At 39.4% G+C, this 206,691-nt stretch overlaps 2 protein-coding genes and 1 pseudogene across 5 annotated transcripts; 2 read left to right on the top strand and 1 right to left on the bottom strand.

Moving 5' to 3' along the window:
* Positions 1–29,560: 29,560 nt before the first annotated feature.
* On the top strand, positions 29,561–123,352 carry WDR19 (WD repeat domain 19). Of its 3 annotated transcripts, none has more exons than XM_032853204.1 (37): positions 29,561–29,635; positions 32,873–32,964; positions 33,269–33,334; positions 35,307–35,432; positions 43,517–43,632; positions 47,402–47,517; positions 52,004–52,084; positions 54,626–54,738; positions 54,995–55,168; positions 63,014–63,084; positions 63,518–63,690; positions 63,783–63,897; positions 65,029–65,135; positions 65,791–65,913; positions 71,572–71,721; positions 75,357–75,504; positions 75,634–75,838; positions 77,430–77,589; positions 77,793–77,903; positions 80,698–80,807; positions 84,204–84,261; positions 87,253–87,393; positions 87,474–87,556; positions 88,021–88,104; positions 89,305–89,451; positions 89,821–89,945; positions 92,010–92,122; positions 93,654–93,722; positions 102,654–102,731; positions 104,001–104,097; positions 105,909–106,033; positions 108,862–108,943; positions 110,600–110,750; positions 111,652–111,775; positions 112,563–112,639; positions 113,154–113,278; positions 123,087–123,352. In XM_032853204.1, the coding sequence occupies exons 1-36, from the start codon at positions 29,630–29,632 to the stop codon at positions 113,263–113,265; spliced, it is 4,029 nt and encodes a 1,342-aa protein (XP_032709095.1). In that variant the 5' UTR covers positions 29,561–29,629; the 3' UTR covers positions 113,266–113,278; positions 123,087–123,352. The 3 variants fall into 3 exon arrangements, with proteins under 3 accessions (XP_032709095.1, XP_032709085.1, XP_032709104.1); XM_032853194.1 differs by having other exon boundaries at positions 123,051–123,352; XM_032853213.1 differs by lacking the exons at positions 29,561–29,635; positions 32,873–32,964; positions 33,269–33,334; positions 43,517–43,632 and having other exon boundaries at positions 35,347–35,432; positions 123,051–123,352.
* Positions 59,771–60,386, top strand: LOC116865116 (annotated as a pseudogene).
* Positions 123,353–125,504: 2,152 nt separating the features above from the next.
* On the bottom strand, positions 125,505–201,204 carry RFC1 (replication factor C subunit 1). Of its 2 annotated transcripts, none has more exons than XM_032853226.1 (25): positions 201,059–201,204; positions 185,172–185,300; positions 177,794–177,869; positions 175,867–175,989; positions 157,935–158,167; positions 156,829–156,906; positions 153,589–153,666; positions 152,260–152,347; positions 150,601–150,884; positions 148,088–148,195; positions 145,452–145,631; positions 144,189–144,293; positions 141,606–142,008; positions 139,837–139,949; positions 138,184–138,298; positions 136,824–136,933; positions 136,461–136,598; positions 136,208–136,303; positions 135,985–136,083; positions 134,081–134,235; positions 133,839–133,956; positions 131,837–131,982; positions 128,502–128,715; positions 126,952–127,143; positions 125,505–125,988 (listed from the first exon to the last, which is right to left on the bottom strand). In XM_032853226.1, exons 1-25 carry the CDS (start codon positions 201,059–201,061, stop codon positions 125,905–125,907), a joined length of 3,468 nt encoding a protein of 1,155 aa, XP_032709117.1. In that variant the 5' UTR covers positions 201,062–201,204; the 3' UTR covers positions 125,505–125,904. The 2 variants fall into 2 exon arrangements, with proteins under 2 accessions (XP_032709117.1, XP_032709127.1); XM_032853236.1 differs by having other exon boundaries at positions 139,837–139,946.
* Positions 201,205–206,691: the final 5,487 nt, after the last annotated feature.

Raw genomic sequence — 206,691 nt, 5'->3', positions numbered from 1 at the left:
ATTTTAACCTCAATTAGTGATGCCTTGCAAAAATATTTGTTAATAATTATTGAATGCTTATTATGAATTAAGAATCAGTTTTTCTGCATGCATTAATGCATTTAATCCTCACAATAACCTCATGAGGTAGGTTCCGTTATTCTCATTTTTCCAGTGAGGAGACGGGGGCACAGAGAAGTTAAACCCAAGATCATCTATAGCAAGTAAGTGGTAGGACAAGAAATTTGAATGCATACTTTGCACTTGAGAGTCCATACTCTTATTTCTTTCTCTAGGTAGAAAAAGAGAGGTTTCATTTTAATAAATGAGGAATCATTTATTTTAATAAAAAGAAAACGAAGAAGGTTTATGATTTTTAGAATCACAATTTATACCAGTCATACCCCTCACTAGGGAAATTTTGTTTAAATCTCTTATGGAATTTTACATATAAATTTGCTTTATTTAGAAAAGTACATGTAAGAAAACATGATATATACTCCACATTTTATAAATAATAGATAAATTACATGGTATTTTGGATGACTGAACCATAAACAGATTTATTGGTCAAAAGGCTTTATTGCCAAAAAAAATTAGATGATATAGATGAAATGGACAAATTCCTAGAAACACACAAATTACCAAAATGAACTCAAGAAGACATAAAAAATCTGAACAGACCTATATCAAGTAAAGAGATTGAATCAGTGATGAAGAACTCCCAACAAAGAAAGTATAGCAGCAAATGGGTTTACCAGTGAATTCTACCAATCATTTAAAGAGACATTAACACCAGTTCTTCTTAACATAGCACCAGAAGTTCTAGCAAGAACAATTAGGCATGAGAAAGATAAAAAAGGAATCCCAATTACAAAGGAAGAAGTAAGACGACAATATTTGCAGCTGATGTGGTCCTGTATCTTAAAAATTCTAATACACACACACACACACATATACACCCCAAAACTTGAGAGCAAATAAATTCAGAAGTGTTGCAGGATACAAGATCAATACACAAATTGGAAAAAAAAAAAAATCCAAGAAGGAAATTTTAAAAACAATTCTATTTATAGTAGTATCACAGAGAATTAAATACTTGGCAATAAACTTAACCAAGGAAGTGCATGGCTTGCACACTGAAAAATACTAAACACTGATGAAATAACACTCTAAATAAATGGAAAGACATCCCACATTCATGGATTAAAAGACTTACTGTTAAGATGGCAATAGTCTCCAAATTAGTCTGCAGATTCAATGTAATCCCTATCAAACCCCCAATGGCCCTTTATTGCAGAAATAGAAAAGCTGATCCTAAAATTCATATGGGATTATAAGTCAAAACAATCTTTAAAAAGAACAAAGCTATGGGCGCCTGGGTGGCTCAGTGGGTTGGGCCGCTGCCTTCGGCTCAGGTCATGATCTCAGGGTCCTGGGATCGAGTCCCGCATCGGGCTCTCTGCTCGGCGGGGAGCCTGCTTCCCTCTCTCTCTCTCTGCCTGCCTCTCTGTCTACTTGTGATCTCTGTCTGTCAGATAAATAAATAAAATCTTTAAAAAAAAAAAAAAGAACAAAGCTAAAGGACTCACATTTCCTGATTTCAAAATCTAGCATGAAGTAGAAAGTCCAGAAATAAACTATGGTCAACTGATTTTCAACAAATGTGCCAAGACCGTTCAATAGAGAAAGAATAGTCTCTTCACCAAATGGTGCTGAAACAATATTCATGTGGAAAAGAATGAAATAGGATACAATAAGTATTAACATAAGTTGAAGACCTTAAATATAAGGCTAAAACCATAAAACTCTAAGAAGAAAACATAGGCATAAATCTTCATGACCTTGGATTTGGCTATGGTTTCATATATATGACATCAAAAGCACAAGGCAACAAAAGATAAATTGGATTTCATCAAAATTAAAAGTTTCTGTGCATCACAGGACACTATCAAGAAAGTGAAAAGACAGCCCACAGAATGTGAGAAAATGTTAGCAAATCATATAAGGTTCTATCCAAGATATATAAGGAACTCCTACAGTCAACAACAAAAAGATAGACAACCTATTTTAAAATGGGCAAAGGACTTGAATAGACATTTCTCCAATGTAGGTCTGAATCACATGAAGAGATGCTCAACATCATTAGTCTTTAGGGAAGGATAATGAAAACCATAATTAGATACCATTTCAAATCCACTAGGTTGTCTATAATTTTAAAAACAGAAAATAAGTATTGGAGAAGATGTGGGGAAATTGGAACCTTCATACATTGCTGGTGGGATGGTTAAATGGTATAGATATAGTGGAAAAGAGTTTGGTGGTTCCTCAATGAATTAAACAGAATTACCATGTGACCAAGCAATTCTGCCCCTGGGTATATATCCACCCCCCAACCAAAATAAGAAACCCTGAGAACAGGTGTTTAAACAAAAATTTGCACATAAATATTCATAGCAACATTCATAGTAGCCAAAAGGTAAAAACAACTCAAATGTCCATCAGCCGATGAACCAATAAACAAATTTTGGTACATAATAGAATACTTTTCAGTATTAAAAAGAAATGAAGTACAGATACATACTGCAACATGGATGAACCTTGAAAACATTATGTTAAGTAAGATAAGCCAGACACAAAGACCACATATTGTATGATTCCATTTATATGAAATATACAAGATAGGCAAAATTGTGGAGGGTACCAGAGTCTGAAAGGAAGAGGGAGTGGGGAATGACTGCTTAATGAGTAAGGAGTTTCCTTTCAGGGTGATAAAAATGTTCTGGAACTAATTAGTGGTGGTTACACAACAGGGTGAAGGTACTAAATCACTCATGACAAATTTTATGTGTATTTTACAACAATAAAAAGCTTAGTAGGTACATTACAAATTGTTATTTAAATGTCATGACAACAAACATTCTCTCTATATTGCTAGGATTAAAACTCTGCATTTATATTCATCCCAAAGAGATTATTTCTAAATGTAATCTGCAAGTAAACAGATTTTTAAGAGTCTGACAATCTCTCTTTAGAATGTAATTCTAATCTAAGAGTGAGAAACAATGACAGAGGAAATTTTGATTGGAAGCTCTTTTCCAATGCCTACTACCCAAAAGCATCCCATAAATGTTAAAAATCAAAGTATCTTTTCATAAAATAATGCTTAAAATTGTTGTAATTTCTTAACTGTTATTGAATAAATATTCAGTAAAATGATATTTTACTGTGACTGGATTATAAATTCCCATGTAATATTTTCATTCTATTTCATTTTTTAGTTGGAGTAAAAAAATCAAATGCCATGAAAAATTAAAACCTACTTTTGGCATTTTCATCCTTCTCAATCTCAGATACCTTCCATGATTTATAAAAATGGACCAACTCCCCCAACAGAGACCCTGTCCTTACTCCCAAGAAAATACCATGTTGGGGTGCCTGGGTGGCTCAGTGGGTTGATCCTCTGCCTTCGGCTCAGGTCATGATCTGAGGGTTCTGGGATCGAGCCCTGCATCAGGCTCTCTGCTTGGCAGGGAGCCTGCTTCCCTCTCTCTCTCTGCCTGCTGCTCTGCCTACTTGTGATCTCTCTCTCTCTCTCTCTCTCTCTCTCTCTCTCGTCAAATAAATAAATAAATAATCTTAAAAAAAAAGGAAAAGAAAAGACCATATTTACTTTGTATCTTCTCCTGGGCGTGAGCAACTCTGGCATCTTGTGAATCTCTTGAAAAAATACAATATTGATTGATGTAGGTGTTAACATCATATCTGGCGTTTACTCCCACCCTATTTCCCCCCTCCCTGGGTAATTATTTCATTTAGCTAATGAGATGCCTCCAAAGAGTGAAGCCAAGGAAGCTTGGAAACCATGTTCAGTGTCCTCCATCTTTGCCCAAGCCAATGTTGGTTCCATTTGGTGACATTTCTTTGTGGATAATAAACATATTTAATCGAGATATCTGTAAATACATCAGCATACAGATATATTATTGAATGAACACTACTTGTATAATATGTGCTTAGAGGATAACTAATAGAAGTTGGGAAGGCAATGACTCGGTGACCCTTTTGTCATACCGGGAGTTGTGGCATGCTCAAGGTATTAAAATTATCATAGCTACACTAGTTTCAAAACTAGTCACATTGCTTATTTATATTTTTCTGAGTGAATTCTACCCAGAAAGTCTGTTGTCACTTTTTAAGAGAGCACAGACACGCTATTTGAAATTGAGAAGGAGAATGCACACTACATTTTTTAAATTGCTTTCTTTGAAGTTCGCATCTTTGCAAATCTAAAATACATGATAAGCTGAGCAGTTCCAAAGAGACCCAGATGGAGAAAAATTTTGTGGAAGGAAAGAGGTCTTAGCATCATGGTGGCCGGAGCAATGAGGTTAGAGAGAAGTCATTGAAAGAGCTGCCTGTCAGTGACAAGATTAGCTGGACTGTGTGAGGACTTCAGAGAAAGAAAATGCCAGGTACTAAGTCTGGCAAAAGCTGACCTACTTACCTGACTGATTCTGTATCACAAACTCAATAGTGGAGCCGCAGAGAAGGACTGAGAGTCGGGGCGGGGGAAGTTAATCCAATTGAGAATTCATTTATCTCAGAAACTTTCTGATCAATAAGGCACTGAGCAAAGCCGTAAGGAGACTAAAATCTTACACAATCGCTGATCATGACACAAAGAAGGGGAAAGAAAGCTAATTCCTTAAGGGCACGTACTGGGGTATCTTTTTGTACCCACGACAGCACTTAGCATTTTCCCCACTGTTACACCTTCACCCAATAGGCTCTTGCTAATTACCGGTTGATGTAAATATGGGGTCTACTTGGTCTTTGAGGTCAGTCCCTGCAGATGTATTGAAATGCGGGTCGATAGTAACACAGATTCTGAAAGAACAAAAAGAATTTAGGAGATTTCCTTGTTTACATTTTGGAAGAGGGTTATGACATGAGGAGAGGGGGTAGAAAGCATGAGCACTGGAGTGAGAAAACTAGAATATGTTCAGGAAAGAAGGGACAGCCCAGGCTGACTGCCCAGACATCGGATACATGCAGGGCGATGGAAGGAAACGTTGGCTCAATTACTGTTTTACTCAAGAAGGACAGTCATCGTTTTTATCTGCACATGACTCCAAAATACTAAGCAGAAGCTCTAGAAGGATATAAATAACACCAGGGATGCAGTCTACGGGTAGGTCCCCATTATGCTCTGTCTACCTGCTCTTCCCCTCTGACCTCATTTAAGTAGCCATATGGACCATGTGCAGCTACAATATATCAACTAAATGGTCTGTTTTCTCTTCTCCCAGCAATATTACAACAATAACGATTTTCAAGTGTCATGACCATTGAACTCAATATTTGGATGGTTGGGAAAATCTGTATTGTCCATTACTTAAACCTTTCACGGTAAGAACTAGTCTTTGCAAAGATTGTCCTAGATGACTACTCAGGTCCCTTCCAGCTCCAGTACTCAGTAAAGTAGGTTGACTATCATCTGAGTATCTGTGGGCATTGATATTCACCAGCCATGACAGTTGGGGCTACCATCCCCACCAGAACCCAGAATGCTATGGAGTTATCACTGCATTGCAGGCATCGCCAGGGATTCCCAGCCATGGCATCCCGTCAGGATTACTTGACAGACTTTAAAAAGACCCCTGGCGCCTGGGGTCTACCCCTTATATGCCATCTCAGGATGTCAGTCTCAGCCAGAACCCAGGTGGTTCAAATGTGCAGCCACAGCAGAGAACCATTAACCCAGGCCAGTGTCACACAGTGTGGCTTCTGCTCCCCTCAGACTACGTCACCGCTTGCCAACTTCTTCAAATCAAGGCCCTCTATGCTTGGTGTAGTCTGAGTGTTTGTGTCCCCCCAAAAGTCCTGCGTTAAGATCCTCTTCCCCACAAGTTATGGTATTTGTAGGCAAAGACTTTGGAAAGTGCTTCTAAGTCATGAGGGAAGAAACCCTCTTGGATGGGATTCGTGTCTTCATAAAAGAGGCTCCACAGAGATCCTTAGATCCTTCTGCCTTGAGAGAATATCCGGGAAGCCTGCAACAGAAAAGGGCCCTCACTCAATCACGTGGCACCCTGATTTTGGACTTCTAGCCTCCAGACCTGTAAGCAATAAATTTCTACTGTTGATAAACCATCTGGTCAGTGACTTTTTTTTTTTTTTTTATAGCAGCTGGACAGACTACCACAGTGTTACACCAAGAGGGAACTTTCTAACCGTTTTAGGAGAGCCATTTAGTCACATAATTATGAGCTTGCAAATCAGTCTTATCTGCTCAAGTTCCCCCAAGGACCACTATGAGATGGTATCTTGCTAGCTTTATTTAGCATGTGCAAAGTATACAATTTATTTTAAAATTACATACCATTGAGAGGTTTTCGCAATTTAGATGAGCTTTTCCCAAATTATACCAAATCAGGGAGCCTGTATAGTATTTTTGTAGAAGAAATGGAGTATTTTTAACAAACTCATTTAACAAAGATATTGTGATGGTCTAAAATGAAAAGCAGCTTTGAAAAACATGAACAACTCAGAGCAGACTTCCTTCGTTTCTGGGAATGTGGTTGTGTAGAGCATTTAGATGAATCATCCTGCTTAAAACAACCAAAAATTCTGAATAAAATGCATTTTCTTCAAAACACTGAAAAACAAATGAAATATTAATGATTATGAAGACAAAAAGCTAAGTGAAAGGAAAGACCCAGAAAGATGAGCTGAGAGCACGAAACCTCTTTTGCCCCGAGGGCATTCCCCAAACTGAGGAGCTTTTCCTCAGGTTTTTGTTGGCCTCCTACTGTGTGGGCTAGAAAAGTTAAATCCCAAGATGTGCCCGAGGGGGAAAGATTACCTCTATAAAGCTGAGATCTCAAAGTGCTACAGCCGAAGGGAAATGGCAAACCAAAATAATACCTACTTCATTCTCCATTATCAGGAGACTGAAAAAGAAAGAAAAAGGAAAAAAAGAGAAAGGGGAGGGAGGGAGGGAGAGAAGAAGGAAGGAAAAGAGGAAAGAAAATGCCTTAGGATCTCTTCAGAACAGGTGATCACAAGCCACCCACCCACACACACACACACCCCTGCCATAAAGTTGCCCCAGATTTACATCACAGGAGACATAGGGAATCTGAATAGTCCTATAATCATTTAAAGAAAATCTTCTCACAGAGAAAACTCCAGGCCCAGATATTTTCAGACAATTTCTACCAGTCAAGGAAGACTATCTTTCTAAAAAGTATTTAAACAAAATAATATGTGCTCAGGTAATTAATTTCAGAAAAATGACGTCAAAGAAATGCCCTATCTACACAATTTCAATAAAATATTTCATTCATATGACCTTCAACAATGCTAAAAATTTTTTTTTTAAGATTTTATTTATTTATTTTGACAGACAGAGATCACAAGTAGGCAGAGAAGCAGAGAGAGAGAGAGGAGGAAGCAGGCTCCCTGCCGAGCAGAAAGCCGGATGCGGGGCTCGATCCCAGGACCCTGGAATCACGACCCGAGCCGAAGGCAGAGGCTTTAACCCACTGAGCCACCCAGGCGCCCCAATAATGCTAAAATTTGTTCATTAAACTAATTATATAATTATTCAAAATATGGTGAAATGTTACTTCTCTAATTCAATCTAGTCTTCTGTGTTGTTCACTGCAACAATTGCCATTAGTATAAGCATGTTATATAATGTTTGAGCATTCAGAAAGAGTTGCAAAAACCTACAAAATATCAACTGACAGTTTAGTTAAGAGAACCAAAATCACAGTACATCCATGACTGCATAATAGTAAATTCTTTGACCATAATAAAACAATGACTTAATTAATATTAAACATTTTTTTAAGATTTTATTTATTTATTTGATAGAGAGGGTGAGTATGAAAGAGGTAATACAAGCAGTAGGAGTGGGAGAGGGAAAAGCAGGCTTCCTGCCAAGCAGGGAGCCCAGTGGGGGGCTCAATCCCAAAACCCTGGGATCATGACCTGAGCCGAAGGCAGACACTTAACGACTGAGCCACCCAGGTGCCCCAATATTAAACATTTTAACAGTCATTATTTTGAAATTACTCTCTTGTTGATAATAAAAATTATTCAGTGCCATTTTTCTTTGTCTTTCGCAGTCAACATTTTAGACTATGGGCTTTCTAATATTACATCAAAGTGTAAAAATTATGCTGATTGATTAATCTGGGTTGTTCATTGATACTGTATAGTTAATGCTATTCAGCACATTGCCATTTTTTTTCAGTAATTACATAGTGCTTTAAGATTAGAGCTAAAGGTATTTTTGTATCTAATCATCTACATACATATAATAAATAGCCTATGACTATAGAATCTCAGGAAGCCAGATAGAACCATTCAATGAAGGCCCATGATAAAATATAATAAGTACTACTGGAATAGAGAATATGTTTAAAATGAAGATTTTACCTGTGGCGAGGCAAAGTTCCACAAATGAGTTCCTCTTTTGAAGACCAAACACAGAGGAAAATGGCCAACTCAAAATTATACTTCAGTTCTCTAGGTCCAAAGACTAAATAGAAGCAGAGAAACTAGAGGTCAGAGGTCAACAAACCATAGCCCACAGGGCAAATCTGTCTGCCATTTGTTTGTGTCCGTAAAGTTTTATTGGAACACAGATGTGCCTATTTGTTTACATACGGCCTTTGGCTACTTTGGTGTGTGACCACAAAGTTGAGTTGTGACAGAAACCGTATCTTTTTCTTGACATTTACAGCAAAAGTTTGCCAATCTGTACAGGGAGGATCATTCTTCATCACCTAGGAGATGAGGCCTCTGACAGGGTGGAAATAAGGAAAATACAGAGCAAAAAAAATGGTAAACCAAGAGGGAGCTTTCAATAGCAAGAAAGTGATTGGAAGAAGAGAGAGAAGGAAAGTTTGAGGAATGAGATTGTGAACTCAGTTTGCCTCCCCACTGAGTCTCGGAGAAGTCTTCTCCAGGCCAGAAGACACATAGAGATTCTCTTAGCTGTTGAGGTAGCCAAATGAAATTGGGTTAAAAGCTCATGTTTATATTAAATTGCCTCAGACTTGGCTGTTCGTTTACTGAAATGCAGAGTTTGAGTCAACTTGATTATGTGGCCTATACTGTGCTAAGCATGTTAATTTTTTTTTTAAGATTTTTATTTATTTATTTGACAGAGATCACAAGTAGGCAGAGAGGCAGGCAGAGAGAGAGGAAGGAAAGGAGGCTCCCTGCTGAACAGAGAGCCCCATGTGGGGCTCGATCCCAGGACCCTGGGATCATGGCATGTTAATTTTTAAGATCTTTACAAGAGCCCTATGAAGTAGATACGATCATTCCCACTTCATGGTGTGGAAACCAGCTAGTAAATGGCAGAGCCAAATTTAAAAACCAACCAGATCTGTAGGACCTCAGAGCCTTCTTCAAAAACCTAGGCAAGATTGCCACATGGAGGTGAGCTTTAGCTCAAAGGATGATACATATTTGATGCCAAGGTCAGTTGTTATGATAGTGTCCTCATCACATCTGTGCTACATTGTAAATGTTCACTTTTAATGAGTAGGAACAGGCTACGTAATTCTACCTATTACGCGCATGAGTGCACATGCGTGCGTCACAAACAGGCCCTTAATAAGAGCCGCTGTGTTGGGAGAGGACAAAAGAAGGGCATTTTAGTGAGGGTGGCATATTTAATGTCCTGGGTACAGAGCGCTGTTGCTGTCAATAGAGCAAAGGGGGGGTTGCTGAGTGGAGCAGTAACAAATGGAAATGAGACGATGAGCTGTTACTAGCAAGTCGTCAATCCATTGTTCAACATTTAATTATAATTTCAAAGAGACAAGGGCTTCCAAATTCTGAGGATGTGAGGAGGAGGATTCTGTAGCTGTATTGGATCGATCAGGGTCCAAGCAGGAGCCGGCACCCACAGCATCCCTGGAACAGAGAAGGTTTGGTATAAGGAATTACGCGCTATTACAGAACGTGAGACTCGCACAGGGCTGGCTGGCTGTCATGGTGTGGGATTGGATTGCCCTACTTGCAGGCTAATAAATTTGCCTGTTGTTGTTTCATGGGTGCTGGCAGAGAACACTAAACTGGGGCAGAGACAAAGAACTTTATTACCCGGGGCGCCTTGGTGGCTCAGTGGGTTGGGCTGCTGCCTTCGGCTCAGGTCATGATCTCGGAGTCCTGGGATCGAGCCCCGCATCGGGCTCTCTGCTCAGCAGGGAGCCTGCTTCCTCCTCTCTCTCTGCCTGCCTCTCTGCCTGCTTGTGATCTCTCTCTGTCAAATAAATAAATTTAAAAAATCTTAAAAAAAAAAAAAAAAAGAACTTTATTACCCAAAGTACAAAAAATGAGTATGGCTATCACAGTTCAGGTTAACTCCCCTGGCCCCCAAGTCCCACAGGAGCAGGTGGGGAATCCACGGAGCTTAGGGAATTCACTGATTTTCTGGTAAATGGTAACCAAGCCAGCTCTTTGTCCTCAAGGTTTCTACATACACACACCACCCTGAGATATGGCCCAGGGTTAAGAGTAATAAAGAGGGACACCGAGGGACTGCCGTAGATGGCCTTCCCCTTCCTCTTGCCATGTCTCCAGCATTTAGCATTTGCCAGCTGGAAAAGGAGGAAAAGGGCCATTTCTGTTTTCACAGGGCACGTAATGAAGACTGGAGATGAGAAGGCATAAATTAAAGACTAGCGTGTATGACTATACATAGTACAAGACACAGAGCATCAAGATATAGTGTGAAAACATAGAATAGAAGGAAGAGGGTAATTCAATCCATTTTAACAAATGTGTGTGTGTGTGTGTGTGTGTGTGTGTGTGTGTGTGATCTCCACTGAGTGCTAAGAGCTGCAGAAACCGTAAGACATAGTCCCTAACCCTTCAGCAATCTTAAGGAGCTCACAAGCTGGGGGGCACAGACAGCTGAATTAAATAAATGTGTAGTGTCTACTTCTCTTCTTCCATAATCTGATACCCTTGCCCATCCCCAGTGAAACTTCAGATTTAGAAATTCAACATGGGCATGGAGGTAAATCTCATGTTCCAACCAGAGGTCAACTGGAAAGGGAAGAGAGATGTTCTCTTCCTTTTCTGCATGAACTAACAATCGACAAAACCTAATCTGGCAGTCTCAGACTGTGTGGTACCAACCTATGGACCCTTCTTTGGAAAGATGGGGGAAAAAATGAGCTCACTAAATAATGGAAGAAAAGAAAAAGAAATTAAAGAAGATGGCAGAGGAAAAAAGTTTACAGGGGACAACACGGAGCTGAACAGAAAAGGGGAAAATAAAGAGTAGAGAACAAAATACCAAGCTCTAGGGGTTCCTGAGTGGCTCAGTGGGTTAAAGCCTCTGTCTTCAGCTCAGGTCATGATCCCAGGGTCCTGGGATGGAGCCCCGCATCGGGCTCTCTGCTCAGCGGGGAGCCTGCTTCCTCCTCTCTCTCTCTCTGCCTGCCTCTCTGCCTACTTGTAGATCTCTGTCAAATAAATAAATAAAATCTTAAAAAAAAAAAAAACAAGCTCTATACAGCTTCTAAAAGTAAAAACAACAGCCCTTGAAAAATGTCCATTGCTTACCAGTAATGCCAGCCCAAAGTACCATCTGATTTTCGTGCTGAGTGGATTTAAAACTAGGTAAGAGAAACAGAATGACTGGAGAAATGGGCCTATTCAAATGAAAACATAGATCGTATTTAAGTAGTTTAAAGGGTTTTTTTTAGGTTTTTTTTTTTTTTTTTTTTTTTTTTTGACAGAGAGAGGCCACGAGTAGGCAGAGAGGCAGGCAGAGAGAGAGAAGGAGAAGCAGGCTCCCCGCTGAGCAGAGAGCCCAACTCGGGGCTGGATTCCAGGACCCTGAGATCATGACCTGAGCCGAAGGCTGAGGCTTAACCCACTGAACCACCCAGGTGCCCCTAAAATTTATTTTTAAGAAAGCATTTTCCTTCCCTAAAAATGCAGTCTAAAGCCATTAGGAGGAACATGGCAAGGACAACATGGGCAGTGGTATTGAGGGAAGACCTGGTGGCCCAGTGTGGGGGGCTGGAGTCCAAGCAGGGTAGGGAGGGTAACCACACCGTGGGGCAGCTCCCATTGGCAAATCGGAGACTGAGCAGAGTGAATAAGGTGTCCAAGGGGGACAACCTGGAAGGGGAGTCAGAGCCCAGGGGGGAGCGGTGGGTATCTGGATATGAAGAGAGTGGGGACAGGGACTGGGAAGTGTTTGCATACAAAGGTGCGATATTGTAATTTACACGAAATACATATTTTATGTCTCCCACAGAGCTCCTAAGACACTTGTAACTTCCCAGGTGGGGAGAGCAATGAAGGTGTCTTTGGTTATGTTGATGAGGTGACTTTTGGAAAGCCCCTGAGGCTGGGGGCTGGTTGCTAGGGGAACCAACCAGGTGAATTATTGGTTGGAACTCTCAGTCCCACCCCTGACCTAGATTGAGTTCAATCACCAGTGGCCAATGATTTAATCAATCATGCCTAAGAAATGAACCCTCCCTAACAAAACTAGAAGGGGTGGCCCCTGGAGAGTTTCTGGGTTGACGCATCTGTGGAGAACTGAGGAAACTGGCAGATGGGAGGGGGCAGAGAAGCTCCACATCTTTAAGGTAAGCTACCCTACCCTATGCATCTTCTCCACTGGGCTCTCCTTGAGTTGTATCTTTTAATAACAGATTGTTAAGTAAAATGTTTCTGCGAGCCTTTCTGCCATATTAATCAAACCCAAGGAGGTTTGTTGGAAACTCTAATCCACAGTCAGTTGGTGAGATGCACAGGTGGCAAACTGGACTTGTGATTAGTGTCTGAGCTGAGGGAATGGGGGTTGCAGTCTTGTGGGATGGAGCCCTTAACCTATGGGATCTGACACGATCTCCAGGTAGTGTCAGCATGGAGTGGAGGGACGCCTGGGTGGCTCAGTCAGTTAAGCATCTGCCTTCAGCTCAGGTTATGATCCCAGCATCCTGGGATCAAGTCCCCCAGTGGGCTTTTGCGAAGTGGGAAGCCTGCTCCCTCTGCCTGCTGCTCCCCCTGCTCGTGCTCTCTCTCTTGCTCTTTCTCTTTCTCTTTCTCAAACAAATAAATAAGTAAAACCTTAAAAAAAAAGAATTGAGTTGAATTTTAAGACACGGGTTACTTGATGGTGTGGAAAAAACCCACAGACATTGGGTTTGGTCCCAGAACGGTTAAAGGGGATTCATCGGATTAGTAATTATTAAGGATAATGAAACACAAGATTCTCACCGTTGGAGAAGGGAGTTATAAATACAGAATAGTAAAAACTAGAATAAATCCTGGTATTGAATTAGGATTGGATGCATCTGTGTGAACTCACAGTTCAGGATAGTTTAGACAGACAAATGGACAAATATTCCTTAGCGCTCTCTCTCCACAGAGACAATCTCGGAATAGCAGTGATCATACCTTGTGCTCAGATCTTGACTTCTGAATACCATTTTCTAACAGGAAGCAGAGATTTTTGGAGAAATGCCTGGTTCCAGATTTGGGGCAGGAAAAATACAAGGACAGCCTAAAACATCTTACTGTGACAGCAAACAACATTGTGCTCAAAAATGTGGAGGACATGGCAAAAGGACATGGAAGCCAGCATGGAGGGGCTTCCCCTAAACAAACTGGAGCCTATTTAAGCTTAAAAATAAAGGACAGGGGCGCCTGGGTGGCTCAGTGGGTTAAAGCCTCTGCCTTCAGCTCAGGTCATGATCCCAGGGTCCTGGGATTGAGCCCCGCATCGCATCGGGCTCTCTGCTCAGTGGGGAGCCTGCTTCCCCCTCTTCTCTCTGCCTGCCTCTCTGCTTACTTGTGATCTCTCTCTCTGTCAAATAAATAAGATCTTTAAAAAAAAAAAAAAAAAAAGGACAGCGATGAACTATAAGTTTTTGAATAAAACATGAACCCATCAGATATCAAAACACATACAATGAGAGTTTGATGAAGAACAAGACATTTACATAGTTTTAAAGTATCTCCCTCCAAAATATTCGTTTATTACAAAGGACAAAGAGTCCTTTTAAATTGAGAAGCCTGGCAGTCTCCACTTTAATCAAGTAATCAAAGTGATCAGGGGCGCCTGGGTGGCTCAGTTGGTTAATCTGAGGTCAGGTCATGATCGGCTCTTGATCCCTGAGTCCCCCATCGGGCTCCCTTTGCCCGTTCTCTCTGCCTCTCATGAAAAAATAATTTTAAAAAATCTTAAAAAAAAAAAAAGTAATCAAAGTGATCATCATCAGTAATGGGACAAAGCAAAATCTTATGCCACATGAGAGGATGGGATGAGAACACAGCATCACTTCTGTGATTTCATATTCCTGCGAACGATGCAAAACCTAAATCTAATCATGGGAAATTATCAGACAAACTGAAATGGAGGGTCATTCTACAAAATCACTAGTCTGGAATTTTCAAACATGTTGAGGCTTGAAAGTTAAGGAAAGATCGAGCAGCTGTACCAGACTGAAGACCAAAGAAACAGGACAATCCAATTGTTGGGTACCCCCAAAATTGGGTCCCCCCAATAATGGGTCCGTGATTAAAGGAGCGAGACTGATACAAAGCGAAGGTGAAGCAAAGCTTTATTTCGCGCCAAGCATCAGGAATCAAACTGGCCGGCAAGGGCCACACCTCTTACAGAGAGGGCGACCCCTCCCTTTTTTCCAGACTAACTTTTATAGAGCAAAGGCCATGAGGTCAGGCCTGCCCACACACAGGTGGCCAATGAGATTGTAACACACACAGGAAACTCCACAGTGATGCTAGGCGACCAGCTGAATTACAATTTACCCTAGTAGACATTTGAACCAGCCTATCACACCTTGGTTAGGATTGGCGCCAAAAGACACCCAAAGGGTGGGGCCCATACTCCTCGGTAGCTGGGAGACAGTGTGCGCCCCCACTGATTGAATACCTCCACCTGGCCTGACCCACCCTTGTATTTGGACTTTGTTACGTGGGACTGGTTTCCCGGACTTGCTTTTAAATAAGTTCCCCTGGGGGGGGCAAGGTCAATTTAAGCTTTACAGCAAAATGGCGGTTCAACCGGGGTAGGGCCGCTCTGGCTGAATAGGTCCTTACACAATGTAATGCATGATCCTGGGTTGAATTGTTTCACTATCAAAGACATTATAGAGACAACCTGGTGATAGTAATGTATCGTGTGAACTTGCTAATTTTTTTATGGTTGTGTTGTGGTTTTGTACAGAAGTGTGTTTGTAGGAAATACAGAATATTCTGGGATGATGGACCGTTAAACTCGCAATGTTCTCACGAACGCTTCAGAAAAAATTTATGTTTCTGTAACTCTCCAGTTGTTTCAAAATTTGGTGAAATATTAAAAAAAAAACCTCAGTTTTCAGCTTGACACATGTTCTCCACGTTCTAGGCCTCCTCCTTCCAGTTTTCCACAAAGTAAATTTCTTGCTTTCCTCTTGCTTTCCTCAGATGCATAGGAAACATTAGTGCAATTGCAAATCATTTGCAAATAATTGATTTTTGAAAACTGCACATCTGATCTCAGAACTGACAATGGCAGCTTCTCTGTGCATAACTCCATCCATATGAGATAGAGTTTATGAAAATGACCATATTTGTGATGGAGCAAATGAGGCACACAAAATTCAGTTTTCTTTTCCTTTCAAGAAATTTTTAGGAGAAAAATGATCCCCTTTCCTGTGGGAGAGATAAGAGAAAGTGAATGAAGGCACGGAAAGAAATGCTGAAACCTCTGAAATTAACATTTTTATGAGTTTAAGGTGATACTTAGGTTACAATATCTTGCTAGTGATGAGCCAAGGGAAAAGCTTATTTAGAGGGGAAAAGCTTCTTTTTCAGATAGTTATGATTTCCAGGACAGAGAAAAAGTAAAAAGGAGACAGGAACAAAGAAGGTGAAAAGAGACATAGAAAATTTTTACATTTAAATTTAAAGAAAAATCACAAGATCCAGGAACAGGTTAATTGGTGCTGAAGGCCCTATGTCTCTAGCCCCATTCTAAATATGCCAATATCCCTGGCCTAATATGCCAGCCACTAACTGCTCCATCTCCTTCATTCTCTCCCTCATCATTTAAGAAGGCTAGCAGCTGCCATCGTTCGATTATATGACGTTTTCTAATAATGAACCATGAGAGAGTCCTCCTTTCTTTATAAGTCGGTGGGCCAATAGAAACTGTTATTTTCTTTCATAAATCTTTCTTTGAAAATACTGTTTTTGTGATTCTTTTAACCAAAGTACAAAAAATTACTTTTATTCCTGAGTTTCTGATAACTGTCTCTGCTGTTGTGTTAGAATCATATTCTTCTCCTTTTTTTTTTTTTTTTTTTAAGATTTTATTTATTTATTTGACAGAGACACGGTGAGAGAGGGAACCCAAGCTGGGGTTTGGGGAGGTGGGAGAGGGAGAAGCAGGTTTCCCACCGAACAGGGAGCCCAATGCAGGGCTCAATCTCAGGACCCTGGGGTCATGACCTGAGCCGAAGGCAGACGCTTAATTACTAAGCCACCCAGGCACCCCTATATTCATTTTCTGTAAGACCACAACTCACAGAGAATGAACTGCTGTCAGCAACATCTGAATCATTACAGGTGAAGTAGAAAAAGAAAATCTCTGAGTCACAAAACTTAAAATATAATTAATCCAAACACCCTATTTTTTTAAAGATTTCTTTCTTTGAGAGAGGGAGAGAACCTTCAAGCAGACTCCCTGCTGAGCACAAAGCCAGATTGTAGGGCTTTGAACTCATGACCAATGAGTTCAACGAGCCTAAGCCAAAACTCAGACTCTTAACTGACTGGGCCACCCAGGCACCCCTCTATGTTAAGAAACAATTTCCTTTCTCTTCTCCCTTAAAAATTCCACTTATTTAGGGAAATATGGGAGACTTCATTGGTGAAATTCATTCTTTCTGAAAGTGAACATTTTCCCGTCTTACAAGCCTATGCATATACTGGAAAATATTTGGCAGTCGCTTTCAAAGCTAAAAATAGGCTTACCCTACATGCAGCAGTGGCATTCTTGGGTATTTGTCCCAGAGAAATGGAGGGTGATTTTCAGACATGAACTTGCATATGAATGTTCATAGAAGCTTTATTCTTAATAGCCCCAAACCGGAAACCACACAGCTGTCCCGCACTTGGTGGTTGGCTCAACCAACGTGGTACGTCCATGCCGCGGAATACCACTCAGCAAGAAGAAGAGACACGGATACATGCCACAGTATGGATGAACTTCCTGAAGGAAATGGTGCTGAGTGAAGAAAGCTAGTTCCGGAAGGTTACCCATGGCATGGTTCCGTTTGCTTACGACTCAAGAAATAACATAATTATGAAGGGGAAGAACAGGTTAGCAGTTACCAGAGGTTCAAGATGGTGGAGGAGGGGATGAACGTGGCTATACGGCAATACTACATGAGTCTTGGGATGGTACGGTTGCATAGCTTGATTGCAGTGGTGGTTATTTGAGGCGAAGTCTGATAAAATTGCTTACAGCTCTACACACACACACACACACACACACACACACACACACACACACGTGACTATATAACTAGGGAAATCTGAAGCGGTATGGATTGTCCTAATACTGATTTCTTGGCATTGGTATTGCACCATAGTTGCGTAAGGTGGTAACGTTTTGGGAGACTGGGGTAAGAGTCTATGGGATTCCTTGCAAATGCCTCTGCACGCTCCTGTAAATCTGTGATTCTTTCAAAGTAAAAAGTAAAGGAAGCTGATGTACAAAAATCAAATCTTTACATTTAGCGTGATTTTTCTTGCAAATACAAAGACGAGCAGGGGAGGGCACTGCTGGTTATTAGGTATGCGTGGCAATTCACTTTTCATGAGTCATGATGGCAATATGGCAGCATTTCCTACAAATAGCATATTTTTTACACGTGAACCGGGAAGGTCAAAACATGTTCTATCTTCAGGGCTAGACTTAGGGTTTAAAAGACCTGATGTGGGGCGCCTGGGTGGCCTGGTGGGTTAAAGCCTCTGCCTTCAGCTCAGGTCATGATCCTAGTGTCCTGGGATCGAGCCCCGCATCAGGCTCTCTCTGCTCAACAGGGAGCCTGCTTCCCTTCCTCTCTCTCTGCCTGCCTCTCTGCCTGCTTGTGATCTCTGTCAGATAAATAAAATCTTAAAAAAAAAAAAAAAAAAAGGCCTGATGTAACCAGAGTGTGTTAGGGCCTCAGTTCCATATTATATCTACCATGCTCCTGAGGACATGGGCATTAGCCAGAAAGAATGTAAGGGCAGGGTCAGGACTCTGACCCCTTCTCTCCTACGTGTGTGGTCCTGTGTGTTTATCATGGAATCTTGTGGTAGACCCGTTGCATTACTTCCCACAATTTTTGCCCTTTCAGAAGATTGTTTCTCAAACAGCAACTTTTTCCTCAGTTCCAAATATATCCCATTGCCTGGCATTTTGAAATATCGTAAGAGCATCTTTATATCTCTTTTTTAAGAAAAACTCACATTTCTGGTGTGTTTCCAAAAAAAAAAACCAGAACGAAAAACCTTTAAGTCTGTAGTTCCTTAAGATAATATTCCCAGCTCTCAGCCCTACTGCTTCGATTTTTCTTATTCTCTCCTCATTTTCCTTAATTTCCTCTTCTCTCTTTGGTATACTTCTTCCCTGCCTTTTAGAGAAGACAGTATCTTTAATCCTTTACTCTTTGAGGACAGGCCCAGAAGTTTTTGAAATCACTAACACTAATTAGAACAAGGAATATGCTTCGGTCCCTGTCTGCTCCTGGTTGAAGGCCTAATCACCCAGGTGTGAAGAAATTCAAATCTCCAGATACAGGTACAGCATATTCTTAGGTATATTAAGAATATATTCTGGAAAATAGGTAAGTCACAGCTTCTACCTGAGGTTATCGATGAGACAAACAGAACACCTGGATCACATGCTTAATTAGGTTAGTTTTTTTTATCTTTTAAAGATTTTTATTTATTTGAGAGGGAGAGAGAGAGCATGGTGGGGGAGGGTCAGACAGAGAGAGAGGCAGACTCTCTGCTGAGCAGGGAGCCTGATGTGGGACTTGATCTCGGGACTCCAGAATCATGACCTGAGCGGAAGGCAGTTGCTTAACCAACTGAGCCACCCAGGGGACGCCCATTAGTTGTTTTTCATGACAAGCTTTAATCCAATTTTGAGAAAAGCTGGTTATTAGCTGGAAAATCACTTTTTTTTTTTTTAACTGGCTGCTTAGAGTTTATTTTCCTCTTGGTGCAAGGCATATCACTGCAGGGTCTCTCAACTTACTTTTTGGTGTTTTGCTGTTTTGATGTAAAAGAACCCAACTGCTTCTGCTTCTTGCAGCCTGCCTAATCTACAGGGCGGAGGGGAGGGAAACCAAGTGATCGCGCCACTGGAGGCCTGGGGAGATTCTGAGCATTCTGGGGCCTCCAAGACTATAGCCATTAAGGGAGAGCAGATTTTCCGGGGAAAAAAAGCTTCCCCACCAGTGTCCGGGCTGGGGGTGAGGGGTGTTGGGGATACCGGGGTGGTGAGGGATGGCTTCCCTAGGATACTCCGTGTCTCTGCAGGAGCTGTTACTGGAAGTGGTGCCCGGGCTGGGCTGGTGATAGTCGTGGGTGGCCACAAGCAAGCCTCTGGAAGGGATGGCTGCCATGCTGTCGCTGGTGGGCTGGTGGAAACCTCGGGGATGACCCTTCGCGGGCCTCGGTGCACTCTTGCGTGTGGCGGGGACAGGGATGCTAGGCCACGGAGCCCGTGTGCAGAAGAGAACACCAAGGGCTACCCCACAACCGAGGTGTGCGCAGGGTTGAAAATCACCTTAAATGTAAAGATCGGATGTTTGTACATAGCATTTTTTTTTAATTTAGGCGAAATTCATATACCATGACATTAATCATTTTAAAGCGAACAATTAACTTAGTAGCAGTTAGTACATTCATAATGATGTGCAACCACCACTTCTGTCTGGATCTAAAACATTCTGGTAAGCGCAAAAGAAAACCCCCTATCAAGTAGTTCTCCTCATTCCCTCTTCTCCCATCTCCTGGTAACACCCAATTTGCAATCTGTCTGTATAGATTTACCTATTCTGGATATTTCATATAGAATCATATGACATGTGACGATGTCAGGCTTCTTTCACTTAACATATTTTTAGGATTTATCCATGCTGTAGCATGAAAGGTACCAACACACCATTCCTTTTAATGGCTGAGTAATATTCCACTGTATGGGTGTGTATGGGTGTATTATAATTGGTTTATCCATTTGGGACATTTGGGTTGTTTCCACCTTTTGGCTAACCTGCTAGTGCTGTACATATGTGTACAAGTATTTGCTGGAGTCACTGTTTTCAGTTCTTTGGAATATATACCTAGGAGTGAAATTGCCGGGTCTTATGGTGATACCATGTTTAACTTTTTGAGGAACCATCAAATGAGTTTCCAAAGTGACAGAGTCCCTTCACATTTCTGAGCATAGGTTTGTTAAGGGAAGAGGCTGTTTGCCTTCAGAAACAAAACAGAATTTCCATCTGCTTTCTTGGATTTAGCATACTGTAGAATAAATCGCTTGGTCTCAATTCTGGCTGTATACCATAGAGTTTAAAAAACAAAACAAAACAAAAAAGGAAATCAAGCAAGAAAGTTCCATCCAGGCTCCATCTCTAGTAATTCTGTTTTAATAAATCTGGATTGAGCCTGAGCCACCCCAAGTGACCCCCCCAAGAAATTCTAACGGCAGCCAACATTGAGAAGTACTACTCTGTATGAATTCTGGGAAAGTAATTGCAAAAATTTCCCCCAGAGAATAGGAATCATAAAATTGTCATGGACCCAGAACTAACTTTGATTTCTTAATTTCCTTGGCTATTTGATTCATAGCCATGTCTCTGTACCTAGAGTCATGCCTCAGACAGAATTGGACAAAAATAACTGGCCTAATGTGGACCATCCAATTTTATTTTAAGCTTAAAATTAATCATATAGCTGTTAGTAGCTGTTAGTAATTTTAAATGACATTAATATTTTTAGCTGCTGATATTAGTTAGGAAACCAAAGGGAAATGTTCAATTTAGGATCCCTACCCAGAGTACACTATCTTTCCCTAGTTAGTATGCTTATTAGACTTCCTTTCTATATAATATGGGTAAAAAAAATTATTTCTTCAGGGTCGCCTGGGTGGCTCAGTGGGTTAAGCCTCTGCCTTCGGCTCAGGTCATGATCTCAGAGTCCTGGGACTGAGCCCCGCATGGGGCTCTCTGCTCAGCAGGGAGCCTGCTTCTGCCGCCCCCCAGCCCCGCCCCTGCCTGTCTCTCTGCCTACTTGTGATCTCTCTCTGTCAAAAAAAAAAAAAAAAAATATATATATATATATATATATTTCTTCAAATAGCCATTTTAAAGACCAGAAGTGTAAAAGATAAATTGGAGGCAAAAACACAAGATGGTCAACAATACTGGCATTTGCTGGAAATGTAATATGCAATAAAGAATTCTCTATATAGTTTATCTTTTTTAAACCTGAATTCCACCTAACTTTCCCATTCCTTTATCTGTATTTAGTATAAACGTCATTGTTTTCCATCCCCAATCACATGCTATCTCTCTTTCTTTTCATCTTGGAAACTCTCCCTTCTCTTTGTCTCTCTTTCTCCATTTGGAAAAACATTTTTCTGATACTGTAGCAAATTATGTTCATTTTTTTTCAGTATCCTTTTGACAAGCTTCCTGCAATCTTTACCAGTTTTTATAGCAGATTCTGAAAATACTTTTTCATAATGCCATGCTTTTCCAAATAAATTAGAGGTTTCTGAAGATTGCTATAATAACAACTATTTATTTATACTTAAATAAGCAATCAATTTTAAATTGTATAGCTTCAACAAAAATAGCTCTGTGCATTGTAGAATTACCCCTCCCACAGGTTGTAATGGCTTAACTAATTTTTTTTAAAAGATTTTATTTACTTATTTGACAGAGAGATCATAAGTAGGCAGGGGCAGGCAGAGAGAGAGGGGGAAGCAGGTCCCTGTTGAGCAGAGAGCCCAATACGGGGCTTGATCCCAGGACCCTGAAATCATGACCTGGGCCAAAGGCAGAGGCTTAACCCACTGAGCCACCCAGGCACTCTGGCTTAACTAGTTCTCCAATGAGTCTCCCAAACAAGTGGACATCAGGGCCTTTCCCAGGAGAGCAGGCTTAATCATGTGCCCGACTCTTAAATTTTAGGGTGGGGAGCTGGATTTCCCTTCTTTCCTAAAAATCATATTACAAAGGATTTTGCATTCAGGAAAGGATTGAGGCATTTGCAGAGGGTACAAATATTTCCAGAAGAATACAACAAAAATATTTTTATTAATTTTCGCACTCCACTATAGATAAGAAAAGTGAAGCTGAAAATCATTGCTGCAATGGCAATCATACTACATAAATAAATGTATCAAATTAACATGTATACCTTAAATTTACCCAATGTTGTATGACAAATATATTTCAATTTAAAAAAAGTGAGGCCGAGGAAGTTAAGTACGTTATCTAAGTTACTAAGTGGTTGTTACTAAGTTCAAATCACTTTGCCTGCATCTTCCACTGTACCTCATTATCTCTCAATATCCTTTCTTTTTTTTTTTAAGATTTTATTTATTTATTTGACAGACAGAGATCACAAGTAGGCAGAGAAGCAGGCAGAGAGAGAGGAGGAAGAGGGCTCCCTGCTGAGCAGAGAGCCCTATGCGGGGCTCAATCCCAGATCTGTGGGATCATGACCTGAGCTGAAGGCAGAGGCTTTAACCCACTGAGCCACCCAGGCGCCCCTCTCAATATCCTTTCTTATCTCCCCACTGAAATCCTTCTGATTCCAGCCTAAAGAGAAAAACAAGAATAACAAAAAAATAGAAAACCAAGCATTAATTAGGATCCCTGATTTATACAAAATAGTACCATATGCTTCTTGCAGCTTAAAAATAATAAATTGAGGGGTTCAAGGTGGCTCAGTCAGTTAAGTGTCTGCCTTTGGCTCAGGTCATGATCCCAGGGTCCTGGGACGGAGCCTCATGTCGGGCTCCCTGTCCAGTGGAGGTTTGCCTCTCCCTCTCCCTCTGCCCTGCCCCCCATCATTCTCTCTCTCTCTCTCTCCCCCGCAAATAAATAAATCTTAAAAAAAAAAAAGCTTACTATTAAAGAAAAAAAGAAGAAAGAAAAAAAGAAATGGAAATTCTCCAGCTCCACTGTGGACCTAGTAAATCAGAGACAGGGGGTGGAGCCAAGCAATCTGTTTCACCAGCCACCCCCCAACCAGGTGATTCTAATACACACTTAATGTATCAGATACACACTAAAGTTAGAGAACCAATGATCTAAATGATTCAGCTTCTAATTCAGCAAAAGGGAGTTGAAGAATTGACTTAAGCTGGTACGGGAAAACTCAAAATCCATTTTATTAGGAATGTATGCTTTTCTATTTTCAGTACTGAGCAGCCTAATAAATATGTTATATTTATTACTTGACCTAAATAAATGTGTTAAATACATGCACCTACCATAATTATAAATGCATAGTAAAACAGGTACGCATAGAAGCAAAACCCAGAAGGAAATAAACAAAAAAACCTAATATATATTGATAGTGGAATTTTATGTTTTCTTTTTTCTTTTTTCCGAGTTCGAGGAGATAATTTGCCCAAGGTCAAAAAACTAGAGGCACCTGGCTGGCTCAGGCAGTGGAGCGTGTGACTCATGATCTTAGGGTTGTGAATTCCAGCCCCATATTGGGTGTAGAGACTACTGAAGAATAAAGTCTTTAAAAAACAAAAACAAAAAACTAGTAAGTGCCCTGAACTGGGTTTAAACTGGGAGTTTATGACCAAGTTCAATTCACTATTACACTATGCAGTCCTTAAAAGAGTCCTATCAGGGGCGCCTGGGTGGCTCAGAGGGTTAAGGCCTCTGCCTTCGGCTCAGGTCATGATCTCAGGGTCCTGGGATCAAGCCCTGCATCAGGCTCTCTCCTCAGCGGAGAGCCTGCTTCCTCCTCTCTCTGCCTGTCTCTCTGCCTACTTGTGATCTCTGTCAAATAAATAAATAAAATCTTAAAAAAAATAATAGAATAAGTAAAGTCAGTGAAAGTAGGGGAATTATGCAAGTTACCAAGATCTTATGGGGGAAGAAAAAGACACCCCCTCCCCTGCCAAAAAAAAAAAGACAAAATAAGGAGACTAATGCAGACTTTGAGTTCTTGCTGACATCAGTGTGGTGAGCCAAGAGTATATAGCAGCAGTTTGATCAAGATGCAATGATTTTTTTCTGAAACTAAATGGAGTAACTTAAGTTGCTCTGGCCTGCAGACTCCTTTCTTGAGTATAATAAAAATACATGTGGTAGACCAAGCTCTACCCTGAGTGAATGTCTAGGGAAGAGTTTGGGCCACATTTAATGTAAAAGAAGACCCCCCCATTTGATTCCATTTACGAAAATAAATACTATATATTAAAGATTTCAATGTAGGGGCACCTGGGTGGCTCAGTGGGTTGAGCCTCTGCCTTCGGCTCAGGTCATGGTCTCAGGGTCCTGGGATCGAGCCCCACGTCGGGCTCTCTGCTCGGCGGGGAGCCTGCTTCCCTTCCTTTCTCTCTCTGCCTGCCTCTCTGCCTACTTGTGATCTCTATCTGTCAAATAAATAAATAAAATCTTTAAAAAAAAAGATTTCAATGTAAAAAAATTAGAATTAAAAAAATCAAGAAAGTCGATAAGCAGGGGAAAATTTCAAAACCAAGGCTAGAACCAAGTGGCTGTTTTTAAAATACTTAAACACACAAGATTATGCAAGATCTCTTACAAATTGGCACATTAAAAAAAAGACAACCCAATAAAATTAGTGAATACTGTTAAATAATGTGCAGAAGAGCATAAATGACCAAGAAAAAAGTGTTTGAACTCATTAGCACGCAAAGAAATACAAATTAAACTGACAATGAATATCATGTAAAGGGATATTTCATTGTAGTTTTCATTTACATTTCCCTGATGACTAAGGATGTTGAGCAACTTTGTATGGGTTTATTAGCCATTCATGTATCTTCTTTAGAGAAATGTCTGTTCAAATTATTTAGCCATATTTTTTTAAACAATTTTATTCATTTATTTGACAGAGATCACAAGTAGGCAGAGAGGCAGGCAGAGAGAGGAGGAAGCAGGCTCCCTGCTGAGCAGAGAGCCCAATGCAGGGCTTGATCCCAGGACCCTGGGATCATGACCTGGGCAGAAGGCAGAGGCTTTAACCCACTGAGCCACCCAGGTGCTCCTATTTCCCCAATTTTAATGGAGTTGTCTTTTTATTATTGAGTTACAAGGTTTCTTTACATATTTTAAATACAAGTCTCTTATCAAATATATGATCTGCAAATATTTTCTCCCAGTCTGTAGGTTGTCTTTTCACTTTCATGGTGGTATCCTTTGAGGGACAACAATTTTGATTTCTGTGAAGTCCACAGTTTTTGTTTTGTTTTGTTTTTTTGTCATATGTGGTTTTGGTGTCATATCCAAGAAACAATCATTTAAACTAAAGTAATAAATTCCTATGTTTTCTTCTAAGAATATTTAGTTTTAACTACTGCATTTCTTTCTTTAATTGAGTTAATATTTGCATATTCTGTGAGTTAGGGATCCAACATTGAATTGTCTTGACAACCTTTTTGAAAATCAATTGCAAACCAATGTACGGTTTTTTTTTGTTTTTTTTTTTTAAACATTTTATTTATTTATTTGACAGAGAGAGAGATCACAAGTAGGCAGAGGCAACAGAGAGAGAGGAGGAAGCAGGATCCCTGGCGAGCAGAGAGCCCGATGCGGGGCTCGATCCCAGGACCCTGAGATCATGACCTGAGCCGAAGGCAGAGGCTTTAACCCACTGAGCCACCCAGGCGCCCCCCAATGTACGGTTTTATTTCTGGACTCTTAATTCTATTCCATTGATTTATATAGCTATCCTTATGATAATAACACACTGTTTTGGTTACTGTAGCTTTGCAGTTTAAGTTTTAAAATCGAAAAATGGGGGACTTCCAATTTTGTTCTTCTTTTTCTAGATTGTTTTACATATTCTGAGTCCCTTGAAATTCCTTACGAATTTTAGTATCATCTTCTCAATCTCCTCAAAAAGGATAGCTGGGATTTTAATAGAGATTTATTGAATCTATACATTAGGGGAGTATTGCCATCTTAAGAATATTAAGTCTTGGGGCACCTGGGTGGTTCAGTGGGTTAAAGCCTCTGCCTTCAGCTCAGGTCATGATCTCAGGGTCCTGGGATCGAGCCCCACATCGGGTTCTCTGCTTAGCGGGGAGCCTGCTTCCTCCTCTCTCTCTCTCTGCCTGCCGCTCTGCCTACTTGTGATCTCTGTCAAATAAATAAATAAAATCTTTAAAAAAAATAATATTGCCTCAGATGCATGAATGTGGCATGTATTCACATTTATTTTTCAAATTTCTTTAAACAAATTTTATCGTTTTTACTGTATACATCTTGTATTTTTATTAAATTTATGTACTTTATTTTATTTTAATGCTACTATAGATTTTAAAATATTTTTCTTTTGGATTATTCATTTCTAGAATAGAAAAATGCAATCCATTTTTTGTGTATTGATCTTAAATCCTGCAAACTTGCTCAACTCATTTATTAGTTTATTATAATGGTTTTTAATGGATTCCTTGGAATTTTCTCTGTACAAATTTATGATATCTGCATAGTTTTACTTCTTCCTCTCCAATCTAGATGGCCTTTATTTTCTTCTCTTCAGTAATTCCTCTGGCTAGAACCTTTAATACAATGGTAAGTAGAAGTGGCAAGAGTGGTTATCCCTTTTACCCCCCAAGCTTAGGGAGAAGGCATTCAGTCTTTCACCATAAAGTATAGAGTTATTTATATGGTTTTTTGCAGATGACCTTTCTCAGTTTGAGGAAAATACGTTTCATTCTGAGTTTATTGAGTATTGAATTTTAAGGGTTGGGGATTTTGTCAAGTGGTTTTCTCTTGTCTATTAATATGATCATACATTTTTTGTCCCTTATTATATTAATATTGCATATTGTATTAACCGATTTTCAGATACTGACTATGCTTGCATTTCTTGGATAAATTTTACCTGGTCATGGTGTACATTCTTTTTTTTTATATATAAATATTGCTGGACTCAGTTTTTTGGCCACTTTCACTTTTGAAAGATCTTTTTTCTGAGTATAGAATTCTGTATGGACAACTTTTTTCTTTCAGCACTTTAGTATGTTGTTCCATAGTCTTCTGGCTTGCAGGGTTTCCAACAAGGAGTCTACTCATTTTCTTATCGTTGTTCCTCTATGCATTTATCTTCTTAACCTGGCTTCTTTTAAGATTTTCTCTCATCACAGGTTTTAAATAATTTTTTTTCATGTTTCTTTTGCTTAGTGTTCATTGAGTTTTTGGATCTGTGGGGTTAGGATTTTCATCAGATTTGGAAAATTTTTTCAACCTTTACTTTTTCAAATATTCTATTCCTCCATTCCCTCCCCTTTCTGGGACTCCAGTTACACATAAATTGGGCTCCTGAAGTTGTTTCACAACTCTGTGATGCTCTATACATCTTTCAGTGGCTGGCTGTTGGTTTTTTTGGGAGGGGATTGTTTAAGTTGCCATATCTTGAAGTTCACTAATCTTTGTTTTTGCTGAGATGGCTGACTGGACTCCTAAGTCACATGCCTAATCTCTTTACTAAATGGTTTTGTATCCATACCCTTGACCCTGTTTCCAGAATATGCTATCTGGATAGGCTGGAGAATTTTCCAAATAATCAAGTGCTGTTTCTTTTGTGCATAACAGTTCATTCTCATCTTATCTCCATCCTCTCACATTTCACTAAGCAGCAAGGAGAAACTAGGCTGTACCTTCAAACACCTTAATTGAAAATCTCCTTAGTTAAATATGTAAGTTTATCACTTACAAATTTTGCTTTCCACCCAACACAATTCAGCCAAATTCTCTACCACTTTATAGCAAGCATCCAATAACGTGTCCCTTATTTCCATCTGAGGCCTCCCCAGAAGCACTGTAAACATTGATATTTTCAGCAACATTGTAACGACCTATATAACATATAGGATATATCTATATCTATATCTAACCACCTCTAAAAAACCCCCAGAAACTTCCTCTATAGCTCTCCTGTATGAGCTCTCAAAACACCTTTAATGTTCACATTTCAACCAACCATGTCTTCAAAGCAATTTACACTTACTACCAAGTACCTCAAAATCCTACCAGCCTCTCTCCATAAGCCATTACTACATTTTAGGTATTTGTTTTAGCAACACACCACTTCCTGGTACCAAAATCTGTATTAGTTTCCTAGAGCTACTGTAACAAAATACCTCAAACCATGTAACTTAAAACAACAGAAATTTCTTATCTCACAGTTCTGGAAGCTCGAAGTCCAACTTCAAGGTGTTTGAGGACCTTGTACCCCCCTGAAACGGGGGTAGGGGGTGGGGGTGGGGAGGAGGGATTATTACTTGCCTCTTCCTAGCTCTGAAGTGAGCATCAATCCTTGGCATTCTTTGGATATAGCTACATCACTCTCTGCCTCTGTTGTCACACAGCATTCTCCCTGTACATCTGTGTTCAAATTTCCCTCTTCTTGTAAGTACATAAATCATATTACATTAGGGCCATGCCAATGTCATCTTAATTATATCTGCAAATACCTTATTTCCAAATAAAGTTATATTCACAAGTACCAGGGGTTAGGACTTCAACCTACTTTTTGGAAGGGACACAATTAAGCTTATCACATCAACAAAACCCAAATCCATTTTTTTAAAAGGCCAACAAAATTGACATATTTAGCTAGACTAGACAGGAAAAGCAAGAAAGCATTCAAATTACTAAAATCAGGATTATATAAGCACAAATCTATGGCAGGGTATAACATTTAGGGAAAAGCCGCCAGGTCCAAAGTGTAAAGAGAGAAGCACTCAGTGCTCATTTTTCTTGCCCAATTTAGTTGGCCTATTAACGCCTGGGGGGTGGGGGGTGGGGAAGAACTATTTCTCAACTTCCTATTTCTTCTAGCCCAGAAGCTTGAAGAGATGAGACATGGGCCCGTCCAAGTCCTCTTTGCGCGTACTGTGTAAGAGTATTTGCTCCAAGGGCAAATTTCCGTTCTCGGTTCATCCAACAGTCAGCGCCTCTTCGTTTCCTTGATTCTGGGCGCCCCCACCCGCCACCCTTGGCAGCTTAGTAACCAGAAAGCGAAATTTACGCAGGCGCCTTTCCGGGTTCATAGAGCCCACCTCTCTCGGGCGAGTCCCTCGCTCTCATCCAATCAGAGCCCAACCAGGAAGCAAGGGCGCAGCAGGGGCTCCAGACGCGCAATCTTTCGGGGCCTAACGCCGACAGCGTCACGTGATTCCAGTCCCCTGCCTCCCGCCCTCCCCTGCGGAGGCTCCTTCGAAGCACCGCCCTTCAGCTGCTGTTCGCTGATTGGTCACTGCTCGCGCGGTCTCCTGGGTGACGGGAACGCGTTAGCCCTTTTGGTGCAGACCAGGTGCGCCTGCGCATTTGCTACATCGCGCGGCCGCTCGAGCATTGAGATGAAGGTAAATAACTTACAAACTCGGGGATGGGGAGGCGGGAAAACGCGACCCCTGGCTCGTAGCCCGCTGAGCATCAGTTTGAGGATAGGGGCCTGTGCCTCCACCCCACCCCTCCAGAGTGCGTTAGGAATGGGGAAGACAGCTGGGTGGCCGGGGAGGGGGAAAAGCCGGGGCGAAGTTGAAGGAAGGAGGGGAAAAGGAAGAAAATTGGAGAGGAGGAGAAGGCGGAGAGAGAGGCCTCATTTCTGGGACCGCGAACGGAGTTGAAGGCACTGCTTGAAATGAGCGGACTGGGTCAGAAAGGCCCCCGAACTTCGCACCGCGGAGAGAGCGGTATGCTTGGAGGGTCGCAGCGAAATTGACTGCATCAGAGCTGCTGCTTTCCCTGCCTCTGAGCCCCTGGCAAGCCGCGCGGCTGCTCAGCCGTAAACAGAGTGAAAACCTTCCGAAAGGATAATGTCAAATTGTATGGCCTGTGACTCCTTGAATGTACAAATCACTCAGTGGCTAATGTACATAATTCGCGGAGAAATCTGCACTTGAACACGCAGGTCCGCTCGAGAGCAGCATCTTGGGCACGCACCGTTCCTACACTTGGGATTCTGGTGAACCCCATTCCGGGTCACTGGCTGCTTTACCCACTGCTTTACGACAGCAATAGCTGTCTGCCCTGATCTGGCAAAGAAACGGCAGTTAAATTTAAAAATTAAGTCCTAATGATTCTTCCTGGCTCTTAGCGTGGAAATTGGAATAGACAGACCGGTAATCATAACATTTCAAAAACACTTCACAATTTATGAAATATCAGAATGAAGGAGATAATTATTCTTGGTTTACAATTGAGAATTTTGTGCTTGAGGCCATTTAAGCGACTTGTTTTAAGCCCTACAGCTGAGAAGTAAAAAGCAAAATTCAAACCTTGGTTTTCTGGTTGTGAAGCTACACTCTTTTATTGTAGTGTGTACGGAGCATGTAAATGTAACTCCACGGAAGAAAGATACGTAAGATCACAGCCAGGAGAGGTCTACCATGAAGCTAATGAAATTTAAGTTTAAGGATCCCTCACCTGCATGAAGGGGGTTCCAGCGTCATTGTGGTCACAAAACTGAAAAAGATGCCTTTGTGCTTTTTTATCCCCATGCCTTCAAAGTGTTTTCAAGCTCCACAAAGTGCATTGGTGATTATAGAACACTCCTTCCCATAGAGGTGGATTTCATCTACTTAACATACCGAATTCTTATTGATTGGTGTTTAATTAAAAAAATGATTGATTGATGATTTTTAGAAAGAGAACATGGGTGAGCAGGGAGAGGGGCAAGGAAGGAGGGGGAGAGAGAATCTCAGGCACTCTCCCTGCTGAGTGCAGGGCTCAATTTCAGAACCCTGAGAGCATGGCCTGAGCAGAAATCAAGAGCCTGACACTTAGCCAGGTGCCCCTTGGTGTTTAATTTCAAGCATTGGATCAGTTTTGTGTGGCCACTCAGATTGTCAAGCCTCCTGTAGTACTGTGTAAACGTCATATGCCTAGATATGTTTATAATTTAGCCTAATATTAAAATCTAAATTTTTTCATTCAAGCTGTACTTAATTGTTCTAGATCAATATTGTTTGATGTAAATCTCCTGTGAGCCAATGTAATTTAAAATTTTTAGTAGCCACATTAAAATGTTCGAAAAGAAACAGGTAAGATTAATTTAAGTACTATTTTGTTTTATCCAGTATTTCCAAAATATTATCTCAATATGTAATCAATATAAAATATTATCAATGGAATAGTTTACATTTTTTTATATTCCTTGAAAGGCATGTGTAGTCTACATTTACAACACATATGAATTCAGACTACCTACATTTCAAGCCCTCAATAAAATTTCAAGTCCAGCTTTGTTTTGCGGCTTCCGAATTGGATACCCCAGTTCTGGACTGAGTGAAAAGAAAGGCTTTTCAGTTGATAGACTGTCCACTCAATAGCTAAATTAAACACTTAATGATTAAGTAAATATAACTAATGGGTAAAGGGAGAAAATTTTGAATGAAGTATTTATATTTTTATCATGGTTAAGATGTTTTAAATGGTAGTTTTGTTAAGTTTAATCTAAAAATGCATGCTATTGGGGTGCCTGGGTGGCTCAGTGGGTTAAAGCCTCTGCCTTCGGTCCTGGGATCGAGCCCCGCATCAGGCTCTCTGCTCAGCAGGGAGCCTGCTTCCTCCTCTCTCGCTGCCTGCTTCTCTGCCTACTTGTGATCTCTGTCAAATAAATAAATATAATCTTTAAAAAAAATACAAATAAAAAATCCATGCTATTCCCGCATGTTTATAGCAGCAATGTCCACAATAGCCAAACACAGAAAGAGTTCAGATGTCCATCAATAGATGAATGGATAAAGAAATATATATGTATGTATGTACACATACACACAATGGAATATTATTCAGCCATCAAAAAAATGAAATCTTGCCATTTGCAACAACATGGGTGGAGCTAGTGTGTACTATGCTATGCAAAATAAGAGAAAGACAGTTATACGATTTCACTCACTTGTGGGATTTAAGAAACAAAACAGGATCATAGGAGAAGAGTGGGGAAAAAAAGAAAAACACGACAAAACCAGAGAGGGAGACAAACCATAAGAGACTCTCAATCATAGGGAACATAGGGCGATGGACATTAAAGAGGGCACATGCTGTAATGAGCACTAGGTATTATATAAGACTGATGAATCACTGACCTCTGTCTCTGAAACTAATAATACACTTTATGTTAATTAACTGAATTTAAATAAAAAATTGTTATAAGTCCATGCTACTGATTATTAGCTGAATTCAAGTTTAAATTATTTTACTTTAGCACATAAAATAATAAAACTGTAATTTTTCTAAAATATTAAAAAACATTTTAAACCAAAGTTTATAATATTTATATAATATTATAAATTTATATATATTATATTAATATATTTATAATATATTTATAATAAATGCTTACCTTTGTATTGAGGTCCATAATTCATACAAAGTTTTTTGTTTGTCCATACAAACAACTAGATTGTAGAAGTTTGTTGATTGGTTGATCCAATTAGTCATTTTGTCTGTTACGTTATTGACTTTTTCCAGATAAGCTCTAATAATAAGCTTTTACCATCTTGAACCCTACTGTTTTCAAGATCACGTTTTGATATCTTTGATCAACCCTTAAATTGTATGTTTGGAAAATATAAAAATTACTTTTATCTTTTTAGCGTGTTTTCTCACTGCTTGAAAAGACTTGGCTTGGCACACCAATACAGTTCACCTGGCAAAAAACATCAGGAAACTACCTTGCAGTAACAGGGTAAGAAATCAGTGAATATTTTAAGTCAATCATCCTGACTTCAGGCGGTTGTATGCCTGCATAACCATGCCATTTATTTAGTAGAAGTTCTTGTGTGATGGTTGTATAGTGGGAAAAATGATACATTCACTTCCACTAATATCACAGTTCATAAAATCTTTTCCAGGGTAATAACTTTGTAGATACAAATTATGAAACTGTCATGAGAGAACACTGAAATTACTTGGATGTCAGCTTAATTTTTTAATATACATTTATAAGAAGAAACACTCAAATTATATTTTTATGTTCTAATTACTTTTAGAGCCGATCATATTGTGAAAATCTTTGATCGCCATGGTCAAAAAAGAAGTGAAATCAACTTACCTGGGTAAGGACAGAGGTAGATCGAAAGCTTTTTCAAGCTTTCTTTCCTAAAAGATAAAAAAAAGTATTATTGCCTTAAAGCTGTAATCAAATAGAATTTTACAACTCATATGTAATCTATCTCTTCTTTTGCTTTCTTCCTTTGCAAAGGGATTTGTTTTGTTTGTTTTTTTAATATTCATTTACTTATTTTTAGAGATAGAACATAAGCAGGAGGGGCAGAGGGAAAAGGAGAGGGAATCCCAAGCCAACTCTATGCTCAGCACAGAGCCTGAGGTGGGACTCCTCCGTCTCCCAACCCTGAGATCTCGACCTGAGCCAAAACCAACTGACTACACCACCCAGGCACCCCAGGGATTTGTTGTTTTATACATAAGTTGTTAGTGAAATATGTAGACATATAGCATATGCGTTAGAGTTGATATTTATAATCTCTGTACTCTTGCAGGGAAGCTTTAAGGTAGAATTAGAAATCTATATGAAAGATTCTTATTTAATTATAAACAAGCCTTATTTTGGCATAGGCAGAAAAGATAAGCCCACATCACTGTACTGTTTCCTCTCATAAATTGTTGGAAAATAGTTGCTTTCACCATACATTTTAACTTTTTTTTTAGATTTTATTTGTTTATTTGTCAGAGAAAGAGTGAGCACAAGCAGGGGGAGCAGGAGGCAGGAGAAGCAGGCTTCCTGCTGAGCAGGGAGCCCAATGCAGGGCTTGATCCCAGGACCCTGGGATCATGACCTGAGCCAAATGCAGATGCTTAACCAACTGAGCCACCCAGGTGCCCCTATGTCATTGTTAAACCTTTTTTTTTTTTTTTTTTTTTTTTTAAAGAGAGTGTGTGTGCTTTGGGTAGCCAGCAGTGGGGCGTGGAGGAAGATGGGGAGAAAGATTTCTAAGTAGGGTCTGAAAATACTAGAGAAAATGAAGATCCCCAAACATATTTTAACATTTCGAAAAAAAAAAAAAATGACCAAAGTAACTCCCAGTTGTCTTAGTTTATTGTCTTATTAATCTGAGTTTGGCTTAGCCAATATCCCAGAGCAGAGTCTCAAAGTGAAAAATAACATCAGAGAAGAAAAAGTTAATCCTCAAGGAAGTTCTTGATTTATAATAAGCTCTTTGAAATAATTTTAAACAATATCATATTTAAAAAGCATTTTCTATTTATAACTCTTAAGTCATTTTAGTTGAATCACTCTTAATCTATTATGGCATGAATTGAAATCAAGATGCTATAAAATGAAATAACATGTGTAATCCAGGTTTTCTATTATTTACAATCCCATATCTACACAGCCATGATCTGTTTTATACACAAATTAACTAGATGAAACTCATTTTTTATCAGTACCTTCTTTTTCTCTCTGTAAATCTGAAATAACCTTTCAGCACTTGGTCAAACAAATTACCTCTTGATTCCAAATGTGATTCCTTTGTAGAGGTACTCTATCGGTTTGTTTTACCAAAAGACCAAGTTCTTTATAGGATCTAAGAAAATCTGCTAACTTACTAGGTGTAATTATATTTAGTGTAGTATATATAAATGATATTTAAAATAGAATTAAAATGTTTTCCCATTCCCTCAACAACAATAAAATATTTAACTTGGTGGGGGCACCTGGATGGCTCAGTTGGTTAAGCATTTGACTCTTGGTTTCAGCTCAGGTCATGATCTCAGGGTCATGGGATGGAGCCCCACGTCGGGCTCCATGCTCAGTGTGGAATCTGCTTAAGATTCTCTCTCCCTGTGTCCCTCCCTTCCCTGTTTGCACACTCTCTTTCTCAAAAAAAAAAAAAAATAGTGTTATCTAAGCAGTGAATAGTGAGTTGTAGTTCTCACTTTAGGAAGTTTATGACCTACTCAAAATTGGATGATCTTATTGTAGATAAAAATTGTAAATGGGCATTTAAATTTCTTTCCCTTACTTTAAGAAAATGTATAGTGATATTTTGCTTTCTTTTTTAAAAGTAACTGTGTTGCTATGGATTGGGACAAAGATGGAGATATCCTAGCAGTGATTGCTGAGAAATCTGGTTGCATTTATCTATGGGATGCCAACACAAATAAAACCAGCCAGTTAGACAGTGGTATGAGGTAAGAATAACTTTTATTTTAAATCTTCACTTATAAATATTATTTGTAGGTCTGATGCTAACAATACTCACTGCTATTATTATAAAGATGCGTTTGTGAGTTGCTTTCCCATGAAAGAAAGTTTATTTCTTTTTTTATTGTTACATATAATCCTATTGATTTTGCCCAATTAATTAGAATAAATTGTTAAGATTGTAAAATATAAGTAGCTTCTTAAAATTTGCTTTCGCTGGAACAGACTAAAATGTCCAAAGATGAGACAAAACATATGGAAAATTCTGGAAATGGGAGTGGCCTCAGGCATTGCTGGATCTAGGGGTTCTAGGGATGCAGTCAAGACTCTCTCTCCATCTCTGAGCTCTTCCTTTCTCCGTATTGACTTTATTCTAAGTCAGACTCTATGCTGCTGCAAGCTATTGGCTTATCTTCACAGCAAGTTACACCGAAGAGAACATATCCCCATCACCTTACCAGTGTCCACTCGGTTACTCAAAAGGTCTCTGAGTAGGGTAGACAGAGCCATGGGATTAAAAATCCCAGCAGGTGAAGAGTGGGGTAAAGGTGGGACAGTTCCCAAATGGAAAATATAGTGGGCAAACAGAAGAAATTACAGGTCTCTGCTAAAATAGAAACCACTTTAACATATGGAATAGAAACATTTATTTACAACTAAAACTTGGCCGTTCAACCTTGAACGAGTAGCTTTACCTCTCTCTAGACCTCAGTTTCTTCATCTCTATTGAATGTGTGTAAAAATATCTGTCTCATGGTGTCACGTGACGTGCAGATAGGCCACACACATGTTGAAAGATAAGACTGTAAATTTCCAGTTTGCCAAGGAGTAACAACCCAGAGAAAGCCAGGTGGCCCTGCAGAACAGGACCAAAGGTGACCTTAGCGTTGTTTCCCTTAACCCTCCAGATTGATGCATGAGGCGTGCACTCACGAGTAATACTGCCCACCCACCGTGAAGTCTTGCCAGGCTTGAGAACCTTCATTTCTTGCTCTGTCCTTTTACACTTTGGGTATGTGTCACTTTTTAGAAAGGTTTTACATACTCTGCTCTTCAGTTCAAAAAGAATATTTATAAACATCCAATACTGGTTCTTGAACCAAATTCATCATCAGTGAGAACACATGCTCACCCAGGGAGAAATGCACAATTAATCCAAGGTGTCTCAGACTGGTGTATGTCTGCCTCTGCTGTCTAGCTTCCCACAGATCCATTTCCTCACATCATCTCAGAGTTGTTGGGACGTTTAATTGTGCGTCATGGCCAGGCATGAAATTAAGAACTGAATGAATGGTAGATATTATAATTATTGAGGTGGAACCAATTAATTATTAGTTTATATTAATATTTAATACCTAAAAGACTTTTGTATATACAAAGTCACACCCCTATATTTGGTTTTTTTCATATTTGTTTTTTAATTTAAAGGTCAATATTATACTAAGATACTTAAATACAATTTTGAATATCAGTTTTTCTTTAATCTATTCCTTTGGCAAACAAATTTCCTTGAAAAACTTAAATTCCATTTAGAAATTTAATTGGAATTTATTCTTTGGAGCCCTTTGAACATTTAAATAATACACAAAGTGTATTCAAATATAATCATTGCAAACCTTACTACGATGTCACTTAACTATCTTAAATTATTATGGTAACACAATGGATTGAGTGGATTAATTTTTACTGCATGTATTTTTATAATTTCTTAGAATTATAGTGGTACTTCCCTTGATCCTCCTTAGACTTGTAAGAGTTATGTCCCTGGAGTACAGCAGTCTTTCCAGAGAAAACACTAAATACAGCATCGCATTCATCAGCCAGTTAATTTGTGGTTGACTTACGGGCATGGTTCCTTCTCCCATGGCCATTCAGACCCGAGTATTGGTCAGCCTACCCAGCTTCTTTCCTAACTGATCTGCATTTGTCTTATCAGCAAGACTTTCTTAAGCCTGTGCGTTTCATACAGGTTGCGTTTTTTTTTTTTCGTAGCCATGTGCATTTCCCTTGAATAATATATGCTTTAAGTTTAACTTGGCCAAAAGTACATGTAATTCCTATATATTGTCTTGATCTGCGAGCATTACTGGGAACTTAAATGTGCCATAGCATCTTACAGTAATTTGTAGGGCCTTTTAGAGGCCTTTTCTCTGAAGAAAAGGAAGATGGAGTCTGTTCAGCTGGTTCTTCTTTTGAGGATATTGGTTGCTTGATCTTCTCGGAACACACTGTTTAACTCCTTTTCTAGTTGGTTGTCATGTGACGGTTAGTAACGATAGACTATGGAATGGACTGTTGTCACTCTGCTCTTACTCAGTGTGACCGCTGGTGCCGCTCATGACTTGTGCTTCTCACGCAGTTCCTCCTCTCTCTGGCGCTATTTATCTTGCTCACGATTCTTTCTATTCATGTTTTCTCAATCCCAAATAGGATTGAGCATGTGAGATTTATTATAGGAAATGCCTCTGAGGAAACATAGAGGGCGCGGGTTAGATTAGAAAAGCCATCAGAGCACAGTGCATGTCTGATCCTTGTAAAGGGGAGAAGGAAGGAAGAAACATTGGGTAGAAGCATCTTATACTGTAGCCCAATTCTAAGTTCAACTAGGCGTCTGAGGAGACTTTAAGCCAGAGGTACCCATCAGTGGAACCCTGTGTTTCCCAGAAATGGGCCTCAATAGTATCCCTGCCCACTCAGTTACTGTCTGGGGAAGAGTCCACGGGAAGGCATGGCCCTAGCACGTCAAAGTGGTGGATTCCAGTGGGGGCCTTCATCAGTTACACTTTCCATAGCTAGAGACCTAAGAGGCGTATTCTCATGGCTGTCACACCTGCGCAAACAGATAGAGAAACAAGCATATTGGTCTTTTAAAAACATACACTTTATAGATTAAACCCAGCAGCCTGGGATATTAGTACTTATTAGAAGTAATTTTCTAACTGAATATGTTATTACATTCATCTGTTGTTGCAACCAAACTTCTCTTATACTTTAAGTGACTTCTTGGTCTTCCATATTATCAGCTTTCTTGAGGGCAGCGTTGCTTTCTGTAAACAGTAAATGATTTATCAGTGGTTCTCAAACTTTAGCTGTATCAAAGTGCCTATTGAAACACGGATGGGTGGGCGCCACCCTCAGAGTTTCTCATTCCGAAGCGCTGGGGTGGGATCAGAGAACTGGCATTTCTAAAGTTCCCAAGTGATGCTATTGGTCGTGGGATTGGATTTTCGCAACCACTTTTCTATACCCATTGTGATTTTTTCCCTCCATTTAGAGAATGAGCTAGGAGTCCGACTTCCCAGGAGTCCTGATTCCATTTAATAGAGAACTATATAAAAGTTCAACCAGTAGGGGCGCCTGGATGGCTCAGTGGGTTAAAGCCTCTGCCTTCAGCTCAGGTCATGATCTCAGGGTCCTGGGATCGAGCCCCGCATCGGACTCTCTGCTCAACAGGGAGCCTGCTTCCTCCTCTCTCTCTGCCTGTTTCTCTGCCTACTTGTGATCTCTGTCTCTCAAATTAAAAAAAAAAAAATCTTTAGAGAAAGTTCAACCAGTAGGTCTTAGAATGTACTTAAGAACTGGTGGTAGACAAATGTGCTTTCTACCTCTTTCTGAGTGAGCTAATCTTAATAGTGACAGAGGTGGGAGAGATGGGAAGATGGCAGTGGAGTAGGAGAGCCCTAGGCTCACCACCTCCTACAAATACAGCTCAATAACTATCAAATCATCCCAAATACCCCAGAAGTCAACCAGAAGACTGACAGGACAAACTCTACAACTAAAGGGAGGTAAGGTACTAAAGAAGGTAAGAAGTGTGGAGGCATGGTGAAGAAACAGATCCTGGCTGCTATGGAGGGGAAGGAGCCATGGTTGCAGAGAAGGGAGCCATGGTTGCAGAGAGCGGAGCACACAGGGGAACACAGATGTAGAACATTTCCCCAAAGCCTTTGGCCTGGAAAGTAAGAGGGTCTGAATTTCATGAATTCTTGCAACCAGTGGGGCATAAAGCCTGGAGTGTTCAATGTCACTGGGCTTGGCTAGGATAGATAGGCACTGCCACACTCCTGGTGAGATGACAGGGATGTACAGCATGGAAACAACATCTCAAGAGACCCTGGGGTACAAAATGGGGATATTATTTGCTCTTCTCAGAACATGTCCCTGAGTGATATTATTCATGGAGACACCTCCCCAGGAACAAAGGAGCAGGTCAGCACATTTCCCTCTCCTGCTGCTCAGCATAAACACAGAGCCACCTGCAGAAGCAGTGCAGTGTGGAAACTGGCTGCCTAACTTGCTTACACTAAGCACTCCCTGTGCTTTGGTGGAACTGCTTTTCTCAGTGATGCTTACCTCAGTCCCAGTGTACCAGACCCCTGCCCGGAAGATCAGCACAAACCCCGGCCTACACCATGTTTCCCAGCCAGAGAGTGTTGCAGGGTCTTAGTTCTGGTGGAGGTGGTGACGGGTCTCATTTCATAATCAGACTAAAAGCACACCTAGTTAAAACTCACCACATTCAGATCAGGAACCAAACATTACATACAGCAAGCAAGGAGAGCTTCTGCAGATGACTGGAGGATAGAACAGCTAAAACACAATAGCAGAGTGCATGTAAAAAAAAAAAAAAAAAGTAAGACCCATCTATATGCTGCCTACAAGAGATTCATTTTAGACCTGAAGACACCTGCAGATTGAAAGTGAGGGGGATAGAGAAACATCATGCAAATGGATGTCAAGAGAAAGCAGAGGAGCAGTACTTGTATTGGACAAACTTTAACACGAAGACTATACAAAAGACAAAGAAGAACACTATAGAATAATAAAAGGGACAAGGAGATACAATAATTATAAATATTTAAGCACCTGGCACAGGAGCACCCACGTATATAAAACAATAACAAACATAAGGAAACTAATCAATAATACAGTAATTGTAGGGGACTTCAACACCCCACTTACATCAATGGACAGAACATCTAAACAGAAAATCAACAAGGAATTTATGGCCTTGATGACATACTGGACCAGATGGACTTAACATATATTTGGAACGTTCATCCTAAAACAGCAGAATACACATTCTTTCATTCTTTTTTTTTTTTTTTTTTTTAAGAGAGAGAGGGAATCTTAAACAGACCCCACGCTCAGTTGATGATCCCAACACAGGGCTCAATCTCACAAACCTGAGATCATGACCTAAGCCAAAATCAAGAGTCACTTGCTTAACTGATTGAGCCACCAAGGTGCCCCAGAATACACACTTTTTCAAGTGCATATGGAACATTCTCCAGAATGGAGATCACATATTAGGTCACAAAATAGGCCTCAACAAATAGAAGATTGAAGTCATACCATGCAACTTTTCTGACCACAACACTGTGAAACTCGAAGTCAACCACAAGAAAAAACCTGGAAAGACCACAAATACATGGAAGTTAAATAACATGCTACCAAACAATGGTTCATCTAAGAAATAAAAGAAGAAATTAAAAAGTACATGGAAACAAATGAAAATGAAAACACAATGGTCCAAAACCTTTGAGATGCAGCATAAGCAGTCCTAACAGGGAAACATATAGCAAAGAGGCTTACCCCAAGAAGCAAGAAAAATCTGAAATAAACAACCTAACCTTACAGCTAAAGGAGCTAGAAAAAGAACAAAAAGTGAAGCCTGAAGCTAGCAGAAGGAAGGAAATAATAAAGATTAGAGCAGAAATAAAGGATTTGGAAACTTAAACAATAGAACAGATCAATGAAACCAGGAGCCAGTTCTGTGGGAAAAAAAACAATAATATTGATAAACCTCTAGCCAGAGTTATCAAAAAGAAAAGAGAAAGGACCCAAATAAACAAAATCACAAATGAGAGAGGAGAAATAACAACCAACATAACAGAAATACAAACAATTATAAGAGAATATTATGAAAAATTATATGCCAACAAATTGGACAACCTGGAAAAAATGATTAAATTCCTAGAAACAAATGAATTACCCAGACTGAGACAGGTGAAATAGAACCCTTGAACATACCAATAACCAGCAAAGAAATTGAGTCAGTAATCAAGAAATTCACAACATACAAAAGTCCACGATCAATGACTTCACTGGTGAATTCTACAAAACAGTTAAAGAAGAGTTAATGCCTCTTCTCAAACTATTCAAAAAAATAGGGGTGCTTGGGTGGCTCAGTTATTAAGTGACTGCCTTCAGCTCAGGTCATGATCCCAGGGTCCTGGGATCGAGCCCCAGGCTCTCTGCTCAATGAGAAGCCTGCTTCTCCCTCTCCCACTCCCCTGCTTGTGTTCCCTCTCATTGTATCTCTCTGTGTCAAATAAATAACTAAATTTTATGTGTATATATATATATATTCAAAAAAAATAGAAAAGGAAAAGGAAAGAAAACTTCCAAATTCATTCTGAGTCCAACACTACCCTGATACCAAAACCAGATAAAGATGCCACTAAAAAAAAAAAAAGAGAACTATTGGCCAATATCCTTGAAGAACATGGATGCAAAAATTCTCAGTAAAATACTAGCAAACCCAATCCAACAATACATTTTAAAAAAATCATTCACCATAGGGGTGCTTGGCTGGATCTGTCACTCACACCTGTCAGAATGGCTAAAATCAAAAACAAAGAGCAATAGGTGTTGGCGAGGATGTGGAGAGAGAGCAACCATCTTGCACTGTCGGTGGGAATGCAGACTGGTGCAGCCACTCTAGAGAACAGTATGGAGTTCCCTCGAAAAAGTTAAAAAAGAACTACCCTTCAGTCCTTCAATCATACTACTCTAGATACTCACCCAAATAATATAAAAATATGATTTGAAGGGATACATGCACCCTGATGTTTATAGCAGCATTATCAACAATAGCCAAATTATGGAAAGAGCCCAAGTGTCCATTGACTGATGACTGGATGAAGATGCAGTATGTATGTACGCATGTGTGTGTACATATGCGTATATCTATAGGTATATGCACAGATATATACACACATAGATGATGGAATATTACTCAGCTATAAAAAAGAAATCTTTCCATTTGCAGCATCAGTGGAACTAGAGTATAATGCTAAGTGAAATAAGTCAGCAAGTGAAAGACAAACACTATATGATTTTACTCTTATGTGGGATTTAAGAAACAAAGCAAGCAAAGGAAGAAAAAAAAAAAGAGGCAAAACAAGAAACACTGTTATCTATTGAGAACAAACTGGTGGTTACCAGAAGGGAGATGATGGCAGGTGGTGGTGAGAGAGGTGACGGGGATTGGGGAGTGTGGTTGTCGTGATGAGCACCGGGTGATGTATGGAAGTGCTGAATCACTGTATTGCACACCTGAGACTAATATTATACTCTTAACTACTTGGAATTGACATAAAAACTTTAAAAAGTGACAGAGCTGGAAAAGATATGTCCTGTTCAAGGTGATGAATTCTCAGTGATTTTTCCAATGTAATATGTTAGAGGACTCTTACTTAACACATTTTTTTTTTTTTTTAGTTTTTTTAGTTTTTTTAAGCAGGGGTTGGGGGAAAGCTGAGGGAGAGAGAGAGAGAGACTCTTAAGCAGATTCCATGCCCAGTGTGAAGCCCAATGCGGGGCTCAATCTCACAACCCTGAGATCACGACCGAAGCCGAAATCAGGAGTTGGATGCTTAACCGACTGAGCCATCCAGGCGCCCTGGAACCTACTTTGTTGTTGTTGTTGATGTTGTTGTTAAAGCATGTGGCATCATCTTCCATTAAGATTTTTCCACATGTACAACTATCAGTCTGACCAAACTGTCAAATCATGACTCGTTTTATGACCTTTGAGGTTCCAGCATGACTGACGTAGAGTTTGTATTTATTACATATGTATGTTAGATCTAACTGACCATAACATCATCTTATAGCTTCTCCAAAATGCCTTTAGCCCTTAGTCTTTGTCCTAAAGCAGTAAGTTCTAATTTTGTACTTCAGTTTCTAAGTAGATATTAAAATTATTCATGAAATACTTTTTAAAAGAACTACCTGGAGATTATGATTGTGAGTTTTTTTAGTGATTTATATCTTAACGTTACAGGGATCAAATGTCTTTCCTTCTTTGGTCAAAAATTGGAAGTTTCCTGGCCGTTGGAACCGTTAAAGGAAATTTGCTTATTTATAATCGTCAGACATCTCGAAAGATTCCTGTACTGGGTAGGTTATAGCTGGAAACACCGCTCTGTATTTGAGATGCTTTACATAAATGTAATGTTTTATGGCTTAGTTTTTTCTGATATTGCCAGGGGAATTGTGTAGTAGTAAAACTCCCCCGGGTAAGCCTCACAGCTAGCTAAACTACAAGATCCCTCTTCACTGTTTATGAAGAATTACCAGGCCACACAGAATAGTTGCTCTAAGGTCAACCTGTGCCTTTGGACACCAGGACGTTAACAGCAGATTGTACCTGTGGACATGGGATAGACAGCACGTTAGTAGATGGACTGAAATATTTGGTGACTGTTTTGGTCAGAATATATCTAGATTCTTAATTCTGACCTCTTATTCTCTCCAAACACCAGTTGAGTATGCACTGTGAGTTATATTGAACCTCAGGGTATATGACTAGAGGGTGTTTGTTCCTTGTTTGACCTTGGTTCAGACTCTTTGATTCCCCCAGTCTCTGGTCACTTACCATCTGCCTTCTGAACACCTAAGAAGAAACACATCGATTCTTTTCAATTATCATAACATCCTGCTGGTGAATGGTGAAACTAGCAGGCTTAATTATACCCAGGTGGCCAAATAATTATAATTTATTGCTAAGGAAGGAATTAAACTCTGGAGATAAGAGTGCTCTAGAATACTTGAGAAAGTGCCTTTCAATTAAGGACACATAATTTATTTCAATTTTTTTCACATACGTATATATCTTTAATATTTTTTTTTAAAGATTTTATTTATTTATTTGACAGAGAGAGATCACAGTAGACAGAGGCAGGCAGAGAGAGAGAGAGAGAGGGAAGCAGGCTCCCTGCTGAGCAGAGAGCCCGATGCGGGACTCGATCCCAGGACCCTGAGATCATGACCTGAGCCGAAGGCAGCAGTTTAACCCACTGAGCCACCCAGGCGTCCCTATATCTTTAATATTTATATTTTTGGTGTTCCAGCCAAAAGGTAATGCCATTGATCCATTTGAAAACCTAAACAAAATATTTTGAGTTACAAAAATCAACTTTCACCATAAATTGACTATTTGACCTCAGTTAGGCATTTTGTCGTATCCCCCTTCATCTGTAGGAACACCCTACCAGTTAACTTACAGGCCCCAGAAAGTCTGACACTTGACATATAAGAAAATTATCTGTCAAAGCATAATTATTTTATGTCAAGTATTTTTCACATATACATAATTTTATAGGTGATCTTTGTATTTAATATGAATATTGGGTCTCTTCTCAGTCATTTATTATAAAATGGGCCTGAGGAGATTATTCAGGTCAATTATATGTCTTAGGTCCTTTAGCTAAATACATAGCTGCCTTTCTCAGAGTTGGTTATGATTTGTGGCTCTGCTTTTTTTCCTTTTAAATAACTCACTTTCCTAAATTCAAGGCTTTCCACTCTAGAGAGCCCCTACATGGTACCATGAGCTGCCAGCATCTCACAGTAACTAAAATCTGTTAACCTTGTTGCATCTTGTACTGATTTACTCCCTTCAGCTAAACCACATACAGGCAGTTCTCATGTTGTGTGACTCTTATATTATTATATTATATTATATATTGTTATATTATTATTATTATATTCGTTTACTATGGTTTAATTAAATACTGCCAGTCTCCCAATAACATGGTTCAAACTTCAGTTACCATAGTAGATTAACTGTGAGTTAATATTATTTAAATAAGTCAGTGTGTGTAAAGTGCCCAGAATACTATAAGTAGGCACACAAAACAAGTTAACTGATCTTGATGTTAAGGCTAACCTGAGTTCTGAGCTCTGGAAGAAACAAAGAGGCCATGAGGTATACAGAAAGGGGGAAGAAGAGATTTTCTTCTCCCTTTCTGGGGTATAGAAGGAAGTTTGTCTTTGGCTTCTTTCCCCACCTTTCTTTGTGCATTCTTCTTCCCTTCCTAATGCGCATCTCTGTGGGCCCAGTGCAAAGTACGACACGAGTCCCTTCATCTATGATCACCAAACTCTCCTCCATTTCAGTGTCTTCTCTGAATGGTCCCTTCACGTTTGTGCCCTAGTCTCCTGATTTGAAATGCCAGCCAAATCCTGACCGGTCCCATACTGATCTCTTCCTATCTCTAGACTCCTGTATCCACTGCTTATTCAACATTTCTGACAAGATGTCCAGTAAACACTTCAAATTTCATATCTCTAAAACCGTTCTTAACCACAGCTACTCCTCTCACCGTTGATGACATCCCATCCTTTCAGATCTTGAGGCTAACACTTTAGAATCCTCCTTGACTCTCTTTCTCATACCTTCCACTTCTAATTTGCCAGAAAATCTTGTAGTCTCTTGCTTCAGATATTTCCAGAATCTAGCCTGTTCTCACCATCTCTCCTGTTACCACTGTGTGTGAGCCTCGGACATCTTCCACGTGCATTTCTGTGCTCTCGGAACTGGTTTCCCTGCTCCAGCTCTTTCCCCATTATAAAATATTCTCAAGCTAAGGACCAGAGCGAGCTTTCTGCTCAGTCCTTTCCAGTGGGTCAAAGCCAGGGTCCTTACAGTGGCCAGCCAACACCCGCATGACCTGGCCTTACAAACTCTGATTTCATCTCCGACTCCTCTCCTCTTCGTTCCTCTGCTCCAGCCACACTGTCCTCCTCCTGAGCCTCTGACACACCAGGACTCTGGCCTCAGGGTCTACTCACTTAACAACTACTTCTTTAGAACCTACTTCCAGCATAGGTTCTAAAGAATTCAATTCTGTAAGGGCGAGAAGGAATAAATTTAATGTGGTCTGTGCTCTCAAAAAGCAGCAAACTTCTCTAGCACTTTCTGTATATATATTAAAAAAAAGCTATATAAAAAATAGCTAAACTTCTCTAGCACTTTCTTTATGCCTGGCACTCTTCCAAATGCCTGAACTCATTTGATCCTCAATTCTATGAGACAGACCCTACTATTATCCCCAATTTATGGATATGTGACTAAGGAATAGAAATGTTAGGTAGCTTACCCAGTGTTTATAGTCAGTGGAAGAGCTGAGATTCAAATGCAGGCAGGCTAGCTCCAGAATATGTAGACTTAACCAATCTACTCCTCATTGTAGAATGGATCTTGAGACTCAAGGATTTATCTGTCCTACGACCGTCAACAAATGCACCCAGTGTCAAGTATATGATTTTCCCCCCCAAAATACAGTTTTTGTACTGGCTAGATTCCTCAGCGGGAAAGTCTCCTGATACTTATCGCTTCCGTCCAGTATCACTTCCTAGTTAAGTGACTCAGTTCTCCACGCCAGTCTCAATAAGGTACATTCAGATTTGCACCTCAGTATGACCAGAAATCAAATGTGTTCTAGTTTTACATGAGTAACCCAAACTGAATGTTGAATCTGTTTATACCAAGGTATCTACCACGCTGTGAAACTGAGTGCAGTAAAGTAACTTGAGTGCAGTAAAGTAACTTGAGTGCCTTGGGATTTAGTGCTCGTGGTAAGACATTTTGTTACATGGTTTGATTATATGGTAAGCCAACAAACTTGTCCAGGAGCCGAGTATCTCTTCATGTTAGAGCCTGTGCTCATAACCACCTAACTAGTTGAAAACCATTATATTGCTTTAGAACTTGGTAATGACTTTTAAATAAGGTTGCTTAGACACTAACTACTTTGATGAGATTTTGCATTCCTTGTCTGTTTAATATCGACGGCCTATTACCTAGACTTTTAGATTGGCAGCACAGATCTTTTAATTTTTTTGAGAAACCCACGTGTCTGTAAAAAAATCATCTCTTTTTCAGGAAAACATACTAAGAGAATCACATGCGGATGTTGGAATGCAGAAAATCTGCTTGCTTTAGGTGGTGAAGATAAAATGATTACCGTTAGCAATCAGGAAGGTGACACGATAAGACAGGTAATTCCGTATCATCTTTGGTGTGGTGTATTTAAAATTTTCCCTGATACAAACTTTGTCTACCAAACTAATCTGTGAAATTTTAAAATCTCTGTGTGGGGTCTGTATGCAATAACTTCCTTTCCAAAGTAACAAAAACTGTTCTTCTTAGGTATTAGAACACTTTTCTTTCCTAGGAATCCTTTATCTAAATGTCTTCCTTTGTACATTTGCCATTACCTAGTATTGGCGTGAATTATTGGCTCTGTGGTTATAGCTAGGCTGTATATTTGTGAGATAACTCTGATTTTATATGTGTATGGTCATAGTATAAATGTTAATAACTGGGCTCAGAGTCTGGTCTGCCTGATTCTAAAGCCCATGCCTTTAACTGGTATGTTAAATTGCTTCCAAGCTAATCCTTATTAAATTTAGTTTTAGGAATAAAGTTTACTACTGTTCAAATTTCCCAATTGAATAGATCTTCAGCAGCTCCTTGAGGGAATTTGTATTGCCAGTATCTACTACATAATCTCACCAGTGGATAAATTTTACTTTGGACCACTTGGCATATGACTTAGTATTGCCAGGACAATACTGACTAGCAAATTCTTTGAATACCCTCTAGGTATATGGCACTGTGCTATGTACTTAAGAAGAAATGTGAAATATGGTCCTGTATTAGTTCTCTATTGCTACATCACAAATTACCCCCCAAACCTAGCATTTTCAAAACAATATACATTTATTGTTTTATAGTTTTTATGGATGAGGAACGCAGATGTAGCCTAGCTGCTTTAAGGTCTCATAAGCCTGCATTTTCCTGGTCAAGGTTGGAGTCTCATCTGAAGGCTTGACTGGGAAAAATGTCTATTTCCAAGCTCAATCGCATGGTTCTTGACAAGAGTTCAATTCCTTATAGGTTGTTAGGCTTAGGATCTCAGTTCCTTTCTGGCCATTGATTAGAACCCCACCTAATTTCATTGCCACATGATTTCTCCATAGAGTGCTTCACCACATAGCAGGTGGTAAGACAGGGAAGCAGCCACTTAAAACTTAAGCCACAGTCTCTTAATAAATAACCTGATCTCAAAATCATTTTTGCCATATTCTGTTATGTAGACGTGAGTCCCGTCCAGCCCACATTCAGCTAGGAATGGGGATTACACAGAAGGTGAGGATTACTGTGGCTCATCTTAGAAGCTGCAACCATAGGCTCCTACTCTCAAGAAGACAGAACTAATCATGATAAAACACACACAACCTTATACCATGATGCCATATATTTTGGTATAGCTTACAAGTCCCATAGTATCTGAGATGGAGGAGATCAATGCAAGTTGGATTATGAACCTTTAAAAGACAGACAATCTGAATCAGTCAAGGTGTAGGATAAATTGCTGTAACAGAGTCTTCTAAAATTACAAGGGCTCTAAAAATATGCTAGTTTGGGTGGTTTTTCCTCTTTCTCTTCCTCATGGAACAGAGACAGGTGGGCAGATCATCTGTGCATCTCTGCTTCACAAGGTGCTACACAGTCCCAGGTTCCTTCCATCACATTGCTCTGCCTTTTGCAAGGATATTTCGTCCTCTTCTGCATAGTTACCCGCACCACATCTGCATTTCCCCTCCAGGGAAGGGAGAAAGAAAGTGGAGTGCAAGAGGCATTTAAAGGGCCTCGTCTAGAAGATGCATTTATTTTTTCTATCCATATCACTAGAATCTAGTCACATAGTCACACTTTACTCCTGCCAGTGAAGCTGCAAATATCATCTCTGTAATTGTGTACCCTACTGAAATTTGTTTAAGTGGATACTGTAAGACATTTAACAGTCTGTTGTTCAACCCTAGCAAAACGACATGGACAGAGGTAGGAGGAAGAACTTATAGCTTGTTCAAGATTGGCCTACTGAAGATAGGAGTTTTGAGAATTTATAGAAAATAAGATTGAAGAAGAACATTGGTTTCTGTATCTGGACAGCTCTGAAAGTTAGGCAGAAGTTACTCAGCCATGTTGAGTAGAACCATGGCTTGATTAAACTTGTTCTTTTTTTTTTTTTTTAATTTATTTGACAGAAATCACAAGTAGGCAGAGAGGCACACAGAGAGAGAGGGGGAAGCAGGCTCCTCGCTGAGCAGAGAGCCCGATGTGGGGCTCGATCCCAGGATCCCGGGATCATGACCCGAGCCGAAGGCAGAGGCTTTAACCCACTGAGCCACCCAGGCGCCCCATGATTAAACTTGTTCTTAAGATTAATTAGTATAACAAAATATTTTCTAGAAACCTAAAATTTTGACATTCTATTTTGGTGCGATTTTGAGTTAGAATGGTAGATATGCAAGTTGAAATGCTTTAGCTCTGCACTCACTTCCTTGTATCCATATCAGACATCATCAGTAGATATTGGCATTTTTTTCCTCCGCTGAATCAGGACACGACCTTACAATATTTTGCTACATCACATCCTAGGAAATAACTACATTCAGTTGTTATTTACATACAAGATAGCTATTTCCCATCGCTGATCTCTAAGAAGTATTCTTCTAGAATTAGGTATACCCTCTAAGTTGTCTTGTGGTAAGCAAAGCATACATTAAAAGTATTGCTTTATTTTGTGTTGTCTCTGAATTGCTTTGAATTTACTACTCTGCAGATCACTCCAGTGTTTCTTGTGTAGATTTATTTTTATTTATCCTACTAAGGACTTGCCTTGTTCTTTAAATCTGAAGTTTGCTGTCTTTCATCAATTCTGGAAAATTCTGTCATTATCTCTTTCAGTATTACCTCTTGCCCTTTCTATTCTATCCTTCTGGAGTGTCTGTTAGACATACATTGGACCTTCTACCTCTTTATCTCTCTGTTTAAGAATTTATTTATTGATTTTAGAGAGAGCTGGGGGAGGAGCAGAGGGAGGGGGACAAGCAGACTCTGTGCTGAATGGGGAGCCCAACGTGGAGCTCAGTTTCATGACTCTGAGACTATGACCCTGAGATCATAACTTGAGGTGAAACCAAGAGTCAGATGCTCAACCAACTGAACCACCCACGTGCCCCTCTTTATCTCTCTTTCATATCTTTTTGTCATTCTGTGCAACCGCCTGGGTTATTTACTTAATCAATTTACTTATTCTTTCTTCAAATTTATCTGGCCATCTATCTTACTAAGTTTTTTTTTTAATCTTAATGATTCTGCTTTTTATTATTAGAAAGTACTTTAGATAAATAGGCAAATGGGGTTAAGAGATACAAACTTCCAGTTATAAAATACGTAAGTCATGAGGGTATAATATATAGGATAGGGAATATAGTCATTAATATTGTAATAATTTTTTATGGTGAGATAGTAATTAGACTTACCGTGGGGGAGGTCATTTTGTAATGTATATAAATATTGAATTACTGTGTTGTACACCTGAAGCTAATAGCATATTGTATGTCAAGTAAAGAGTTGATCCCTCAACAACATGGTTTGAACTGTGGAGATCTACTTATATGCATATATTTTTTGATAAATATAATACAGGACCATAAATATATTTTCTCTTATGATTTGCTTAATAACATTTTCTTTTCTCTAGCTCACTTTATTGTAAGAATACAGTATGAGATATACAGAACATATAAAATGTCTATGAATTGTTTATATTATTGGTAAGGCTTCCAGTGAAAGTAGGCTATTAATAGTTAAATTTGGGGGGACTCAACATTATATGTGAATATTCAACTGTTCAGGGGCTCAGCTCCCCTAACCCCCATAGTGTTCAAGGGTCAGCTGTACTTTAATAAATAAAGAAAAGTACTTTGTAGTTCTCTAAAAAAATCTGTTTGGACTTTTTTTTTTTTTTTAAGTCTTTTGTCATACTTAGGAGTCCTTTACATCTTTGGTCATTTTTAAAGTGTCTAGTGGAGTATCTCTCCACTAGTTCTATGTTTCTTAGATCTGATGACTTTTGTTCTTGATGTGTTATGTCTTGTGACTTTTCTCATTTTGAATTGTGAGCTCATCTTCAGCAGGGCTTGTCTGTAGAAATTTTTTATTGCTTTGGAAGAGGTCTTGGATTTGTTTTTGACAAACACTCCAAGGAGTTTCTAGCCCACTCAAAGTATAAATTTGAACTTCAGATCATGATGAAGATAGGAAGGTCTTTGAAATGAAAAGAACTTTTTCAGTATTTTTTCTGACCCAAAGCTCAGCCCAAGTCAAATAGGCTTCTTTATTGTCTCCTTACCAGCTGCTCTGGATAGCTACAGCATCGGTTTCTACACATACTTTGGTTTGAGGTTTGCTCTTTGCTTATTTTCCCCGGAAATTTTCCTTGCCTTCTTTCAAGCTTTTCTCTCTATTTAATAAGACATGTGTTGTGTTTCATCCACAATTTCCAGATGTTTGTAGCTGTGGGGTTTTCAGGTATAACAGAAGTGAAGGCAAGTTACTGGTTTTATTATAAATTCAGAACGAATTTAAGTGTTGCACTTATTCCTCATGATAATATTTCTGTCCCTGCAGACACCAGTGAGGTCAGAGCCTAGCGACATGCAGTTTTCCATGATGAAGACAGATGACCGAACGTCTGCTGCTGAAAGCACGGTGAGAATTTAAAGTCACATCCATGTCCAAGTTATTTTGATAATTTCATAGACTATGCTCTCTCCTTTTCCAGGATGGTTCAGAATGTATATGGATAAATAAATTACGGTGTGTCATTTATTAAATTAGTAAAGACTCCAGTGTCTCAGGCATACGTTGCTTTTGCTGCTGCTGACAGTAGCACAGGAAATGAGGACATCTTCTTATTATACTTGGTGTTGCTTTTCTCGTTCTTGTGGTAGCAGAAACAGCGAGGGTACCTTTGTAAACAGAAGTACTGATTCCTATGTGATTTTTTAATTTTCTCTCTCTTGGAGGTGGTGACCAGAACTCTGGAATTTGTAGTTATTGTTAATATCTTAGATGCATTTTCCTTGCCACATATTATTCTGAAATCCAGAGGACCTTCGCAATTACCCAGAAAGCCAGACAGAGGGAAAACAAAACAAAAACCAAGAGGACAACCACCACAGAGTCCCCATAAAACTGTAAAACCCCAATATCAAGGGAAAAGAAGATATTAAGCTCCTGGTATTGCCCTAAAACCTGTATACTACATAGATACTACTTTTATTTTTAATTCGTTCCCATTATTCTCATTCTTTTTAATTTTTTTTAAAAATTTTAACCTAATTACCATCACAAGAGGTTCAATACAACAAATTCCATAATAACCTTTTAACTTGAACTTTTTTGATACATATACCTGTGTTTTTCTTGCTTTTCTATTTTTTTTAATATTCATATATAGATGAGCTTCAAGGTAATCCTCTTTCCCCAATCAATACTACCCCTATATATAAACCAGTTTTAATCCCCCTTTATCCCGAGAAAGTGGAGTCCTTTATCAAAGATCTCAAGATACACACAGGAAGAATTAAAATAACCTTCCTTGTCCACACTGAGGATTTATAACCACCCTCCCATCTTTTTCTTCTGTCAGTGTTTCTGTGTATTTATTTTTGTTCTGGTAGTATACTTGGGGTTCATTTGGCTGGGTTCTTTTTTTCTTGTCATTTACTTTTGTCAGTCTTTTTGTCTGTTTTTGTTTGTATACTTTATAAATCTTACCTTTGGGGCCCATTCTGGCTAGGTCTTCTCTTTTTTTTTTTTTTCTTTTCTTTCTCTTTCTCTCTCTCTTTTTTTTTTCCTTTCTTTTTGGTGGGGACTCCTGATTGCACAGAAGTGTTTCAGGATGCACCTTGCCTGGATCGTGGTTGATATATTCAGGTACACATCCCCTCAGCTACCTCTCATCAAAATGACTAGGAGGAGAAATGCCCAACAGAGGAAAAATTCAGAGACTGTGCCCTCTCAGTCAGAGCTATTGGATATGGACATAAACAGTATGTCGGAAAGGGAATTTAGGGTAACAGTTATCCAGGCAATGGCTAGTTTGGAGAAAACCATTAATACAAATATATTTAAATGCAATAGTCTTTTTTTTCTTAAAAAGCTATTATTGACTCGATAATGACTTATAATTGATAGACTAAAGGAACTATGTCAAAGTGTTTCTCTTCTTATATGAATCCATCACCCTTAATGAGCCCAAGTAAGTAATACAGTCTTTTCTCTCCTTCACACAATTACACCTTCCACTGAGAATTACAGTTAAGTATTGACTTGTGTGAGTGACAGAGGGACACTAGTCTAGCTGCATTGACCAATGACCTGCAGGGGATGGAAAGAATAATACAAAAAGCCAAGCTCATTTATCTACACCGTGTGGACTATAATCCCCAATGGCTCAAAATCAGAATGACCTCGTAGGCAGGGAGACTGTGTGCTCCAAACATGTGCTCAGTTTCAGTAGAACCGTGTTGGACTTCTGGCCCTGTACCGCACAGTACTCTAATGAGAGGTATAGAGAATTTTTAAGTTAATTGACCCAGCTATTTTACTATAATTCTCAAAGGTGCAAAGCCAAGGACCCTTCCCAGACTGTATATTAGTACAATGTATTTTTTTTTTAAGATTTTATTTATTTGACAGAGAGAGATCACAAGTAGACACAGAGGCAGGCAGAGAGAGAGAGAGAGAGGGAAGCAGGCTCCCTGCTGAGCAGAGAGCCCGATGCGGGACTCGATCCCAGGACCCTGAGATCATGACCTGAGCCGAAGGCAGCGGCTTAACCCACTGAGCCACCCAGGCGCCCAGTACAATGTATTTTTTAAAGTCACATTGTTATCATGTTAGTTAAAACATTTATTTTATTTTTTTTTAAAGATTTTATTTATTTATTTGACAGACCGAGATCACAAGTAGGCAGAGTGGCAGGCAGAGAGAGAGCAGGGGAAGCAGGCTCCCTGCTGAGCAGAGAGCCTGATGTGGGGCTTGATCCCAGGACTCTGGGATCATGACCTGAGCCAAAGGCAGAAGCTTTAACCCACTGAGCTAGCCAGGCACCCCTGGTTAAAACATTTAATGTAAACTTGGCTCATGTTTTTCATCAGTTAGCTTCATCTATTTGAATTTGCTTATTGGTCTTCATGAAGTCCTGAGTAATTTATTTCATAATCTCTTAATCTTTCCTGGCAGATCAGCGTGGTGGTTGGCAAGAAAACGTTGTTTCTTTATAACCTGAATGACCCAGATAGTCCAATTGATCTGGAATTTCAGCAGCGCTATGGGAACATTGTCTGCTACAGCTGGTATGTACAAGCAGCTCATTACCAAAAGATGTCCCTGTGTTCTTCCTTACTCATTATATTTAATTTTTGCCCATAAGATTTGCACTTCTATATGTCACATTTTCTGGATTGTAGACTATGACTTCACATGGGAAACAACCCAGCATATTATCTGGCCCTGGACAAATTATGTTCTGTAGTTCCTTACTTCTAATGTACTTGCTGATTTACTGTGTTGCCAATGACTTTTACTGTACTGTTGCCTTTGTTGCTATAGGTATGGTGACGGCTACATCATGATTGGTTTTTCACGTGGAATTTTTGTGGTCATCTCCACTCATATTCGAGAGATTGGTCAAGAGATATTTCAGGCTCGTGACCACAAAGATAGTCTAACCAGTATTGCAGTCTCACAGACCCTTAATAAAGCTGCGACGTGTGGCGATAATTGGTAAGTTACACTTAAAAATTCCCTGGAAAGCTTATGTAAGGAATGTTTAAGAGATACAACAAGAGGGGTGCCTGGGTGGCTCAGTGGGTTAAAGCCTCTGCCTTCGGCTCAGGTCATGATCCCAGGGTCCTGGGATCGAGCCCCATGTCGGGCTCTCTGCTCCAAGGGGAGCCTGCTTCCTCCTCTCTCTCTCTCTCTGCCTGCCTCTCTGCCTACTTGTGATCTCTGTCTGTCAAATAAATAAATAAAATCTTAAAAAAAAAAAGATACTCAACAAGACTTTGATAGCTAGTGGGAATCTGTCAGCAGAACTCTCCTGCACTCTTAAAACATGTTTGCAATTGAAAATTTCTAAGACTCCTGCTAGAACACGCAGGCTAAAACCTAAAATGCTAAATTTTTACCAACAACAAAACCTAAAACGGAGAATGCTTGAAAATCAATCTTAAAATAGGTAGTTCCAGGTAGTGTGGAGTCAGCACACTCCACCTTGTACCTCTCACTGATTAATCACAACCATAAAGCCAGGGCAGAATGCATGGAACAGCTCTTTAAGGATTCTAGAAAGTAAATAATAGATCGAAGAAGAGCAGAACTTGAAGTGCGACCGAACCAGTGAGGAGTCTCCCAGTTTGTCTTCCAGTCTCTCGAGACTCAAGGCAGCCAAAGTCCGGAAGTAGACATTAGAGTATAGATGAGAGGGCTCTGAAGGAAGCCCTCTGGTTCCGGCTCAAGTTGCAGGAAAGAGAACTCCACTAACAGAGTTGGGGGAAATTTCCCAGCTTCCTTTCTTTTTCTTTGTTTTTTCGTGCCCCAGCCACCATGCCACTTTGTCGTGGCAGTAGCAGCAACAGCAGTGTCAGGAAGGACCCACAGACACCTGCAACTCTGACAGAGGGTAACCTTCCTCCAAGCAGAGGAGCTATGGTCCCAGGAAGGTGGGCAGCCCCTGTTGCTTGTTCTCTGCGCCCTCACACTGCTTGGCCACAAGTATGGGTCCATTTGTGGAAGGGCAAGGCACTTCAGGGTAACTAGAGCCCCAGCTTTCCTGCTGGGAGACTAAAAAAGGGAAGCCCCAGAGAATCAGAACATACCAGGGAGATCCTGGAGAGGAAAGAGCTCTGGAAAGTAACCGTCTAAAGACATTTAGGAACTCCCAGGTTCACTCCTGAGCTATATATGTGTATCTCATCCTGAATATACCAAAGACTTCGAGAACTGAACTAAGGAATAGACCCTAATGCAAGTCCTGTGGACCACAAAGTGGGCAGAGCAGGGACATATCTGAGTACGACTGCAAAGCCTTTGAAAATGGAACTGACGTTGAAACCACAACCCACAGAAGGCTGGTTGATAGTCATAGCCTGAACCCAACTGGGTTGATTATTAAAAAAACAAACTTTAACCTTCTCCATGGGATTTAAACAAGATGCAGGAGTCTCAGATGTAATGTTCAGAAGGTCCAAAATAGAACCCAAAGTTACCTGACATAGGAAGAATCAGGAAAATTTCAACTCACCTGGGAAAAGGCAATCAAAAGATGCCAGTGCCAAGATGACGCAGGTAGCAGCTATTATAAACACACACACACACACACACACACACACACACACACACACACACCAGATGGAAATATAGTCTTAGAAAAGAAAGAGAATCTAGAAAGAAAAACTAAATGGAAGCTTTTAGACCTGAAAAATATAATTAATGCAGTACTTACTAGCAGAATGGAGATCATAAAATGTCTAGACCAAAAGCTACACCAAAAGACTAGACCAAAAGAAATATCCCAGTGAGCACAGAGAAAGAAAAGATTGGAAAAAAAAATAAACAGAGCCTCAGGGGCCTGTAAAACAATACTGAAACGTCTAACATTTATGTCACAAGAGTCTCAGAAATAATGGCTGGAAACTTCTCACCTTCAGCAACAGACATAGACCTGTCTATTGTAGAAGCTCAGCAAATCCCTAAAAGGATAAGTCCAAAAAAACCTAGCTCAGACGTATCATAATCAAACTGCTAAAAACTAACTATGAAGAAAAAATCTTGAAAGCAGTTAATGAACAACATTTTAAGTGTGGGTTTCTCACCATAAGCCCTCAAGGCCAGGAGGAAGCATCACGACTTTCTAAAGTGCTGAAGGAAAAGGACTGTCAGCTGAAATTCATCACCCAGTGAAAGTATCTATCAGGAATGAAGTGAAATGGAAACATTCGCAGATGAAGAAAAATGAGAATATACTGCTAGCAGACCTGCTCTAAAATTGCTAAAGGAATTGCTTCAGATGGAAGAAAACAGATGACAGAAGGAAATTTGGGACATCAAGAATGGAGGAAGAGCAGGTGTCTGGATGGCTCAGTTCATTAAGCATCTGCCTTCAGCTCAGGTCATGATCCCTGAGTCCTGGGATCGATCAGCTTCCTGCTCAGTAGAGAGTCTGCTTCTCCCTCTACCCTTCTACCCCATCTTGCGCTCCCTCCCCCTCTCTCTCAAAAATAAATAAATAAAATCTTAAAAAAAAAAAAAAAAGAATGAAGAGAGGCAGAAATGGTAAATAGATCTTTTTTTTTTTTTCCTTTGGCGATCTTTAACATATGGGGCTGTTGAAAGTAAAAATGATATTATTTGATAGTGTGTTCAGTGTTTAAGATGCAGTACATATGACGAGCACAATAGAAAGGGGGAAGGGTCAGTTAAGTGTCTGCCTTTGGCTCAGGTCATGATCTCAGGGTCCTGGGATTGAGCTGCTGTGTCATCTAGTAAAATATTGATTGTAAAGAGCTTCTGAGATGTTAACTATGTATGCTATAATCTAGAGTAACCACTAAAAATATGCAGAGATATAGACAAAAACACAATAATAAGTAAATTAAAATGGAATACTGAAAAATGTTCAAGTCTAAAAGGCAGCAGGACACATACCTGTACCCCTGGGGCCAATAATACATTGTATGTTAATAAAAAAATAAAAAATTAGATTTTAAAAAAATTGAGCCAAGTTAAAAATAAATAAATAAAAGGCAGCAGGAAAGGAGAAATGAGAGTAAAAGTAACAACAGAAAACAATAAAACAGTGGATTTAAGTTCAAACAAATCAATTAATTATGATAAATGTGTAAACAGCAATGCTATTGGACATAGACAATTAGAATAGAATTTTTAAGTGACCCTGTTTCCTGTTGAAACTCACTTCAATGTAATGATGTAACGAAACAACTAGGTAAAAAATAAAAGGATGGGAAAAGTTCATCTAAATGCTAACCAAAAGAGAGCTGGGTGGTTAGGCGGGTATCAGACAGAGAGCAAAGAGAATTACCAGGGATGAAGAGGTGTATTGCATATTGACTAGATAAAATGATGCTAAGTGAGTATGCACCTAACAACAGAGCCCCAAAATAGAGGAAGGAAAAGCTGGCAGAACTAAAGGGAAAAATAGACAACAGTAATAGTTGAAGTCTTCAAGGCTCTGCCTTCAATAAGATGTGGAACAACTAGACAGAAGATCAACAAGGAAATAAACATGTCAAATTGACACTTACTAAGCAGAGTGCAGGGTGCCAGGTCCTGAGCTGTGGTTCAACAACACGCAAGAAGAAGAATCGAAATAGAAAAGTTCATTATTCACAGGTTCTAGAGGAAGTAATCGGCTTGTTTTGACCTCAGAGAGAGGTCAAGGCCCAGTGCAGACAAAAAGACACAGAACCCCGGGCACGGGCTTTCCATAGGGTTTATGAAAAAAACAGCAGGGCCCTGAATAGACTGCTTTCGGGGTTCCCAGGGTGAGGCCAGATTGGCCAATTCTAACCAGAAGTGTGGGGTTTTGGTAAGTCCCAGAGATTTTATCCTAGGGGCACGTAAGGTAAATAAATGCTGGGAGGCAGGAGAGGCTGTTGATCACGGGGCTCTTGGGGAAGTCACATCAGGATCTTACATCTGCTTGGGTCTCTGTGAGCTGCTCTCTAGGGCACGCATTTGCAGGAGGGACTAGTGTTAGGTCACTGCAGGCCACTTGGCCAAACAGGGTGGATGCTGAGGCAGCAGCAGCACGGAGGAGCTTAGCTAAATTCTCAACACACTTGGACAGCACTATAAACCCACTAGACCTAACAGACATTTATAGAACATTCCACCCAACAATAGAATCCATGTTTTTTCTATGCACCCATGGAACATGCACTAGGGTAGTTCGTATCGTGAACCATGAAACCTCAACAAATTTAAATTGAAGTCATGCAAAATGGGTTCCTTGGCCATAACGTAATCACACTTAAATAACAGGAAAACATCAGGAAAATTCAGTGAACACTTGGAAATTAACCTATTTCCAAATAATTCACGAGTGTATCTCAAAGCAGATTGAAAAATACATGCAACTGAGCCATGACCCTCCAACGCCGACTCGAACACCTCTCTCTAGTGTCAGACCCAGCCTTCGCTCTCTCCCTTCTTGCTCCCGGTGGCCCTGAGGGTGTGTGGGCCAGGGGTGGCCCCAAAGAGTAGGAGGCAGAGGGGGAGCAGGTATACAGGTCTAAGTGTCTGCGTCTGTGCACTTGGAGCAAGAATTGAGAGGAGCAGGAGACTGCAAGGATGGGGCCAGGAGCAATGGCGTCCAAAGAGGAGCAAGCAGTAAAAAGTCTCAACATGGACAATTGCCAACCAGGAAAATGATAAAAAGGATCAAAAGTATCAAGTTGCTAATAAAGGAGAGCCTTTGGCCCTCACTTTAGAAGCTGACTTTTGTGTGCCTAGAGTAAATCATAGATGGTTCCATGCTAGGCATCCCATCCCACAGTATAGGTGGGACATGATTCAGGTCTAGGAGAACCACAGGCAAGGATGAGAGAAGAGAATATGGAAAGGATTAGGGAGGTGGGGGGAGGTGAGCCAGCTGAAGGAGAAGCAATTCAGTCATGGTCTGGGGGCGGTTAGCATTGACCTTCCTCAACATGACAATCACGAGGACTTTTGCCTTACCCCTTGAATCCTGATGTTTTCTTTCCTGAAGTTAATAGGAAGACACACTTGTTTCCTAAACTTACGTGTTCTCAGTGTACCTTTGTTGTAAACCTTTTGGTGTTATGTGTCTCTTGTGGGTCTCCTACGACCAGCTTCTACTCTAATGTTGTCTTTTGGCTCAATCTGTAAGATTCTGTCAGCGGGGGAATTTTACTCTATTGCATGGAAAGATGTTCATTATATATTGTGAAGTTAATAAAGTAGTTTAAAAGACCAAAAAAAAAAAAAAACCACCCATACAACTGAATAAAAGTGAAAATGTAACATATCAAAATATGCTATACAGCTAAAACAATGCTGAGAAGAAAATTTGTAGTATTAAATGCTTATATACAAAAGAAAAAAAATCTAAAATCAGTAATCTAAGTTCCTACCTCAAGAAACTAGGAAAAAAAAAGCAAAATAAGGGTAAAGCAGAAGGAATAAAATCATAAAGAGCAGAAGCTGATCTATTTCCCATAGAATAGGGAAAAAAATCTGCAACAGCTGAAATTGATAAACCTCTAGCAAGATTGACAAATTAAAAAAACAAATCAATATCAGAAATGAAATAGGATTATTACTACAGGTGTGGAAGCTACAAACAATTCAGGAATTTGACAATTTAGAAGATTGGAAAAATTCTTTTAAAAACCACTGACTATCAAAACTCAACCCACATGAAACAGATAATCTGAATCAGCCTGTAATTCTTAAAGAAATCGAAGAATAATTTTATACCCCTTAAAAATCTCCAGGCTCAGGTGGTTTCACTGGAGAATTCTATCAAATATTTTTAAAAAGGATTCATACCAATTTTGCAAAATCTTTTCAGAAAATAAAAGTGGAGGGAACATGTCTCAACTTATTTTGTAAGGCTAGCATTATCCCAATACTAGAATCAAAGAAAGTATTAAATAAAAATTAGAGACCAATCTCTCTCATGAAACTGGACACAAAATCCTTGGCAAAACTTAGCAAACTGAATTCAGCAATATATGAAAAGAATTCCACCTCATGACCAAGTGGGATTTATTCCAAGTATACAAGGCTTATTTACATTAAAAAATCAACAAAGTAACTATACCAACAGCTTAAGAACAATATGATCATATCATTTGACACAAAATTATTTAGTAAAATCCAACACCCATTCATGATAAAAGTTCTCAGTAAGTTAGGGATAAAGGGGAATTGCCTCAACTCGATAAAGAACATCTACAAAAAACTTATAGCTAACATGATACTTCATGGTGAAAGTCTGAGTGCTTGCCCCTAAGATTGGGAACAAAATGAGGACCCCTACTCTCACTACTCTAATGCAACCTAATATTAGAAGTTCTAGCCACTACAATAAGACAAGAGAAAGAAATAAGATGCATCCAGTTTGGAAAGAAAAAAGTAAAACGATTTCTATTTGTAGATGACATGATTGCTCATGTAGAAAATCTCAAGGAATCTACAAACAAACGCCTAGAAGTAAAACTAATTAATGAGTGCAGCAAGGTTTCAGAATCAAAGATCAACACATACAAATCGATCACGTTTCTATATACTAGCAACAAACATGTGGAAATCAAATTTAAAATATGCCTTTTTAATCACTCCTAAGAAAATGAAATACTTAGATATCACCTCAACAGAACATGTAGGGGTCTGTGTGCTGAAAATTCCAAAATGCTGTTGAAAGAAGACCCAAATAAAACAGAGAAACACACAGTATTAGTATATTAAAAATAGTGATACCATCAAATGCTGTGAAGGATGACGAAAACCTAGAGGAGGAAGAAGTTTAAGTGTGTTTATAAAAGGACAACATAAGGGGTCCTTGTGGTGATGGAACTATTTATTCTATATCCTGACTTGTGGTGATTTGTGATGATGGAACTATTCTGTATTCTAACTGTGGTTGTGGATATATTCTATATCCTGACTGTGGTTGTATCTCTCAAGAATCTTACATGTGATAAAATTGCTTAGAACTAAATACACACACACACACACACACACACACACACACTGAATATAAGTAAAACTTGGGACATTTGAAAAAGGTTCATGGATTATGTCAATGTCAATATTTTGATTATAATATTATCCTATAGTTTTTCAAGATGTCATCATTTGGGGGAGAGGTGGAGGGAATATACAATCTCTGTAATATTTCTTACAACTGCATGTAGATTTACAATTCTACCAAAAAAAAAAAAATGAGAAAACAATGAGGGGAAATATATAAAGGGAAAACCCTGGGAGGGCAGAAGTGAGGAGAGAGGAAAGGAGCCAAGGAAGAAAGATAATCTTTCAGCCATTAGGGGTAACATTGTGCCACACAGCTTTCATTGGCTTGAACCCACCTATCCTCCCTGTAACCCTATGGAGTAATATGTCCCCAGTTTTGCAGAGCTTTCAACCTATGTCTTGTGATTCCAAATTGAATGCTCTTTCTATATTACCTCATTACTTTTTGTATGAAAGAAGTCAGGGTGATGGGGGGAGCACATTGCAAAGAGAAACCTTATTCCTCTTACAAAAATTAGTGCTGCTGAAAAGAATGTTTTCCTACTCAAACTTTTCTTGAGGGCAACTTAAACTTCCTTGTTCCTGAAACTATAGATCCGAGAATTAAGCAGGACCCAGACTCAACCACCACGCCCCAAAGGGATATTTTTTAAGATAAAATAAAATTATAGAAATTCTATTATTTTCTTACCTCGACCCAATAGATTATCCTTCACATCCCTTTCTGGAAAACGCTGACCTGTTCTATAGCTTACAATTTTTTTGTGAACGAAACCAATTTTATTTAACACTTATATTTACAATATACAATTTTTTTTCATTTTTCAGCATTAAAATTCATGACTTGGCAGAATTAAAGGACATGTATGCTATAATCAACCTGGATGATGAGAATAAAGGTACTAATTTTTCTGAAGCAGAGTGACATTTTATCACTGCAGTATCACAGTAATGTGTTTATTATTATTTGATTTGCATTCATTATAGGAGAAATAAAATTATCACCCTTCATACGAGTTCCCTAGAATAACTTACTTATTTTAGTAATTATAGAAGCCCATAAGTCCACTTTGATCTAAAGATTTATAGTGAATTTAATCTCAATTTCAGTTATAAAACCTAAATTCTTACATCCTTTCCCTTTGAGCCACTATGGAATGAATCGATGGTCATGTTCACATGCCTGTCTGTGGTGAAGTTTTGCTCTGTACAGACTTAACTATGAAAGACAACACTTGAAGATTTTTGTGTCTCTGCAGCTTACGTGAAAATGCTTGTTTGCCTGCAACGACATTACTTGTTTTTGATCCTTTATTCTGTCAATCATTTCAGGGTTGGGCACCTTGTCCTGGACAGATGATGGCCAGTTGCTGGCACTGTCTACCCAGAAGGGCTCGCTGCATGTTTTCTTGACCAAGCTTCCCATACTTGGGGCTGCCTGCAGCACGAGGATTGCGTACCTCACCTCCCTGCTTGAAGTCACAGTAGCCAACCCCGTGGAAGGGGTATGAAAATGGTGTTATTTTGACTTTATTCATTAGTAAAATCACAGCAGTTGCAGCAGTTGATCTGCTACTTTTCCTTTCCTGCATTATAGGAGCTGCCGATCACAGTTTCTGTTGATGTAGAGCCCAGCTTCATAGCGGTTGGGCTTTATCATCTGGCCGTGGGAATGAATAATCGAGCTTGGTTTTATGTCCTTGGAGAGAATGGCAAGTCTCAAACCAGTTGTCATCTTCTTATCTAGTGTATAACTTCTGTTATTAATTGGGGAGCACTGAAAGGTTCTTTTGAAGACCAGGCCTTTCACGCTTTTCCTTCAGCTTTTTTTTTTTCTTTTTAAGATGTTATTTATTTATTTGACACAGAGAGAGAGAGAGATTACAAGTAGGCAGGAGGCAGGCAGAGGGGTGGGGGGAAGCAGGCTCCCCGCCGAACAGAGAGCCCGATGCGGGGCTTGATCCTAGGACGCTGAGATCATGACCTGAGCTGAAGGCAGAGGCTTAACCCACTGAGCCATCCAGGCGCCCTGCTTCAGCTCTTTCTTAAGAAGCTTAAACAGTTTTGTGAATCCTCTAAAAATTGTGCGTAATTTTTGGAAAGATTTTATTCTTAACCTTTGTAGTGAGCATAGCGTGGTATAGTGGGCAGAGTATGACCTTTAGAATGAGGCCCTGAGTGTAAATTCCCCAGCTGCCTCTTGGAGGGGACTGTAGACAAATTCTCTAGCCCTCTGAGCCTTGGTGTAGAGCACTGGATGTGGTACATAAATAATGAATCTTGGAACACTGAAAAAAATGAATTTAAAAAAAAAAGAAGCCTTCATCCAGAAAAATGAGGATTCTTCTACACGTAGGGGTCAAGGATTCATGAGGAAAACTAAAGGAAATAAAATGTGATGCACCTTTGCACAATGACTTTCTTAGGCATTCCTTGGGCTGGTAGTTGGGTCCCTCCCTCTTCCTTTTATTCTTTACCTTGTGATCATTAGCATCTGAAGGGAGCCTGGCTTTTTCTTCTCCTCATTGGAGGTCAGATAACCCTCAGCCAGCCGGAGACACAGCCTCAGCTAGAGTATACCGTTAAGCTTAGGGTTGCTCAAGTGAAATTTTTGGTCGTTTCACGTGTAATTTTATTTTCTGTTCCTTTGTTTCATGTGAATCACTAGGGAATTCCTGAAGGCAAATTTATGTGACAACTACGATTTTCTTTAGAATGGCTAAAATAAAAATTTTAGATTCAGAGGACCCTTAAAAAGGCACCCATTTAAAAATTAGTTGCAAACTTAATGTAATCTTAATGTAATATATTTTAATGTGTATGTGTTTTTTTTATTGCTACAGCTGTTAAAAAATTGAAAGATGTGGAATATCTGGGGACGGTCACCAGTGTTTGCCTTCATTCTGACTATGCTGCTGCACTTTTTGAAGGCAAAGTCCAGTTGCATTTAGTAAGTATAATTTTGACGTCCTGGAGCCCTGGGGATTCTCGATGCTCCAATTAGTGATGATGAGGAACAGCCTAATGTCAGATTACCAAGAACTTTGTTCAGGAAGCAACCACGTACAGACTCGCTAGAAAGTCAAGTGTAGATAAAGGACTAACAAAACTCTTCACCCATCTGCATGAGATGCTCACTTAACTTTCTTGCTCTGGTGGTAAAGTGCATCTAGTGGAAAACTAAAAACTGATGGGAACCTTCTATGTCTGGGCTCCCTGCCATGAATTGACTTACACAGTTGGGCAGGTCACTTGTGGGGATCCTTGAAATGATACTTATAAAATTGTTCAAAAGATATTGGCTCCTGAAATAATGGGTCTTCTGAGCAAGGGGGCATCTCCTACATCTATTTCTTGGCTCTTTGCTTCTGGGAAGCCAGACCCCTGGAGAGCCAGCTGCAAAGATTATTTCCACTCAAGAGGGATGTTTAATGCTGCCCTGCTGGCGAGCTGGGTTCCTGTCTGATGTCTTTCTCAATAGACGGGTAGTCTGATGAGTCTGAATGTTTAATCGAACTTAAGAAGACAACTTTCTTCTGTCTCCCTAGATGGTGCAGACCAACTTTATTTCAATCTATGAGCTACTGTTATTCTTTATGTTTTAGATAGAAAGTGAAATCTTGGATGCTCAGGAAGAACGGGAGACCCGGCTTTTCCCAGCAGTGGATGATAAGTGCCGTATTTTATGCCATGCCTTAACTGCTGATTTCCTCATCTATGGTACAGATGTATGTATTGGCTTCTTTGATCTAGAACATAAGGGAATTTCTAATTTTTAATTTGTAAGATATGTGTGTGTGTATATATATAATATATACATAATATATACATACATATAGGTGTATGTATGTGACATATATACCTTACCTTCTATATACACTTACGTACAGCACATAGGTCCCCTGATTTGCTAGTAGCAAGTGCTTTTGTGATTATATAAACAATTTTGATGGCAGAGTGAAAAGAGCAGACTTTGGAGTCTGGAAAATCTGGGCTCAGATTCTCTTACTTGCAATTTTCTTACTTGCTAGGTGCTACTTAACCCATTCCAAGCCTCGTTTTCCTTATCTAGTTGCTTTAGGGATCTAATTTGGTGATGAACATAAGACATATCTTTGAACTTTAGATCTCCAATGCCTACTAACAAATGGCAAAATTATTTGAATATTGAGAATCCCACTTTACTCTTTTGGTTGTTGTTTGCTTGTTTGTTTTATTTTTTAGAGAGCGAGAGTATGAGCTGGGGAGGGAGAGGCACAGAAAGAGAGGAAGAGAGAGAATCTTAACCAGGCTCCATGCCTGGTTAAGTGTGGAGCCTGATGCGGGGCTCGATTTCATGACCCTAAGATCATGACTTGAGCTGAAATCAAGTCAGATGCTTAACCAGCTGAGCCACCCAGGTGCCTTGATCTTTGGTCCTTTGAGCCACCAGTACCCTAGACCTCTAAATATTGCACTAGCCAGATGGACATAAAATATATAGTAATAGCATCTTACATTTGTAAAAGGCTTTCAAAGATTTTTTCAAAGCGTATCATACCTGTTGTCTTGTTGAATCTCTAGAAGAATTTAGTAAAGGTAGGAAGGTCACTGTTTTCCACATTAGGAAACCAATTATTGACTGTTTCAAACACTTCATTTTCTCCCTTTAAACTGCTGTCTGAAGAAAACATGTCTTTACCACATGCTTATGGCCATAAGAGAGACTTTAAATCCAACCTAAATACTAATACTAATATACATCAGTATGGTAGGTCTCACATGTCCGATAAAGTAGTAAGAGATATGGTAAATAATAGCAAACGTAATACATTTATGCGAGATGTAACAGTTTATAAAGCCCTGATCTCACTTGTTTTATCTCATTAGTTTTATAAAATAAGCAGGGAAGTTTTAGAGACTGAAGAACATTGAAGATTAAGAGGTTAGTAGGTTTGTAACAGATGCAGATCTTGGCCAGTATCTCCTGATGTAAAATCCACTTTGCACTCTTCCACTTGGCATTTTGAATTGAGAACTCAAGGTATGGTGGTCTGTCCGGAAGTCAGCATTTATCTCAATCTCTTTCTTGAGTGATTCTGAAAATACGTGTTTTTAAAGTTTTAGCGGTATATATCTTAGCATATAAAGTATGACTGATTCACAACAAACTGGTATTTAAAGTCCACAATTTGGTAAGTTTTGACTTGTCCGTACCTGTGAAGCAGCATCAGTTCAATCAAAATAGTAAACATGGCGGCACCTGCGTGGCTCAGCTGGTTAAGCCTCTTCCTTGGGCTCTGGTCATGATCCCAGGGTCCTGGAATCAAGCCTCACATCAGGCTCTCTGCTCAACAGGGAGCCTGCTTCCTCCTCTCTCTCTGCCTGCCTCACTGCCTACTTACAATCACTGTCTGTCAAATTAATAAATAAAATCTTTAAAAAAACAAATAGTAAACATGGTCATCACCACCAAACGTTTTCTCATGCCCCTTTATGATTCCTCCTTCCCGTCCTGGAATCCCCCATGTCACTATAAATGCGTTTCTGTTTTCTAGAATTTTATGTAAATGGAATCACATGGTATATACTTCTTTCTTTCTGCCTTCTTTTATTCAGTATCATTATTTTGAGATTCATTCCTCTTGTGTGTATCAATTGTTGATTCCTTTTTCCTGCTGGTGTGGCATTCTGTAGTATACCTTTATCATAATCGGCTTAACCATGAACCTAAGGATGGACTTTGTGGGTGTTTCCAGTTCGGAGTTGTTTCCAGCCTGGATTATTTCCAGGATGGGGTATTTACAAATAAAGCTGCTGTAAACATTCGTGTTCAAGCCTTTGCATGGACATATGCTTTCTTTTCTCTTGGATAAATACCAACAAGTAGAATGGCTGCATCATATGGCATGTGTATGTTTATTTTTTTAAGATACTGATAAACTGTCTCTATATTGGTTGTACCATTTTACATTCCCATCAACAGTGCGAGCATTCCAATTCCTTCACATCCTCACTGACATTTGATGTCGTCAATCTGCTTAATTTTACCCACTCTTAAGTGTGTAGTGAAATCTCGTGATTTTAATTTCCTTTTCCTTAATGGATTCCTGTGGAACATCTTTCCTTTACCTTTATCCCCCTCTCTCCTCCCCCCTCCACTAGCATCTTTTCATGGGCTTTTTTGGCCTCAGTATATCTTTGCTGAAGTGTCTGTTCAAATTTCTTTGGCCATTTCTTAATTGGGTTGTTTTCTTATTATTGATTTTTGAGAGTTCTTTATATATTCTGGATTCAAGTCCATAATTTATCAGATATATGCTTTGTAAGTATTTTCTCCCATTGCATCAGTTGCCTTTTCATTCTCTTAACAGTGTTTCTGACAGAGAAGAAATTTTTTTTATTTTGATGAAGTCCAACTTACCAATTTATTTTTTTACAGATTGTGTTTTGGTGTCATATCTAAGTAATCTTTGCCTAACCCAAGGTCCCAGAGTTTTTCTCTGGTGTTTTCTTCTATAAGTTTTGCAGTTTTATGTTTTGTACTTGGGTCTATGATCCATTTTGAGTTAATTTTTGTTTATGCTGTGAGGTATGGATCAAAGTTCATTTTTTTGTTTAAAGATACTCCAATTGTCCCAGCACTATCTGTTGAAAAGATTGTCCTTTCTCCACTAAATCGTCTTTGTACTTTTGTCAGAAATCAAATTGTCCATAAATGTGTGGGTCTTTTTCTGGAATTGCTCATTCCATTGATCCGTGTGTCTGTACTTATAACAGTATCACACTGTTTTAGTTACTCTAGCTTTATAATAAGTCTTGAAATCAGGTCACATTAGCCCTCCAACTTTGAGTTTCTTTTTCCAAGTTGTCTTGGCTGTTCTCACTACTTTGCATTCCCATTTGAATTTATGATAAGCTTGTCAATTTTTACAGAAGTCCTCCTGGGAATTTTAATGGGATCATGTTGAATTTACAGATCAGTTGCCACCTTAGCAAAATCTGCTCACCAATGAATGAGGTATCTATCTCCATTCATTTAGATTTTAATTTCTCTTAGTGTTTTTGTATTTCCACAGCTCTGCCTACATCCTCCTCCCTTCGCCATGCCTTGAAAAATCTCAAAGCAAAAGCTGGAGGACTCGTGGGGCTCACCTGGTTTATTTCCAAAATCTCGGGCAGAACTCATTGTTCTTTGTTGCCACATTCCAGGATCTTGCAAACTGCTTTTTCATGATTTTTGCATACTGTTTTTGGTTGTTTGGGGTAGGAATGTTAAATCCAGGCTGTTACCCTATCTTGGTCTGAATAAGAAGTCCAAGATGTTACGTGTTTTTATTTTAATTAAACTTTTTTTTTTTAGATAATTGTAGATTCTTCACAGGTGGTTGTAAGAAACAATACAAAGTGATCCCACGTAAGAAACAAAACAGATCCAATATGCTCTTTTCCTAGTTTCCTCCAATGGTAACATTATATTACATATCATAGTGAGGATATTAACATTGATAGTCAAGATACAGAATGGTTCTTTAATCACAAGGATGCCTTCATGTTGCTATTTTATAGACACACTCACTTGCCTCCTGCCCTCACCCCAACCTTAATCCTTGCTAACAAAGTTATAGTTACAACAAGGGTTACAACAGGGATTGAACTGTAGGAGTCTACTAGTATGTGCTTTTTTCCAATAAATACAGGACCTATTTATATAGCTTTTTTCTTAATAAATACTGTACTGTAAGTACAAATAACTACTGTAAATGTATTTTTCTTATGGTTCTTATAATATTTTCTCTAACTTTATTGGAAGAATACAGTATATAATATATTTAACACACAAAGTATGTGTTAATCAACTATGTTGTTGGTAAATCTTCCAGTCAATAGTAGGCTATTAGTAATTTAGTTTGGGGGAGTCAAAGTTATACGTGCATTTTCAGCTATCGGGATGGGAGTGGTCAGTAACCTTAATCTCAGTGTTGTTCAAGGATCAACTGCAATCTGGTCTCCCTTTCTATAATTTGGCATTTCAGTAGTGTTACATAAGTAGAATCATACACCAGGTAACCTTTGGGGATTGCTTCTTTTCACTCACATACTTCTCTGGAGATGTATTTGAGTCATTGTGTGCAACCAATAATTTGTTCATTTTTATTGCTGAGTGGTATTCTACGGTATGGATATACCAGTTTGTTTAAGCGCTCACCAATTGAAGGGCATCTGGATAGGTTCCTGTTTTTTACTATTGCCCGTGAAGCTTCTATAAACATTCATATACAGGTTTTTGTGTGAACAAGTTTTTACTTCTCTGTAATAAGTACCCAGAAGTAAATGTGAAGTTATGACTTCATCACATCCACTATGAGGCTGTAATAAAAAAAAAAGTCAGATAATAACAAGTGTTGAGGGGGTTGGAGAGGAATCAGAGCTCTTATACGCTGCTGGTGGGAATGTAAAATGGTGCAGCTGCTCGGCAGAACGCTCTGCTAATTATGTAAGAGATTAGACATAGGGGTCCCTGGGGGGCTCAGTTGATTGAGTATCTGACTCGATTTTGGCTCAGGTCATGATCTCAGGGTTATGTTTTCCAGCCCTACTTTGGGCTCTGCGCTCAGTGAGGAGTCTGCTTGAGATTCTCTCTCTTCCTTTCTCTCTGTCCCTCCCCCTTCTCTAAAATAATAAATAAATAAATCTATACAAAAATAGATAAATAAATAGACATAGCTACCATATGACCCAGGAATTTCATTCTTGGTTATACCCAAGATAAGGGTTTATATTAAAACTGTATATTCATTGGGAAGAATTAATATGATTATTATGGTGAGTCTTCTAGTCCATGAACACTGTATACCCTCCATTTATTTAGATCTTCTTTGATTCTTTCATCAGGGTTGTATAGTTTTCAGCATCTAAATCCTGTGCAAGTTTTCTTAAATTTATACATAAATATTTCATCTTTTTTGAGTGATTATAAATGGTAATATATTTCTAAATTTTGGTATGTATAGTTCATTGCTAATATATAGAAATACAGTTGATTCCATGAGGTGGTTTTGTTTATTTCAGTTTTCTAGTTGGTCTTAATTAACAGCAAAAATATTTTAAAACATGATTTGAAAGTTATTCTTAAACAGTAAGGATATTTCCTATAAGTGAAAACTCTGAAAATCAATTATACTTCAATATCACTAAGAATATTAGAACTAACTGTTGAATCACATGTATATTCTCACTTACTCTCTTGGATCTGTACGTTTACATATAGTAAATATTAGTTTTAGACTCTTCCTGCATGAAGAATATGGTACATTTTCTCTTAAAATTGGAAGTGTGTTTAAGTGCCTAAAGTATTTTCTTGCAACCTTTTTATTCCTATTACTGGATTTTTTTTTTTCCTTTAGACTGGTGTTATTCAGTATTTCTACATCGAAGATTGGCAATTTGTTAATGATTATCGACATCCTGTTGGTGTGAAAAAGATTTTTCCTGACCCAAATGGGACCAGATTAATTTTCATTGATGAAAAAAGTGATGGATTTGTCTACTGTCCAGTAAGTCTGGAAGATTTTTTAAGCATTCATTTTTTTTTAAGGTAATATATAAAGAAAAGTATTTTTAATATGTATTATATATAAAACCATTGTTCCATAACTAGTTCAAGGATTAGAGTACTTTGTTAAATCACATTTGTGATCCATTTTTATAACTATTTGCATCAAGAAAACTTTTTCCATTATTTTGCAGTTTTTCATTGTATCAGTCCCAGGAAGATTCTTTAAATGGAAAAATAGTTACATTCTGTACCACTTTAACCTTATTTACTGCACAATATTACAGTATATCTTGATGTACATGACTTTTCTTTCCAGATATGCAATGAGCTTCAGAGGTCAGGGACTCCTTTCTGCCCATCTCACTTGATTTTCCTCTTGCCTTGTTTATCCTGAACAGAAAGAAAAGTTATTTTTGTATATGATAGAGTAAAAACAGGAGCCCCCTTTTTAGAATCAGTTACTCTTATTTTTATACACCCCTTACTTTTTTTTTTTTTAATAAATTAGAAAAAGGAGATAGGTTTTTAACATCATTTACCGTACTTGGATTTTTCATTTACTTACTTTTTTTTTTTTTTAAAGATTTTATTTATTTATTTGATAGAGAGATCACAAGCAGGCAGAGAGGCAGGCAGAGAGAGAGGAGGAAGCAGGCTCCCTGCCGAGCAGAGAGCCCGATGCGGGGCTCGATCCCAGGACTCCGAGATCATGACCCGAGCCAAAGGCAGCGGCTTAACCCACTGAGCCACCCAGGCGCCCCCATTTACTTACTTTTGATATCCAGTTAATGATTTAGTATGTTCTTGGTCACAGTTCACATAGCCTACAGCTGCTCTTGGAGGCATCTTTTTTTTTTTTTAAGGTTTTATTTAATTATTATAGAGACAGAGCATGAGCAGGGTGGGCAAAGGCAGAGGGAGAGGCAACTTCCCTGCTGAGCAGGGAGCCCAACACGGGCTTGATCCCAGGACCCTGATATCATGACCTGAGACAGGTCATGATCCTTCCTTCCTTCCTTCTTTCCTTCCTTCCTTCCTTCCTTCTTTCCTTTTCTCTCTTCCCTTCCTTCCTTCCTTTTCTCTCTTCCCTTCCTTCCTGTCTCTTTCTCTTCCTTTAACTTTTTTCTTTTTTTCCTCATTTTATCTTTGATAAATCTTTGTTACATTTGATAAATGGAACAGGTTTCTCCACAGGAGCTCCTGGATTATTGAAGCAAAATTCCCAATGGACCAGTTCTTAATTCAACCCATTCCTCTCCCAGTCACAGAACAAATGAGGCCAAATGCCATAAATAGCAAGATAACCCCTGAGTTCTCTCTGCTTGATCAGGAAATTCCTCTTGGACAAATCCCCTTTCTGTAACAGGGTCCTTGTCCGAGTTACCCAAGCTCCGCGCCTGGGCTCACTTGGACTTGCCATTTTCTGACTGTGTGACCTTGGTCTGTGTGTCCAAGGTCACACAGTCAGAAAATGGCATCTGTGGTCTGAGCCCAGGGTGACTTCCTCCAGAGCCCTCGCTTTGATTGGAATCCCAGTTTCACCGTTGATAAAATGGGTGCAGTTCTTCTTCGTTTTTTTTTTTTAATATTTTATTTATTTATTTGACAGAGAGAGATAACAAGTAGGCAGAGAGGCAGGCAGAGAGAGAGAGGGAAGCAGGCTCCCCGCTGAGCAGAGAGCCCGATGTGGGGCTCGATCCCAGGACCCTGAGATCATGACCTGAGCTAAAGGCAGAGGCTTAACCTACTGAGCCACCCAGGTACCCCAAAAATGGGTGCAGTTCTACCTACTCTGTAGCTTGTTATGTAAAAATGAAATGGGACGATGTGCATAAAGCGTTTAGTATGTGCCTGCCATGTAATAAGCACCAAAGAATGGTTACCTTGGGGTGCCTGGGTGGCTCAGTCGTTAAGCGTCTGCCTTCGTCTCAGGTCATGATCCCAGTGTCTTGGGATGGAGCCCTGAGTCAGGCTCCCTGCTCTGTGGGAAGCCTACTTCTCCCTTTACCCCCTGCTCATGCTCTCTCTTGCTATCTCTCTCTCTCTCTGTCAAATAAATAAAATAAAATAAAAGGTTACCTTTAAAAAAAAATTCTACCACCAGTCTGGTGGCACTGTGTGCTCATCTGCATAAACCTACAGTCAGTGTCAAACAGTGGTTGGAAGCATAAGCATAAGTCTAAGCATAGACTGGGGGGCAGTCTGCATACTGGGTCCAAGTCCTGCTTTTCAGCTTACTAGCTGTGTGACTCTGGGCAAATTTCCTTGTGCCTGAGCTGCTTTCTCTGCAAAATGGGCATAAGGATGCCTATCCTGGGGGCACCTGGTTGGCTCAGTCAGTTAAGCGTTTGACTTCATCTCAGGTCATGATCTCGGGGTCCTGGGATCGAGCCCCACATCGGGCTCACTGCTCAGCGGGGAGCCTGCTTCTTCCTCTCCCTGTTCCCCTCCCCCTGCTTGTGCCCTCTTCCTCTCTTGTGCTCTGCTATCTCTCTTCAAATAAATAAATAAAATCTTTAAGAAAAGAATGCCTATCTTGTATAGTATGAGGTTAGAATTCAATCAGGTTGCATATAAATAAGTAGTTGGCACAATGCCTGATAAGTAGCACTATTTATTTATTAGAAACATAATTAAAACTACATATAATTTTAAATTTTCTGCTAACCACATTTTTTTTTTTTTTACAAGAAGATAAAAAGAAACAGGTGAAATTGATGTTAATGTGTTCAACCCAATATTAATACTTCGGTATGTAATCGATATAAAATATGACTGAAATGTTTTACCCCCTTTTTCGTACTAGCTCCCTGAGATCAGTGGGTCGTCTAAACTTCCGTCTCAGTTGGCCTAGACACGTTTCAGCTTCCAGAGAGCCATGGGACTGTGAGCTAGTGGCTACTCTGTTGCACAGCTGAGCTCTAGAGTATTAGCTAGTCTGTGCTCTTATATTTCCTTCTTATTTTGCAAGCAAGATGCAAGATGAGGGAGGGAGGAGGGGGGATGGCTCAGCTGCATGTTCAGGCCTGTCTGCGGAGGTCGGTGGAATATGTGCATTGATTTTTTTTTTAATAGCTTATATCACTAACAGTACATTTTATTTTTATTGGTGTGTGTTCTAGAGAAGGTTTTGAAATAAAACAGACCCCGTGGAGTTTATTTGATTTCCAGATATGTATGAATTAATTAGTTTCTTCTCTAGCTGATCCATTTCTATACCAGGTATTGAAAATTTTCTCAACACAAGTGTGTTCGTAGTTTAAATTTCTGTTGTGTTCAGCAGCTTTGATCTTTGTCTGTTTTTTAAGCTGAAGCTTTTGTGTCCAGACTTGCCGTTTTTCCTGAAAATGCACCGTTTTTAAATTTTATTTTATTTTATTTTATTTTATTTTATTTTTTGTACCAAGTTTTAGAAAGTCTTGATTTGCCATACAAACCCCGGGGTTTTTTTCAAGCCAGATCTAGTATAGGAATAGGAAAAGGAACTTTCCTTCCCGCTGTGGCTGGAATGTTGTTGGGGTGAACAAGGTGGGAAAGCTGCAGGCCGCCAAGGCAGCAAACAGGCTCCTACCCAGGCCAGCGATGACAGTTACAGTACAGACTTGGGGCAGATCTGTAAATCCTGTTTCATAGGTTAATGATGCTACCTATGAGATTCCAGACTTTTCACCAACCATTAAAGGTGTTCTTTGGGAAAACTGGCCGATGGATAAAGGCGTATTTATTGCCTACGATGACGATAAGGTGTACACTTACGTCTTCCACAAGGACACGATACAAGGTACGTAATCATTTTTCTTGTGCAGTTGTTGGTAAATAAATTTCCGTGACAGTGAAATTAAAGCATTCCTTTCTGATTTATGGGCTGAAGATCCGCTTTTAACATTAAGGTGTCTGTTTTCAAATCTAGGGTCCAAGGTCATCTTGGCTGGAGGCACCAAAGTGCCCTTCTCTCACAGACCTTTGCTGTTGTTTAACGGGGAGCTGACCTGCCAGACGCAGAGCGGGAAAATAAACAACATCTACCTAAGCACCCACAAGTTCCTCGACAGTTTAAAAGACGTGGGGCCGAGCGAGCTGCGGCGGATGCTGTCGCAGACTTTAATGCTCAAAAGGTGGGGGGACTCCAGAGGCTTCTCCCCTTCTCCCAAGCGTCGTTTGCTTTTGTGATTTTTAAAGGTCAAATCCTATTAAAGTAGCGGGAGATGATAGTATTTGCATCATTTACAGGATTATTGTGAGGCTTAGATAAGAAAACCAGGTGGGCGGGGTGGAGAATGTGTGTGAATTCTAAAGGAAGTGCAACTGTCCTAAGCCCTTCAGAACAAAGAGGTTCCTCATCACCCAAATAGCACACTTACAGTGAAATGAATAGTTAATAATTAATAAGCCTCATGATTTCAACAGTATCCTAATGTCGACATAAGAAGTTTGGGTTTTCCTTGCTGGGGACGTCCTTTTTCTGCTTCTTACCTGTTAACGGCCGCTGTGAGCTTTCCTTTGTGGTTCCAACCGTGTCTTACATGTTGCTGTTCCTTAGGGTCCCATGAGCACCTCTTCTCTTCTCTAATGATTCTTCCTGAGTGCATCTCCCCTACTGACACGGCTCCAATAGCATTCATAAGAGGTGGACTCTAGAACGTGTATCTTCCACTTAAACCTGTATGTACTGCTACCCACCAGCTGTGTGTTTGGGAGTCCATGAGCTCCTCACACTTGCTCTGTTTAAAACAGCTCATCTTCCCCAGCCTCCGCTTTCCCCCCAGTCCTGATCCCACATGCACATGTCCCAACATACACACCAACACCAACGCACACCCACACCTCAGACCTTTTCCTCCCTGCTGCCCCGTATTCCCCCACTAACGCGGGCCCTCACTCAGAAAAATCCATACTCTAACCACTTCCCGACCGCCCTCTCGGCTGATAGCCTCATGACAATCTCACCTAGTCACCACCTTTGAAAATACCAGTCAGGGGACACCTGGGGGACTCAGTCAGTTAAGCATCTGCCTTTAGCTCAGGTCATGATTCCAAGGTCCTGGATCGAGTCCTGCATCAGAGCCCGCTTCTCCCTCTCTCTCTGCCTGCCACTACCCCTGCTTGTGGGTGTTCTCTCTCTCTGCCTCTCTCTAGTAAATAAATAAATAAATAAATAAATAAAGTATTTAAATTTAAAATTTTTAAATGTTTAAAAAACATTTTAAATGTTTTTTTTAAAAAAGAACATTTTTAAAAAGATTTTATTTATTTGAGAGAGGGAGATAGTGAGAGAGAGCCTAAGCCGGGGGGAAGAAGGAGAAGAAGACATCCAAGAAAAAAGATTGATCTGTACAATAAAGGAAGAAAAGTTTATGTAGTTTTTCGTAACTTGGAAATGAGGATGACAGATGAAGCAGTGTTTTTTTTTAAAGATTTTATTTATTTATTTGACAGATCACAAGTAGGCAGAGAGGCAGGCAGAGAGAGAGAGGAGGAAGCAGGCTCCCTGCTGAGCAGAGAGCCCGATGCGGGGCTCGATCCCAAGTCCCTGGGATCATGACCTGAGCCGAAGGCAGAGGCTTTAACCCACTGAGCCACCCAGGCGTCCCCGAAGCAGTGTTTTTGCAAAATTTAAGACCCAACATGATAATACATATAACCTGAAAATTGCCAACCAGGGGCCAAATAGAGCTCCCTGATGAAACCGATATGTTGAAATGCTAGGTTTTCTGATGCTTGGGAAATGTGCAAGCTTCTGAATGATCACACTGCCTGGAATGAGCTGGCCAGAGCTTGTCTCCATCACATGGAAGTGGAGTTTGCCATCCGCGTTTATCGGACAATTGGAAATGTGGGCATGGTGATGTCCTTGGAACAGATAAAGGTAAACAGCATCTCATGAGACTTAACTGCATTCGGATTTAAATGGTATGTATTCATTCATGTTAAGTTTCCACAGTTAGTCTTCCCTAACTCATCAGCAAGTTAATTGGTAGAACCTTAACCACTTCCTACTAAGCAAAGTCTTAAAAAAAAAAAAAATGAAACACTTATATTTCTTCTCATTAAAACTGCTTTTATTTGTAGGGAATAGAAGACTACAATCTTCTGGCGGGACATCTTGCCATGTTTACTAGTGATTTCAACTTGGCTCAGGACCTGTACCTTGCGTCCAGCTGTCCTATTGCTGCGCTGGAGGTATGGCAGCGGATAAAGCTGGGAAGAACGTAATTAGAATTGTTCAGCACCGGAAGCCTCATGCCTTCCCCCTCCTGAAATTTAGACATTTCAGCTTTAAGACCCCTGAGTATTCATTAATTTCAAAAATACTTCCATTCTGTGTTCTGTGGAACTGTAAAAGGCATGTAATTGTAATGTTACCAAATAATTTCAAGTCTCAGTTGTGTCCAAAGGGAACAGATTATGTAATTTACAGAAATGCACACACGTGGCAACAGCCACTGTTCATCGAGAGCCCACATGTGACGGGCACTCTCCTAAGCACTTGATATATTTTTAACTCAGTTAACCCTCACAGCAATCCCAGTAGATAGTTATTGTCTCTATTGCCAAATGGGGACACTGAGGTGCATGTATCTTTTACTTGGCATATGAGATTTTGTTGTGCACTGAGAGGTTTACCAAGGACCTTACTTTCCCAGAGATGAGCATTGCAGGGGAAGGACTAGAACAGAGGGAAGGACCCAGATCAGTGCAAGGGCCAAGTGGCTATATAGAATAGCAGTTAAGAATAGGGACTTTAGGGGTAGACATGTCTGGGTTCAGATCCCAGCTCTGTATCACCCTGGACAAGTTATTTAATCTTCCTATCTCCTGGTCCATTTCTTTAAAGTAGGGGGAAAAATACCTGGTCTATAGGGTTGCTATAAAGATTTTAAAATGAGGCTAAATCCTTTGGGACACTGCCTGATCAATAGTAAAGACCCTGGGATGCCTGGGTGGCTCAGTCAGTTAAGTGTCTGCCTTCAGCTTGGGTCATGATCCCAGGGTCCTGGGATCTAGTCCCACATGAGGCTCCTTATTCAGTGGTGACCCTGCTTCTTCCTCTGCCCCCACCCCACTGGCTCATGCTGTCTCTCTCTCTCTCTGACAAATAAATAAATAAAATCTTTTAAAAAAACAGTTAAGACGCAAAGTGATAGCTATTGTCATTAACGTTATCCTACCTCAAATCAGCATTTGCTCAATTACAGAGAGGAGGTGTTTTAAAAAATACTTGCTATTGGTTTTACAACTTCATTTTTTTTCAAATTACTTGACAGCCAATTTCCATTTTTAAATTTTAAGTGAACTGGGGTTCCTGGGTGGCTCAGTGGGTTAAACTTCTGCCTTAGCTCAGGTCATGATCTCAGGGTCCTGGGGTGGAGCCCTGCATCAGGCTCTCTGCCTGCCTCTCTGCCTACTTGTGATCTCTCTCTCTATCAAATAAATTAAAAAAAAAAAAAAACCTTTAAATTTTAAGTGAACTGAATTAATTTTGTTCTAACAAAAAATTTAAATAATTTTATATTATTTGCAACAATTGAGGACACCCTGAGAAATTTTCAGAACTTGGACTGGTACACATTGAAGTAGGGATATGGTTGTGATATGAAGGAAAAAATGTCACCTTAATTCTTCTGCATTTAGCTGTGAGCACTTGCCATTTGCTACCAGATTTGTAAAGGATTTGAGGTGATGGGTGGAGAGGGGTAGAGAGGGGTGGCTTGTACCTGTCATTCCTTTAACCTCAGTGTGAAGGCTGAGGAGTTAGCCAGGTAAAGAGGTCAGAGGCATAGCCCTGCTGCTTAGCTCTGTATATCAAACTTTGTATATAAAACTGGCCTCTCTTTGCCTCCATTTCTGAATCTCTAAAATGGGTAAAAGAAAAGTAACTTGCTAAAGGCCCAATTAAGATAACTGAACAAGCTAATGTCCTCGAATAGGAGCTGGCAAAGAATAGCACTTGGAAAAATGTTAGCTATTATTAATTCCTTACAAAGTGTGACTAAAGTGAGGAATGAACTCCAAAAGATTCTTTAAGGATTAGTTTATGTTTGAAATTGTGTCCCAGATGCAGATAAAAGACCACAGGAGCCTGGAAGAAAGACATGTTCACATTTTATCTTTATGTTTGCTATTAGTCATGTAGTTTCAGATTTTCTCAGGAAATAACATCAATTCCTATAGTTAAGTATTTCTCATTTTTTTTTATTCTCTCCCCTCTAGTAAGAAAACTTAACCTTAATTGATGGAATTGATTTTAATTCATTTTAATTTTTTCATATGGGTAAAAATTAAATCCAAAAGAATAATATTTTGTTAGGGAGGGTTGAGTTTTGGAGGACCACAAACCGTTGTAATAGTAAGATGGTTTTGCTCTCCAAGAACCAGTTTTACCCCCATGGGAGCTCTGTCACCCCCACTGAGAATGTATGTTTGAGTACTATGTTAAGTTACAGGGTCAAGTTCCACTTTTTTTAAGATTTTATTTATTTACTTGAGAGAGAGAGACAGTGAGAGAGAGCATGAGCGAGAAGGTCAGAAGGAGAAGCTGACTCCCTGTGGAGCTGGGAGCCCGATGCAGGACTCGATCCCGGGACTCTGGGATCATGACCTGAGCTAAAGGCAGTTGCCCAACCAACTGAGCCACCCAGGCATCCCTCAAATTCCACTTTTGTTTTTTTTTTAAGATTTTATTTATTTATTTGACATACAGAGATCACAAGTAGGCAGAGAGACAGACAGAGAGAGAGGAGGAAGCAGGCTCCCTGCTGAGTGGAGAGCCCGATGTGGGTCTCGATCCCAGGACCCTGGGATCATGATCTGAGCCGAAGGCAGAGGCTTAAACCACTGAGCCACCCAGGCGCCCCTCAAATTCCACTTTTTAAACAAAAAGCTCTTCTAATCACTTCTGGTAAAATTAGCACTGTATGGTGACAATGCAAAGTAATTTGTTCATTTGAAATTAAGGTCTCTGTCTTCCCAATAGATGAGAAGGGATTTACAGCACTGGGACAGCGCGCTACAACTGGCAAAGCGCTTAGCTCCGGACCAGATACCGTTTATATCAAAAGAATATGCTATTCAGCTTGAATTCACGTAAGTCCTTCTCTTTATGTTTTTTGGTCAGTCGCTAACTGCTAATATCCCCAATTCCGAGCTGCCATTAATGAGAAGGCCCTCCATTGACTGAGTAATTGCTTGTTAGAGGTAAAAATCTATATTATCTGTAGTTCCAAAAAAATTGTCTTTTCTCACTAGCGAAGGCTTGTCCAGGCCTTTATCCACTGTCATTTTCAGCATTTCTTCGAACACTTCACGGCTTTGCAGTGTAATTTCAAGTCCTAGTGAAAAAAAGCACAGAATTTGGTCTACATCTTCTGTTTGCTTAAAATTATAGTTTTCCTCTCTCTAAGTTGAATTGCATCTGGATAAAGGTTGGGTTGAAAGTCAAGCCCGAAGCTTTTCACAGGTGGTCATTCAACGCTTGAGTAGTCATCCTTCGTGCTACGTGAGTCGGCTTCGCAGATCTCTCCTACCTTGGGAAACTGTCAGTTCCAAGAGCGTTAGAGTTTTCTGATGCTCTTTGTTGCTCGACCGCCTTAATTGTCGGTAGTCTTAATTACAGAATGTAGATTTTTATTTCATGGATAAAAATGTGATGCGTAAAAAGTGTGATGGTAGAAGCATTCAGAATCCAGTGTTAAGCTCACAGGCAGCCATGCTTAGTGCTACCAAGGCATTTAAATACCTGGAGAGGCAATTCAAGTGAATAATTTTCTTGCAAATTCACTTCACACAGGTGTGTACAATAACGACTGTATCACACCCCTGGACAGTTTCTTTTGACATTGATTATACATTGCCATTTCAAAAATAGTGAAATGTGGAAAAGTATTGGTCTTTGAACAAAGAAAAAATGGTTCTAACGGTTTTTAAAAAATATTTTTATGTAGTTCTACCTTATTTTCAGCTGACTTTGGATTCACTGAGAATATGGACACCCAAACTATATCTGGAGAACTCATGCTTTCAAAAAGTGGTCTTTCATGTCTAACTGTCCTCCCTTATTTGAAATTTTATATCTTCCAAATAAAAACTTTTTAGAGATTTCATTTCTTTTGTAGCCAACCTCAATTTAAGTTTGTCACATATTTGCCCCTTAAAAAGTAACTCTGGAAGGGCGCCTGGATGGCTCAGTTGGTAGCGCCTGTGACTCTTGATCTCAGGGTTGTGAGTTCACGTCCCATGTTAGGTGTAAAGCTTATTTTAAAATAAAATCTATTTTTTAAAAAAGTAACTTCATATATTAAAAAGGACAAATTGCAATCTTAGTGCATAACCTAAAGGTCACGGCCTCCCAGTGCCTTGGCATTCCATCTCCATCCTGAGAGTGACAGGGTCTTAGAGCACAAAACCTCTGTGCTAAAGGGAAAAGGGTCATTTCATTGGGAAATGACCCACCATATCCTCCCAGAACACAGACACCTTAGTAAACCCTTGGACCGTGGAGAAAACATTTATTTTCTCCTTTTGGGGGGAAATCAAAGCTTTTGTAGCAAACTCTAAAACTTTGTCTTATTACAGTCGGGTGAGCTGAGGTCCGTTGAAAGCCAGTGCTTTGTTGATATTTCTTAAAATTTCTAGCACTTTCTCACCACCAACTCCCAAAACTTTCACTGCTATTTGGACTCTGATCTAGACACACACCCAGTCCCCAGTGATCAAGCATTTCCTTTGTAATCATAGTAACTAAGTAGGTTAGTGGGTAAGGAAACCGAGTGAGGCTTAGGGAGGTTGGATAACTTGCCTCAGCTGATAAAAGATGGAGCTCTCGTGGAGCTTAGAGCCATTTTTAGAGGAAGATGGACTGCAGTTGGGCCTCAGCCACAAATCATAGGATTCATTCTGTCCAGATAATCAAAGCAAGGTAATAAATAGGTCTTGTGGATATGCATACCCATGTTAGCATCAGTTATGGGAGTATTATTGTTATTTATATTATATATAATGCTTTTTATCTCAGTAAGAACCAGGGCCTTTGATACTGTAATCCTAAGCGTGTTCCTTCGTGTCTGCCCTGATCCCTTCAATACATATTCTTCTTACAAATATTGGGCCTTCAGAAAATACATTCATTTTCATGGTCACGTGATTGTCATTTAGTGCCTCAAAAGTGGCCTATTCAGAAGACACGAACAAACATTTCTCCAAGGAAGACATACAGAGGGCCAAGAGATCCGTGGAAAAGCACTCAGCATCAGGGAAATGCAAATCAAAACCACAATCAGATATCATCTCACACCTGTCAGAATGTCTAAAATAAAAAACAGAAGAAACAGGTGTTGGTGAGGATGTGAGAAAAAGGAACCCTCATGCACTGTTGGTGGAAATGCAAACTGGAGCAGCCACTGTGGAAAACAGCATGGAGATTCCTCAGAAAATTAAAAACAGAATTATCATATGATCCAGTAATCACACTACTGGGTATTTACTCCAAAAAAAACCCCGAAAACACTCATTCAAAAAGATGTATTTTTGAATGCAATCCTACATTTACTGCAGTGTTATTTACAAGAGCCTAGATGGGGAAGCAACCCGAGTGTCCACCGACAGATGAGCGGGTCAGAGGGTGTGGTGTACACACAATGCAGTGTTTGCTTGGCCGTAAAAAAGAATGCAGTCTTGCCATTTGTAATAACACCCGTGGATCTCCAGGGTAAAACGCTAAGTGAAATTAAGTCAGAGAAAAACAAATACTGTGTGATTTTACTCATATGTGGAATTTAAGAAACAAAATAAATGAAGAAAAAAGACAAAAAACCTGTACTCTTAAAAATAGAGAACAAACTGGTGGTTGCCAGAGGGGAGATGGGGCAGGGGGTGAAGTAGGTGGAGGGGATTAACAGTGCACTTTCCATGATGAGCACTGAGGTGCATTCGTTGAATCATTGTACACCTGAAACTAACAACACTGTGTGTTAATTATACTTGAATTTAAAAAATAATTTTTTAAACACAAAGGATTCCCCCCCAGAAGTGGCCCATCACATTTAACATAGCCCCCCAAAATGCCTGACATACTACAAAGTAAGTACCCTACAGTCTCGCATAATCCAGCTTTATAATTATTATTTTTTGAGAGAGAGTGCATGCACAAACACACGTGAGTTAGTGGGGGTGGGGAGCCGAGGGAGTCGGGGGAGAGAATCTTGAACAGTTTCCCTGATCAGCATGGAGCTCAATCTCATGACCCAAAAGACCATGACCTGAGCCAAAATCAAGAGTCAGATGCTTAACTGACTGAGCCACCCCCAGGTGCCCCATAATCATTTTTAAAATGAACTGCACTTGAAAAAAAAAAAAGCTTGTATGTTGTGTATCACATCTTTTGTGAGCTCAAGCAACCCAGTGACAAAGATTATCTTTTAAATCTTGTCTATGTAAATATGATACATATTTATGTATTGAAATTCACTCTGATTTTTCTTTCAGGGGTGATTATGTAAATGCTTTGGCTCATTATGAGAAAGGAATAACTGGTGATCAGAAGGTAACCTTGAATCAAGATATGTGTAATTATCTTCAGGTTTGTTAGATTCATTTAAAAAGCCATTGTCTGAATTGCATCTTACTTATTCAGTATCTGGTAGGTGAGCTCTTTTTCAGTTTATTAACAACCTTGCAAAGGATATAGTTACATCATTTAAAAACACTTAAAAACTAAAGGTGAAAATATTTTTATCAGTCTGAAAAAGATATATTTTCCTTTGTATATTAACTGTGAGCTTCTTGTTAATGCTGGGAGTAAAATTTTTATCCCTTCCCACGTATAGGCTGACTATGATTTTCATGAAGCTTTTCCTTTCACTCTCTTAAAACGTTGCACTAACCACTGAGAAGTTAACTCCCAGGCCGTAAAGTCCATTTTGCCCCTTCATCTGTCACGCTGTATCTTTTATGATGATCCCGGAAAGCATGGACTTTACCCACTATTCCAGCCTATTGTCCCCCTAGAATTTTAGCTCAAGAAGCCAAATTTTGCAACAAAAGTTGATGTTTTTACATGATGTCTTGTAAAGAGTGAAAATCTTATTTGATGTTTTTACATGATGTCTTGTTAAGAGTGAAAATTTTATTTGATGTTTTTACGTGATGTCTTGTAAAGAGTGAAAATCTTATTTCCTGTCTTATATCTAGAATTTTTATTACAGAAGTCAGACAATTTCATTACGGTCAATTTAAAAACTGTGACAGTGTGACATGAAAAGTCACCTTTTCATTCTCTCCTCTATCACATGACTCAGTGGTAACCACTGGTCACAGTTTTATATATTTCCACACAAGAATCTCTTGTAAGCATGCAGATATGTATGAAATGTGGGTTTTTACTAAATACAAAAGCATTCATTTCCATTCATTTAGCAAAGATGAACTGAAATCCGTTCTATGAAAAGCAGCATTCGGCTTTCTTCATGGTCTTTCAAGTCAATACACACAAATCGACTGTAATCTTTTAAGAGTTTCTCATGTCCTGTTGTTTATTTTTTTTTTATTTTTTATTTTATTATTATTATTTTTAAAGATTTTATTTATTTATTTGACAGAGAGATCACAAGCAGGCAGAGAGGCAGGCAGAGAGAGAGGAGGAAGCAGGCTCCCTGCTAAGCAGAGAGCCCGATGCGGGGCTCGATCCCAGGACTCCGAGATCATGACCTGAGCCGAAGGCAGCAGCTTAACCCACTGAGCCACCCAGGCGCCCCCTGCTGTTTATTTTTTTTATTTATTTGTTTTTTTAAAGATTTTATTTATTTGTTTGACAGACAGAGATCACAAGTAGGCAGAGAGGCAGGCAGAGAGAGGAGGAAGCAGGCTCCCTGCTGAGTAGAGAGCCCGATGAGGGGCTCCATCCCAGGACCTGGGATCATGACCTGAGCAGAAAGCAGAGGCTTTAACACTGAGCCAGCTAGGCGCCCCCTCATGTCCTGTTGTTTAGATGTGGCACAGTTTTTTCATCTACTCCCTTATTGAATTATAATTGTTTTTGCTTTTTTTTTTTAACTATGAAAATACTGCCATGAATGTTCTACCTAGTATACTTGTATCTCTAATTACCTAAGATAGTATTTCTGAAGGATATATTCTTATAGATGGGATTTCTAGGTCATAGAATGTATGCTTTTAATTTCTTACAATGTCAGGTTGCTCTCCAAAAGAATTTATAGCGACTTATACAGCTCAAGGCCTGTATGGAGGTGTCGATCCCACCTCCCCATTTCCAACAACATCTAATGTTACCGTGTTATCTCCTCTACCAATTTCATAAGCCAAAAAAAGGTATTTTATGTGTATTTGGTTATTAGTGGAGCTGAGCATGTTTTATTTCTTGGTCAATTACATGTTTTTTTATGAATTGCCTGATCATATCCTTTGCCCATGTAACTCAGGTTTTTGATCTTTTCTTTGGCTACATATATTTTAGGTGTTGTTTTTTTTTTAAAATCCGTGTTATTGAATACAGTAACTGCTAGCCACACATGGCTATTTAAACTCGTGAAAATGAAATAAAATTTAAAATTCAGTTCCTCTGTCACACTGGCCATATTTCAGCTTCTCAAGAGCTGCTCGTGACTGTTAGCTACCATGTTGGACCAGGCAGGTACAGAACATTTCCATCACCACAGAGTGTTCTAGACCTGGTGCTTCACATAAAATGCAATCTGACAGTATAGTTCACTAGTACACATTAATTACTTGAAAATTTCTGTAGTTATCTTTAATGAATTAAACAACTTTACATAAAGTTTTTAATGTTTAATCATGTCTAATGGAGAAATCTTCCATTCCATAAATGTTTTTTTTCCTTAGATTTGCTCATAGCATTTATGCTGTGTAACAAATATATTACTTCTTACATAAAATTTTATACCAAGAAGACATACAAAGATATACAAGGCATGACATTGGGTAGTAAAAATTTGTTCTTAAGCATCAATGATCTAGGCTTCTTTTTTTTTTTTTTAGGTTTTATTTAAATTCAAGTTAGTTAACATACAGTGTATTATTAGTTTCAGGGGAAGAATTTAGTAAATCACCAGTTGCATTTAACACCTGGTATTCGTTCCATCAAGTGCCCTCCTTCATGCCCATGACCCAGTTACCCTGTCCTCCCACCCACCTCCCCCCTGCAACCCTCAGATTGTTCTTTGTAGCTAAGAGTCTCTTACAGCTCACCTCCCTCTCTGCTTTTATCATATTCTTCCTTCCCTTTATGTTCATCGGTTTTCTTTCTTAACTTCCACATATGAGTGAAATTGTTAGATATTTGTAAAGATCTAGACTTCTAAAGAAAAAAGTATGGCTTTGTAACGGGTGATTTAAAAAAAAAAAAGGACTCGGTGTTATTTCATAACCTTGAGATTTGCCTGGAAGGGTTAATGAAAGTAGTGTTTGGGCTCATTTTATATTTAAATTAATTGTTTGGCTGAAATAAATCAGTTTAACTTAGGGTCTGATTTGTAACTTATTTGCCTTATGATTTCAGGAACACGATGAAGTGTGTCTGGCTGGGGTGGCCCAGATGTCCATAAGAATGGGAGACATACGCCGAGGGGTTAACCAGGCGCTAAAGCATCCCAGCAGGGTCCTTAAAAGAGACTGTGGCACCATATTGGAGAATATGAAGGTGTGCTTGTCTCTGCATAAATATTCATGGGCACTTTCATGTAATAAATTCAGTGTTTTAATAATCTCCTATTAATTTAGCAATTTTCAGAAGCAGCCCAATTGTATGAAAAGGGTCTCTATTATGACAAAGCAGCCTCGGTTTACATCCGCTGTAAGAATTGGTAAGAATTGGCTAAAACTTGTTCCAAGCAGGTATGGAAATGAAGGGGTCCTGGTGGTCTCCCCTCTTGTTTCCTTGCGGTTCCTCCCTCCTGGACATCCTGTTCCCTCTTCTCTTTATCTCCTTCTTCTTCTTTTGTGAGCTTATGTTCATAGTTCACTTTCCAAAGAACAGTATGTCCTATCAGTCTGGTGTGGGGAGATCTCTGATCAGACAAGTTACTAGGGGAAAAAGCTCTGTTGGTCCCGAAGAGCTCAACCACTGTCTTGGTTTCCCACAGAGAGGGAGGGCAGGGGTGTGGGGTCAGAAGGAAAAGCAGTTACGTCCTCTTCTACCTATAGGAACCAAGATTTCTTCAAAGATTGTGATAACTATTTTGAATCCTAAAAACTAACATATGATTGTAGGACGCTACCTCGGGTTTGAACATAGTGCTGACATTATTCTCCAAAACCTGCCTTCTAGGGCCAAAGTTGGTGAGCTTCTGCCTCGTGTTTCTTCCCCAAAGATTCACTTGCAGTATGCCAAAGCGAAAGAAGCCGATGGAAGGTTTGTACAGGTTCTCAGATTCGTTCAGATTTAAAGCACTTTGTAAGTTTGATAAATTAACCATCGACCTTTGCAACCTCTGCGAAAGGCAGTGTGGAGGAAGGAAACATCTTTTGCCTTCATCTGGCCTGAATTCCAGAATGTTCAGTCTCTCCCATAACTTATATACCTCAATTGATCCCTTGTATATTCAAATATAGGCTACTGTCTCTTGTATTTGAGAGTTAAATATTAAAGTTGATATTTTTGATGTAATGTGGCATGAAAACAAAGTGATCATCATTTTATTACGAAGGATAACATGGATGCAGAGGATAAGAACAGTGAAGGAATACGAACTCCCCACCCATGATAGCTCAGTGAGAGCCACAAAACAGCATCAAGATACCAGCAATGGATAGTTAATATCCAAAACATGCAAAGATTCCCAGCAACATGCTATAAGAAACTCAAAGTCAAGGATTCCCAGAGGAGGAAACACAATTATGAAATTGTATTTCGAATTAACATGAAAAAGCTCTACCTCATTAAATGTCTTACTAGAATGGGAAGAGCTGGATGGAGAGCTCGTGGGGAATGAAGAGAAGTCTCGAGCTCCATCTAGAGGTTGACATGCAAAGATTTTATAGATCACTTTTTGCTGTACCTATAAATGTGAAATAGTCTGTATTTTCTGTTCCCTAAAATAAGCTTATATCACTATTTTAATCTTCCCACTCCAAAAAAAGGTAAAGTGTAAAAAATTACATGGTTCAGGTGAGAAAACACAATTCAATATGAATATTTTACTGTTAGTTTATTAAACCTGTAAAAAGAACACATTTTAGTGAGACGAGTCCTTATATTCTTTCTGATGAAGAAGTAGTTCAAGAAAAATAAGAAACCACCACCAGACAGGCGCCTGGGTGGCTCAGGAGGTTAAGCATCTGCCTTTGGCTCAGGTCATGATCCGAGAGTCCTGGGATCAAATCCCACATCGGGCTCCTCACTCAGTAGGGAGCCTGCTTCTTCCTCTTCCACTCCCCCTGCTTGTGTTCCCTCTCTCAATGGCTCTCTCTCTCTCTCTCTCTCAAATAAATAAATAAAAATTTAAAAAAAAAAAAAGAAATCACCATCATTTAAAAATTGTCCCATTTATTGACATTTCTCCCCAATGCAACAGTGTTAAGAAAGCTTTTTTGAACTAAGTATTTCTTATAGATACAAAGAAGCTGTTGTGGCTTATGAGAATGCAAAACAGTGGAACAGTGTCATCCGCATCTATCTGGATCACCTCAACAATCCTGAGAAGGCTGTCAGTATTGTCAGAGAGACCCAGTCTCTGGATGGCGCCAAAATGGTAGCCAGGTAATGCATGTTCTTTGGAGTTCCAAAAACTAGCCTTAGAAGAAAGCCCATACTTCCCCTCATCAAATAAATTTTGTACAAAATTTTTAAAAATTTAAAACAAAAAATTTTTAAAAGACTAAATATTCCCAACTCAAAGGGAATATTTAGTCTTTTAAAAATTTTTTGTTAGGTCTGAGTATTTAAGTTCAAAGTGTGTCTGTTGCGGTCAGTGCGTGAGAGTAATGCTTTTCTAACATAAGCCTATAGTGTAGAACTGCGGTTTGCCTGATTTTTTTCAGTGGCTTCTCATAGTTGCAGAAAGATTTTATTTTGTCAATGACAAACTTACTGAAATGAGTCGAGCTGATGAAAGTAACTTTGTTTTAGGTTTTTCCTGCAGTTGGGTGACTACGGGTCTGCCATCCAGTTTCTTGTTATGTCCAAATGTAATAATGAAGCTTTCACACTGGCTCAGCAGCACAACAAAATGGAAATCTATGCAGACATTATTGGTAAATACCACTGTTTGCCCTCATTTCTCTTAAAGACTTGTATCATAGGAATCCTCAACTCTTATGATCCAAGTTTCGGATCGGCATGCCCCAACACATACCCTCACACCACTTACACATAGACACACACATATCTGTATGGTACCTGTCGGATTTCAGGATTCCTACTGTCTCAAAGTGAGATGGAATTACAAGACCATTTTCAAAAATTCAGGTTTTGGGGGGACCTTTAAAAGAGGTCCGATTTCCCAAATTCTGCCGTTTGTCAACCAGTGTTAAAACAAGGTTCCAAAATGAAGGTAACTGAAAACACAAAAGAATTTTTTAAGAAATATTTTCAAAAATGTTTTAAATTGACTTATAAATTAAGATTATATGATTATACCTGGAGGAAGAGTGATATAAGCAAGATACGGTTTTCCAGAAGAAGGTCCAAAAGAGAATTTTTCTATTTTGAGAACACCTGCCTAATGGGTTTTCTTCCCTTGTTTGCAATTATTCTTAGAAACCACTGAAATAATTTTGAGATTCATATATAATGTTATTTGTGGTGGTATTTTATTTTGTTTTGATTTTATTGTGGAAAAGTACACATAACATAAATTTATCATTTTAACCATTTTTACATGTACAGTTCAGTCATATTAAGTACATTAGCATTGTACAACCATCACCACCACCCATTTCCAGAACTTTTCCATCATCTTGAACTAAAACCCTGTACTCAGTGAGCAGTATCTCCCCGTTTCCCTCTCCTCCAGCCCCTGACTTTCTGTGTCTATAAATTTAATGATTCATAGTGTGTCATATAAGTGATATATAAATGTTGGTCCTTCTGTGTTATTTTGGGTTTTTTAATTTATTTACTTATTTTTATTTATTTTTTTAAGTGGGCTCCATGCACAGTGTGGAGCCCAATGTGAGGCTTGAACTCACAACCCTGAGATCAAGACCTGAGCTGAAATCAAGACCCAACACTCAATGGACTGAGCCGCCCAGGCAACCTTCTATTATTTTGTTTTTTGTTTTTTTTAATTCACAAAAGAATTGTGAATCCCTAAGAATTGATGATAGGATTTATGAAAAAATCTTTCAGTCTTTAAGGGAACAAATAGGTAAAAGCATCTTCTAATATCTTACAAAGCCATTCAGATAATTGGAGAAAATAAACAGCTAAAGAAAAAAAGGAAATACAGACAAAAGCAACATTAGACTCATTAATGTTTAGCTTGACAGATGACATTTCTGTCTCAACACTGCCAATCACCACAGCACTAATGCACTTGAGATTTTTTTCATTTCATAAGCATTTTTGTGTGTGTGTGTATGCACGCGCCTGAGCGCGCGCGCACAAACACACACACACACACACACAGTTACTTTTCTCCACCTTTCTTTACCCCCTTCTCCCATAAACTTCCTCTGTACCTTGGGCTGGAGGCCCAGGGCTGTCGTTATATTTGGTACATTAATGGACCTCCGACTTCTCTGTGTAAATGTAAGCAATGATTTTAGGTCCTTCTCCCTCTTTGCTTAACATATAAAGAAAAACAGTAATTATCTTTAAATGGCATCTATGGGCTACTTGAATATTACCTCCTTATTTGTCTGACAGATACAGACAGTTGTCGAAACCAGGCATTGCTGAGACGGGGAGACGGATTACATTTGTATTAAAGTTGACCTGTGATTGTTCTGAAACTCTAAGCCCATCACGATGGCGATTATAGTCCTAGTTGTTCCTGTTGTTTCAGGAGAGGAGATAAGGCTCTGAAAGATGGATAAAAGTTACAAAGGGTAATGTCAAACCACAACCTAGATTCTCACAAAGCCTCCTCATTTCCTGTCCTGATTCCTGTTTGAGTGAAAAGAAGATGGAACAGAGTTGATATTTGGGGTAATGACGGTGAAGGGGTTTTGTGAGGAAAACAAACACTCATAGCAACACTGATATTCACAGTTAAATTTTTTTTAATCATCTGATTTTGGATCTTATTTTTAAGTTAACAATAAAAGGTAAACACCTTTTGCTCAGATGTTTTACTCAATGAACTTCTGTCGTAGGTTCTGAAGATACTTCTAATGAAGACTATCAAAGCATCGCCTTATATTTTGAAGGAGAAAAAAGACATTTTCAGGCTGGAAAATTCTTCCTGCTGTGTGGCCAGTATTCACGAGTTAGTATTTCCCAAGAAAATACACATTGAACTCCATGGGAATGCTAGGGGAATTTTTTTTTTTTTTTAAGTTATCTCTATGCCCAATGAGGGGTTCATACTCATGAGCCTGAGATCAAGAGTCACATGTTCCACCAACTGAGCCAGCCAGGTGCCCCAGAAATATTTTAAAATATATTATGCTCCCAGACACCCAGATCTGAAGTCTGAGTTAACTTTAAATCCTCTCTCTCCCACAGCCAGTCACATTCTTCCTTTGTAGTATCTCTGACATCTGTCCCTTTTCATTCTACTTACCATCGACTTAATTCAGACCTGGGTCACCCCACTTATTATTTGATTATTAAAATATTATTTCTATTTTCCCTGTTTTTAGTTTCTGTCTCTATAACTCACCCTACATTTTGTTCCCCAAATGGTACATACTTCATTGCTAAAGAGCCCCACAGCAGGGGTTCTAGCAAGGACAGAACTAAGCAATGCTGTGCATTCATTGTGTGACAGGTTGGGGACTACTGGGTGGCACCTGTTTGGTCTGACAGAAATAGCTTCTGCTACCAGAACATTGCTGCCTTTCAGGAAGTGGTCCTACTAGTGCCGATCAGAGGGTTTTTCATGAGAAACCGAAGTCTCAGTCTCCCAATTTTAAAATAGGGACCCAGATATTTGTATAATACCTCACTCACCAAAAAAAACACTGTCTGTGAACTCAGCTTTCTGGCCACCAATATAGAGTTTCTGGCCACTTAGATAATGTCCAGACTCCTTAACTGACACTCAAGAGAAGTCCGACAAATTGACCAATGAGCCGGAACTTCCCAACCAGCTGCTGGCATCCAGCTGTTTCCATTGGAAAAAACCTATATTCCTGCTAGCCTTTTCCCAGTCCTTTTCTCATCTAGATTCTCCTCTTCCCCACCTACCACGGACCTGTTCCTCTTCAAGTCCTTTTTCCTGGGTGGCACCTTTGGGACCATCCTCATATAGATCAACATTTCTTCCTCGGAGCACCTATGAAAACAACCAGTCATACTGCCCCTTTATCATTTAAACTTTTATAACCTTAATTTTCTTCATAGATGTGGGGGTGTAGTGTTGTGGAATTAGCCCATTACGACTTAAAATAATTGGTTCCTTATATCATGACATTACACAGATCTGTCCTTCCTGGGATTCTCCCCAGCAGCCAACAAAGTCTCATGTATGTAGTAGCACATGGGCAGTAGATACCTGTCAGACGAACAAATGAATGAAAATAATTATTTCTTCACAATGAAAAAGGGCTTATTTTTCATTCTCCTCTCACCACAAGTCTGAACTAAATTCTGTAGAAGGGTCACTGGATCCTTCCATTGCTGAGACTGCACTCAGCCTTTCAAGAATGTATTTTAAGACCCAGACAACACACGCCCCTGGCTGAAAGGAGGGTACTTTCAGGAACTATCATTACTTTGAGTGTGTGAAAGCTTTGTTTTTCCCCAGGGTGAAAGCGGGCTGCACATTTTCAATTGCTATGCAATTCTCATTTCAGGCACTTAAACATTTCCTGAAATGTCCGAGCTCAGAAGATAATGCGGCCATAGAAATGGCAATTGAAACTGTAAGTAAACTCTGTAATGTGAACCTTTGAGAATGCCAATGTGCAAAATTAGACATGCGGAAGTAGACCAAAGAGTGTAACCAGTTCCCAGGTACCCATCATCTGACTTCAGCAGCGATTGACATGTGACCATTCTTATGTTATTCAGACCCCCACCTCTTTTTCTGTATTATTTTAAACCAAGTCATTTATTTATGGGCACAAAATCTGTCTATAAAAGATAAGAACCTTTGCATTTTCTTGTAGGTGTAACTTGCACACAGTAAAGTGCACAGATCCTAAATATAGAGCTCATTTTTTCATATGAGTACACTGGTGTGACCCCTGTTGAGATCAAGATATGGAACATTTCCAGCTTCCAGAATGCTCTCTTATGTTGCCTCCCAATCAGTGCCCCCAGTCAGGGGGAACCACAATTCTGACCTCTGTCCTTATAGACTGGTTGTATCTGTCTAGGTATTTCATATAAATGGCCTCATACATATTTTGTACTATTTTGTGTCCAGTTTCTTCCAATCAGCCGTTAAGTCTGCTAATGCATTGTGTTACTGCATGCAGCAATAGTTCATTTTTTTTAAAAGATTTTTATTTATTTATTTTTGTGATAGAGAGCACAGAAGCATGAGCGGGGGAGGGCCGGGGTTGGGGGGGGAAGCAGGCTCCCTGCTGAGCAAGGAGCCTGTTGTAAGACTCGATCCCAGGACCCTGAAATCATGACCTGAGCCAAAGGCAGACGCTTAACAGACTGAGCCACCCACATGCCCAGTAATAGTTCATTCTTATTCTTGACTGAGTAATAGTCTACTGTACGACTATACCACAATTTATTTATCCATTATTCTGTTAATGGACATTTGGGTTGTCTCCAGTTTGGGCATATTATGAACAAAGTTGCCGTAAATCGGTTCATGTCCTTTGATGGACATAACACTCTGCCTTATTGGGTATATATCCAGGAGTAGAATTACTAGGTCATTAGCTACACATATTTTAGCAACAGTAGGTACTGCCAAACATTTTTTTCAAAGTAGTTGTACCAATTTACCCTCTATCAGCAGTGTGAAAGAATTTAGTTGCTCTCTTTACTGACACTTACCAATCTGTTTCATTGTAACTATTCTGATAGGTGTATAGTGGTATCTCATGGTTTTAATCCCCTTTTCTAAAAACTGATGATACTGAGCGATATGTATATTGGCTATTTGGATATCCTCTTTTCTGGAGAGCTTTTTAAATATTTTTTTTTTCTAATTTTTCGTTGTATCATCTCATTCTTACTGATGATAGGACTTTTTTTATAATTTCTAGATCCAAGTCTTTTCATCAGATATGTGTATTGTGAAAATTTCTCAAGCTGTGGCTTGCCTTTTCATTCTTCCGTGGTGTCTGGATGGAAATAAATCAACTTACAAATCTTTTCTCTAATGGTTAGTGGTTTTTAGTCCTATTTAAGAAATCATTGCCCATTCTATATGTTTTCTTCTAGAGATTTGATTGTTTTAGCTTTCTTATTTAGGCCTATGCCTATCCTGAATTAACTTTTGTGTATGGTGTGAGGTAGGACTCAGGAATCTTTTTTTCCCGTATGGATATCTGGTTGATCCAGCACCATTTATTAAAAGACTATTTTTTCCACACTGAATTATATACAGCATTGGTCATAGATGAAATTACCATTTTTGTATAAGTCTGGTGTTGGATTGTATATTCTTTTCCATTGATTTGTCTCCCCTATACCACTACCACACTGTCTAAATTGTTGTGTAGTATGTATTCTTTACTATAATCTACTTTCTACCTCTTTGGATTTGCCTACTCTAGACATTAATATAAAGGGAACCATATATGTGACCTTTGTGTCTGGCATCTTTTTTTTTTTTAGATTTTATTTATTTATTTGACAGAGAGAGAGATCACAAGTAGGCAGAGAGGCAGGCGGGGGGAGGTGGGGGAAGCAGGCTCCCTGCTGAGCAGAGAGCCCGATGTGGGGCTCGATCCCAGGACCCTGGGATCATGACCTGAGCCATTTCCAAGGTTCAGTTGTGTTGTAGCATGTACTAATAATTCATTCGTTTTTATGGCTGAATAACATTCTGTTGTAGGACTCTACCACATTGTGTTTGATAACATTTGGGTTGCTTCTACTTTTGAGCATTTATGAATAATGCTGCTGTTAGCATTTGTGTCAAGTTTTTGTGTGGACTTGTGTTTTCATTTCTCTTGGGTATATACCTAGGAATTGCTAGGCCGTATGTTAGCTCTATGTTTAACATTTTGAGGAACTGCCCAACTGTTTCCCAAAGCAGCTAAACCATTTTACATTCCCAACATTGCACTGCAGTTCTCTAACAGTCATTCCTTGATATTATTGAACATCTACTTAGAATACAAATTTCCCCATCTCCTGTATTTCCCACTAACTGGTAATTAAATCTAGATACTTGATTAGACATAGATTTGATATTTTTAGGAAAATGGCTTCATAAATGGTGCCATGTACTTCCTATTTCATCACGTCAGTAGGCTCTTTTTTTTTTTTTTTTTCCCTTGTTAGGATTCGGTTTGTGTCTACTTTGGATCTTTTTAGATTTTTTTAACTTAAATTCAGTTAGTCAACATGTAGTGCATTATTAGTTTCAGAGATAGAGTTCAGTGATTCATCAGTCTTGTGTAATACCCCACACTCATACATCACATGCCCTCCTTAATGTCCATCACCCAGTACCCCATCCCCCACCCCTCTGCCCTGTAGCAACCTGTTTCCTGTGACTGAGAATCTCATATGGTTTGCCTCCCTCTCTGATTTCATCTTGTTTTATTTTTTCCTCCCTTCCCCTATGATCCTCTGTTGTTTCTTAAATTCTATGTATGAGGCTTATATCCTAATCAGCTCAGGCTGCCGTAACAAAATACCACAGACTAGGTGACTTAAAAAACAAAAATTTATTTCTCACAGTTCTGGAGGCTGAGAAGGCTAAGATCAAGGGGCCAGCCAGTTTGGTTCCTGTTGAGAGCTCTCTTCGAGGCTTGTAAGTGGCCACCTTCTTGCTATGTCCACATGTGGCCTTTCCAGGAGATCGCTCTCCCTTCCTCTTTTCATGATACCACTGATCCCATCATAAGGGCCCTACCATCATCACTTCATCTAACTCTAATTATTCCCAGAGGCCCTGTCTTCACATACAATCACATTGTGGGGTAGGACGTCAACATATGAATTTGGGAGGTACATAAACACTCCGTCTGTAATAGCCCATAATTTGTCATCTCTCTTTTTATGGTGTTAAGATCGATTATTGGATGTTGAAATGGTCAGCCTGATCCCCTCCATTGTAAGGTTTCCCATTGGCCTTTCACCTAATGATCTCAGCAGCCATTAATATTTATTACCTAGATCCATTATTTTATTAGGGTTTGCAAAATGATGATACTTGATTGTCATTCCTCCTGAATTTCACATCAGCTATTTTGGTACACTAAGATAAAAGAAAAGGAGAATAAATACTTGATTGTTTCCCTTTGTTTACTAGTTTTGAGAATAAGGAGTTGGTTCCCTAGCATCCTCCAAAGGTGACCTCCAGAGGTGCTCTCATTTTTAATCATAATACAATATAGCCTGTGTGTGTGTGTATCCAAGATATGAATTATGAGTGAATTATAATTTGTTTGGGTTTTATTTTGTTTTAGATTCCACATATGAGTGAAATCATGTGGTATCTTTCTTTCTTGAACTTATTTCACTTAACATATATTCGTGTGTGTGTGTGTGTGTGTGTGTGTGTGTGTGTCTGTAGACCAAATCTTCATTCATCCTATTGCTGGACACTTGTTTTCATACCTTGGCTATTGTAAATGCTGCAATGAACATAAGGGCACATTTCTTTATTTTTTGGATTAGTGTTTTTGTATTCTTTGGATAAATACTGAGAAGTAGAATGGCTGAGGCATATGGTAGTTCTATACTTAATTTTTTGCGGAATCTGCATACTGTTTTCCATAGCGACTACACCAATTTAAAATCCCACCAACAGTGTACCAGGGTTCCCTTTTCTCCACATCTTCTCCAACACTTGTTATTTCTTGTCTTTTTGATAATAACCATTCTGACAGGTGTTAGGTGATATCTCATTGTGGTTTTGATTTGCATTTTCCTAATAATTAGTGATGTGCACTATTTTTCCTGTGCCTGTTGGCAATTTGTATGTCTTCTTTGGAGAAATATCTATTAAGATCCTCTGCCCATTTTTTTAATCAGGTTGGTTTGTTGTTGTTGAGTTGTATGGATTTTTATATATATTTTTTGGATATTAACCCCATGTTGGATATGGAGTTTGCAAATATCTTCTCCTGTTCAGCAGGTTTCCTTTTCCTTTTGGTGATGGTTTCCTCTGCTGTGCAACCTTTTAGTTTGATGCAATACCATTTGTTTACTTTTACTTTTGTTTGCCTTGCCTTTGGAGTCAGATCTATAAAGACCTCACTGAGACTGATGTCAAGGAGCTTACCCCTCTCTGTTTTCTTTTAGGAATTTTATGGTTTCAGGTCTTGCATTCAATTCTTTAGTACATTTTGAATTAGCTTTTGTGTATGGTGTATGAAAGTGATCTAGTTTCATTCTTTTCAATATGGCTTTCCGGTTTTCCCAACTTTGTGGCAGGAGGGGCAGGGGAGCAGGGGATGCACCTGTCTTGTTCACTTTTATTTTATGATTTATTATTTTTTATTTTTATTTTTATTTTTTTTTAAGATTTTATTTATTTGACAGAGAGAGATTACAAGTAGGCAGAGAGGCAGGCAGGGAGAGAGTAAGGGAAGCAGGCTCCTCACTGAGCAGAGAGCCCTACGCGGGACTCAATCTCAGGACCCTGAGATCATGACCTGAGCCAAAGGCAGCAGCTCAACCCACTGAGCCACCCAGGTGCCCTTTAATTTTTTTTTAATTTTTTTTTAAAGATTTTATTTATTTATTTGACAGACAGAAATCACAAGTAGGCAGAGAGGCAGATAGAGAGAGAGGGGAAAGTAGGCTCCCTACTGAGCAGAGAGCCCGATGCGGGCCTCGATCCCAGGACCCTGAGATCATGACCTGAGCCGAAGGCAGAGGCTTTAACCCACTGAGCCACCCAGGCGCCCTAATTTTTTTTTTTTAAAGAGAGAGCACAAGCACTCAGGGGGCAGTGGGAGAGGGAGAGATGGAATCCCAAGCAGGCTCCACGCTCAGCATGGAGTCTAACACAGGGCTGGATCTCTGACCCTGAGATCATGATCTGAGCCAAAATCAAGAGTCAGATGCTTAACCAACTGACCTACGCAGGTGCTCCTCCCAACATTTTTATTAAAAAGACTGTTCTTTCTTCATCGTATGTTTTTGGCTCCTTTGTCATAGGTTAATCATCCCTATATGTGTGGGTTTATTTCTGGGCTCTCTACTTTGTTCCTTTAATCTGTGTGTCTGTTTTTGTACTATACCATACTGTTTTGATTACTGTAGCTTTTCATATAATTTGAAATCAGGGAGCATGATTCCTGCATGCAGCTTTCTTCTTTCTCAACATTTGACTTTGGCTATTTGGTATCTTTTGTGGTTCCATACAGATTTTTAGAATTATTCTAGTTTTGTGAAGTATGCCATTGGAATTTTGATAGGTATCACACTGAGTATTAGATTGCTTTGGGTAATAGGGACATTTTTAACAATATTCTTCTAATCCATGAGCTTGGAATATCTTTCCATTTATCTGTGTCTTCTTCAGTTTCTCTCATCAGTGTCTTATGGTTTCAGTGTACAGGTCTTTCACCTGCTTGGTTAAATTTGTTGCTAGGTATTTTATTCTTTTTGATGTGGTTGTAAATGGAATTATTTTCTTAATTTCTCTTTCTTGTATTTAATTAATGTATAGAAATGCAAGAAATTTTTGTATATTGATTATGTATCCTGCAACATTTATTTATTAGTTCTAATGGTTTCTTGGCGGATTTTTTAGGGTTTTCTATTTATGGTATCATGTCATCTGCAAACAGTGACACTTTAACTTCTTCCTTTCCAACTTGGATGCCTTTTCTTTCTTTTTCTTGCCTAATTTCTGTGGCCAGGTTCCATTTCTTGCCCCTAACCTGGAATCAGCCATTTCTCTAGGGAGTTCTGATTCCTTTTAGTGAGAAATAGTTTTAGAGACCATAATTCGGGTGCTAGGAATATTCTGTTTCTAAGCCTTTTCAGTATAAATGCTGGCACTTTTTATTGTGACATAAAAATTAGTATCTTCTAAAAGTGTCTGGATTTGAAGCTGCAGTGAAATTATTAGAGAATGGAAATTATTCTCTAGCCATCTACATAGTGTCATTTTTTAATTATAAAAATAGTTACATTCTCTGGTTTTCTCTGCATATCGACAACATTTTCCAACACCTACTTCCTCCAGAAAGCTGGACTCAAGACTTCCAGCAGCTCTCCCACCCTTCCTACCAAAGATGGACTGGGATTCTGGCCCCGAATTCATAAATCCAGAAAGGCTGTGATTTGGTTAGTTCAGATGGCCATTCCAAGATTAAACAACTAGTGGCCACAGGGATGGAATATCTTGCTTTGGCAAACTGGGTTAAATTCCCACCCCTTGACATTCCCATTTATATGGTCATGGAGAATGGGGTCCTCTGAGGCACCAAAGTCCCACTAGAACCCATGGTTGAAATGGAAGTAGGAGCATTTCTCAGAAAAGTCAAAGGAATTAATATCAGACAAAAGTGGTTTGAACATCACCTACCATTACATTTCTCCTTCAGATTAATAGTCCTCAAGCGCAAGGACCCATTTCTTCATAGAGTGTTTAGCACATCATGGGCACTCAGTAAATATTTGCTGACTGAACACACGTTGGTTCCCAGCTCAGTGAATGCACTATATAGATGGTATAAATTCCCTTCCGATCCTCCATTCCTTTCCACCCTGAAACCCCCTCCCCTGACTTGAATTTTCTTATAATATGTGCACTCTTACCTGCTGACCCCATAATTGAGAATATCTTAAAAATATTCATACTTCACCCACCCCTATCCCCACCCCCATCCTCTACCCGTGAAGTTTCTGAAATACATTCTTGGTGTATGTGTGTTGATGTGTGTGTAGAAGAGCCCTAGTTGGGAATCATTACCTGAGTAAACCCATGAGATGGATGAGAAAGATGGGTCCAGTAGCTGGGTTGGGGGCCTTCCTGCCTCTTTGCAGTGAGCTTCTGGCTTCACCTGTCTGTAAACCTTCTCTACGAGGTCACCACTGATCTCTTACTTGCTAAATACATGAGTCTCTTCTCAGTCTTTATTCCATGTTATGGCAGCATTTTATGCTATTATACTACACCTTTCTTGAAATTGTTACTCCGTTGGAACACTGCTTCTCTCATTACTTCTCAGATAGTCCCTTCTCAACCTCCTTCACTGACTGCTCCTTAAATGTACGTGTTCCTCAGCATTCTGTCTCCATCCTCCTTTCAATTTTAATTCCAAGTGGCCACATCTGTTCCTTACTGCCTCCCCTTTCCATTTATCTTAAGATTTTGGGTGCGCTCAATGCTCTGAAATTCAAATTTAACCAGGTGCCCTGTACTTTCATTTGCTGTATCTGGCAACACCGTCTGCTTAGGACCAGTCCAAGCCCTTTAAGGGTATTAACTTCTTTAATCCTTAAAACAGTGCTGTGAGTTAGGTATTATTTTTATCCTCATGGAGATCCCAAGAGTTACTTGCTGAAGATCACACTGGTGATCTTTTGACCTCAGGCAGGCTGACTCCAGAGCCCTTGCTTTAACCATGTCTATGTACTGGCCCATTTACCATCCACCAAAGCCATCCGCCAAAGCCATCAAGATGAGTAACTGTACAGGATTTCTCTTCCTTACAGCATCCCTTCCTTACAGCAAGCGTGAAAGCAGAGGCAACAGATTTATAAAAGCTTAGCTTTCTCGCACTGATGACACACAAGTGTATAGAAATTCTGCAGCCACAAGAGCCTCTCCACTCCACAGGTTCGCTACGATCCCTTGTCTACAAGGAACTTTCTAACTTCTCTTAATCTTTTCCCCTGAGGTGTAGCAAGCTAGGCCATGGGTTGCTGTGTCCTAATGACCACCTCCTTCATTTTCCTGTTGCTTTTCTCACTGTGTCATTCATGTGACGAGGGCAGCACTGCACTCTTCTGTGTTCATTCCCTTTGGTGGAGCTCCAGTTGTGTTCTTGGCTCACCCCTTTTTTCTAGACACAAGACTCTGAAGCCTCCTACTCTTGTCAATAATTATTCCTCCTATCTAAACCTAATACATTTCCTGTGATCCGTAATTTTTCCTGATCAACACCACACAACTCATAAGGGATTGAACTGACTTTCATGGAGGTGACTCTCAGATCTAGATCTCTAGGCCAGCGTCCTCTCCCGAACTTCATCCACACTTCCAGCTGCCTGCCCTCTTCTAGGCCCCAGTGGCCATATTTTTTCTGCTTTTGGACTTCAGTTGGCCATGGACAGGTACATTTCCTTGGGGAGTGCTGGAGATGCAGTGCTTGATGCTATGCTGTTGCAGAAGGCTCAGTTCCTACGCTCAAGACCCTATTATCTAGATGTCATAGTCACTTACCTTAAGGAAGTTTTTACCGAAACATTCGAGAAGTGTATTGTGTATGTGAAAAAAAAAATGGCCTTTTGATATAGCAACTTAGAGAAGCTATAGCTTCGAAAGATAGACTTTTATTATTGGAGACTATAAATGAAATAAGAAAGATCCTGAATTTATATCCTGTCAGGCACTTGACTTCAGGTATTTTTATAATTTATTTTTATTCCATTTCCTTAGCCCAAGATTATTTGTCTCCCCACCCCCCACTCCCCTTCCTTTCTAGTTGTAAGATGCCAAATTATGGTTTCTTTCTCTTCCTAAACAGGTTGGTCAGGCCAAAGATGAACTGCTGACCAGCCAGCTGATAGACCACCTGATGGGAGAGAGTGACGGCATGCCGAAGGTACTAGAAATGCCATTTGGGTTTTATGTAGTTTAGTTATGATCTGACTTTATTCTGCCCTGTTTTTACCTACTATGGCTTATTAAATTTTCTTTCTGAATATAGCTTGAGGTCTGCTAGACAGACCGTGCATTTTAGAGGCTATTGGATATATTCGTTCCTTGAAATTGGCATGGCCACCTGTGCGATAGGCACAACGCTCCCCCTCAAGATTAGTTAAAGGTTTTATTTACTCTGGAAACTATGAAAAATATTATTAGAACTATGAGTTGGCATTAATCCCTAAAAATCAGTATACTTTGTTCACATTTCAAAAGGTATGGGAATGAATACCGATCATATTTAGCATGAAAGTAACTCAGTGTAAATATAAAGGAGAAATAAATCATTAAGAAAATATTTTCAAAGTATGTGACTCGGGAGTTCATGCCGATATCAGTCGTCTTTCAGTCCTGATGAGGACGGTCTCCTTTGAGAATACCCTTGAGCTTTTTCTTCCCTTTTGCTTTGATGCTTGAGGTGATTTTCTTGTGAAGGAAGTCAAGTTACTGATTTGGAGAGAAGATGCTAGAATGTCATAGCCGGAGAGGATTATAGCAAACCTGATCCCTGAGTCCATTTCCAGTGTTTCACAGATAGACAAGGAGACCCAGGGGAGAGTAAGTTAACCTGCCAAAGGTTAAACTCTTAAACTCTTAGCAGCCTGCTCACCTAATGTCCACTTATTCTAATAACCAGGGAACAAGCATAGGAGATTGTCTGGAGGTGAAAAGAATGAATATAAGAAATAGTGAGAGGTCAAAGTTTTTTGTGGACCAGTGAAATTTATATGTGTGTAGCAATTTTTGAAATTTTATGAAGTTGGTACATCGTATAAGAACACAGTTTGATTTCAAGCACTTGAGAGATAACTCTGTGGGAAGAGGGTTAGGAACACAGACTTTGAAGCCCCATCACTGTGGCTTGATCCCAGCTCTGGAAAGGTCCTCTTGGGTTTGTTTCTCACCAGTGCAATTAGCATGTAATCGTGCCTTTCTCCCAGGGAGGGCATGAGGTTTTAAACACATTAATATTTCTCAAGTATGGAAAATACAACCTGGTGCATATTAAAGTATGAATAAATACTGGATAAATAAATTCTTTATTCAATGGATTTTTTTTTAAAAAAAAGAGTATCCAAAGTGGATTCCAACAGAAATGCAAAATTGTAGGTGTTTCTCCCGTTCGCTAGTGAAGACAGTGATGTTTCTGTAACGGTTTGCGTGTTAGGATGCCAAGTACCTGTTCCGCTTGTACATGGCCTTGAAGCAGTACCGGGAAGCTGCCCGCACCGCCATCATCATCGCCAGAGAAGAGCAGTCCGCAGGTAGGTCCAGGCTTCGTGTTATTCCTGGGAAAATGGAATCAAGCTCCAGCCCCTTTGCTGCGCAGGAAGTAGTAGCCCTTTTCTAATCTGGGTTTGCTCTGAAGCCGGAAGACTAGGGAAAGGACCGTTTCTGGGTCCGAGGGAAGTGAGACAGTGCCCCATCACAGAGTACCTCCGCTGATGCCTTCTCTTGACCATGCCACGTCCTCTCCCCTTCACGGCCTCGCAGCTCCTGGTCCTGGATGGTGGCCTCCCCGCCCTCGCTGGCCCACAGCCCCTCCACTACACTCTGCTGCACTTTCCTTCCGTCCCATGTGTTTGGCTTGAACAACAGGAAAGATACTAGAAGATGGGAGATGATGTAGCGTTAGAATTGATCTCGTTCGGAATAGCGTTCAGGGACCGTTGATAGAACCTCCAGGACACGGAGTGCCTGGGTGGCTCAGTGGGTTAAAGCCTCTGCCTTCAGCTCAGGTCATGATCCCAGGGTCCTGGGATCGAGCCCCGCATTGGACTCTCCGCTCAGCGGGGAGCCTGCTTCTCCCTCTCCCTCTGCCTGCCTCTCTGCCTACTTGTGATCTCTGTCAAATAAATAAATAAATAAAATCTTTAAAAAAAAAAAAAAGGAACCTCCAGGACCGTTCCATTCTCTCACTTACATGCTTTCGAAATATTATTGACAAAGAGAATTAGTCTGACCTCTTCCCTAGTTTTCGCAGGCTGATTCTTTTAGATGTTCATAAATACGGAACACGGTTTTGGCAAATATGGAGTTAAGTCAGTTATTAGTGATCTAACACCTGCTGCAGGTACATGGTGGCGGCTCAGGGCTCGGGAGACTGAGCCGTGGTTCCACCCTTAGGGAGTTCTGACTCGGTGGGGGAGACAGCAGATTCAGAACTGTTGTGCAGGCCGAGAAGTGCTGGAGTGGGAAGGAAACCCGTTAGAAGGGCACGGGGGCAGGGATCCCCCTCATCCTGAGGGTGGGGGACATGGGGAGTTGGAGGATGGAGATGAGAGAAGACAACAGAAGTTTCAGCTGAGCGTCGACAGGCTGAGATGGCCAGAGATGAGGGAGGGAGGGGTGTGCAGGGGGGACGGCAGCAGGGGACATAGGGGCACCAACCGTGGCGCAGGGTAGGGGGGAGGGCAAAGTCGGGTTAGGATGGTAGGTGGAGGCAGATCCTGAAGGGTTCAGGTCCTTGGCTCAGGAATTTGCCATCAATCCCTAAGGCCCTTGGAGGGTTTTTATGCTGGAGTGTAAACTCCAGGTCTTTCCAAGAACCCTCTCACGTCAGAGTGGAGGCAGAACAGAGAGGAATACCGATGCTGCTGCAGAGAGATGGTGGAGAGATGGCAAGAAGCATTAAATGGGCCGGGCCAGGCTGGATTTGGGAGACTTAGAAGGCCGGCTCCAAACTTGGTGACCCATTGGCTTTGGTAGCGGATGGTGTCCTGAGGAAAAGGGAGATGTGTCAGCTGACACCATTTTCTCCCTGAGGGACGAGCTGGACATTCATACCAAGAGTTACTGCGGGAAGAACTACTATGTTCCTTTATATAAGAAATTATGAGGATATTGCTAATAACAAAATCTACTTACGAAACAAGGCCCACGTTGTGAGGAACACCGGGTGATGTATGGGAGTACTGAATCCCTGTATTGTATACCTGAAACGAATATTATGCTCTGTGTTAGCTAACTGGAATTTATATAAAAACTTTGAAAGAATAAAATAAAATGAGGTCCCACAGAAAGGTCTCAGATTTCATCCTTTGCAATAATGTCATTTTGCCACCTTTTTTTCTAGGAAACTATCGGAATGCACACGACGTTCTCTTTAGCATGTATGCAGAACTCAAATCTCAGAAGATCAAAATTCCCTCTGAGATGGCCACCAACCTCATGATCCTGCACAGCTACATCCTAGTGAAGGTGAGACCCTTTGAGGGACTTGGGACATAATCTGCCAAGGGAGGTTATCACCTGAAGGGATTTCTTATGGGCACCTCTCCGTTGGATTCAAGTGAGTTTCTAGATCTCTATTGTTAAGTGAAAAACAGCAACATACAGGATAATTATACAGTCTGCTACCTGTTGGGTGCAAAAGGGTAAAAAAAAGAATGAATATTTATTCGTTGCAAATAAAATTAGAAATAGACTCAAAGTCTCGCCAGCAAAAATAGTTTGCTAACAGAAACACAACATGGGGCAGAGGCGACATGATAGCCATCCCCATTGAGGGGACAAGAGGGAAAGCAGGTTTCTCTGTGGATGTATTTCTACCTTGTCTTGATTTTGAAGCATATCAATGGATTACCTGGGGGGAAAAAAAAATTTACTTAAGACATTTTTGTTTAACCAGAGTTTACTAGTTTATTAATTCTAAGATGGTAGATTTTATACAATTCTACAGTTTTTAATACTATTTAGTTTCCATCTGAATATAAAAATAATACATATTCATGGAGAAAATTTAGAGAATGTAGAAAAGTGTAATGAAAAAGCAACTGACCCTTTAAGTCCATCACCAGATATAATGGCTGTTAACTTTGTGCTGGTATATCCTCTGTACTTTGGTAAATACACGTATGCACTCCTATTTTTTTTTACCACATTAGGATTATATTTATGTCCAGTTGTGTATTCTGTCTTTTCAATTAGTAATTTTTCTTTAAGACTTCATTTGACAGAGGGAGAGACAGCGAGAGAGGGAACCCAAGCAGGGGAGGGGAGAGGGAGAAGCAGGCTCCCCGCTGAGCAGGGAGCCAGATGCGGGGCTCGATCCCAGGACCCTGAGATCATGACCTGAGCCGAAGTCAGAGGCTTAACCTACTGAGCCACCTAGGCGCCCCTCAATTAGTAAATCTTAAAAACAAACTATAGCATTCAAACCTCAAATACTTGTATTACAATTTACATAAAAGTTATGTGTAAATAGGTGTGAATTTTGTAATATATTTATACACATATCTCTATAAAGATACAGAATCCAACTCACATATTTTTCTAAATTTTCATTATATCAGAGTATAATCTTCCCATATTAAAGCTAATTTGGTTTCCAGTCCAGTCCCCAAGATCTTAATCTTGATGGTATGTAGGATAGAGGAGGCATGTTATGAATGACTAAGATCCTAATTATGATCTCTACCAGTGCTGTCCAGAACTTTCTACAGTGTTGTAGGTGCCAGTGTCTGGGCTTCCCCGTATGGCAGCAGGCAGCCTGGCTATGGAGACCGGAAATACAGCTGGTGCAAATGAGAAACTACATTTTTTTTTAATTTTATATAATTTTAATTTTAAAATGTAAATAGCCACATATGGCTAGTGGCTACCATATTCGGCCACACAATTCTATAACACTGATGGTAAGGAAAAAATGAGAATTCTGGCTTGTAGCCCTGGAGAGTACATTTCTCTTCAGAGCAGCAGAAGGATCCCTTCTCTCATGTGGAAAGGAGTAGAAAGGGAGAAGGGCGGGCTCTCTCATCTGCAGACATGAGTGGTGGTGCCATGTGCTGTGGGCACAGAATCCATCAGAAGGGCACTTTTGGGGGTGGAAGTCAGGGAATCCTACACACAGCCCTCCGAGACCAGGGCCTTCTACCATCCTAAGGCACAGGGATGGTGCGCAAGCCTTTTTCTTTTCATCTCGCCCCGAGAGCCGGCCCATCCCTGGCAGAGGACCAACCGTGCACCCTCTTCCCCTCCCACTGAAGGGCACCCCAGGACTCTTCCCCGTTTGCTGTAGTTCTCGACTCTTATGCAAGCACCACCCTTTCTCAAGATTTTAACTGCTCATGGTGTCAAAAGGGAAACTGTGAAACCTTTTCCAGTCAGAATACATTGACATAAAAATGTCCCAGGCATCTTTGAGCCAAAGACTGAAGAAAGTCAGCCACGCTTCAGGGGCTATCAAGACAGCTTTGGTGGGTGCTTCCTTCCAGAGCGGGGGCAGGGATTTGGGCTGAGGGACAGCCTGGGACCTTGGTGTCTTCATCATGGAGCTGAGCTGTCTGAGGCCCAGGGAGTCAGCAGAGGACAAGCAGCAAGGGAGTCCCTACCCCTTCTAGCGGTGCTCAGGAAATGATGCCATCAGCCGTTGCTTAGACCTGATGCCTGGGAGTTACTCTCAGCTCACGCTGCACGTTCTCACCAAATACCAACCAGTTCTGCCTCCTATGGCTCTGCTTCTCTCCACCCCCACCCCTTCACACCTCTGTGGGCTGCCCCATCTCACTGGATGATACGGCGACATCATTCCTCAGCCCCGTTGGCTCTCCAAGCCTCCTCTCATCCCACGCGTCAGGGCCCCCCTCATACTCAGCACTCACCCAATCTCAGGCCTTCCAGCCACTGCTGCTCCCTTGCACTCTTCCTTTAACAACTCATCCTCTCCTTCTGCCTGGAAGACTCGGCTTTTAGGTCTCACAACAACTTGGCAAAGTTGGCATTATTAGCGCTCTGAAAATGGCCCATAAGAGCTGTATCAGGGATTTAAACTCATGCCACGTGGTCTGGGGCAAAGTAAAAAGGAGAGCATAGAGGGGGGGTAAGGTCGATGAGGCCACGGGGTCAGGCGGCACTGCTGGAAGGAGAAACAGAGAAGAACTCCCAAGTGCCTTAAGCCAAGTAGGGCTGCGAGGATCATGGAACAGCTCGTTCAGGATCATAATGAAGGAATTAATTATTTGGGGGAATAAAGCATGAATTAGGGTTAATCAAAATCTCTTAAGAGTAACATATGTCATTTATTTCAGATTCACGTGAAAAGTGGCGATCATATGAAAGGGGCACGTATGCTTATCCGGGTGGCCAACAACATCAGCAAGTTCCCGTCACGTACGTACTGTTGAGAAGGACCTGTCCCCCACATGTGGGCCTCAGTGTGACACTGTAAGATCGACAGTCACTAACCCGACCAGCCACTGTTGTCTACACAGATTAACTCATTTACTCCTCACACCCACCCCAGCAAGTAGTCTAATGGGACCCCAGGGCCACCCCCAAGTTCACTAGGACTCACACAATGCAATCCACAGTCGTGCCGGAGGCTAACATTTATTACAGCAGAAGAATACAAACCCGGAGCAGCAAATGCAAAAGGCATAGGCATGGGGCGAGGTGTGGGTGAGAACAGGTGCATGTTTCTGAGTCCCCTCCAGCAGAGTCACACAGGACACACTCCTCCAGCAGTGAGCTGTGTGACAGCACATGTAAAGTGTCTACCAGAGGTGCTCATGAGAGGCTCAGGGCCCAGAGCTTGTACCGGGGCTGTCAGACTCCCAGAAAGCAGGTGTTCAGTGTAGACCACACTGTTTGTGCAAAGAGTTCAGGTACAGTGAGCCACTCTGATCTGGAAATGGGAGAAATGCCCCCAACATCCGAGTTCCCAGATGCCAGCCAAGATCACGCACATCTTTGTAAGGATAAGAGCCTCAAAACTACACCCATGGGCACTATTGTTTTCCCTGTTTTACCGGAGAAGCAAACAGAGGGGAAAGAAGTGAAATACACTTGCCCAAGACCACACTGTTCAGCTAGTAAGTCTGACCCTGTTCTCAGCCGGGCCACCGCCGCTACAGAAGTTCCCCTCATTCTTAGCGACATGTCATTCTAACATTCTTCAGTTAACAGACTTCCTCACACTCTGTGTCGGGGGTCAACAAAGTCTTTCCGCAAAGGTACAGATGTCAAGTGTCTGGGGCTTCATGGACCATAATGTCTGTCACAGCTACTATTTTTACATAAACTGTACAGAAATGAATGAGTATGGATGTGTTCCAACAGAATTTTATTTTTTGGGGTTTCTGACATTTGAACCTCATATTATTTTCACATGTCACAAAATATTTTTCTTTTAATTTTTTTCAACCATTTAAAAACATAAAGGCCCTCTTAGCTCATGAGCCATACAAAAACAGAAGGCCCGATTTGGTCCACAGGTCAAAATTCACCAACCCCTCCTCTATAACTGTCTTCTTTTTTGTTACATGAAAACGACTTCACAATTAATTGTATACCATGCTGGCTAAGGGAGCAGCAGGGAACAGACACTGGTAGGGCCTTTCTAGAAAGCAATTTGGCAATCTGTGCTAAGAGCATTTTTTTAAAAAGTCATGTTCTTTGATCTAGTAATCTACCTTCTAGTATCTATCCTGAAGAGAGAGACACACGCCGAGGTCAGTGCATAAACTTACTAATCTCCCTGACCATTCACGGGCAGTCCTGTCACGTGCAGAAACACATCTCTGGTTTGGGAGGATACATGCAAAAGGGGACCTCAAGGGAGTGCAGGTCCGGGTGCTCCAAGGCAAAACACAGTAAAATCACAGGAAGGACATTGTGCTGAGCCCCCTTGGCCTCATGAAACAGGTCCTACCTGGCTCTTTGCCAGGAAGAGCAAACCTAGAGGTGTGATCGTGTTGTCCTCCTGAATGGGGACAGAGTCGGGACAGCAGAAGCACTGGGCTTCCTGCCCTCCCGTGTGTGTTGCAGACATTGTGCCGATCCTGACGTCCACGGTGATCGAGTGTCACCGAGCAGGCCTGAAGAACTCTGCTTTCAGCTTTGCGGCCATGCTGATGCGGCCCGAGTACCGCAACAAGATAGATGCCAAATACAAGAAGAAGATCGAGGCCATGGTCAGGTAGGCAGGGACAGCTGCTTCCACTGTCTCACCGCATCTCACAGATGTAGTTTTTAGACTCTGGCTGCTCAGGTGCAGCTCAGGGAGAGAATGGACTGGGGTGGCCATTAGGACTGTATTGAGCAACCAGCAGCAGAAAACCCAACAGTGGCTTGAAACAGTCAGGATTTACTTGACTCTTAAACAAAGCGTCATGATTCAGGCCTGCTGTGTCCTGGTGGCGGCAGGGAGAGAACCCTCAGTCTTCCAGCTTTGTATCTGGAGCACAGAAGTGTCCTCCTCATGGAGAGTTGTGGGGCAGTGGGGGGGTGGGTTGCTAGAGCACATTAATTCCGACCGTCCAGGGCCACTGGGCCTGGGCCCCAGCTCGGAAGAGACACTAATCATTCTCTCCCCACGTGAGACTCCTCTCCAGCTGTGGGGTCGAATATGGTAACTGCTAGCCGTGTGTGGCTATTTAAATTTAAATAAAATTAAATCAAATTTAAAACTCCGTTTCTCACGCTATCCGGATTTCAAGTGCTCGGAAGTTTCATGTGGCTCCTGGCTGCCACACTGGAGAGCGCGGGAACACTGCTGTGGCCACGGGCACTTCGGCGGCACAGCCCTGGATAGCCTTGACCAATTCAGTCCACAAAGGGGAGAGACGGGGGGAAGAAGCGGGCTTACCCCATCAGTGGCATCCGTGGCACAGGAAGAGGAGAGAGCACAAGCCACCCATGTTCTGTGCCATTTACTATGCTGCAAACTCCAGCCCCCACATGTGGGCTGGATGATGCGACACTTTAACCCCTCAATTCCTCTCCCTCCGCCCTGAGCGGGAGTGCAGGCTGATGGGACCTTCTCCAGCCTCAGATCTCGACTGTGCAGAAGTAGGCATGTTATGTGATCTCTCTCACAGGAGACCCGATACCTCCGAGACAGAAGAGCCCACAACCCCGTGTCCATTCTGCGAATTTCTTCTCCCCGAGTGTGAACTCCTCTGTCCTGGATGTAAAAATAACATCCCGTATTGCATTGCAACAGTAAGTTTGTAATACGTATGTCTTTATATATATATATTTATAGTCCATTTGAATACTTGATGTGTAAAAAGCAAGACTTGGCAATCAGATGGTCCTGGGCTTAAATCCTTCTGCCACTTTACTGGCTCTGTGATCCTCTGCAATTTGCTTTACCTTGCTAGGTCCAACCGTAACAGCGCCTGCCTATTGAGAGAAACTGCAGGCTGATGACAGGACATATGTAAAGCCTCAGTGCTCTCTACCTGGCATACTGAATAAGTGGTGGCTTTTATTATTCGTTTTAATATTAAGACCTTGTAGAAAAATTTTTGAAGATTTTTTTGAGAAAGAGAGAATGTATGCACATGTGGGGGGTGGGGGAAGGAGCAGAGGAAGAGGGACAGCTGACTCCACGGTGAGCACGAGCCCGACGCAGGGTTCCCAGGGCTCAGTCCCCGACCCTGAGATCATGACCTGAGCCAAAATCGAGTTGGACGCTCAACTGACTGAGCCACCCGGTGCCCGGTGTTAGAAGATGTTAAATACCAGATTATTTGTTAATCACTAGACTAACAGAAACTTTATTTAAAGGGACATAAATTTAGGTGATGATATCACAAAATTGAAGACCATTCTTTATACATGAATTGATAAATGAAATCTGGCTTCTGTTTGCCCCCATCTCTTTCTAGTCAATTGCTCACCTAATTTAGAGGTCTGGCTTTTAATTTTAATACACTTATTATAATTGAATAATGGCAGGAAATTTTTAAACAATGAATTTTACTCTTAAGTGTACTGTTTCTAGGGCCGACACATGTTGAAGGATGACTGGACCGTGTGTCCACATTGTGACTTCCCTGCTCTGTACTCGGAATTTAAGAGGTAAATTTGCATCGTTTCACTCGGTCACTCAGATTTACCCCAAAATAGGCCTTTCATTCAACCACTCTTTTATTCTGAGGTCTCCTTATTCATATTCCTAAAGATCTCTAAAGGCCCAAAGCTTCTGTGACCTTTGAGAACATTATCCTTAAAGGGGATTTTGCATGAGACTGAATATTCCTGGTTCTTTTTTTTTTTTTTTAAGATTTTATTTATTGATTTGACAGAGAGAGATCACAAGTAGACAGAGAGGCAGGCAGAGAGAGAGAGAGGGAAGCAGGCTCCCTGCTGAGCAGAGAGCCCGATGCGGGACTCGATCCCAGGACCCTGAGATCATGACCTGAGCCGAAGGCAGCGGCTTAACCCACTGAGCCACCCAGGCACCCAATATTCCTGGTTCTTAAATTGTGTGATGAATATGTACCAAGGAGGTGTAGACAGGATTGCTTTTCACATTAGAATAACCTAAAGCTAAAGGAATGTTAATCTCCTCTGCCTTTCCCTCCCCGAACAGCATGTTAAACACGGAAAACACATGTCCTATGTGTTCTGAAAGATTAAACTTTGCTCAACTAAAAAAAATCTCCGACTGTACCCAGTTCCTGCGGACAGAGGTGGAGCAGTGAGCGGCCCGTGCAGGTGAGTCCCAGACCATCTGCTCCCTTCCCCAGGGCGCGAGGGTCCGGAGTAGGCAGGATTTATAGTTTGTATTGGCTCCTTTTTGTGCATCGTGTAACTTGTCCGATTTGAAGAATCTGACAACAAACCAGTTGATGTCCTTTAAAAATGCTGGTCACACTGTCTCCATGGTGACAAAGGCTTTTTGGCCGTGTAGCACCATGGATTCCAACCGTAATGTATTTTATCAAATCATAAGGGCTTCTTTTTAATCAGTCCATTAAAACTAGAGCCAGCTAGTAACAGTGGACTCTTTTAAAGTTCAGAATATATCATAAAACTTTTGGCATCCACAGATTGGAAAAATCCCTTTTTCTTTCCAAGTCTCATTTGTGCCACGTAGCAGGGGCCCACACCCCTTCCATTTGCATTCCATCAGCAAGAATTTACTCCGAGCCACACACACTGCGGAGGGAGGCAGGCTAGGTGTCACGTCTCCCTGGGAAGCCAAAGCCCTGCCCAAACCTGGGAGACTCTTCAAAGAGAAGCAGGGAGCTCGGTCCGGGCCACAGCATCTCCCCTAACCTGGTTAAAAGGCAACTCGGTTTTCTCTCCATCTGCATCATCTCAGCCAGGAGCTGCTCCGCCCCAGCCGCTGGTCTGGGTGGAAACCCGGTCATTATCTGTGACTCACCTCACCCTCACCCCTGTCACCCAGTCCATGGGCAGGTCCTCTCAGTCTACCTGCGGTGTTACCAGGTTCCTTCATAAACCCTCCAGGGGCTTTTTCTCGCACATGCAGAAACAAGGAGCATCCGCCGCCCTGTCTGCTCCCTGTGCTGCAGCCCCGCTAGGTTTTTTGCTGTTCCTCGCGTGCTCCTGCTTTCCACAGCACCCGCAACCGCTTACATTCCCATCAGCAGCCTACGAAGGCTCCATTTCCCCACAGCCTCAACATCTTGATTATAATCATTCTAGTAGGTGTGAGGTGATAGCTCATTGTGGTTTTGATTTCCATTTTCCTAATGACTAAGGATACGGAGCATCTTTTCATGTGCTTGTTGGCCACTTGGGTATCTTCTTTGGAGAACAGTCTATTCAAGTCCTTTGCCCATTTTTTTAATTGGGTAATTTGTCTTTTTATAGTTGAGTTGTAAGAATTCTTAAGAGATACCAGTGTTTTATCAGATACATGATTTGCAAATTTCTTCCCTCATTCTGTGGAAGAAGTTTTTACTTTCTTGATAGTATCCTTTGACGTAAGCATTTTTATTTTGATGAAGTCCAGTTTCTTTTTTTTCCCTCTGGTTTCCCACGCCCCCTCTTTTGGTCACATTTGGACTCTTAGCTAAGAGTTTTATAGTTGTTGCTCTTCATTTACATCTTTGATCCATTTAATTTTTGTGTATGGTGTGTGGTCAGGGATCCAACTTTCTTTTGCCAGGTACATGTTCCAGTGCCTTTTGCTGAAAGACTGGTTTTCCCCATTGTTACTGGGTTGTCTTTCTGTTATTGAGTTGTAAAACTTCTCTTATTTGTATTTTGTAGATACAGGTCTGTCAGATATATTTTACAAATATTTTCTCTGTCTGTGGCTTCCCAATTCTTTTCCTTAATGGCATCTTTTGGTGAGATTTTGTTGAATTTATACATTTTTAAGTTTTATGGTTATTGTATCCTGTCTAAAAAAGTATTTGCCTACTAACAAGGCCCAAGCATATTCTAGTATATTTTCTTCTAGAAGCTCTAGGTCTGTGATCCATTTTGAAATTATCTTTGTTTACACTGTGAGATGAGGACTGAGATCTCCCCTGCCCCAAGTGGATAGCCAGTCTTCCAGCACCATTTGTTGAAAATTCTTTTCTTTCTTCATTGAATTGCTTGGGTGCTTTTTGTTGAAAATCAATGAGGTTTTAAATGTTGATCTATTTCTGGACCCTGTCTTTTCCATTAATGTATCTGTCCCCTATTTCAATACTACACTGTCTTGGTTACTCTGACTTTCTAATACATCTTAAAGTCAGGTACTGTGGATCCTCCAATGTTGTCATTTTTTACCAAGATTGTTTCGACTACTCTTAATGTTTTCCATCTCCCTATAAAATTTCAGAATAAGCTTGTCAAGTTCTATTTTTAAAGCTTGCTCAAATTATGATTAGGATGCACTTCGTTTTCTTGTGGCTGTATAACATATTATCACAAATTTAGCATCTTAAAACAATATACATTAATTAAGTCCATTTTCTTATTGATAAATACTTGACATCAGTTGTTTAAGGTGTATAAAAAATGGTTATGTATGCAGAAATGATTATTACAGTAAGTTAACATCCATTGCCACACAGAGGTACAAATTTTTTTTTATTGAGAACTTTAAATCTCTTAGTAACTTCCAAATATACAGTATGGTTAACTGTAGTTAACATATGGTACAATACATCCCTTATGACCATGTACCTTTTCACCACTTTTATCCATTCTACCCACTCCCCACCCCAGGCCTCTGGCAACAGCAAATTGTTCTCTGTATCCATGAGTTCAATTTTTTTTTATACACATCAGAGTATACAGTATTTTGTCTTCCTCTGATTTCACCTACTGTAGTGCCCTCCCTCAAGGTCCATCCATGTTGTGGCGGATGGCAGTATTTCCTTTCTTTTATGGCTGGATAATATTCCCGTGTGTGTTCATGCATGCATACACATGTGCCATTTTCTTTATCCAGTGTCATTTCTTTATCCAGTGTAGATGGACACTTAGGGTTGTTTGTCTTGGCTATTGTAAATAATGCCAAAATGGACATAGGAGTACTGATATCTTTCAAGACAGTGATTTTGTTTTTCAGATAAATACCCACTAATGGAACAGCTGGACCACATGGTAATTCTATTTTTAATTTTTTGAGGAAGCTCTGTACTGTTTTTCACTGTTGCTGCACCAGTTTGCATCCCTACCAACAGTGCACAAGTGTTCCCTTTCCCTCACATCTTTGCCAACACTTGTGATTTCTTGTCATTTTGGTAATACCCATTTGAACAAGTGCGAGGTGACATATGACTGTGGTTTCAATTTGCATTTCCCTGATAACCAGTTATGTTTGGCAGCACCCTTTCATGTACCTGCTGACCGTCTGCCTATCTTGTTTGGGAAAATTTCTATTCAGATCTTATGTCCATTTTTAATTGATTTTTTCCAACTGAACTGTAGGAGTTCTTTATATTAATCCTTTATCAGATCTAGGATTTGCAAATATTTTCTCCCAATCCATATGTTGCCCTTTCATTTTGTTGATGGTTTCCTTTGCTGTACAGAAGTGTTTTTGCATCTATGTTCATCAGGGATATTGGCCTAGAACTTTAGCTTTACGCCTTTCCGCCTTTGTTTTTGGTGTTGAATCCAAAAAATTGTTGCCAAGACTGATGTCAAGGAGCTTATTACCCTCTATATTTTCTCCCCACCCCCCATTTTCTTCTAGGAGTTTTATGTTTTCAGGTCTTCTGTTCAAGTTTTTAATCTGTTTTGAGTTGATTTTTGTGTATGGTGTGAGCTAGTGGCCCAGTTTTCCCCACACCACTTATTAAAAAGACTCTCCTTTCATATGTATATATATATATACACTTTTTTTTCCCTTGGCTCCTTTGTCACAAATAAATTGACCATATATACATGGGTTTATTTCTGAGCTCTCTATTCTGGTCCATTGATCTTCACATCTGCTGTCTACTGTGTGACTATCTTTATGCCAATACCATACTGTTTTGATTACTATAGCTGTGTAATATAGTTTCAGGAAATGTACCTGCAGTTCTGTTCTTTCTCAAGATTGCTTTCGCTACTCAGGATCTTTCTATTTCTGTGAAAAAAAAATCATTGGAAACTGATAGAAACTGCATTGAATCTGTAGATTATTTGGGGTAGTATGGACACTTTAACAGCTTTAATTCTTCTAATCTGTGAGCATAGAATATCTATGTATTTTTCTTTAATTTCTTTCACCAGTGTCTTATAGTTTTCACCACACAGGTCTTTCACCTCCTTGGTTAAATTTACACATAAGTATTTCATTCTTTTTTTATGCAGTTTTAAGTGGAATTGTTTTCTTAATCTCTGATAGCTCATTATTATAGAAATGCAACAGATTTTTGTATATTTTGTATCCTGAAACTTCACTGAATTCATTTATGAGGCTTTAACAGTTTTTTAGTGGTCTCTGGGGTTTTCTACATATACCATGTCATCTGCAATTAGTGACACTTTAACTTCTTCCTTTCCAGTTTGGATGCCTTTTCTTTTTCTTGCCTAACTACTCTGGCTAGGACTCCAAGTACTATGTTTAATTAAAAGTGGCAAGAGTAGGCATCCTTATCTTCATTCTAATCTTAGAGGAAAAGCTTTTAAGCTTTTAACCATTGAGGAGGATGATAGCTGTGGGCTTGTCTTATATGGCCTTTATTACGTTGAGGTATGTTTCCTCTACACCCACTTTGGTGAAGTTTTGTTGTTGTTTTTTTTTTTTTAATAATTAAGTGGGTGTTGAATACTGTTAAAATGCTTTTTCTGTATCTACTGAGTGATCATGTAATTTTTATTCTTCATTTTCTTAATGTGGTATATCACACTGATTGGTGTGTGAATGTTAGACTATCCTTGCATCCCTCGAATAAAACCCAGTTGGTCATGGTCTATGATCCTTTTAATGTATTGTTAACTCTGGTTTGCTAATAGATTGCTTAGGATTTTTGCATCTATGTTCATCAGGGATACTGGTCTAGAACTGTCTGGTTTTGGTAGCTGACTAATGCTGGCACATAAAATGAGTTTGGAAGTGTTCCCTCCTCTTCTGTTTTTTTGGAAGAGTTTGAGAAGGACTGGTATGAATCCCTTAAATGTTGGTAAAATTCACCAGAAAAGCCATCTGGTCTTAGACTTTTGTTTGGTGGGAGGTTTTTTCCATTACAGATTCAATCTCCTTGCTAGTAACTAGTCTGCTCAGTTTTCTGTTTCTTCATGATTCAGTCTTGTAAGGTTGTATGTTTCTAGGCATATTCCATTTCTTTTCTAAGTTGTTTCTAAGTTGTTTCATTTGTCACTGTGTAGTAGTTCATAGTAGTCTTTTATGATCTTTTGTATTTGTGTTATACATTATACTATCTCTTCTTTCATTTGAGTCCTTTTTTTGTCTTGTTGAGTCTAGCTAAAGGTTTATCTATTTTCCTTAACCAGCTTTTAGTTTTATTGTTCTTTTTAGTCTCTTTATTTCTGCTTTGTTATTTTCTTTCTTCTATTAACTTTAGGCTTAGCTTGTTCTCTTTCTAGTTCCTTGAGGTATAAGGTTAGGTATGTTTAACTTGAGATCTTTCTTGTTTCTTGATGTAAGGCATTAATTGCTAGGAGTTTCTCTCTTAGAACTGCTTTTGTTACCTCCCTTAAGTTTTGATATATTGTCTTCCCATTTTCATTTGTCTCAAGATATTTTTTCTTTTGGTTTCTTCTCTCACTGGTTGTTCCATAGCATGTTGTTGAATCTCCACATATTTTTTAATTTTCCAGTTTTCTTCTTATAAATAACTTCTAGTTCCGTACGATTGTGGATAGAAAAGATGCTCAGTCTTCTTGAATTTATTGACTTATTTTCATAGCCTAACCTGTGATCTGTCCTGGTGACTGTTTCATGTGTGCTTAACTCTGTATATTCTGCTTTTGGATGAAATGCACTGTAAATGTCTGTTAAGTGTGGTGTTTCCTTGTACTGATTTCCTGTCTGGATGCTTTGTCCACTCTCTGTCCCCTACTCTTAGTATATTGCTATTTCTCCCTTTAGACCTTAATTTTTGCTTTGTATCTTTAGATGCTTCTGTGTTGGATGCATACTTACAAATGTTATATCTACTTTTGTGTTGATCTTTCTATCATTGTATAATGACCTTGTCTCTTATTGCAGTCTTTAAAATCCTTTTTGTCTGATATAAGTAAAGTTATTCCAGATTTCTTTTGATTTCAATTAGCCTGAAATATTTTCCATTCCTTCACTTTCAGCCTGTGTCCTTAAAACTAAGTCTCTTCTCAGCAGCAGGATAGATGGATATTGTTTTTTAATCCATTCAGCCATTCTTGACCAGAGGATTTTAGCCAGTTTGCAATATAAAGTAATTATCGACAGATACGGACTTACAAAATAGCCAGAAAACAATAAAAATGGGAGTTAAGTCCATTGTTCTTTCCTTCTTCTCTTGTTCTCTTTATGATTTAAATGACTTTCCCTAGTGGTATGCTTAGATTTCTTTTATCCTTTGTGTATCTACTGTAGATTTTTGTTTTGTGGACACCATGAGGATTACATTAAACCTATTTTAAGTTGATAACAAATTCTGAGGCTCTACATTTTTATCCCCCATTCTATTTTTGATGTCATAGTTTGTATCTCTGCATCTTGAATGTCCATTAAATTACTGTCATGATGGTTATTTTTACTACTTTTGTAAGTGATTAACCCACCACCATTACAACAAGATTATTCTGAATTAACATATTAACCTTTAAACATTCAGATTTATAACTTTCGTATGTCTTCCTCTATTAACCAGCACTTCCAGCTTAAACCACCTTTAACATTTCCCGTAAGGCTGGTCTAACTGTTATGAACTCCTTCAGCTCTTCTTTGTCTGAAAAACTCTCTTTCAGTTCCAACGGACAATACTGCCTGGTAGAATATTCTTGTTTCACATTTCTTTCACAGCAGTTTGAATAGGTCATGCCATGGTCTTCTAGTCTGCAAAGGTTTCTGCTGAAAAAGTTGCTGATGATCTTACAGGGGTTCCCTTGTATGTAACAAGTGGCTTCTCTCCTTTAGCTTTTAGCAATTTAATTATAAACGTGTCTTGGTGTGGGTCTCTGGGTTCATCTTGTTTGGGAACTCTGGGTTTCCTGGATCTGGTTATCTGTTTCCTTCCCCAAGTTTTCAGACTTTCTCCTCTCTTTTGGGACCCTTATATTGTGAATATTGGTTGATGTTATCCCATAAATCCTTTAAATGATAATCACTTTTTTTCATGCTTTTATCTTTTTGCTGTGCTGAGGAGTTCCATGGGCCTGTGTTCAGATTCATTGATCCTTTCTGTTCATTTAGCCTGCTATTGGAAACTTTTTATTGTATTATCCAGTTCAGTAGTTGTATTTGAGTCTGTGATTTGTTTAGTACTTTCTTCACTTTGTTCATGAATTGTTTTTATGACCATTATTGTAAACTCTTTATCATGTAAATCACTTATCTCCATTTTGTTAAGGTCTTTTTCTGAGGTTTTACCAGTTTTTTTGTTTGGAACATATGCTTCTATTTCCTCATTTTCATTGACTCTGTGTTGGTTTCTAAGCATTAGCTAAAACAGCCACCTCTCCCAGCCTAACCATTCAACACTGCCCTGGTTCTTCTTTTTTGTTGCTCCCAGTTAGTTGAGGGTATGCCAAGACGTGTCAGTATCCTGAAGGGGGAAATCTCAGTCAGCTCCTAGATGCAGACTGATTGAAAGCTGAACCTTCAGGCCACAATTATTAAGCAAATAAGCCTCTTTCATAAAGACTGGGCATTTCTGTCTGCTGCTTCTGCATTAAGCACTGAAAGACTAGGTGGTTAAGAGTGGTTTCTGTTTGTGACAGTCTAGTTAGGACTTGCAAATGTAAAGCTCTCCTGGCCACCAGAGCTAGGTGATTATCGGGTGTCCCTTGAGCAGCAGCAGAAACTGGAGTACCAGACTTGTGCATAAGCTCCTTTTTGAGAGATATTGGCTACCTGGCACAAGGCAGAGAAAGAACACAAAGATGGTGCTTGCTAGCCTCCACAGTCTCAGCAGAGTGTTGCAGTTGGCCCCTAAGTATATGTTAAATTAGGAGCCTGCCTTAGGCCAAAGCTTTTAAGACAATAGGCCTTTTTCACAGACAGGGTGCATTCCACTCTGCTGCCTCTGATCTGGGCCCTGGGGGATTAGCCACGGTGAGTCCATGTGATCTCATTTTGAACTGTTTTTTAGTTAGCCCTATCCTTTTAGTTCTTGTGGATACAGGGCCTGTTGCCTTTTAAAGCTAGAGATTTTGGAGGCCCATCTCTCAGGTGGAAGTCTTAAAAGTCAGGGCACCAAATGTGGGGTCCAAACCCTTTACTCTTCAGGGAGAAGCTAGAACCTATTGAATTCCCTCCTGGTTGTGTGTCATCATGCTGGGGTGGGGTTTACAGCAAGATTTTCTCACCCTCTCCTACCCATTTTGCTGTGGATTTTTTCTTGTTCACCTGATGTGCAGAAGTTACTTAGCTAGTTTCTAGGATCTTGTTCCATATGCAGCTGTAGATGCACTGTGTCCATGGGAAGAGGTAGTTCAGGATCTTCCTGCATTGCAATCTTGAACCAGAACCTGTCTCAGAATTTCTGAACCAGAACCCCCCTCACAATTTCTGTGAATCAGTAATACAGGCACGGCTAAGCAGAGTCTTCTGTTCAGGATCTCACAAGGCTGCAGTTGGTTGACCTGCAGTCCAATGTGAGACTCTTGTCCAGCGTGTGTGTTGGTGGAATTCCATGCTTACCATCAGAGTACTGAAGCCCTTGAATCCTAGAAGCTGCCCTCAGTGTTCTAACACATGGCATTCCTTTCAACATGGAACTGTGCTTCCAGTCCAGCATAAAAGTCTCTTCCAAGCCTGTGAAGTTCAAGGGTTTACATGGAGTGTATATGCAGATTTGGGGGGCAGTGCCCTTTTCTCAGGGTATTATCCCTATCACTTCAGTAGTTCCACCAGGCCCAAACTCTATTCTCTGACTCTTTGAGCTAGGAAGACTATGACTTCTCTGTCCTCATGGACTTACCCTCAGGTCAAACGCACAGGAAGATGAATCTTACCCAGTGGACTTCTCTTCTTTCAAGAATTGACACCTTCCCAATTTCTGCCAGCTTTTGGTTGCTCTTCCAATACCTCTGAATAGTTGTATTTTGTCCCGAGTTTGTATCTATTATCTGCAGGAGGATAATCTACAATTCTGCCAAAGGAGAATCTTGCTTATGTTTTTAATAATCCTACATAGACTCTCTCCAAACACTATCCCTGCATTAAAGCAGAGACTTAATCCCACGGTTCCTATATACTTGCAGATATGCTCTGATAAGTTATGATTATGCACCATCTTTTGAAAAAGTCACTATAAATGTCTTATTGAACAGTGAATAGTGGTTGAGGCTACTGTTCACTGACTCCTTTTATCTTATTTTAAGATTTTACTTATTTTTTTTTTTTTTGGACAGAGAGAGACACAAGTGAGAGTGGGAACACAAGCGTGGGGGAGAGAGAGGGGGAGGAAACAGGCTTCCTGCTGAGCAGGGAGCCTGATGCGGGCCTCGATCCCAGGACCCTGAGATCATGACCTGAGCTGAAGGCAGAGGCTTAACAACTGAGCCACCCAGGCGCCCCTCACTGACTCCTTTTAGACAAGGAACCATTAATGACCATTCAGTTTCAGGAAAATCTTCACAGATTGCTGAGCACTTACCCTGCATTTTCCCATTCTTCCCAGTAAAGTGACTATTATCATCACCCTCACTTTATAACAGTTCAACAGTTTGCCTGTACACTTTTAGTCAAAGCCAAGATTTAAACTCAATACTGATTATAGACTGGAGGTTTCTAACTTGAATAGTCATTGCTCCACATTCCAGAAATAAGCAAAAATTTTTGTAGCATAGCTTGGCTTTATTAGTGCTTGCCAGTCATTTGAAACACTTCTAAAGATGTGGGGTTTGTCTTTTCTAGATATAATGTTCCTGAAAAGATACCACTTTTCCACAGGAGGCGAAGTTTCCACCCCTGGTGGTTTCTGGATACAGAAAAAAGAAAGACTCTTCAGGTCACAGACATTGTACAGTTGCCATTGTAGAATGGCAAAAATAGTGACATGTAACCTTGCTGTTTATTATACTTCATAGAGTTCCTCTTCAAGTTACATATTATATGCTCTGCACTGTTAATAGTAGCCTATGATGTAACTGTAAATATTCAACTTTTTGATAACTTTTATATTTTGAAGTGTCTCCTTTAAAATAAAATCATTCATTGGATATTTGTAATGTTTTTCCTGGATTTAAAGGGAGATAGCATTGTGAAGTTCGGGCAGCAGAGACATTAACACTTAAAAGTCTGAAATGAGAAGTTTAGTAGAATCAGTCCTAGAATAAAAACACCAATTTAAAAGAATGAAACTATAAACCGTAAGCTTTTATCTCCTGTGTTAATTCCTTTCACAAAATTAAATCATCTGACTGCCCCTGAAGACATACATTTTTCAAAATCTTCCCCATATCACACACACCTCATATTTTTCCTGCATCAGTATATGCTTCCTTGTCATCCAAAGCCAATGTCTCCAAAGTCTGGGCAGCTGGCAGTTAGTCCTAGAGCCTAAATTTGAATGCTTCAGATGATAGGATCTTACCGTATAGCCACCAGCATCCTGAGTGTTACAAGTGTACCTGCCAGCCTACGGTATTAGTACCTAAGTGACAATCATGTCTTCCTGTATCCAAGCATCCACATACATGATGCCTCCAACTTTCTGATCTGATCTTCTTCCTGCAAAGCCTGGCTAGAGAATAAGTGATACAAGTCACTGTCATTAAACTCACCTATCATCCTCTTGTTTTCCTATTATCACTGGAAGCATGTTGTAAAGTTATAGGAATAAGAGCCAAAGGCACTGTGGGATTTGAGTGAGTAAAGCACACCATAGTTGGAGAGTTATCGGCTTTAAATATTCACTGATAATTAGCATAATTACACCAGAACTTATTTAGGAAGATACAACAATACTAGTCCTTGTTAATAACTTCAAGAGGCCAATATTGTTGCTGCAGTAATGGACCGCAAACACTTAACAGGATGAAGGAGAAGGCACAGTAGTTTGTTACAGCTTCCAAAATGGCCAAGACACAACAGATCTCAAAAGAAGTATGCAGTTTTATTCTGCAAAGCCACGTGGCCTCACAAAGCTCCAGCAGATCCATGTTGTCCTCCTATTTTAAAGAGCAGGTTTATAATCTCTAATTCTAAAAGTTATTTATCTCATACACTGATTATGCCAATCATAGAGCATTTAGAATTAATAACAAAATCATAATTTACAAGTAAATTCATACTCATTGTTCTAGCTGCAAGGAGCTTACACCCTTTCTTGGGGAGAAAAAACAAGTAGGCAGCACGACTTTCATATCAGAAAGCAATAGAAACAGGAGAATGTTTGAAAGCAAGCCATGCTCACCCCACTGGTGAGGTGAGTTAGTCATCAATCGAGGAGCTCTTCATTGAAGCAGAAGTTTTAAGCTGGGCTTTGACAGAGAGGGGCAAGGCCAAAGGCAACGTTTAATTTCCATAATGAAGTCAGGCTACAGGAAAGACATTTTTCACACTTGTAAATACACTTTAAATGTTTCAAGAACTTTATGTCTCACCTCCCAAACAAGACTGTCAATTACTCAAAGGGAGGAAATAGTATCCTAATTTTACATGCCTTTTAGCACATACCTCTGAGCATTTACTGACAAAATTCCAAAAGAGCTAGACAACTAAACTCCAAGCTACTTTCCACGGCCTCAGAGCCACTCTGCAAGTACAGTTACAGGGACCATCCAAAATTCCAGTATGATCTGTACAATCGCTCACAGGGCAGAACCAGAGCTCCCAGAGGAAAAGTAACGAAAGCCAGCATTCATTTTGTCCCAAGGCAGAGTGAGACTGAGATCCTGACCCCGCCTACACCCTACTGGCTTAAACCCGATGAGCTGAGACTCTGGAAGGCTGAAAATGTGGCTTACAGTCACCCATCCCCTCCAGTGATGCCACAGGGGCCTCTCCATGACATGCTGTTCATGACAGAGATCCCGCTGGCACTCACGGAGGTACTCAGGAATGAGAGTTCTGACTGTCCAACTGCCGAAGTTCTGCTTCACACAGCTGGTTAGTGAGGAATAGAGTTAGCTTTTTACCCAATCATTTGCAAACTAATAAGGAATGTAATATACCAACATATTATTTTACTGTACTAGAGGACATTTTAAGAATTTGCACATATGTCGCATGGAACATTTTTATTCCTAATTTATATTTTGAATGATATCTGACAATATACAAAGAATACCAGCTCTAGGTGGTGACTGTTTTGTATTATGATTTATTTACAAAATTTCACCACATCATAGTAACTACCTTTAAAAAAAAAAAAATAGGCATTGGTCCTATAAAGGCCATTAGGATAAATTCTTAAGCCTACAAAAGTTGCCTTAGTACCAATGTTCCCAGGCATATTACTGTTACCTAAAATCTGACTCCAAAGCCCACATGTAGTTTCTGATTATACACAATTTGAAGCACAATCTAATTAGATTGACAGGGGACAGTGGAGGACCCAAGCAGTCCTATCAACCTCTATAAGAGGCGTATGTTAGCCTACTGGTTACATCCCTCTAGCTGTACCACCATTTATTTATAATGGGACCACGGAGTTGCCCCATTATGCTAAAATAGGATTCCTTTGGAAAAAACAAGGCATTATCTAGACAAGCTAGACTGGTCAACCGGGCAAGTAAAAAGTGGCTGTCAGTAGTGGAAAACAGTTTCATTTCTTTGAACTTTTTCCTTTTCCTTTCCTGGACTCCTTATCTTTTTCTGATTTTGAAGGCTTTGAAGATTTTGTCTTTTTCTGTTGGGAGAGAAGAATGCACAAAATAGTTAATAGCTGTATTTGAGGCAGTGAAATAAGTCAATTTCTAAAATGAAGCAAATCTTTACCTGCAACTTAATAAAAAGAAACGTTGCAAACATCCTTCAACTACCACTACACCTGATGAGCTTGCTTTGAAGCAACAACTGGGCTAGTTGGGGCCTTTAACTACTGAAAAGCTGTTTAGAATCTACAACTAAGATATGTTCCCCAGGCACACAGAGTCTTGGATTTAGGAGATAGGTACATTTAGGGAAGACAAAATAAGCAGGACATAATTTACTAATAAGATAATGTTTTAAAGAAGAATTTCCCATCATTTTGAGAGGAGGAGAGAGGGAGACAATCTCTCATGTCTATGGAAGACTAAAGAGCTATACTGGAGAAGGCCACTTTTCCTTCCCCTGCATATACAAAACAGAAATGAGGGACAAGAATGACACACACTAAGGATAGAAAAGAACAGAGACTAGATTCCTTTGCCTTAGCCAGCGGTAAATAGTGGGCGGATACCATAAATGGTTTTAATCTTTCCTAGCACAAGACAAGATTGTTTCATCCTGAGAAACTTCTATAGGCAGTTCGATGGCGATAGCAAAACAAATTACAGAAGAGAGAAACAGTTTCACTGAAAATGTTTTTCTTAATGAAACTGTAAAAATATGTGTCTATTGTAAAACATACCAATGACCAAACAAAAATGGTACTTTTTCTAAAATAGCATATGACCATCAATATGATGGCCTATTTTCTTGCTTTCTTCCACTATTATAAGCAGCTATTTATAAGAATAAAATCTACACCTTTCTCCACCCTCAATGTGATGAACCTAAAAATTTAAAACAGGCCCTGAATGATTTCAGAAGGCGAGTTGTACACAAGAAAGGATAAAACTATTGAGGGAGTATCGTGGCATTTCCTGTCTGTAGCTTAAAATACTACCTTGATCATTGCATCAGTTTCCATAGAGTCTTGGTCTTTCTCATCAGATTGAGAGTCATCTTCATTTAACTCTTCACTGTATTCAGAATCCAGCGTGGGGCCTGTGCTGTGTCTGGGTGCCTTTACAGCCTGAAGGGAATATGGAGTGAGGTGGACTTCCTTATTGTAAGTTCTGGTGAAGGCTGCTTTCACCTACGGGAAAGGAATAGAGGCTGTTAAAAATATACGGGCCAAAAAGTCCTTTTAAAATAAAGGTTTTGTGAGATCCAGCAAGATCCTTAAAATACTCTGCAAAATATTATATATATACATTTAAGTGTATGTCTGCACATTTTTCTGTGATGACGTTCTATTATTTTTCATGACATTCTTAATAGAGCCATGAGTCAAAAATAAGAACCAGTATTTGGGAACATTAGGCAGACAAAAAGAGAGAAATTTTACTTGTGAGATTTAACCGTGCATTCCACTGTTCTACAAAGTAAGAGGTACAGTGACTCAATAAATCAAAGAAGACTTACAATATGGTCCAAGTTAAAGTTGGCCCTTAGGTACCACAAAATACATAAATTACCTTTATCATCATAATAATGGTTATTTAAAAATACTAACTTTATCATAATAATAATGGTTAATCAAAACTACTAAGTAACTTGAAAAGCCTTAACTTGAAGCTTCTAAACATAGTTGTAGAATTAGTCCTTGAATTCTAACAGTGGTGGTCTCTTGGGAGAATTTACCCATAACCATAAAGTCAGATCAAAATTCTAAAGAAGGCAAGCCACAGAGAATATTTATCTTCTAAAATGGCACCAAAGAAATAGGCAGAGTGTGAGGTATTAGATATTACAAATTCATGTTATGTCATTTTAATTTTTTCATGCTCCTTATAAAGTATAACTATTATAACTATAATAAACACTAAATTCACAGATTAGGCAGACTGAGAAAAAGTATAAAAATCCTCAGCCAATAAACATATCTTTCTTTTCATAATGTATTACCACCACCTGACTTACTTCCCCAGGCTCATCATTTTTACAAGGAATACATTTATATTTGCTTCTCTAGATTTCATGTCTTGTTTTTCCACTCAATGTTAAGCAATGCTAAAACTACAAATCGTTAAGGTCAAATCCAGAACTCCATTCTTTTTTTTTTTTTTTTAGTTTTTTTTTTTTTTTAAGATTTTATTTATTTATTTGACAGAGAGAGATCACAAGTAGGCAGAGAGGCAGGCAGAGAGAGAGGAGGAAGCAGGCTCCCTGCTGAGCAGAGAGCCCGATGCGGGACTCGATCCCAGGACCCTGAGATCATGACCTGAGCCGAAGGCAGCGGCTTAACCCACTGAGCCACCCAGGCGCCCCAGAACTCCATTCTTAATACTGCACTCAAACAGACTCTTTGGAAAGCCTAGGCCATAAGAAGGAAAAGCATTTAAAGGGGAAAAAATTAAACCATTTTAAAGCACCTACAACATTTCTAAAACACTTCTACTACAAACCTGGTAATTACAAAGTGATGGAGAACCAGTGGGTTACATAATTTACCTTGGGATCCAGCTTGGAGAAGGGACTAGGTTTGCCTCCCCAGCTGCTCATTTCCATGATATTCTCAAAGTCTTCTTTCATCAAGTAGTAGGCGTCCATAAGAGCAATGACATCCTGTACTCCTTCTACCCCTTGTGAGGTCAAGGGCTGTACAAGTGCATCCCTTATATGGGACAGGTAATCCATGTTTACAGTCCTTTTGCTGGAGTAAGTTCTTAAGCCAAAACAAAAGAGACATAACTGTAGTCAGTGGCAAACTACCACCAACTCAAGCCATAGTGTGCTGAAGTTCAATCCACTTTTACTAATGCCTAATGTCAGGTCTACTATTTAACAGCTGACAGAGAAAGCCTAGCACTACACCATCAGGATAATGGACACACCAGTGTGCTCAAAGGGAGTAAATTTTCTACTTATCTGGATCAGTAAATGAAAAACACAAATGTAGGTTCCATTACCAACCTACTCTCAGAGCCTGGGCAACACAAGAATTCTATGTGCTCATACTTAACTAAGCCAAAGATTACTCATTCCAGTTCCAAATATTAAAAATATCAGTAAAAGGCAGCAAGATTTCCTACCTCAAGTTCCACTGCTACTTCCTACAAGAGGGTCTGGTTATACCTTTTGATCTTTGATTCTAACAGGCAAAATTACACATAAATATTTCCCTCATATTTCCTAATACAGTTACTCTGAAATCTTTAGTTCTAGGGCAGGGTCTTCCCCAAACTAAGAAAACTACAGAAAATGTCCCTGTATAATCACAAGGTGGTCCACACTTGTGAGGGGAAGGCTTCAGGAAAAAGTCTGCTGTGAACGACACTGTTATCATGAAATGACTTTCTCTCTTGCTCTTAAATACTGTCACTTAAAGACAGAAGATAGATGAACAAAACAAAATGCTACCACTCAAAATATTTCCAATCCAGCTGCCTCCATCATCAAATGAGGCAATTATATGTGTGCATAATCCATAAATTTTATGTGTGCGTAAAAAATTATATGTGTGCATAATCCAAACAAGAAACCTCAAAAGCTGCTGGCCTTCAGAACCCATAAAAATGTTTAAATTATTCATGGGTCCTGCTCTTGTCTTCAGGTAACTGAGTCTCAATAGTTCTCTTGATTTGAAATCTAGAACCCTGCCCCCAGCTGTTTTACAACCTAGGCAAAGAACCAAAAAAAAAACCCTTATTTTAAATTCACCCATTTCCTCAAGATTCAGTCTTCCATTGTCAAGCACAACTAGTGCTTGAAGACAAGTATGGGCCCTAAACCACGGTGCCTAAGAAAATCATGAAACCTTTGTCAAAACTGTTCTCTTACTTTGTTCCATTACTGTTATCTTCTATTTAGAATCACAGAAAATTCAACTCTAGAGAAGTCTAAAGGTACTATCTAGTGTTCCTAAATCAAGGGTTCTTAACCTCAGAAATCTGTAATTCCCCTAGCATTATTTGTGCATTAGCGCAATTGGGAGTAATAAAGATCAAAGAGCTTTCCAGATTCTCGAAGGCATCTATAACCCCAACAAGTACTAATAATAAAATCACTTTACCTTTAAAATCCACCTTAAAGATAAAGAGAAACTAAGATCTATGAAAATACAATGACTTAATTAGGATTGAAAAGTTAAATAAGAAGGTCCTAATTTACTTTAAAAATTTACTTTAAAAATTGTGAAATTCGCTATAGATATCCTCTGCTGATGACAATATCGTATACGTGATTCATTAAGGAATATTTACTGACCCAATTTTATATGCTGGATGGGCAGGCCTACCTTCCACCAGAAATGTTTGGTCTAATGGGAGAAGGGGACAGACATACAAAAGCACAGCCACAAAAAAAAACAAAACAAAACTGGAAGTCCAGTGCCCACAATCTACATGAATACAGTGGGGGAGTCAAAGGCAATACCCGCAGGGCACAGGGATGCATCACCTTTTTAAAAAACAGAGGGCAGGGAGGAGGAAAAGAGCTCAGAGCCTGGCCTCCCCCTTGAGCAATGAGTAGAGCAGTGGGAAATGCAACCCTTTCTAATTTCTAGAGACCATGGACATCCCTTGGCTCTTGGTCTCTTTTCCCATTTTCAAAGCCAACAATTAACATCTTAAAATGTCTTTCCCTCTCTCTGTGGCTTGATATGGCTGCCTCCCTTTTTTCTTTTTGGTAAAGACCCTTGTAATTACACAGGCTTGCCCATATAATCCAGGATATTCTTTGCATCTTAAGATGGCAATAAATTCGTGTTATTTTAAACCATTAAGTTTGGGTAATTTGTTACAGGAACCATAGGAAATGAATACAAGAGTCGCAAAAAAAAAAAGAAAAAAAAAAAAAGACCCATGCCATAGACTAGAAAGAGGGAACACAGTAGGAAGCAAAATTTTGCAGGAATTGAAGAACGAAAGAAATTTCAGTTCAGCTTCAAACAAAAGTTCTGAGTGGACCAATGTTAACATCGCCTCCAGAGATCAGAAAGAGAAATAAGACTGCTCAAGTTCTTCGTGGTTAAAATAAATTCCTGAAGTTCACTTAATATTTGTATGCATGCACATTCTCTAAGTTTCTGAACTTTAACAACACTGTACCAAATAACAAGAGTTTTTGGACTTCATTAAACTTCTCCAAGCACACTTTCAATCATCGGCATGTCTGCCTCCTGTTGTCTCATGCTGAACTATGTCCCCTATCCTAAATGACCTGGTCAGTCTACTACTAGGATAGCTAAAAACTGGTTTATTTATTTTAACAGTACCCTTTTTCCTGTTAAGTTATTTGGAAGCTGAGACATTCTGTATACCTACTAGTAATAGGCACAGTCATAATGATAAACAGTAGCACTACCTCAGATTTACGTAGCTTTTTTTTTTTTTTTAAGATTTCATTTATTTATTTGACAGAGATCACAAGTAGGCAGAGAGAGAGGAAGGGAAGCAGGCTCCCTGCTGAGCAGAGAGCCCGATGCAGGACTCAATCCCAGGACCCTGGGATCATAACCTTAGCCGCAGGCAGAGGTTTTAACCCACTGAGCCACCCAGGTGCCCCAGATTTACGTAGCTTTAAACTTAATCTTAAAGTTACGGATTATCTACCAACTGGGCTTATTCTCCAAAGTATTCCTTTACGTGATAAGACAAGTATTATATGGATTATAGATAATTAACACCCAGGCCAACAAAATATAAGGAACTTATCCAGGACCATTTATCTAGTTAGCAATAAAATCAAAACTAAAACACCGATCTTTTGACTGACGCTATCCTCACTGGATAAAGACTAAACACGCTACGCTGAGAAAATGCCAGACCCGGACTAACACCACTTACCTGAGACTCATGTGAAGTGCTAGGTCCTGCACAATACGATCGTGTTTGCCGGTAGATGAGTGCCTCCCCAACCAGCTTGGGAAGGTTGGAAACTGGGTCATGTACCCCCTCATTAACTCTCCAGGAAGAACACTGGCATAAATGGCCTGAAAAAAATCAATTGCAGTCCACTGAATTCAGTGCAAAGTTGCTTCCTATGCTACTGGCTTCCAAGGAGTCTCGAGCAAATGAAGCAACACTGTCCCAGGTACCTAATTCCAGAACATCACACCCTTTCCCTCTGTCTCTCTTCCATCTGAGAACAGCGGATCGGTCCAAAACATGTTATGGCCCTCAGAGAGATCATCTGGCATTTCGGCCTCCTTGACCAACTAATCCCAAAACACCAGTTACTTCAGAAGGCAGAAGAGACTTTAAGAGGAACATGACTGGCTTTAACATGAACTATTGATAGCACAGCTGGATCAAAGCATGGAAAACTGAACAGAGCATTAAGTAAACTGGCACTTGGGAAAATATTTTTAAAAATGTATCCTTGAATGTCTTTTAAATCCAGGGCTCACACTTTTTAAAAACTGGAATTATACATAAATTTTGTATCCTGCTTTATTCTAATAATATTCTCTCATAAGCATTTTTCATATTAGACAGTCTTTATAAATGATTTTAAAGACTGCACAATATTCCATCAAGAATGTTTACCATACTCATGCTCCTATTGCCAGACATGGAGATTTTCTCTGATTTCTAACAGTCTCAAAACTAAGGTAATATTTTTGTTCATTAAGCTTTTCTCATGTTTAAAGTTATTTCTTTAGGATAAATTTTTAAAGTCACAATTATTAGTATAAAAACTGAACACTTATAAAACATAAGAGAAAGGATTCTTTTTTTTTTTTTTTAAAGATTTTATTTATTTATTTGACAGAGAGATCACAAGCAGGCAGAGAGGCAGGCAGAGAGAGAGGAGGAAGCAGGCTCCCTGCTGAGCAGAGAGCCCGATGCGGGGCTCGATCCCAGGCCTCCGAGATCATGACCTGAGCCGAAAGCAGCGGCTTAACCCACTGAGCCACCCAGGCGCCCCGAAAAAGGATTCTTAATATCCAGAATGAATCTTTGTTTTTTTGGTATCCCAACAATGTACAGGCAGAATTAAGAGAGGAGCAGGCCTTCCAGAAGTCCCTTGCTTATTATTACTTGGGACAATAATACAGTATAAATATGTAAAACTCAGGAACAAATAACATTAATTATGAAAGTTTGCAAAACTCTGTTTTGAGTGAAAGTTACCCCTTAAATAAAGTGCCCAGTATAAAGCTGCCTCTTCAGCAAGGAAGAAGAAAATCAGAGTTCATGTATCAGAGAAGTAGCCCCTGACCTGCCCTGGCTTCATCTCCAAGCAGGAGCTACTCAAGTCACCACTGGGGAGCACCAAGAATGACAAAAAAGAAATGGATTGATTCTTAAGGTAAAACAGAGCAAATGAAACTTTTGACTAACATCTTATTTATGTCTGGAATCTAACATTCCTATTTCCATATGTCCATTTACATAAAAACATTTTGAAACCCTGAAAAATCTGGCTATTTTTATGTTTTATTTTTATTAAGAAATGGACAATTGTGACCCCAGAGTGTTTTGTTTTTTTTAAAGATTTTATTTATTTGACAGAGAGAGATCACAAGTAGACGGAGAGGCAGGCAGAGGGAGAGAGAGAGAGGGGGAAGCAGGCTCCCTGCTGAGCAGAGACTCGATCCCAGGACCCTGAGACGCGGGACTCGATCCCAGGACCCTGAGATCATGACCTGAGCCGAAGGGCAGCAGTTTAACCCATGGAGCCACCCAGGCGCCCCAACCCCAGAGTGTTTTAATCTAGAACAGACATTATCTTGGCCGCAAGAGCCATAACGTTCCTCTGGTGCCGCATGTAACCACAGGAGCTCGCAGCTGTTTCGTTCTCCCTGCAGCAGAGTCTGCATCTTAGGGAGAGCCCTGGGCTTACCTGCGTGGGCAGGAGACTCCAGTTCTGCTTACTCCGGATCTGACGGTCCACTAGGTCACCATCACATATGCTGTCTGCTGCTCTGCTTAAAAGCATCAAGTGCTTTTTCATGTCTCCCCTGCATAAATACACCAGTTTGGGTTATACCACGGTCCATACTCATGGCCCTCTCTCCCAGGAATGTGGCCTTCCCTGTGCCAGCAGGGAACGAATTCTACCCCTCACAAGCTCCGAACACTCACCCTGCAGCCACAGGCTTCACGTGTACGTAGTTCTCCTGGACAAAAAGGGGTGCTATCGAATAATCATGAAAGAAGAGATCTGACTTGTCCATAAGTGACATATGAGCAGTCTCCTCTCCAGCTGCAAACACTTTCCGGGCAACATCAAATGGGCCCTAAAAAAGAGAGGGACACACCTAGTAGAATGGCCAATGTCCAAAATACTGACAACATCAAACACTGCAGGGATGTGGAGCAACAGGAACTCTCGTTCATTGCTGGTAGGAATGCAAAATGGTATAGTCACTTGGAAGACAGATTGGCAGTTTTTCTTACAAAACTAAATCTACTCTTACCATACCATCCAGCAGTTGTCATCCTTGGTATTTATCCAAACAAACTGAAAACACACTACACAAAAAACCTGCACATGGATCTTTACAGCAGCTTTATTCTTAACTGACAAAACTTGGAAGTAATCAAGATGTCATTCAAAAGATGAATAAACTGTGGTAGACCCAGACACTGGAGTATTATTCACCACAGAAAAGAAGTGAGCTGTCATAAGGCCAGGAAAAGGTATGGAGAAACCTTAAATGCATATTATTAAGAGAAAGAAACCAATGTGGGGGAGCCTGGGTGGCCACTGGTTCAGCATCTGACTCCAGATCTCAGCTCAGGTCATGATGTCAGGGTCACGAGATGGAGCCCTACATTGTGGAGCCCACATAAGATTTTCTCTCCCTCTGTCCCTCCCCCTGCTCACGCTTGCTCACTCTCTCTCTCTCAAAAAACAAACAAACAAACAAACAAAAAAACTGAAAAGGCTATATACTGTATGATTCCAACTACAGGACATTCTGAAGAAGATGCAACTATGGAGACAACAAAAAGATTAGTGACTGGGATACCTGGGTGGCTCATGTCAGTTAAGCGACTGGCTAACTCTTGATTTAGGCTCAGGTCAAGAGCTCAGAGTCATGAGATCGAGTCCCGTATCAGGCTCCACCCTGAACATGGAGTCTGCTTGTCCTCTCCCCCTGCTCCACCCCCTGCTCATGTTCTCTAAAACAAATAAATAGGCTAAAGATCAGTGATTGTCAGGGGGCTAGGGAAAGGGATGGATGAAAAGGGGGAGTACAGAGTATTTTTAGGGCAATGAAATTATTATGTGTGACATACAATGGTGGACCTAAGCTATGACACATTTGTCAAAACCCATGCAATGTACATGAGGAGTGAATTAACCCTGATGTAAACTAGGACTTTGGGTGATAATGACTTATTGGTACAGGTTCAGCTGGAACAAATGTACCACTCTGGTGGGGGATGCGGACAGTGGATGAGGCCATAGGAGTCTGGAGTATGGGAAAATAAGAGAAGTCTTTGTACCCTGTGCTAAATTTTGCTATGAAACTAAAACTGCTCTTAAAGTTTATTGATTTAAAAAAAAAAAAAGAGGGAGTTACAAACACTACTTAATCGCTGCTCTAACTGTAATAATAAATTCTGACTAGTGACTAGGTGAAACAGAACACAGATAATTAATACAGACTTCTAGTTTCAAGTTTCAGAGAGGTTATTAAATAATAAGTCATTTCAAACAGGTTATTCCAAAAGTTCCAAACTTCAAAACATGAAATCTATATATAAGGGACTCTGAAAAGGCCATTTTATAACTACTGAAGCATAAGTATAATTTAAAACTTCCATTGCTCATAATTTAAAATGTACACTAAAAGTCCTTGAGGAAAAATTCATTTGAATTAGAAAACTTCTTAGGAGCTGTCTTTCTTATTATAAATATCTACAGGTTCAACATGCGTATCCAGGAACTACAGTAACTACTTTGACTAAGTTAATACAAGCAGAACAAGAAATGCTTTAGCTTGAGAAAGTAACTAAGAAATGGAAATTTATTTTACCAGTCTGATATCCTTCTTGGCTCTATGAGAATCAGCCTTGGCCTGGTCATAGGTTAGGGCCTTACTTCGTGCACACCACATACTCAGATTGTGTAAAACCTAACAGAAATCATAAATAAGACTAGGTCAAGGTGGGAAAATAATGCCACTCCTCCTCTCTGAAAAGTTAAAGGCATTAATTCAAAGGAATCAGCAACTATTACACAACATGTATTTAATTTACCTGTCTGATATCTTGATTGGCTCCCAAAATTATTTCATTCATAGCTGGAGGGGGAATCTTCAAACCCTCTTTAAATGCAATAGACATCATAGCACCCTGAAATTGACAAAGGAGAATCATAAACTTTTTTTTTTAATTCACATAATCAGATATTTTTAGAATATTTATCAGGTACTTTTTAAAGGTAACTTTTGAGAAATACCAAAAAAGAAGAAGGAGAGTGTGATGGAGAAAAAAATTCCAATCATCATACCTTAATCTGTTCAACTCGAGGTCTTTGAAAACGAAGATCAAAACAATAATGAACCAAAGAGCGAATCTTGGGATGATTTCTATCATTGCACATACAAATAATGGGAATTTTTGTATGTTTTATCAGACCAATTAATTCCTAAAAGGCAAATTTGCAACACAAAAATAATTATTTAAAAACAACAACAACAACAAAATACTACACAAAGTATGTATTTTAGGTTTTGAAAGCCTTGGCAATACGCTTTAATTGCTATAAGTATTACAGCAACATTAGTTCTTGAAATATTAAAAAAAAAACACACACACATAACTACAACTAAAAATCAACGGTAAAACTGCAAAACTACAGTGCTTTCACTACCTGAATTCCTCCCCTGTCCTCATTGCCTGCCATGCCATCTACTTCATCCATGATGAGAGCATGTTTCGTGCTTACTGAATGGGCTGTTCCGCCTGACCCGTGCTGAGAAGCTATGGGATGGGACAAAAAAGAAAACTGTTCAAAGGCTGTTATTTTATTTAAAAAACATGTAAAATATTTTAAACCAAAATGCAAGAGGCACAAGCATATGCAGATGAAAAGAAATTCCACCTCCCACCTTCCCCGCCTCGGGTATCCTTATACATACTAAAAACATGGGTGCAAAAAAAATACACAACTTGGTTTTATCAGTCAATATATTTTGGTGATCTGTTCCTTATCTGTAGATATACAACACCTCATTTTTTAAGGCTGTTTAATAATATCCCATTTTACCATATCTATTAGTATCACAGTATCATAATCACTATCTATACATAGTATCATAATCACTACCTATTGATAAAATATGAAGATGCTTCCAACCTTCTGCTATTCTAAATCATACTAAATGAATATCCTGACAGATGTGATTTTGCATACATACAAGTATATCAATTGCTAAATTCCAAGAGCTGGAATTTCTGAGCTAAAAGGTCTGTATAATGTAACTTTTGAAAAATACTGACAGACTACTGTCCAGAGTAGTACCAATTAACTAATACTCCCACCAGCTAGAGTGACCGTTCCTGGGCAAATTCTCTTGAATAATGATTTGCTACCATAGAAAGGAGCAAGACTTCAGAGGACCCTGCAATATCCATCATAAATTCTAAACCAGCACTACTCAGTCTGTAGTTTGAGCATCTTATTTTTCCCATACACTCTGACCACACCAGACCACCAGCTACAGCCCAAAACACAGTGTCACCTTCACAGTTTCTTCTCCTTTGCTACTGTCTTTGCCTATATGACCTCTTCCACCACAAATAATCCTCTTTCAACCTCCAAGGCCTGTCAAACAAATATCCCCCTTATCCTGGCTTTCCCGAGGGCCCCAAATCAAATCATTTCTTCATCTATAAGCCTCTATTACCTCACTCATCACACTGAATCACGATAATTTATTCACTACCCTCTTCACAAGATTCACCTGTGAATCCTCTAAAATAATGTGCAAAACCCATCAACGTATCCATGTATGTCTTTTAACACATTCTTAGAAACTGCTAAGACCTGGGAAAAAAAGGCCGGGGCCGGCGGGGACTATTGTCCTGTAAGCGTTCCATCATTAGCCCCAGGATTTAGCAGGGTGCCTGGCACATATTAATGTTCAATACTGGTTCCTAAATGTTTAAGTGAACTTGTTTTCCTGACATAAGCAAAGAAAACCAAAATAAAAACTCCAATAGCCACATACTTGAATAAAAGCCTGTGATGCTGGTATTATTCAGTGATTCAGCAACAATCTCCTTCAAACTGTTCTTATTCCGAGTGTCACTTGCATTCAGTTCCACGTAGCTATATCCCAATTCCTAATCAAAGTATTGGAAACCGTTATTGTCACAAGGCAAATTATTAACTCTCTCAAAAATAAAGCCACCAAAACAACATAAGGAGCCACGGATTAAAAAAAGAGAAAGACAATGAGATAATGTGCCTCACGATATTGTGAGATTTTTAAAATATATACGTATATGCCACGCGCACACACAAACAAGTGCCATCTTAAAACCATAGCTGATAAATCACTAATCTAGAAGAGTATACCTGAACAAGTAATCTTACTGTTTGCTTCTGAAAATCCTATAAAGAATTAAATACACCTATCCCTAGATTTCAATTTCAGACATAGAATTAATTTACTATAAGATAACAAAAAGTAATTCTTGGCTCCTCAAGATAAAGTTAAGTCATTCGTTATCAAACCATCCGGATACATAATCTTCTTACCCAGCTGTGAAAAATCAAGTTTTTCTGACTCATTTCCCAAAACTGATTACACTGATTATAGGCATTATAAAATGCCTTCATGCAATTCCCCTCCAGAATAATGATAATAATAAAGGGAGAAAAGAGTCGTGTTTACAACTGTAGAGACTAGGAAAAAAACTTTTTTTTTTTTAAAGTTTACAATAGACTAGAAAATATATAGCTGTTCTATCAGCTGAAATATGCTCTGGCCCATAAAACAAGGGCAAAACAAAACCACCAGCTTATAGGACAAGGGTTGGGAAATCCAGTCATATATTTAAAATAAGTTTTAAATCCCTCATTCTGGGACACCTGGGTGGCTCAGTTGTTTAAGCCTCTGCCTTTGGCTCCGGTCATGATCTCAGGGTCCTGGGATCGACCCCCGCATTGGGCTCTCTCCTCAGTAGGGAGCCTTCTTTTCCCTCTGCCTGCCACGCCCCCTGCTTGTGTTCTCTTGCACATGTGTACGCGGGTCTCTAACAAATAAGTAAATAAAATCTTAAAAAAAAAAAGTAAATATAAAAATAAATTAAATAAATAAAATCTCTCCTTTTATCATTCTGATGCCACTTCATGTATCACTTCACATTCTGCTCCATGACCTCTGGTTTGCTCTAGTGTCTCCTCCTCTCATGGTCTAGATATGGCAGCCGTAGCGACATGGGCAAAGGCAGGCTCCCAGAGCATGGGCCACCAGCCTCCTCTGTAAGCCCATTTCATTTGTCACATGAGGATGGTAGGAATACATATATTCAGTACAGAGAATTCTTACAATAGTATGTAAAATATTTCTATCCGTAAGAGTCTCTAAGACACATTTATACTACCCAAAAGATAATGCACCCAAGGGCTTAGCACACTGCCTGGCACACAGGTAAATATTACCTATTATTTTAATTACCAACGTTAAGAAAAGGATGAAAATGACAAATATCCCCGGAACCAAGGTAAATTCTGAAAGTCTGACTTTAGAAAAGTCTGTATGCAGCATGTTAAAATACAGATACCACAGACCTACTAACACACGCACATGTATGTACCTGCTACACGCGCCCGTTCCCGGGTCAGCCTTCCAACTGCACGACAGCAGCACACTCACCTGACAAACCAGAGAAGCTGTGGTTGTCTTGCCAACACCCGGAGGGCCTGAGAGCAGCGCTGCTTTAAAACTAGAGCCATCATCTTTGCCAGCAAATTTACCGAACTTTGCTGCTGGGGAAAAAAGAAGTTCCAGAGTGTTAACCTATATGCCCTAAGAGAAGTTCAGTATTGGCAGGAATCACTGCGCACGAACCGAAAATCAAGACCAGTTCTCTGGTTTACCTCTAAATCTGCAGAGTATTTTCTACAAACCATGAACAACACTTCCAGAGCGCTTAGTGAGACCCAACTAACTGCCTACCTCACTTACACCCAAAACGAAACACTAAGACTAACTCTGAAATTCTTATTTGAAACCATAATTGTAGGAGTTTCCTTTCCTACAAAAGCACAGGTCAGGGAGCGGAGTCATCTGGGCTCCAATCCTAACTCCTGCTCCCCTAATCCCACCGCTCACCAGCGGGGAGAAGAGATACAACCTGCCGGGCCTATTTCCTCGCTCTGTAAAACGAGGGTGGCAACAGTAAAGTGCCTGGCAGGGATACTGTAAGGATGAGCGTGCTGAGCACTGAGCCAGGCATGCCTCAATGACCGTCAGCAAGCCCCTCAGCTACCGGATCACAGAAAGAATGAACTGAAGATGGTGTGTCTGCCACTATCCTGCCCAGCTCAACTCTAGAGCATTCTTCTCCCCTTATCACACAGGTGCCTGACTCATCAAGGGTGCTCCGTACAGACACGACGACGGAGAGAGAGAGATGGCTAAGCCTGCTACAGGCATGGGAAAAGGGACTCTAGTGCCCCCGCAGCTTTATAAAGTCTTCTCCAGGAATACAAAGCACTATAACCCCCTTTATGGTAGATTTTACGTGGTTTCAGAAAGAGAAGAGAAGCCCAACTTAACCCTGCATCTTTACAATTACATCCTCTACCTGGCATAAATAAGCTGGCAACATCGGCCAGTGTCCAGTGAGCAGACAGACATTGATAACCCAGCCATCACTCTGGGAATTCGCTGGGCTGCTGCCTGAATTTTGCCTTCTTACTTCTCACACGGTACCCTCCAGGGCCGCGGGTGAAGCTCGGGAAGACACTACTAACCTCTGTGACCTGAAGCCTCGGTTCCACCAATGTCCTGGACGTTAAATACAGAGTGTACCGTTCAGTGTCATGACCCACACATGGCAAAGCAGTGCAGGAACCAGAGCTCAGGCCCACCGAAAGCCAATGCGCCACTGGGATTTTCAGGCTGCCTCGTCTGGGAGTGTGCCTCAGCTGTTGATCTGCACACGCGCCCCTCCACCCCCAGTCTCCCAGGCCCTGCCAGGGGCTCGCTCACACATCTGCAGACCTTGGTACCTGTACTCTTTCCCACACAATGCTCCTCCTCCGCTTCGCCTGGCTAACTCCCACTTAGTTTCCAAGTCTTTGCTCGGCTCTCCCTTCCTCCGGGGCTGGGAGTGCACGTCCCTGAGCTGACACCTCCACGCTCTCCGCGCCCTCCACTCACCCCTACAACAGTACTTAGCACAGCTATCTTCACTGCTGCTTCATCTATGTCCGTGACTGACTGTGAGCAAACGGAGGGAGGCGGCTCCGGTCACAAGAGCACCTCCGGGGTCCAGGACAGCGCCTGCACTCAGCACAGGCTTTCCATGTCTGTGCTGAGAGATGAGCGGCCCAACTATTCTACTCCCCCACAAATGCGGAACTGAGCAATCACATGGTGACAGACACACACAGAAACGAAGGAAGCTGTAAAATCACCGCGTTTCGTATCCTCGGACGGACTCCTGTGCCAGTTCTGGAGCCAGCGGAGGAGTTTGTTGGCGCAGCTCTGGTCACCTTGCTGTCCGATTATGGTCTTGAGCGAGGCGGGCTTGTATTTATCCACCCAGAGCAAATGTTCCACTTTGTTTTTTTCACTGCTGTCATCAGCCAAATTCCTAGCCTGGCTGTCACCGTCTGTCTCCTCAGCCACCTGCTCCTCGAAGTCCAGGCATCTCCAAAACACACCTGTTCCCTTTTTTGGCGACTTTGTAGTGCTGTCCTTTTTGGGAGTCAGTCTGCTTTTTTTGGATTCTGATTCCTTCTTAGTTGGGCTAATTTTTCTTTTTCCTTGGTCTTTTTTTTGAGGTGTTCTTTCCAATTTGGACTTTTCTTTCTTCATCTTAAAAATTGGAAAGGTGAGGAAAAAAAGAAATCTAATAAGATTTACAGAGTATCTCTCCTGCTAAATTTGCTCTCTGGGGCAATCTGGGATACCCAAGTGAGCTACCCAAACATGGGTCTGGTTTTTTACAATAAACCCTGCCTTTGTGGAAATCACCACCTTCCAAACTTTATAAAAATTAACAAACACACCAAAAAGCATCCAAATGCCATTTTTTTTGGTGAGACCATATTAGTTTACAAATAATACATATTCTATAATCAGTCTGAAATCCAAGATAAAACATTAAGAAATTTTTGTTCCAACTTTGACTCGTTAAAAGTCAACACCTCCACAAAAACTTGTACACAAATATTCATAGCAGAATTATGATATGTAATCACACAATTATATTACTATTACAGGCAAAGAATAGAAACAACCCAAACTGGCCATCAACTGAAGAATTAATAAACCAGATATGGGATAGACACACGACAGAGTGTCAACCACAAAAACAGGGGAGCAGAGTCTTGACACATGTACTTTAGTGCAGCTGGACCTTGAAAACACAAGAGGTCAAAAAAGCCAGATACAAAGGGTCACAAATTGCATGTTCCCCTGTAGATAAAATGTCCAGAATAAGCAAATCCATGGAAACAAAAAAACGGAACAGTGGTTGCCAGGGGTTGGATATGAGGAATGATGGCTAACTGGCTATGGAGAGTGATAAAAATGTTCTAAAATTAGATACTGGTGATGGTCGTATGATCTCGTGAATATACTAAAAATCTCTGACATACATTTTAAAAGGGTGAATTTTATGGTGGGAATGTCTCAAAAAAGCAAAAAAAGGCGCCTCTTTGCCAGGGAGTGGATGCTGAAATTAGTGGGTAAAATATTTGAGGAGAAACAGGATATTACCATAGTATTAAAGTTCCCTCCAAGATATTTATCAGTTACAAAGGGGAAAACAGTCACTTTACTAGTGGTGAAACCAGTCAGAAGCCACCTTAATCAAGATTAACATCACCAATATGAAGACATATCGACTCAAGGTTGTGAGGTCAAGCCCCGCATCGGGCTCCATACTGGGCATGGAGCCTGCTTAAGATTCTCTCTTCCTCTCCCTCTGCCTCTCCTCAACCCCACCTCTCTTAAAAAAAAAAAAAAAAGAAAGAAAGAAAGAAAAAAGAAAAGAAAAAGATGTATTAACATACACATCTAATATTATGTACTGAGAAGAACAAAATACCACTTCTGTGGAATCCTGCCAAAAATGTATAACCTCAATCTAAGCATAAAACATCAAAAAACCCAAACTTGGACACATTCTACAAAAGAGCTGACTAGTACTCATGAAAAGTCTCAAGTCTGGAAGGCACCTGAGTGGCTCGGTCAGTTGGGCATCTGACTCTTGATTTCAGTTCACTCATGACCTCAGTATCCTGGGATTGAGCCCCACATTGGGCTCTGCGCTCAGCACGGAGTCTACTTCTCCCTCTCCCTCTGCTCCTCCCCCTGCTTGCACACTCTCTATCTCTAAAGTAAATAAAATCTTAAAAAAAAAAAATGTCTCAAAGCCAGGGCACCCATGTGGCTTAGTCAGCTAAGTGTCTGACTTGATTTTGGCTCAGGTACAATCTCAGGGTCATGAGCCTATGTCAGGCTCTGTGCTCAGTGGGGAGTCTGCTTCTCTCCCTCTCTCTCTACCCTTCCTCTTTCCCTCTGCCCCTCCCCCTGCTCGTGCACACGTGCTCACTCTCTAAAATAAATAAATCTTAAAAAAAGAAGTCTCAAGGCCACAAAAAGATAAGGAAAGGCTGAGGAACTGTCACAGATTGGAGGAGATATAGAAGATACCACAACTAAATGCAGTGTGGGATTCTGGAATAGAAAAAGGACAACCGGGGGTAATGTGAAGTTCAAATACCACCTGTACTTTTAGTTAGCAGTATGGTATCAGTGTTAATTTCCTGGCTTTGATAACTTTTTTTTTTTAAAGATTTTATTTATTTATTTGACAGCCTAAAGCAGAATCCACCTGCTCAGAAGGAAATAAGGTAGGTTCATCTGTGGTAGAAGGGGAAGTTAATCTTTTAGGCAACAGGCCTTTAGCCATTCATGAAATGTCTCTATGAAATAGGAAAGTTGTTATATATATCAACTTAAATAAATAAAGTTCATTTTATACAAACCTCAGCTTCAACTGCTATTTCATACTTAGACTTCTTGCCTGGCATAGTTCGAATCAGATTCAACAGGCCATCTTCATCAATAATATTTGTCCCCAAAGCTGCTGCCTATTGATTAAAAATATAAATGATTAAAACCATATCCTAACCATTATTTTGTTTAAAAAAAAAAAGAAGAATTCTAGGGTCTGTTCATAGGTGAAAACCACATTTGTAAATTAGAAAAACTATAGTATTTTTAAAAACCATATTCATGAAAAAGTACCATTAAACAAAGAAAATAACAAATACATCCCCTAAGAGTGACAGGTTGGCAATGGACATGTCATGTTAGCACTTCTGTGGATTGCTTTATCTTCTCTTCTACCCTAGGAGGGGCAAAGTCACTAGGCCCTTCCAAGACAGACTCGTTGGAAGTTTTCGTTTTCTCCCACCAACTTCCCTGTTAAAATAACTCTGATGTGTTCATCTCCAAGTGATGAATTATGACTGAAGAATCAGAAAAGTCCTCATCCTCCCCAAACTCTCTCATAAGCCATGAATAGCAATGTGACAGCTCTGGCCAATGAGACTTCAGGGGAATTCTACAAGAGCTATTTCCAGGAAAACTTACAAGACCAATCACAGTTAGTGAGATATCTTGCCACTGCTTCCTTTTTCTGCCTTAAATGTGAACTTGAATGCCTACACTTATCTTGCAACACAAGGCAATGTGCACGGAGACTAAAGCTACCAGAAGGGTGAGAGAGATGGAGGACGGAAGTAGCCTAGCTACATCACTGAGCTGGGGGGCCATCCCCAGCAATCGTCTGTCTGTGCGATTCTTACTGGGTAAGAAAATAAGCAGCTATTCGCCAAACCACGTGTACCAGATATTCTGTTACTTGGAGCTAAACATAATTTTCCCCAACACTAAAAGAGCTTTCAATACACAAAACGTAAGATGGAGACTACAGAGGCATATGCAGGAATATTTAGACTGAAAGAAAAAGAAAACTACATTTGCTTCTATCTTTGAAAAGTGATCTAAAATATTACACCAGGAAAGTCAACTAAACAGGAACTGTGCCTTCAACTAGAAAACCAAAATCTTTAAGGTAAAGCCAAGAACACTTCTGCGGAAGAAATAATATAGGGATGAGATTACTTTTCCAATTTTTTTCTTCACTTAACTCTGTGTAGAGGGCATTACGACAAATGGTCCCAGTAAGACCCTGCCAAGGCAAGGAGGCTATTTCACTGTGCTTAGAAGACAGCAGGACCCACCTTATCACTCTTGGACTGTCCACTATCACGACCCATGACAAGGTAGTTTGTTTTCTTGCTGACATTTCCTGTTACTTTTCCCCCATAACGCTCAATTAGAGACTTGGCCTCATCTCGTTCAATGGACTCCAGCACTCCTGTGATTACAAATGTAAGGCCTTCCAAGCAATTTTCAGCTCCCTAAAAACCAAAACGTTCAAGCAGAGAGGAAATTACACGGTAGCCTTCCAAAGAAATATTTGGCATCAAAACTGCAGGAAGTTGATTTTTCTCATCTGACATCATAAATAATCTCAGCATGAAAAATTTGCAGGAAATTCACAGCATATAAGCAGAACCTGAAATTAAAGTCTGAGAAATTCTTACGTAGGTTAGCATTTAATAAACTTACAAAACCAGCAATGAAAAATATACATCCAATACAGTTCACAAACCTTATTAAAATTATCCATTCGTACTACTCTCATGTATTTTTTAATATTTAAACCACTAGTTGACTTGCAAAACTTTAAATAAACAACAAGATATAATCCACCTACAGAATTTGTTATTGTTAAAAAGGAAAGATTTGATTCTAAAAAGGCTAAACAAGTTTGAGCTCCTGCCCTTCTCTCTGACTGTTTACTCTATGACAGAAAATATAACAACCTGCGAGTAACTTAAAGGCAAGATTGTATTATCTCTTGATTAGAAAGATAACTCGATATACAAAAGACACTGGCCAAAGAGAACCAGGTAGAGGAGACATTTAATCTTAACTGGAACTAGGTACAGTTATAGGCTTTTTTAAACTTTCGCAGTGGTTCAATAAAATGATTCAACCAAGCAAAATGAAAATTATGTAAACCATTCCAAGAGACTTATTTCCCTCTGAATAGAGAACTGAGATCAACATAGACTCAAAACAAGCCTGAAAGGAAAAAGTTAAACAAAATTCAAAGACTGCCCCATTACATGTCCAATCCTTCACCATTCTGGTGAAGGGACGCCTGGGTGGCTCAGTGGGTTAAAGCCTCTGCCTTCGGCTCAGGTCATGGTCTCAGGGTCCTGGGATCGAGCCCCGCATCGGGCTCTCTGCTCAGCGGGGAGCCTGCTTCCCTTCCTCTCTCTCTCTACCTGCCTCTCTACCTACTTGTGATCTCTGTCAAATAAATAAATAAAATCTTTAAAAAAAAAAAAAAAAGAATCTTTCTTGATGGGGGGGAAAAAGCTATAAATCTGCTTGGAGAGAAAAGGTCTGATGAACAACATCTCAAGATCCCTTTCAAGCCTGATATTCTAGGACTGAAATGATCTTGTGAACACTAAAGTATTTAAATTCTTCTCAACAAATTCAAAATGACCCTGGAAAAGTCCACATGCAAGCCTCTTTCCCACACCCTAATCACCTACCCTGAACTATTGCCCACTGTGGCTCTGAATATATATTTTACAACCAATCTCAGCATTTTTAGCCTCTCAACCAAACTTTTCCATTCTAGAACACTTACTGCAGGACCAGCAAGTGACCCAATATCCTCAACCTCTATTCAGTACTTCCTCCAGCACCTTGCCTTCACTGAGTCCCCTAAGGACCCCACTTTGCCTAACGTCCTCTCAAGCAGGGGCACCTGGGTGGCTCACTCAGATAAGCGTCTGCCTTCGGTTCAGGTCATGATCTCAGGGTCCTGGGATCGAGCTCTGTATCAGGTTCCCTGATCAGCTACTTCTCCCTCTCCCTCTATGCCACCACCCCCCCATTTGTATGCTCTCTCTCAAATAAACAAAATCTTAAAAAAAAAAAAAAAGTCCCCTCAAGCAGATGAGCTTGCTGAGTCTTTTTTTTTTTTTTTTTAAGATTTTATTTATTTATTTGACAGAGAGATCACAAGTAGACGGAGTGGCAGGCAGAGAGAGAGAGAGAGAGGGAAGCAGGCTCCCTGACGAGCAGAGAGCCCGATGCGGGACTCGATCCCAGGACCCCGAGATCATGACCTGAGCCGAAGGCAGCGGCTTAACCCACTGAGCCACCCAGGGGCCCAAGTCTTAGAGTCTTAAACCACATGCAAGAGGCAAGGCTAACACCTTCCTCTAGCCTCCTACACAACCCATCAGCCCCTTAACATTCACCCTTACCCCTTTTTTATCAGGAAACTACTAATTTCCATTTGTGATCTGATTCCTCTCCCTTTCTACTGCCTCAGAAACCTCATACTACATTTGATTATCCTTCTCTTTCTGGTATGCTTCAATCTCCCTTTCTGGTGGGTCCATACTATCAGCAAAAAGTACTGGTCTTGTGACCACCATATTCCTCAAAACTGAGCCCCTCTAGGGTTGTGGATTACTTAAAGGAAAATTCTTCTTTATAGAATCAAGCTGTAATTCGTAACATAAATAAATATCCCTAAATCACAAAGATGGTGACTAAGGCTTTCCTGTTAAATTTTTTTAAGTAATCTCTAACCTCCAACGGGGGGGCTCAACCTCACAGCCCTGAGACCAAAAGTCACACATTCCACAGAGACTGGGCCAGCCAGGCACCCTTGTGTTAACTGTTAATTATCAATTATCTACTGCTAGGAACACGGTGAATACATGCATAGACCCAGCGGCCAGAGGCCCCGACAGACTAGCCTGCCTCTCAACATTCATACCTTCGGTATTTCTTTGGAGCCCAGAGCTTTGGGACCTTCTCGATTTAAGTAGCTTCGATAAGCTTGATAATTAGTGCGTCTCTTCTCAGAATCTTCAGGACTTATAGACTTTGGGGAAAGGGGAAAGGGAAAAAAAAACAAAAAACAACTGAATAAAGTCATGCAAAATTCACGTAAAATTAAAAGTATGTATCACTAAATAAAATTAAGTCACTTCTATCTTTGGTCCGGAAATTAACATTTTAGCTACACAGGTCCTTCCCGGTTTAGACACGCCTGGCTTATACACTTCCCTGCATCAGCTCTTCTCAAGCTTTTTGACTCTCTAAAGGCCCTGCAAGGGCCTAATGCAAGATTAGGTATACGAGCCAAATTGCTACCCCCAAACAGAGAAACAAAAAAAGGATACTTTATTTCAAAAATTCTTGAATTTTTGAAATTGAATTTCAAGTTCTTTTCCATAATATATTCATGCATATTTCAATGAAAAAATTAATTTTCCCTCAAGTATACTTGATCACACAAGAAGATACCCCATGTTATCCCATACCCTTGCACACCCCTCAAATAAAGTAGATGGCCCTATACCTCTGAGTATATGAGCACAACAGGCTGAGAACTGATGCCTTCATTAACAGCAGGTTCAAACAACAGACAAGCTTTGTTCCAAAAAGCTGATACATTTCCATACGCCACCACCTCCCTTCCAGGTTTAATCTCTCCTATTCTGTTTCTCTCAGGAGACCTTACTAAGGGTCTATCTCAGAAAATTCTGGGTAAACTTTTCAAACTATATACCCTTGGACTCACTCCAATTTTCTGAATCAGAGATATGGGTTATGGATAGGGCATGTGTATTTGGGGGAAAAAACATCCTAGATAATTCTGATCTGAGAACCACTACAAGAATGGTCTCATGTTTTTTCTACTTCCTATTTTCCATTTTTTTAACTTATAAGCCAATTCAAATCCCTTTGAGAATTGAAAAAATATAACTTTTATACAAATAATTTTAATCAATAAAATAAGTAAGCCTCTTTGGCTATATGTAAGTCATCAGAGGCTGCCCCCAAACTCTAAGCCTACTTTTTTAACAGTAGTTCTCAAACGCTGGAGGCCATTTGTATCCATCTGAGCTTATTAAAATATATCTGCCCAGACTACAAAACCATGTATTTAACAAGCTTCACAGGAGAATCCAATGCATACCAAAATGGGAAAATTATTCATTTATAACATTAATTCTACAAAAAATATAATTCTGAATTATAAACCACTTATAAAGTAACTTTGAAACACACCCATTTATGAAGTCCAAATTTAACCAAGGAAGACTGAATTTATTAAATCCTCAGATATTCTCCAAACTGCTAAAAGTAAAAGTTCTAAGTCATTTCTATTCCAACTTTGAAAAATAAGGTGAAGAGTAAAGTAACATTTAAAGGTTTCTTCTCCCTTAATAAAAATAGACCGGCCTCTATAAAATGAACATACTTAGCGTGCCTGAAGAAAACACCCATCCACCAGGTAAGTATTTAGTGAAGAAAAATTGGAGACCAAAAAGTTAATTGTTCCCTTAACTATATTTATGAGCACTAACCACACACAAAAGCATCTAGAAATCACCATTTCACTGTTCTGCACTAAAAAATAATGGTGATGAGCAGTTAAAATAGACAATATTCTACTTTTAATTTTAGTGCCTAAGAGGCTTGAAGGAATAGTGGCTTCTCACTACAAATCTTAGTTGGTCCCAAATTACAGATTCGAAGAAACCACTCAATTCTCAAACATACATGGGAACAAAGATTTTGAAAAACATTCTGCATTAATTCATTGTTTCTTGCCTTTGCAAATGATTTCATTATTTCAACACTGTTACACAAGAGCAAAAAGGGGTACCCTCAGGACAAATCCAAATGATTTTAATAATAATAGCAAAAACATAGCACTTAGTATGTACCAGGCACTATTCCAATATTTCAATATTAACTCAGATACTGTTATTATCCCTATTTTCACAAACGAGGAAACCAAACTGAAGAGAAAGGAAGTAACACATCTGCTCCATAGCGGGGCTACGTGATCTGACAATGGCTCCAGAGTCCGTGCTCAGAGCCACCATGCTATTATACTGCTGTTTTCTGGGCCTCAGAGGACAAGTTTAAAGTTGACTCTGCTACTTACTAGCTGGATGATCTTGGAAAAGTTACTGAACTCTATCATCAGACTGTTTCCTCCTCACCGAAAACTAAATAATAAAAGTAAGTCATCTTACAGGGTCGTTGTGAAGATTACATGAGATATCGTATGTATTAGTGCAATCTCCAATACACTCAATAATAAATACTGGCTAGTTCAGCTATACTAATAAGCTATACTGTATAACAGCATCCAAGTCAGATAGCTTAAAAGTGCTATAATGATTTATAAGACTAAAAATAAAACTTGAAAACAGTCAAACCCAAATCAACACATAGCCCCCAAATGATACACTTTTAGAAAATTTCTACCTCTTTTTTAGCTGGAGAACTTTTGGGTTTCTTAGGAGTTTTTGTCTGTTCTTTTAATTCAACAGCATTTTCTTTTCTTTTTGAAGCCATAGGCTCTGTTTCTTTATAAGAACTCTCTCCCCTTTTTTTCAAAAGGGCCACCTTGGAACTGGCTTTTGGAGAAGTTTCTCCTATTTTGTGAGGGGACGACTTCAAATGTTGCTGAGATCCTATCAAACTTTCACATTTAGATTGCTTCTTGGGACTGCAGTTCTTTCTGTCATCTGAAAATTGTTCTGTTTTTACTAGGAAGAAAGAAAACATTATGACTATTGTTTTGAGAAAAAAGGTTCCCCAAATCAAGATTTTTTTTTTCATTTTTCAACTGAATAATCTTAATAGCATACAATGTCATATCATGATTTCTTTTTTTTTTTTAAGATTTTATTTATTTATTTGACAGAGAGAGATCACAAGTAGGCAGAGAGAGAGCGGGAAGCAGGCTCCCTGCTGAGCAGAGAGCCCGTGTGGGGCTCAATCCCAGGACTCTGGGACCATGACCCGAGCCGAAAGCAGAGGCTTTAACCCACTGAGCCACCCAGGCGCCCCGTCATATCATGATTTCCTAACATTCACATTAAGATTTTAGTTCTTTACACAGAACACTTTTAAAAAAATTAAACATTTGTGCATTTTTATATAACCAGTTCAAATTAAAGGATCTGTCTTTTTAGATATAAATGGCTAATGGGGTGCCTGTTATAACTTTTGAAATATAAATGATTTAAGGGGCAGCTATAAATGACTTATGGGGCATCAGTTAAGCATCCTACTCTTGATTTCAGCTCAGGTCAGGCTCTTAGGGTTGTGAGATCAACCCCGTGTCAGGCTCTGCACTGGGCGTGGGGCCTGCTTAAGATTCTCTCTCTCCCTCTGCCCCTCCCCACCCCCACCAAAATAAATAAATAAATAAAAATGACTCATCACTTCAAATGATATAGTAAACTACATCTAAGGACATGGCCTTTACTCCATAGATAAACTTCAATGACCTGAAACCTAACACAGAGAAAACTTACTGAGTAGAAGAAATTTAACACAGAGAAAACGGACCCTCTCCCTCCCATTCTCTCCCTTTCCCTGCTCACCCAAGGACACTCTCGCAAATAAATAAATATTTTTGTTTAAATTTCTGTGTTTGTAATATAGTCTAAAAGCCCCAAATCCTGTAATTTCAAGACTATATGAATGAATTTACTTACAGGATTAAGACCATCTATACTAGCAGATGCTTAGATTATCAGGACCAGTAAAAAGTAAAACCTACAAACGATCAGGAGAGATTCAGATGACCTGGACAACTATGAGTCAACTCTATGAGCTCGAAACATCTAGTTGTCTGCCATGATACACCGAGGCCCATATTTTGCGCTACACTTAGAAATTACCATTAACGTGAAACCAAGAACCAACGTACATTTTTTACAACAATCATAGACAGGCATTCAACACCAGCTAATATCCAAATACAGCTTTCAAAGTATCTAAGAAGAACATGCTTCAATACTCCTATGAAATAATGTCTAGCAAACAATACAATTACTGAATAGAATGTTTAAACAAGTTACCATGAATTTTCTTCTGTAAATGTTCCAGCTTACTTTCCTCTGTTAGCATTACCTTTATGAGGAGATTTATGTTTTCCTGCTTTACTTAAATTGGCTTGGACAGATGAAAATGCTCCTTTCTTTCCTGGGTCCTTCTGAGCCTAAGAAAATTTCTAAGTGTCAAATGTGACGAATAATAAGATCTGAGATCCACTACTACCACAAAAATATGTTGTTAAAATTGACCAAAGTTTTAATTTAATTAATTTAAGTTTTAATTCTAAGATTAAGGGTCACCTTCCAAAGCAAGAAGACATACAATAAATTTTTATTCATTCATCCCTATACCTTCTGAGCAAAATGAAACATTTTTTTCTTACGTTTAACTTTACAGATGAAGAAACTGATGAAAAGTTGTAAAAAATACATCTATAAAAAATTATCACAGTTGTTCCCAACTTGTGAGAATGGAAGACTTGCTTCTATTTCTTTCATCTCAATTCTCAAATTGTTAGTATTATACAACTAAAAACTAAAATCTAAACCCAAAAGACTAAACTAAAAAAAACAATCTAAAGCTCAAAAGAAGACAGAGCACTTTCTCAAGAGAGGAAAAAAAAAATCCACTCTCCCCACTGCTCTTCAAATCTCCATTTTACAAAGAGGTCACAAACTGGGATGAATAACACAGTATTTTTTATTTTTTTTTGATAACTATAACTTGAATGCCTTTGGGAGAGTAAGGCTTTTCAAATACAAATACAAATTTCAAATACAAAGTCCCCCCAACTCTTTATTGTCTTATACCCACCTTCTGTAAAATCTTTTAAAACAGTCAGATATTGATACTGACAATAGTAATAGAATATGATTCAATGGAAACAAGACCAATTTTTTGGAGATAAGTGATTAAAAAAAAAAACAAAAAACCGATGCTTTTAAAGATTCCCAAAAATATACTCATTATTATTTGAGACTGTCCTAACACAGATCTTAAAGTGACCTAACTAGAAACAGCAAAACTGTGCTCCCAAAAAAACAGTAATTAACATTAAAGTGATTAATCTTTACGTTCCTTAGGAACCTTTGTAAGTGTTATTCTCCAAACAAGTACATAAGAACCCATTTGTGACAGAGAAAGTAAAAGTTATAATTCACTGTTTTGTGAAGAAAGGTTGTGGTTGGCTTTGGCTCGATCAACCCTCCTTTAGCAAGGATAAGTTTCTTGAGGAGCTTCTTCAAAAACATTTTTACAGATTTTATAGATTAAAATAATTTAGCTTCTTTCTGGAAGAGTGACTCATGGTTGTATCTCCAGAGCCTAGAATACACAGGTATGAAAGGGAACCCTGATCTGCAGTGTATACTCCGAGGGCAAACAATCAGCCTGGTGAAACACTACCTTTTTGGCCTTGGGTTCTTCATCCAACATGGCTAAAGTTCTGGCAAACTCTTCATCTTCATGCAGCTGTCTCTCCAGCTGTAAAAAGTATCAACAGAATAAAAGGTGCTTTTTTTTCTTTCTGTAAATTAAAGTTTTTAAGTGCTTGAGTCATGATACTTATAAGAAACTGGAAAAAACATTTTCCAGGAAGTATGACATTCTTCTCCTTAATATTAATAGTTCACAAAATCACAGGTTTGCTTCATTAAGCCAAATTAGATTTCAAAACAATTTATTTCTAGTTTTACAGGTGAAACAGACAAATCAAACATATTTTTAGTCACATTTCTCACTTATAAAGTTCAAAGTCTATAGCTTTTTTCTTAACAGTCCCAATACAACACTTACAGATCTCTTATTTCTATTTATTTTGAACTCTACAAAGAGCTCTCAAAAGAACCTCACCCTAACAGAAAAACAATAGGCTGAAGGGCACACACAAAAAAAGTAAGAAATCAAGAAAATTATATTTTCTTTGTATGCAATATACAAATGTAACTACCACTTATAATCATCAAATTCTAATTTTCAATCACCAATTCAAATGTATCTGTTCTGACTTCTGAAAATTTAAGTCATCATATCAGAAGTTTTCCTAACATGGCTAATGTAACACACAGATACTATAATTACATTGTTGTTATTTCTAGTGTTTTCATTTGCAGTAAAATGTAGCTTTTCCAGAAAAGAATGTGTAGCAGTGGAATACAGTTCTCATTTACAAACTGGTGTTATGCCCCCTGATAAAATGGCTTAATGTAACAGCAAACAAAAGCCTCCCTGTATTATTCAAACAAAGGAAAGAACCTCCAAATCCATCCAAACCAAAAGAAAAGGCTTGGAAATTGGCATATACCTGATGAGAACACAGTAACCAGGCATTTTCTTGTTTTTTCTAAAATGAACTCGAGCTGCACGGAGCCATAAGCAAGCCAGACAGATGCACATTAATACATTCCATTGCCTAATATATACTCACCGTAACTGAGCTACATATCTAATGCTGTAACAGTATGAAAGATCTTCATCATCGAAAGGTCTTTCAAACTCTAAACCTCCAATTGCCCAGCAAGGATTCCTAGTTGAACTCTACACTATTTTTCCAAAATTTCACACTACATAGTATCCTTCTAGTTAAAAGGATCTGAGAAGCCAGAACAGAAAAAATGTAAATGGCACCAGAGTTCATGTAATTCAGTGTAATCGAGTAAGATGGAAAAGATTTTGAAAACACGAACTACAAACTGTCAAAGTGATAAAATGTGATCAGATATAGTTCAGAAAACTGGATACTGTTCTCTCGCAATATTTACTAAGAGGCTTTTCTATGCCAAGCCCCGAAATAAGCACTGATGTCACAAAGGCTGAGTGAAACATAAACAGCCCGCACGGGGGTAGCTTAAAGCCTACAAGGAGGGAAACACATAAATAGCAATTACAATGCATGTTTAAAAAATGAGGTGCGACTCAGTATGTAGGAGGGGTTTCTAATACAGTTTAAGAAGTATGAGAAAGTGATCCCTACGCTCATGAACAGGAAGGGGGTTTGTTCAGTCATCGGGTCTGGAGCCTCTGACAGAGACAAACACTCCTCCCCGAAATATATTTTCATTTTGCTTCCAGAAAATACCAAGCTTTCCTCATTTTCCTACTTCACTAGCCACTTTCTTAAATCTCCTTCGTTGGATCATCCTCCTCCTCCTGACCTCTACATGTTAACAGAACCCTAGAGTTCAATCTTGAGACTTCTTTTCTGCTTACATACTATCCCCCTGATCTCATCCAGTTACACTGGTTTCCAATACCATTCAACTGTTAATGTCCCCAAATACACATGTTCAGTTTAGAATCCCCTTCCCGACTCTGCACCCTGTCCCGGACCCGCAGTTCCAGATTCCTCTATCTAAACACCTACTCTGCTCCTCCATTTTGAAACCTATTTAGACATCTCAAACTCAACATGTCCAAAACCTAATTCTTTTCTTTGTACCAGTCTTCACCTTAAAAAATGATATCACCATTTATCCAGTTGCTCAAGCCAAAGAACATGGAGTCATCTTTGCATCTTCTTTCCCTCATACTTTACACCCAATCTGTCAGCAACAACTGTAAGGCTGCACCTTCAAAGCACGTACAGATTACAACCACTTCTCACCATCCCTTCCATTACCACCAAGGTACAAGCCAACATCTCCTCTCACCTACATAACCATAACAGTCACCAAACTATCTGCCCTTTTTTTTTTTTTTTACTCATCTGCTTTTGATCTTGCCGCACCATGGTTTATTAGCCTCCCAGCAGCCAGAATAATTTTTTTTTTAGAATAATTTTCTTTTAAGATCCATAAAATCATGTCACTTTTGTATTCAACCATTCCAATGGCTTCTTATTTCACAGAGACCAAAATCCAAAATCCTTACTACTCCAAGTCCTTTTGGTAGGTTCCAGAGACTCGTCATGACTTATAGGATTTCCAAATTCATCAAACTCAAATGTTTCTCCCTGAAGAAAAGCACTTGCTTTTCTGTTTAGAGGAAATCTTCCTCCAGGTAGTCAGCCCCAAGGTCCACCATTATCATTTCATTTTGTTCTCCAATGTCACTTCCTTAGTGGGGCATTCCTAACCCCTCTTTTTAAAACAGAACACTCATAACCCCACTAATCATCCCCAAAACTATCTATCCATCCCTTTATTTTTCTTCACAGCATTTATAATGACCTGATACTTTTTTTAACTGCACTATCCAACACCTAGCGAGAACTGTGCCATGCACTCAGTAATGCTCGGTATTTGTTGAATGAATGTAACAGGTTTACCACTCAAGAGAGCACTCTGGAATAGATCTAGGGATCATGAACATATACACAGAACTTACCGTCACAGGAGTGGACTGAAATTGCCCACAGTGAAAAGAAAATGGATATGACCAAATTAAATTGTTTTAACTATACTAAAAAAAAAGGCTTCCATTCAAAGAAATCTAACAATAAATTTTTAAGTAATTATCCCCTGCTCTGATCATTTATCTTTTACATAAATCTAGATTTTTATATATTAGATTTTGACTTATTCTACACACAACTCTTACAGTAAGAGTCAATCCATAATTAAACTAGAACATCCCAAGTGTCCGCCTGAGTAGACTAAACAGCAAGGTACAAAAGTTGTTAATGATACTTAATCAAAATGCCAATACCTCTGCATCCTCATCAAGTTGCATTTGCTTGGCGATGGCTTCATCATTTAATCTGGAATCATCTGCATTTTGTGAAGGCTGTATTTCAAAGAAAATCAAGCAAGATCAGCATAGACCTTAAATTAAAAATTAGGTGCTTTTTCTTGACTGTAGCTTACTAAATACACCAATGAGAGAAAAGTTTATGCTATAAAATAGCCTCAGTGCACACCAGCCAGAAGTTAGGTTCACATCTACTCCCTGACCATACCCAATTTCCTAATAAGCAAATATCCTACAAACAGATGGTTCTCACTTAATTCTACAGAAATGTTCAAAAGTACCCCCAAAAAGACCTGTAGATCAACATCTTGGCTTTAGAAATAGTCCAGAACTTTGAAAAACCAGTACATGTGAATGGTCACATTTATCCTACGGAGGCACTAATGAAATCAACAAACACACACCATTGGGCAGGGTTGAATTCAGGAGATTATTTTCACTGTAATTTATCTGTATTTGTTTTCTAAATGTTCAGAAAAAAATAAATCCAACTTCAGCCAAAGTAAAAAGGTCAAAAGTATAACAGGTAAGCCCTATTTGTAAGTTATATACTTATGACCTATTTGGGAACAAGCTTATCATCTAATTTGGTCTGGCTGAGGTCAATGGTTAAGTGAGTTTACATTCTAAGTATTTAAACTCTAAGAATTACAATCTATCCTTATGATTTAAATTATCTTTTCCCACTTTCAAATATTAAAAAAAAAAAATGTGCAGGGGCACATGGATGGCTCTGTCGGTCATGATGCCAGTGGGGTCCTGGGATCGAGCCCCACATCAGGCTCCCACTCCGTGAGGAGTCTGCTTCTCCCTCTCCCTCTGCCTGCATTTCCCCCGCTTGTGCTCTGTCAAATAAATAAATAAAATCTTAGAAAAAAAATTAAATGTGCAATATTCTAACTTCCTCATCATTTAAAATTATGGCAATATGTTTTATCATAATCACAGGAAAATTATTTTCATTAATAAAATATGTTGACCTATTTTTAACATCTGACTTTCTATAATGTAACAGTGAATGGGTACAAATCCTGAACATTCTTGCTTGCCTGTTAAACACTCACCTCTTTTCTTTTGCTTGCTACCATCTTCTTATCTGATCTTTGGACACTTCCAGTTCCAAAATAATCAAGCACTGACGTGCGGCTAAATTTTATTGGTGATAAAGGTTTATTCTTGGTCTTAGTGTTTTCTTCATTCTTTTTCATGTTTGATGCTCCAAGATAACTATTTGTAGATCCTCCATTCTCTTTCGATTTAGAGGCTGCTTTCTTACACATAAAATCATCTTCTTCATCTTAAATGGAATATAACCAAATACTGTGATAAAACATCGATTCTAATTATATAAAGCAATAACTTCCCCAGATTTATAAAAAGCAAACCAAAGCTACAGAATGCGGATTTCTTTTCTTCCTATTTCCTGAATTCAATACTCATCCCCACACCGACCAGTATCACAGATGTAATAAACAATTCCCGCCAATTACCACCCAGAATACACAAATATATTTATTTATGCATGTATTCAACGAACAGTTAGCGTACCCATTATGTGCTGACACTGAGGACATAGCAGTGACTAAAAAGGACAAAATCCCTGACCTTTGAAGCTTGGAGTCTAGAAGAAGAAAAAGATAAGAGAAGTAAACAAATACATGCTGTCAAGTTGTAATTGCTATAAAGAAAAAGTAAAGTAGGAAGAAGGAATTAAAGAGCAATGAGGGGTGCTCTTTCGGTTATGGTGGTCAGGGAAAGCCGCTCTGATGAACACTTTAGACCGCTCAGGCAACGACAACTGCAAGCGCAGAAGCATGAAGGTGAGTGTGCTTGGCGGTCATCGTGACTGCAGCACAATGAAGGGGCTACAGCACTAGAGTTAAGGTGACAGAGGCAGGGGCCAAATCATGTGGGACTCTCTAGGTCATGGAAAGAATGTTAGTTTCTATTTAGAATGGGAACCCACTGAAAAATTTTTAACAGAGTATTAAGTGATCCAACTTAAGTCCTATCCTTCGGAAAACACACTGTCAAGAGGTAAAGCGAATGCAGGAAGACCATGCTGAATTTAAATCTATCCTTATGATTTAAATTATCTTTTCCCACTTTCAAATAATTTTTGATGTTGTTCCAGGAGAAATGCTGTTCCAGGAGAAATGCTGATGCCTTGGACGAGGTGGCATTTGCAGAGGTGGCAAGAAGTCCGGCTACAGATGAAGGTGGACTGTCCAGCAATATCTACCCCTTCATTTAAGACTTTAAGCATTTGCTTTGTTACATTTTATCTTCCTAAAAAGTTCCCATTAAACATCTGGTTTTAAAAGTTTTTCCAAGCCTTCTAGTCTTTCTAATGCTTAGATACCACAATGTACCTCAAAAGGGTCTAAATAAACTTATTTTGTTTGGTTCAGTGATTCACAAGATAGAAAGCTCTTTGCGTTGGCCTAATAACCAAAGAAATCCAATAAAAAGAAAAATCTACGAGGCAATTGTGAAGACTAGGTCAATGGGAATGGAGGGGGTCGCTTTACAAATCTGGTGTGCAAGGCCACATAGGAGTGAGTCACTTCCTCTCAAGTCCGCCCTCACTGAACCAAGAGCATTTGCCAGGCACTGTGCTATGCCTCCGTGGTTGTCATCTCAAAGAGGAAAGTACCTAAGATATGTAAAAAATCAAAAAGCATTTCGTCTTACCTTCTAATTATTATGTTAAAATGGAACTATAAACTTCACAAAGTGTAACCTTACAGGTTTCTGATTACTAAACATAAAAAGTAATCCACCACTTAAAGCAAATTCACTTCAAATGAACTGTTCCTTCACTACAAATTCCCAAAGATTTCACACCTCAGGCTACCTACCCTCCAAGGGCCTGCAATAGTCATGGATAAATTTATAAGATGATTCCACACTCCTTGCCACCAACAACTGGACCAGGAGTGGGCACTTATCAAGATGGGGGTCAATCTAACCCTTGATCAGTTTGCCGAACTAACATGCTTAAACTAAGACGCTAAAGATTCATTCCTGCATTCACTGAGAAATGACAACGGCTTAACAAATTCCATTTTGCTTATTAAGCTAGGTTTTTTACAGTAAGCAGGTTTTAAACCACAACCAAGAGATTTAATTAAAGCATATTTATTTTATTTATCTTCAGCATGTTCAATCTACCTTCACAGTTAAAATAAAAATTCATTCGTAAATCTTCCTAAGTACATTGATGGTTTGATATACTTACCAGATTTCAGTTTAACCACTATTAACCAGAGTCAGCCAACAGACTAGGTTTAGTCACTCATATATCTGTTCTCCCTATCTGACAATCTGTCTCTGCCAGATGTGGGGGAAAGTGTCTGATTCGGATGGTTTTACAAAGGAGAGGTGACGTGATCACCATTCCACCTAAGTACAACAGCCAGGAAAATCACCCTTAATAATCCTAATAACCTTTAAGAATATAATCTGAAATTCTTTTCCTTTTCTGTAAGATAACATGATGAATTATTATCTTACAGAAACCCAAATAATATTTTTAATTTATGGCTGGTTTATTTTCAACCCCTAGACTCAGTTAAGCTGTAGCCTAACGAACCAGTAGCATTCACCAACAAACTGTTCTACTTAGTAGTCAAAAACACATCGTGCAAAGTACCCTAGAAGAAGATTCAAAACAAGATCAACACTGCAGATATCCTGGCTAGAATTAAAAACAAAACAAAACAAACACAAAACCGGAACCTGCTAAGTATAGATAACCAATACATCTCCTTAGGCAGTAAGTGCAAAATTAAAAATATATCCCAGTGTATATAAGACTCCTAATCTTATCTGAGAGCTTATTAAATTTTACAATTTTCACGTGGTTTAAGTTCAACAACTCTGTTTCTTTTCTTTTTTTTTAATTTTAAGATTTTATTTGTTTATTTGCCAGAAAGAGAGAGAGAGAGAGAGAGAGAGAGAACATAAGCAGGGGGAATGGGAGAGTGAAAACCAAGCTCCCCACAGAGCAGAGAGCCCGATGTGGAACTCACTCCCAGGACCCTGGGATCATGACCTGAGCTGAAGGCAGCCACTTAACCAAATGAGCCACCTGGGCATCCCATCAACAACTCTTATTTCTAGGCAAGAGGGATTATCTTAATGATAAAAGAACAAAATTACTGGGACACCTGGGTGGCTCAGTCCATTGGGTATCTGCCTTCAGCTGGGGTCATGGTCTCAGGGTCCTGGGATGCGAGTCCCACATCGGGCTCCCTGCTCAGCGGGGAGCCTGCTTCTCCCTCTCCCTCTGCTGCTCCACCTGCTTGCGTGCTCTCTCTCTCTCTCTGACAAGTGAATAAATAAAATCTTTTAAAAAAAAAGAACAAAATTACATTGTGTCTGCAAAATGAGAGTTCTCTACAAGTTTGCCCCCCCCACACTTAAAAAAATGCCAAGAGAAGTAACATTCCATTTCCACTATACCCAGCCAGGCTTATAAACAGTATAACAGAAAACACCGGAACTAAATAAATGGACCAAGTCAGTCACTGTTTTTCTGTTACAGTTCTTCCCTAATTACTCAAGAACCTCCTTGTTATCTAAAATATTTTATCTGTCTCTGGAACTTCAGACAAGATCAATCACTGCTATTTGGTGTAGACTAAGAAAGGGGAACAATGTATTGCAGATACTGGCAATCCCTCGTTTAACAAATCTCCAGCAATCTCAGAAATATTTCACAGGTGATAGGCTAACAGGAAATTTAGTGAGACCAAACAATTCTAAGATTATCACATTAAAAACACGGTTGGCAAGTGGTAAGGAGGAAACAGAACCTCCACATACATAACGGGCAATAACAGTAAATTTTTAAAAATCCTTACGGGGAAGATCTTGCAATATGTACTTAAACCTTACATGCAGCAACTCCACTTCTAAGAATTTAAACCAAACAAAATAAATGAACAAGCACACAAAGAGGTATGCATCAAAATGCTTATCACCGCATTTGTTCACTCAAAAGTATAGAGAACAGCCTACAGGAGGACAAGAAAAAAACGAAGGGAAAATTAAGTGACTACTATGGTTTAGGCAAAAAACAGAGCCTCGACTTTGACAGTGGCACCGAGCAGAGGTAAGTGAATAGCATTTATACAATGGGAAAACGAGTAACTGAAGAACCTATTGTATGTTCAACCACACAATGGAATTCTATGAAACAGAAAACCATAATATATATCCATACTTACTAACATCCTCATATGTTTACTATGTGATAAAAACAGGTGATATAACAGGACGTTTAATGACACATTTATATCTACCTGTATTTATTTATAGATATACTTTTAAATTCACATTTAAATTAATTAAATTTAATTAAATGGATAGATAATGGGTGATTTTTTTCATTTTTTTCATCTATATATTACACTTCTCTCTTTTTAACCCTGATCTAACATTTTAGAATAAATTGACCGTATCCTAGAAACTCTCTGACCCCCTGGCTTTCTGAAACAGAGAAGGCTTAGCTTTAGTTTTCTCCTTCTTTCCACCTTCCTTTGTTTACTTTTTTTTTTCCTTAAGATATTTATTTATTTATTTATTTATTTATTTGACAGAGCGATCACAAGTAGGCAGAGAGGCAGGCAGAGAGGGGGCCGGGGAAGCAGGCTCCCTGCTGAGCAGAGAGCCCGATGCAGGGCTCGATCCCAGGACCCTGAGATCATGACCTGAGCTGAAGGCAGGGGCTGTTTACTTCTTTCACTGTTTATCTGCATCTCTGCTTATCCGGTCACCAGCTTCGGAGAGCTCAGGCTATCTTTTTATCTACTTGCTACTAACAGTAGTTATTATTATCAAGCATTAAACTACCCACCAGGTATACTCTAACATATTCTTTATAATGCATTATCTTTAATCAACTAATTCCCTCTCTCATCCAATGCACACACCCCATTTTCTACATTCCTGACAAACACACAGCAATGTCATTCAACATGATCTCCCCTTTCTTTAATGGTTGGCACTCCTGTACTCTAAGAATTTCAAAGGTTTTCCTTGTATTAAGCCAAAATACTCCCCTGTGAATTTCACCCATTTTCCTTAACCCTTCCTTTTACACAATGACCGTTGGAAGACTGCTCTCATTTCTCCCTTTGGTCCTTGTCCATATAAATGGTTTAAACAGTTCAAGCCATTCACCATTTGGGTTATTGGGAAGATTAGATTTTTTAAAAGCAAAGGGCCCAGTATAGCGCCTGACCATGTTTTAACAGACATTCAATAAATAATAAAGCAGTAATCTCTAATGAAAACACTGAACCAGAATTCCAGAAAACTAAAATTCTAACCTGACTTCAACGATTTTTATTTTATTTTTAAGATTTCTTTTATTTTTAAGTAATCTCTACACCCACCACAGGATTCAAACTCACAACCCCGAGGATCAAGAGTCACATGCGCCACCAACTGTGTCAACCAGGCATCCCTATTTTAATTACCTTGGCTTCACTGTCCTCCTCAGCAAAATGTTCGACCAGACAAATCCTTAAGATTTTCCTTTCTATAATTTTGGGAATCTATGGATAGTCTTATAGATTTTTAAATTATGTTCCATATTGGTGAGAATATGATATTTGTTCTAATATAAACACTGATTATGAAAACATAAACTAGTATGAATTTCCAGAAAGCAATTTGGCAAAATATACATAGAGCCTTAAAGATGTGCATAACCTTTAGCCTAGTAATTCTTGGAGATAATCTTGGAGGTACTCACAAATATTTGTATACAAACACATTTATCACACTATTAGAAACATGAAAAATGTAAGCAACAGAAACAATCAAAACTGGGGAAGAGCTATATAAATTGTGCCCTACCCATACAATGGATCCATGCAGTCATTAAAAATTAATCCCAAATTTCAAAGTTCAAAAATATGTGAACAGTAACATTAAGCTGGCAAAAAAAAATAACATCATTTTGTTCTTTTATGTTAGTCTTAACATTATAGGTATAAATGTCACCCCTAAAAGGGAATCTTCTTTTTCATGAGCCTTCTCTACTAGAGATCTCTTTGTAACAATGGAGGGTAATGGAGCCTTTCTCTGAATGTTTGGCTTAGAATACATGAATTTAAACTTAACAATATCTTCAAGCTATAGATCCAAAGATGTACTATAACCCAAACACAGACATAATTTGTAAGCATTTTCATAATTTCTGAGTAAAAATGGATTTACACATTAATTTTCAAAAAAAAAAAAAAAAACATGGAAGTGTTCTGCATAAAATTTCAACTATGTTTATCCTGTCCTGAGCTAAAAATTGCATACAAGGCTCCTTCTCTGCTAACCGCAAAATAAATAGCTCTCCAGGCCCCTTGGAAAGTAGGAGCAATTCAAGTGAAACAGTTATAAAAAGAGAAAAAAAAGACTGGCTTGCTTGATCTGACACTTATTTAGTACTCCATGATTTATGCATGTCCCCACACTGCTTACAGTTACGGGGAAAACTAACACCAAAAAAGTAAACTCCTGATCCTCCTAAGCACAGAGATATTTCTTATAAATACAGAGGGTTTCATTAAGGAGAATATAGAAAAATATGGGGTTCTATAAAGTTGCAGACCTATCTGAAAGCATTCTGTCATCTTGCCTTATAAAACCAGAAAACCTGAAGAAAGCAGTAGTCCTATTATCTTTGTACTATGACTTCTGAACTGGCTGTCTTAAAACTCCTTTTGCCCTTAATATTTCAAAGGCTATATACCAATACATGGTGGAAAAAGAAGGCTGAGGAGGCCAAAGATAAGAACAATGCAATCAGGGCCCCTGGGTGGCTCAGTGGGTTAAAGCCTCTGCCTTCAGCTCAGGTCATGATCCCAGTGTCCTGGGATCAAGCCCCACATCGGGCTCTCTGCTCAGCGGGGAGCCTGCTTCCCCCCTCCCCCACCCCGCCTGCCTGCCTACTTGTGATCTCTGTCTGTCAAATAAATAAATAAAATCTTAAAAAAAAAAAAAAGAACAATGCAATCAGCTGCTTGCAAAAGACAGTCATTTAACAGGTGTTGCTGTGACCATCCTCATGTAAAATAAATATTTTACAATCCTACACAGTGTGTAGAAATGAAACATTGCAGATAGTTATGGCTGTTTTTCTTTTTTAACATTCGTTCTTATTTTTAATGAGCCTAAATCTGTTCCTGCACTGTCAGAAGCCAAAGGCAAACTGTGTTCTCTTCTCCCCAGAAACTTATAATACAATAATAATAAATAGATCTAAGTCCAATTTCTTAGACCTAGTTGAAAATCATGGGCAACTGAACACTCAGAATCTCTCTCCAGGATATGTGTCTCCTTATAAAAATACCATTTATTTTTATTTATACACAACATAACCTCAAATGTGGTAACAATCACCAGTAAACTAGCATTATTCAACATACAGCAGAGGAATTGCCTAGGAGAGAAGATTGCTTTGCCACTCTGAGTTAGATACATTCATTTATTTAGAAAGGATAATAAATGAAAGAGAAAGAAAATAGTCTGCAGGTCCATACAGAAATCTATTTACAAGCCAAAAAGGAAAAAATATATAATTATGGAGTTCACCCTGCTGAGAGTTTGGAATTCTGATTTTCTCTCCTTCGGTTTGGAACACACAGAAACCAAATTAATGGAGATCATGCTAAAGAAATCTGGTTACAGAGATTAAAAATAACTTATTTAGCAACAACTAGTCAAAAACTAAAAAGGGACTCTGAGTTTTTAGAGCCTTTTCCTACCAACTTCCTTTTCAATACATCCTTGGGTCAAAAACCCAAACTGTCATTTTGGTTTTGGAAGTAGAGATAGTTTTATACATATGCCAAGTCTTCATTAAATATTTGTTAATTAACTAGATGGAAGAGAAACTAAACATACCATCCTTACACCATTTATGTGGTGCATCTAACATTCTGCGCTTCAGTATGATTAAATAAAACCTGAGACTGCTCATCTTTAATCAAGAAATTAAAAGAGCTCATGGCTCAGTACCAATAAATCCTCTTAGAATCAAACAGAGCTCATGATATCTTTAAATAAACCCATTTTATAATCTGTGAGGCCTAGTGAGGTGAGTAATGATAAATAAGAGAGAAAGTACCGGCTTGTGCTGGGATGTTCCCCACCACACAGGTGCCAAGGCCCCACCAGAGCAGGAGGAACGGGTCCGTGAAAAGCCACAGCTGGCTTCAATTACTAAGAAACCATTAACAGGGAAGGAGAAAGTGGAACATTTTACCACTACTTTCCTTGCCTCTATCTCCACTGGCTCTCACAGAGAAAGAAAAGCAGGCGGGGCAGGGGAAGGCTTGGACAGTAGGACACAGGTACATCACACACAGCTTCTTACAATTCTTAGGTATGAAACAGGCACCAGAAGGAAACCTGACTCGCCCGAAGAGTAAAGGGAGTGGTTTGGCAGTGTAATTCCCAGCTTTGTTCACATTCCTGTTCCCCACACAGAAGAGGAGGTAACAAAACTGTCTCAGTATTAAAGCCAAGTATAAATCCCCTGTATACTATTAGTATTTAATTATATTCTCCTAATGCAATCCTATTTCCTTGGCATTCTGGAATACAATCCTGTGTCTCTCATAGTTTCACAAGTATAATATGTGTCACAGGAACAAACAATAGTCTGTTCATTTTCAAAGATGCTTCAGAACCTCAATCATCATTCCAGATACTCTGGTGCTCCATTATCTTCAGGTCTCATAATATGCTTGATTAAAAGAGGCCTGAAGAACAAACCACTGGGCAAAAAGATGGTAAGAAAGCAGCTAGCTCTTATAAAGATGTTTCAGTTAATGTGAATCTGTGAATAAAATTGCTAAAGCAGTATCCGTGACTTCTGAATCATCTATACAATGAAGAAGCCCCGAAAGATTAAAATGAGAAATGGAATCCTCATTGCCGAAAAGAGAAAGGCAACTCCCCAACCAAGAACAATAGAAGAGGAGAGATTTGGTGACAATTCTGTGCAGTAACATCAAGAACAGGTCGAAAGGGATATTCAACAGAAGATGGAGATCACCAGGAATACACAATGCCGACTCGAGTGCTTCTTTATTCTAGAAGTTACAGCACTCGCAGATGAAACGAATCTAGGAACAAGGGCTATCTGGAATTCAACAAAACATTCACCAAATTCTTTTCTCATAGGGCAAGGTGGGGTTTTTCAACCTCTCCATTACTGACCATTTGAGCCAAATAATGCTTCTGAAGGGAGCTCTCCTGCACACCATACGATGTTTCGCAGCACCTCTAGCCTCTACCAACTAGACGCCATAGCACCCGCCAGCTGTGATGACCACAAATGTCTCCAGATATTGCCAAAGGTTCCATGAGAGGCAAGTCACCCTTGATTGAGAAGCACTGATTTACGGCAAGATGAAGAAATACAGGTGGTTATTAAGATCCCTAAGCAACTGAACCACCATTCGTGAGAAACAGAAAAGCTATATCCAAGGTGCTGATACTAGATCATGTCAATTTCGGAAAAGGTTTATTTACCTCTTAATACTAAATAATTTTACCAATGCTTCTGAAAGGAATACAAAAATATGTTTATCAAATTTGTAGAAGTATGAAATCAGATGGTATGAAAAAACAAGTACATGAGGAACATCCAAAGACAACTGCACAGTTAAACTTTGTGCAACTTTAGACTGAAAATTGTTTCCTCAAGCTTTCTATAAGTAAGTCATCTCTAATATAGTCGTATACAAGATGAAATTTATTCTATCGTTATGGTATAATTCTCCCTTTTACTCTAGACACAGGTGTTTCAAATAAAGTAAGAAACTCCTATGTAGAAGATCCCATAATTAAGAAAATATGAGCTATGGGGTACCTGGGGGCTCAGTCAGTTAAGCATCCAACTCTTGGTTTCAGCTCAGATTATGATCTCAGGGTCGGGAAACTGAACCCCAAATCGGGCTCCGTGCTCAGTGTGGGGTCTACTTGAGATTCCCCCTCTCCCTCTACTCCTCCCCCTGCCTCGTGTGTTCTCTCTCTAAAATGAATAAATCTTTTAAAAATGTTTCTTCATTATATATATGTATATGAGCTACCAAACTAGATAGTATTAATCACGTAAATCTGTAAAAGTTTATAAGTTGAATTTTTAAAATAGATTTTCTCTTTCTATAGTAGGTTAGAAAGTAAAGAATAATGCATATGAAACAGTGCTATTGATTTCCAAGCTCCCACATTATTCTCTTTTTCTAGTACACATAGTACCTAAATCTCCATGTTAAATTCTTCCAAACCTTTCACATTTATCTCAAACTTCTCTCTCCACCAGGAAATGTTTCCTGAACCTCCAAAATAAAAGTTACATCTCCCATGCCTCAATATCCTTAGAAAATATTTTACCACTGTTAATTTTTCTTATATGATTTTTATATAAAAGACTTTTCTCCCAATGAACTCTAAGCCCTTGAAGACAAGACTATGCTTTATTCTTTTATCTATTTCATAGATTATTCAGTACACTATCATGTACATAAAGTGTACACATGATGTTTACTGAATAAATAATCGAGGATTTAATACTGTTAAGTATTGTTAAATAAATGACTGGATCAGGATACAAAGCCTGGAATCTAACAAAATAAAAATACAAGAGCTCAGGGCACCTGGGTGGCTAAGTCAGTTAAGCGTCAAACTCTTGATTTTGGCTCAGGTTATGTCTCAGGGTCGTGAGACTGAGCCCAGCATCAGGCTCCACACTGGGCATGCAGTCTGCTTGGTATTCTGGCTCCCTCTCCCTCCGTCCCTCCCCCAACCACATGGGCATGTGCGCGTTCTCTCTTTCTCAAATAAATAACTTTTTAAATTAAAAAAAAAAAAAGATATAAGAATTTCTTTCAGGAAAAAATTAGTAAAGGTATGTGTAAAGTCCCCCTTTCCTGGACCTGAAAACTGGGTAAGACCTGACTTAATAGTAGCATGTTCAAAAAAAGTATTATTAGTGGCGCTTTGATCCATAACATAGTAACAGTCAAAGAGAAAATATAAATGCTGCTGGTAGAGGTGCAGGTGGAACTTTCATATGAGCACTGCGCCCAGGAGCAGAAACTGAAAGCCCTATCTATTCTTCAAAATATAGATAGGTAAAATACATCTTAAAATGAACCTCAAGAAATACCATTCTCTTTTAAGTGATCAGATTCTTCATTGTGAATTGCCCATTTATTGTTAAATGTATCATATTGCAATGAAACATAAACAGGTATGTGAACATATCAATAATCCAACATCCAAAATAAGAACATGAAAAAAATGGATGCATACTATTAGATTCCATATAGAAGTTTAAAAGAATGAGATAGGAATCTTTCTGAATTGAAGCAAAGAGGCAGAAGCTGAGGAACAGCAAGGAGAGAGGCAAAGAAAGGAGGGAAAGGAGGGAGGGAAAGAGGAAGTCAAAGACATTGAATTATGAAAAAGCAAGCTACAGAAATTTTATAATAAAATGCCATTCAAATAAATAAAATGTATGTGTCTGTGTGTATGTGTGTATATATGTTTTTATTTATATAGACTACCTAAGGCAAAAGGGATCGATGAGGGAATAAAAAATTTTCATCTGAATTATTTACTTCATTTTCAGCGAGGATGTCTTACTTTCAGTGTTACTGTGTTAACTTTTAGTGTTAAATGTGTTACTTAGGTAAGTTAAAATAATATTATTATATAATAATAATATAATATAAATCTAAATTCTCATCCCCCAAAATGATAAATTTAGTTTCTTTTATAGAATCTTAGTACAGAAATCAATATTAATTTTTGAACAAGTATAATCAAAGAAATGTAATACATAGTTCTTAGTTTCCTCTCACTTCAAAGAAATTTTCAGGCTTAATCACTCTAGTTTCCCTGAAAACATCTAAGAAACATTCTCTCTACTATACATAAGCTTTCCCCATTCGTCTGGTAAGCAAAACCATATGCCTCTAAAAATCAGTGAAAGAGAATGTTACACACACATCCTCAGCAATACTTCTCCTACTTTTTTCCCAAGTCACAGGTCGCTAACATTACATAAACTGGAGAAAACCACAGTCCCGATTTTTTCCAATTTAACACCCCGAAAACAATTATAACACCTCAAGAGCACTGTCTCTGGAATTATGTGCTCAATTAAAATTACCAGCCATAAACAACTTTTAAGACAGGGGAAAACCCCCATCATTCTCAACCAAACACAGCCCCTGATGAAACTGCCTAATAAAAGGTCATCTTTGCCAAACAAAACTCAAGGTCTCTCACTTCATTAAACAGCTAAAAGTAAATATATTTACCCAGTACAACAAGTATTTGGGTTTTTACCAACCTACAAGAACATTTTACTAGAGTCAGTGGTTAGCTATGAAGATGTTTACAAGCCATTTTTTTCCTTTCCTTAAATTTGGGAGATTAATGTAATCAAAGTACTTTAAAAATCAATAGAAGACATTTAATAAAAGTGAAAATGAAAAATAAATCACAGAGCTAAACAATAAGCCTAAAGATCTGTATAATATAGCCTAAAGAAGTATATAATAATATAAACAAAAGCACTTGAATGAAGTAGGTTATTTTCCAAAATAAGGTTATTTCCTAAATTTTTCTTGTTGTTTATAAAATCTTGTGCAACCAGAAAAAAATGTGAGCTACATAGAGTTTTAAATTTTCTCATAGCCATGTATTAAAAAAGTAAAAAAGGAACAAGCAAAATTAATTTTAACAATATATTTTATTCAACCCAATATATTCAAACTATTACCATTTCAACATATCATCAATACTAAAAAGTTATTAGTAAGATAATTTACTTCTTTTTCATACTAATCCTCTGAAATCTGTCCTTTACACTATCAGTGTGGGCTTGTCACCTTTCGAGTGCTCAACAGCCACAAGTAATTAGAAGCTGCCGTATTGGACAGTGCACATCTGCAACATCAGTGGGTCAAATTCAATTTCTCAATTTCTGAAGCACAGTTACATGATCAACAGAAAGTCCTAAGTACTTAAGCAAAAACCAAATGTCTTCACCATAGTCTTTAAAGGCAGATGTAGGGATACAACAAAACTGAAATGTAAACCTAACAGTTAATATTTATTTAGCATTTATTATATGCCTGGCCCTGTTTTAAATGCTTTTCAAGGATTATCTCATTTGATCATCACAAAGTCCTCTGATGTAGGTACTAATAATAAACCCATTTCACAAATGAGGAAACTAAGACATGTGGAAGATAAATGAAGGTTGACCCAGCCAGCCTGAATTAAGAGCTCATGTTCTTAAACACTACAAATACTATACTGCAAGAAAAATACCAAACAAAAACTGATTCATAAAAAATAAAATATGGTGTTTCTTTTGTTTTTGTTTTTTTTTAAGATTTCATTTATTTGTGAGAGAGAGCATGAGCCAGGACAGGGCAGGGGGCAGGGAGCAGGGGGAGAGCCCAAAGTGGAGCTGCCCAGGACCCTAAATCATGACCTGAGCCAAAGGCAGATGTTTAAGCAACTAAGCCAACCAGGTGCCCCTGTTCTTTTCATTATTAACGGGTTTTTAAAACTGAATCATTGTCATATAATCCTTTTCCACAAGAAGCTCCAATCTCCCAATCAACAATGCAATTTTAGGTTAGAATTTTTATTTTTAAATTATTACCACAAATACTATGTTTAACCTGATATTAATAATATAAATATTTACATTTATAATGTGAATATTTATTCATGACCCACTACAGAAAACTAGTTTTAGATTAAAAAAAAAACTAAATCATTTTTAAGACAAAGATTTTCCAGCTTATTAATTTCAAGAAGCTGCACCTTTCTTAAAACTCTTTATGTATCTGATTCACTTTATGTATCTGATTTGCTGATATGGACTGCTTTATAACAGTTCATTCCCTTACAGAGGGAAGAAAAAGAGCTTATTTTTCTTCCCATGCACCTGTGATTTCAAGGAATAAAAAAACTATGAGGCCATAAATACAGGCAAGAAAAGAACTGGCTTTTCCCTATATCTTAATTGTAAGAAAAAACAGAAAATTGTAATTAATAGTGAACATCCTATTAGATACATTGCACCCCCAAGATTTTCAGCTACAATAAGGACAATGGTTACTTTCCCATGTACATGCCACCAGCAGAATGACATAAACATTGATAATGTTCACAGAAATTGCAGATTAAGTATTGGATATCTTTTCAGAAAATAACATTCAAAAATACCTGGTCTGAAATAAACGATCCCATGTTAAAGAAAATCTGTGATCAGAGCTTAAATCGTCTGACCCTTCTGTGTACCTAAAATCACAAGATAAGGATAGCCAACTGATCCACAGTTGAAGGCCACGGCTGTCTACACACTAACTTTGACGTTTCCAGGGTGTCACTGCAAAGCTTGATCACACCACCTTCAGTTCCATAACAAACCTATCACCATACTGTTCCTAGTATCCCTCCCACATATTCAAAACTTCCCAAAGGTGGCCAGATCTCATAGGGGGACTCTTAATAGAAGAGTGCATTTGCACAATGTGCCTGAGCAGATATTTAGCAATAGAACAAAAAGGTTAAAAAGTCAGTCTGCCTCTGCCATAATGAAGAAATATCTCAGCTTACCGAAAAGTTTACAGAAAATATGTTCATGTCACCTACATTTTGGTTTTGATCATTTGTACAATTTTACCAAATAAACGTCTCTGAGAACCTACAAAGCTCATCTGTGGGCTTCTTCTGTTTTGCTTTTTTTCCTCTGGACTGCCTATTTTTATATGCTTCAGGCACTGGGTCTGGCCCTCTCCTCTGCATTATTCCAGTAAGTCTCCACAACAAACCTATTCAATTAGTGTCGCTGCTTTGTAGAAGGTGAAGCAGACTCAAAGAGCTGTCAGATGGGAACCAAGGATGGAACCTCAGGCAGGGCTTCTGACCTTCCAGGTTCAGGTTCCTCCTATAACACAAGGACTTCCTCTCCTGTTTCACTCCCTACTTACCCACCCATGTATCCACCACAAGTACCTGCACACTCTCAAGTAACAGCCCATATATGGAAGTAAAGTTTGATTGTTACTTGTATCTCCGAAAACTTTGACCTGTAACTGCAAATTCCAATAATACTAAAATCTTAGAGGTGAACTGTATATCGCAATAAAGGTCTTCTTGGAAAAAACAAAAACAAAAACAAAAACAAAAAACAAGGAGCACCTGGCTGGCTCAGTCGGTAGAGCAGGAGACTCTGGATCTCAAGGCTGTGAGTTCAAGCCCCATGTCAGGTGTACAGATTACTTAAAAATTAAAAGAAAATAAGGACATCTGGGTGGTTCAGTGGGTTAAGCCTCTGCCTTCGGCTCAGGTCATGATCCCATGGTCCTGGGACTGGAGGTCCCATCCGGCTCCTTGCTCAGCAGAGAGTCTGCTTCTCCCTCTGCCTGCCACCCCCCTGCTTGTTCTCTCTCTCTCAGTCTCTCTCTAGCAAATAAATAAAATGTTTTTAAAAAATAAATAAAAATATTCAAAAATTTTTCAAATAACAACCAAAAACCTTAAACATGCTAATGACATCAATTCTCCAACTATGCTAATAATAGCACTATAGGTCACCCAAACACCTAATTTGTAACTCATTTCCCAAAAACATTTATATCAGTCCCTTACTATTGCAAACTTTTTACATCTCTCATCACTTCACTCCCAGTAAATGCCTCAACTTCCCTCTTTACAATTTCTATATTCTCCATCCCACCCTCAACACTAGCAATCTAGCTATCGCCCTTCAATACTATTTTCATCATTCCACAACTCTCTTCAAAAACTTTCATGGTTCCCTTTTCCCTGCTATGTTAAGGCTAAATTCATCGGCCTAGCCTTCAAGGCCTTCCTTCATCCTACCTCCCACCACGCCTCATCATGTGGGCAAGCAGTCTCTTCTGTGTCCTATGAACATACCAACCCCTGTGCTGGCTGCCTTGCCTTAAATAATCCCATCCCCGCAAGCTGACTCGTTCTTCCCTCCGTCACTGGCTCATCCTTCAAGTGCCAGGCCAACTCTGAGCTTCAAGCACTCTGCCTGACTACTTTTCACTCCCTCAAGCAACTCCTACGGTACTTGGGAGTCTGGTCATTTTTTTATCCCCAGCTCCTAGTATCTGGGATGTAAAAAAATACCCAATAAATGTTTGCTGAATACCAAAATAAATACATTGCTTTTACCTTGTCTCTTCAAACCAGGTGTATTCACTTCACTACCAATACAGAAGTAGCAGAGTGCTAAAAATAATGGTTCTGGAGGTTTTCTTCAATATAAACAAATCAGTAACCTATGAGATGCTTTCATGGCCCCTTCAAGCATTTCTATGCAGGAACCAACTCAACAGGCTCTGTGAATTTGAAGATTACTACATCTACCCTTTCATTCCTGTTCCGGTCTCCTCTAGCAGTTAACAATGCCAGATTCAAAATGACTTTACAATGAATGCATCTGAGTTTTTTTCTTTAGGTGACATTTCAGAGATCCTCACCATAAATGAATAATGTCTATGAAACAACCATTTATGCTATTTTACCATTTTAAGATTAGTGTACAATTATTTATAAATGTCTTTTGCTTTTTGACCACTCAAAACAGATCAAACAAATTTCAGTACAAAAACAATCATCTTTTAGGGGCGCCTGGGTGGCTCAGTGGGTTAAAGCCTCTGCCTTTGGCTCAGGTCATGATCCCAGGGTCCTGGGATCAAGCCCCACATCAGGCTCTCTGCTCAGCAGGGAGTCTGCTTCCTCCTCTCTCTCTGCTGCCTTTCTGCCTACTTGTGATCTCTGTCTGTCAAATAAATAAATAAAGTCTTTAAAAAAAAAATCATCTTTTAAAAAGCAGTGCTAAAATCTTCAGTGTCCCAAGAGAATACAAGGAATTCAGGTCCCATCTCTGCTAGATTGTATATCTTTTAAAGATTTTATTTATTTATTTGAGACAGAGAAAGAGAGCACGAGCAAGGGAAGGGGCAGAAGAACAAGCAGACTCCCCACTGAGCGCAGAGCCACCTCAGGGCTCAATCCCAGGACCCTGGGATCAGGACCCGAGCCAAAGTCAGACGCTTAAGTGACTGAGCCACCCACATGCCCTTTGCTAGATTTTATAAATCACAAATATGAATAACTGTTACATGTTTAGCTTATTATGACTCTAAAATGAAAGATTTAAAAACTTACATAAAACACACCAGTAACATTTTAATCTATGATTTAAGATAGAACTTCAGCTTATTTAATAGAGAACACCCAGGGGTGCCTGGGTGGCTCAGGTGACTGACTCTTGCTTTCGGACTGGATCATGACCTCAAGGTGCCGGAATCCAGACCACATCAGGCTATGCCCTCAGTGGGGAGTCTGTTTGGGGAGGCTCTCTCTCCCTTTGCCTCTGCCCCGTTCCCCACTCATGTTCACACGCTCACATTCTCTTTTTCTCTCTCTCTAAAATAAATAGATAAGTCTTAAAAAAAAAAAAAAAAACTTTAAAAAATCCCAAGGCCAATTCTCCTGTAATTGATTTTTTTTTAAGATTTATTTATTTGACAGAGAGAGATCACAAGTAGGCAGAGAGGCAGGCAGAGTGAGAGGGGGGAAGCAGGCTTGCCGCTGAGCAGAGAGCCTGATGTGGGGCTCGATCCCAGGACCCTGAGATCATGACCCAAGCTGAAGGCAGAGGCTTTAACCCACTGAGCCACCCAGAAGCCCCTCCTGTAATTGGTCTTTACAATGGCCCTTAACCCACAGAAAATGCCAAAGATAATGACTACAGACTTCCTCTAATATACACCAACAAAGGAAAAAAGGCAACAGAAATTCAATTCAAAGTGAATGAGGTACATCCAGACACCAACGAGAAGCTCATGAACATAACACACACGCTACTGCTCTCTAGAACAATAAACATATTCAGTACCTTACCTGTTTCTGAAATGTATGTAACAGGATCCTGGCGTAGAATTTTACCAGGTTTAGAAGACAACGGCAATTTTTCTGGTTGCTTTTTGGCATTTTTTACCTGCACTGTCTCCTCTGATTCTGAATCTGTACATGAAAAGAAGATCAAACAAAACCCTCAAAAGAAATAGTAAAATACAGTGTGTTTTTAAAGTGATTATTGTTAACCAATTCCTCAAGGCCCATTTCGAGGCAAAACTCTTACTGTGAATTCTCACAGGTTACTTCTACTTGTGCTAAGCCTTTGTCTTACTTCTGTTGCCATAACAAATCACCACAAATTTAGTGGCTTAAAACAATATAAGCATATTATCTTACAGTTCTGGAGGGTAAAAATCCCATATGGGTCTCACTGGACTAATATCAAAGTGTCAGCAGGGCTATGATCCTTTTCTAGATACTCTTGGGAAAAATCTATTTCCGTGTCTTTTCCAGTTTCTAATGATTGCTAACATTCTCTACTTAGGGCTCCCTTCCTCCATCTTCAAAACCAGCAACCGCGGGAAAAAAATCCTTCTCATGCTGCCATCTCTCTGGTTCTCTGACTTTTTTCCATAGTTAATCTCTCTCTCTCTTTCTCCTCCTTCCCCATTCCTTGTGAATACAATGGGCCCACCCCTAGATAATCCAGGATAATCTCCCTACTTTAAGGTCATCTGATTATCAAACTTAATGCCACCTACAACTTTAATTTCCCTTTTGTCATGTAACCTAACATATTCACAGATTCTAGGAATTAGGGTATGGACATCTTTGGAAGCACTGGTCTGTCTACCACAACCTAACCACCCAAGACACTTAAACACAAACCAAGACAAAGGAGTACAAAAATAGAAGTTTCATAAACTTCAGTATTCTTCTTCTCTGAACCATGCGTTTATAAAACCTGCTTCATATTATTCTAAACTGCACCAAGCAATTACATTTCCAGTTTCCCAAATGACAGAAACTTCCACGGAATGTGTATTTATTTCAAATTCCTTACAATATACAACAGTAAAATACTTGCAATAAACACTTATGTATTTTTAGGATGGAGTCAGAATCTTTGCTATCACTGTCAAATCCTAACAATCTACAAATGCTTCCTTAGGTTACCTTTTTAATTGTAAGAATTCACACCAGATGGATCTACTCCACAAAAGTAAAATCTAGGGGCGCCTGGGTGGCTCAGTGGGTTAAAGCCTCTGCCTTCTGCTCAGGTCATGATCCCAGGGTCTTGGGATCGAGCCCCACATCGGGCTCTCTGCTCAGCAGGGAGCCTGCTTCCTCCTCTCTCTCTCTGCCTGCCTCTCTGCCTACTTGTGATCTGTCAAATAAATAAAATCTTAAAAAAAAAAAAGTAAAATCTAAAACATTCTTAATTCTACCGTTACTTTAATATATCATAAAAGGCAAGCATAAAAATACACACTCCCCATCTTAAAAGTATATTCAAATATTTTATATGGTGCTTGTTCCACTTTAAATGCAACAAAAAAGGTCCAGATTAAAAGCAAAAAATTAAATTTTAGATCTTTGTTTCTAAAGCAATATTCTAAAGCACTTTTTTTTTCAAATTCAGTTTCTAAGAAGTTCAGCTGCAAGAGAAGTTAGTATGAATATTTTAAAAAATAAATATGCCATATTCAAAGTAAGTCTAAGACATGCTATATATACTGTATACCTCCCCAAACAGACATATTTAATACCTTAACACATTTCAGCTCTGATAAGTTCCACAGTATAATAAAACTGTTTCTAACTTTAAGTATAGAGCCCTCTCCTCACAGGACTTATAAATTATAACATCAGAGAGAGCTCTGTGTCTCAGTACATCAGTTTGGAAAACACTGCTCTGAGGGATATAAAATTATTTTAAAACTTTAAAGCTCCTCAGGAGAAATATTACCTGAATCATAGATGATCCTCTTTTTCTTGTTTGGTTGCTTCTGCTTAGAGTCATCTTCTTTACAAGAACTATTTACCTGTAAACATTACAGTATAATTAGAACACAAAAACATCTACATAACTCAGCTGCTTTTTTCTCATTAGACTTGAGCTCAGTAATTTTGCCTTTGCTTGTCATAAATGGGGCAGGGGCGGGGGCGGCTATGGGGGGTTGGGATGTTACTGGCATCTAATGGGTAGATGGTAGACCAGGGATGTTTCTAAATGTCCTACAACACATAAGACATTCCTCCATAACAAAGAATTACACAGCCCAAAAGTCATTAATGCCCTAAGCCAGATCCTCCATCAAAAAGAAAAAAGGTAACAAACGCTGGCATGGATATGAAGAAAAAGAAACCCTTCTGGACTGCTGGTGGGACTATAAAATGTACAGCCATTATGGAAAACAGTACAGAGTTTCCTCCAAAAAAAAATTTTTTTTAATTTAATTTTTTCTCAGTGATCCAGAATTCATTGTTTATGCACCATACCCAGTACTCCAAAATACCACATGACCCAACAATTCTACTTCTGGAAATATATCCAAAGGAAACAAAAACACTAACTCAAAAAGATATCTACATCCCCCATGTTCACAGAAGCATTATTTATAATAGCCAAGACATGGAAACAACCTAAATGACCATCAAAGTAGGAAAGGATAAAGAATAAAGTACACAATTTAAAAAAAAAGAGGAAATCCCACCATTTGCAACAACATGGATGAACCCTTGCAGGCATTATGCTAAGTGAAATAAGTCGGACAGAGAAAGACAAACAATGGATGATCTCACCATTATGTGGACTCAAAAAAAAACAAAAAACATACCAAACTCATAGAAAAAGAGATCAGACTTGTGGTTACCAAAGGCAGGGGGTGAGGCGAAGTACAACTGGAGTAAGGTGGTCAAAAGGTATAAACTTTTAGTTACAAGTCCTTAGGGATGTAATATACAACACAATGACTATAGTTAGCACTGCTATTTGATAAGTAGGAAACTTGTTAAGTGGGTAGATCTAAAAGTTCTCACCAGAGGAGAATTTTTTTTTTTTCCTTTTACTGTTATCTATATTGAGATCATGGATGTTAACTACACCTACTGTGGTCATCACTTCACAACAGATGTAGGTCAAACCATCATGCTGTACAGCTCAAACTTATATAGCTCTATATAATTATTTCTTAGCCCAAATCTGTGCCTGTCTCCTGAACTACATATGAATGTAACAACTCCCAGTGCCCAGCTAAGGATAAACAAACTGAATGAAGATTTCATCTGCTGCCTATCACAAAGGAGACAACAGTTTAGAGTTTGAGTTCAGCCAAATTAACTGCCTGCTAAACCAAAAGAATTAACACTCTTTGGAAGAATGTAATAGATTTCCTACACTATATAATTCACACTATACAACATAAATCCAAAAAAACACACACCAAAAAAACTAGGAAATGTGACCTGTGATGCTTAGTTTTACCTGTAAACTTGCTGGGCCACAAAGTACCCAGATATTACATCAACATTATTCTGAGTATTTCTATGAAGGTGTTTTTGGATGAATCTAACATTTAAATCAATAGACTGATTAAAGGGTGATTCCTCTCCATAATGTGAGTGAACCTGATCCAATCAGTTAAAGGTCTGAAGAGAACAAAAGACTAACCCTCTCCCAAGTAAGAGAATTCCTCCTTCCTGCCTGCCTTCAACCTAGGACATCAACTATTCCTGAGTCTCAAGCCTACTACTCTTGGCAAGCAGGCTTGAGCCTGTAATCACACTACTGGCTCTCCTAGTTCATAGGACTTCAGACTCACACTTAAACTATACCATCAGCTATCGTTAAGTCTCCAGCTTGTCCAGCTGTAGGTCTAGGGAGGGACCTGTCAGCCCCCACAATCACATTCATGAATTCTTAAAAATAAATCTCTTTTGAGATTCTCTTTCTTTGGAGAATCCTAATACAGATTTTGTTACCATGAAATGGAGTGGTGCAGTAAAAAATACCTAAAATATGGGAATGGCTTTGGAACTGGGTTATGATGAAGGCTGGAAAAGTTTTTGATGTGTGTGCTTAAAAAAAAAAAAGCCTAGGACTTCTGGTCTAAGATGGCAATGAACTCACCTCCACAGGACACACCAAATCTATACCTATTTATAGAGCAATTCCTCCTGAAGAACTGAGGGCTGATGGAACAGCCTCTGCACAACAAAAAATAGAGAGATCACATGGAGAATGGCAAGAGAAACAGAGACAGGGTAACAAAAGGAACCCCCACCCATCACTGTGAACTGCATTAGGCACGGATAGTACTGAGAAACCATAAGCAGACTCGTCTTCCTGGGGTAGAGAAAAAAGGTTGTGGTTTAAAAGAGTAACTAGATTATAAAAAATTCAGCCCCACATCTCCACCAAATGGTGGGGGAGCTGCTGAAACTCTCTCCAGGTTGAAGTGGCCAAGGTTTACATTCTCCCTCCACCCAGACAGCATGGACAGGAGTAGGGTCTTGTTGGCCTATCACCTCATAATCCCCCACCAGCCCTAGACACCTCACCCATGTGACCCTAGCACAACACACACTGCTGCATCCCTGATCAGTTCTCCATCCCCACACAGTGCTAGCTGTCTTGCCAATGTGACACAGGCACAAGGCACCCCAAAACACCACTTTGGCTCCAGACAACTTGCCAGGCCAACCCCACTGCAGAGTTCCTCAAGAACACACCCAATTTGGCTCCAGATGACTCACCAAGGTACCCACTACGTGCAGTGCCTAGAGACCACCCAGTCCATTCCTGGTTTGGATCCAGACAACTGACCAGGGCACCCCTGCACAGAGCACCCCAGCACACCTCAACTTGCATACACTTCAGCGTCAGCTGTGCTCAGCACAGAGAACCCTGAGACTGCCCTGGGCCATGCCATTTCAGATTCGACTGTCCTACCAGGGCACCCTGTGCACAAAGACCCCCGGGGACCACTCAGCTTGCATCTACTTCATTTCAGCAGTCTTCCAGGGCACCCTCTATGCAGAGAGCCCTAGGACCACCCCAATCCACATCCACTACAGCTCAGGCCATTCCACTAGGGCACTCCAGCACAAAATGCCTCAGAACCACCAGCTACAACTTTAGCCAACCAGCCAAAGTCGCCAGGCATATGCAGCTACACATGGGATGACCATACACACGATCATTCCTTCAAGTTTAGGAGAAATATCTGTTGCACCTAATTCACAGAAACAAGCACAGAAGGTCAAGCAAAATGAGAAGACAGAGGAATATGCTTCAAATGAAAGAACAAGACAAAACCGCAGGAAAAAAACTAAATGCAACAGAGATAACCAAGCTACCTGCCAAACATTTCAAACTAAAAAAAAAAAAAATTAATGATCACAGAGATGTTCACTAACTGGAGAAAAGAGTGGATGAGTTCAGTGAGAACTTCAACAAAGAGACAGAAAATATTAGAACAGATTGGCACTGAAGAATACAGTAAATGAAATGAAAAACACACTAGAGACAAGAACAGAAGATTAAAGAATGCAGAACAGATCAGCAATCTGGAAGACAGACTAACGGTAAGCACCCAAGCCATGGAGTGAAAAGAAAAAAGAATTTAAAAAAAAAAAAAAAGAGAACAGGAAGGATCTCTTGGAAAACATGCGAACAAAGCAAAGATTTGCATTATAGGGGTCTCAGAAGAAGCTGAGAGAGAGACAAACGGACAGAAAAGTTATTGAGGAAATATCTGCTGAAAATTTCCCTCACCTGGAGAAGAAAATGGATATCCAGATTCAGGAAGCACAGAGAGTTCCAAACAAAATGAACCGAAGGAGCTCCATACCATAACAGTAATAAGTAAAATGTCAAAGATCAAAGATAAAGAATTTTAAAAGCAGCAAGAGAGAAGCTAATAATTACCTACAAGGGAAATTCCATAAGGCAATCAGATGATTTTTCAGCAGAAACTATTATGCACACCAGAAAGGAGAAGCATGATATATTCAAAGTGCTGAAAGGAAAAAAGCTACAAACAAGAATACTCTACCCAGCAAGATTATCATTCAGAATCGGAGAGATAAAGAGCTTCCCAGATAAACAAAAATTAAAGTATTTCATCACCACTAAACCAGCCTTAAAAGAAATGTTAAAGAGCTTCTTTAAGTGGATAAAAAAGGCTGCAATTAGGAGAAAATTATGAAAAGAAAAAAAATGTCATTAAAAGCAAGCACAGTAAAGGTAGTAGAGCAATTACTTACAAAGCTATTAAAAAGGTTAAATGACAAAAGTAGTAAAACCAACTATATTTTAAAAAGTTAGTTAAGTCAGGGATGCCTGGGTAGCTCAGTTGTTAAGCATCTGCCTTCAAGCTCAGGTCATGATCCCAGGGTCCCAGGATCAAGTCCCACATCAGGCTCTGCTCAATGGGGAGCTTGCTTCTCCCTCTGCCTGCTCTGCCTGCTGCTCCCCCTGCTTGTGCTGACAAATAAATAAATAAAATCTTAAAAAAAAAAAAGTTAAGGGGACTCGCATAATAAAAAGATGTAAAACCTAACAACATATAGATAAAAGGCAGACAGAGGGGAGTAAAAATGAACTTCTCTTAGAATGTGTTCAATCTGAAGTGATCATCAATTTAATATAGATTATCATATACTTGGATGTTATACAGGAACCTAATGATAACCACAAGCCAAAAACCGTAACAGATACACAAAAAATAAAGAAAAGCACAACGCTGAAGAAACTTACTAGTCACAAGAAAAGAGAGCAAGAGAAGAAAGGGATAGAGAACTACAAAAACAACCAGAAATCAATTAACAAAAAAAGTACATACCTATTTACTCTAAATGTAAATAGCCTAATTCTCTAATCAAAAGACAAGGGATTAAAAAAAAAAAAAAGACAGGGAATGATAGAGTGGATAAAAAACAAGACCCGTCTATATGCTACCCACAAGAGACTCACATCAGACACATACAAACTGAAAATGAAGAGACAGAAACTAAAAAAAAAAAAAAATATCCAGGGTAGCAATACTTACATCAGACAAAATAGACTTTAAAACAAAGACTGCAACAAGAAACAAAAAATGGCATTACATAACAATAAAGGGATCAATCCAACAAGACGATGTAACAATTATAAATATTTACGCATCCAATGCTGAAGCACCTAAATACACAACACAAAGATTAAGAGATGTAAAGGAAGAAACTGACAGTAATACAAAAATACAGAACTTTAACACCCCAGTTCCATCAATGGATAGTTATCCAAGAAGAAAATCAATAAAGAAACAGTCAGAACAGATGGACTTAACAAATATATACAGAATATTCCATCCAAAAACAACAGAATACATATTCTTTCCAAGCGCATGTTGAACTTCATCCAAGATAGATAACATAGTAAGCCTCAAAATAAGTTTCAGTAAATTTAAGAAAACTATACTCCTATCAAGCATCTTTTCCAACTGCAATGGTATAAAACTAGAAATCAACTACAAGAAAAAAAACGGGGGAAAAAAAACCACAAACACATGGACTTTAAACAACATGCTACTAAACAACTGACGGGTTGATGATGAAATCAAAGAAGAAATTTAAAAATATATGTACTAGTACTGGAAGTCCTAGCCATAGCAACCAGTCAAGAAAAAGAAATAAAAGACATCCAAATCGGTAAAGAAATAGTCACTCTTTGCAAATGACATACTATTCATAGAAAACCCTGAAAACTCAGGGGACCTGGGTAGCTCAGTCAGTTAAGCATCTGCCTTTGGTTCGGAGCATGATCCTGGGGTCCTGGGATGGAGCCCCGCATCAAGCTCCCTGACTTTTAGCAAACTTTTTCTTGATGCCTCCTTTAAGCGAGGGAAACAAAAGCAAAAACAAAACTACTGAGACTACACTAAAATAAAAAGCTTTTGCACAGTAAAGGAAACCATCAAAGTGAAGAGGCGACCTACTGAGTGGAAGAAGATATTTGCAGATGATATATCCAATAAGGGGTTAATATCCAATGTATATAAAGAACTTCTACAACTCAACACCAAAAACCCCAAAATAATCTGATTAAAAATGGGCAAAGAACCCAAAAATGATCTTCAGATGGACACATGAAAAGATGCTCAACATCACTAATCATTAGGGCAAATCAAAACCACAATGAGATATCACATTATACCTGTCAGAATGGCTGGAATCAAAAAAATCCCAGAAAAGGAGAAAGAGAATGAGGCAGAAATTATTTGAAGAAATAATGGCAAAGAGTTCCCAAATTTGGTGAGATTTATAAATTTATAGATTCAAGAAGCTCAGAAGCCATAAACAGAATACACACAAGAAAAACAGACCCAGGCATACCACAGTCAAAACTAAAAACCAAAGATAAATTTCCTAAAGGCAGTATAAGGAAAACAATACATAATGTACAAAAGAAAACAATATGACTGCTAATATCTCTCCCAAAAAAAAGAGACCAAAAGACAATGGAACATCTTTAAAGTGCTGGGGGGTGGGGGGAGTGCCAATCCAAAATTCTATAACCAGCAAAAATATCCTCCAAGAATGAAGAAAAAATATATTATTAAATAAACAAAAACTTACAAAAATTTGTTACCAAAAGATCTATGCTACAAGAAATGATAAAGAAAATTCTTCAGGTTTAAAAACAATGATATGACATAAAAATTCAGAAATTCTTATCTTCAATAAGAAATGAAAAGCACCAGAAATGGCAAATATGTGGGTAAACATAAAAAGATCGATTTTTTCCTTTTAATTTCTTTAAAATATGTCTGTTTAGAGCAAAAATTATTACACTGAATGTGCAGTACTAACAAATATAGCTATAATACATATGACAACTAAAATATAAAAGATGAAGTGGTGATAAACAGATCTGTAGAGTTGCAAATTCTTACATTTTACACGAAGTGGAATAACAACTCAGACACACTACTGTAGCCATTGTCTGCTTTCTATAGTGACATTGTATCTTAACTTCTCTGAGGCCCAAAGAAGACAGAGAAAAGAATAAAGCTTTCCTTCAAAACCTTCCTTTACCAGAAGTCTAGCACCTTTCATTTGAGACCCACGTCTCTAAGAACAAACTGCTCAAAAAATGTAGTTTCAACAACTAAAAAAGGTTCCATCTCTACTTCAGAAAAACAAGCAAAGAATACAGTCAGCTATATTAATTAGAAATACACTTTTCTTCTTCCTCTGCAAGGTGAGTTGAAATCTGTATTTACCTCAGGCTCCCAACATATCAAGTCTAGGAACTGAATTTCACTTTTTATACAATTCAATATTGTATTTAGAAAACTGACCTTGATTTCCTTTATTCCCTTCTTTGCTTTTAAAGTTTCTTCAGCAGACTTTGTTTTCTCATTCTTCTTTACTGTTTCAGTTACAGGTTTCTTTCCACTTGGTATAACCCCAAAGAATTTCCGAATATCCTAAAAGCAGAAAGAACATGTGTAAATAAACATTAACTGCACAAAATGTGAATTTCAACTACAAAAAGGGACAGCTCTACATACACACTGGTTTGCTTTCAATAATTTCTTCATAATCAGATAGTTCCACATGTGCAACAGCATTCATTTCACATGCAAAAGTTAACTGATAAAAATTACCTGAGTTAAAAATAATTTGCCTAATGAAAAATAATATTAATTCTCAGAATTTGGCCAAAAACAAGACAAAAATAAGCAAGTGACATTTTTCTTACAACAACACAATTACTAAAGAGGCAAGTAACAAGCAATAAATGCTCAGAGTCCTAAACAAACAGGGAGTGGAGAAGAAACCCATCTTCTAGGTGCCTCTTAGCGTATGGAAAACGCCTTTTAAAGGGACATTAGAGCATGCATCTCACATGCAAATGCTCTGGGCACTCCAGGCAGAGTGTGGGAGAAGACAAATGTTGAAGAGTAATCCTTGCGCATGGGATTTATACTCCAATTTCAGAGAAAGATAACTCTCACAACCCTGATCATTTATGACCTTAAGAACTAAGGTCATAAATTATTTTTCTTTATATAATTTTCCCAAATTCTGAAAAAAATATTTTGATGTCTGTTACAATGTTCTCTTTAATTGCTCTATCCCGTTATACTGCTAAAATAAAATTTAAATAAAATTTAATCATAACGAAACATTTACAATGTAATTTACAATTTAAATCACTCTTTTATATTTTGTATACATATCCTTCCCTACTTTTGATTTTAGCTTTGAAGAAAGTATAGTGTAAAGAATGGGCATAGAACTTAGAAAGCCTCAGTATGAATCTCTGCTGTAGGGACTTTTATGTATGACCTTGGGCAGGTTACTTTAATCTGTTTTCCCATCAGGAAAGCGGAACTAATACTACGTATGCTTTATGAGAATTAACTAATTTTGGCTAAGTAGAAAGCTTCCCTTCCCCTCATTTATGAACTATTATTCCTTCACATCACTGACACATCTCTATTTTCAATTATCTCTGCTCCCAGGCAAGGGTATAATGAACACAAAAAAATGAAATCTGAGTAAGGATCTGAATTCCTCAGAATAGGGTTCAAGAGCCAGGTGTTCTGCCCTTCCTATCCTTAATGTTTATAGTCCTGAGTTTTCTATCATTTTTACCTGTTCCAACCTACCTCTTTATTACAGTAAGGAAAATGTCTATTAAAAGTACTTTGTGAAGTATAAGAAAGTTAACATTTCCTAGATGCTGGCAGTAAATGTCATACTCTTAAAATGTCAAAAATCCCAAATAAGTGTGTTATACACACATGCATGCGCACACACACAAATATTTTTGTGTCTAAGCAAATAAACAAAGCAGAGGGGCACCTGGGTGGCTCAGTGGGTTAAAGCCTCTGCCTTCGGCTCAGGTCATGATCTCAGGGGCCTGGGATCGAGCCCCGCATCGGGCTCTCTGCTCAGCGGGGAGCCTGCTTCCTCCTCTCTCTGCCTGCCTCTCTGCCTACTTGTGATCTCTCTCTCTGTCAAATAAATAAATAAAATCTTAAAAAATAAAAAATAAAAAAATAAACAAAGCAGATAAATGAGGTATACAGACACCTTAAACTGTTTTTGTGTTGGTTGTTTTTTTTTTAAGATTTTACTTATTTGACAGAGAGAGACTCAGCGAGAGAGGGAACAAAGCAGGGGGAGTGGGAGAAACAGAGAGAGAAGCAGGCTCCCCGCTGAGATGCGGGGCTCAATCCCAGGGCCCTGGGATCATGGCCTGAGCTGAAGCAGACAATCAACGACTGAGCCACCCAGGCTCCCCTTAAGTTTTTTTTCTTTTAATACGATTATAGACTTTCCTGGTTTTATGTTGTCTTTTATAAATTTCTTAGTATACAAAAGTCATAAACCCATCCTAATAAAATCTAAGTCTAAAAAGTACTGTTTACGAAATGGATACCTCAGCTATGAAACTAAGACATTTGTGTCAGGTGCTAAAGAAAGATGGACCATAAAGAAAGCCACAGCCTTCCGTATAATTTGCAAAAAATTGGGTTTGAGGTTGGCAACCACTTATTTTACTGCTTCTGGAGGAAATGAAAGTTTCACATTGGAGTTTCACTTTTCAAATTACCAAATGATTCTTCATTCAAACAGTGATGACCGCTCGCACACGCACACGGCACAGCACATGCACCATGGAAATACCAAAACTGAGGGTTAATAATCAGGTTAAAGTCAGTGCTGATTTTCAATCTGTATTAGGACAACAAATACTTAAAACCGCACAAAGAAAACAAAACAATTTAGGAAACGGAATGGTTGGTTATATTGAGGGTCTCTGATTTCTGTCTGTTCCATACTGCCACTCCTCAGCACTGTTACCTTTCCTTCCCAAGTAATCCCTTCTATTCACATCCCCTTTCTCCTGCTTTATTTTTGTTACAGATTTATTTATTTATTTGAGAGACAGACACAGAGGTGGGGGGTGGGGTGCAGACTCCATGCTAAGGGCAGAGCCCCAAGTGGACCTCAACCTCACAACCCTGAGATCACGACCTGAGCCAAACCAAGAGTCAGATGCTTAACCAACTGTGCCACCCAGGCAGCTCTCCTTTCCTTTATGCTACCCTACTCTCTCACTCCCCACACTCTTATACTCTGACAGCAGCAGAACAGTTAAATTACAGCATGATCTAACTCAACATACATTAAAAATCTAAACTTTTGGAAAAGCATTTTCATCACAATGAAAGCCAGTCTATTCCACCTTTCTAGAATTATCTCCAGTGTGAGCAGCCATCATGTATATAAATATCTAAAGGTCACTAATCTGGCCTCAATTTAGAGAGTGACTTCACCTTACTCCGTAACATTCCCTGTCTAGTATCCCCAGTTTTCAAAGATTTCATGAAATGAAATCATGAATCTAGTGGCTAATCATACTCCCAAACAATGGATCTAAACACCACTTTTCCCTGCAGAGAATAATTCTTGCTCTGTGTATGAGTAGAAAAAAGAATAATTTTTTTAAATTTTTTTAAAGATTTTATTTATTTATTTAACAGAGAGAGAGATCACAAGTAGGCAGAGAGGCAGGCAGAGAGAGGGGGAAGCAGGATCCCTGCTGAGCAGAGAGCCCGATGCGGAGCTCGATCCCAGGCCCCTGAGATCATGACCTGAACCAAAGGCAGAGGCCCAACCCAATGAGCCACCCAGGCACCCCAGGAATAGATTTTTAAACTTACTTTTATAATCTTGGCAAAGGGATAGCCTAAGCAGAGCATCAAGGCAAGAAACCATCCATAAAGATCTGACTACACAAAAATAAAAGATGACATAAGCAAAAGTTAAAATACAAAGACCTAACTTGAAAAGATCTACAACACGTGTTATATATAGAAGGGTTCCTACAAATCAATAAAATATAGCTGAGTAGAAAGGTGAAAAACTACTAAAGCAAATTATTTTTTAAAAGATTTTATTTAGTTGAGGAAGAGAAAGCACAAGCAGGGGGGAGCCACAGACAGAGAGGGAAAGGGAGAAGCAGGCTCCCTGCCGAGCAGGGAGCACAAAGCAGATGCAGAAATCAATCCCAGGACCCTGAGATCATGACCTGAGCAGAAGGCACACACTTAACTGACTGAGCCACCCAGGAACCCAAACAAATTATTTTTAAAATGCATATAATCAAAAAATAATAAGAGATGTTCAACTTCACAAATAATAAACAGATAAACTGGGGTGCCTGGGGAGCTCAGTCAGTTAAGTGGCTGCCTTCAGCTCAGATCATGATCCCAGAGTCCTGGGATCAAACCCCACATCAGACTCTCCACTCACCAGTGAGTCTGCTTCTCCCTCTCCCTCTGAGATCTCTCTTGTTTTTGCTCTCTTTCAAATGAATAAATAAATAAAATCATTAAAAATAAATAAGTAAACAGATAAGCTGAAACTGGATTATTTTTCTCTAAATGTTGAAAGACTGATGATGCCCAGATTTGTCAAAGATATAGGGAAACAGACACTCACACACTACACCGCCCTAAAAGCAAAAACTGGCACACCAGAAGACAAAAACCATTCCGAAGGACAATCAGCAATACTTATCAAAATTTTAAATATGCATACCCATTGTCCCAGGAATTCTATCTCTAAAAGGAATGATAAAAGAAAATAACACTGTTTTTATTTGGGGAAACAGAAAAAAAGTAGTAATTAATTATTATTTTCTTCTACAACAGTTATTAGCTGAACAAAAAGGTAAGTTCAAATAAAGCAAAAATTTAGGCAAAAGTCATATCAAAACTAAAACAAATTTTAGCACATAGCTAATAAAAACAAGTAGTTTTTCATGCTTTTACTTCCAGCTACTGGACATAGATTTATCTCTTTGGATGACTCTATGAGGTATGTAGGGCAAACAGAATCTCTCCATTTTACAGATGAGTAAGTAGAATTAAGTCAAACACAGGCTTTCTCTCAGTTTTACCATGTACTAGCGGTCACTTGGGATGAATTACTTCTCTGCCCCTTAGATTCCTCATGGTACCACTTGCCTCATAAAATTCCTGTGAGGATTAAGATGGTACTTCAAAAACCTCCACAATGGAACCTGGTCCTCTGACTCCAAATCTCTTTCACAGTTTTCCACTTGACCATGACTGTCCCTTCATAGTTTCCCTATATCTCTAAGAATCTATGCAAAAGCAGCCATACCCTACAATCAAGCAGTATGGCCTTTCCCTTCTCATTCCTGATAATTCGTATGCTTACATGCAGGCATTATGCCAGATACTTAGAACACAAACAGAAAAAGGCGCTCATGAAGCTACCTGAGATACAAATTAGTATATAAAGAATTCGATCCAAAACAGTGCTAAGACAGAGCTTACCACTAAGGTGCACTGCGAGCACCTAACAGAGAGGGCCTTCGGAGCAGCTGCCTAAAAGAAGCCACACCTGAACTGAGTCCCAAAATGATTAGCAGGGGATATTTTTAAGTAACCTCCACCTCCAAGATGGGGCTCCAGCTCATGACCCTGAGACCGAGAGTCACAAGCTCCACCAACTGAGCCAGGCGCCCCAGGAGAAACTTCCACAGTCTTATAAATCTGAGCTTGAAGGTACTGCTGTTTAGTTCCATATGGCAAATTTGTTTATCTCACCACTCTACGTCAAGTACAGGGCCAACACCAGAGACAAGTAGATGCTTCATTAATATTGGCTGACCGCAGGGGGCACCTGGTTGGCTCATTCAGTGAAGCATGCATCTCTTGATTGCAGGGTTGTGAGTCTGAGCCCCATAATGGGTGTGGAGATTACTTAAAAATAAAACCTTAGAAAAAAAAAAATCAGCTGAACACATGTGTAGTTATTTCTAAGGTCACGGGCCTTCACACCTGGGCTCCAAAAGAGATGCTCTTGATTACCTAAAATGAAACTCATGGTAGATTTATTTTTAAAGATTGAGTATTAAAATAATCTTTAATTGACATTAATTTGACGCTGTGAATTTACCTATTGCTTTTGGCTTTAAGAAATTTTAAGTGGAGGGGCACCTGGGTAGCTCAGTCAGTTGGGCATCCACCTTCGGCTCATGTCATGATCCCGGGCTCCTGGGATCCAGTCTCACCTTAGGCTCCCTATTCAGCCAAGGAGTCTGCTTCTCCCTCTCCCTCTGCAGCTCCCCCCCCCGCTCATGTGCACATGCTCGCTCGCTCTTTTTCAAAAAACAAATAAAATCTTAAAAAAAAAAAAAAAAAAAGAATTTAAGTGGGTGTTAAATTAACACTTATTGTATATTATTTCTGAAGTAAATTATTAAAGTTGGCCTTTCAGGCGCACCTGGCTGGCTCAGTCAGTGAAACATGGGATTCTTGATCTTGGAATTTTGAGTTCAAGCTCCATGCTGGGTACAGAGATTACTTAAAAAATAAAATCTTTAAAAAAAAATAAAAATAAAGTTGACTTCTATAAACTGACACTTGTAGTATGGTACTCTCTTGTCATAATATTGTGGCTACTAAAAAAAAAAAAGTACTTTCACTTTTAGTACAGTATTTCCTCTTCTTCCAATCTGCTTTGAGCCAAACGAGTTACCTTTCAGAAATCACACGTATTGGGATGCCTGGGTGACTCAAGTCAGTTAAGTGGCTGCCTTTGGCTCAAGTCACAATCCCAGGATCCTGGGATCGAGTCCGGCATCAGGCTCCTTGCTCAGCAGGAAGCCTGTTTCTCTCTCTGCCTCTGCCTGCCACTCTGCCTGCTTGTGCTCTCTCTCTCTGGCAAATAAATAAATAAAATCTTTAAAAAAAAAAATCATATGCATCTCTACATATAATTGATGTTAATGATACAGCCAAGTCTGGCACAGGACTCAAGAAATTTCCTGAGTAAGATACCAGTGAGTAAAAAAAAAAGTATGGCCTGAAAAAATTTTTTTAAATAATAACAGGTTTGGGGCGCCTGGGTGGCTCAGTGGGTTAAAGCCTCTGCCTTCGACTCAGGTCATGATCCCAGGGTCCTGGGATCGAGCCCCACATCGGACTCTCTGCTCGGCGGGGACCCTGCTTCCCTCTCTCTCCCTGCCTGCCTCTCTGCCTACTTGTGATCTCTGCCAAATAAATAAATAAAGTCTTTAAAATAAATAAATAAATAAATAAATAATAACAGGTTCTACCCAGGAAGAATTTTAATAACCTGCATCACCTTCCTTCCTTCCTTTTTTCATTCATTCATTCACTCATTCATTCATTCATTCATTCTTTCAACAAATACTCATTAAAAGCCTTCCATGAGCCAAGAACTATTCTTGGTGTCTGGAATAAACGAAACAGACAAAAGTCTCTGTTCTTGTGGAACTTTCATTCTACTGTTTGCTCTGGGTCTTTCTGTCTTTGGGCGGGGTGTGGGGGGTGAAATGTAACACAGGAAACGGCAGAAAAAATAAAGCACAGAAAGGGAATAGAAATGGAGAACATCTGATTAGAGGAAACATCTGCCTCTCCTACTTGCTCTGGAATCAACTTAGTTTACCCAAGAGGTCGCTTGCTCCCAAGACAGTGAAAAAACACATTTCCATTCTTAGCTGTGTTGAGGAAGATGTATAAAATTCTGAAGCCATAGTATGTGTTTTATATAAGCCTAAGACTACTTGTACTGCAAGGAGCACTGGGTGCAGTGCATAAACAATGAATGTTGGAACACTGAAAAAAAGAATTAAATTAAATTAAATATATATATATATATATATATATACACAAAATAGTAAAAAAAAAAAAATACTGTATCACAAAATATTTTCAAATATACCTGATCCAAAAATACTAACACTGTCAAAATTAAACAGAAAATGGAAATTAATAATTTGGGTTTTTTAAAGATTAAGGTCTTCAAATGTGCGTAATTGAGATAACTGAAACAGATGAATATACAAGAATGTGGTGTACACACACACACACACAGGAATATCACTCCGCCATGAAAACAAATGACAGATTTGTCATTTGTGACAACATGGATGGACCTGGAGAGTGTCATATTAAGTGAAATAAGTCAGACAGAAAGACCAATACGTAATTTCACTTATATGTGGCATATTACAAAAAAAAAAAAAAAAAAAAAAAAAGCCTAAAAAGACCATAAACACAGAGAATTGGTGATTGCCAGAAGGGAGAGGGTTCGGGGGATGGCTGAAGGAAAGTGGGAGATACTGGCTTCCAGTTATGGAAGAATGAATAAGTCACAGCGATGAAAGGTACAGCATAGAGAATATAGTCAATGGTATTGTAATAGTGTTTTATGGTGACATACAATGGCTACCACACTTGTGAGCACAGCATAAAGTACAGAGTTGTCAATCCACTATGTCGCATGCCTGAAACAAATGTAACAATGTGTGTCAACTATACTTCCATTTTTAAAATACATATTTTTTTTAAAAAGGAAAACAGACCTATCACATAATAAATACTGTATTTCTCTAGGCTATATTATACATTGTCATTAAATGTTCAATAAATTAGATACAAAGTAGAAAGGGCTAGAGATGTCTGGATACCAGTAAATTTTATTCTAGTTGACTTCTCTTTTATTAGATACACAAAGTTTATTTGTACTTCTTAATTCACCAAATACTTATGAAAATGTACCATGTGCCAGGCACCAATACTATCCTTGTGGCCCCAATCCTTACAGAACTTACATGCTAGTATAAGAAGCTGTCAGTAACAAGTTGACTATCAATATCTAAAATATATGCCAAGGAAACATTAAACATACGAGGGTTTTTTTAATGCTTTTGTGGATCTGACAAAAGCTATGAATATTAAAAAAAAAAGCTATGAATATTTTCCATAGAAATATGCAAAAACACACTATAATACAAAAATACGTAAGGTCTTTACATTCCCGGCACAGAGCTCCTAAAACTCTTGGAATTTCCTAAGTGACAGGAGCATCCTGTTATTTACAATCCGCCCTCTGGATCACATCTAAATTTATGCTAATGAGGCAAATGAGAATGGGGACTGGTCACTAGAAAGGCCGAGAATGGGAACTCTCCACACCATCCTTAGGTGTACAGGGAGAAGAGGAAGGTTTGAAGACTGGGTTATAAAAACTCATGAACAAGCAAGGTTTGATGTTCAAAGAGCTTCTGGGTTGGTGAACATATCGAGTTGCTGGGAGGGCGGTGTACCCAAACATGGCACAGAAGCTCTGTGTCCCCCAACCTCCCATATCTTGCCCTGTGGATCTTTTCCATCCATTTGGCTGTTCCTGAATTGTGTCCTTATGAAAAACTGGTAAATATTAAGTAAAGTGTTTTTCAAGTTCTGAGCCATCCTAGCAAATTATCAAACCTGAGGAGCAGGTCTTGAACAGCCAATCTAGAGCTAGTCCATCAGTATAGGTGGCTCACGACTTGCACTTGGCTTCTGAAGTGGAAGCAGTCAATGGGATGGAGCCCCTTAACTTGTGCAGTCTGCACTAACTCTGAACAGTTTCAGAACTGAACTGAATTGTAGGATATCCAGTTGGTGTCAACAGAACTAGAGAACTGACTGGTGTCAGAAAACATCCCCCCCCCACCAAACCACACACACACACACACACATAAAACTGCACGTAATCTAAAATGCAGGGTTGGGGCACCTGGGTGGCTTAGTCAGCTGAGTGGTCAGCTCTTGATTTATGGCTGACTCTTGATTTTAGCTCAGGTCATGATCTCAGGATCCTGGGATCACGCCCTGCATCAGGCTTCAAACTCAGCGGGGAGTTTGCTTCAGGATTCTCTCTCCCTCTGCCCCCCCCACCTGCTCGATCACTCAATCGCTCCCTCTCTCTCAATAAATAAATAAATTCTTTTTTTTTTAATGCAGGGTTTTCACCGGAAACCTATTAATGGTTCCCCATGAACCTGAAATTAAAAACTTCTGATTCACATATACTATGCAAGCTAACACATCCATCTCAATCTCAGTACCACCTATATATACACTGAACCTTCTAAGTCTTGTGTCTCCATCCCTCCTCTAAGCTCCATATCCACATAGCCAATAGTCTACCAGATACGTCTCTGCCCAAATGCCCCAAAGATGCCTCCAATTCATAAACTCCAAAACCAAGCTCAAATTCCTCTGGGAGTTGCTTTTCTTCTTTCATTCCTCACCTCAATGCACAGCACCACCATTTGCCCAAAACAGAAAAAGGGACACTGTTTTTCCTCCTCAATCTGACTCTCCACCTATTCATCCCACCTACCCTATCTCCCAAATACTGCTGTCCCCTTCCCTCTATTTCTATTGCCAATGCCCAGATTCAAGGCTTCATTTATTTATTTAATAAACCCTTAAACAGGACTTGCTCTGTGCCAGGCAATAATTTAGGCACTTTAAAAATATTGACTCATTTAATCCTCATAACAACGCTATGACGTTTTTTAACTTCAAGTCACAGATGAAAAAACTGAGAATGCTAAAAAGGTGTTCTCTAGTAAAAGTTTTGACACTTATGATGTTCTTAAATGTAAGCAAAAAAAAGACTTCTTGCATTTTCTACCTTAAGGTGTAACTAACAATTCCACAAATCTATTAGAGAAAAGCATCATCTAGCAGGCAGCCCAAATGCTATTCTAATATACATAGTCAAGACAAAGTACCAAACTTTGCCAAGTACTCAAAAAACAAACCAAAAAAAAAAAAAATAATAATAATAATAAAAAAAATAAAAAATCATGCATTTATAGTCTTTTGCCTGTATCGAGAAGTTTCCAACTTGGTTGGTTATAAATCTATTAGTAGAAATGAAAAAAAAATTTTTTTGGCAATAAACATTCCTAAACCCACAGAAAAGTAAACTTTCATAATGACCTTTAGCTTTAAAAGGTCAAAGTACAGAAGCTGCTATATGGTTACTTTGAAGTATAACCAAAAACTTCTAAACTTATTTCCAGTGCTGATGAGCTCAACCAACAAACAAGTCATATTTGTCTATCAAAAATGCAAAAAGAGGGGCACCTGGGTGGCTCAGTGGTTTAAGCCTCTGCCTTTGGCTCAGGTCATGATCCCGGGGTCCTGGGATCAAGCCCCACATCGGGCTCTCTGCTCAGCAGGGAGCCTGTTTCCTTCCTCTCTCTCTGCCTGCCTCTCTGCCTGCTTGTGATCTCTATCAAATAAATAAATAAAAATCTTTAAAAAAAAAATGCAAAAAGAAAGCAAATTATGTCACTTTGTTCACTTATCTTTGGAGGGTACATGACTATGCAAAATAAGTCCTATAGGACTCTGTAGTTGTGAAAATATTATATCTTGACTTCACTTCTCTACTCTGAAAGTAACAAAGAAATATAAATATTCGATTAATATTTTTAAACCACCCACCAAATCCACAAACAGAAACTGGTTATCATTACAGAATGCACAAAATCTGTCCAAATGTAAGAATCTTTTATCCTGGGCACCTGGGTGGCTCAGTGGGTTAAGCCGCTGCCTTCGGCTCGGGTCATGATCTCAGGGTCCTGAGATCAAGTCCCGCATGGGGCTCTCTGCTCAGCAGGGAGCCTGCTTCCCTCTCTCTCTCTCTGCCTGCCTCTCTGCCTACTTGTGATCTCACTATGTCAAATAAATAAATAAAATCTTAAAAAAAAATCTTTTATCCTGAAAAACACTAAAATACAAAATTATATACCTGACTAATATACACAATGATTTAACTGGTAGCAACACAGCAGAAACAAATTATGAAATAAAGTATTTAAAACTACATGAAGGCCTTATACTTTGAAAATAAAGTTAGTGGTTAGGATGCTTTCCCCTGAGATCAGGAAAAAGACACAACAATTCCCATCACTTCTATTCAATCCTGTGGAGGTTCCAGCAAAAACATTTAGGAAAAAAAAAAGAGAGAGAGAGAGAGAGAGAGAGAAAAGGCACCTAGATTGGACAGGATAAAGTAAAGCTATCTCTATCTATAGATGAAATGATCTCATATAGAAAAAATCCTAAGGAATCCACTAAAAAACTATCAGAACTACTAAATGAGTTCAGCAAGATTGCAGGATACAAGACCAATATATAAAAGTCAGGGCGCCTGGGTGGCTCATTGGGTTAAAGCCTCTGCTTTCAGCTCAGGTCATGAACTCAGGGTCCTGGGATGGAGCCCCACATCGGGCTCTCTGCTCAGCAGGGAGCCTGCTTCCCTTCCTCTCTCTCTGCCTGCCTCTCTGCCTACTTGTGACCTGTCAAATAAATAAATAAAATCTTAAAAAAATATATATATATATATATGTATATATGTGTGTGTGTGTGTGTGTGTGTGTGTGTGTCAGTTGTATTTCCTCACTCTTCCAATGAATAATCCAAAACTGAAATTAAGAAAATTGTTTCATTTACTGTGTCATCAAAAAGAAAAAAATACTTGGAAATAAACTCAATAAAAGTGTAAAACCCATACTCTGAAAACTCTAAACATTATTTAAAGAAACTGAAGACCTAAACAAATGGAAAGATAGCCCATGTTCATGGATCAAAAGCCCTCCTACCGTTCAGATGGCAATACTTCCCAAGACGATCTACAGATTCAACATGATCACTGTCAAAATCCCATCTGGCTTCTTGCCAATTCTAAAATTCATGTGGAAATTCAAGGGACCCAGAACACAAAACAATCTTGAAAAATAACAAAGTTGAAGGACTAATACTTCCTGATTTCAAAACTTACAATAAAGCCAGGGTTGGAGGGTGGGGGAGGCACCTTGCCACAAAACTACAGTAATAAAGATGTATTACTGGCCTTAAGATAAATAGGGGAAAAAGAACAGAGAATCGGGGTTGGGGGGGGAGGGAACCCTCACACTTATAGTTAATTGATTTCTGACAAGGGATACAAGATAACTGAATGAGAAAAGAAGAGTCTACAACTGGTGCAGGAACAACTGAATATCCCCACGCAAAAGAATAAACTTGAACCCCCTACTTCATACCCTAAACAAAAATTAACTCAAAATGTCTCAAAGGTAAAAGTCTTAGGCATAAGTCCTCAAGACCTTGGATTAGGCAATGGTTTCTTAGATATAACACCAAAAACTCTGAGAAGTGATGACTGAAGCTTGAATGATGAGAAAAAGGTAGATATGCAAGGCAGGATCTGAACAAGGAGAGGAAACAGCAAGAACAAAAGCTGGGACAGAACCAGTATAATATACTCAAAAAAAAACACAAAAAACCCAGAAAGATAAGAGAGGTAGGTAGAGGCCTTAGAGGGCAACTACTAACTAGTATATATGGCAAAGGTACATTTTAATAGGGTGACAGCACTACTCTATGGGGAGCATTCAAATATGATTCACATATTCACAATGGGAAAGGTATCCCCTAGAATGGGGCATGAAGCAGCTCAGATGTATTTAGACTTGACAGCTCTTCAAACAGGCTGTCCTCTACGTCTCATAGGTCTTTATGCATACTTTCAATAAATTATACCAGCCATGAATTATGTATGCTTACATCTTTAAAATGGCAGCTCAGGTTTTATTCACATTTTGAGCAAATAATTAAAATTTTATAGCAATCCAAATTGTTTACCTGGTTTCTTTATTGATCTTTTTACTTTTAATTTTGTTTCAATTCCTTTAATAGACATTATGTTCACATGGTTCAAAATTCAAGAGTAAAAAGTCTCCCTCCCATCCTGCCTCTTCCTCCCATCTTGCCTTCCATCTTTGGAGGCAACAAATGTTATCAGTTAGCTCCCTGTGTATCCTTGCAGACTTCAAGCAAATATGTATATATTCTTTTCTCTCTTTCTCTACATAAAGTGAAACGTACTTTACATACTGTCCTATAACTTTGTTTTCACTGAATTATCTTGACATTTGTTTTATATTAAGGAAAAAAGTTTTCTCTTTTTTAATGCCTGCAGAGTATTCCATTTTGTGGATACAGTATTTTACTTCTGTTTAATAACTTCAATTAGAAAATATTTGAGAAAAATAAAATATAGCTCCCAAGGCAAAAGTTGTTAACATCTATGGAAGGGCTTCAGAAGATATGCAAATCCTCTTAAATGCTATGTACATGCCCATTTCTGTGGGCAGAAAATTTGCATACCACTCATCACATTATCGAAGATACCTGACCCAAAGAACTACTGTACTACAATATAACTTGTACACAGATGTTCAATAAACCTATGCTAAACAGAATTTTAGTCTGGGGTCTGGCTAAATTTTGTACTAGAGACAGAAAGACCAAATTAAATATCAATATAATCAAAAACTCTCATCTATTTTACAGAACCTCTTCCCTTTAACAAACAGCAAAACTGACCCATCTGACTTCTACTTCTTTTCCAAGAAGAGCTTTATTTTTCATCTGCATTGTGAACAACAGTACTAGGATAGAAAAGAATCAAAATTTAAAGTATCTGAGTGATCAAAAGTTGACTATACAAGACATTTTTCACCATAACTGACATCAGAGGCATCTAAGATGTCCCTTAAAACTATGTAACATTGGGGCGCCTGGGTGGCTCAGTGGGTTAAAGCCTCTGCCTTCGGCTCAGGTCATGATCCCAGTGTCCTGGGATCAAGCCCCGCATTGGGTTCTCTGCTCAGCAGGGAATTTACTTCCTCCTCTCTCTCTGCCTGCTTCTCTGCCTACTTGTGATCTCTGTCTGTCAAATAAATAAATAAAATCTTAAAAAAAAAAAAAAAAAAACTATGTAACATTCCACAGAGTCCCTCCTACGAAAACTAGATCATTGGTAGTCATATAGTAGTATGAAACCCCCACATGCCAGGTTCCGCAATAGCAGCTTTACCTATATTATCCTGTTTAATACTCAAGACAATCACTTAAGGCAACTATACTTCGCCCCTTCTTACAGTTAAGAAAAACACAGGCTTAAAAAAGTTAAAGTTAAGCTATTTATTTAAACCACATAAAAACCACCCCCACTTAACTACGAAATGGCAGAGCAAGGCTGAATCACTGCCTCACTCTTACCTTCAATCCTCCAGACCTCATCAACTTTCCACAATACCATACTGCCTTAAGTACAAAACGTAATTACCATTGTAGGGCAGTGTAATGTAGTGGTCAAGAATTCTAGTTCAACCCTTTATTGGTTGTATGACAAGCTGTTTAAACTCTAAAAGGCTCCTCTACCATCTGTAAAACTAGACTGCTATGAGGTTTAAATGAGAAAAGGTATATAAAACCAACAGCTCACATATTGGTATTTGGTACAAGGTAGCTATTATTTTATCCTTCTTTCAGAAAAAACACAAAGAAAAAACACAAATTGGTTTCCCAATTCGGCATAAAAATTTTCCCTCCAGAACGCTGGCATTGTGACAACTAAGCTAAAAAAAATAGCTTAAAAACCCTGCTTGATTATGATGTAGATTCTGGCTTAATGGAATATCATAAATTGTCCTTTAAATATTTCAAATACATACTTGTATCTATTGCCACACAAGCATGAGGGTCTGTTTGGATGGCTGCATAATCACTTCACTCTCAATTCACATGCTTTATGCAGAATTATACACAGATGCCTTTTTTAAAGATTATTTTTAACATCAGATGATAAGCGATGACAGCTGTCAAATATACTACATCTGTTTTTATCTCCTGTGTTTCTGGTGTGTGTGTGTGTGTGTGTGTGTGTGTGTCTTCCTGGTAAACCGTGCTATCCCTTTAACTTCTATGAACTCCTTTAAACAAAATAAAGCATCCTCCTTATACCCTCGGTCTCAAAACGGTTACGTGATGAGCTTTTCATGGCGCTACTAATGACGAAAGTTGAAGGCCTGAGACAACTTACTCCTAAGAAGGCAAAGTTCGTTACATTTTTCTCGGCCTTGAACCAAAGGTTGAAATCAATGCTCTAGGTAGGACGCAAACAGAGCTCTGGGGTAACGCCAAACAGGAAAACAACTTTACCGCTAAGCCCCCAAATCACATTCTTTACTCCCTTCCTTTCTCCCTTCCCCCCATGAGCGAAAAAATGTGAAACTCCTGCGCAGCACCAAAAGCCCTGCGCGCAGCCCGCAGCCCAGAGCTAAAACCCCGTGGTCCAAGGAAAGCCGTGCGACCGGTGCCGCATTGGGGGCCCCTTCTGTGCCTTTGCTCCTCTTGGGAGCCCCGCACCGCCATCCTCCCCCCACCCTCCACACCAAAAGTGCCGGTCCACACCCAGCCTGCAAACTCTCCCAAGCCCCCGAGCTGCACAGCCTCCCCCCCGGGCTCACCATCGCAGCCCACCGACTCAGGCGCGGGCGGGCAGGCCTGTCCGCTGGGGAATCCGTTACCGGGACTCGGGGTCCATTCGCGCCAACAACTTCTCCCGCGAAGTGGAAGGAGGTGGGGGCCCGCGGCGCCCGGTGATGACGTCAGAAGGCGCGCAGCTAAACTTGGGCCTCGGCCGTAGGCGGGAGGTGCGACGTCGGCCCAGGTGACGCCCCGCAGGCCCGGGGGCCGCGGGCATCGCTAGGAGCCGCGGAAACGTGGCCAGCGAGCCGCTTTCCTCTGTGAGTTTTTGGTGGGGGCGCTCAAGCGGAGGTTCCGTTACTCTGCCGAGGCGGGCCGACCGGCTTCCTCCGGTAACGCGAGTGGACGTTGCAGTGCCCTGAACTTATCTTTCAAGGGTTCTGACCACCGCCCCCCCGCCGCGGTGAAAATACACGTTCCAGATGTACGTTTCGCATCTTACATTATTTTTTTTCTCATGTTACTGTAAAATATCAATTGTTTCACAACAGTTTCACCAAAGAGCAGTTACCGTGGTGTAATGTTTGACCCGCCGTATTGGGGGTTTTTTTGCCTCCGAAGTGAAGACCCGCAGTTTGAAAACCAGGCTACTGGAAGGCAATTTTATATTGTGTAATTGGAGAACAGAAAAGGCTTTGGTAAAAATCGTCTAGTCACCAACACCCACTCTATTTCAGAAGTGAAAAATACAAGGCCCAAAGAAGCTGAGAGGTCCAGGCTAGGAATCTAGGCCCCTAAATTCCCAAACCTGCACGAAGTTTCTCAGAGCCCTGATGCAGTGGTGCGCGTGAAGCCAAGTCATAAACAGGATGTATCACAAGAGACAAACAATGATCCCAAAAGCTTTGGGGGCAAACAAGTTTCATATTAATAGATAAGCTACTGAATTGTGGGATAGAATGAGACATTTGCATACAATTTTAAGAGAAAACATGAGACCCTAAGGAGTTTAGTGGGGAGAGCAGTATCTCCAGCTTCGGCCCTAAATGCTTACCGCCCCCAACCACCACCACCCTCTCCTTTTAGGTCTTGCATTTTATCACACCAGCATCTCTACAATGAAAGATAGCAACACCTTCTGGAGAGGCAAACCATGGAGAGCTTGTATTTTTTAAGTGCCCAGTGTAATACTGCCTGGCGTGCAGATACGGACTATCCTAGTTCAGCTCATCTAATAACCACAGTGACACTGGGCTACTATCATTATCCCCAATTTACAAAGGAGTTAACTATTACTCATGAACCGCGCCTCATTGCATTGGACATCCTGTAGCCTGTATGGTAGGGTTCCCAGCTCCACCACATGCTAATTGTGCATCCATGGGCAAGTTACTAAGCTTCAATGTCCTCCTCCTTAAAATAAGGATAATAGTAGTACTTCATAGGGTGGTTATAGAACATTGTTCCTGGCACATAAAATAATACATTTTTAAGTCCACTGTGATGATGATGATGATGATGATGATGATTACCAAGGCTGGATATTATCAAGGGAGATAGTTCTAAAAATGAACTTATGCACACCATAAGTTTTGCTTAGGGAAATACTTGATAGGGGGGAGGGGGGTCATTAGACCCTTTGAAAAATCAATACACACTATGAACCTACTCTCCAAAAAAATGTACACAGCAGACAGATCACATAAATTTTTACTTATAATCTAATAGGATATAAATCAATCTACAATGTTTATGGTGTTGTAAATAAGTAAATAAGGTGTATATTCAAAGTTTTCCATATCTTTTATATTACTTGTAACTTACGTATTTTTCTTTTAGCATTTTAAGTCTTCCTTGAATTTAGGTGAGAATTAACTAAAAAACCTGTAACTTCCAGAAAGATACTGAATTTGTTGGACTGCTTTCTTTAGGAACATTTGCTTGGAAATATTCTATCTCAGAAATGTACTGGATTAAAAATGGCTGCATATGCTTTGCTACTCCTCCCCTCATCTGAGCTAGCCTGTGTCTGATTTGACAGTTCCAGACGCAAACTTTAAGAGGACTAGCAGCTCCTACCTTGCTCTGTTGGACCCCTGAGCTACCATGTAAAGCAAGAGAAGGGACTATTTGAACCCAGGCTTACAGGCATCTGCAACCAGGTACCAGGCTTGTCAGTGAAACCATCTTGGACCCACCATACCAGTTGCTAGTGAAATTCTGCTAGTCTACTAAATGACCCCAATCAACACTTCAGCATAGAAAAGCCACCTAAAAGTCACCTTGGGGCGCCTAGGTAGCTCAATGGGTTAAGCCTCTGCCTTCAGCTCAGGTCATGGTCTCAGGGTCCTGGGATCGAGCCCTGCATCAGGCTCTCTCCTCAGCAAGGAGCCGACTTCCCTCTCTGTCTCTGCCTGCCTCTCTGCCTGCTTGTGATATCTCTCTCTCAATCTGTCAAATAAATAAATAAAATCTTGAAAAGAAAAGAAAAGTCATCTAGTCAAGGCTTACCTAAATTCTCTGACAGTAGTGTGAGCATAATAAAATGATTGTTCTTTTAAGGTAGTAAGTTTTGGGGTAGTTTGTTGTGAAATGATAAATAACCAGAACAGAATCCAGAGTCTAAAGAACCCAGAGAGTAACCAAAAAATTAGTATGAACAGACTATTCATGCTTATTTTCTCCACTGTGGTGGTTTTTACTGATGCATCATCCAACAAATATTTATTGACATTTACTGTGTGTCAGCACTTTTTTATGTGCTTGCTGGAACCCACGGTAAATAAGACAGGCAGTCCCAGCTTTCCTGAAGTTTATACCTTTGAGGAAAAGAGAAAAATAAATAAGTAGACAAAAATAAAGTCTGTACTTTCAGATAAGGGTAAGTGCTACACAGAAAATAAAGGAGCCTAATGAGATAGAGGCTAGCTGGAGAGGAAAGGGTGGAAGTATTGTAAATAAGTGACTTAAGAAGGAGACATTGAGCTGGGACATGGATTTGAGAAGGAGCCAGCAAGTGTAAAGGCCCTGATATGGTTACAAGTTAAACATATCCAGGGAAGGGGTGCCCGGTGGCTCAGCGGGTTAAGCCTCTGCCTTTGGCTCAGGTCATGATTCCAGGGTCCTGGGATCAAGCCCCATATCGGGCTCCCTGCTAGGCGGGAAACCTGCTTCTCCCTCTCCCACTCCCCCTGCTTGTATTCCCTCTATTGCTGTGTCTCTCTCTGTCAAATAAATAAATAAAATCTTTAAAACAAACAAACAAACAAACAAAAACCATATCCAGGGAATAGCCAGAAAGCCAGTTTTATGACTGGTACAGAATAAACAAGTGGAAGTGATAGGAGATTGATTTGGGAGAGATCCCCCAGAGACTAGGCCCTAGCAAGAAGTTTTATTCTAAGTGTAATGGGAAGGCTTTGTAAGATTTTAAGCCCAGAAATTGCTATGATCCCGTCATTCTTTTTTTGTTATTATTTTTATGTTCAGTTAGCCAACATATAGTATCATTTTTAGTCTTGGTATTTCTTGACCAAAAAGGAGAAAAAAAAGACTACATGTGTTTTATGGCAAAATAAGATACCCATTTGTTTTCCATGGCATAGGAATCTGAGGAGTATTAAAAACATTACCAGGGGCACCTGGGTGGCTCAGTGGTTAAGCATCTGCCTTTGTCTCAGGTCATGGTCCCAGGGTCCTGGGATCAAGCCCCTCATTGGACTCCCTGCTCAGCGGGAAGCCTGCTTCTCCCTCTCCCACTCCCCCTGCTTGTGTTCCCTCTCTTGCTGTGTCTTCCTCTGTCAAATAAGTAAATAAAATCTTTGAAAAAAATTACCAAATATGATTTGTTTTACTTGTCTATAGGGGAACAACGGTCTCTTATTAAATTAGTTTCTGTACAGTAACTGTATCTGGATTTTAACCCTTATTGGGCACTATTCGGTTTTAGCATCTTGTTTAAACTTGTTCAGGGCAAAAGACCAGCCTATGTGCACCGTCCATCTCTGCGGCATCTCTTTGACAATGAGAACAAAGGAATAGGTCATAACTACTTCCATGCCTCAGTATTAATTAAAAGATGCAATAATGACTTTCCAGGCAATTGAGGATACACAAAGACTGTAACATGCTAGGGCTGCTGATTTTTTAGAGAGATACAGAAAGGTCATTTTTTGGTGATGTAAAACATTAGCTAACGAGGATTCTTGGCATGTTTTCTTTTTTTTTTTTTTTAATTTTTTTTTTTAAGATTTTTTTTTTTATTTATTTATTTGACAGAGAGAGATCGCAAGCAGGCAGAGAGGCAGGCAGAGAGAGAGGAGGAAGCAGGCTCACTGCTGAGCAGAGAGCACTTGGCATGTTTTCTTAAAAGTATTTTCATCAAGTTTTCCACCATGCTCTCCTTTGTTGTTAGTTCAGTTCTTCTTTGTATAAATATTTCTCAAACCAGCTGATGAATAAATAAGACTTAAGTTATTGTAGAGTGACATTGGTAAAAGGTAATACAGCAATTGGATAAGCACTGCAATTTCCAGAATAAAGGGCATCTATTAAAAGTCAAATATTTTTAAGTAATTTAAAAAAAATTTTTTTAATTTATTTGAGAGAGAGAGCATGAGTAGGGGCAGAGGAGCAGAGGGAGAAGGACAAGCAGACTCCACAGTGAGCAGGGAGTCTGATACAGGGCTTCAACCCAGGACCCCGAGATCATGACCTGAGCAGAAGGCAGATACCCAACCAACTAAGCCACTCAGGCACCCCTTAAATAGTTTTAATAATGATTTGAGAGCTAACACAAAGAAGACACATTTTTAAGAGATGTATTAAATATTGGATCTGTTACCTGATGCTAACTGACCTTGTTTATCCTTAAAAGAAAGAGTTTCAGGGAAAACGTTGTCAACAAAGCCGGTCTTGTGAAAATCAAGGATCTCTTTCCCTCCCCCACTTTGGGGTATATCACTAGTGAAAGAATTTTTTCCATTCAATGAAGAACCCTCACCACAAAAGTTAGAATATTGACATTAACATCTTTATTGGTATGTTTCTCAACTTGTAAATAATTAAATTATGTATGTAATAATTGGCTCTTTTTCTGTAACATATATAGAGAATTAAATTGTCCTCCTGAAATGACTAAAAACTGTGTATTAGTTAAAAAGCACCTGTTTGAATTTTGGTCATCCTTTATAATCTCATCACTACCACATGTAAGCGGAAAAAAACTGTTTGATATAAGTTTTCAGCATTAATACCACTGCCTTAGTTAACTTATCTGTGTGATAGAAATAACTCTTCACTTGGAGTCTCTTTAAAATCCTTTTCAGGGGCACAATAATTACATTGTCTTTCACATAGACTTTTATAAGTCAACAGAAATCAATCGAATTTTCACTGTGCAACAACAAATGTGACTTTCTGCCCTCTAGATAAATATTAGCATGTCCTGCTTTGTCAAGGTTTATTGGAGCATATTCCTTATAGAAAACAGTCTGTTAGGTAGCTTATCCTTTTCTGTATTTATGATGACTGTGGATTTAGCCCTGTGACGTTGACCTTGTAATCCATTTATGAGCATAATCATTAAGTCATAATCTGTCACCATGATAGTGCACATATTCTAATTTAGGAAATTAGGCACTGTGTCATTTATCTTAATTCTTGGATAATATCC

The sequence above is a fragment of the Lontra canadensis genome, unplaced genomic scaffold, assembly GCF_010015895.1.
Source record: "Lontra canadensis isolate GAN:19392208 unplaced genomic scaffold, GSC_riverotter_1.0 scaffold1, whole genome shotgun sequence".
Classification (NCBI taxonomy): domain Eukaryota; kingdom Metazoa; phylum Chordata; class Mammalia; order Carnivora; family Mustelidae; genus Lontra; species Lontra canadensis.
Note: the sequence above shows the minus strand (reverse complement) of the source record. Positions and strands in the feature narration are given on the sequence as shown.

Bases quoted from the DNA above. Each gene is read 5' to 3' on its own strand.
- WDR19 (XM_032853204.1), top strand. The intron at 65,914-71,571 runs GTATGTATTGGC...TTTTTCCTTTAG, and splicing joins TCCTCATCTATGGTACAGAT to ACTGGTGTTATTCAGTATTT. The intron at 110,751-111,651 runs GTAGGCAGGGAC...TCTCTCTCACAG, and splicing joins AAGATCGAGGCCATGGTCAG to GAGACCCGATACCTCCGAGA.
- RFC1 (XM_032853226.1), bottom strand. The intron at 177,870-185,171 runs GTCAGTTTTCTA...TAATGTTTACAG, and splicing joins AGGGAATAAAGGAAATCAAG to GTAAATAGTTCTTGTAAAGA. The intron at 136,599-136,823 runs GTAGTGAAAGCA...TTTGCCTTTTAG, and splicing joins AGGACAGGGGAGGAATTCAG to GAATTAATTGGTCTGATAAA.